Here is a 288358-nt window from a genome sequence, read left to right on the forward strand (position 1 = left end):
TCCGTTTGTGCAGAATAAAGATGGAGAATTCACGCTGATCTATTAAGGTTGTAACAGATCTCACCGATTCATTTTATGTTAAAAAACGTTTCAGACAAGGCGATGCATTGTAATGTGACTTCTTCAAACTCGTTCTTGAAAGAATTGTGCAAAACTCAACCGTCAAAACTAGAGTAACACTCTTCTAAAGGGCCATCTAATTACTCGGATGATATTTTCATAATTGGAAGATTAAAGCGTGATGTCAGTGGTTTGTTTTTAAAAGCCGAGAAGATTAGCTTAGTGGTCAATGAGGGCAAGTCTAAGTAATGCTGTCATTAAAAAAAGGACATTTAACGACGACGACGTCTGGGACAAAACGTAACCATGGACAGCTATTACTTTGAGGCAGTTAAGGGCTTTGTCTACCTAAGCACCTCTTTTAATTCAAATAGGACGTCAACCAACTTTGCAAACTGGAGACAGTTACATGGGGACCGAGCTGGTTGGAGACGCATATTGGTTGAGGTGCAGGTCCGCCCGGACTGTAGTAAGTAGGTAGGTTAGGTTGGAGTGGCTGTCCAGATGTCATTGACGCACGTAGACCTCAAGGGTCCATTGTGATACCACTGTAGTAAGTAAATAAGTTGTTTTTTTTTGCCGAACTTCTCCCTCGATGACTTTCTAGTCCTCTCCTATAAAATAAACTGTTTTTTTTACAAACCTGGCCAGGAGTGATTTTGAACTATTTGAAAATATCTTTCCATACTATTATCTCGTTTTGCTGTTCCGCTAGTTTTTTATTTTAAATAATATGAATAGTAAAAAAAAGAAAAATTTCAACTTGTTTTCCAACTCTAAAGTTTTCACCAAGTTGAAAAACAGTGTAGAAAATGCATCTAAGTAAATGACGGGTTAGGTTCGATACGATACCCTGGCTTTTATATTCCTGTTTCTTAAAATCCCGGTTTTGAAATCCTGTCTTTTATAATCCTGCTTTTTATAACCCCGATTTGTTATAATCCCGCTTTTTGTAATCCCGTTTATTATAATTCCGTTTTTATTATCCAAAACCGAAATTATAAAAAATTAAGACAAATTAAAAAAACGATATATTTATCTTGATTCATTTTATTGTAACCTTTAACAAATATAACATATCAAAAAATAAAAATAAAAAGTAAAGTAGTATTCTTTTAAAACAGAACACCAAACTCAAATTAAAAATATACAAAGTCACCGATAATGGTAAGACCGTTATCGAAAGGTAGATTTGATGTTGGATGCATTTTGTTTGTGCAATAATTAATATTGTAAACAAGTAAGTAATTTATCAGTCAAACCTATGTAAAAAATGGGATTTTTGGGATTTGACGGGATTGTAATTGATCGGGATTTTGAATAAGCGGGATTTTAAAAGACGGTATTTTAGAAGACGGGATTTAAACCTTTACTTAGGATATTTAAAATACGGGATTTTAAAAAGCGGGACTCCGATGCGATATGGTAAATGACCTTTCGCATATTGATAACTAACTAACTTACCAATTTACTCGCTTGTCATTATTTCATAAATTAAGCCTTAAACCTTTTGACCATTTGTCATATTCACTTCAAACTACGAATGTAGATGGAAAATGTGAACCACTAACCAGAAGCAGCCTTTAAGTTGTTTTGAGTCTTAACTAGTTATTGTCGTCTTCTCCTTAACTTCCTTCCTTTTATCATAATAATTGAATTTGATTCCCAAAACTCAATGTCAAAGGAACACTAAACTTAAACTGAGTGGTGCGTAGCCCTTAAATAGCATCAATTTGATTACGGACAAGCTAAAATAGAGAAATCACTTTATTCCGCAAACGAAATCTCAAATTAGACCTGTCCTCATCTCATCTCATGCGCCTCAACTCAAATCAACTAATTTCCTTCCAATTCAATGTTCTTCACTTTTGCATCTCCTCAACACTCAAAACTAACTAATGTACTCGTAGTCGTAATACTAGGCCACCTTCGTTTTTGAAACTTCACTATACGTCATGTCAGCCACAACCACCGCACTGTAGTACAATATGTTGATACCGCCACGATGTATGCATATGGTTACAATTTCAAAAGTTTCTCTTCTATCACCCGCAAGGCGGCGCGCGCGGCGTAGGGCGGCACGGCACATTGACAGCAAGCAAGCAGTCAGGCAGGCAAGGCAGTGCGAGTGCAAATGTAAACGCCACCAAGTTGCATTCAAATTTCACATTACTATCCCTAACCCATTGTTAGTTCGTTGCGAGTTGAGTTTGTTGGTAACGCGTACAAAGGACCGCAAACTTGTGCCGCTGCCTTCTTACCCCTTCTGGTTCTGGCCCTTTTCAACTGTGAATAATAATAAGCGAATAACTGATTAAATCATATTCTACTGAACTGACAGTAATTAAGCTTTGCTAGCGCATAATATTGACATACGTGGCACCCAAAATGGGGGTCTGAGGTAGGTATAGAAACATAGTAGCAAGTAACAAGCAGCAAGCAGCATGTAATTACCATTTACCTAGGGAACATCCAATCCAACCCCTCCTCACCTTGCACTCAAGGGATGCATTTCAACCCTATTTCATATAGAATAATATCTGGTAGGGATAGGGATATAATATATGAGAAATGTACAAACATCCCTTCTCTCACCTGCTCAACAGTTCTTGTTGTTAAGCAGAAGTAGGAGGAGGACCTACTTTGGTATTCTCCTTTGATATTCGCGTATCCATGGATGCATGCATATTTTGTACAGGATACGGATGAGCAAAATGTAAATACAAAGGTCGAGTGAAAATACAACTGAAAAAAAGATTAAATCACGGGCTTTCATAGGGCTGGAGTTTTGGAAAGGAAACATGGTGGTGCATTTAATAAATTATGCATGTCAGGGGTGAAGATTCAGTAACAGAAGGGAATTTATGAATTTATATATGTATGTGTGTGCAGTTAGATATGTATGCATGCAATTATGTTTATTATGCAGAACAGAACGCACAGTAATGACAATTAAATAATATGTGAAGCTTAGTAAATGAATTGACAGTTGTAAAATGTGCGAAACACAAAAAGGACATGTTTTGAAAATGTAAAATTATAAATCTTTACTTTAATGAGGGTTTCCATGGGCCAACTCAGATTTCCGCCAAAAATTAAATCTTTTTCGCCTTCGTGCTTACGGGTGCGGCAGAGCTGTCAAATTTCCAAATAAACATTTGTTAAGTTCTCATAGGAAGTTATTGTAATCGGTCCGATTTGTCGAATTGAAAATTTTGAAATTTCTCGACGGTTCAAGGTCCCTAGAGTCGAAATAAAAGATTTTTAGAAAGAATCGAGACGAAAAAAACGTCGCGAACGTACGGACGTACGTACACACGCACGCACAGGCGTGTGTACGTACGTCCGTACGTTCGCGACGTTTTTTTCTTCGTCCATAGCTCAAGAACCAGAAGAGATATCAATTTCAAATATATTTTGTTATACCGATAATAAGGCAGAGAGATGAAGAAAGGGCTCTCAAGAAAATTGCTTGAGTAGATTTTTTACCATAGCAGTTTGAAAAAAAGGTGAAAATTTTGGTTAACCCTAAATATCTTACGAACCAAAAACGCTAGAGACTTGAATTAAATTTTATATAATATATTGTAACGTGATATCAAAGAAGTAAATTTTTTGAAAAAAAAATCAATTTAACGGTTTTTTTTTATAAATCAAAAAAACTGAGAAAACGAAATTGTCACCTCCAAAATTTTACGACTAAAATATGATTTCATCTCAAAAACAATTTTGTGCAACGAAAAATAATGTTTTTGACATCTGATAAAATTTTGAGAAAAATCGAATTGATAGTTTTTTTTATAAAAAATAAAAATCTAAAAAAAACACTACTCAAAGTTGGTAAAAATTGAATATCGATTCAAATATCTTTTCAAAAACTTATAATAAAGGCTTCAAACTTATTTTATCTAATACAAAATATTATTTTCAACTTTCTGAAAAATGCTGAGAAAAATCGGATTAACAGTTTTTTTTACAAAAAATAAAAACCTAAAAAAAAGATTAATAAAAGTTGGTAAAAAATGATTTTCGACTCAAATATCTTTTCAAAACTTCGAGATATTGGCTTTAATTTACTTTTATCTTTCAAAAATATTGTTGTCAACATTCAGTAAAATTTTGAAAAAAATCGAATTGACAGTTTTTTTTACAAAAAAATTAACAAAATATGGTAAAAAATGATTTTCGACTCAAATATCTTTTCAAAAATTTGAGATAATAGCTTCTAACTAATTTTTACTTATAAGAAATATTGTTTTCAACAATAGGACAAATTTTGAGAAAAATCGAATAGACAGTTTTTCTTACAAAAAATAAAAACTTAAAAAAAATGTATAAAAGTTGGTAAAAAATGATTTTAGACTCAAATATCTTTTCAAAACTTCGAGATATTGGCTTTAAACTACTTTTATCTTTCAAAAACTATTGTTGTTAACATTCAGTAAAATTTTGAACAAAATCGAATAGACAGTTTTTGTACAAACAATTAAAAACCTAAAAAAATTTACCAAAAGTTGGTAAAAATTGATTTTAGACTCAAATATCGTTTCAAAAAATTGAAACATTGGCTTCAAGCTAATTTTATCTTATAAGAAATATTGTTTTTAACATTCGATAAAATTTTGAAATAAATGAATTGACAGGTTTCTTACAAAAAATAAATCTAAAAAAAACAGTACTAAAACTTTTAAAAAACGGTAAAAATTTACTTTCGACAAAAATAGCTTTTCAAAAATAAAAAATATTAGTTTCAAACTTATATTATTTCACAGAAAATATTGTTTTCGATATTCAGTGATTTTTATATAAAAATCCAACAGTCCGTTTTTTCATAAAAAGTACATATAGACAAACTTTTAAGCAAGACAAATCGACATAAGGGATGGTAACAGTGTGGGTCGCATCCCAGCCTCTTTTTTAATTTCATATTGGAAGAACCAGGATGAAAATCTAAAAACGAATATGAAAAGTTGATGGCACTGTCATGAGCGAAGCAATTCAGTCGCTTATGAGTTTTGGAAGTTTCAGACACTAGATCATTTATAAAAATTAAAATTAGGAAAATTGTGGGAGACAAAACGGAGCCCTGAAGCACACCATAAAATACTACTTAAATTGAACGGTCAGAAAGCTAACTACTAACTCAACAAAGAAAAGATTCATCAATACCAAATGCACGCTTTTTTGATAAAAGAGCTTGATGCCCAAACCTATCGAATGCTGTTGAAATATCAAGTGCAATAATTGTTAACGGAGAAATTTCCTTTTAAATAATACTAAAACTTTAGAATTCAATTTGTAGATTTTATTTAAGTAAAAAAATACGAATTAATGGCTATTTAAATTGGAAAATTGTTTTTATGAAAGTGGTACCAAGTTTATATCTTGATTTGTGACGGTGTCAGCGTTGCCTATTTTCTCCAAAAAGGTGTACAGATTTGTTCCATTGTTGGGTGACGTAAGCCATACTGCCAGTCACTAAAAAGCTTTCGTTCTTCAAGATATTTCTTAATATGAAAACGACTTTGGAAAGAAGGGACGTGAGTGCAATTAGACGATAGTTAGAAGGTGAACAAATGCTGTTTTCCATCCACTCGGAAAGAGACCAGTACAATAGGACAGATGGAAAAGCTTACGCAGTGGTTTTGCCAGAGTTAAAGAGCACATTTGTGAATGTCAAGATCTTTTAGTACTCTAGCAATTGTTGAACTACAAAAGAAGATTAGTAACATATAATCGTTTACGCTTTCAAGTATAGGAGGAGCATTGAACTAATAGCAAACTGTGCTGCAAACAAATAGGCTTTATCAATCAAGTTTACAAAAGGAGTGTCATTGGAAACGAGCGTAGAAACTGACGAGGACGTAGTGTTCGCACATTTTTGACAAATGACCAGACATTTTTACTACCTTTGAGGCATTGTAACATTTTTTGCCGTAATTTCTGGTCATTTAAAAATTTGATGTGTCAAATATGTCCGTTACAAGTCTTTCAGCTTGCTTGGCCAGTACCAACGATCTCGTTGGAAGTGGAATTCGTATCCAGACTTGGGCCACGATAAATAAAACATTTTCACAAACTAGTGGCAACGTAGTCAAGGGATTTTGATTGGCTAAAAAAACTACAGAAGTAGCTGAAATTTCCCCTCCGACGTAGTGTAAAAAAATTGGCTACAAAACGTGCGTTTTGTTCGCATTTCATATATAATAAAGTGAGAAATTCCCAACAAAACGATCCGCAGTCGCCAGATTTTTGAATCGAGTTGAGATTTATCTATTCTAAACTGAGATAAACCTTTTTTGGAAATAAAGTAAAATATAAATATCTTTTCTGTTGTTTTTTCTTCCAAATTAACGCATTTAGTCCATTTTCACTAAAAAACTAAATAATATCAACAGAAATAGATTCGTTTTTTTCGCAACGGAAAACACACATGATTCCAAATGCAAAACTACCCAACGAACACAGCCATCTAGATACAAATGCAATATCAATCGTACCAACATTTGAAAACGAAATCACATAAGATCCATTCGAGGCTCGTATAAATGTCAAAAACCTATCCATAGTGAGATTCTACTCTAACTTTTATCGGTGTTATTCTCACTATGGATATTGTTTTTGTTATTCGTGTAAAATCCTACTTTACTATGGATAATTTCCCAACAAAACACGGGTAAAGTTAGTGGAGAATGTTTTTGACGTTTCACAATCAGCTGCTCGGTAAGCAAGAATTCAAAATAAAAGAAATCGTTCAGTACTTAAATATAAATCATTCGAATTGTGTCTTAAATTTGATTTTATTGAATTCAAAAACAAAAGAGATAAGTTAAAGTTATCAAATCAAAAATGTTTCTTATTTTATAGATTTGCATTTGTCAATAACATGACAGTTCCAGGTTGACTAGCTTTGTAGTGTAGTTTTGCATTCACAAAGCTACTTGAATTTTGACTACGTAGCCACTAGCTTTGTGAATGCGCCCATTATGTGGTTTACCCGTGTCGTAATGGTGATGCATTGGACTGTCATGGCAGAGATTTTGGGTTCAATCCCTGCTTACGCGATCAAAAGTGTGTTTGCTTGCAGTAATTCTTCTCATAAAAATTGCTGTATCAAACTTGCCGTTCGGTTTCGGCTAAGAAAGTTGTAGGTCTCCTTTATGATTTGAGCATCTTTCTGCCGTCTGACTAATTGACAACATTTAAAAATACACTTTAAATAAATAAGAAAATCACTCCAAAATGTTCGCCTTCTTGTTAACTTCCCATAGGAAGTTATTGTAATGGGTCGAATTTGTCGAATTGAAAATGTTGACATTTCTCGACGTTTCAAGGTCCCTAGAGTCGAAATAAAAGATTTTTGGAAAGATGTTTCGGCGTACGTGTGTACGTTCGTTCGTACGCCCGTACGTTCTTTTCAAAAATTTGAGATTATGGGTTCCAATTAATTTTTACTTCTAAGAAATATTATTTTCAACATTTCAAAAAAATTAGAGAAAAATCGAAGTGACAGTTTTTTGACAAAAAATTAAAACCTAAACAAAAAAATTGATAAAAGTTGGCAAAAATTGATTTCCGACTCTAATATCTTTTCAAAACTTTGAGATATTGGCCTTAAACTACTTTTATCTTTTAAAAAATACTGTTGCCAACATTTAGTAAAATTTTAAGGAAAATCTACTGTAATTGGTCACATATTTTTTCGACTACAAATCTATTTAACAAAACTGGATTTTCAAACTAAACTATTTCTTTGTATGAAAAATATTGTTGGTAATTTAAAAATTTGTAAGAATAATGCAACTAACAACAACAACGAAAACAAACAAATTTTGAACAAATAGACAGACGACGGGATGGGAAGTTATCAGTGTGGGTCGCATCCCAGCCTTTTTTTTAAGAAGCTTTTAACTTGGGTTACTTACTTAAGTTGGCGCTACTGTCCGGGCGGACCTGGGCCTCAACCAACATGCGTCTTCAGCCAGTTTGGTCCCTAGCTATCTGTCTCCAGGTTCGCACGCCAAGTTGGTTGAGGTCCTCTCCCACCTGAATGCTCCACCTGAGTCGCGGTCTTCCTCTACTGCGTCGCCGCCGTCCCTCGGGATTGGATTCGAAGACCTTCGCGCTGGAGCGTTCATGTCCATTTGCTCTACATGACCCAGCCATCTAAGCCGTTGGACTTTAATTCTGCTAACTAGGTCAGTGTCGCTGTACAGCCCGTACAGTTCGTCGTTATATCTTCTCCTCCATTCTCCATCTATGCGTACGGGACCAAAAATCACCCGAAAAATTTTTCTCTCGAAGCATCCTAAGACGCTCTCATCTTTCTTTGACAGGTTCCAGGCCTCAGCGCGTAAATGATGAGTGTCTTATAGATGGTGATTTTAGATGCTCGAGAGAGGACTTTACTTCTCAATTGCCTTCTAAGTCCAAAAAAGAAGCAGCGATTTGCAAGAGTTATTCTTCGTTTTATTTCAGCACTGGTGCCGTTGTCTGTATTAATAGCGGTGCCTAGGTAGACAAAGTCCTTAACTTTCTCAAAGTTATAGCTGTCCATAGTGACGTTTTGTCCAAGACGTCGTCGTTCAGTGTCCTTTTTTGATGACAGCATATACTTGCTCATGCCCTCATTGACCACTAAATCCATCTTCTTCGCTTCATTCGCAATGCTCAAAAACGCTCCACTGACATCACGCTTTGATCTTACAATTATGTCAATATCATCTGTCACCAAGTCATCGCCTGCTGCTTTGAATAGTTCGGCAGCGATGCCTTCAGCCTCAGCAGCTTTGTTTGACTTTGTTTAGATATAGCTATCTTCACTTCGTCAAGGTCGGGTAGGCGGAATTGGTGATCTGCGGCGCCTAGGTTGAGTGATTCTATCTCCCTTACAGCGGAATTCTGTTCGTCATCGCCGTTATATAATTTGGAGAAGTGATCTTTCCATATTCTCAACAAAGACCGCCGTTCCATTACGATGTTCCCCTGATCGTCCTTACAGGCTTAGGTTCGTAGCTTGTACCCTTGGGACGTGTCCCCTTGTGGATATTGTGATGTGTGAACTGCGTACTAGCTACCAGAACGTCTCGCCCGCACCGAAATCGATTAGCCTGAATCCGTTGTCGGAGGTGGTGTCGTTAAGGCTGTATCTCCCGATTATGCCATCAAAGATGTCTTCTCTTCCTTGCTTGGCGTTAAAATCTCCAAAGACAATTTTAATGTCATAGCCAAGGCACTGCTCATATATCTTGTCCAAGAGCTCGAAGAATATGTCTTTGGTTGGCGAATTTAGCCTTGATGCGGATTGTCGTGATGCACTCGCTCACACTGTTGAAACTCAACTACTCAAGACTTTTTGCCTGAGTCTACTTCCAACAACAAATCCACACCCAAATAGACGCTGCCTTTGTTCTCGGTAGCAGTCGCCGTAGTATACATCGCATTCTTTTAGTTTGCGTTTGCCCGGTCCCTCTCATCGCACTACTTGGATGGCGGTGATATCTGCCTTGCAGCAGTTTAGGGCTTCCGCTAATTGTTCGGCTGCAAGTGGTCTGTTTCACATCTAATATTCCACGTACAGATCCGAAGTTCGCTGTCCTTATTTCGCGTGCTTGGGTTATCAACAGTGAATCCGTTGGTATCCGAGGCTTGTTGGTGCTTCGCAACTAAGGTATTTTTTTTACAGGAAGTCAACCCGACGGCACAACTCCCAACCTGGAGGTCAAGATCCTAAGCATAAGTCCAAGGACGGAGAGCCGGATAAACCGCTTCTTATAGGCCTGGGCTCCGAATATGTCGAAGAAGCCCTATAAGGTGTTCACTAAGTACTTCAACCTTACTGGAACTGAAGATGCCACCGTTGATTCCATTTCGAGAATTCGTCCGCTGCCTTCTGGATAAGGATAGGTTCCTTAGTGGAAACACCCCTCCTCCCTCTCTCGTTTGCTGCCCCCAACATCCTTCAACTGGGGTTAGAACCCAATCTCCAGTTGAGGTACTAGGCACCCGATGTTTACCGCGGGGAGGTGAGAGTAGGAGTTGATAGACAGAGGTGGGTTTTGAGAAAAACCTGTGGACGCCTGTGTCCTCTTGAATTCACATGTCTACCATTTGAACATCAGCATCGCTTAAAATCACTTTACAAAAAGCAATTTAATTAAAAACTTCCTTCATCACCAACCACAATAAAATGGACAACCGATTTTTTCTTAGAAGTAACATATAACAATTTGAAAGTTTTGTTCCAGCGACATTAAACGAATAGTGATGAATTTCCAAACCTTATTGAACAGAAAGTTCAACACCATTTCACATTCCCAACTTCAAACTATGGACACAAACGATTTAAAAGAAAAGATTCCGTACCTACTTTCTGTATAAAGTATTGACAACTTCAAAGTCTCCAAATAGGGTTCACACTTAAAATGGACACTGTGGCGTATGTGTACTATTTGTTCATTCTGGTTTAACCTAGAAATCAAAGTAACTTATTATTCTAATACAAACCAACTTCTTGCAGACAAAACTGCATAAGTTACTATTCTGTTACCAAAATAAGCAAAGCAATTTAAACTATTAAAGTTGTGGATACAATAAGTTCATTTCGTAGGTTATGCATAAAATAAAAGCTCTTTTATACTTAATAAATTTGTTTGTAATTCGGTCTTATTTCCATCATAAAGGCGGAAAATAAACCTTTACCCTCATTATCTTAAAACGTTTTTTGTTTAAACCTTCCTCTTTTATTCCCGTTTAGCACAAACAAACAATTAAAATAAAATTAAAAAACAAAAAAAAAGAAAACATAAAACTTGACCTTAATAATTTTTCTTGTCAAAGAAGGCAAAAAACCAGTATGTTTTTTAAAAATATGCAAACGAACCGCGAGAGAATCACGTTTCACTCCTTTGCATAACCTAACGAAGCTTTTTTAAACCCCTCACTCACTAACTGCCAACCACCCAACTATAGCACCACCCACCCACTTTAATTTACTTCCCAAACAGAGCTTGTTACCTTTGTTGTCAAAGACTTGCTGCATAGCCTGCCTAATAGGGGGCACAATCTAAGAGGATCAAGAGCATGCTTCGGGGGTGTTTAAAAACCCCCTCGTTTTTCAACTGCGGCATGATGATGAGTTTGACAGTAAAGGCAATGCTCACACTTGAGAAAATCCTACAAAAATAGAGGAGAACCCCAAATTGACTCCTCATCTTTCCTTCTTCTGTGTTCGTTTTCGCAATATAAACGAGTATAAAGCCTCTTCTCTCTCTCTTTGTGCGGTGCATATGAACAGAGAAGATCCTTGTTCCATTTATCATATACGTATGTATATCCTCTGAAATTAGCTTTCAACTCAAACATACTCACTTGAAAACTCATGACGCAAGGACTGCATTGTATATATAGACATATTGTATACGTAACCTTTTGATTAGCCCCAAGAGATTGTTCCCGTACTATATTGGGAGTCGAGTCAGAGATAGTCCTTCTCGTTGTCGACCTCTCTCGCATCTACGTATCGTATATATCGTCCTCCCAAGCGGCCTCATATGTGCAGAGTTTTAGATAATTTTGTGCTTTACTCACAAGAGATCAAAAGGAAACCCTGACAACTTTATAACAATAATTAATCAGTATCATCATCTATCCAGAACGTCATTATCATCTTCTCCATCATCATCATCATCATCATCATCATCATGTCGTCATGGTGAAGTGTAAAAGGTACCCCGAGGAGGCATATCATCAAAGCGCACAAAATGCGAACCCCTAAACGATGCAGAACGGTTGCTATTGCTATTGCTATATTTGGCTTTGATGTAAGCTTATTGTTGTTGTTGTTGTTCTGGCATAGGGTTTTATGGCTTTGTGAATTGTGAGCCAGCAATGATGATTCGGAAATCTTGTGAAGTTCTCACGTTCATTTTGCTTTTATAAGGCCCTTTAGGCTTTAGGGTTAAAGGAGCTTAGAAATATTTTTTTTTCCAGTGCGTTGAATTCATGTATGAAGTGAGAGAAATGGAATATTAAGTGAGTTAAGTACCGCATATATAATAAATTACCACGGCAGAAAGTGGAGCTAATTGCACATCAAGGACCTGTGTGTTTGAGTTGATCAAGTGGAAGATTTTCTTTATTTTTTTCCTTAAAGGCTAGAACAAATATTCTTGAAAATAAAAGAGGAAAACAAAACATAATCAACGCTTCAAGTGATTGATGTACTTTAAAGAAGAACTCATTGCAAATAGGGTGAGGTAGGAATCTTCAAAGAAACATATTCAAGAAAATACGAGCTTGAAACATTTTCCTAGCATTCTATGAAATATTTTAAAGCATTTTTTAGATACTGTAGTGCTTGTTTTGTGATGGTTACTGCAAGTCAGCGCAGTGCCATTTCAGATGTCTATTTTCAATTCATGAATCTTTCCAGGTTAGATCTGTTCCTTTACACTGTATTTCTGAGATTTTCTGTGTCGGAAGACATTGGCAACACCTACAATTACAATACAATATTATATTATTTCTATGTACATAGGTATATACATAAATCACACCATATTAACAGCATATTTTGTCAGTTATGAAATGCCAATAAAAACATAAAAGCATTAATGATAATGCTATGCACAGCAGGAGAAGCATCACCAGCTATTCCAACTTTTGGACAATTTCAGGTACAGTTGGAGTGAGAGACCACAAACTATCTGAAAAACTGCAGATGGACAATGCTCTAACGCTCGAGAAAGCCGTCAAGCGGCAGCTGCGTGACCTTGCGGGAGGCAGTGAGGGAAAAGCTGTCGATTTTGTCGCATCAACATCTTAATGAAGCTACGATCGACAGTTAAAAACAAGTTCCAGTGACAGTAAACGTCAAGAGATTTGTGCATGGCGATGCAGGTGGTGCGCAGGTAAGACCAGACACAAGAAGAATGACTGTCCAGCTAAAGGTGAAACCTGTAACAACTGCAACAAACAAGGTCATTTCGCCCGTGCTTGTCTCGCAAAGAAAACAGTTAAGCAAGTTATAGCCGAACCAGACAACAATGCGGCGAACTTTCTCGGAGCTGTGTCAGTCAATGTAACGTTCAACGACGCCAAAAATCGCAGCAAAAGATGGTCAGCCTGGAGCTGACGTTACAACAATCCCATTTGACATTTTTCAACAAAAATTCAAGATGACTTCACTCCTATCCTGCGGGACAGGTGCTTTGCGGTCCAAGTAAAAATAAACTTTAAACAAAGGGTATGTTCCGAGGTGAGTTAGTCTATTTACAGGAGCGAAAGTTTGAGACAATCTATGTTGTAAAGGGCTAGGCACAGCCTCTATTGGGTCTACCAGCTTGCGAAGACCTTGGGCTAGTCAGACGCATCAACCACGTGGAAAATCAAACAAAATTTCAACCTAAACAAGAGTTCGCCAAACTTTTCAGTGGACTGGGTACAATAAACGAGCCATACGACATCAAACTGGAAGATGGTGCCGTTCCATTCGCTATTCACACACCTAGGCGCGTGCCAATGCCGCTTCTAAGTAATCTAAAGAAGCAATTAGACGACATGGTGCTTCAAGGGGTGATCGAACCGGTGGATAAGCCAACCGACTGGTGTGCTCCGATGGTCATCACTTCCAAGAAGAATGGAGACATCCGCGTCTGCGTTGACCTGACACGGCTCAATAAATTCGTTAAAAGGGAGCGTCATCCTATGTCTTCTGTCGAGCACACCCTAGGACAGCTGACAGGTTTTGGCAAATAAAACTCACCGAAGAGTCAAAACTACTAACTACATTCATCACACCCTTCGGGAGGTTTTGTTACAACCGTCTTCCATTCGGTATAACTTCTGCTCCAGAACACTATCAGAAGAGAATGTCCAGCATAGACCGAGGGTTGGAAGGAATCCTTTGTCAAATGGACGATATTCTTGTGTGGGGCAGCTCAGTTAACGAACACGACAAAAGACTTCGTCTAGTACTACAACGTCTTCAAACCTCAGGGGTCACACTCAATGATGCTAAATGTCAGTTGGGGGTTCAACGAATCAAGTTCCTCGGACACATTCTCGAGGAAGATGGCGTGCACCCAGATGGCGATCCTATTACAGCTATCATCAACATGGATTGACCGAAAAGTTCGCATTGTGATTGGACATGAAGTTCGCATTGTGATTGGACTTATTAATTATCTTGGAAAATTTACACCAAGACTATCGGACGTACTGCAACCTCTCAACGAACTGCTCGAGAAGGAACGAACATTCACTTGGGGGTTAACGCAGGAGAGGGCGTTCGAGGAAGTGAAGAAAATCCTGACCAGCGAGCCCGTGCTTTCAATATATGACAGCAACAAAGAGACTGTCATTTCAGCTGACAGTTCGTCATATGGTATCGGTGCTGTCATTCGTCAACGGCAACTCGATGGTAAGTTAAAACCAATCTCTTAGTGCGAGAAGCGCTACGCCCAAATCGAGAAAGAGGCCTTGGCTTCAAGTGGGCTTGTGAGCGATTCCAGGATTTTGTTATTGGCATACGGTTATATCTGGAGACCGACCACAAACCGCTTGTGCCAATCTTCACAACAAAGAATCTGGACGATTTAACACAACGACTACAGCGTTTGAGAATACGAATGATGCGCTATGATTTCTCAAACTTCTACACTCCAGGTAAGGATCCGATAGCAGCAGATGCACTTAGCCGCCAGCCTTTGCATGTGAAAGATAAAAAAAACAAGCTTGAGAAGAAATTTTCGCTCACGTAAACTTGGTGATTGCGCACATTCCTGCATCTGATTTGAAAATAGAAGAAATCTGGACCGAACAGCAGCGCCATTTAACTCTCAGCAAAATCGCCTCCTATACATTGAATGGGTGCCAGAAAAAAACAAACTACCCAATATTTTGCAACCGTACTTTGCAGTTAGAGACGAAATTGCCAACGAGAACGGTTTGCTTATGCGTGGCTGCCGTCTCATCATACCTGCATCGATGCGACAAGACATTCTCGGAAGACTTCATGCTGGCCATTAAGGAATAACAAAGTGTCGAGCAAGAGCTCGTAAATCTGTCTGGTGGCCAGGCCTTTCTACAGACATTGCTGAGATTATCAGCAGATGCAGTGTTTGCATCCAAGAAAGAAAAGGAGTTAGAGAAAAATTAATGCCATCGGACTTTCCAACACGTCCATGGCAAAAGGTAGCTATGGATCTTTTCAAATGCCAAGGGCGCTGGCACTTGATCATTTCTGATTTCTTTTCTTGATTTTTCGAAACAGAGAATGATATTCCAGACATCACAACTCCAATAAAATTGCCATCAGCTTCGTCAACAGAGAAGAAGATATACATAAGTCACACCATATTAACAGCATATTTTGTCAGTTATGAAATGCCAATAAAAACAATAATTTCTGGTTAAGCAGTTAACCAGAATAACACATTTTCTGTCCTATTTAGCCCAAAGTTCTGTTAGCTTAATGTAAAAAGTGTGGTTTTTAAAAAGAAATTAAAACTCACAGTTTATTTTTATGGTTGAGAATCAAGCATTGTTATTAAAATAAAAGTTTGACATTATGTTTTAAAATTAATAATTTTGGGCCGCTGCAGTTGGCTTCATTAAGTTCCAGCAGAGAAGTCTAATTTTTACCAATTTTAGCAGTAATCGGGAACGCGTGTCAGCAGTAACGCGCCGAGTATTATCTTTTGGGGCTTTAATTGTCTCGGGACGCTTAATAATGGACACACAAAAGGTTTTCACCAATAAACTGATTGTTTCACTGCGTCTCGCAAATATAATTTAACAGTAACTCTATTTAAAGGGCCCGCTAAATAACTTTTTTTTTAAGTGCTACAAAAAAAACGAGTGTCGTTTCGGCTGTGTGGCAAGTAGCGCCATCCTGTTCTATTTTTGTGAACAAACATTCAAAATGGCCCAATAACTAATTCTGCACCAAAATCCCCACCAAGCAGTGACTCCTTTTGGGTTTATCGGCTTTTCAATGGATGCATGCGGGTTTTCTGTGCCCCAAATGCGACAGTTTTGCGTGTTTACATACCCGCCAAAATCAAAATGAGCAAAATCGGCATCTTCTATAAGCGTTGTTTTCAGCGTTGTTCAATCGTATATACAACCATATTCATTCAGTGAAATGGTAAAACTAATTATCTGTCAAATCAGGCATGAGCTTAGTGTTACCATTCACGAAAAAAACACAATCTGAAAAAAAAACTTTAAATGGCGGACCCTATATTATGAAATAACAATCCAAACAGAGCAAAAATCAAGTGACAACTGTGATAAAGACGAACTACAAAAAAATTATTGCCAGATTGAAAACCACAGGTCTAAAAAACTTAGCAAACAGATCTTTTTTAACATCAGGAAAAGTCAAAGTGAAGTGTATGGATTCCCTAGTTTGTTTGTCTCATATTTAATGATAACATCTAAAGACCTACGTGACTCGGAAAATTATGTTAAGATTTCATATTCAAATCAATGGAATATTTTCGGGAACTTTTTATGTAATTTGCTTTTTATAGTTCCCAGTACATGTTTATGAGGGTTTTATACTCACTTACTGATAATGTCCTATGCGTTATAGTTATAATTGCACAAAATTTAGGCCTCTGTCAAATTTCATGTTAACTTTCTCTGTTAAAACAGAATCGAAGACAGAATAGATAGACATTTAATGTTAAGTCGTCAATATGCGATAATTATGCACATTGAAGGCAGCCTATAAAGGCGGAGTTCACATGATTCATTTTGACGTTTCATAATTGTAACTTTTTTTTTATTTATTCAAACAAACGCAATGAAAACTATTAATTTAACGCACAAACACAAACCACGAAATCAAATTTGATCGATAGACGTCAAAAGTGTCGTACGTCAAAGTTGTGTTCGTGCATCTGCATTTGCATACTTTTGATATTTTGACAGGTACTCCGGCCTTATCAAGATTGTGTTCCAGCAGTTATTCATTTCCTGTACCTTGGCATGACAATATAATTCTTTGTTTTGATTTCCTCATGAAACCGTTAGGAATGTATCGAAAAATTATCAACTTTTTGGTTTCACTGAGAAACCACAACGAATATAAATATAAACATAAACGACCTTTGTTGACAGAATGCTTGAACAAATGTCCACAAATCTTTAAAAGTTTAATTTCTTTGGAGATTCTAAGATGCAATATCAAACAATTTCTTATAATTGGAACTGCAATAACTTGATTAATAGCTTACTTACTTAAGGTGCAGGCGTTACAATCCGGTGTGAACTAGGGTCTCACTAGATGTCCCAGCTAGATGTTTCCAGTTTCACGCTCCAAGTAAGCTGAGGTCATTTTCCACTTGTGCGCGCCACTTGATCGGTCTTCCTCTACTGCGTTGTCCTGTGGGTGTGGATTCGAGAACTTACCGGGCCGGAGCATTTGTTTCCATGCGCTCTACGTGACGCTGTCATCGCAGTCGTTGGACTTCTATACCTTTCTGGCTAAGTCTACATTGCTGTGCAGCACGTACAGCTCGTCGTTTCATCTTCTCCTCCACTCACCTTCTATGCATACGGGACCGTTGATCACGTGAAGAAATTTTCTCTCGAAACGACCCAGGGTCATCCGTTTTTGTCATAGTCCATGCTTCTGTACCGTACAGCAGGACGGGGATGATGAGGGTCTTATGGCTGAAACACATACACGCTTCAGCTTTGGCTTCGCCTGACGTTTACGAGTTCAGCCATAGGAATTCAATGCATGCTATCACAATGAAGCTTCGACCTTACGTTTTGTTTGACAATCGTAAGTAAAAGAACGTAATGTAACGTAATGTGACTCCAAACGGAAGCTCTAGTTCAATTATCTGAACATTTGCTTTGTCTGACAGCTCATCAGCTGTAAAAAAATGTCAACAAACAAAATATTTGCTCTTTGGAGGGATGAAATAATTGAAATGTCATTCAAAGCAACCTCGAAGCAGGCCTAACGTAACGCAGACGAAGCCGAAGCTGAAGCGTGTATGTGTTTCAGCCATAATGGCTGAAGTACATACACGCTTACAGCTGATAAGCTGTCAGACAAAGCAAATGTTCAGATAATTGAACTAGAGCTTCCGTTTGGAGTCACATTACGTTACATTACGTTACATTACGTTCATTTCCTTACGATTGTCAAACGAAACGTGAGTTCGAAGCTCCATTGTGATAGCATGCATTGAATTCCTATGGCTGAACTCGTAAACGTCAGGTGAAGCCGAAGCTGAAGCGTGTTTGTGTTTCAGCCATTATATAACGACACTTCGGTCCCTCGAAAGGGACGTTCCTACTCAATTGCTTTCTTAGCTTAAAGAAACAATGGTTAGTTAGAGTAATTCTTTGTTTGATCTAAGCGCTGGCGTTGTTTTCTGCGTTCATAGCGAAGCGTTACGTTTGTCTATGGTGACATTTTGACCGAGACTTGGGCTTCGGTGTTTTAGATCCTTTCTTGATTACAACATATACTTTGTTTTGCCCTTATTAATAAGGTATTAGTCAAGTTCGACCGAGAATGGCTGTCTACCTATTAGTTAAAATGTCATAAAGTGTGGTACGAACTCAATACTTAAGTTAAATGTTATTATTCTTTTTGAAGGTTTTTCCTTTTATTTTACCAAAAGTTAGCTGTCACTTTTCGTTGACAGATATAACAATTTCTTTATCGTATTAAGTAAGCCTTAACTATATTTAAGCCTTAAATATATTGAAATCGCTCCCTGATATAGAAAACTTCGACCACATTAGTGTAACGTTACAAGTAGCACAGCTGTCAAAAAACTTCATTCAGGCCAAACTTCATTGTTTCGTTTAAGCTAAAAATAAAAAAAATATTAAACGAGTCTGCATGTTGTTTAGCTACAATTTTTCATTTGATTTTATCAGTTCAATCCTCTTTTACAAGAAAAAAAAAAAAATGTAAAAGGGGAGTCAAGTACCGTAAAACAGATTTCCTTAAATATTTTGTATTTATTTTAAATTTCAGAACAAAATATTGAAATAGATTAAAGCCAAAACTGCTTGTATTTGACTTATTTATTCGGTCTTACGTTGGGCTTTTGCCTTCTTTTCATTGACTAGGAAAGTTATTTTTGACAGCTGGCCAATCTTGCTTTCAAGTTTCTTATTTTACTCATTCTGTCAATATTCCATATGATTAACTCATTTTGAGCGAACAAATATTATATGTCTGTCATTAATTTAAGATGCAACAACGCCCTTAATATTTTAATTCTCTATTTTTCATCTTTACACAAAACGTAAAAATTGTAGAAATCCTAAATACAGATTTTAGTTTGAAAGACAAAGATTTTTTCCAAACCAATGTTTACGTTTACACATAAAGGTAGCTTCTTCTTTTCGAGTTCCCTATAAGCCTGCAACAATGTGATTGCACAATAAAATAAAACCAGAGCAAGCGGAGCACCGTAGAGCACCGCCCACACCATCGCCATTCCATCCAAAAGCAATCCGAGTCATAGTTCATCCATACGAGACACGAGTCAGGACATTAATAGGTCCAACTCGTCCTTTGTACAAATCCCCTATGCATCCGAAACAAGACAACTAATTACCTACAGAACAGACAGTCATACCAGGCGTATACTCGTCGATTTCGTTGTCGTTGTCAGTCGGCTGGAGCCAAAGGTGAAACCTTGGAAGCTTGCACACGTTGCCAACTCCATCACTCATGTCACGACTCATGAGGGTCTATTCATTCGGGATTTTTAACCAAGAGGCCGTTGTCATTCTCATCTTCGTCGTCGTTCGGTGGCGTTTGTCGTCGTCGCTCGTCGTCGTCTACATCGTCTCATCGTGTGTTGTTTGTGACTTTTGTGTGCTTCTTGCTCCTCGTTGTGCCGTAATTAACTCCTGGCAACAGGTCGGGAAGCTATACGCAAACATCACCCCATAAAACCAACCAATGTCGATGTCGTCCTTTTTAGTCCTGTTGCTATATATAAAAGTCGTTGCTCGCTGCTGCGTGGGTTGGCTTCACGAATAGAATATATTGTTGTTCCGTTGATGAGAAAACCTTGGTGGTCCTTTATACGTCAATGATTTCCTTTGCGATATGCAAATGATTGAGTGAAGAAGCAGTGCTTCATGGCTAAAAATGAGATGTGAAGCTGCAAAAGGAAAAGGAACTGAAGCTCTAGAGGACGAATCCAAAGGATGCTTCAACTTAAAAAATGGGGACATTCCTTATTTTGAGAACAAAGCATAACAATAATGAGAAGAAGCGTGTGCGGTATGAGTAAAGTACACACTCGCTCCGTAAAATTATATACTCTCTCGAGGTTACCCGCTGCTTTTGAATATATTCACATCACAACTTATAGCTTCCAGTATACTCTAGATATTTACAAGAAGCTGAAATTGAGGAGGAAAACAGCTGGAATGAAGGTAGAATAAAGTAAAGTTGGAATGCTGATCTGGCGCATGTAGCAGCTGTAGCACTTTATGTGCACAGAAATTCGTCCCCTCGAATGCTCAAATCTTACCACGAGGATTCCATTACACAAAGGAATGCCGCTGCTCTGTTTGATTAGCGAGCAGCAAAGTAGATTGAAGGAGGCAAAAACAAACGTTAGGCTATATAGAGTATAGAGTTGATTAAAGCAGAGCAAAGTTGTTCATACATCGTATCAAATGAGTGCCGCTGCCGACGGCGGCTGCGGCGTTGCTGTTGATGCTGCTGGAATGTGAAAAATGTGCCCACGGAAACCTCAAACATGTCACTTGTATCTTTCAAGCAAAAGCAGTTTAGATGGTTCGCATATCCAGCAAGAGACATACGGGGCGGGAATTATAAAAGACTACAAAATAAAAGCAAGCATTTCAAAAATTGTCAATTGCGGTTTGGGACAACCATCAGGACGTTCGTAGTTCGTCAACAAAGAACGGTGGTGTCGTAGATAAAGCGAAGTGCGATGACAGCGGCAATGACGACGTCACATCTTACCGCGCGACACAAATTCACCATCACGACGTAGATTTAATGCAAAATATTTGCTATCACTTCTACTAGGTATGGGCTAAAGCAAAGGTACTCTTTAGTTGTTGCGGTAGATGGCACTACTGACACGCAAAGGTTATTCGAGAAGATTGACTCCATTTTTTTTTTTGATAAAGAGTATTGTAAGTATTTAGTTTAATTTTCAAGGTATCTGACGTTGATGATGATGATATCGTAGCAAGTACATGAGATTTGGAATTTCTCCGAACGTTTCTCAAAAAAAAAACAATGAAATCGGATACCGAAATTTGCGGTTACTTAGCTGGAGACTTGAAAATGTTGTCCTTACAAGATGCTTAGCAAAAAACATAATCAAGGAATTTGTAGAAGCACGGGATGGGAAGTGTCTTATTACGCAAATATTTGCGTTTGATAAACCGTCTTCAAGGGTAAGGCGATATAATGTAAGTTTATAAAAGATTTCAAGTTCAAAAATCTGTTCTACTGAAATACATTTGGGACCTGTTTTGTTTACAGTGGGGTTGAATCTGTTAAGTGATTACCATTAGACTCTAGTCAAATAGGGCGCTGGAATTAACCGAGTCTGACTTATCAACTGTTGGAAGAGAATTTTTCAAAGTTACGGCGGTAAAAGGCGATTTTTCGAACAAAATTTTCTACAGCTAAGAGGCACATTTCTTACTCGGTGGGTATGTGGTCGTATTTGGGTCTCTGAGAATTCTCAAGTAATTGAAGTGAAACCATTACATCCACAAGGTGAATAGTAGTGTTTTTTTTTTTGGAAAAACCATGAAGATATATTTAATCTAAACTGAGATAAACATTTGTCGGAAACAAAGCAAAACTTAATTAACGTTTCTATTGTATTCTCTTGCAAAATAAGCCCAGTTAGTCCATTTTCATTAACAAAACTAAATAATAACAACAGTAACAAATTGATTTGTGTCCCTAATGGAAAACACATGATTCCGAATGCACAACTACTCAACGAACACAGCCATAGGGATACAAATACAATATCAATCGTACCAACATTTGAGAGCGAAATCACATACGATCCATTCGAGACTCGTATAAATGTCAAAAACCCATCCATAGTAAGATTCTACTTTAACTTTTATCGCCAGTATTTATACTGCGGATATTGTTTTTGTTATTCGTGTAAAATCCTACTATACTATTGATAGATTTTCCAACAAAATAGGGGTATTAAGTGGTTTTAAGAAGACGCTGCCACATGAAACCAAACGTAATTTCTCGTCGTGGTGATATCAACTGGCCACCAAGACCATGCGATTTGACACAGTTTATGTAGATAAATCTTAACCTCTTGAGCACTTACAAACCAACATTCGTCAAGTGGCTGAGACACCGCCCAATATGTGTCAAAAAGTGGTCGAAAATTACTTCAAAACAATCGATGCTTGCAACAATACGCTTGGTGGCCATTTAAATGATGCAGTGTTTAAAACATACATATGTCAACGTTGAAACTTTAAAATAAAAAAGAAATATCATAACAAATTTTTTGTATACATATGTGTTTTACCTGCGCTCACTTTTGAAGCCGCAAAATGGATAACCCTGATTACCAATTGTTTCCGAACTTTCTGGTAGTGATAAGAAAATCGTCATAGCAATCCGTGGCTCATCACCCGTCAAGACACAATAAATAAAGGCTTTTGGGCCAATGAAGCAGTTGTTCAACCTTCAACGGACCTAGGTTTCATATAACAAAAACCGCTTGAAACTAGAGCGTTTTTTGATATTTTTAACACCGTGCAATAATCCACGGTTAACAAACTATAAATCTTGGTCTCCTATTTATTAATTACTCCATCGACTTACAGTGGACTCATGAGGACCTGTCCTCAAAATAATATTTATAGCTCAGGCACAGTTCGGTTGCACTGGAAAGAATTTTGCCCGTCGCGTTTCCTGACCTCTAGAGAATTATACGTTGTTGTTCAAACAATGTAAAATTAATTGGAGAGCGTTTAAAAATATAGCGGAACGGTCAAATTGGTATTCTAGATTTTTACAAAGCACGTGTCGGCCAAACGTCAAATTTGAAAGAAAAAAACAAAACAAAGTTCATTTTTGAAAGTCAACTACTGCTGCAAACTGCTTACGAAAATAATAAATTCTTCACCAAAATTCCTAATACTAGAATTTGTTGGATTCACTTGCTGAATTATATTTTTTCGCTGTAAATTACGAAAGCAAATAGAGCGCAGAAAGCTAACCGCGTTCTGTTTGACTTATTAGAACGCTAAGGGCAGCGGCGCGTTCTGTTTGACTAGGTAATTCGGATACAAATTGAATTAAGTAATCTCTATTTCAGGCAGTGTGCATATTGGGTTAAAAGTTAATTGATTTGACATTTGATCGTTTTATCTCGTTCCCACGAATTTGAAAAATATCTCCACACTCATTTAAATGTCTCGTTAACTTCCCATAGAAAGATATCTATTGAAATGGGTCCGATTTGTCAAATACAAAATTTTGACATTTCTCGACGTTTCAAGGTCCCTAGAGTCGAAATAAAAGACGTTTTTTTTCTGTCGTCCATAGCTCATGAACGGCAAGAGATATCGACTTCAAATAAATTTTGTTATACAGATAATAATGCAGAAAGATGCAAAAAGGGCTCTCAAGAAAATAAAAAAAGGTGAACATTTTGGTTAACCCTAAATATTTCACGAACCAATGACGCTAGAGACTTGAATTAAATTTTATATTATGTATTGTAACGTGATACCAAACCAGTATATTTAAAAAAAATCCAATTAATGTTTTTTTTATAACTCAAAAAAACTGGAAAAAAATTGTCACTTCGAAAGTATTACGAATAAAAAATTATTTTATCTCCAAAACAATTGTGTCCAACGAAATATAATTTTTTAACATCTGGCAGAATTCTGAGAAAAATTAAACTGACAGTTTTTTATACAAAATTAAAACCTAAATAGACAGTTTTTTTTACAAAAAATAAAAACCTAAAAAAAAAAACAATACTAAAACTTGGCAAAAATTTACTTCCGACGCAAATAACTTTTCAAAAATTAAAAATATTGTCTTAAAACTTTTTTATTTTACAGTAAATATTTTTTTCGATATTGAGTAGTTTTTTTTTATAAAATTCAAACGGTCCGTTTTTTAATAAAAAAAGATAAAATTCGCAAAAAATAATACTCCAATTTGGTAAAAATTGATCTTCTTGATATCTCTCAAATTAATTTCATTCATCCAATTTATAAAAATTTAAGAAATGCTGCTAAAACTGGTAAAAATTTGTTTTCGACTAAAAGTCTGTTTAACAAAACTAGATTTTCAATCTAAACTATTTCTTGATATGAAAAATATTGTTGGTAATTTTATAATTAGTAAGAAATGTGGAAAATCTCATACATTTTGCATTACGAACGGATTTGATGACACAGTTTTTCGGGATTCGTAAAAATTTCCGATTACGATAGAATTCATGATACGGCTGAATTTGTTTGTTTTTTTTTGAACGAATACCCTATACTTTAAAACTAATCGTATAGCGTTAATGGACATGAACCCCATTATATTTTGAATTATTAAATTTTTTGATGTGAATACAAAATTTGTATTTACTTCCTTTAACTTTGTTGCTAAAAGTATTACTTTTAACTGAGGACCGAACCACGAACATGATATAAATTAGATTTCCAGCACTATTCAAAAAACACAGCACGAATTCATCAACTTTTCACCATTGGACGATCCTGGGGGGTCATACGGGCCATAAAGCTTATACAGTCAAGTTGTATAAGTAAAAACGTTATTTAAAGATTTGTTATTAATTTAACGACATTCATCAAAAAGCGGTTTGCTGTCAAAAACAACTCAAATTTTTTTTTCCCTAAATTTAGAATTTGAAAAAACTTTAGCCATGCTTAAAATTATTTTCATAACATTTGTTTCTAAGAAAAAGAGCAAATATTCAGATTCTTACTAAGAAACCTTGAATAAGAAATCCTCAATTTAAAAGCATGTGATTTTTTTGGCTTCTTTTTACAAGAAAAACATATTTTGGTATTCCTCCAGAAGGGTACCCCTCATAAATCCTTCATTTTTTTTAAGGTTTTTCTAAAACTAAAGGACCGATTTCAATATTCTTCTTCCTTTTTTGTGCAAGCTCTTGTCGATGATCAAATGATCAAATTGATGATGATTTTTGATAATCAAAAATGTCATTTTTTGATTTAAAAAAATATTTTTGTTAATCTATAGGAACTCTATTGAGTACTCACCAAAAATATTTTAAAGACAAAATTTAAATGATTTTAATGAGTTAAATTTTTAAATCTTAAAATATAGGAAATAATTTTAAACAGACTTTTTGGAAGATATTCGCAAGTTCTAGCGGCCCAGTCGTACATTTTATTTTTTTCAAAATTGATTTTCTGTTTAATTTTTTAATTTTCAAGTGAAATTTTGGGTTCTCTATTACTGAGATGTAAACACGAATTTCAATAATATAAATGCCCAAAAACAGCAAAATTGACACTTTTTTTTAACTAATGGCTAATTGAAAAACATAATAAACGTTTCATACTAATAAATTATATAAGAGCTTTGAATCTCTTGAGATTTGAAGTGAAAAGAGATTCTGAAACGTGTAATTTGTGAGTACCACTCAAATGTTTTTTCCCTACTTATTAGTTTAATTTAATTTGTTTTAATTTAATTTTTTCAAAGAAATAATGTACATTGCACCTTTATCCTAAAATTCAAAAACCAAGCATTTTTTTCTCTACAATTTTTAAGTTTTGTTGACTCCTTTAAGGTCTAAATACGAGTAAGCAGACTGATAGCGAAGTAACAATAGACTCCTGAAAAAACTACTTCGAAAAAAGTTCTTCATATCAGATCGTCTGTCTTGATTTTTTGTAGCGTTCTTCGCAGTAATAGAAATGGAAACAAGAAAAGTATATTTTATTTTTCGAAAAAAGCTACATAAGTTTCAAAACAATTTCTTACATTTCAAAGTGAAATGGAACAAAAACTGTCTAAACTATTGTGTTTTATCTCTTAAACATTACATATTGTAAAAAAAAAAGTTGGAATCTTGGAATGCTTTCATATGTAGAGACTAGGGAGTTATCCAAACTAAATAGTTAGACCATTACCTAAATTTTGTTAGTCTCCTTTGCAAAACATTGAAGACAATTTTTAAGCGGTAAGTAAAAACTCATCTAAATGTGTGACCACCCCTGATTAAAAGTCTGGATCCGTCCTTGTGCGTAAGATCTTACTTACTTACTTAAGGTGGCGCTACTGGGGGCAGACCTGGGCCTCATTCAACATTCGTCTCCAGCCAGCTCTGTCCCTAGCAACCTGTCTCCGGTTTCGCACGCCAAATTGGTTGAGGTCCTCTTCCACCTGAATGCGCCACCTGAGTCGCGGTCTTCCACTACTGCGCCGTCCTCGGGATTAGATTCGAAGACCTTCCGGGCTAGAGCCTTGATGTCCATTCGCTCTACATGACCCAGCCATCTAAGCTGTTGGACTTTAATTCTGCTAACTATAGGTCAGTGTCGCTGTACAGCCCGTACAGTTCGTCGTTATATCTTCTCCTCCATCTCCATCTATGCGTACGGGACCAAAAATCACCCGAAGAATTTTTCTCTCGAAGCATCCTAAGACGCTCTCATCTTTCTTTGACAGGGTCCAGGCCTCAGCGCCATAAATGAGAACCGGGATGATGAGTGTCTTATAGATGATGATTTTAGATGCTCGCTGGTGTCGTTGTCTGTATTAATAGCGGTGTCTAGGTAGACAAAGTCCTTAAATACCTCAAAGTTATAGCTGTTCATGGTGACGTTTTATCCAAGTAGTCGTTGTTCAATATCCTTTTTTGATGACAGCATATTCTTGGTCTTGCCCTCATTGACCACTAAACCAATCTTCTTCGCTTCCGTCGCAATGCTCAAAAACGCTCCACTGACATCACGCTTTGATCTTCCAATTATGTCAATATCATCTGCGTATCCGAGTAATTGGATGGACCTTTGGAAGAATGTGCCTCTAGTGTTGACGGTTGAGTTTTGCACAATTCTTTCTAGAACGATGTTGTAAAAGTCGCATGACAGTGCATCGCCTTGTCGTAAGATCTTTTTCAACCTTGATAAAGCAGCGTGCATTCTCCATCGTCATTCTACACAAACGGATACGTTTGACAGGGATGCCAAAACTAGACATTGCTCGGTAGAGCTCTTTCCTATAGATGCTGTCATACGCGGCAAAATCGATAAAGAGATGGTGGTTATCGATTTGAAGCTCCGGGGTTATTTCCAAGATCTGCCGTAGTGTGAATATTTGGTCGATAATGGACTTTCCTGGTCTGAAGCCACGCTGATAAGGAACTATCAAATTGTTGACAACCGGCATCAGATGTTCACATAATACGGCAGAGAGGATCTTATACGCAATGTTAAGGAGACTGATGCCTCTGTAGATGGCGCAATTAAGAGGGTCTCCTTTCTTATGTATCGGGCACACTATACTGAGATTCCACTAATCGGGCATGCTTTATTCCGACCATATTTTGCAGATGAGTTGGTGCATGCTCCGTACCAAGTCATCGCCTGCGGCTTTGAATAGTTCGGCAGCGATGCCGTCAGCCCCAGCAGCTTTGTTTGACTTCATTTTAGATATAGCTTTCTTCATTTCGTCTAGGTCGGGTAGGTGGAATTGTTGATCTGCGTCGCCTAGGTTGAGTGGTTCTAGCTCCCTTACAGCGGAATTCGGTTCGTCATCGCCGTTATATAATATGGAGAAATGGTCTTTCTTTTTAGCCTTGATGCGCATTGTCGTGATGCGCTTGCCCAAACTCTTGAAACTCGAGACTTTTTGCCTGAGTCTAGTTCTAACAATAAATCCACACCCAAATAGAAGTCGCCGTAGTATACATAGCAGTCTTTTAGTTTGCGTTTGCCTGGTCCATGCCATCGCACTTCTTGGATGGCGGTAATATCTGCCTTGCAGTAATTTAGGGCTTACGCTAATTTTTCGGCTGCACGTGGTCTTTTAAGGGACCTAACACTCCACGTACAGATCCGGAGTTCGTTGTCCTTAGATCGTTTGCTTGGTTTGTCAGTGAATTCTTCCGTATCCGGGGCTTGAACTAATGTATTTTTTACGTGGACAGGAAGTCACCCCGACGCGACGGCACAATCCAAAACCTGGAGGTCCTTAGTATAACTCCAAGGACAGGGAGCCGGATAAGCCACTATTTATAGGCCTGGGATCCGAATGAGTCGTAGAAGCCCTATAAGGTGTTCAATAAGTAGTTCAACCTTACTGGAACTGTAGACGCCACCGTAGATTCCATTTCGAGAATTTATCCGCTGCCGTAAGGAGAGGTGCATTAGTGGAAACACCTCTCAACCTCTCTCTTTTGCTGCCCCCAACAGCTTTCCACTGGGGTTAGAACCCAATCTCCAGTTAAGGTACTAGGCACCTGATGTTCACCGCGGAGAGGTGAGATAGTAGACAGAGGTGGGTTTTAAGAAAAATCTGTGGAAGCTTGTGTCCTCTTGAATGCACATGTTAATAGGTTATATAGTACCCGAATTTAGTCGATTTATGTCTGGAAGCTTAACGGCTCAGCTTCTTTACTTTTCGTGTCTTTCTTTGAACAGTGCTGTCGCGTTCATACACAACAAATTTAGTCTACAAAACTTGAGTTACAAAATCAACTGTCAGATTTCAAATTAACTGTCACTATAAAAACCAGTGTTTCCACTTTAAAAAAAACTCTATGCATGTAATTATAAAAAAAGTTAAATTTAAGTTAATGTAAACATTTGTAAATCTTTATAAAACTTGGGGGACATTGAGCATTTTATATGAAAAACCTCAGGTATTTAAGTTTGCATTTGCATTGCAAAACCTCTTTATTTAAAAAACGTGATGTTTGCTTCTCTTTTATACATAACATACATACATACATATTGTATAATAATGTAGGTAGATATATGTACCTATGTTTATTTAAATCTGACTATCTTTTTTTTTGTGAAATGAAATGAATTAATACATATTTTTTCCATTTTATCACATTCCTTCTTTATCTGTCACAAACATTTGTTATTTACGAATAAATTTCAATTAATTTCAACAAAATATTAATAACCAAAAACAATAATAATAACAACAACAACTATAACTATAACGGAAAAAAGTGAACAAAATATTCATCATAAATATTTGAGATGTCTACGTCAAGGATTTTAATGCTCAAATGTGCATTGTATTGATTAAATCCTTTTAGCCACCTGCACCTCTCCCTTTTTGACTGTACTCCCAAAAACTTATTGCCATCATCATCAGAAAAACATAAAAATTCCATTATTCGGAAGTATAAAGCAAAAATATCAAATAAAAATATCGACAAAAAATAAATAATAATATTTTATTTTTTAATATTCGTAGTGTACATGTGAAAAGGTATACATAAATAGCACTTTCTCACTTTATGTCAGATTGAATGCCACCTCTTGCACGCTTCACATCAGTCAGTTTGATTGAAGTCTGTTTGCATCCCTCTCTGGCATATTGAAATATACATAATTGCATTTCTATATAATATCAGCAATAATAATCAACAACACTATCTCTCTCTCTTCTGACTTCATGCCACACACCTACCTTCTACCAAACAAAAAAAAACAACCCCACCAACGGACTAGACTAACGGACCAACTGACAGACCATACCGAAGCCGAAGCCGATGCCGAATTGGATGGTAGTGGAGTGGAATGGAGTCCGAAAAATCAAATCAATCATTTTGATGGAAAATAATTCCCATGAAATAGCCTTTGGGTCCATTCATTCAAGTCAGGGCTGAATGACGGTAGGGACCATTCATCATAACACCGAACACTTCGCATACACTCGTATGTATGCGGATGACATGGCAGTAAGATTTCCAATACCTTACCTACAGAGTCTACACCCTATGCACAAGCATCACAACAAAACTCTCTCGACTCGGAAATTCATTTTGTTACCAACCGAAGACCTTCGGCCCCTTGGTCGTCAATCTACCTCTTAAAACAGGCGACATCTTGAAATGGAAATTATTCCAATGACAACGTTCTACAACGTACAGGAATACAGGCTGAGGCTCGTACTCACAGCAACAGTAACAAAACTATCTGACAGATGATTGAAGTGTATCTCAACAGAGTGTCGCATCCCATAGGGATCCCACTCCCAATTCGTGTTTTGTTTACGAGGAAGACAACGACGACATCGCGTCAATGATACCCTGGATCAATGAAGATTCGGGTATGAAAGCCCAGATAATATTCTGTATTTCCCTAGAGATGTCATGCTCTAATTATGCTTCAGCCTCCAGCCTCCAGCCTCATCGTCAGCCTTAGTCTCATCCTCATCCTCAGAATTTGTATCGGCAACAGCTTGCGCTCGTTGCAGCAAGCAGGCATGTCACCAGGGGATTAATTGAATTACACTCACTTTGACAGCTCAGTGTGTGTGCGATCAATTAATGCGATGTAACGCGCGCTTTCTATACAAATGAATAGGCTATAGTTCTTCGTTCAGCTGTCATCGGGGGTCGGGGAAGATGGCGCCCAACGCGAACCCATCTGACCCCATTTTACTATTTTGGTACCCCCAAACGGGATTATGTAGCTAAATTCGTCGTTGTAAACGTCATCGTACTCATCTGTCAAATGATTTATATTCCAAGTGGAGCGACCAAGTTTCTCTCTCTATCCACATATCTCTGCTTCCATATACGCAGCAACGCATACATCATACGAGTTATGTGAGATGAAGTGAAGGTATGGGGGATTGTAGGAAGAAATTCCAGTGCCACACTTGCTGAAGACGAGTTGCTGTGCTGTGGTGGATGAGTGATTTTGGGAATTTAATCAAAATGCGTTCCATGTTGGCGCAAAGCAAAGGAAATGATGCCAACTGGCATGGTGGCGGCCGGCGGCGGCGTTCGGCGGCAGTGCTGTCGGAAGTTTCTATGTTAGGACTTATAGGACTAGATAAAAAGAGCGGGCGTCATTTTTGTAATGAAATTTTGTTCAATTTCTTTGTTTTGTTTTGTTTTTTTTTCGGTCCTATTTCTTTTCTTTTGTGTTGTTTGCTCTGATGCTTTGAGCTTGTACCGTTTTCTGTTTCTTTAAGCATTTTTCGCTTTGATCAGTTGATTAATTATGATTAGATGAAAAATTTGTTGCGTTGTGATTAAATGATGTGGGAGCATGTTTCGGTTTATTAAATAATTTTTTTTTGAGAAGATTTGAATGCGACTCGAGACTAATGGCGGTGAGTGAGGGGCTATCCCTATCGCACATGCTAGAGTGTTGTAATGTATCTGGAAATTAAATTTATGTTGTGAACATGAAATGGGAGTTCTTTTTTTATTTTTTATTTTACGCAAGAAGAGTGGGTGAGATGTACGCAATTAAGCAATTTCTTTTTTTTTTGAATGAAGATGAAGAATGACATTTGAAAGATTGGGTTGGTTTAGGATAGGTTTGTACTACGCACGTCTATAATTTTTTTGTTTTATGTTCATTTCACATTCACACTTGTGGTGAATTTTTCAAGTAAATAGGCGGTTTTTATTATGACATCTTGTGATAATAAATTGTGTGTTTTTTTGGGGTGAAAGAGGTTAGAGATAAAGTTTGGCAGACAAGATTGTTTTGGGCCGTTTATCATCTTGGTTTATTTTTAAGTCTTTTGGGTCTTTGGTGGGTGGATGATATGATGATGATAGTAATTTTTATTTTAAATGACATGTCATATGCTGGTTTGAAGTGTATTTCCGATGAGCATACCAAAATGTCAGGCGGTGATTATTGCTTTGCTGTCAGACTAGAAATTTGTTATCTCTTTCTCACGTACTTTGTAACAACAGTTTAAAAATTAACAAAAAATTCACCATGAAGAAAATAAGAAAAGTATGCCCGAATTCAGTTTTCCATTCCATTTTCCATTGTTAGTTAGTTAGTTAAAGAAACTTTATTTATAATATTTCAATTATATCTACAATAAATTTCATAGTTTAATATGGTTTGGCTTAAAGCCGTCTACCAGAATGACATTATAACAATATTATACATTTCTTACTAAAATAGAAAAATAAAATAAAATTTAAAAGTCGCCTTCGAATATTCGGGTTCTATAATTCAGTGCCATCGTTGTGTATTTATACAATTTCTCCCAACCAAGACTTCCATTCAAAATACATAAAACTTCGCTCATAGTCATTATGGATTTACCGAAGAATCTGACTCGAAATTCACTTAGAATCGGGCATCTGGCAATAAAATGATAAATATCTTTTTTTTCCTTGAGGTTGCAAATATCGCAAAAAATAGGTAGGTCCAGACGATGTGGAATGTAGTTAAGGTTTATCATTTCCCCTCTTGCTTTAAATATCGTACTTATCACAAGCGGTAATCTGTTTAAGAAGTAGGAGCTTCCTTGTAAGTTGTAGTCGAGCTGGCTATATATCGTCCTGTACTGAGAAGATTGAGCTTCCAAGGTACAACCACTGTAAGCTGAGCGCGCTACACCACCCAGTAAATTTTGAAACATGTTTCTCAGAATAGTGGGTCCGATACCTGGTTGAATCTGTAACGTTTCTCCACACTCAACGCCTATTTCTTCCCATTTTTTGACGACGTTGCCTCTTAAAGTAATTATCGACTTGAGGATCAATTTGGGTAATGGGTAGTCTTGTTTCATCCATCTCCAGCAGCTTCATTATATAATCGAAGTGTATTTTTGGCGTATTTAAGAATAACGGTGGAGTTTGGAGTACAGGACGGCAACCGAAAAATGCGTTTAAGAAAATATCTTTGAAACTTTTCAACAACCTCCAACTACCAGCAACCCCACACTTGAGCACCATACAACATGATGGAAGAAGCAGTGGCACGAAATATCTGGATCTTTGCGCTATGGTCCACAAACCTACTATCTATACAACGTCCCCAGATTGAAGAAATAGCACTCTTTGCCTCAGCTAATTTAGTTTCGAAATGTTTTTTAAAGTTAAGGTTAGCACAGATCAATACACTGAGATACTTATACTCTCGAACAATTTCCAAATTCTGACCCTTGTAGGTCCACCTTTTGTTTCTCGAGTATCTTCCACCTCCATCCCTGAAGATCATCATTTTAGACTTTCCAAGGTTAACGGTCAGGTTCCAAAGATCACAGTAGCGCTTCAGACGGTTGATCATGAGCTGCATTCCGTCAACTGATTCCGCCAGAAAAACTATGTCGTCAGCGAAAATGAGGCACGGTATTCGTAAACTTCCGAACTCAATACCCCCTCCCACTTCCTCGACAATGTCATTTATAAACAAAATGAACAGCAAAGTACTCAACACACAACCTTGCCTTACTCCCATTTCCGCTTCAAAGTCCTCTGATGTAAATTGTCCGTCCCAAACATAAAACACTTTATTTTCATACATTGCTTTCAGCAGATTCACAACTTTGCTTGAGTTACTCAAGGTATAGAGCTTATAGAATAACGCTGCACGGGCAATGGAGTCAAAAGCAGCTCTGAAATCTACGAAGAAAGCATATAGCTTCTTCTTTTTGCTTTTAAAGTAATCGGCAATGTGAAATAAGGTGAAAATCTGATCTACAGTCGAGTGGTTTTTCCTAAAACCAGCTTGGAACATGTTGAGTATGTTTCTGTCGCTAACCCACTCTGTTAGCCTTTTAAAAATAAGTGCACTGAATAACTTCACTGAAGAATTCAAAAAAAAAATGCCCCTGTAATTCTCGGGATTATCGTACGCACCTTTCTTATGCAGCGGATAGATAATTGCTTTTTAAAAGCAGGCTGGCACCTCTGCGGTTTCGAAAATTCTATTGAACTCTTTGGTGAGTGAAAACAGGTACTCGGACGTGCGGTTTATATAGAATTCTGAAGGAATCCTGTCATCTCCTGGGGCTTTACCAGATCTGGTTTTTTCTAAAGCAGTCCGAAGTTCCAGCACTGTAAACGGTAAATCAAGGATAACGTCTAAGAAAACCGGAGCAGCATATTGAGGCAGGGGTGAAAACTGCGCAGTGTTGAGTAAACTTTTAAAGTAATCCTGAAGCTCGGTTGCGTGCAGCCGCTTTCCAGAATACTAGGCCGTCAGTTAATTGCTTTAGCCGCTTTCCAGAATTCTGCCGAAGACATCGCTGAGTTTAAGCGTTGTATGGATTGTTCATCGTTTTGCTTACGCTTGGCAAGGCAGATGTGTTTGTACTCTTTGTTCGCAGACGCATACATAGTCTTAAAGACATGCAAGTTATATTTTCTCAGAAGCTTTAGTAAAGTAAATGATTTTTTTCTTGCCTTAAAGCATTCCTAGTCAAACCATTCTTGTTTAAAATCATTCTGCTTCCAGTTTTTGGTTACTGGGACTGCAGTTTTCATTATGTCAGTAAGTCTGGTCATGTTTAAATTATCACCCTCTGAGCTATGTTTTCTCAGTTCCTCATTTAAATTAGTTTGGTAAGCCCGTACAAAATTTGAACTATTACTCCAATGTAGCTTTGGAAGGAGCTCAAGCGACTTGGAACAAGATAATTCATCTGCCGGCCTTAAATTGCATGTGATTTCTAAAGGCATATGCTCCGAAAAAGTTTGCTGCCCAACACTAAAACTTCTCAAAAGATTATTCCACCTTCCAGAAACCATTTTCCATTGGTGATGGCATTTATAAGTTTACACGTTAAAAGGTAACCCTAAATTTAAATTCCGTGACCAGAAAAGCTTTAACACAGTATTCATTATAATTTAACTTGTACAAAATTAGGTGCAGATTCAGATCACTGTAGAACAAGTGGCGTCACGTCACTTGGACTGTCACGCAAGAGGGGTTGAGTTAAAATGTTGGGGCGCACAGTGTGGTATTTTGGCCTAAAACATGGCCATAAATCAATTTTGTCAACTTTACCAGGATTAAGCATGTGTCCCATAACAGGTATATATCCAGGCTGCTGTTTAGTGAATTCGATCTTTAAATTCGTCACTCCCCTTCGCGACACTATTAGTTGCAACTGCCCAGGAAACAGCTCCATGTGTTGGTAAGAGGCAAAGACTCCTTGACGGTAAACTTAAAGATTTGGATAAAAAATGTATGGATATCACAAACTGCCCCCAGAAAAAATAGATGAACTTTCAAAAATTATCAAGGCGTTCAAAGCAAACTATAAACGGAGATGGCAACTCTGCAACTACACAGAAAAGCGTTTCTTGGATAAGAATGAAGAGTGGCTTAGTGAAGAAGTAACACTACCTGTTGGCATACTTCCCGGAAAGTCTAAAGATCGCCCAAGCAAAGAGTTCGGGGAATCAAGTGACCGAACAAACGTCGAAAAACAGAAAACAAACGTCGCAACGCAGATGAGTCAACGATCAGCGGGAAATATTGATTTCGTGAAAGTAATGGAGGTTGCGACCCAATCTCCAACCAGGGCTATGAAGTTCCGGAAAGTAGCTGCGATTGGTAGTAAAACCCTGAAAACGCTTTGAGGATATTCGTTGAAGCTAGTTTAACTGCTAGTCAATACGAAATGGTTCATCAGGTTAAGAAAGATATATATCCGTCTATACCTACGTGTATAAAGCTAAACAGGATTATTACCCACCAAGAAGCGTAAGTGAGACAGTTGCCGAAGTAAAGCTCCAAGATTTAGTGGATCACACAACATCACGTTTATAGAAATATTTGGAACCACAACTCCAACAGTACCTTGAGACCAATGAAACCAATTTACAGCTCATATATAAGTGTAGATGCCATGGGTCTACTCATTCCAAGATGACGATAATAGTGATAAAAATATATTTTTGAGTTCCCTTGTACCTCTTCGTCTCAAGTATATGGTAGTCAAATCTTATGGCAAAACATTCACTCAAACGTATTCGGTTTGTAAACGAAAGTAAGGACATGCCCAATTAAGAAATCGAATACGTTGAAAACCAGGCCCAAAATCTTCAAGCAACAAAAGTAAGCGACAATATAAGAGTCAACCATGTACTGCTTCCAAGAATGGTCGATGGAAAAGTGGGTAACGCAGCTAAGAATACTGCATCTACATTACGTTGTAACATATGTGGAAAAACTTAAAAAAGTTTCAACGACTTAGATTCTACAGAACCGGATTAGGTTTTTTGAATTTCTACTGCATCTGTTGTCTAAACTAAAAGCGGAAGTGCATAAGGGTCGCGTAACAGAAAAAAGTGACGGGATAAAATGCAAGCAGCTAAGAGACAAATACAAATGAGTTCCATGATAAAATGGGCTTACTGGTGGACATTAAAAAGGCTGGCTATGGCAACGCTAATGACGTCAACACCTCGCGCAGCTTCCATTGCAAGCGTGGATACAAAAATTTAAAATTATGTTAGACACGCTATCCTCTGGTTATGAGATAGATCTTTAAAAATTCGCAAAATTTACGATGGATACTGCTAAATATTACGTAAACTTGTATTCAAGGCAGCCTATGTCTCCAACAGCGCATAAGATTCAAATCCATTCTACCAGTGTCATATCTCATGCATTGTTGCCAAACGGCCAGTTGTCCGAAGAAGCTGCTGAAGCCAGAAATAAGAATTTCTGCCAATATAGGGAAAACTTTTCAACAAAATTCTCCAGGACTTCATGCAACGAGGTTGTTCTTAACCGGCTTTTATTGACGTTAGACCCATATCTCAGTAGTTTAAGGACAAGCAAGACAACAATCGTTTTCAAAGGAGGCCGGAGCAGTGGTTTCCATGCGCTCTACGTGACCCACCCATCTTAGTCGTTTGACTTTTACCCTTCTGGCTAAGTTTACGTCGCTGTACAGCCCTAACAGCTCGTCGTTCCATCTTATCCGCCACTCCCCTTCCATGCATACGGGCCCGTATATCACACGAAGAACTTTTCTCTCGATCCGACACAAGAGGCTTTCATCCGCTTTTGTCATAGTCCATGCTTCTGCACCTTATAGCTGGACGGGGATGATAAGGGTCTTATAAAGCGACACTTTGGTGCCTTGAGAGTGGACTTTACCACACATTGCTTTTTTAGTCCAAGGAAATAGCGGAGTTATTTTGCGTTTGATCTCAGCGCTGGTGTTGTTTTCTGCGTTAACAGCGGAGCCTAGGTAGACGAAGTCCTTTACTAGCTCAAAGTTACGTCTGTCGATGGTGACGTTTTGACCAAGACGTCGGTGTTGTAGGTCCTTTCTTGACGAGAGCATGTACATTGTTTTGCCCTCATTAACCGTTAAACCCATTTTTGCCGCCTCTTTCTCAATACTTACAAAAGCCCCCATGCTGAGTTCTTCCGATTATGTCCATGTCATCACTATATAAAAGTAATTGGACAGACTTTTGGAAGATAGTGCCTCTACTGTTGACGTGTGAGCTCTGCACTATTCTTTCAAGCACGATGTTAAAAAATCACATGACAACGCATCACCTTGTCTAAAAGCTTTTTTGACATCGAAAGGTTCTGTTAAGTTCTTTCCAACCTTAGTGGAGCAGCGTGAATTCTCCATGGTCATCCTGCACAAACGGACGAGTTTGGCAGGGATGCCAAAACTAGACATGGCTCTATACAGCTCATCCCTGTAGATGCTGTCATATAAAGCCTAGAAGTCGATGAAAAGACTGTGGGTGTCGATTTGGTGTTCTTGGATTTTTTCCAGGGTCTGACGTAAAGTGAATATTTGATTGACTGTGGACTTTCCTGGTCTAAAACCACACTGATAACGACCTATCAGGTTGTTGACGATGGGCTTTAGACGTTCACATATTACGGCAGAGAAGATTCTATAGACGATGTTAAGTACACTGATTCCTCTACAGTTGGTACAGTTTAGAGGGTCTCCTGTTTTCAGAATCGGGCAAACAATACTGAGATTCCGTTCATCGGGCATGCTTTCTTCCGACCATATCTTACAAATAAGTTGGTGCATGCTCCTAACCAACTTATGTCCCGCTGCTTTAAAGAGCTCGGCATTCAAGACGTCCGCTCCAGCGGCGTTTATAGACTTCAGCTTAGATATGGCAATCTTTACTTCGTCAAAGTCGGGAGGACGGGATTGATGGCTTTCGTCGTCTATGTTGAATGGATCATCCTGCCTGACAGCGGAATTCGGTTCGTCGTCGCCGTTATACAGTCTGCAGAAGAGGTCCTTCCATATCCTCAGCATTGACTGCGGTTCCACTATGATGTTTCCTTTTTCGACTTTGCAGCCTTCGGTTCTAGGTTTATGTACCTGGGAACTTCGTTCCACCTGGTCATAAGACTTTCGAACTTCATTCCTGTTTTTAAACCTCTCAACATCTTCGACCACATGCTTCTCATGCCCTCTCTTTTTCCTTCTGAGGAGTCGGCGTTCTTGTCGCCTCTTTTGCAAATAGAGCTCATGAGTAGCTCTCGTCCTTTTATGCAGCGCCGCTTTGCTTGCCTATTGTTTGGCCTGCCGACATTCCTCATCAAACCAGGGGTTCCTTATTGGTGACTGATTGAAACCCAGCACATCAGAGGCGGCTTCTCTGATTGCATATTGGCAAAGTTGCCACTGGTTTTCGATACATTGTGTTGGCGGCAGAGAACTTCGAGAGAGGTTACTTGTAAGTCGGTTGAAAAAGGATTTGGCGATCTTTTGCGATTGTAGCCGTTCGACGTTGTACCTTCTCCCAGCACCTCCTTGTTTTGCCTTGGGTCTGTAAACCCGAAGTGCTAATTTGGCTACAACGAGGTACTGGTCCGAGTCAATGTTAGTTCCCCAGAACGTTCGGACATCCATGATGCTGGAAGCGTGTCTAGCGTCGATGGCAATATGGCCAATCTGGCTGACGGTAGATTGATATGGAGAACTCCAAGTTCCTTTGTAGATGTTGAGGTGTGGAATACGCGTACTGACTACCATGACGATTCGCCACTTAGCAAAATCTATGAGCCAGAATCCATTGTCGAAAGTGTTGTCGTGCAGGCTGTTCTTCCCGATTATTCCACCAAAGATGTCTTCCCTTCCAAGCTTGGCATTAAAATCGCCCAGGACAATTTTGATATCTTAGCTAGGACACTGCTCATGTGTTTTGTCTAAGAGCTTGAAGAGCATATCTTTGGTATTGTCGTCTTTCTCTTCTGTGGGGCGTGCGCGCATATTAGCCTAATGTTGCCGAATTTAGCCTTGATGCGTATGGCCATGAGGCGCTCGTTGATGCACCTATAGCTCAAAACTTCTTGCCTAAGTCTGGCTCCAATGACGAAGCCGCATCCAAATAAGCTCTGTTGGTTTTCGTGGTAGCAGTCACCATAGTAAATATCGCAGTTTTTCATCCTCTTCTTGCCCGGCCCATCCCATCGTATTTCCTAGATGGCGGTGATGTCTGCTTTATAGCAGTCTAGGGCCTCCGCTAATTCTTTGGCCGCATGTACTCTGTTAAGGGACCTAACACTCCACGAGCATATCCGAAGTTCGTTGTCCTTAATTCGTTTGGGTAGGTTGTCAACAGTAAATCCGTCCATGTCCGAGGCTTATTGGTGTTTCGCAACTATGAAAGCTTTTACGTGGCCAGGAAGTCACCCCGACGGCACATTCCCCAACCTGGAGGGCCAGATCCTAAGTATAACTCCAAGGATGGGGAGTTGGATAAAACCACTCCTTATAAGCCTGGGCTCCGAATAAGTCGAAGAAGCCCTATAAGGTGTTCACTTAGTAGTTCAACCTTACAGGAACTGTAGACGGCACCGTTAATTCTATCTTGTTAATTCCTCAGCTGCCGTCTGGATAAGGAGAGGTGCATTAGTGGAAACACCTCTTCCCCCTCTCTTGTTTGCTGCCCCCAACAACTTTCCACTGGAGTTGGAACCCAATCTCCAGTTGGGGTACTAGACTTTTTAGTCATTTGGTACCTATTTGATATGAAAAATGTGCCCAAATATTTTTAGCCAGGTTTTCGACCAATATACCGCACTGTGGGACCTCAAAATGATTCTCGTTAAGAGAGTTAGCTTTTCTTTACGTTTTAGGCCTCCTTAAATCTATTTTCATAGAAATCTGACTCTCTTTATCCGTCAACATCCACTGACATTAATTTGACAGAAAATATGGTTAGCCGACATTTTCTATCGTAAAGTGACGTTTCATCTGCATATAAAGCTTTTCCAATGATGATTTTCAAGTGGTGTAATGTCTAATTGACAGTTATTTTCCCCGTTTATCTAAAATATTTGTGAGAAAACATTGTGAAAATTCCTTAACCGATACTATTTCCTATTAACAATATCAACCTGGTAGGTATTTATTCCGTTCAAAGCATGTTTCAATTTAATTACAATCCAAAGTTTACAAAGTAGCTTTTATGAGCCAACAACGGATAGATAGAGCACGGAAAAAAAGATAAAATTGCACCTGCTGTGCAATGAATCGCAATTGAATGCATTACCATCATGCAACTTAATGAACCGTTCAATCTCAACAGACTCAACAACTCGTCGCAACAATTTACTATAATCAAAATTAATTTCCCAGTTCGCATATGATATTGAACCAGAACCACTCTTCGGCTTTCGGCGCTTTGTGATGCTCAGTCAGCTACATAGATGGAAGAATGCCGGTCGCTGCCCGCCCGTCATTGCATATAAACATATAGCCTCCATCGCCGCCCGCTTCCATGCCGCCGTTGAACTATGTTGGCCACTTGTACCTGCGTAATTAATTTCCTACGTTGTTCGTATTCGCATATGCAATCAGTCACCTTTCCATTTTCTGAAGCGTTTAATGAAATCTCTTGTCCAAGTCCAAGCTTCCACTTCCATCAGCCTCAGGGGCTCAATGCTCAGATCATCAGAATGTGCATTCTTTTTTTTTGAAGTGAGGTGAATTCCTGCCTGCCAACCATGACATGTGCAACAAATTGCATGAGGGTGGCCACACCGAGCGTGCAATTCTAGGTTTTTGTTTTTAATTTAAGTCCCGAAGCGTGTTTCCACCTTCAAGCAAAATCCACTTCATCATAACCCATATATACAGTCGGAGTCAGTTGCAGTTCAGTGTTCACTGCTGTTCAGTCATAAAACGGCCATGACGAGGACAACGCATGACGACTAAGGACGGAGGATCGAAGACCGAGGACTGAGGACTGAGGACTGACGACGACGATGACGATGTCGGTGTCGACAATGACCATTGACCTTCCTGTAGCAAAGAAGTATTAATTCTGCCACCCGTATGTTCCCGTATCACATCAAAGGCGGCTTCAGCAGCATTTTATTCTCATTCCTCACTGATCTGATCCAATGAGTTTTTGTTATTTATCAAACGATTATACGCGGCTGCCTTTTAATAAAGTAGCGGGGCCATCAGAAGATGAAAAATATATGTATGAAAAAATAAAGCCATGAAAAGCGCAACAGAATGAACTCTCAAGTTTCATTCAATTTGTTGGACAGACAAGCGGCACACAGACACAATGTGCATTGCAAAAATTTCACCACAAAGTTAGTTGCAGAAGAAGAAGAAGTGTATTTTATCTTCATTTAAAATAGAAACTTAACGAAAGAATTTAAAATTTATTTGTTCGATATTAAAACTATAAAACTTGACGAATGTAAGGACGATATTAGATAACCAATTATATTTTTGATGTGGACACACATAATTCATAAACTAAGCCATTTTCGTTGAAACGTCATTTTCGTTAAAACGTCAATTTCTTCATTCACGTCAAATAGCACGATGTCCTCAAAGCTTAATGCAAGACTTAAAAACAATTTACGGCATTTATACAAAAATATCGAATATCCTATGAAGGGTATTTTATCTTCATTTAAAATAGAAACTTAACGAGGGAATTTAAAATATATTTATTCCATATTAAAACTATAAAAACGAATGTAAGGACGATGATAGATAGCCAAATGATATTTTTGATGTGGACAAACATAATTCATAACTCTAAGTCATTTTCGTTGAAACGTCATTTTCGTTAAAACGTTAACTTCGTCATTAACATCAAATTGCATGATGTCCTTAAAGCTAAATGCAAAATTAAAAACAATTCACGACATTTGTACAAAAATATCGCATATCATATGAAGGGTATTTTATCTTCATTTAAAATAGAAATTTAACGAAAGAATTTAATATTTATTTATTCGATATTAAAACTATAAAACTTAACGAATGTAAGGATGATAATAGATAACCAAATGATATTTTTGATGTGGGCACACATAATTTATAAACTAAGTCATTTTCGTTGAAACTTCATTTTCGTTAAAACGTCAATTTCGTCATTAACGTCAAATTGCATGATGTACTTAAAGCAAAATGCAGGACCTAAAAACAATTTACGACATTTGTACAAAAATATCGAATATAATATCTTCATTTATCTTCATTTAAAATACGAAGGAATTTAAAATTTATTTATTCGATATTAAAACTATAAAACTTGACGAATGTCAGAACGATATTAGATAACCAAATGATATTTTTGACGAGTCATGTTTGTTGAAACATCATTTTCGTTGAAACGTCAATTTTCTCATTAACGTCAAATTGCATGCTGCACTTAAAGCAAAATACAAGACTTAAAACCAATTTACGACATTTGTATGCATTAGCATTGTTTTGTACATATGCAACAGTTTTCTTTAGCCATTCGTTAAGTTCGATAACGTTATTAGCAGTGCAGTTCAAATGTGAAACAAAATGAGATGGTTAAACGTCAATTGCCTTTAAACGTCAAATGCGTTTAAACGTCAAATGCGTTTGTATGAAAAATGATTGACGGTGATAAAGAATATATCGACAAAATTCTTTGACGTTTATGTTTCAAAAAATATCATTCGACGCCCAACAGTGATTTGACGGACTTGGAAGCAGCACATTTGCCGTGTGGTTAAAAAGGAAAACATATGTTTAATGAGAAAATTCACCTTTAAAAATACATACCTACAAACAGTTTTAGGTTGGCCTTCAAATTTGTTTTACTTCCCTCTTTAATCCTGGTGTCCTGAAGTTGCGCCATCCCCATATCGCCATCACACTGCTATTTCAGTGTCTCAAGGAGAATCTATAATACTATGTTTGGGCTTTGAATCTGATAAGCATACTCGTTGGTAAACTCTGGAAGAGTATATAGATGGTGAATTTGGCATTCGTGCTTGGCATCTTATGGATCAAAGAAAAAATATAAAACACCAGTGGATTGTGTATATTATAGGGAATAGCCTTTAGTGTTCATTTTAAATATTTTTTTCCTTTTGGTCGGTTTGTATCTTTTACAACAACTAAAGGAGGTGTTCTTATCAAGATCATTTGGATGTAGGTACTCAATAGCATTTCGGGGAGCTTTTTGTTTTCTTTATACTTTTAATATCAAGGCGGTCGGTCACGTAGGAAACTTCACACCTTTAGCTGAATTTATGCGCATGCATTCGCGCAAATTTGAGTATTGATTTCTTGGAAGATGTTTACTTGCAGATGTGATGTGGTTTTATGACTTTTAACGGCTGCGATGGAGACGGCAGCGGCGGCGGCGGTAACCACGATGACGGCGGCAAATGTTGCAGTCAGTGGCAGCAGCATGTCGCGTATTATGTTGTATTTGAGATTATGTGGTATCGTTTTTCAGGTGAATTTTTACCTTGTGGGTCACAAACAATGACAAACAAAAATGATGAGTTGTGGTGGATATAAGGTGTGGGTGACATTCAAAGATAGCCGTGCTACCAAAAAATGTGTCAGATGGGAAAGTTCAGCTTACTTATCGTTTGAAATTCATCTTAGAAAGAACTTAACGAAGAATATTGGCAGAAGAACCAGATTGAAAAGCCGAATGTGCTGAGTTAAAAAACAAACGTTATTTCAGCAGACATCCACTTGTTTAAAGCGAAGTACGTATTACTAAATCTAAGAGGTTATATTTTAGCATTTACATTTTCGCGTAATTCTGCTTAAATTTGAGCAAAACGAAAAAATGGCGGATCCTTCATAATTGTGGCAATATAATTTGTTTTATTGACAACCTACGGCCGAAGAATTAGCGGAGGCCCTAGACTGCTATAAAGCAGACATCACCGCCATCTAGGAAATACGATGGGATGGGCCGGGCAAGAAGAGGATGAAAAACTGCGATATTTACTATGGTGACTGCTACCACGAAAACCAACAGAGCTTATTTGGATGCGGCTTCGTCATTGGAGCCAGACTTAGGCAAGAAGTTTTGAGCTATAGGTGCATCAACGAGCGCCTCATGGCCATACGCATCAAGGCTAAATTCGGCAACATCAGCCTGATATGCTCGCACGCCCCTACAGAAGAAAAAGATGTAAACACCAAAGATATGTTCTTCGAGACCTTAGGCAAAACATATGAGCATTGTCCTAGCTACGATATTAAAATCGGGAAAAATAGCCTGCACGACAACACTTCCGACAACGGATTCAGGCTCATAGATTTTGCTGCGGGGCGAAACGTCATGGTAGCCAGTACGCGTTTTCCACACCTCAACATCCACAAAGGAACTTGGAGTTCACCAGATCAATCTACCGTCAACCAGATTGATCACATTGCGATCGACACCAGACATGCTTCCAGCATCATGGATGTCAAAACTTTTCGGGGAGCTAACATCAACTCGGACCAGTACCTTATTGTAGCCAAGGTAACACTTCGGGTTTCCAGACTCAAGGCAAAACAGGGATGTGGTGGGAGAAGGTACAACGTTGAACGGCTACAATCGCAAGAGATCGCCAAATTCTTTTCCTACCGAGTTACAAGTAACCTCTCTCGAAGTTCTCTCCCGCCAACACAATGTACAGAAAACCTGTGGCAACATTGCCAAGATGCAATCAGTGAAGCCGCCTCTGATGTGCTGAGTTGCAAGAAACCATCAGGAAGGAACCCCAGGTTTGATGAGGAATGTCGGCAGGCAAATGCAGTCGAACAACAGGCATGCAAGGGCGCTGCATAAAAGGACGAGAGCTGCGTATGAGCGCTATGAGCAGAAGAGGTGAGAGCAACGCCGACTTCTCAGAAGGAAAAAGAGAGGTCGAAGATGTTGAGAGGTTTAAAAACACGAATGAAGTTCGAAAGTCTTATGAGCAGGTGGAACGAAATTCACAGGTACATAAACCTAGAACCGAAGACTGCAAAGACGAAAAAGGAAACATCATAGTGGAACTGCAGTCAATGCTTAGGATATGGAAGGACCACTTCTGCAGACTATATAACGGCGACGACGAACCGAATTCCGCTGTCAGGCAGGATGATCCATTCAACATAGACGACGAAAGCCATCAATCCCGTCCTCCCGACCGACGAAGTAAAGATTGCCGTATGTAAGCTGAAGTCTAATAAAGCCGCTGGAGCGGATGGCTTGAATGCCGAGCTCTTTGAAGCAGCGGGTTATAAATTGGTTAGGAGCATGCACCAACTTATCTGTAAGATATGGCCGGAAGAAAGCATGCACGATGAATGGAACCTCAGTATTGTTTGCCCGATCCTGATAGAGGAATCAGTCTTCTCTGCTGTAATATGTGAACGTCTAAAGCCCATCGTCAACAACCTGCTAGGTACTTATCAGTGTGGTTTTAGACCAGGAAAGTCCACAGTCGATCAAATATTCACATTACGGCAGATCCTGGAAAAAAACCCAAGAACACCAAATCGACACCCACCATCTTTTCATCGATTTCAAGGCCGCATATGACAGGATATACAGAGACGACCTGCATAGAGCCATGTCTAATTTTGGCATCCCTGCCAAACTCGTCCGTTTGTGCAGGATGACCATGGAGAATTCACGCTGCTCCATAAAGGTTGGAAACAACTTAACAGAACCTTTCAATGTCAAAAAAGGTTTTAGACAAGGTGATGCACTGTCATGTGATTTTTTTAACATCGTGCTTAAAAGAATAGTGCAGAGCTCACACGTCAACACTATAGGCACTATCTTCCAAAAGTCTGACCAATTACTGGTATATAGTGATGACATTGACATAATCGGAAGAACTCAGCGTGATGTCAATGGGGCTTTTGTGAGTATTGAGGCAGAGGCGGCAAAAATGGGCTTAACGGTTTATGAGGGTGAAACAAAGTCTGTCGACGTCTTAGTCAAAACTTCACCATCGACAAACGTAACTTTGAGGTAGTCAAGGACTTCGTCTACCTAGGCTCCGCTCAAAAAACAACACCAGCGCTGAGATGAAACGAAGAATAACTCTTGCTAACCGTTGTTTCTTTGGGTTATGAAAACAATTGAGTGGTAAAGTCCTTGCTCGAGGGACCAAAGTGTTGCTATATAAGACATTTATCATCCCCGTCCTGCTATACGGTGCAGAAGCATGGACTTTGACAAACGCTGATGAGAGCACCTTGGATCCCGCATGCATCGAAGGGGAGTGGTGGAGAAGATGGAACGACAAGCTGTTTGGGGTATACAGCGACTTAGACTTATCCAGAAGGTTAAATGTCAAACGACTAAGATGGCTGAGACACATAGAGCACATGGAAGCCAATGCTCCGCCGCTCCGGTCCGGAAAGTCTTTGAATACACACCCACAGGAGAGCGCAGTAGAGGAAGACCGCGAATCAGGTGGCGCGCACAAGCGGAAAGTGACCTCACCCAATTTGGATCTCGAAACTGTAGACATCTAGCTAGGGACCGAGCTATATGGACAAGTTTTTTGGGTGAGGCCCTAGTTCGCTTAAGACTGTAGCGCCACCTTAAGTAAGTATATTTTGTTTTTGGTGGGTTGTCACATAGAAGTCACTTTTGCTGTCATTCATTCTGACACATACAATTTTAACGATCTGTGCAGCTTAGATTTATTTACTGTATTGTAATAATTAGGAAACAAGTCTTAGTCCTTGTCCATAACAAGTGTTATAGAACGCTTGCCAACTAATTCTTACTCTATCCATAAAATAAATATATGTAAATGTCAACAGGGTGATGACATTTGATGCCATTTGTTATGGCACATTCACACTTGACCATCGTTTCGTTTGACACTCAGAAAATCCCTAAACGCAGCTGCACACTAAAAACGCTTAAATTTCATTCATCTATATCTTTGTATGTGGATTAGAAGTTCCTTTGTAATTGCAATCATCATCATTGAAATCAATGTAGATTGAAGGTAGGACCTACTCTACTCTTTCACTAATTAACGACCCCATTGCAAACGCGTCGAACACAAAGCGTCCGCAAATATGTACGCCAATTTGCTTATCACACTCTCTATGCTGATGTGCATTTTACGCCAGCCGCACCATCATCAGCATGCAGCCGAAGAGCCACTCGAGAGTATATGTACTTACTTCTTTATTCCATAGGGGAATTATTTGACTGGCGCTGACTGGCTGGCTACTGTACTGTACTGACGGACGAACGGGCTCTGCGGCTGGTTTGGTTGATGGAGGAAAAAGTATATTGGCATTGGCCGCAGAAGGTTGCCCCATTCCCAAAAGGTCCGTTTATGCAAACAGCGACAGAGAATAAGGGAGAACAAAATCCGAATTATTTTAATTAATGCCAAAATATTCTTTTATCGACGCGACGCATCAAGTCGAAGTCAAGTAAAGCAACGCCAACGGTAACGGTATGGCGATGGCCAAAGAGGATTGCGCTGGCTGGCACTTGGCTTCAAAAGAGTAGTCGTCTTTGCTGTAGCCGCACCGCGCCACCACTGCGTGCGAACCGCTACTGTCGTCCGCCTCGCTGACGTCCATCCGTCGTTGTCGTCCGTCATTTCTGTGGAAAATTATATTTTGCTTCTTTCTTTGATTTTATGATTAATTGCATGCTTCCGCGATAATTGCTTTAAAAGAAATCCATTAAAGTGATTCCCACTTGCACATTTCACATCGCTCATTGGCTCGCTCAAGGCGTCGCTAGTCGTGTCGTCGTTCGTGGTGGTTGCTCGTCGTTCTTTAATCGCCACTCTGTCGGATGGACGGTCCGGTAGGTTCTTGACGTTTGTCGATGGCATTACAAACGCGTCAGTAGACATAGCTGCAGTTGCACGAGAGACAAGCATAGCCAACAGCTTTATGAATCCAATGATTCCCACAGAGTGGCTGATGGTTATTTGAGCTGTTTATGGGGTATGTTGCTTTTTTGGCCTCTGCCAGCTTCTGATTCGACACCACTGCCCTGTCCTGTCCATGTCCAAGCCAAGTCGAAACAAAGTAACAAAGACACTTTGTGATAATAAATTTTCACTCAGAATAAGCATAAGAGCCCCCAGGAATTATCATGCGAAATGATGACAGGGTTGAGATTTTATGGTTTGAGGGTGTGTCTGCACTTGTTTTCGTTGCATTATGCAATACTCCCTGCTCTGAGCTGGGTTGAGCTGGGCTAGGGTGGATGATGCTCTACTTTGTGTTTTCTGTGTGTGAATGGAGTGCGGGGCTGGTATTGTATAAAATATGGTATAGTGCTTCATATATTATTTGACTTTGAAGTTCGTATACAATTTGATTGTAAAGTGGACCGAAAAGCGACACAACACTCAAAGTGGAAATTTATTTTATGCTCCTCGACATGGCTTTTGGAGTGCCTAAGGAACAATCCAAAGAAGAAGAGAATATTATATTTGCCATAAAGTGGCTATATAAGCATCTCCCGTATTTCGAAGTGGGTTCTTCAGAAAGACTTGAAGAAGAGAGTTTGATAGCATTTATCGAATCGACTTTGAGGATTTGTGTTTGGTTTATTGTCAAATTCTTGTTTTTGTTGTTTTCTTTGGTTTGTTTTTAATTTTATTTGTTTGACTGAAACGAAAATGACAGATGTTTTGTTTGAAAAAGGAATGTGTTATTTGAGATTCTTTTGATGAGCAGAAAAGAGGATATAAATATTATGTATGGCTATCCTACATCTATAATATTCTTATGCACGCAAGGACAATAAAATTGTGGTTTTGGTGAAGTTTTAGATGCAGAATGTTGTGTATGATGGGGGTGCTAAAAACTTTGACAGTTTAAGATAGAGGAAGAAGACAAAATCTTTCAACAAAGATTTTTGACATTTACATCACATTTTTTTCAAAAGTTTGGAAAGCGCTTGAATTTCATTTCGACTACTTGAAAAAACACTGTCAAAAGCCACAAGTATAATACGCTTTTCACACTAAGTCCAAAACCCGGTTTTTGCGAAATTATCGGTTTTTGCCGATAAGCTACATCGAAAACTCTAGTTTTCCCATAAATTTTTGGTAAACCACACGTTTTCGTAAACCACAAGTTTTATATAAAACCTCTCGAAAACTAGTAGCAATTCAATGTTGAACAAAACAAACAAACCTTTCGAAACATTCAGCGCTCAAATTAATGTAAACAAAACAGCTGATAGCTGCTGTCAAAACAAATATTTCATTTTGAAATAAATTTGGTGGTGGTAAGTAATATTATTTATACAATTTTCTTACAAAATAAGAATGAAGCCATTCTTTATGATCCTACATAAACGCTCTTTGTTAAGCGAGGAACCGGAATTCACTTTTGCTATTAGCGTGACGACCCCAAGGACGAGGAAGGCATGCGTCTTTGAACTCGTCGCCACAAATATGTTCGACGCTTTCGCTTACTACCAGGAGAAAGACTTTCCGGTGGCTCCGTTCAATCACAAGAGTTTGGGAGATATGAGAAAGGTGATAAGTTCACTTGGAGGAGAATAAGTATAAAAAAAAATCTCTGGTGGAAGCTATGTCGCAGCGGCTGTTGCTGAACGCTTTCATTATTTCTTTATTTTTCACCTTCACCAAATTTTCACTTAAAGGAGGGATTGATATAAGTGAAGGTGATATTTTTGAAGTTTAGGTAAACAAATAATATTTTTCTTTACTGGCTGACCACATTAGTAACGGTGAACCTGAACCTTGATGTACTGTCAAAGTTGAAAAGTACAAAAACAAAACAGCGCTAGAATGCTAAGTTAAACCAGAAGATGAAGCGCAAGTTGGAGTCGGGTAAACTTTTGCTTTTAACTTTATGGTGCGCTTTTTTTTGACATTAGTATGGTTTATACATGGATAGTTGAAGGATCAAGTTGAACACTTTTGACTTGATGCTGTGTAATAGTAATGAATTTATAAAACAAATATAGTACGAGAACAAAGTTCCCGTATAAAATTGACAAGTGAATTGTTTTTTTTTTGACAGCTTCAAACTTCAATATAGATAGGTGGATTTGTAGATACCTTGTTGAACGAGTTGAATAGCTGTATTGAGATTGCTGTCAAAAAATAAAAACAACTTTCAGCTGTTTACAAAAGGCAGAGAAACATTTAAGCTTCGAAGTCAAAATTGTTGTAAGATAAAACATTTAATGGATAATTCCCTTGATTCGTTGGACAGTGATGAATTGATTGAGGTTCGTTTAATAAATAAGAGATAACCTTAATCTATAATCTATGTTATCATAACTACCTTCTAAAATTTGGAGGCAAATTTACTAACAAATACGAAAAGCTCAAATCAATTTTCAAGTTTCTTGAAATTCAACATGTGTTGAATCAGCTGTTCTGTCAGATACCTACATAGTACATACCCCAGAAATTCTTGGATACCTTTGGATTCCTTTTTTGACATCTCAGTTGTTTTTGATCAGCTGTTATTTTACACGTAAGACACTAATAAAAAGGTATCCGGATAAACTATCTTGCTGAGATTGAACGCAGCCAATGATGCGCATATTTTTGACATTAGTATGGTTTATAAACGGTGATTTTTTAAGAGCTTGAGAACTTTAAAAAAAAAAAAACGCATACAATTTGCAAAATCTCATCGATTCTTTATTTGAAACGTTAGATTATTCCATGACATTTACTTTTTGAAGATAATTTCATTTAAATGTTGACCGCGGCTGCGTCTTAGGTGGTCCGTTCGGAAAGTCCAATTTTGGGTAACTTATTCGAGCATTTCGGCCGGAATAGCCCGAATTTCTTCGGAAATGTTGTCTTCCAAAGCTGGAATAGTTGCTGGCTTATTTGTGTAGACTTTAGACTTGACGTAGCCCCACAAAAAATAGTCTAAAGGCGTCAAATCGCATGATCTTGGTGGCCAACTTACCGGTCCATTCCTTGAGATGAATTGTTCTCCGAAGTTTTCCATCAAAATGGCCATAGAATCGCGAGCTGTGTGGCATGTAGCGCCATCTTGTTGAAACCACATGTCAACCAAGTTCAGTTCTTCCATTTTTGGCAACAAAAAGTTTGTTAGCATTGAATGATAGCGATCGTTATTCACCGTAACGTTGCGTCCAACAGCATCTTTGAAAAAATACGTTCCAATGATTCCACCAGCGTACAAACCACACCAAACAGTGCATTTTTCGGGATGCATGGGCAGTTCTTGAATGGCTTCTGGTTGCTCTTCACTCCAAATGCGGCAATTTTGCTTATTTACGTAGCCATTCAACCAGAAATGAGCCTCATCGCTGAACAAAATTTGTCGATAAAAAAGCGGATTTTCTACCAACTTTTCTAAGGCCCATTTACTGAAAATTCGACGTTGTGGCAGATCGTTCGGCTTCAGTTCTTGCACGAGCTGTATTTTATACGGTTTTACACCAAGATCTTTGCGTAAAATCTTCCATGTGGTCGAATAACACAAACCCAATTGCTGCGAACGGCGACGAATCGACATTTCACGGTCTTCAGCAACACTCTCAGAAACAGACGCAATATTCTCTTCTGTACGCATTTGTGTGGTTGGTTTAATGTCCAATAAAGTAAACTGAGTGCGAAACTTGGTCACAATCGCATTAATTGTTTGCTCACTTGGTCGATTATGTAGACCATAAATCGGACGTAAAGCGCGAAACACATTTCGAACCGAACACTGATTTTGGTAATAAAATTCAATGATTTGCTGAAATGTCAAAGCATACTGAGCATCTTTCTCTTTGACACCATGTCTGAAATCCCGCGTGATCTGTCAAATACTAATGCATGAAAATCCTAACCTCAAAAAAATCACCCTTTACATGTATGGATATAGTTGAGGGATCAAGTTGAAAACTTTTGACTTGATGCTGTGTAATAGTAATGAATTTATTCAACATTTTTTTGACAGCTTCAAACTTCAATTCTGTCGCGCTTCACTAATGTGGACGCCTTTTGCTTTAAAATACGAATTTTTAATGACAGCGTGTTTTTTAAGTTTTAAACTTTAACTATTGTGTTCAGGTGGTAAATAAATACTTTGTCTCTTCGAGTTGTTGTGATTGTCTGGCTATAAATTCATAGATATACACTACTTAGTTTTGTTTGTTTAAAATCATAATCACGTCCTTTTTCTTCAATTTTTTTCCGTGTTTATTTCCAAGTCGGAAATATGTTCAATATTCTCTTAGAAAATTCTTCAATTAAGTTAAATAAGCCTGAAAAAATTCCCAGATGGCCACAATTACTAAACATTATGATCTAGTCTGTCACTCTCTAATCAGTCTCCAAAAATTGCAAGATGACATTTCATGATGTTAAGTTGCGTTTATTAAAAGCGGATACATTTTTTTGTCAATCTTCTCAATAATCTAAAACTTTTACTTTTATTCTTCATTTTTTTATTAATTTGAATTTTTTTTCTAAGATAAGACTCTTCAAATGTCTTAAGATTATTATTGCACTGGAAATTAATTTGATTTTTGTGTTTTCTATATTTTTTTTTGTTGATAAAACTGCCAAAAACACCATTCCACAATGTATCATCACAACTCAACCGCAATCATATGCATCATCCGCATCATCAAAGGGGTATAAAGATCTTTTCACACAAAGTGGAGGAAGTCATCCAGAGTGCCTGCGGCAAATTACTTTATACAAAACAAGAAAAACAAAAAAACCAAAACCCAACCTAAACCAAAACCAAAAATCACAAAAAACAAAAAGTGTCCTCTTTGCTTTGAAGATTCCCCATCATCAGCACTTCAAAGTGAATTCAAATAATTTCCATCAGCAACGTTCTTGAAACATGAAAACAAAATATTCAAAAAAAAAAAGACGAACCAACGTCGAAAAACCGTCATCCTCCATTTGGTATCCATTTAAGATCCATTTGGCACATTTGTTCATACAATTTGCACACACCGACCGACCGCTCACATACAGTTTAGTGAATTTGCAGTTTTATTTTGTTCTTATATCGTTGTTGTTTTTGTTTTTTTGTTGTTGTTGTTGTTGCCGCTCCTGCTGCTGTGCTTTATTCAGTTTCTGTTCTGAGTTCTGACTGTCAGTTTAATCTTGATGGCTTAATAATAGACCTGGTGACAGATGGCAGCACACGAGCACATCGCACTGAACCGCAATTCTGATGAAGTTATATGAACGCGTATGCTATTCAACGCTTTTTAGCCGTGATGTCCATTTCATCAAACATGAGGGGAGACAAATAATATAATTTGCTTCTTTTTTTCTGTTACACATTTTTTAATATTTCAATTTCAATTAAATAGAGATTATTTACAAACTCCTTGTCGAAGGGGTGAAGTAGAATTATGATATAGGATTTCCATTTAGGAGGTTTTATCTTGAGTATCCTGTTATTTGGCAGCTGTCACCATTTTACATTTGACAGGTTACAACTTCAACATTACAAATAATGCAACGACATTGGGCGCATTCATAAAGCTAGTGGCTACATACTCAAAATTCAGCTAACTTTGAAAGTGCAAAATTACACTACAAAGCTAGTCAATCCGGAACTGTCATAATAATTGACAGATGCAAATATAGAAAATATGAAACACATGTGTTTTCAGAGCTTTTAATCGTTTTATTTTGTTTTTAAATTCAATAAAAGTGACTGATTTATATTTTTATATTTCAATACCGAAAGATTAGTTTAATTTTAAATTATTGTGTTCTTACTACTTCCTTAATATGAAAAGCCAAAATCAGTGTGTACTAACTTTGTATCTGAATATTTTACACTACATCGGAGATTTAGCCAATCAGAACTATTTGACTACGAAGTAGCTAGCTTTGTGAATGCACCCATTGTCAAGGTACAATAATGGTGAACATTTAGCAGTCATAGTTCACAGTTAATTTCAATGATTCACAATCAATTTAGGACTTTAAACGTGGGATTTGTGAAATTATCGAGTACATACAGCAACAAATGTGGCCATAAATAATTTTATGAAACGGATACGATGCTAGAAAGAAGCCATTTGGTTTATTTGAAAATTGTATGAGTATATCCATCAGAGAAAATCGATTTATTTTTATCATAAATAAGTTCCAAGTGCTGATGCAATATTTTGTGACATTTAATTTCTGCATTGTCTCAATACTTTTAGAGAAAAGTCAAACTGTTAACATGTGTCATTTATCAATAAAGAAATTTTTGCAGTTTCAACTTGCAGGTTCAGACAAAATAAAAGACTTCATTTGCAGTCAACTAAGTTATTTCATCGCAAATTTATCTTAGGGCAACTAGTCAGTTTTGCAAATATCAAAAAACTTCAAAACCGGAAATTTACTTCACCAACTTGACTGTGCAAAAACGTCAAAAAATTAATTGTCTACAAAACACCTCTCAAACAAGCTATTATTGCATCTCGACCTGAATTATGTATTTTAAAGAAATATTACTTATTCCTTTTCCAATTTGACAAAGAACGCTTCTACATAAAACGGTAAACAGAATTGTGCAGAAAATAAATATGTTGATCACAGAGTAAAAATGTTCAGCTCTCACTCGAATTAAAAACTATGATGAGCTGTCATTTTGACATAAATGGAATTGACTTGATAGTTAGAGAGATTTTTCTTGAATAACTTTTTAATCAAATTTCCAATAAAGTTACCTTAATTTCAATACAGCTGCCGAAGCAGATGCTAGAAACTTGCCTTTACTTTAAAGTCCCTCATACCGCTTAAACCTGCCAACGATAGTGATTTCCTTCTTATTATGTCAAACTTAAGAGAAATGAAATGTTTTCCAAAGTGCCTTAACTGGCTGAAGCTCTTAAGGCAAATTAAATTGAAAACAATTTCAGAAGGAGAATGTTATCATTACATTACTGAAAACGGTTAACTTTATAAATTTTTTGACATTTGACATTTAATTAAAAAAAACACAATTCAGAGCCCAATATTTCTTATCAAACAGATCTTATCCTTCAGCTTATAGCCCCTAAAACCGGGTTTTCGGCAAAAATCATTCACACCAAACATTTACACGTTTTCATTTGACATTTAAATTTATTTAACACTGGCTGTCAAATTTTGTAATAAAACAAAAATTTGTGATTAAAAAGTTTTGTTCTTCTTAAATTATTTGTGAAAATAAGATGAATAGATGATCTGGAAAAAGAGTTTCTGGGGACGAGTGGAATGGGCTCACGACATGAACCAACAGCTCATTTGGCTGCAGCTATCCTCTTAGTTCACTTCAACCGGTCCAAACAATTCACTAATTCACAAACAAAACTGTTACAATAAAAATTACTTTTATTTAAAACATTTTATTTTTCTTTCACAGCAAATTCAACCCAAAATACTGAGCTTACTGCTTCTGTTGGCCAAATGTGTCTTCAGAATCGCCATATATTGTGGCCGTCCGAGCAACTTATAGGCGGGGTTGAGAAGATTCTGCACGATTTCGTGTAGGTCCTTATGGCCGGAGCAGAAAAGGTCAATTCCTAGTTCCAGATTCCTAGCCTGGTTTGTCCAAAGCACTGCGGATCTTCTTGATGTTGGCATTGCTGTCCATCAAGGATCATCAAAGAACCGCCATTGCCAAATTGCAAATCGTCACCGGGGCTTTTATTCCCGACATTGGCAAATTTTCCTACAGTTTTTCTGTTGCCACGCAGCTACCTCAAACCCAAAGTTTCATTTCTTTCTCTTTCATATTCTGTAAATAAAAAACAAAAAGCAATAATTCTTATTTTGTAAGGAAATTGTATAAATAATATTACTTACAATGACCAAATTTATTTCATATTTCAAAATGAAATATTTGTTTTGACAGCAGCCATCAGCTGTTTTGTTACCATTAATTTGAGCGCTGAATGTTTCGAAAGGTTTGTTTGTTAAGTTCAACTTTGAATTGCTACTAGTTTTCAAGAGGTTTTATTTAACTCTTGTGGCTAACGAAAACTTGTGGTTTACAAAAAATGTTTGGGAAAACTTGAGTTTTCGATGTAGGTTTTCGGCCAAAACCGATAATTTCGCGAAAGCCCGGTTTTGGACTTGGTGTGAAAAGTTTATAACTCTGGCTTTAAAATGCCTTTACTACTATACCGAAAAGCACACGTAAGCTAAGTTCTGTAAATCAACTGACATTTGTTTACGTTTATAAATTAAAATAATCACAGTTTTAGATTGGTCATAGTTTTTGATAAAATATTTGACATAAGCAGGACGTAGCTAAAACGGAGAGAAAAACATTTTTTAAATACGATTTGTTTGATGTTGCGTTAAAGCAGTGTAAGCGCTTGGACTATTTATAACTATTCTAGGGTTAAACGAGTTAAACAAGACCAAGGCCAGTTTATATTTCTTAAATTTCTCACATGGATTGAGAGATCAGGAAAATGAAATATAAACACAATTCACTATTTATTTTCACATAGCAGTCAAATAAGTTTTGCTTTTATTTTCTTCCTTTTTGAATTGTGCGATAGAGAATTTTAAAGAAATCCAATCATAAAAAATCTGCTCACAGATTTCTGACAGAAAAATGGGAAATTTGTATCCGAAATTTGTTTTATTTTTCTTGGAACACAGAAATCCCTATAATTTTCAATAAATGAACTTTCCAAAACTTTCTTCCAGTCAATTAATTTGATTCTCAAAATTGAGGCATCTGCAAATTCAGCAGCAAGCATTATTGAACAGCGTTCCCTTTCTTAACCAGACCAAAACCGTGTCGTCAATTCTATTATTCTCGATTTATATTTGTCAGCACTGATTTTGATTTTGGTCACCAAATTTCTGGCATAGAAAGTCATGATCTGTAAATTAATTTTGTATTTCTCCTCTGTGAATAAATCAAATAAAAATTATTGCATTCGTTGTCAAGAAATTCAGTCAAAACTGGGAGTCTTTTACGTCTTTCCGTTCTGACAGTATGTATAGTGAAATAATTGTATACTTTAAATATTGTTCTATAAAATTCTGTTCCTTTTGAATATTTCTTTCTAAATTAATAATTTTGTTTATTTCTTTAAGCTTACAGCTTTTTTTAAGTCAAACCCAAAACCGAGTTTTCGACAAAAAACCCCGAAAATCGTTCACACTTAACATTAACACTTTTTCGTTTGACATTTCAATTTTTGCAACAACGACTGTTCAAATATTGTATTTATGTAAAATTTAAGTCCTGCGGCTCATTCTTAAATTTAAAACTTTACCTGAGGGACGGATGTCCTCCACTCCACAACAGAATCAAGATTAATTCAAGTTCAAAACTCTGGATTTGTGGACAAAAATTCAAAATATCAAAGTGAACATTTATTTTGACAGCAGCCATCAGCTGTTTTGTTGACATTTGAATGAGCGCTGAATGTTTCGGAAGGTTTGTTTGTTTAGTTCATCTTAAAGTTGCTACTCTAGTTTTCGATATGTTTTCCATAAAACTTTACGAAAACTTGTGGCTAACGAAAAATACATGAGAAAACTTGAGTTTTTGATGTAGGTTTTCAGCCAAAACCGAAAATTTCACGGAAACCGGGGTTTGTGTTTGGTTTGAAAATCATATTACAAGTTTTCATTGATTTTTAGATAAAGAGATAGGAAAATAATATAAAGACATTTTGTGAGTGATGGAAAGAGTATAATTAAACAAAACTATCCAGGATCTTTCCCACATAGGCTAAACAGATTACATCTCCGGGAAAACCCGGACGGATGGCAACGCCAGTCAAGTGTTATCAATATCTTCCATTTTTATCTATTAACAATTCTGAAGTGGAAAAAATCTGTATGGCTTCGCCCTCGGTAACGGAAAGGTGCTGTGTCTAAACTATATAATAAACTCAATTATTTGCAATTAGGTTCTTTATATCCTTAAATTGGTCTACCCTAAGCGCTCCTTCTTAATAATTAAGTAATTAGGATAATAAAAGTATTAAATCAGCACAGTCCAATTATTTTTATCGAAATTATCGTAGATACAATACTTTCCTGACACGCACAACGCAGCCATAATGCATAGTACACCAGGAAAATAAACCTGATAATCCTTAACCGAGGACCATGTTCCTTTTTTACCTGCTGTGGTTTTGGAAACAGCTGCATCTCCTCATAGCCCAAAAAAATATCCTGGATTAAGTTTTTTTTTTTCAAAATGAGAAGTTATCATTTTTCGTGTTCAAGGTGTTAGGCTAACCCTTTTTTGGTAGGCTCTGAGGATTCGCCAATAAATCACCTCGCTCCAGACATCATATTACTGCAAGATGCAAACCCAAATATGCCCTAATATCGTTTATGGCCCAAATGAAGACATTACACGTGCAAAATCACGTCACATCCATAATTCAAAGAAATTACAATGCACACCCTCTCATGCAAGATGAAAGACTTTTAAAAAAGAACGGGTGTGGGATCTCATTTTGGAGAGGAAGGACCGCATCGTCGTTTGGCTCTGGTGCGCGCTGGAGGGGATCCCTATGAATCCAAAGAAATGATAAAAAAAGCAACTCAGGAAAAAAAGAAGCAAACTCATCCGAAGCGAGATTGACCATGATGCGATGGCGATGCCAGAACAACAGAGTTGAACTCTAGCCGTAGGGAGCGGCTGCTGCTGCCGCCGCAGCAGATCCAAACAAAGACCAAATGCCGCCCGTCATCATCATCGGAGTCATCGTCGTAGCTGAAGCCGTCCGCCGCGCCGTCATCGTCATCGTGTCGTTGTAGTCGATTCGTAGTCAGCCGAGTCGGGACGGGTTCTTTATTTTCTGTTATTTTTGTGTCGATGGATGCTCCAGGGAAGCACAAACCGTAATTACAGGCTGTGCTCCATGGAGGAGCGCGGTTTTTCTTGGTATTTTTTTTTGTTGTTGTTGATGTTGGTTGTATATTGTTTCCAAGAGTCGGTCTCGGTCGCGTTCAATGTTATTTCTGGCATTCGTCATGGTGGAACCGCGCACTTTTGTTGACGGCCAACCGACTCGACTCAAACGATACGATGCGACCGAGCGACGGACGCTACGGACGCACAAAGGCAATGGCCCGGTGATCTCTCTTGGGCTTTTATATGTATGCGGGGTTACTTTCCGAACCATTGACAGATCTTTGGATTTTGGATGCAAATCAATGGATTATAAAAAAATATATGTACCTATGCCTATGAGAAGGTAGGTAGGTAATCCACCATGGAGACTGGCGGCTGCGGCGGCAGTGGCAGTGACGGTGAACCGATGCTTGATGCCTCTGTTTACTCACCGATGATGATAGCCGATTGTGGAAATACATGTACGTTCTGTACAAATGCATGGCAGGAGATGATGATGAAGAAGAAGTCGACTCTGGGAATTGTTTCTCGCGGAATGATGAGAGCAGCAATATCTGACTTCCATGCATAACGGATGCAAATATTTTTTTAACAGACTTTTTTATTTTTCTCCGTCGCTCGTCGATTGCAAAGATATCAATCCAAGGTCTGGGTTTAGAAAAAAGTTGATATCCTGAATGCATATGGAGATTATAAGGGGTTTTTGAAGAATCACATCTATGAGGTCGACTGAATTCTTTCTTAAAATTAAAGTTAAGCTAAATTGTAAGTACGGCTGAGGAAAACCCACCAAATATTTTGGTGAAATATCGTTCAACTCGTCTTGTGTAGGGGTTTCAAATGAGAACTCTTATTTTGATAATCGAGTTTGACAGGAAAAATCAATTTTATCCAATGTCAAAATATGACAGCTTTAAAAGTGACAAACGCCTTATGTTACGTTAAGTTGTCACAATCTTCATATTTAAGAGACATTCGATTTAGATGAGGAATTACTTTTGCCTTTTCCCAAGCAAATCTCAAAAACATTTTGACAGTTCAACACTTTCAACTCATCTCCCGAGAAAAAAAAAAAGTTTGATAGTTCAACCAGAAGTGAATTGTGGATATTAACATAACGTAAGTATTTAGTAACGAAATGATGACTTCATATAGTTACAAATCGTAACAACCTTAACGAATTTTAAGAATAGTTAGAAAAAGAACAGACCTCAGCGGTCCTTTTGTAGTTTTAAATCAATTCAAGTGCAGAACGTTCCTTTTTCAAAATCATTTTGATGGTTCAACACTTTTAACACATCTCCCTAGAAAAACAAAAAAACTTTGACAGTTCAACCCGAAGTGAATTGTGGATATTAACATAACGTAAGTATTTAAAAACAAATTGATGACTTCATATTGTTACAAATCGTAACAATTTTAACGAATTTAAGAATAGTTAGGAAAAGAACAAACCTCAGTGGTCTTCTTGTAGTTTCAATTTCATTCAAGCGCAGAACGTTTCTTTTTCAAAATCATTTTGACACTTTCAACTCATCTCTCGAGTAATGAAATTTTTGACATTCGATTTAGATGAGGAATTACTTTTGCTTCTTTCAAGAAAATCAAAAACATTTTGACAGTTCAACACTTTCAATTCATCTCAGGCGCTGAACGTTCCTTTTTTTATTCGGACCGTTTTATGAATGCGTTGAGATAATCCGGAAAAAAACAACTGAGCAGACGAAATTATATGCTAACAACCAATTTTTGACAGGTTCCATATATACTGATTGTCAACTTTTTAATTTTCACAAGGAATGTCAAAATATAACAACTTAATAGAAATCAATTGGCCTGTTTATATATCAATGATTTCTGAGAATTTTCTAAAAGGGATTGACCTAGCAATCAAATTAACTATGCATTTCTTTTATCTTTTTTGAATTGTGCAATAGAGAATTCTTGAGAAATTGAATCATAAAAGTTCTGTTCTCAGGTTTGTGACACCAAATGTGAGAAATTTTCTTTATATTTCCGAGAATATGGAAATATAAACCAAACACCGTTTTTCTTGTAGCTGTCACTTTTGAAGCTGTCATCATCAAATATCAATTTAACATTACTAAAATCAAAAATAGAACGATTCAGCATTGGGCACTAGAATTGTGAACAATTTGCAGTTACAATTCGAATAACTAATGGCTAAAACACAAACACGCCTCAGCTTCGGCTTCGCCTGACGTTTACGAGTTCAGCCATAGGAATTCAATGCATACTATCACAAAGAAGCTTCGACCTCACGGTTCATTTGACAATCGTAAGGAAATAACGTAATGTTACGTAATGTGACTCCAAACGGAAGCTCTAGTTCATGGCTGAATCACAAACACGTTTCAGCTTCGGCTTCGTCTGCGTTACGGTGAATGACATTTCTATTATTTCATCCCTCGAAAGAGCAAATATTTTGATTGTTGACATTTCTTTACAGCTGTTGATCTGTCAGACAAAGCAAATGTTCAGAAAATTGAACTAGAGCATCCGTTTGGAGTCACATTACTTTACATTACGTTCTTTTCCTTACGATTATCAAACGGAACGTGAGGTCAAGGCTCCATTGTGATGGCATGCATTGAATTCATATGGCTGAACTCGCAAACGTCAGGCGAGCCGAACCTGAAGCGTGTTTCTGTTTCAGCCATCAAATATCATAATATTTGCTTAGTCTGACAGCTCAACAGCTGTAAAAAAGTCAACACACAAAATACATTTGCTTTGGAGGGATTCCCATTGGTTAATTTAGCTACTTCCGCGATAAATGTAATTTTTTCCATTTGACAATACATTTTTTTTTTTTTTGAGAAAAAATAACAGCTGCTAATGACAGAAGTGTCATTTTAGAAATGTCATATTTGAAGTGTTATTCAAAGCAACCTTGAAGCAGGCCAAACGTAATGCAGGCGAAGCCGAAGCTGAAGCGTGTTTGGGTTTCAGTCATAAAGCACTTTTGGTGTAACAACTTCATGGCTGAGGTTGGTAGTGATACTAGTGGGAAAATTTGATTTGTTGGGACATCTAGTGATTAGAAAAATAAAAACCACGCCCGTCGGTCAAAAATATTTTTCAATATCTATTAATATTGAACCCAAGTTTGTCGATCAATCCTGGATCTTCATAAATAAAGTTATTCTTCAATAAACGTCACAACGTATTTTGCATAAAGTCTTACGTCGTGGGGCCAAACTGGCAAAAGGTATTCCAGCGTCGATCAAAGCAACGTCGTATCTTCGCCGATCCTTAAGCATTATTCACATGAGCACGACCAACGACCAACGAATATTCGACGATTTTGACATTTCTTTCACGTGAGAGTTTTTAATTCGTCGCGAATAAAGTTTTACTTTAACCACCGAAACCAAAACAAGAATGATTTTTGTAGGATAAGTACGCGCGATTATTTTATTCATTGCGAGTGTGGATAATGTGGAACGTGAATAAAGTTTGACAGTTTTTTTCGCGACGAATAAATTAGTTTTCTTAAATTTATTAATTTACGATATTCAAAAGTAAAAGTATGCATCATAAATCAAATAGAAATATATTGCTATCGTTTCGTTAAGAATTTGTGTGGAAATAAGTCTTCAAACGTATATTAACTCACATTATGTAATTCATTCGCGTTCGTTGGTCGCGCTCATGTAAATGCTGCTTTAAAATCAAATCGCGACGATCATCAAAACAATCCGAATTTGTACCGAAAAAGCATCTACAGTTATGGGGCCCATTTTCACCTCGGAGGTTACTTCGTAGCCTTCACTGAGTAAGTATCGAAACGCATACCATTTACACAACCAGTTTTTAAAATTTCCATTCTTTTTTAAGTTTAGTTCCTTTTTCTATATGTATTTCAAAAGTCATTCGGCGTTTTTATTCTCTTCAAAAGATCAAAAAATATATATTTCCAATGCATTTTCAAAAAGAGAAAATTCTTGGTATCCCATTATTTTATCCAAACGGAGTTCCCACTTCATTTGCAATTAATTTCCAATTAAACCATTAGCCATAGTCCATGGTACATTTCACAAAGCTCATCGCTTTAGTTCAATAGAAACGCGCAGAGCCGCCGCTAAAATGCCACCACGAATCTATTCATGACGACGAACCATTTATTATAAAACAAACGTCAAACGTGAATCTGCAGCAAACAGCAATATACGTCTGTTGTGTTGTGTACTTTATAGGCAGATACTCGTCGGTAATATGTATTCTGACGGCTGTGGTTTTGGCCGCCAGAAATCGCTTTGATCTTTGCAATCCGTCAAATTGAATTTGTTACAGGCAATTATCAACGCACGGGCGCGTCAATTGATAGAAAGAAAAAAAGAGTCAAGAGTGAGAGAGCGGAACCGAATATATATAAAAACAAAAATATAATAACTTAAAACGAACCATCGAATCTAATCTTATCACGCATTGTCGTTGATGTATCTACCACCGCATTGTGGTTTACGTTCAGGTCCGGTATTCGTATATTTTTCTGTGACAGGGACAACAGTTAGTGGTAGCGGTGGCGCGGTGAAGGCGACGTGGCGGCATGCATCAGCATCGGCATTGAAACCGCACTGTCGGCTTTTAATTAACCTTGCCAAGTCGCATCATCATCTGCAACTAGAGTCTACGGCAGAAGCAGTAAAAACAACAACAAACCTTGCGTCGTCGTCGCCGTCATTCTCATCCGTGAGTCGGTCTTCCTTGCTGAAGCATCATTATCTGCATTATCCATCGGTGAGATGTTTCAACGCCGCGCGCCGTGCAGTAAAGACGAAGACGACAACGATGACTCTAGTCTCCGCCGCTGCCGAAAGGAACTTCTATTCCTATGGTTCCAAACAGATATCTCGGTGAATTTGATATAAAATCCATCGCTGCCGCGGCTGCTACCATCATCAACCAACCTCTCAAAGCCTTATAGGTATATTCAGCTTTACTAGCTGGAGGATTGGAGGAACTTAGTGCAGTGCATTGCTGTGAGGCTGTGGCTGACGGAAACCATACCGCTGACTGGCATGATGTGGAAAAAATTACCGCGGTCGGTCGAATCCCACCAAAGCAATTGACGTTCTTCAAGATAACACAAGTACCAAAGAGGTAAACAACAGTGGAATAAGGACACGACCAGCTGTGGCCAAAAAAGGCATTAAAACAATCTTTTTAACTGAGGGTTCAACCGAAAACTGAAAAAAGTAAGTAAAAAAAGTGGACACTAGGAAAGCAGAATAAATCCTGAGCTTCTTGTGCTCAGTCATAAGTATATATCAAGATGTCATTTTTTCAGTAGAAAAGAGTAAATTCAGCAACTTCAGAAACTTTAATCCCGCCATTCAACCAAGCCTTATGGCCGAACCACAAACACGCTTCGGCTTCGCCTGACGTTTACGAGTTCAGCCATAGGAATTCAATGCATGCTTGAAGCTTCAACCTCACGTTTCATTTGACAATCGTAAGGAAAAGAACTTAATGTGACTCCAAACGGAACTCAACAGCTGTCAAAAAGTCAACAAACAAAACACATTTGCTTTGGCAGGCTAAAATTAAACGAGATAGATTTAATTTGTTCGATTTCAAAACTCATATGGCTGAATCACAAACACGCTTCAGCTTCGTCTGCATTACGTTGGGCCTGCTTCGAGGTTGCTTTGAATGACATTTCTATTATTTCATCCCTCCAAAGAGCAAATATTTTGTTTGTTAACATTTTTTTACAGCTGTCAGACAAAGCAAATGTTCAGATAATTGAACTAGAGCTTCCGTTTGGAGTCACATTACGTTCTTTTCCTTACGATTGTCAAACGAAAGGTGAGGTGGAAGCTCCATTGAGATACCATGCATTGAATTTCTATGGCTGAACTCGTAAACGTGATAGAAGTGCCATTTTAGAAGTGTCATATTGGAAGTGTCATGTAGACGAAGCTGAAGAGTGTTTGTGTTTTAGCCATTACTGTCACTTATTTAACCTTCAAGCGAAGGGTATATATTTTTGTCCAAGTAAATTGACTTTGTTTTTTACTGTATGATACTTTGAGTCAAAGTGGTCGACATTCTCCTATGTGGCATTATAATGATAGACTCCTCTCTACCGCTATTGCAGACAGCTGCTGCTACATCTTCGAATTCGAATGCCGTATTATATTCTCTTCATTTCTTATACTCTGGGCTCTGCCTAGTCCTGGTGGTGGTAACTACTTATCTGCGGTATTTCTTAGCGATTTCCTCGATCTTTAATCATGGGTGCTTGATATCTGAAATGTCAATTCGATAAGACTTTGTTTTTGTAGAGTTACGAGTATTTCATTGACAATTCTACCTATGTGTTTATAAGTGTGTGCAAAATAAAGGATGTTTTATGTTTTCTGGGTCGGGAACAAATTAAACGTCACTTGAATGTTTTTTTACTTAATGACATTTACAAAATGTTCCTAGGAGCCTACAAGCACGACTACCTACTTAATTTACAAAGAGGAGACTTCATTCTTATTTGCTTTTTTGAACTACTCGCTGCGAAAAAACTAAGCAGTAGAACAGCAGGCTGAAATATTTGAAGTTTGAGTAGCTCACTGACAGTTACTCGCTCGTGTACACTTCGTCCTTCTTTTATAGCTTGTTTAGCACCAATTAGAGCAGCGTAGGTTATTGTTATCGATTAATCGCTCGTGTGCTTCCTATGACAAGCACTCAGTTAAGATTTGAAGTTGAAAGTTAACATCAACAGCTAAGAGAATGTTTGAGTAACTCGCTGACAGTTACTCGCTCGTGTTGCCTCGCTACTTTTTTATAGCTTGTTCAGCACCAAGTAGAGCAGTAAGGGTTATCGTTATCGATTAATCGCTCGTGTGCTCTCTACGACAGATTTTTGAATTTGACAGTTAACCATCAACAGCTAAGATAGTGTTCACATCAGACTCTTTTGACGCGAATTTTGTTACTTTTAATAATAAATTGTACCTATTTCAAACTTAAATAGGTAAAAACAGACAGAAATTAGTTGCAGAAGTGAGATAAAATGATGAAATGTCAAAATAGGTAATTTCAAAGAAACCCAATGTGAACTCCGCCTAATGACAGCTTATTTTTATATTTTTGTACAAATCATAATAAGAGTTCCAAAATAATTTATTTGGATCACAATTTATCATAAGACCATATGAAACTCATTCAAAACTCGTCACACCTTTCTAAATTATCTACGGAAACAATTATGTCAGTTTATTACTATACACGAAATCTTCACATTTTTCAAAAAAATTTATACTTGAGGGCCATAGCAATAAAATCTTCCCATAAATTAATAAAATTTAGTCTTCTGAGATTGTTATTCCCTGGTGTTTGTTGTATTTTTTTAAAGAAAAAAAAGAAAAACAACAACAAAAAGTAGAACGAATCAAAATTCAACCGAAACTAATATCGCTTTGAAATGAACGGATATCAATTTCTTCGATTATGCATGCTTCTTCAGTTTATCCAGCCGATACCATAATGCTGAAGCTGATTCTTTAATACAACGAAATTCAACGATTCCATTGGAAAACAATAAAAATAAAAGTATGTAGGTTTGTTGAAACGGAAGCCAAGCCTTCAGTTAGCCCAACATTAGTATATTAGCATCAAGATCAGGTAAGCCATGGCAATACGGGGGAAGAACCAAAATTACAATGATATGAATTCGGAAAATATATATAAAAGAAATGCCTACATCCAAATGGACGTATTTTATATAGAAAATAACAAAATCGCAAAAGATAATAACAACAAGTGCAAACGTTTTATTGAGACTTATTCGCTGGCAGCAGTGCCACAAAAGGTAAGAGGGCTTTGCAGGGCTGGAATTAAACCTTTCCTATACTGTGTGCATATATTTTGGTTATAAAAAGTACCAATAGGGAGATATATCTATCCGTTTGCTTATAAACGTCAAAACAATCTGTTTCCCAAAATGCTATCTGTCAATTTGTTTGACAGATTGGTAAAACTCTCTAAAACTAAAATCCAACTAACTTTAACTGTTTACACAGAAACCGATCCTAAATCAAACAGAACTTAAATATCCTACAAGAGGGTGTTTGCATTGACGTTTCATAATTATATTCTCTTTTTAATTGATATTTAAAAAGAGATATGAAAGTGGAGCTAGCGATGGAATGGTGACAGTTCTATAGTACACATTGTCAAATTTCGTTGGCATTTGACAATAAGTTAAGATCCAAATATCAATTTTTTTAATTGGTAACAGTAAAATGTCAATGCAAACATTTTATTGACACTTATTCGCTGGCAGCATTGCCACAAAACAGAAATTGACCTAATGTAAACTGTTAATACAGAAACGGTTCTCAATTTAAACAGAACTTAAATATCTTATAAGGGGTGTTTACATTGACGTTTCATATATATATTCTTTTTCTAATTGATGTTTAAAAAGAGATAAAAAAGTGGAGCATAATTTTTTTTGTTATTCTGTATGGTTCCAGATAAATAGTGACATTTCAAAATGTGTCATCTCAAAACTGTACAATGTTAACACCTTCCATAGTAAACATTGTCAAATTTCGTCGGCATTTGACAGAAAATTAAGATCCAAATGTCAATTTTTGTCATTGGTAACATTTAAATGTCAATGCTGGATGACTCTTCCAATGACATGGGTGACACTTTATTTGACATTTTGGAGCCTGTATGTAAAATTAATTTTAAACATTGGTTAGTGCGATCCTGGGACTTCTCAATTTGGCAAGGACCGACTCATTAGGATTCACCTTTAGAAAGAAGAAAAAAATCGAATCATGCTGCCGCCAATAATTGATGCTGCCTTGACTGCTGCTGTATATGTATCTTCAAACATTGTTGCGCTGTTGGATTTTTGTTCTTTTGAGCTGTCGGCCGGTTGGCTCGGTGGCGATATGTTCATGTTGGCGATGAGGACAAGGATGATGATAGAAGTGATGTGGATGCTGCTTTGCTATGGGGTAATCTTTTGATGGGTTTCATTGAATTTCTATATATTTTTAAAAAGTTTTTTTTTTCTAAAACTGGTTTTAAACTTGAGTTTTTTAAAGATATGTTTTGAATACTGGATTATATAAAAGTCCAAATGATTAGGTGGACTTTGGAAATTCTTTTAATACTTCAGCAAATCTATAATGAAACTTAAAAATGACTTCGCTGTTAAAAGGATCTCAGGGCCCCTTATGTGGGATATTCATGAAAACAAACGTATAATGGTTTTATGTCTTCGATAACTTCTATATTTAAGGCCTCGAATAGATTTGGGATTATTGGTATAGGCCTTATCTTTTACGGCCCTTCACTCCAACAAAGTTCTAAAGGTGTTAAATCACAAGATTTTTGGTGCCAATTGTATTTACCTTGGTATATCATGGGCATAGCTGCATTTTTAGCAATGACGTAGTCAAATGTCAAAATATGACAACTTTCAAAGTGACAGCTGCCCAAATAGCAGGTTATTCAACATGAAGCTTCTTGAGGTAAAATATATTTTAAATTAACCTTTATTATAGTTTTCCAGATCGTCAGTGATTTTAAGACACTTCACTGGTGGGATATTCGCAATGAAATGAAATAAGATGGTCTTAAAAAAAATGTAAACCCTTTCAAGGTTTAAAAATGAGATCTTTTTAACTGAAACTACCGAGTTTTTTAAATGATATTAAGAACTTTTTAACTATTCCAGAGATAAGCCTGAATATATCTTTTTCCCAAATTGTAATAAAATAAAACTAAAAAGCAACTCTTGCTGCAAAAACGCATTGTCAAGGGCAAATTTTGTGGGATATTTAAAAAGTTTAGGGTATTTTAGATTGTATCGTTTACTTGAAAATATTAAAGAATATAAAGTCTCTGAGTACTGAAGATATTTTTAAACCAATTACCCACTGCCAGACGTAAAAATTGTGTGGTTTTTTGCGAATATCCCACATTTTAAAATATAAGCAAATCAGATTAAGAAAATGAACTTGGCAAGGGGATTAAGTACACAAAATCCAAGGACCAATTTGAGTTGAATAGTAAATGGATGGCTTCCAAGAGTATATCATCTGATACCGTTACCAAAGTCATTTAACCGTTTGTGACTTAAGGGCCTTGCACATGAGAGTGAACAACGAATGGACAATTTAGAAGTAACGAATTGCAGTGTGGTTGCTACGAACTGTCAAACTCTATTCGCGTTCCACATGCCAACCACACTTCAACGAATAAATTGTTTGCGCTCAATATAACCTTAAAATTATACCACTCTTGTTTTGTTTGTTGAAAAGCGTAATTATAAATTGACAATTCATGTGAAAGAAAAGTCAAAATAGCGAACTTCCACAGTTCGCAGTTTGCAGTTCGTGGCTCATGTGCAGGATGCTTTAGGAAACTCTGGTTTTCCTTGAAATAGGTAGGTAGAAATGGCGATCTCAAGGCAACCTAGCCTGAGATCCAATTAGCGCAGTAGTGCGCCGTTTTGATACCAAAAACTCATTTGACCTGTGATAGAAAGGGAAAGATTTATAGAGAAGCTTCCTAGCGATTATGTTAGAGCTATTTTGTCGCATTAAGAAAAAAGATTAGGTCCCTAATTTTTTTTCTCAGATAGCTTATCAAGTTCGTGAAAGAATGCTTTTCCAAAGTATTTCATTCTAGTGTTTGCCAAGGCAAGACATTTGTAGAGGAAATGGATTATCGTTTCACTACAACTACTACTACAACTACCGGTACAAACCGCAACAATCCTGGCTATGTCTTGCCTTGGCCTGCATAGAAGATCTTTTGTATGGGTTTCATTATAGGTGGGCCATATCTTCCTAGATATAATGCAGTTGGGTAAATTGCTCCACTTTCGGTTCGTTTCAGTTTGGTAGATAGAAAAGATTTTACCCTTCATAGCACCAAGAGGAATATTAACCATTACCGCAAGTGAGCTATGAAGGGCCGATCCTTGCCTGGCTAGCTCGTCAGCCCGTTCATTTCCCACTATACCACTATGGCCCGGAACCCAGATCATTGTGACACCGAGGTTAATATTCAGGCTCGCAAGCTGCTTGCGACATTGCTGGACCAATTTAAATGAGGATGTGGCCGAGTTAATGGCTTTGACAGCTGTCTGACTGTCTGTAAAGATAGCCGCATTTCGGTTTTGGTTTGGGCTTTGATTAAGTATCTTACATGCCTCCCTTATTGCCCACAGTTCAGCCTGAAAAACGCTAGCAAAGTCAGGAAGAGTAAAGGATTTATCTACATTTAGGGACTCAGAAAAGATTCCAGAACCAACTCCGCACTCCATCTTTGAGCCATCAGTAAAGATGGTTGTGTCGAAACCTATCGACTAAGGATCAAAGTAAGAGTGCAGTAGTCAGTGTCTACCGAGATAATATCTGAGGGAATGAATTTCGTTGCGTTGCTGTGACCATAAAGTTTTTACAACCAGCTGTTCGATTCCTTCAGCCTAATAGCGCTGCAGGAAACTATGTATTTAATAAAAAGGTCGATTGGTAGAAGATCCAAAATAACGTTAAAGGCTTCTGTTGGGCATGGCCATTGTCGTGCCCACGTAAGCTGTTTTCTAAACCTTATTTAGCTTATCAATATTATAGGCTTTGCTAAGAGCAGGCCACCACACAATCGAACCATATGTTAAGATTGGGCTTACTACGGCTGTGTACGTCCATAAAATCATCTTCGACTGAAGTCCCCACTTTTTGCCAAAAGTTTTGCTGTAGGCGTAGAAGGCAACACAGGCCTTCTTAACCCGTACTTCAATATTTAGTTTCAAGTTTAGTTTAGGGTCGAGTATAACCACCCAAATATTTTGCACTGGAAGACGATGATACGATTTGACCGTTGAGTCGAGGTAGCGTGAAGGGCGGTACTTTAGTTTAGGTGGTAAAGAGCAACGGTTCAGTTTTACTTTGGTTAACTCCTAGTCCACAACTCGTGGTATATGGTTATTAAGAATGTAGATTTACCCTTAGGATAAGCATGCTGAGAGCTATCGAGAGGTCGTCCACTAGGATTTCTCTAATATGGTAATCAAGAATGGGCTCCAAGGTTTTAAGCACAAAAGATGTTAAGCTTATTGGTCTGAAATATTTTGCGGATTCGTGACCTTGCCTACCCACTTTCGGGATAAAAAGTACTTTGACCTGTCTCCACGACATGGGCACATGAGAAAACAGTATTGATGGCCCACAAAATATTTTCTCTGGTTATAACGGAATTGACTTGCTCCACATGAGCTACGTTTAGCTCTGTGGTTTCAAGCGGTTCGGGGTAATCATTCTCGCAACCCGGAAGGTAGGTCTTCACCAGTAGCTCAAGAGATTCGGCTGGAGAGGCTGTCCAGGTTCCATCAGGCTTTTTTAGAAATGAAGGATTACAATGTTCCTTTGATAAAACTTTGCTGAGCCTTGTCTTTTGGCTGATGACAGGTCTTGCTTGTTAATTTTAAGAGAGTCTTTATACGGTTGGTAAAACTTATGTTTGTGGCAGATATTGAAAATTGTCCTCGTCATTTTCCTAAGACTGGACAGTTCTTCATTCCACCAAGAAGGAAGGGTTTTGCGGCTATATTTAACTGGGCAAGAGACGTAAGAGTCGTATTGGTTGTCTTGGAGGCCTTTCACCTTGAGGCCGTTTATCCAAGGTTCTTGGATAATGCTAATGTCGAAGTTTTCCCCCCTAAGGAAAACTCTCAGATTATCTGAAGCACATTTAGAGTGCTTCAGATTAATCTGGATGACCTTCAGCGCGTCTTTTAGTTATTTTTAGCTGCAGAGCTGGGGCCCGGCAACTCGCTGGGGACCTCTACTCCGCTAACAACATCGTCAACCTCGATGTTGTCATCAGCTTTGTCGGTGTCTGTTCGCCGATTCTGCAGAATTTTAATTTTGGCATTCCTTATGCCGAAACTAAGTCTGTACTCGGCCTTTTCGAGAGCCCCTAGACTTTCCTCGCTAATTCTCAGAAGGTCTTCTGTGGTTCTTTTGCCTGAACTACAGTCCAATCGTGTATGGAAACCAACGGATTTCGCCTCTGAAGACCGCGGATCAGATCCTGTCCGCTTATCTTTATGCTCATGAGCGGCAACCAAATGCGAGCCTACGGTTATCTGGGATGTCCTTAGCTGGGATAAGCTTGAGCTTCAAGCCCTCCCAGTCATTGCTTACCTTAGCAATGATTTCACTAAGAAAATCCCTAGAAAACCTGTCAGCACACTTAATTAACCTATGCCCCGTGAGCATCTCGCCAGAGTCAAAACTAGGGTAGGGGCGTTCACTGTTTGTTATAGTGTATGAAAACACCATCTCAGAGAGCTTGCCCTGGATAGAGTTCCACACGTTCAGCAGACCTTTGCTGTTTGTGGATAGCTCATCCACAACTGCTACGTGGAGTTCATCCCTGACGACTTCACGAAGAGTAAGCAGTTGCGCTGCTCCAGAAGATGGTGCTTTCACTGGCTTAGTCCGGTCATCAAGCTTGCTCTTTTTCTGAGACGGGCAGATCTCCACCTGAGATCTGTTTCGCTTAACGGCCTTTTCTCGGCTGGCCAGAAGGTTGTTCTATTCATCAACTGGAAATATTAGTTTTTAGGATTTTAGTTAAAAATTCTTTTTTTCATTTGCGGTTTATTGAGTCGTAACTGAAACTTTCTAAAATTTTAAATTTCAAGAGATTTTCTTTCAGTCTTCAAGAATTAAGGCTGTTATTAGTTAACCTGTATCATTTTACTCGCTGTTATTACAACTTACTGGAATGGCATACGTAAAATGTAACATATACGGCTTCCTTTTAGACGTCACTGGTGCATTGCAAATATGCTTGTGATCCTTTTTTTATATCTCCAATAGCTTTAGCCCAGCAGCAGCCAGCTCCCATCATCATGGCCACGGCCAAGAACACGGCTGGCATGCATTGTAGAAGCCGCATTCTCTGCCATCTTCACTGTTTCAATCAATTCTTGAGTCGGTCGGTCGAACGTCGTTGGTCGTCACGTCGTCCCAGTCGTCGGCAAACCTTTTGGTATCGGATGCGGGATCGTCTCTTATGTACTTTTTTTGTTTTTGTTGTTGTTTTAATCTTTGAAAAACCTTCGTCTTTCAATTCCATGGGTAAATTTTGTTTTATTTTGTATCTTTTTGCCAACGTTATTTTGTTTTGTTGTTGAAACGATATGCGCACATATGGGCAATTACGGATTCATCGAAAAAGAATCCTGAATTACGCTTATCTCGGAGCTGGAAAAAATTGATTCTTCGCAGTGATCCGACTTGGAGTTGAAGTTGGAGTGAGCGGATGGACGACCAAGACTATACGATACGATACCAGTGCTGATGCTGATGATGATGATGATGACGACGACCGACGACGGCTGGCGATCTGTGTGGATGTTGATGGGGATCTCGCTTGCTTCGCTGCTGTGGCTGTGGCATGGCAATGGCGGCAATCTTTTTACATTTCCAACATTGAAAACTAACAAAAAAAAAACAAAATCATTGAGATGAACCTTTGCTTTGGCGAGAAGATGGATTGATGTGGGATGTGGAATGGTTGCGGATGAGTTTTTGTAAGTTTCATGGGATATTATTATTTTGTTCATGTTTTTTATTTGTATTTTTCTTTAATTTAGTTTTTTTTTTCTTCAGATTGTCGTAAAAAATATGGAGAGGGAGACCCTGATGTGCGGGCTCAAACGCTTTGTTGTTGAAATGTTAAATTCATTGGTAAAATACTATTATGCAAAAATGGGCTTTAATGGGGATTTAGGTTAGGTTGAATAGGTATTCCCATGACAGGGAGTTGATATTCAAATGTTAAAATAATGGTGTCCAGAAGAAACATTTTGTAATAGGTATCAACGTAAACATAAAAAGAAAGATGCTTTTTATAGAAATAAAACAAAACAACTTATGAAGAATTGTAATTTAAGAAGTATATTGATTTATATTTCTCTAAAAATAACTTTAAAAATGTCAAAGTGAAATTGACAGCTCATATTTTTGCTCTCAGCAATAGCTGCGCCAAGCACTATTTACATGAGCACGACCAACGAATGAACTATTCGTCGATTTTGACATTTCACTCACATGAGAGTTTTTAATTCGTAACAAATGATGTTTGACTTTGACAGCAGCCGAAACCAAAACGAGAGTGATTTTTTAAGGTTAAGTTTGACAGTTCGTATCAACTACAATTTTATTTTTTTACAATTAAATTAGTTTTCTTAAATTTTTTAATATAAGATATTGAAAAGTAAAAGTATGCGTCATAAATCAAAAAGAAACTATATTGCTATCATTTTGTTTAGAATTTGTGCGGAAACATGTTTTCAAACGTATGTAAACTCACATTATGTAATTCATTAGCGTTTGTTGGTCGCACTCATGTGAATACTGCTTTATATCTCATGTTTGAAACGTTAGCTATCTCGGATTGAACAATGCTAAAATCGCGTTCTACGTTTCCACACAAAATTTTACAACTTACAAGTGTTGCAAGAACCCAACAGTGGAACTTGTATCAAGCAAATCGAACATATCTAAATTCGGGAACCACGCGATGTCACGAAAAAGCCGCAATAAACGAATTATTTGCATGTGGAATTTCAGTTGCATTCTTCCCTCCATGAATTTCTACAAGTGCTCATCTTTATACTCACGAGCCCATTTTTATTCGTGAATGTGAAATGCTTTGCTAAACTTTTTGTTCTCTTTTTATTCTAATAATCAATACTTAGTTAATTTTCAATATTTGTAAGCAATTTGCACATAAACTAAATTTTTACCAAGTTTTAGTATTGTTTTTTTTAGGTTTTTATGTTTTGTAAAAAATACTGTCCATTGGATTTTTCTCAAAATCTTACCGAATGCTGAAAACAATACTTCTCATAAGTTAAAATTAGTTGAAAGCCATAATCTCAAATTTTTGGAAAAGATATTTGAATTGAAATTCAATTTTTACCAACTTTGAGTAATGTCATTTAAAGTTTTTTATAAAAAAAAACTGTCAATTGGAATTTTCGCAAAATCTTACCAGATATTAAAAACGTTATTTATGGTTGCACAAAATTGTTTTGGAAATAAAATCATTTTGTGTTCGTAAAATTTTTGAGATGAAATTTTTCTCAGTTTTTTAATTTATAAAAAAAACCATTAATTGGATTTTTATCAAAAAATAAACTTGTTTGAAATCACATTACAATATACTTTCTAAAATTTAATTTAAGTCTCTAGCGTTTTTGGTTTATCAGATATTTAGGTTTAACCAAAATGTTCAATTTTTTTTCAAACTGCTATGTTAAAATAACCACCCACACAATTTTCTTGAGAGCCCTTTTTGTATCTGCTTTATTATCTGTATAACAAAATTTATTTGCAATCGATATCTCATCTGGTTCTTGAGCTATGGACGACGAAAAAAACGTCACGAACGTACGGACTTACGAACGTCAGACATCTTTCTAAAAATCTTTTATTTCGACTCTAGGGACCTTAAAACGTCGAGAAATGTCAACATTTGTAATTCCACAAATCGGACCCATTACAATAACTTCCGATCTTCGGCCATATAAGGGCCATGTAGCAAATAACCTTCACTCTGGGGTGAAGTCGACTGCTTTAAAACAGTCGTTTCCACGGCCCTGGCATGCGTATAATTGCCTTGGTTAGACTACCTATTAGACCGCTGGTATAAGTCCTGAGGAGAATCGGCGAATTCCCCGCTCCTGCTATTGAAGACTTTTTGAAATTCCGAATGTAGAGGGAGAAGTTACATTGCCACATTTGACAACAAAGTTTCTACTGCTAAGCATATAATATAGCATATACAATAATGGTTAGTTAATGCCAAGTCTGCTCAGGTTTAGATAAAGACCCTCTAGCCATAAGGTGTCGAAAGCCTTTTCACAAAATTTGAAATCAATATATTAACAACAACCTTAAGGCCCAACTATGATAGACTTAACCGAGCTTAAGCCAGCTTAAGGGAACGAACCAATACGCAGCCTTATATGTCACTAACTATAATAGACGTTCTGCTCCGTTTCGTTAAATTTCGCTAAACTTCGCGCAATTACGCAAGAGCCATTTAAATAGCTCGAGCTTAAGCAAATGTCAAATATGCTTAAGTTATTTGAATCCATTATGGTTATTTTTTGTTTTGACGATACTTTCTGAGAACTTTTCGTTCGGTTTTGACATTACCTTACTTTCGGTTAAGTCTATTATAGTTATGACATTAGTTTAATTCCATGTTACAGGTCTGTTCGTATTGTGCAGCTAACCATTCAGGGGCCAGTTTAAGTCTCATTCGTTTTTGACAGGAGGTTGTTTTTGACATTTCGTTTATAGCGATGTGGAGAAAAAATGTCGTGATTGAAATCCATTGGAATTTTTTTTCTGGCAGAAACCTGTCATTGGAATTGTATAAAATAAAACAAATAAATCAGTAAAACATTTTTTTCATATTTTGAGAAAATGGAATCAGCTGTTCAGAAAAAAAAACTTTTTTTTTGTAAAAATTAATTGTGAAATTAAACATATTTTTCTCTATAAAAAATATTTCTAGAGTTTCCAAACAATGAAATTGTGACAGCTGCTGTAATATAATTTTTAAACCACATTCAAAATTAAGTCAAATGTCAAAGGTAAAGTTCACAGAAATAAAATTGTATGTTATTTGTTTCCCAAAACTCGGTTCATCTTCAGATTTAAAATCTATAAAAATTTAATTTAGAATTTCAAAAATTTAATCTGCATTGCAATATGTATTTCATGAATTTCTTATTCCAATTCCGAATTTAATTATTAATACTTCATTGTTGTTGTTTTTTTTAAATGCAAATCAGCGAATGTAAATATTTAAAATTATCTTTCGGTATCCCTTTCCATGCCATATCGGTTTAGTTTCTCTTTAATTAAGTTCTCTTAAAAAAATTCTCAATCGAAGTTTCTCTCTGACTTTGTTAACATTGCCAACCTAAAATTTTTGTATAAAATACAAATTGAATTAAAAAAGTTTATGAATAGTACTTAAGAATGTCTTTTTATTAACTTTAGATTTTCAGTGCTTGAATTCTTAATTCCCATGAAAAGATCTATTTATGTTCACTTCTCAAGAAGAGTTATTGTTATTTGTCCGATTTGTTGATTTGAACATTTTTTCAACCAAAACGTTTTAGTTACGAACCAATAAAGCAGCGGCTGAAATTAAATTTCCTATTATAATGGGTTATCCATTTTGCAGTTTCAAAAGTATAGGTTTTGAATTCGACATTTTTTAAACTGTTAAACTATGTTGTTAAACCAATTTTTTCAGTTGAAAGTCTAACATTTACGAAACTATCACACAACGCATAAAAATTCTTAAAACCACGAAAATGGTCGCTGCTGTAAGTGAAAGTGTTGCCGAAGCCCCGAATATGTCGATTCCTCGTCGATCTCAGGAATTAGGATTATCTTTCGTAATATTATGCCATATTTTGCATTTGGACCTGCACCTACATCTATATAAAGTCAAGCTCACACAACAACTGAATCTACTGAACATTCACAACATCGTAGATACGTCGAATGGGTGCACTTGAGCAACAGGTGGTGGACGGCGATTTTTCAAACAAAATTTTCATCAGCCACAAATCACATTTCTCATTTGGATGGTAAGTTAATAAATATTTTTTTTGTATTTGGGGTTCTGAGAATCCTCAAGTAATTAAAGAGAGGCCATTCCATCCACAAAAAGGCACTTTTTGGTGCGCTATTTGGTTCTTACCGGAGGTGTGATTGGACCTTACTTCTTCGAAAACGACGACGGAACGACTGTCACTGTCAATGCGGGGCGTTATGGTCATATGATAACTGACTTCTTTTTAATACGTAGGCATAGTCACGTACGCTACTCATAAGACGGTGACGGCACGGTCGCCGTGTATTGGACACTTGGAACTTGCGAACTTAAAAACCAACTTTTGACAAGTTATTGCTGCGATACCGCCCCATACGTGTCAAAAAGTAATCAAAAATCACCTCAAAAGAATTGAGGCTTGCAACAATTCAGGTGGTGGTCATTTAAATGATGTTGTGTTTCATACTTAATGTTAAGAACAATTCAATTCGCAACGTTTTTAAAAAAACACAAAAATCTACAAAAACAACCCAAAACTATTAGAAAATAGTTAATGATTTAAGTATTTGGAGAACAAAGTAATTATGTATTCTGAAAGTTTTCGAAAAATTGACGAACTGACCTATCAATCTTTTTAATATAAAATTAAAAAAGAGGCTGTAATGTGACAGACATTGATAACTTCGTGTTTTGTTAAAAAAGAAGTTGAATGATTCTAAAAATTTTAAAACTGCAAACAACATTTTGCATATGATGAAACAGTTTAATTTCAAAATCAATTTTTGTTAACCAGATTTTTAGTCGTCAACCAATTTTAACCAATTTCAGTAGCATTGGCGTTGATGCTCAAATAGTAGACATGTGCATTCAAGAGGACACAAGCGTCCACAGGTTTTACTCAAAACCACCTCTGTCTATCAACTCCCACTCTCACCTCCAGTGAAAAGATTCGAATTCTGCTGTCAGGTTGAATGGATCAGCAGCAGGAAGAAAGAATGCCCGATGAATAGGACCTCAGTATTGTTTGACGGATCCTGAATAAAGGACACCCTCTAAACTGCACCAACTATAGAGGAATCGGTCTACTTAACACCGCCTATAAAATCTTCTCTGCCGTAATATGTGAACATCTAAAGCCCATCGTCAACAACCTGATAGGTCCTTATCAGTTTGGTTTTAGACCATGAAAGTTCACAGTTGATCAAATATTCACATTACGGCAGATCCTGGAAAAACCCCAAGAACACCAAATCGACACCCACCATCTTTTTATCGACTTCTATGCCGCACATGAGAGCATCTACAGGAACGAGCTGTATAGAACCATGTCTAGTCTTGGCATCCCTGCCAAACTCGTACGTTTGTGCAGGATGACCATTTAGAATTCACGCTGATCCAAAAAGGTTGGAAACAACCTAACAGACCCTGTCGATGTCAAAAAAGGTTTTAGGCAAGGTGATGCGCTGTCAAGTGATTTTTTTAACTCGTGCTTGAAAGAATAGTGCAGAGCTCACACGTCAACAATAGAGGCACTATCTTTCAAAAGTCTGTCCAATTACTAGCATATGCTGATGACATTGACTTAATCGGAAGAACTCAATGTGATGTCAATGGGGCTCTAGTGAGTATTGAGGCAGAGGAGGCAAATATGGATTTAACGGTTAATGAGGGCAAAACAAAGTACATGCTGTCGTCAAGAAAGGACCTACAACACCGACGGTTTGGTCAAAACGTCACCATCGACAGACGTAACTTTAAGGTAGTCAAGGACTTCGTCTTCCTAGGCTCCGCTGTAAACGCAGAAAACAACACCAGCGCTGAGATCAAACGCAGATTAACTCTTGCTAACCGCTATTTCTTTGGGCTAAGAAAGCAATAGAGTGGTAAAGTAATCACTCAAGGGACCAAAGTGTAGCTATATAAGACCCTTATCATCCACGTCTTCTTATACGGTGCAGAAGCTTGGACTATAACAAAAGCGGATGATAGCACCTTGGTCTACGGTCCCGTATGCATCGAAGGAGAGTGAAGAAGAAGACGGAACAACTAGCTGTACGGGCTGTAAAGCCACGTAGGCTTAGCCGGAAGAGTAAAAGTCTAACGACTAAGATGGCTGCGTCACGTAGGAAAATCTTCGAATCCACACCCACAGGACAGCGCAGTAGAGGAAGATGGCAGATCAGGTGGCGCGCACAAGTGGAAAGTGACCTTCCAACTTGGAGCGCGAAACTAGATACATTTAGCTAGGCACCGAGGTAGATGAAGAAGTTTGTTGGGTGACGCCCTAGTTCACACAGGACTGTAGCGCCACCTTAAGTAAATAAGTAGCATTGGGGCACTATTTTTTGTAGATTTTAATTTTGTATGAAAAAATTGACAGTTTTATTTCTATGGCAAATTTACTAAATGGCGAAAACAATGTTTTCGGTGAGATAAAATAAGTTTGAAGTCAATATTTTTAATTTTTGAAATGATATTTGAGTCGAAAATCAATTTTTACCAACTTATGTTGATTTTTTGTAATTTTTTTTTTCTTAACATACTGTCATTCCGATTTTTTTCAAAATTTTACAGAACGTTGGCAACAATATATTTTAAAAGATAAAATAGGTTTGAAGCCAATATCTAAAATTTTTGAAAAGATTTTTGAATCGAAAATCAATTTATACGAACTTTTAGTACTGTGTTTTTTAGGTTTTTCTCTTTTTGTAAGAAACCTGTCAATTCTATTTTTCCCAAAATTTTACAGAATGTTGACAACCGTATTTCTTATGAGATAAAATTAGTTTGAAGCCATTATCTCAAATTTTTGAAAAGATATTTTAGTCGAAAATTAATATATATCATATCATAATATGAAATTTAATTCAATTCTCTAGAGTAATTGGTTCGAGAGATATTTAGGGTTAACCAAAATGTTCACTTTTTAACTTCCCATAGGAAGTTATTGTAATGGGCCCGATTTGCCAAATTGAAAATTTTGACATTTCTCGACGTTTCAAGGTCCCTAGAGTCGAAGTAAAAGATTTTTAGAAAGATGTCTGTGCATGCGTGTGTACGTACGTTCGTACTTCCGTACGTCCGTACGTTCGCGACGTTTTTTTCGTTGTCCATAGCTCATTTCAAATAAATTTCGTTATACAGATAATAAGGCAGAAAGATGCAGAAAGGGCTCTCAAGAAAATTGCGTCGGTGGTTTTTTTACCATAGCAGTTTGAAAAAAAGGTACAAATTTTGGTTAACCCTATATAACTTACGAACCAAAAACGCTAGAGACTTGAATTAAATTTAATATAATATATTGTAACGTGATACTAAACAGGTATATTTTTGAAAAAAATCAATATAACGGTCTTTTTTTGTATAAATCAATAAAACTGAAAAAAAATTTGTCACCTCCAAAATTTTATGACTGAAATATGAATTTCATCTCCAAAACAATTTTGTGCAACGAAAAATAATGTTTTTGACATCTGATAAAATTTTGAGAAAAATCGAATTGACAGTTTTTTTTATAAAAAATAAAAATCTAAAAAAAACATTACTCAAAGTTGGTAAAAATTGAACATCGATTCCAATATCTTTTCAAAAACTTGAAATTTAGGCTTAAAACTTATTTTATCTTATAAGAAATATTGTTTTCAACATTCTGAAAAATGATGAGAAAAATCGAATTGACAGTTTTTTTTACAAAAAATAAAAATTAAAATTAATAAAAGTTGGTAAAAATTGATTTTCGACTCAAATATCTTTTCGAAACTTTGAGATGTTGGCTTTAATTTACTTTTATCTTTCAAAAAATATTGTTGTCAACATTCATTAAAATTTTGAAAAAAATCGAATTGACATTTTTTTTACAAAAAATAGAACTCTAAAAAAAACAATACTTAAACTTGGTAAAAATTTACTTTTGACTCAAATAGCTTTTCAAAAATTAAAAATATTGGCTTCAAACTTATTTTATTTCACAGAAAATATTGTTTTCGATATTTAGTAATTTTTATATAAAAATAAAATCTACAAAAAATAGTACGCGAATTTGGTAAAAATTGATACGAGTACATATATACAAACTTTTAAGCAAGACTAATCGACAGGCGGGATGGAAAGTTATCAGTGTGGGCCGCATCCTAGCCTCTTTTTTCAAATTGCTATGTTAAAAACCACCTACGTAATTTTCTTGAAAGCCCTTTCTGTATTTTTCTGGATTATTATCTGTAAAATACAATTTATTTGAAGTCGGTAGCTCTACTGGTTCTTGAGCTTTGGACGAATAAAAAACGTCAAGAACGTACGGTCGTACAGAAGTACGGACGTACGACCGTACAAACACACGCACGCATAGTCTTCTCTCCAAGGATCTTGTATTTCGACTCTAGGAGCTTGAAACGTCGAGAAATGTCAAAATTTTCAATTTTACAAATCGGACCGACTACAATATCTTCCTATATAAAGTTAAAAATATATTTTTTATGTTATATGTTATTACAATTCATATTTTAAATTGAAAATCCTCTATACAGTTTATACCCCGAAAAATATGTTTTTATCAGTAGAAAAATTAACTCGAAACTTTGTAATTATCAACTTTCAAGCGTTTCATCAAAAACATGCAATATGTTTTTCCACGACCATACATCAGCTTATATTATCTTCATATGTTATTGATAAATTCTGTATAACTAATTACGTTCTTAAACATAACCTTGATGGCAACGCTGCCACATTATTGCCAAACAAATAGCTAGCCTAGCCCACAAAATCCAACAAAAACAAATCAAATTCGTTCATCGCATGCAGGTCGTCTGACGTCACCATTATCACACAATCATCTCACCGTCTTTCGTTCACCGTCACCGTACGCGTACCGTGCCTCATTTTCATACATATTCTCTTTCTCAACAAAATAAAACGTAAACAAGAGAGCTAAAACTTAGTTTTCGAAATTCGAATAATATTCTCTTTTTCGAATTGGTTTTGCATTTAATTTTACCAAAAACAAATTCTTCGTTAATTTTCGAACAAAACGAACGAATACAAAAAAAAGAACCACACAACTCAACGAAAAAGTATCTACGAACAAATCCCTCCATAGAGCTGAATTGAAGATACTTTTCCTTTTCCATTCGCACCTCACAAATTCGATTTCTGTGTTCAGTTCAGTCAGTCAGTCAGTGTCCGTTCGTGGATGAGTGAAGTTTATAAACGCGCATCTCTGGCAAATCTCAAAAATATAAATAAATCTATAATAATGAGAAGCATTTATGGATTAACCATACAACAAACCCTTAAGTTTCCATAGTAAATAAAACAAAAGAAAATCCAACGTCCTTTTCCATCTCATCAGATCAAAAATAAAGGACTCTATCATCGTTCGAAGTTTTTGAAAACATCCTCAACAAAGCAAAGAACATTCGATTCGGTTTGAAAACATCTGTTTCTCTCGAAATTTTATTGTAGAATTTATTCTTATTATAGGTTTAGGTACGCCTATAGTGAAACACGTCGTGTGTAAATGCAAAAGTTGTAAATACAAAATAAAACTACAAAACAACCGTGTGTGGGAAGAAAGTATATAAAATTTTAGTGTGGAAAATATAATTAAAGTTGAAAAAAAAAGAAATATTAAGAAAATCAGCAGCGCCTTTTTGACGAGATTATAATTGATGATTTTCCGGTATTGTGTGTTCGTTTGATGTTTTTCACTTTGTTTCGCATTTTCCCCCGTTGTCTGGTGTTTTTGTGTGTTGTACAATAATTAAGAAATTAATAATAAAATCCTGCAACAAAAAATCTTTGAAATTCAATTCCCGTAAATCAAAGTGAAAATTATTCATAGGCAACCCCTCCCTAATTAAAATCGTTATTCTAATGGAATAGCTAGGAAAAATAAAACAAGGACGAAAAAGGACTACAAATCTCATCTACACACTTGTTGGTTGAACAAAAAGAAAGAAAGAAGGAAAGAAGTACAAAAATGAGAAAAGAAAAGCAAATGAAGGATAATAAATAGAGCAAGCGAAAAACGGAAAACGGCGTTACGACATTACGGCATGCATACGGAATCATCATCATTCATACAGGATTAACTGTAGTAAACAACAACGTTGAAAATTTACTTCTTTTCTTAACTCGCCTCCTCCTGGAGTAAGGTAATAACAAGAATAAAAAGCAAAATAAAAGAAAAAAGTAAACAAATAATTCAGACGACGCACCACTACGACGAAGAAGACAGCGACAAACGATGGCGGGAAATATCGTTAAATGGTGGAAACACAAGATACTCGGCGGATATAAACAATTCTCAGGTAAGTTTTATGGAACTTGTTTTTGGAATATTATTATAAGTTATTATTTCTTATGAAATTTTATTTAGAGGTCACTTTCATATCAGGTATTCAACCTTTTTTGGATCATAATTTTTCACTAGAATTGTCATCATGAGATCCTTGAAATACGGTCTCCAATGATTATACGTCCTTTCGTTTATTCTACAAGACTTTTCTGCAGTGTTGTATTTAGTTGCCAATGAATTTTCTAGTTTATAAATCTTGCTGAAATAAAAAGATTTGTTTGAATTAACAACAATTGGTGTCCACAACAGTCCCTAAAAGATCAGGACTTTGACTTACAACTTTCAACCATTTCTGTGTGCAAATCATGTCAGGGATGGAGGGGACCTAGAGTTCTTATGCTAAATCCGAGCGGCTTATTTGAAAATTTGTCAATTCCTCGAAAGAGGCAGTATCCTTGAACTAACTTTTAGGTTGCATTTGGAGGGTCGAACCAAAGACTTCTTTCATAACAGTTCTACGCACAAACCTTCGCGCCATGGGCACTACTAAAAAATGTAGAATAGTGGATTTGAGTTGTGAAAAGTTGTATATTCCAAAACTAATTCATTAATCTTTTGCGACTTTAAAAAATTGGTAGCGGAATTTAGCTTCTAAGAACTTAGTTTCGTTAAGTTTTCAATCATCTAATGCAAAACTAAAAAACTTTCTGATTATTAATTTACATTAAAAAAATTGTTGAATTACACAAACTTCGAAAGAGTTTAAGTACGTATTCTATGCACTATTCAATTAAGCACTTCCTATTATCAACAAAAATGATCACTTCTGTTACATCACCAACAAAAGTATCATCATTATAAGCTTCTTAATACTACTTCTTCAAGTTCTTAATAGAATCTGTTTTTTCTCACACTTTAATTCTTTCGAAAATTATAAGAAAAAAGTTAATAGTTTGAAAAATGTTCAGTTATTAATAAAAACCTTACGAGATCCACTGAAAATGGTAGTTTTTTGAAACATTAACCGAAGTACCACAGGGTTCTGTCATGAGTCTTATTTTGTTTTGTATATCAATAATATTCTAATATCAACTTGAAATACACTTCAATTTTTCAATTGGTGAGTTAAAAACTCAAAAATAACCCAAATAAAAAAGATTTTGCTATAAATTCGTTGTCTTATTAATCAACACGATCGATTTTCATATTTAGAGCAACCTCTTCAATTTTTAACGATTTCAAAAATATTGCTTTCTAAACGTTTGATGAATTGATTCTCGTTATCATTATTATAGCCTTTATTTCTTAGAAAATTAATTGATTCTTTTTTTAAGCTACTAATAAAAACAAGAAGGTATATTTGGTCTCCACGTTGGGCGCCAATTAAAAAAGTTTTCTTGTTTTTCTTTTATTTACCGATAATTTTTAGAAGCGCTTTAAGGATATTCTTTTTCCAAATTCTACTTGTCACACTAACTTTAGAAAACAAAAAAATAACGCAGAATAGAGAAGAAGATAAAGTGGATTGTAAGGTTAGGTTAACGTGGCTGCGGATTTAGAATCCACACACATAGGCCAAAAGAAAAGACCCATGAATCTAGAGAAGTACTTCTTACTAGTCGAACTATTTTGGCTTTTATACAGCGAAGAAGATATTTGATATGCTTTTTAGCTAATTCACTGGGATTGTCATAACAATACTCTCCCAGATGAAGTTTGCGTCTTAGCGAAAGAGCAGGGCAAGTGCAGAGAAGGTGAGAGATTGTTTCCTCTTCTTCTTCGTCCATACAGCTCCTGCAGAAGTCATTTGAGGCTACACCAAGTCGTATTGTGTGAGCTCATATGAAGTCTGCTTTGAGATAACAAGTCAAGTGGATTGTTTAAACATACAAAAATACGTAGTTAAAAAAAGTCAAAGTTCTTAAAGTTTTACTCCAAAATTCGTCTGTTTATCTTTTTCAAAATGCATCATCGCGAGAAATTTGCTTTCACAATAGAAAAAGAAAACTTAAATTACATTTCAACATAATCACAAACAGCATTTGCCTTAAAAGTTTGGTTAAGGATCGAATGACGGACTTTCTTTCAATTTTTGTCCACGATGTCAATAGCCTGACTTGAAAACCATATGAATTTTAACTCTTTGTCATTATTATTGCATTACATTTCAAGAAAAGTACATAATTCTTTTTCGAACTGCTAAGAAATAAATATGTTTTATTTGGTTTTCACGTTGGGCGCCATTTAAAAAAAAAAGTTTTGTTTACGTCGTTTTACCTTTAGCTATTTACTCGGTTTAGATATATACCATAAAAACTGTGTTCTTCATCAAAAACAAATTAGTTTAATGTGAATTTTTAAAAACAAATTTATTTTGTTTTCATGTTGGGCGCCATTTAAACAAAATGTTTTGTTAACATCGTTTTATCTAAAGCTTTTTACTCGGTTTAGAGATATACCATAAAAACTGTGTTCTTCATCAAAAACAAATTAGTTTAGTGTGAATTAAAAACAAAAAAAATTGTTTTGTTTTCACGTTGGGTGCCATTCAAAAAAAAAATATTTTGTTAATTTTCTATGATTTAAAGGTTGTTCCTAGGATTCCGGTATAAAAACATATCACTTCAAGGGTAGTCTTCTTCCAGAAGTAAAACTCATCACTCTTACTCAAACAAAAAAACAAAAAATTATCACGCAAAATGAAGCATACTTGTTTTTCACGTTTGGCGCCATTTAAAAAACAAATGCTTTGTCGTCGTTTTACCTAAAATTACTAGGTTAAGAGATATACCATAAAAACTGTGTTCTTCATCAAAAGCAAATTAGTTAAGTGTGAATTTTTAAAAACATTTTTTTTTTGCACGTTGGGCGCCATTTAAAAAAAATTGTTAATTTTCTATGGTTTAGATGTTGTTTCTAGGATTTCGGTATAAAAACATATCACAGGATAGTCTTCTTCCAAAAGTAAAACTCATCACACTTACTTAAAAAAAACAAAAAATTATCACGCAAAATGAAGCATACTTGTTTTTCACGTTGGGCGCCATTTAAAAAACAAATGTTTTGTATACGTCGTTTTACCTAAAACTACTAGGTTAAGAGATATACCATAAAAACTGTGTTCTTCATCAAAAACAAATTAGTTAAGTGTGAATTTTTAAAAACATTTTTTTTGTTTTCACGTTGGGCGCCATTTAAAAAATTTGTTTTATTTTCTATGGTTTAGAGGTTGTTCCTAGGATTTCGGTATAAAAAAATATCATAGGTAGTCTTCTTCCAAAAGTAAAGCTCATCACACTTACTTAAAAAAACAAAAAAATATCACGCAAAATGAAGCATATTTGTTTTCACGTTGGGCGCCATTTAAAAACAAAAGTTTTGTTAACGTCGTTTTACCTAAAATTACTAGGTTAAGAAATATACCATAAAAACTGTGTTCTTCATCAAAAACAAATTAGTTTAGTGTGAATTTTTAAAAACAATTTTTTTTTGCACGTTGGGCGCCATTTAAACAAAATGTTTTGTTAACATCGTTTTACCTAAAGCTTTTTACTCGGTTTAGAGATATACCATAAAAACTGTGTTTTTCATCAAAAACAAATAAGTTTAGTGTGAATTTTTAAAAACATATTTATTTAGTTTTCACGTTGGGCGCCATTTAAAAAAAAAATATTTTATTAACGTCGTTTTACCTAAAGCTATTTACTCGGTTTAGAGATATACCATAAAAACTGTGTTTTTCATCAAAAACAAATTAGTTGAGTGTGAATTTTTAAAACAAATTCATTTTGTTTTCACGTTGGGCGCCATTTAAAAAAAAAATATTTTATTAATTTTTTTAGATTTAAAGGTTGTTCCTAATATTTCGGTATGAAAACATATCACTTTAAGGGTAGTCTTCTTCCAAAAGTAAAACTCATCACACTTACTTAAAAAAACAAAAAATTATCACGCAAAATGAAGCATAAGAAGAAGCAGATGGTCCAAGGTGCATCTAGAAAGATGAACAAACAAACAAAAATAATATCTTAAAAAAACACACCATGCACATAAATACGACGTACAAAATTTTATACATGCATGTGCATAGTATATATACGAAACAAACAGATATAAAAAGAAATAAAGAACAAAAATTTTGAGAAAAAATAAAAGAAAGAAAAAAAGATAAACCTAAAAACGAAGAACTAAAGGAGTCGGCCGACCACTTTTTAAAGGTTCTTTCAACGAAGAGTGGTACCCACTCTATATAATATACTCTGTGTTGTCTTGCCGCGCCATTTGTTTGTGTTTACCGTCTTTCTTTTCGAGTTAATTCTCCTCCAAGTCTTCCTTTTTTTTTCTTACTATACCTACACTTTTTCTCGAACATATATTAAAATGCATTCGATTTATTTTTGGATGCGCAAGTTATTTGTTGATGTTGTTATTCTTTTTTTATTTTTTAACATCCTATACTTGGGATACACGCTTATAAGCAAATCCTTTAGTTTTGTTTTTCTTGTGCTGTGTTCGCCTTCTTGAAGAAATTAACACACAAATTCAGAAGCAACTTTGACAGATGGATGATGGGTAGGAGTATGTTTTGAATGCTATTTTTGGCTCTTTTTATAGTACAGAGGGTGAATTATGGGTTGTTATGTCTTGGGTGTATATAGTATAAGTCAAATATGGTATACATTATTGATCATAAGTCATAAAATAACAACTTTTGGGCATGATTATGTTTGATAGCATGTTTATCATATGAGTTGTCAAATGTCGTGAGTTGAAAACGATAAATACTTAAGGGGTCTTATCGGGGACTAGAATCTGGCGGCCTGCTGTTGAATCGCCTCTATTAATTTCCTCATTGAAGGTTGGATAAGATAGAAAAACCTGTTGGAACAATTGCTTTTCATGGAGTTGAATTATTTGATCTTCTTTCGAAAATTGTTCAAAAAAATTTGCTCCTGAATGTTGGAAATCAGGTCAAAACCAGTAGCAGTCCGCAAACGTCAAACTTTTTGAAATGTGTTTGACATCGAATTCTTTTGAGCCAACTCATTTTAACATTTCACATTCACTGCACTTTTCAACTCACTTTTTGTTTTTTAATGTGAAAATATCTGCTTCATTTTCCTGTATTTTTTATTACCATAAAGTGGGAAGGAGATACCATTATCAGACGTCAAACTGAGTTACCTTAAGAGATTTTACATGAATTTCAAAATTAAGAACCAGGTATTAACTTCTTTCTTTGGATTCCGGGATTTGACAGCTCTTCTGGATTTCCGACCAATAACTCCATTAATCCAACTCTTTTTGCAATGATCCATCCATCTAGACCTTCTAAACCTTGAAATTTCAACTTTTTTGATAAAGGTTTATTTAGAGCTTATAAGGATTTATACATAGTTTAATCGAACTCCATCACTGTCATTGCACGTTGACAGCTTTCATTATTTCTTAAATCAAATGATTACAATCTAATTCCGCATATTGCCATTTCCATCCCCTCCAAGAATAATTCTCAACCAAATCACGTATCTAAATGACTTTTTTGACTTTTCTCTTTGCCAATCTTATTAAATAGAAAACTGTTAAACGAAATATAGAAAAAAAATCACACCCCATTTTTTTTCTCTACGAAATGTCATTTCGAACAAACAAAAAATGTCACAAAAGAAACCTATTAGAAGAAGTACTATATAGACTACCTATATACCCTACCCTTCTCAAATCTAAAGCCGATTTACCGAATTCTAAACAAACATTGTTTATCATTTCTGTGAAAGTGGATATTTTCTTTAGACTTCGTGAAATCTTTTAAATTAATGCAAATCACTTCTTCAACTTTTCTTTCTTTTTAAGTCGAAATAGAATATTTACAAAAAAAAAGTAGGAACTTCTTTCTTTCCGTAACCATGACATCTTGATAAAATGAACTGATAATATTTTTCGGGAAATTAAAGAAAATCGCCTTTTCTATTCTTACTCAAACAAAAAAGTACACATAATAGATAAGAAGATAAAGAAGACAAAAAAGTAGCAAAGAGAAATTCATAAGAAGACTTTTCTATCAAATTATTTAAATATTTTATTCTGTTTTGCATCGTTAATGAATTTTGAGAATTGAAATGTCAAAAAAAAGACATCATTCTTTTGACAGATGCCAATTTTTAGCGAATGGGCTCAAATGTCAAAGAATTCATTTTCACGGAAATTATAACTATAACACTTTTTGCAGTTACCCTTTAAATGTTGACATTATTCAACACCAAACGTAGGGAAGAAGCAATTTTACCCTATTTTTAACGCGGTACAATATTATCCAATATTTGTTTATATTATAGCCCTGTCATTGCCGCCAAAGGCTGATGATAAAAAGAGCACCGCTACCGGCTATAATATGCTATACTTCCATAATACATAAAACTTTGTCCCCTATGATAGTACTTCGAAAGAGGGCCAGAACCCGAGAAAAAAAAACAACATTTAAAGCAAAGAAGTTTCTTCCCGCATGTTTAATGATTTATAAACAATTTCACGGATGTGAACATGCCTTAATGGGGCGGGATATTTTAATTTTTATTTTTTTGATTTTTGGTTTTTCCTTCCTTTAAGCAACTTATTTTTGTTCCCTTTTGGGCGAGGGGTTAATTCAACAGGAAATTAATGCAGCAATGCCTTGAGGATATAATATTGTGCATTTAAAAAAGAAAATTGATGACGGAAATAATTTAAAACGCTGACCATCAGAGAGGAAAAAATAATAACATTGAATTAACGTGTAAATTGTTTACCCAGCGATGACTTAATAACAAACTGTCATCAGTTATCATAGGAAAATAAATAATGTAACGATGTAAAGTTCTTATTTTTATTTTTATAACATCAATTACAATAATTAAGTTGGAAGTTCTTAAATGCATTGAAGTAAATAAAGTTAATAATGAAAAATTATAGAGAGGAAATTGGATTTGCTTTATAATGAGTTTAAAACTTTATATAAAATGGAAAAAAGCATGAAAAATGTCATTATTTTTGACGTTTCTCACATAATTACAAACTATTCATATCCTATGGCGGAGTTCACATCGTGGACTGATTTAAATTGATTATTTTTGACGTTTTGTTTTGTTATCTTGTTCCTATTTTAAGGGTATAAATATGAACATGCTAAACAAAACAACTGCTTCCAAAAACGTCAAGTTAACGTAAATTTAACAACAAATATATGCAATCGTTTTCTTCGTACAAAAAATTATTGACCAAATTTAGTCATTTTCTTGCCAACATTTTTGACGTTTACGACATTTGTATTTTTATTGCAGAGATGTGACGTTGATAATGTTATCGAAGTTCAGAAAACTGTGTTATCGATACATTTTTTTTTGATGACCTGACTTTTGTTTCTGTACTTTATAAACTGTCATGCTATTTTCTTTCATATAAATGTGACTTATTAAATTGTAAATGCGCCTTTATAACCATTGGAAATCCTTAAAAATATGTTGAATGCCGTAGAACTATCGTTTGAATTATGCATTTAACTTGACAATTGATATATTTAAAGCCATTTTTAAGACAGGTCTAAGCTGTTAGCCCAATAAAAGTTATCGGTTTCCTTAAAGAACTTTCTAAACATTTGTATTTTTATTGTAAAGCACTATTCACATGAGCACGACCAACGACCAACAAATGAACTTATATTCGTCGATTTTGACATTTCATTTACATGAATGTTTTTAATTCGTCGCGAATGAATGATTTTTTAGGTTAAGTACGCGAGATTATTTTATTCGTTGCAAGAGTTGATAATGTGAAACGCTAATAAAGTTTGACAGTTCATATCAACTACAACTTTTTTCGCGACAAAATAATTGTTTACTCAAATTTATTAATATGTAATATTAAAAAGTTTGCTATCGTTTTGTTAAGAATTTGTGTGGAAATTTGTCTTAAAACTCACATTTTGTAATTCATTCGTCGTTCGTTGGTCGCGCTCATGTGAATACTGCTTAAAGGAGTGACGTTCATAATGTTATCGAAGTTGAGAAAACTGTGTTATCGATAAACTATTTTTTTTATGAATTGACTTTTGTTTTTGGACTTTATAAACTGTCATATTTCATTGTAAATGTGCCTCAAGTGTCTTTATATCCATTGGAAATATTAAAAAATCTTTTGAATATCGTAGAACTATCGTCTTAACTTGAATTATGCATTTAACTTAACGATTGATAGATTTAAAGCCATTTTTTTGACGGGTCTAAATTGTTAGCCTAATAACAGCTATCGGTTTTCTTAAAGAACTTTCTACACATTTGTAGAGATGTGACGTTCATAGTTATCGAAGTTGAGAAAACTGTATTATCGATAAATTTTTTTTTTTGATTAATTGACTTGTTTTACTTTACAAACTGTCATGCAATTTGCTTTTACTTTATGGCTGAATCACAAACACGCTTCAGCTTCAGCTTCGTCTGCGGTACGGTGGGTCTGCTTCGTGGTTGCTTTGAATGACATTTCTATTATTTCATCTCTCCAAACAGCAAATATTTTGTTTTTCGACATTTTTTTTACAGCTTTTGAGCTGTCAGACAAAGAAAATGTTCAGATAATTGAACTAGAGCTTCCGTTTGGAGTCATATTACGTTCTTTTAGTTACGATTGTCAAACGGAACGTAAGGTCGACACTCCATTGTGATAGCATGCATTGAATTCCTATGGCTGAACTCGTAAACGTCAGGCGAAGCCGAAGCTGAAGGGTGTTTATGATTCAGCCATTATTTATTCTTCTTAAGTCCTACAAGACATATTTCATTGTGAATGTGCCTTTAGCGTCTTTATATCCATTGGAAATCCTTAAAAGTCTTTTTAATATCATAAAATTATCGTCTAAACTTGAAAACATTTTTAACACGAGCGTGAAACTCGAGAAGAGCACATAGAAAAGTTTTTAAGCGATAGGTGTCAGAATGACAGATGTCAAAATGCTATAAATTCCACTGAAAGATTTGTAGAGTCGGAGTAAAGGAGTAAACAAAGGAATCATCACAACGTTTCCAAAATTCGACAAGTGTGAAAATGGCAGGTGTTTTTTATGGTCAAGTATTTAATAGAAAAAATTGGAAGAATGAGATCTCTGAGATTGAGAAGCTTAGAAATTATCTTACTATACTTTGACGACAAAAGTGTGAGACCAAATATTACATTTATTTGATCAATTTCGATGTTATGTTGTTTATTGTAACCATCAACAGAACCGAGAACGCCTCAAAAGATGCCAATGAACTGCAATCGAACGTCGTTGCCGACGCAATGCATGCCGCCCTATCATGGTTCACAAAAACCTAAACTCAAATGTCAATCAATTTAGAAAGGAAACAATATTTATTATTGTTTTTTAATTATCAAGAAATACGGGTCCCAGTATTGGAGTCCAATAACCTAACATATTCCCATCCAGTTCAATATATGTATGAACAAAATGATAAGGGTCTTTGTCGATAATAATAAAATGTTTATTCCAATCTACACGAAATAACTCTGGAGCCTATTTATAAAGTAAAGTTCGTTGGTTGGTACTCGTAAAGCGAATGAAACATGACATCTGTACTGATTTTCATTTTTAATTGATTTACCATGTCAGAGCAGAACACAAAAAGTACAACAAAGTGATCAGTCATTTCGATGAACTCTATATTTTTGTTGGTGTTTTTAATTTAAGGGAGTGAACACAACACATCCACCATTCACTGACAGGACAGCTGAATATATTTATCTGAAGATCCTAGAAACATCATACGGAGAAAAAAAAAAAGGACACAGAATTCCTGGAAAATCCTTATTTTATTTTTCGACAACAAGAAACGAAAGAAAAACCATAAAATTAGGAAGGTATATATCTTTGTACCTCCTTAGATGACATGTCATGTTTAGCTGTCAGTTACAACATGCCGACATTTTTTCTTGCTGTTGTTGTTATTTACTACTGACAGCCAACCACAAAACGAAATGCGATTTTTGTTCTTCATTTGAAGTTCAATCCAATCTATAACGAACTACAAGATGATGGCTTCTGTTTTATTTATTTATTTATTTGATTTTTGTTTTTCAAAGAAGAGCAAAACAAAAAAAAACATTAAATATGTAAATTAAGACAGGAAAAGGTGTGCCAGCTGAAGAAAAAAGGGTTTTCCAATGAATCCAAACAAAAAGCCTCAATCAAACGAAAGAAGACTGAAGACCGAAAACGACGATCGACGATGCGATGATAGTATAATACGGGATAGAATCTTCCACGAATCCCCGGTGTTATGTTGAAGATTTGGCCGATCCCGATTTCGAGACCGTTCACAGAACAAACTTAAGCAGAAAAATCTTTGAATGGAAACAAAATACGAGAAATTTAAGACTCTAAGAAAAATAAAAAAAATGGAGAACAAGGAAAAGTAGGAAGACAAAAATGACGATGTGGAACCTTCTTTTGAAAAAAGATTTCATTCAATATGCAAAAGAGACGATACCGGAGCGAGATATTGTATTGATCGTGCCAGATTTGTTATGTATTTTGTTTTTGTTGTAGAGTTCATTGTTGTTGCTTGCTGTGAACTCTCTTTAAAGGCCGCTTAATGTATACCTCTTAGTCTTGTTTTTTTTCCTCGTCTTTGAATCTATCTATGTTATAGGCTTGTTGATCTTTAAACGAGTCTTTACAGAAATGAAGAAAATGTGTACAAATCTTCATAACAATAGCAAGATCTATTTCAATGGAGTGAAACTTATGAGGTTAATGTGAACCTAGAAACGTGTATACGAGTAGAAGATAGTATGATTATTATACCTACCAGTCCGTACTCCTATTATAAGACCCCGGCATTTATAAGACCTCTAAAGACGAGAGTGAAGATAAAGAAGAAGGTGAAGTGTGGTAGAAGGGAAACCTACTCGGCTGCTTTTGTTTTCCTCTGAATCGTTTGTGTGATCTTGTGTTCCCGACTTTTCTACCTCTGATAATCCTCTTCTTCCATCTTCATCTTCATTTTGTACCTGAAACCCTCAATCGTAGGTACTAAAATGATGCTACATACAACAGAAGTGAAGATGCAAAAAGAAGATGACGATGACGAAGAAGCGAATACCATCATACAACAAAAAGAAGATCTAAAGACACTCTCGGATCTTCTATAGAGTTTAAGTTGGAGCCTTAACTAAGAGCGAGAAGTGAAGCAGCGAGGAAGGAGAGAGTGTATTACGATTACCTGCGGTGCCGGTCTTTGAAATGTTCACTAAAGACAAAAAAAAACGAAGAATTGTCGGGAACCCTATATATGTAGTTCGAGGGTTTGAGGGAGGAACCCGGTATGTTTTCAGAGGTGGTAGATATACCGTCCTCTTGTGTATATCTGTGCCTTTTAGAACCGAACCCCATTGCCGCCTTCCTTGAACCGCGACTGATGATGATGGCGAGGGTGATTGCGGTGGCGAGAGGTCTGAAATGGCGGCAGTGACGGCTCGGTTCGAATCGGATCGACGCTGCTGTGGCGGCGTGTATATAAGCAGAACTCACGTAAAAAGACGAAAAGATGATGATAGCGGCAACGGCAAGGCAAGGCAACTTGTACGTATATGCGAGTGCTGTGTGCTTCTATCTCTCGTCGGCCGACATCTTATGAGGATTTTTGTTGTTGTTGTGTTGTTTTTGGTTATACCAGAACCTGTTGTAGTCAGTCGCGTATGGCCACTGGGCAGAAGGAAGAAGAAAAAGCCTTAAAATCGCTGAATCTTCACTCAAAACAACAACAATGTAAGAAGTTCAAGGAATGATAAAAATGAAGACGCGAGAGGCAATGAACGAAGGTCTCTCTTTTTGCAAAAAGGAAGGTTTTGATTGTTTTTTTTTTTGTTTTTGGTGAAGATGTGGTTTAGAGTTGTTGTATCTTCCTTTTATTATTGAAGACGTTAACAGTAATATGCCGCACCAGAGTATAGTAACAACAGCAGCAGCAAGCAAGGCAGTAAAAAGGCAGTGCGACAGAATGAAAATAATATCCAAGCCTTCGTGGTTTTTGTTTTTCGACCGACGTCGCCGAACGCCAAAGTCATCGTCATCTTAGTCGTCGCAACGATGAAAAAGGCGCATTTCTTATTTGATGAAGAAACGACGGAACTTTTATTATTTAAAGTTTTTTCGTTTTATTCTTACTTTTTTTTTATTATTGTTGATATTTTCGTCTCTTTTTTGGGTAATTTTGTCTTTGTTTTGTTTTTCCTTTGGTTCGTGTATGAATTTCATTTTTTCTTCTTGTTTGACGGATCTGCAGTTTTTCAGAAGCAGGTTTTCAAAATAACATGTCTACAAAAAACCTATAGCTGTGTCAAAGGTTTCCAATTATCAACTTTCCCAGAACAAGACCATTGAAATTTTCAATCTAAAATCATTTTTCTAACAAATGGCGCCCAACATGAGACGCTGATGATTGAAATCATATCAAAAGAATCAGTTCAAAAGTCCAACCAACAACAAATGCCTTTGATTGGCATTCGATTCAAATCTTACTTACTCATACATCAAACTCATTTTTCTTTCCATAATAAATAAAAACCTTCCCGCTAACCATTTACAAATCCATTCTTTGATATTCAATAAATGACGTCGCATAATAAATGTCATAACTCACGAGAAATCAATCAATCAAAACTATATAAGAACTCCAACTCTCCACTCCAACCCACAAGATGACAGATGACATTTTACTTTTCAACATTGTCAACTTAAAGCAAGCTCCCCCATGCAGGTGAATGTAATGGCGGCGGCGGCGGTGGTAAGGTAGATATATGTCAACAAGAAAACTTTTATAACTTTTATCACATACTTCATAATATGGACTACTTATATTTTTGTTCGTGGGTATATTATGTGTGTTCCAAAAAGTTCAATGAATCCTAATTTATAAAACTTACAGCTACTATGAAATCACTTCATCATATTTATTGACAGTTATTCAATATGGCGCCGCCATCAACACCACCGCACCGCAGCGTATCGAAAACACGTACCATAAAATGTGTACTCAACTTTAACAACAACATGTTCACAATAACAAACCACTTGCATCTAATAAATAATTGAAAGTTATGACACCTAAATTGACAGCTCAAAAATTATGATATTGACATTGTGAACAGCTCTTGGCATTTTACAAATAGAGAAGTAAAGTAGTACATAATATTATGCTACTATCAAACAAATATTCTTGATTATTCTTCCGTAATTTATTAAAAAAAAACTGATAAGCTCGTTCCCAAAAAAAAAAACACACCGAACTGCCTGCCAAAGGAGTTCTACATCCAAAAAATCCACCGCAAAAGCTCAATGAAATCAATAGTCGAGTATAAAATTATTGTGAATTAAAGATAAGGCTCCGGCTACATAAATATAAATAAAATACACCAATAAATACGAATAATCAGCAATTAAAAATCCAACAAAATGAGAAGGACGGACAATATAAAAATTAATACGAAAAAAGAAAAAAGCAATTATTATAAATATGAGAGAACAGCTCAGCGTTTGGCTATATTCAAATGATGATGATAAGAGGACAAACATTAAAGGCAAATTATTCCTATCAACGGTCCCGCTTCCCCCCAAGCACTCTGCTTTAGTTTTGGTTGATCATCATCGTGGGAATATGAAGTTTTTGGTTTCAAAGCGGTTCTGATATTCCGTCGGTATATATTCTGCTATGTGTGCCGTTATGTCTATAGTGTTGTTTATTTATTATTGTTGTTATTATGGCAGTTTGATAGTCAGATTAACCGCGCAATGTCGGCATTTTCATTTTGTAACAGTAATTAAACCGACCGTCAAACGGGTCATTTAATTGAAGGCGTCGCTGTTATCGGTAGTCGCGCTGTACGAAGACGTAGCGGAGCGGGCGGATCGGTGGCGGTGCGGCGCGGCGGCGTAATAAATGAAGACTTCAGAAAGAAAGAGATACTAGACATACACAATAATGACGATATGACAGGAAACAAAAGCAATTGAATTTGATGAAATGTGACATTTAAAATGACATGCAATCGATTGTAGACAAAAAAAAACAAAATGTAATCTAGATTAAGTAACATATACCATTTACGAACATATCCCTATCTATTTATATGAAAGAAGACGTGTTATTATGGCAAACCATAAACATTCGTATATTTGTTGCGTTAATATAAAACATTAATCTTCCTCAAAAGATGTGTACGTTGTAGGTAATAAATTCAAAGATTACAACAAGAAATCATTTTGACAGGTATCCGTCGCTGTCATCGTATTGTTTGACATTTAATCGGATGACTGACCAACATGCTATAATCTTCTTCTTTTTTTTTGTTGTTCTGTTTCGTTGGTTGGTGCTTCGTTTCCACAGGCTTAGTAAAAAAAAATAAAGGTATAGAAAAAGGTAGGATCTTCCCTAATCCGGAAGTCTTTATACACGTACCTAGCGACCTATCTATCTCTTCTCTAGTTTTTATATAAGTATGCCTAAGGCAGAAGAAGACAAAAGATAAATATCTACTTAAGGACCGTAGGATAGGATACCCTCTGGAATATTTCACAAGTGCGTCATTAGGTGGAAGATAATTAATTATATACGACGTCGAAGAGGAAGAGCAAAAAAAAATGTTTGGAATTTGTTTGGACTTTTGGAATTCCATTGTAATAGGCCACTCACCAAGTCTAAAGAGATTATGGTTGAGTGAGGTCACTCGCTGTGGGAGGTTTATTTTTAGCTTCTAGGAATCATCTCTAGAAAAACACACATAAAATTTGGGTAATTAGTAGGCAGAAAAAAAAGAAACGACACGAAAAGGACCTCGACGACCGATGACGATGACTACGAAAAAAAAAGATGATAAAATGCTTTGGCATCATTAAAAATCAGTGTCATGTTTTTTTTTTTTTCATTTTCTCGGTGAGAATATTGATCTCACTGAGTGTTTGAAATACCCGTGGGTGGTCCCCAGAGCTGAAGGTTCCTCTTTATCATAATTTATTTTATTTTTCAGTGCGATTCTCAAGAAATTCTCGCACTGACAAACAGCACTCACCGTGGGACGTCTTCGGTCGTTGTCGGAGAAACAATAAACGATTTGGAAATCAGTCAAAAGAACATTTATTTTATTCATTCTTCGTGTGACTTATGGGCTCACAGGTAAACGTCAGTGGTGAATGGTGATGCCAGGCATACATATATCAAAAGACCATAATATTCTGTGAAAAGACCTACACGTTTGTTGTTCTTTTTTTTATATTGTTGTTGCTTGTTTTATATTTTCATTTCAAAACTCCGCCATGTTTCTTATGCCGACAACAATTATTCTGTGTGTTTCTCTTATGCACTACTGTCAAAAGAGGTGTGAAACATGCTGAAGGTTATGCTGAACTCACCACACACATAGTCTCGTCGACTCGACTTGACTCAAAATCTGTATTGTGTTCAAAACCTTAGGACGATGACGATCACGGCGACGACGACGTTGACGGGAGGGATAGCTGATAGCTGCATGCTGCTGCTATAATATGCAACCATTCTGAAATAACCACAATAAACGTGTTAAAAATTATGCTTACGACAATCAATCAATGTCACATTCAATAAGGCACTATATGTACGTAACGTACCTACAAGCAAGAAGCAGAACGCCGCCCGCCGCCGCCGCCATCACACTGCGCCGTATCGTGGATGCGCGCCTTAACTTAACTATGGCTACAAGCTACCGGCTACAGCTACAGCTGAATGCTGCCATTGTTGACTGCAATATAATATAAGCTATTGGCTACATTTAATGTCAAAATCTATAGCTTCGTGGTTTCTTGTATCTTCTTATTTTATCATTAACATGTAATCAATTGATGTCGACATCCATAGTAAACGGAATTTTCATTCTGAACTCAACATAGGAAGCCCTAGGTGAATGGAATTTTAAATAAGCCATTGCGCTGTTGAACACTGCCGCCGAGCCGTGAGCCGACGACGATGACGACTATGACTACGGCTATAACGAACGCAGCTTACATCGTTGTTCGTTGCCGTCGTTGCCGTTCGTTTTCGGTGTCGTTGTCGTCGCACGTTATGTCTATTGTTATTAGGAGAAAAAAAATGTGTGTGACATATGCATGAGTTCTTATTTCTTTATTGTTATTATTATTATTATCTACCTCTGACTTTTTTGGGTGAGAAAATGAATTCCAAGAATGAGTTCAGATGATAATGTTAAAAAAAAATGTTAAAGATATGCCGAAAATGTAAAAAGAAAGAATATCTATAGTCATGAGGTAGGTATCTATCGAAAGATGGTAATCAAAATGTTGAAAAGAAAAAGAGTTCTTTAGAAATTGACAAGCACTTGGAGTGTCGTAATGAGGTTGTGTTATATGAATGTCAATTGAAATTGAGGTCTTTGTTTTTTCTTACATACATCAGATACATATTTTCTTACATACATTTGTATATATGTACCTAGAAATGAAAGAAGAAAACAATTTTAATTGAAAGAACAAGACATATTGAAATTTAAATAAAGGTGCAGTGCAGAATTGATTGAATTTTCTAATTAATTTTTTTTCAAACAAAGTTATATGGATGAATATTAAATTTATGTTTATCATAGTTCCATGCATCACATTAATTAAATATGTAAGTGATGCCAAACTATTAATTTATGTTGATTGATGGTTTGACATTTAGCTGTAATCGTATAGGATTTTCGATTGGTTGTCTGGAAGGCTTCTGAACCCTACAAAATGACAGTTCTCTTTCTGGAATTGTATTAAGAATCGGGTATCAGAAGCACTGACAGCTAAAATGTCAACTACGAAACAGATCACTTAGACTTCAAAATCGGTTCGACCTGTTTGAGGTTTTCTTAGTATTTATTCTTACGGATTAACACTCAAATCAATTTTTGTTTCGATGAATTGGGAGTGTTCAGGAAATTTTTTTTATTTAGTGACATTTCTTAAAATGTTTGTTAAGAAAATTGAAATTGCAATTAAAAGATTCCTCTCATCTGTCACTTTCTTCTTATTAGTTCCTGTCACATGTCTCATTCAACATTGGATTGAAAAAAAGACGTTTGACGTTCAACCATGTTGGACTGTTTAATTTCAACAATATTTCAATTCAATTTTGATCTTCCCAAGAAATCAACTGAGTCAGTGGTAATTTGACAATCAAATTGATTATCCTACTTGTGTATAATCTTCACTCAGATTTCTCTGGGAAGGTATAATTTACTTACCAAAATTATGTTGTTTTCATTTTCACGAATCAACCTCACGTACGTACAATTTCTAACCTCCCATTAACTCCCATAATTTGCAACTTTGTAATGCACTCAAAGAATAAGCAAAACAAACTACAAAGAAAATATTTTACAGAGCCAAAAAGTCACTTGAAGAAGGAGTGTATGTATAGTTGCAATAAAATGTTGCAAAATCAAACCACACACGTTCTCATTCAGCAATCATTATTTCTTGTTGTTCTTTTATTTTATTTTGTTGCTGGTGGAGTCCTACAGCTTTTGTTTTACCATATATTTTCTTACATATTCATTCCACAAGATTTTTGCAGCTCTGTTTCTGTGTCTACATGTAAATCTACATCTGGCCTTATTGTGATGTCTGATAAAGATTGAAGTACAATTTCTGACATTTTTTCTGTTCCTCGAGTTGTAATTTTCAGTTCAAAGTTGAATGGAAGTATTCAAGCAACAAAAAAAATGGAAGAAAGAAAAAATTGCAGAGAAACTTCAACGGAATGCGTTTTCGACGGATTTAACGGAAGAAAAAAATATTATTTCCAGCCTTGTCGCCATGTTCATAAATAATATTTCCCAATATGTCACGTGTTTGTGTTCCAACGAAGTGTGTTCATACCTTTAGCAACGAGCAATGGCAAAGGCAATACGCAGCGTGTAAATATGCATCTCCCCAAAAAGATCAAGATAAAAAGTAAAAGAAGTACGCCAATAATTTTCTTTTTTTGTTTGTGTTTGTGTGTGTTAAGGTGAAGCCGGAAAAATATAAGGTTGTGAACTGTGAATACAAAAGACCGAAAAGTTATTGATGAGTTGCGAATACGTACATGAGAATGGAGCAAGTAATTCCCAACAATTGATTGGCTTCATTTTGAGAAGACGAAATTGCTTTATCAAAGAGAGTCTCTGAGCAAGTAGTAAATATTAGAAGGTGAAATTAAATGTCAAATAAAGTGGAATGAATTTCATTGAAAGGTTTATGTGACATTTTGAATGATTCTGTGACAAAACACAGAAAATAGGAGTGTTAAATCAGTTGTTAAAGAAGATTGCTTTTGCAATATTGAGACATATGTTATTACAAACGTGAGAGTAGAAAGTTTAGTATTCAAATTGACAACACTATTAAATTTGACAGCTGAAAAATTTGTTGAAGATCATTAACTGAGCACAAATCACGTCGGTAATATCAAATATCTGAAGATAAACTATAATTTAACCTTTCAATTTGAGATTAAATTTAAAAAAAACTGAAATAGTAATAATATCTAAGACTACATTTAAAGTTCTAAACGTAGTTGAATTAAAAGTGACTTTTCTTCACTTAAGCGCCTTGCACATGAGAGCAAACAACGAATGGACGAACAAACGTGATTTTAAACATTTAAAAAAGTCAATTTAAAACAAAAACACATTCAAATAATATGAAACCAATTGACACTTATGTAAGGTTAATAAAATTTTGTAAAAACAATTTGGTAGTAACGAATTGCCGTGTGGTTTCTACGAACTGTCAAAATCTATTCGCGTTCCACATACCATCCACACTGCAACAAATAAATTCTTCGCGTTCAACTTAACCCCAAATTTATAGCACTCTTGTATTGTTTGTTAAAAATGGTTATTATAAATTGACAATTCGTCGCTGCCTGCGAATAGAAATAAAGCTCATGTGAAAGAAAAGTCAAAATATGCGAACATCCACAGTTCGCAGTTCGTAGCTCACGTGTAAGTTGCTTTATGTGTCATCAGGGCAAAGACGAAAATCTGGATTATTTTGATACGCTTTAAGGATCCAATCAGAGAAGATAGTTCTTGATTGAACGGCTTGAGTAGTTCTGTTAACTGAGCATTAAAAGTCTTACTTGCAAAGTCCAAGCAAAACGCTGTCTAATGTCTTTTGTGGAATGCTTGATTCCATGGATCGATGAAGAAACGACAACCTGGATTTTCGACTTTACTACCGTGTCTGTGGTTTTGCAAATTTTTGGATGCACACAATTTCAGTGCGCTGTTATTTAAACTAGTGTCATTCCATTTTAAGTAATGGCGTAGTTATAATTTGTGAAATGTCAAAAAAAGACAGCTTTAAAAGTGACAGCTACCAATATAAAGGTTTGTTCTTAATGACTTCTCTTATTGAAAGTGTAATATTTATGACATATTAGTTTGTTTGAAACACTGAAGATTGAAGTTTCAAACGAAACAATACCAAAACCACGTTGATAGATGGCGCTTGGATATGAAGGAGGAAAATTATTTAATTTGTACAATTAAAAACAAATATCAAAAATGTTGGCTTCACACAATTTCAATGCGCTGTTATTTAAACTTGTGTCATTCCATTTTAAGTAATGGCGTAGTTATTATTTGTGAAATGTCAAAAAAAGTCAGCTTCAAAAGTGACAGCTGCCCAAATGGCGGTTTGTTCTTAATGTCTTCTCTTATTGAAAGTGTGATATTTTCGACATATTAGTTTTTTTAAAATGCTGAAAATTGAAGTTTCCAAAAAAACAATATCAAAACCACGCTGATAGATGGCGCTTGGATATGAAGATGGAAAATTATTTAATTTGTACAACTAGAGACAAATGTCAAAAAGTAAAGAAACATGAATTTTCCTTTTTATAGTGATACAAAGTTAACGTTTAAGAATTAAAGTCTTTGTCATATTTGTGTCAAAATTAGAAAAATGTGTTCTTCTATTTTGTTAGCTTTAGGCTGACAAAAATCATCCTTGTCAAAAAATATGAAGTCCATACACTTTACGCATATATTATTTTGACCCAACACTCCATAAATAATACCATAACCAACAAAAAAAAAACTAACATCAGGAAATAGTAAATAACTCAAACACAATACTCTCTATGGACAATAATCCCTTATTCATATAACGAAAAGCCCTCCAACTGACAAAACGTACCAATTTATCATTTCCCTAAAATCCAAAATCCTTGCGGATACCTATACAACCTAGTGATGGTGTAATGTTATTTTATCTCTTAAGCATATAATAGAAATCATTTGCAAATAATCCTCTATGCATCACAGTAAAATGATCGATTTTGCTATATACACAAATTCCTATATCCTTTTACGAACGAGGACGAGTATAGCGAATGTTTGGCTAACATGAACACGAACATGAACGCCCAACATACAGTAGATAGTAAAATATCCTGATATCCAGTGAGAGGATTTAGTCCGTTTTTGGGAAACAAACAAACCGAACAACCATCACAAAAAAAATATCCTCCCACTCCCAATCTAACTCCCATTCCCATTCCCATTCGCACTCTCACTCCCACTCTCACTCCCATTCTCACTCTCACTCGCACTGTGAATCCTATTCATGCATTGTGTTTTGTAACTAAGAGAAACGAACTAAAAGGACTCCCTAATGGAATGACTAAAGCTGCATGTGAATATATCCCGCTCGTCGTCGAGCGACGTCCTGGTCCTAGTTTTGGCCCTATAGTCATCGTCATCGTAGTATAGTCATATAGCCATATGATGATGGAAACAAAAGGATAAATCCAATTTTAGCAATGATGATGACGGCTGCTGGGAATACAAATGACGTACGTGTGAAATTTTCCCAATTAAATTGGATTTCCCATACAGGGTGAGGATGAGTGCATGCACAGTTCATAGGCATATACAGGACTCCACGTCTATATAGAGTACATATACCAGATATAGAGGGCGAGTATGAGTATCATCCCTCAAAACACCAAAATTCCTACAAAATGGAAAACACAATACGCCATAAAACCGGGAATGGTTACAAAGTGAGTATGAACAAAAAAACCCGAAAAAACAATCGTATTTCGGTTTAACACTATGGAAAAATGAAATATACTGCAAGGATATTGATGATGGCGTGGTGGCATGTGTGAATGTGGTTTTTAGACCATAACTCAAAAACTCTACTCTATACACATACGCCCCCTGCCCATCCCCCTTCCAAAGCAAACATATCCTCTTACACTTACAGTCACCAAGCAGTAACCATATAGCCAGAGAGATATCAGCTAGATAGATAGATATATCCAATTGTTAGAATGCCAGGCACGTAGCATTTGAAAGTTTCACTCCAAGGGATGTCATCATTGGAAGGCTCCGCGCGAGTACACAATATACAAACGTCAAATGACCCAATTCCAGGGCAACAATGAAATTTCCTTCTCCGAAAGTAACGAAAAAAGGAAGAAAAATATAATAAAAACCCTTCAAAAACTGGGATAAATGGCAATTTTATAAACCTAGTGAACTGTTTTTGTGTGAACGCTTTGTTTGAGCAGTGAGTAGAGTACTGAATGTATCCACCATTATTACTTTTTTCGTTGTTGTTGTTTTTTTCTGTTTTCATGAATTTTTTGAAGCGAAGGAAAGGCAAAGAGGCTGTCACGGGCACGGGAATATGCTTTTGAAGTGCGTTGTGTACAACAACATATGGAGAGGACTTCGCATCCGCAGGGCAGCAAACGTCATTCAGCGAGGTGTTGAACACGAATGGTGTAAACAAAGACGATTTTCACACCTTTAATGGTGTAAATTTCCCTTAAAAGGGGTAACTAACTCGACAATGGCGCGGTATATTTAGTATTATGTACTCAATTCTCGGTACAAGAAAAAAAAAACAAAGTAAAATTTGTATAGAGCGAAAGGTAGTAGGTACCTATTCTATGGAAGCAATTTTATGTTCACTTTGATTTTTGTGTGCGTCATATCCGCTGAACTGTATACTGTACTCTACTGACTGAAAGACGAGAAAAGTGGTTACAAAACAAAAACCACACCAAAAAAAAAAAAAAAAAAAACCACAAAAAAATAAAGTAAAATGCTACTATAAGCGCTGAACACAGCCACTTTAGGTTGGCTTTCTACTAGGAACTATATGGTGAGTCTTATGTGGTGTACCTATATCGCATCGCCTGGGGAGCTAAATAGTGTTTTCCATTATTTTATTGCCGCCCCTCTGTTATATTGCTCTTAGAAATTCTGTTGACGTTGTGTTCCATGCTCTAGTAAATCTCCATTAGTGAGAAGCAGCAGCAAAAGGACTTGCTGGTTATGGCGGGAACAAATGGTGACGCTGAATACGACCGAATACCGACGAAACGACGATACGGCAGTAACAACGACTATAACTACGACGACGGAGCATTATTATAAGACTAAAACTGTTACCCTTGTGTCTTACTATTTACTATAGGTACCTCCCATCTCTAATGCACTTTTTGCTGTTTAAGTAAACCATCTCTAGTTTATTTTTATCGGTAGAATACCTTTAAGTGCCCTTAGAATGCTTGCACCAGCGAAATCATTGAAAGCAGCGCCACCATATCGTCGAGTCCGTCAGCTGCCGCCGTCGCGTCGGTCGCCACCGCCGCCGACGACGCTACTGCCGCCATTACTACCTCTCAATTAAGTTCTATGCTCTGTTCACATCGTGGTTTCTTTTTTTTGTTCTTACTTTTCTCCCAAAGGTATACAAAGAAGGATGGTGAAAATAGCCATAGATAAATGGACAGGAAGTGAATTGTAAAATTTTTGAAGTTTAAGATACTCTCTAGAAGCGATAGTTATATAGCATAACATATTGAAAAAAAAGAGAGGAAGAAAAAGATTAAAATGTTTTACAGACGTAGACAACGTATAGACGATGACGATGTCTAGCTTAATGGACATGTCTTTTATATGATGTTGGGTACATTTTAAGTGCTTTGCTAAAGAGGAAATACCTAACCTAATACCTAAGTGGTTAATTACGAAGACCGTTGAGGATAATGTTACATTTTTGTTTAACATTTTTACATCTTATTTCCTACAGTTTAAGATTCATGTTTTTTGTGAGAAAGGAAGTGGAAGTTGAAAATAACGGATCGAACTTTTAACAACTTTCAAGGATTGCGCATATCGGAAATCGGATGCAATTTGAAGAAATGTTGTTTTATAAATATATCACAATACGTCCTTTGATATTGCACGAAGTTAAAAAACAACCAATTATCGAAATAGTTCTAAACTATCCTTAATGTCAAATTTGAAACCAATTTTAACTCAACCTATATCTCCTACCTTTTGTTGTATCCTAACAATCAGACTTCACTTTGACATTTGCCATTTTGAATCAGTTTGCACTAAAAGCAAATGTTTGTGTTAAAAATAATTGTTTGTTATCTTTGCGTTAAGTTTTGACATTTACATTTATTTTTTCAATCACAAATTTAGAAGAAAGTATCAATTTCTTAAGTCCAAAATGACATCTTTAATTATTTTGATGGACGAATCCAGATAGCGGATTTAAGATTCTGTCTGCTTATCTGACAGTGTTCAGATTGAAATCAGTATCAATGTGACTTATTTCGACGTTTCATCATTTACGAACACTCCCATTTAATTGAGTCAGCGAAACAGTAGGACATAAATAGGTACATACATTTTTTAAAAGTATCTAAGGCCGCGTTTCCATTTGCAAGTCAACTCGCGGAAACCTTGCAAAAGTTTCTTGCAGTCGCGTTTACATTGTCATGTGAATTCTTGCAAGAATCTCGAATCTCTGTCAAACTCAAAACTGTCGCAATTTATTGCAGATATATTTACACCAGGAGAGCAATTAATGTCGCAAGAAATCTGGTTGTTTACTTAAAATTTTGAAGTCATGGCGAGAAAACGTCAACGATTAGCAACTGCGATGATAATTTTATTATTAAACAAGCAAAAAGAATCAACTTGGGTTCGAGATTGGATTTTAAAAAGACGGGAAGCTGGTGCCTTCAATAGTTTACTAAACGAATTAAATATAGAAGATGCTAAGCAATACTTCAATTTCACTCACCTGACCACAATTAATATGGATGTTTTGATATTGAAAGTGGGTCCTATTATAAAAAAGCAAGACACTCGATTCCGTCAGTCAATATTACCGAAGGAAAGACTCCTGTTGACTCTGCGATTCTTAGCATCTGGTATGTATTTTACTCATTTTGTATAAGGCAAAGACGTCAAACTGTTTCGATAAGCTGCAAGAACTGTCACGCGTCGATGCAAAAGTGTTTAAACTAGCAATTAATTGCACTTGCAAATACTCGCAAGAAGCTATGTAAGTATTGTCGCGATAGGACTTGCTTGTTGCAGAAGTTTTCTTGCAAATGGAAACGCGGCCTTAGAGTGATTGAAAACATTTTTAAAAATAAAAAAATGTATTATCTTTTAAACGTCAGTTCTAAGTATGGATAGTGAGAGACATACTTCAATTCAATTAATGTTACATCAAAGTTTTTATTTTTCTTTGGCGACACATGACGTAGATCTGTTTGTTTTTTATTTGAAACTAAAAAGTCTTACAGATTTGCATTTCCTTCGAAATGTGAAGTCTCGTGTGCAGGAAATGATCTTTTTAAATGACATTGATAGATTTTTTTTATTAAGAAATTCTAAATTGGAGCCAGAGTTAAGAAGCTTACACAGTCTTAAATTCCAAAATCAAATTCAATATCTGACATTTTTTTTATTTATTTGACATTAAATGCTGCAAACATTAAAAACGTTCTTCTGTCAAACTCAAAAGTCGCAATTATTTTTGTGATCATTAAAAATTAAATGTAATGACAGGTGAGGATTGTGATCCAAATTTCCTATTAAAATCAAACATAACCATTAATAACAAAAGAAGACCAATTTAAGATTAATTTCCAAGAAATGCCATGATGTGCGAGAGGTCCAAAATAGAATATATGGCATTTATACAAACTTTTACGAAGTATACCTACCTCTTCACCTTTTTTTTTTAAAACTCTGTTATTATTGTATTTATATGATACCAGGTGCATTTGGCTTAATAATGCGATTCCATACTAAATACAAGCCACCGAATAAGGTAAACGAGCGTTATAGAGTAATAATTGGAAATCTGACAGCTTCCACCAATATGTGCGATCCGTCAGAGCAGCACACGAAAAAGATTGATATCTCTTTATAAACTATAAAACAGCACTTTAGACCACATACATATATATGTACATAGTGTAGCAGGTAGATAGTTAGGAGATATCCCAAAGTAGGACAATCATTTGCCCAAAGCATCGAAAACCGAACCGAATTACACAGAGGCGCGATTAAATTACACTTTGGCTACCATTAAAAAAACATGTAATAGTCTTCGTGCTCATGTGATCTCGAGGCTTTTGCAGCCAAGTCAGACATCAGTGGCTATGGCAGTGCGGCAGGCAAAGGAAGTGGCAACTCAACGAAAGGCTTAATTACACTCTAACCGAAACCAACCGACACAACGATGACTACGACGAAAACGACGGCAGCAGCGACGACGTGGCGGAGAACAAATCGTATATCTCGAAACCATGTAGATGGATCCTACTATAAGAAGAAAACTGGTCAAGATATCACCTAATACAAGTCACTGCCATCTGACGGGCTAAAGCTGCAAACCAACAAAAAAAACACGCCAACGAAAAAGTAGTACCTAAGCGAAAAGAAAAGAAAAACCGCCACCATTTGCGACACATTGGGGGGCACTTTACGTGTTTTTTCGCCAAAGTGCTGGATTGGAGCCCGACTGGTAGTAGGTCTAGTGGTGGAAGCAATGGTGCACATGCTTGCTGCTTTGCTGCAGTAACTTCATGCAGGTATAGGTAGTTACAGTTAGCTACTATCGGTAAGCGGTCAATTATTGACCGGAGCCTGGTATAGCTGTAAGCGAACAAAAAACTTACAGCGCAAAATGCTGATGGTGCTGGCAAGCAGCCATTAATATAGGTACAAAAAAAGAGCGACACAGAGCACAACGACGACGACTACGACTTCTACGACGACGACGTGCATTTTGCCAATTGGTCGTGGCATATTCGCACACCGAAACCCATTAAGCCAGTTTGACTGCCATGCCGACGCGCCGCCATCCAGTTCGCTGAATTTTTCTAGTCAAACACGAGCTAAAGACTACATGACTCTCATTCCGGCCCCAACCTACGCGTTTAATTCGTCCGTTGCTCGTTGGCTTCTGCTTGTTGGCATTATTATTGCTGCTGCATCCTCGCCATCGCTATCGCCACCGCCACCATTGACCATCGCATCGGTCGGCATCTTTTTCGTCGTCGTCATCATCGTCACCGTTGCCGCCGCTGCCACCATCCAACGCCGCCACTGCCGTTTCGTATACATATATTGCGGCGAATAAGAATGGTCATTGTTCGGTCGTATATATCCAGGAATTGACTTGTTTTGACGTACGAATTGACCATTACGGGAAAAATTATGATTAAATTGCATCTCAAATTGCACACTGCAGCAGCGGTATAAAAGCAAATTGAAGAGAAAAAAAAAATAATCACTTCAGCTCACTTCCCATTCCCACCCGCTTCTTCGTTTCTTGTCTTTTGGAAATTTTGTTTCGCTGATATTTTCGCCGCGTTCCTTGTTGTTGCGTTATAAAACAACAACAACAACACCGTCCTCTGCGGACTAAGCTATATCGGGGAGCAGCGAGGAGCTCCTAAGTGCACAGCACAACAAACAACATCACAAGCGCAAAAATGATGGCGCGCTGCAGATAACAAGGATGGAACAGAGGGCACATTTTATGGTGTTGATGTAGTGATTCCGATTCGGATGCGATTGCTAATTTATATTTAGCTACATCTCGATTTCCCAGCGGTTAATTGCATTGTAGAATGCAAATTACGCCTCTGAATTGATGTTATATGCGCTGCACTCTGCACAACACAGCACAGCACAGAAATACTCCATACACAACATGTTCATGCCATGCACAGAACATTCGTCGAGTTCCCCCGCTCGGAATGAATTGATGTAGTTAAAGCCATAGCAAGGATGGTAGGCTTTTGATAGGATTTATGGGGCGTTTATCACTGATGGAAAAGAGTAGGTTTTACTCGTATTTTGAACTTGTTTTTGTCTTGTTTTGAGCTTCGTTTTTTTGTTGTTGTTGAATTGACGATCAAATCACTGTTTTAACAACGGGCATTTATAACCTATAAATGCGTCTAATTTGTTGAGAATGCGTTTGTTAAGCTACTAGCTGACCACCGACCGACCGTAACGGAGGGGTTTGTTTGTGGCGCAGTTAATTGAAATTTTCAAACCAGAGGTTTTACAATATTATTTGGGATAGTAATATGAAGGCAGGGTGTGTTTTTGAAGCTTTATTGGTTGCTTAGCGGTTTTATTTGGGTATTACGTTCCCAACATGTCACTTAGTGGAACAGTTTTAATTTTGTTTAGTCTCCTATTACAAATTGTCCTTTTTGCGAGTTGTTTTGACCCAAAAATCCAGTTTTGATTTAACTTAACGAAAATCGAGTTGGTACGTAGCTTAACGTTTAAATATACATACATACCTGCTTGATGAAAAGCATTTGACAGCTGTCAAATAAATGAATCAATTTGACCACAACTCATTCGCTAGTTCAACTTAACGAATATACTGAGTTAGTATTTGTGCAAATCAAGGTTAAATTTATGTTCCCTGATGGTGCAATGACAAGATATAAGCGATTAATAAAATTCATGTGACAGCTGACACAAATTAATCAATTTGACAACTATTTATTCAATATATGTATGCCTTTAGTTGGTCCCAAATTTTGAGGAATTTTGAACAAACTAAAATACACCTTCTGTTGGTAGATTTAATCGACAGCTGTTTGTAGAACTTATTCAATTTTGTTCTAATGGAACATATCACCATTTAAATGTCAAATTCCATGTCACTCGAGTCTGACACTTTGGTTACAAATCATTTGACGGCTCTCAACCCAAATTGACAGCAGTTTGATCTTGTATTCTTCGATGATAAAATTTTTGGAAGAGTCGAATTCTGTTTTTTTTTTATAAATTATTTTATTTGAAGTTTGAAAAGTTAACTTGACAGGAATCAACAAAACTGTGTTTGAAAGAAAAGCTGTGATGTACTGATCTTTAATTAACTGACACTTATTAATTTTCTTAGACTGGATTAAACCAATTTGATGGTTGATTTTTTGCCAAACTGAGATGCTCTTAAATGTCAATTGGATAATCTTATATTAGTGTCAAATAATGTTAATCTGGTTTACATAGGTTAGGTTAGGTTGGAGTGGCTGTCTAGATGTCATTGACGCACGTAGACCTCAAGGGTTTATTGTGATACCACTAATGAGGTTAAACAAACCATTTTGTACTTTTAATAAAGTTAGATAGACGTTTTGTGTCAATCGTTGCCAGTTCACTGGTATTATCGAAGAAGGGATTACCGAGAAAGTTATTCCTTCTAATGGAGAGTGCTGGACATGTACATAGAAGGTGTTGGACTGTTTCCTCTTCCTCCTCGTCATCGTCTGCTCAGAGATATCAAAGCATTTGACCGTTTAACGTCTATGCTTGGCCATATTTGCTTGGTTGCTAGGCAGATGGTACTCTGTGACCATCTAGTATTTGTTGATTCTAGAGCATACTGCTTGAGAAGATATTTGCATCTAGGAAGTGGTGTTCCTATGTTATGTTTTTGTCTAACGTTAGGCAGAAGTGTTCCGTTTTTGGCGAGCTCATCGGCTTTGCAATTTCCCGGATTGTCTCTGTGGCCCGCCACCCAAATGAGGTGAATGTTAAACTGTTCCGTCATCTCATTCAGAGATGATCGACAATCGTGGACTGTTTGAGAGTTTGTGGAGACAGACGCGAGAGATTTAAGAGCGGCTTGGCAGTCTGAGAAGATTCGTATATCCTTACAAGATATAACATTTTCTTTGAGCCAGGATAGTGCTTCTTTAATCACCATTACTTCGGCCTGGAATACACTACATTGATTGGGAAGTCTATATGATAGACTGAGATTCAGTTGTTCCGAGTAGATACCACTTCCAACTCCGTGATCGGTCTTTGAACTTCTGTTAAGAAGTGTACGGCATCGTCTTCCAGGGGTCTCTCTACTTTCCAGAAGGATCTTGAAGGGATGGACACATGGAAGCTTTTACCGAATACCATTTTTGGGGTGGTATAGTCTAAGCGTTTTGGGACAGATCTGAAACTGTCTAGAATAGTAGTATGGCCAGTATTGTTACTGGCCCATTGAGAGGTGGCTCTAAGCCTCACACATAAGTTGCCTGCCACCATTTTGGAGAAGATGTCAAGAGGTGTTAGGTTAAAAAGCACTTCCAGTGCTGCGGTTGGTGTTGACCGAAGTGCTCCTGTATACCTGTTGACCGCTGGACTTTGATGAGCTTATTTAGATTAACCATCTTGTCCAGTGCGGTCCACCATACGACAGCTCCATAAATGAGTATCGGTCTGATTACCAAAGTGTATAGCCAGTGGGTTATTTTTGGGGAGAAGCCCCATTTTGATCTTATGGCCTTTTTACAAGTAAAAAGCGCTACAGTAGCCTTTTTTACTCTTTCATCAATATTTCCCTTCCAATTTAGTTTTTTGTCTAAAATGAGGCCTAAATACTTAGCTTGGTCAGAATAGCTTAATAGTATTCCTCTTATCTTGGGTAGGCTAATCTGAGGAATTTTATATCTTCTCGAAAAGAGTATTAATTCTGTTTTATGTGGATTGACGTCCAAGCCACATTGCTTAGCCCATTTTGTTAGCCTATTTAAGGCTTTTTGTAGTAGTTCCGAGAGAACTTGGGGGTGCTTCCCAGGTACAGATATTGCATTGTCGTCAGCATAGGCAATCACCCTGAAACCCTCTGCTTCCAATGATATGAGTAGGTCGTTTACTACCATGTTCCATAAAAGAGGCGAAAGGACACCACCTTGGGGGTGCCTCGATTCACCGATCTGGTGGTAGTAAAACTTCTCATGCTAGAAGTTATTGTCCTGCTTTTGAGCATGAGACTTATAAGATCTATGAGTGATTTGCATACAAAACATTAATTCACTGACAGATATGTCAAATTTACTGTCACTAGAACTAATCAGCCCTATCATGAATTCCATCGTAATCGGACATTTTTACGAATCCCGAAAAACTGTATTATGAAATCCGTTCGTAATACAAAATTGTATAAGAATTTCCACTACGAACGGATTTCATGATACAGTTTTTCGGGATTCGTAAAAATTTCCGATTACGATGAAATTCATGATAGGGCTGAATATATTTGACTTATGCCGAATTTGACACTTCAGAATTGGCCAACCTTTAAGAGATATACAAATGCAATCATTGTCGATGCTAAGTTCTTTTGACATTATGTCAAAATGTTTTGATTTACACTAACTGTCAAATTTTAATAGGTGTAATCTACTTCGGATCATTTTCCTTGTCATTTGACATTAAAATAATATATAAAATAATTAATGTTACAAAATTTTATAGTAATTTTAGTTTAAATTGTTATTGAAGACTTTTTTTAAATTAACTCCTATTTTTCTTTCTCTTTCAGGTAAGCACTATTCGAAGGCAAAAAATTACACCAAACATCATGAAAATCCATTTAAGTGTAGAGTAAGTTAAAATTTACAATTTAACACCTTCAACACCCTTATGACAGACACTAAGTAGTACAAACACTGTCACTCCCCCAAAGTTTCAAAAATTCTAATATTTAAGTACAAGGTAAAACACAACCCTATTTCAACACACAAAATTTGTTCTCTACACTACACACACTAATGTCATCAAAATCAAACATTAAATTACGCACGCAAGGCAAATGTAATCAACTGGACTTAGACGTAACGTATACGTTGGTATACATTTCCCAGTCTTAAGCTGTCTCTGTCATATGACATGCCACAGCGAGGCATTCAACCCCTTGGTTGTTTGCAAAGCAAAATTAAGCACTAACCCAACTCTTCCTCAGTTCCTCACACACCAAATCCGATGACGACAAAAACGGAAGAAAAGCAGAAAGTTTTTCTCATTTAACTGTATAATCGCATTAGTGCAGACCATAAACTGTCAAATCATACCCTCCTTGATTACATTCATTTTATCGAGTTTCATGCAACTAACGGTACTTTCTAGATAACTCTCTCTAGACGTATATATGTGTATGTGTATAGCTGTACTTATAGCTCTGTGCATGATGTCTAAGTTTGATTGTTATCATGTTGGTGGGTGGAAAACGTCGACGACCAACGACGACTACGATAGATGACGATGACGTTTGTTAGCCCCTTGATCAGCTGTTCACAATCCAACCCCTAACTGTTGTGCACAGACATTTTAATCAAATGTCATTGTGAACCGTTATCGATGGACTTCAGACTTCACCCCTTTTGTCTCACCGCCTGTGCTGGGAAATGGTTCCGTCGTCTTCCCTGTCATACATCGTTATTTTATGCGCTGAATGGAATTTTTGTCAATGAAAATGCCTTTAAAGAAAAATAAGGCACTTTCATGTGTCATCGTATAGTGTCAGCGACTTTCATTACAAAATTGCTATTTTTATTTTACTCCACAGCAATAGAATATACAATTATAAGTGCAGGGAGCAGACATTGCAGAGGGTTGTTATTGTTGGGTGGTTGCACTAAAATTGTAACCTTAGGGTGTGTTTTTGACGTTATGGGACTGTACTTTTTCATGGATTTCTAAAAAAAAATAGAATGAAATATCATCACAACGAACTTACGATGTAGGTAAAAATATATATAGTGTACGTAGAAACGTTACTTCTAAAGCGCAACTAAAATGATTTCATTTAAATCGAGTTTGACTCTGGGTAGATTCCGAGGAAAACATTCTGACATACAAAACTCTATTTTGTTAGCAACGGTGGCATTGGCGGGCGGTGGCGGTGACGGTGGCCCTCCTGCTGAGGATTGTGGTGTTGTGTTGTGTTTTGTGGCATGGTGTCGTGTGACGTGGCAGCATGGCAGGAGTTATGGCATAAAGTTAGTCAAGTCAGTGCGGTTATATAAAATTTCGAACTGGGGAATATGAAAAATACAAACTGAATTCCGCATCCAACATGTGACCCATCATGTTGGAAGATGTAAATTAGATTAAAGCGCCATTTTGTGTTTTATATGTATGTAGTCTTTTACACGCGATGATGGAATGGCAGTAGATTTTTATTTTATTGATTTTTTGTTTATTTTTTATGACAAAACAAGCAGTGGAAAAATGTCAAGATTGAGTTGATGTTATACGTTTTAGTGGTTGAAAAAGGTTTTGCTTGGTGGTAACTTTTGTTTGTTTTGACTTTTAATGGAACTGTCAAAAGTTAAACTTATTTTTTTTTTGATAATTTGATGAAAGAAAGTTCATATATTTTTATTGAGGGGACTAAACATGAATAGATAAATAATTTTAGTGACAGGTTGATGAACACATAAGTTTTGTAGAAAATATTTTGACAAGTCATCACAGTACATATGTGCAAATTAAATACAGTTGGGCGCCATTTTCTTAGAATTTAACAGTGGAAATATATTAATTCTGTAAGCTCTGCGATTTTTAGAGACTTTCCATAGAAAATGTGTTGCTATTTTTTGTTTGTTGTCCCAGAAAAATGTGTTGCTAATTTTTGTTTGTTGTCCCAGAAAAATGCAATGTAGTGACAGCTTTAAAATTGGAGAGTGTTATCGAGCGCTAGTTGATATCGCCACGACGACGAGAAATTACGCGGCCAGGAAATGTCTCTTGCAATAAAGCCATATTCGCTCGAATTGTGTGGCATGTGGCACCGTCTTTTTGGAACCACATATTCTCCAAGTCGTATTTTTTAATACTTACTAACTTAAGGTGGCTCTACAGTCCGGGCGGACCTGGGCGTCAATAAGCATTCGCCTACAGCCAGTTTGGTCCCTAGCTAGCTGTCTCCAGTTTCGCACCCCAAGTTGGTTGAGGTCTTCAGCCATCTAAATGCGTCGCGGTCTTCCTCTACTGCGCCGTCCGTCGGGATGGGATTCGAAGACCTTCCGGGCTGGAACGTTGATGTCCATTCGCTCTACATGACCCAGCCATCTAAGCCGTTGAACTTTAATTCTGCTAACTAGGTCAATGTCGCTGTACAGCCCGTACAGTTCGTCGTTATATCTTCTCCTCCATTTTCCATCTATGCATACGGGACCAAAAATCAGCCGGAAAATTTTTCTCTCGGAGCATCCTAAGACTTTCTCATCCTTCTTTAACAGGGTCAAGGCCTCAGCGAAATAAATGAGAACCGGGATGATGAGTGTCTTATAGATGGTGATTTTAGATGCTCGAGAGAGGACTTTACTTTTCAATTGCCTTTTAAGTCCACAGAACCAGCGATTCGCAAGAGTTATTATTCGTTTGATTTCAGCACTGCTGTCGTTGTCTTTGTAAATAGCGGTACCTAGGTACCACAAAGTCCTTAACTACCTCGAAGCTATAGCTGTCCATGGTGACGTTTTGTCCAAGACGTCGTTGTTCAATGCATTTTTTTGAAGACAGCACATACTTGGTCTTGCCCTCATTAACCACTTAACCCATCTTCTTCGCTTCCGTCGCAATGCTCAAAAACGCTCCACTGACATCACGCTTTGATCTTCCAATTATGTCAATATCATCTGCGCATCCGAGTAGTTGGATGGACCTTTGGAAGATTGTGCCTCTATACGGTTGAGTTTTGCTCGATTCTTTCCAGAACGATGTTGAAGAAGTCGGTTGACAGTGCATCGCCTTGTCTTAAACCTTTTTTGACATCAAATGCATGGGTAAGATCTTTTCCGACCTTGATAGAGCAGCGTGCATTCTCCATCGTCATTCTGCCCAAACGGATAAGTTTGACAGAGATGCCGAAACTAGACATTGCTCTGTAGATGCTGTCATACGCTGCTTTTAAATCGATAAAAAGATGGTGGGTATCGATTTGAAGCTCCTGGGTTTCTTCCAAGATCTGCCGTATAGTGAATATTTGGTCGATAGTGGACTTACCTGGTCTGAAGCCACATTGATAAGGACCAATCAGGTTGGTGATGAACGGCTTCAGACGTTCTTTTTTCCCATTTAAGAAGCGGTGTTCCTTTCTCGTGTAGTACCCGTGGTATGATGGTTAGTGCGTTGGACTGTCATGCAAGGGGCTTGGGTTCAATCCCTGCCTGTGCCACCTTAATTTAAAAAATTAATTTTCGCGGGTACTGCCTCTTGCGAGGAATTGACAATTTCTTCAAGAGTAATTCTTGTCATGAAAAAGTGCTTTCTCAAATTAGCCGTTCGGATTCGGCCTTAAATTGTAGGTCCCTTCCATTCCTGACAACAGTACTCGCACACAGGAATGGTTGAGAGTTGTAAGTCACTAGGCCCTGGTTCACAACGGACTGTTGCGCCACCCCATTTGATTTGATTTGATTTTTTGTTCCTTTCTCGTCTTCTACTCGTAGAGCTCGCGAGCTGCTCTATTCCTTCTGAGAAGGGCCGTTTTGTGTCAAACCATGGGTTTCGCTGTTGTGACCGTGTGAAACCAAGCACAGAGGCGGCATCTCTGTTGGCTGCAAGGCAATGTTGCCACTAGTTTTCAATGCTTAATGCAGGCAGCAGATCACTCCTTAGGAGGTTACTAGAGACTCGATCGGAAAAAGACATGGCAATCTCTTGCGATTGCAGCCTAACGTCGAAACTTCTCACAGTACTTAATTGTTTTGGCTTGGGCCAGGATATCCGTAGCCGTACCTTGGCTACAACGAGGTAGTGGTCCGAGTCAATGTTGGGCCCTCGGAAAGTTCGGATATCCTGTATACTGGAGAAGTGTCGTGCGTCGATCACAATAAGGTCACTCTGGTATTGACCAGATTAAGTATTTTTTGACAGTCGCGCCATCGTCGTTTTCGAAGGAGTAGCTTAAAGTATATTGTTGGGCGCCACTTTTGGTAAGCAATAACTGAATAGTCGATTTTGTTTAAATTGATTGGCACACAAATATTCAAGAAGAAGAACACAAATATCAAGTTTTCACATGAAAACTATGAAATGCATAACCTTTCACAAAATTACATCCTAAATTACTATCAAATACATCAAACATCTTACTCTAAATAACACAGATTATATCTTAGAATAAACAAGTTTTATGAAAAGTAGATTAATCTCAATCTAGAATCACCTCTGTTCCTACTCTTTAGCAATTAGTTTATTGTGACAGCTTATATTGGGCGCCATTTTATGTTTTAATATCCTACTACTATGCAATAAAAATAACTTAAATGTCAGAAGTGACACGTTGAATAAGAACAACAGGGTAAGAAAAATGTAAATTTTAGACCTTTTTAGTAAATACCTAATGAAATAAGCTGAGTTTTTTTTAATATCGAAACATAACTTTCCCTTTTTCCTCATTAAAAGCAAAACTCCAAGTATTTAATTATTCGAAAAACGTGCCATCAGGTGCTGTGTATATCCATCTTAAACCATACTTTGCCTTCAAAACAATCTATCACTTAAATGCTTGGTTTCGTTCCCTCCAGCTCTCGGCATAACTCACTAACTTTTTTTTCAATCCAATTTGTTGCAAAATTTAAATTATATTCACACACAACTTTCTTAAGCATTTTATCTAACAAATGGCATGTTTGTCTGAGATGTTCCTGCATCCTCGACTCCGTTATATTCCGTAGCTATAAAATTTTCCTAATTCTGACTTATAAAACTCCAAGCACGTTTCACCTACTAATAACACAAATAAGGGTGGACAGAGGGCATAAGATAACGCAGAAGGCATGAGGCAGACGGTAGAGCAGAAGAAGCAAGGATCAACAACAACAAAAAAGGGATTTCATATATATTCACATCGAAAACTGCTGTCAGTTATTTTGTTCTTCATATTTCCTCTTCAAATACCGTCATTTCCCGTTCGATATAGAAAAATAATCCTTCTCCATTTTCCTCCGCATAGCGTTTTCCATCATAAAGATATTGTCTCTCCCTTTTATACCGTTACACATCAGAGTGAGTTTTAAGAGCGGTACTGATGCTTGGATGCTGGGTGCTGCAACCAGGGATGAGAATGCTAAGCAAGAAAAGTGAAACATTTTGCCCAAAAAAACGAAGTAGATTTGTAAAATATGTAGCAGATAATGAAAAAAACACAAAATACACCACCTAGTCTTACTTAGACGTAAAATTGTATGTATTTGAAGGTTAAATGCTTCTTGAAATTCACAAAATTCAGTTTGTCGTTTAGAGCTGTGAGCAAAATAAAAATAAACATCTTGTAAGTATGTCTCAATTTGAAGTTCAATTTTCTTTATTGCCGCTGATGCACATAAATGCAGCGAATGACAGGAACAATGAATCAATTCAACACATCTTAAATGAAATTTTGTGCGTTAGACAAAATTTTAAAACGAAGCAGAAATAAGTTGCTACGTAGCAGATACATACAAATAAATTAATGAAGTAGATCTGCTACATATGAAGTAAATACTCATCTCTGGCTGCAACGTGCCTAGAGAACGGCATCACAAAAAAACACAAACTCCCCTCGTTGATTTTCCTCAGAACAGAGTTCCACTTAACGTCTCGTTCGTTCGTCCATCGCCTATATATTTTACCACTGTTCCATTTTAATGGTTTTCAATTTCAAACATAAACAAAAATGATAAAAGTCCTTCCGTGAAGTGGAACAACTTGACCCAGTTTCCTTGCGTTTATTCGTTTCGTTTCGTTTTTGTTTTGTTGTTTTTGCTTCCTATGCCTTTTTGCAATATGCAAGCTGCTTCATCAGCTCCCCTTTTTTTCCTGCTGACTTTTTGTTACTGTTGTTGAGGAAAATAAATAAAAAAAAACCGTTATAATCCTTTTGCCCCTTTTTTCTCGGACCCTTATCACTTTACGTTCTTCATAAGATTTTATTTTTATATCTTTTTAATAGAAAAGCAAAATATTTGCCCTGCTTTGGCATAAAGAAGATGTATTCTGGTTAGGAGTTGGATATTTTTTTCGTGTAGTCCCGTTTTGTATAGAAACTTGTATAGGGAAGGACTAAAGAAAATGGTGTCCTTGCAAAACGCTTCAATGTTGAAGTAAAAGCAGCCGGACAAGATACGAACGAAAAAAAGGAAGATTTTATTTCATATTTTCATGTTTTACGTATCTTTTGGGAGTTGTTTTTCTTGTTGTTATTGTTGTTGTTGTCGGTGAAACTAACAAGGGACAAAACTATACATAAACTCTGCCTCTCTTTGCATAACATCAGAAACCCCTCTTTATCACGGCTCTATGATGCCTTAGGTGAAGCACAAATCAGTCCAAAAGGAAGGATATTTCCTTTCGTTTCCTTCGTCGTCGTAGCTCGCTACCAAACACCGCATCGCTTCCAGGGATATACTCCTCCTCGTTCACGTAGGGAGAAAGGTAAATTGATATTCCAATGTAGAATAAGCAAAAAAAAATAACGGTCGAACGAACGAAGAATGTAATAGAAGAACGAAATTTCTAAAGAAAAAAAAATGAAAACCCGTTGGGATGCGGCATAAGTTTGTGCTTCATATTTTCGCGTTCAATTTTTCTTCTCATTTCTTACCTTTGAGCATAGAATTCATACAAAAGTGATATAGCCAAAGGCAAAGTAGGGAACGTTCAGGGATGACAGGAGGGGAAATGGTTTCAAAAGAAAAAAGAAGTTGAAAGAAAACTTAAGGTAAGATAAACTTTTCTTTAGCTATGTGAACTTTTAAAAGATTTTAACTGAGATAAATCGTTTTAAGATGGACCTTCCTCGTGGTAAAAGTCCATCTATTTTGTTTGTCTACTCTCTCGGGATGAGATTCTCATTTTACATTGGTTTTTGTAGGAGGGTATTAGATAGGTAAATTTATAGATAAAATGGGCGGTAAAATTTAAATAGCTAATGAAAGGTTGAGAATTAGTGGTTAAATATGATATGTCTAAGGGAAGCATGCTAACCTATATTAAATTTAGAAGACAAACACAAAAGAAAAAAGATAAAGATTAAGTTAATTGTAAAAAGACATTGTTTATTAATTTTAATTTTGAATGGTGCGGTCATTAGGTTTGAAAAGTTTAAACCAACTTATCCTTCTTAAGTCTTTTCAAAAAAAGAACATTCTATTAACTTTGCTAACTTAAAATGTGATTTAACTGAAATTTTTTTTTGTTGGGCGCCACTTAAGGATAATTTTAAATTTGAAGTGCTAGGGCATAGTGGCAAGCAAAATTGTTTGATTTATATTTTGAATGCATCTACAGGCTTGGATTCTATGCATACAAATTATTTTATAAGTTTTTAATCCCTTTCTAGTGAAACAGAATTGATGTGTTTATTCAATGCAAAATGAACATTGAAACTTTAATTTATAAGTAAAAATTAATATTTTTTTCGTTTAAACTTGCCATTCCAGTCATACATATCAAAAAAAGCTTAAGTGGCGCCCAACACTTCAGTCTTGATTATTAGTTTTTTTAAACAATTTTAAATAAATTTAACTCTTAGCCGTCTTAAGCAGTTTTTCGACCAGTGGTAACTCCTGATTAAATCTTCTCCGCCAGATGTAACTTTACCTGTAAACACAAACCGGACCATAGATCTTCGCTGAGTTAAACCACCTAACTCAGCTGGTCAACGAGCCCACTCGAATATCGGACGTGGTAGGTCGAGCAGAAAACACTCTTGACTTGTTTCTTACCTCTGACCCTGGTAAATACACTATTAGTGTCCTATCTCCTCTAGGCACATCTGACCATTGTGTCATATCAGCAAATTTCTCGTGTAAAAACTCTCCAGTTAAAGAAAGAGCTCCTAAGAGAACCGTTTGGCAATACGAGAAAGCCAACTGGGACGGTCTCAATAATTACTTTAGGATCTTTAACTGGTCACTATGCTTCCTCGATAGTGACGTTGACGCCAGCGCTGATATGATCACAAGTTTGATTCTCCTAGGAATGAGAACTTTTATCCCGAATAGGGTTAAAAGCATCAGACCTAAGGAAAACGCATGGTTCGATGCGAGCTGTAAAGAGGTTATTAGGGTTAAGAAGGTAAGTTTCCGTTGTTTTAAAGCCAATCCAACTGAGGAAAACCGGAATAAGTTCAAACAAGCCAGGAAAGCCTGCAACGCCCATATTCGACGGACCAAATTTTTACATGACCAAAAATTACGGCAAAAAATACTGCAATGTCCCAAACTGCCTAGCAAATCTCTTTGCTAGGCAGTTCGCCGCCAATTCAACTCTGCCAGTGAGTGGTATGACTCCGCCTGTACTTGAGCGAGTTAATGATTCTATGGGGCAAATCTTTTTTCGCACTCGTACCGTAGCGAGGGTCCTAAAAGATCTTAACATACACAAATCTGCTGGTCCGGATGGTATCCCCGCTATTGTTCTGAAGAGGTGTTCTTCATCGCTGGCAAAACCACTGCGTAAGCTTTTTCATCTGTCCTACTCCTCAGGTCTCGTTCCGAGCGGATGGAAAACCGCATTTGTCCAGCCTATTCCTAAAAAAGGCGAATCTTCCTCACCGTCCAATTATCGACCGATTGCACTTACGTCCCTTCTTTCCAAGGTCATGGAAACGCTGATTAATTATCAGCTCAAGAAATATCTTGAAGAACGGAAGCTTCTTAATGACCGACAGTATGGCTTTCGTAGCAATAGGTCCACTGGTGATCTCATGGTTCATCTCACCGAACAGTGGAACAAATCTTTACATAGTTTTGGAGAAAGTAAGATTATTGCACTAGATATTTCAAAAGCGTTTGATAGGGTTTGGCATCACGCTCTCTTATCGAAAATGCGTGCTTTCGGTTTGCATGAATCCCTACTTCATTGGATTAGTAATTATCTTTCGAATCGTTCAATACAAGTTGTATTGGATGGATTCAAGTCTGAAAACCACAAAATAAATGCTGGTGTGCCCCAGGGCTCTGTTCTATCTCCAACACTCTTTCTCATTTTTATTAATGATCTCCTGTCTGCAACATCTAATCCAATACATTGTTTCGCTGACGATAGTACTCTTAGCTTTTCATATTCGTTTTCAGATTCACACCCCTCTTCTTCGGATGTGGAACTGCAACGACAAAATATGATAAGCTCATTAAATTCCGACCTAAACAGCATTGTACAATGGGGAATAAGAAACCGCGTGGAATTTAATGCTTCGAAAACGCAATGCTGTCTTGTATCGTTAAAGCGAAATATACCCCCGCTGCCATTATACATAAATGGCACTTGCATCGAGGAAACTGAACATCTGGATATTCTTGGTATGTGTATCACCAACCACCTTTTGTGGAACGATCACATACGCGATGTCGCCAAAAATGCCGCAAGATGTTTGGGTTTTCTAAAGCGATGCAAGAAGTTTTTCTCCCCCTCTGATCTGGCTGTTATTTACAAGTCTTATATACGTCCAAAGCTTGAGTATAACTCCCATATCTGGGCTGGTGCTCCTGCAACTTACTTAAGCCTCTTGGATAGTATTGAACGTAGAGCATTTAGATTGATTGGTGATATTACCATCATAACATCATTTACGTCACTTGAACATCGTCGAAATGTTTCTTGTCTCACCCTGTTTTACCGTTATTTTAATGGTTTATGCTCTAGAGAAATAGCCAGCTGCATTCCTCAACTTAAACAGTTCAATCGTAATACTCGCGCTTCTAGGAATGCTCATCAATATACCCTCGAGCCCATCTTCGGTCGTACTGTCAAGTATAGAGATTCGTTCTTTAGCCGTACTATGCGAATGTGGAATGCCTTACCACACTCTGTCTTTCCCAGCTATTGCAATATTCAGGAATTCAAAACCAATGTACACCGACATCTCCTTTCAACCCCTCTCTCCCTTTTCTAGTGCTCACACTGTGTCTACATAATAAGGGTAATATATCCCCTTGAGTGTGCGCTTATTATAAAAAAAAAAAAAAAAAAAAACTACATGACAGCGCATCGCCTTTTCGAAGTTCTCTGGTGGTTTCGAAGGTTTCGGTTTTGTTGATGGTAGATTTTCCAGGCCTGAGGCCACACTGGTAAGGGCCAATTAGTTCGTCGTAAGTGGCTTCAGGCGTTCACAGAATACGCTGGACAAGATCTTGTACGCGGTCACCTTTTTTATGGATCGGTAAGATGGTGCTTAAGTTCCTCTCTTCGGGCATGCTTTCTTCCGGTGGCTAGTGAATCTTGTTGTTTTATTTTTGACTCTTCTATAAAAGCTCCGCACCTGTTTCCTGTTAAAATATCCCTGAATCTCCTCGACTTCATGGGCATTTTAGTTTCTTCTGAGCAAGCGGTTCTCATCCCTTCTCTTGTTGACGTTCAGCTGGCGGGAAGATCGTGTCCTCCTTTGCTGCCACAATCTGTATGCCTCCAATTTGGCTTTGTTTGCCTGAGCAAATTCAGAGTCGAACCAGGGGTTCCTTGGTGGCGTCTGTGAGAAAGCTAGCACCTCTTTTGCAGCATTCCTGATTGATTGTTTGCAAAGCTGCCATTGAGTCTCTGGGCACATCTCGTCCGTTGAAGGGTTTCTCGCAAGCTCTAGGGATACTCGGTTGGCAAAGGCATTGGCGATATCCTCCTTCTGCAGTTTTCCATCGTTGAATCTTCTCCTCGAGGTTGTTGTTCGCCTAAGAGCTTCCATGGATATTCGTACGCGCAGTTTAGCATCAACAAGGTAGTGGTCGGAATCTATGTTGGCTGATACGTATAAACCAACGCCAAGTATGCTAGAGAAGTGTCTTCCGTCTTCTTATGTCGAGGGATGCGCGCTGATAAGGCTCAGGTAGTGGAATTTGGCAACGCGGATTGTCGTCACTTCGCCTTCAATGTTCCTACTGGCCCATTCCATCGCATCTCCTGGAGGGCTGTCACATCAGCTTTGATTTCGGCAAGGGCATCGTCAAGCTGCTCTGTTTTGCGTGGCCGGTTGAGTGTACGCACGTTCCATGTACATACACGTAAATCGTTGTCCGTTTTTCGTTTGGGGGGGGTTGTCAACATTATCAATCCGTTCATCCGAGGCTACTACTTGTGTTTTTATCATACTTTAAAATTTCCTTTCATGGACGCCTTGTGAGGCCTGCACATGACTGAGATCGTTAGAGCTGGTTCTTCAGAGCGATGTCTGGTATTTTGCTCCTACTTCCTCAGAAGGTAACTCAGGTAACACAGCTCTGGATCCGATGGATCCAACGTTTGTCGTTAGTTCACCTTTCGGCTATCCAGCGAGCACCACTAAGAGATGACGATACGATTTTGCACCACCATTTAACTTGCTGTTCCATTCTTTTTTTCAGAAATAAAAAAAGCTTAAATGGCGCCCAACGCTTGATTCTTAATTTCTTGTTTATTTTAATAAATATTCGATGGTTTTGTTACAACTGCCATCATCTTTAGCAATTTGAATGTAAAACGTTAAAAGTTAACATTCTGAAATATGCTTTGACGGTTTGAAACTTTAGTCGAATTAAGGCTGTCATTACTCTGAGCCTCCATCAAGACCGCAATCATCATAGAAATAATTATTTACCTCTCTCTCTTTTTATTAATTTTTAACAACAAAAACTACTTCATCGCCAGTCATTTTTCAAAGTTTAGTTGATTTCAAGTTATTGACACTTCAAAGACGTAAATTGCATCTTCCATCTAGAATTTTGTTTTTACTGTAGACAAAGCAAACTGATTGATGATGAGATGGCAGAAATGCCGTTTTAAGAGTTATTTAAAGAAAATAGAAAACAGGCGCCGCTGGGCTTCACCTACCATTATCGTCCTGTTTTTCAAAGGTTACTATCTGCCTTTGTAGCTTATACGTGCGATCGTACATCTGGCAATAAGCAGTCATTTAAAATGCTCTATCAGCATTTTTGTAGTTCCACAGTCTCCAGCCATTATTGTAGAAAAAAAACATATCTACGTAACGTAGCTCGGTAGGATAACAAGACAACATAATAATAATCCATTAAGTTTTATCATCATTTAAAATGTAATCATGCGTCTGGCTATTTCTACCTTTACCAACCTTTTGCTTCAACCCATTAACGCGCAGCTGTCATTTGGAAGTTTCACTTGGGTTCATGGGTCTTGTCGTCCCATTCGTCGTCGTCATTCAACTTTTATTAATACGTTTTTATTACAGTTTATCGAACGAAACAGATCAAATTCGAATTATTAACATCATCATTCAGGAGATTTTTACTTATGATAATCTAGGCATTCTTGTACAAAATCCATCGTGTAGACAAAAATGTCGAGACGCATACTCATAAGAAGGTGCCGACTACACTGGATGTTGATTATCATCAATTCCAATGACTCAAATCCATTACAGCAAATGCAAGCAAATGGATGGAATGCAATCAAAACAAAAATGCACTTGAAAACGAAATCAACAGACGAAAAACTAAAAACGAGATAAATAAAGAACTTAATAGTGTAGTGGAGACAGTGATGGAGGAAGAAAGGAGAAACGGTAAAGATGAAGAAAACAAAACGTTTCCATAACCGATATGTTCTCCTCATCTCACCATCATCGCCGCTGCCTCTGTTCCGTTCTGTTCGTATACGTTCTTCACTTTAATGCCATCCTGTCAGACGACCACAGAAAATTTCAAATTGAATCGTGCGTCAGATAAAAGAAAACCACTTAACCAAAGAGCATCCTTACGTCTAACCAAACCATCATCAGAACCACATCGATGAGAGTGAGTGTGAGAGATAGAGAGCGACTAAAAGAGAGAAAGAGGTACCTACCAAACCAACCACAAATGCTGCCATTACAATCATTACGTTTGGGTCATATTCCTTTTCTTCCGTGCTACCTCACCCATGACTGCAAAGTAGGTTCCCCACACAGTTAAGTCGTCGAACAAGACTTTGAAATTAGGTACATCATCGTTTCCTATGATTTTCTTTCAAAATGTTCCTCCTAACGAACGCCGCGCCACCACCACCGCCGCCGACGAGCTGAACCACCTAAACTACTTACATGCCATATCCCATCTAGACAGACAGATAGAATGAAAATTGTTGATGCAGCAGTCGCCTGTCTGTCTTAGCAATTTCATTTTGTCTCTATCTTGTGTCTTGCATCTCTCTCTATCATCTCTAGCATTGTGCTTTTTTGTTTTCTGCTTTTTTAAGCATAGGAAGATTTCATAAAAAAGAATTTGCCGTTTTATTAGACGTTTTTGGGTCTGTTCACATATTCAAACTATCTTCCACTACTTTTTGTCTATTGTTCCGTCTTTTATTTCTTTTTGTTTTTTAGTTGAAGAAGTTATGTTATAAGGCCGACCATTTTTCATTTATACGAGAAGAGCATCGTGTATGGCTAAGTTTTTATACAAAAGTCGCCGACATTCGCCTCACCATTCCATCTTCCGATTCCTGTATTTCGTCCCATCCTTATAGTCGTAGTAGTCGGCGGGCGTCGACAATGTCTTTGGTTTTTGCCGCTCCCGTGCCGCGGCCAATTTCATATAAGAATGATTCTCTTTTGATGAAGTTCAATGTGCTGAAGATGCTCCTTTTCAAGTCTTTTCTGAATCATTTTTGTGTTCTGTTTTTTTTTTTCACGTTCGTGTGCTTGTTTGAATACAATGAACCTATTTTGAAAGGAGGAAGTTTGCCCTTTATTTGAGTTGTATAGGACTTCATATATATTCGTGTTATGTGGAAGTGGATCTTTTTTGACAAATGAAATAAATCAACAGTTGCAAAAATAAAAAAAAAAATGGAAAACAAGAAGTAAGTTTTTTGTTTTTTAATAAGTTATTTGATAAAGTTAAGAGATTGTAGATTCACATTCAATAAAAATTTATAAGAGATTTTTTATTCCATAAATAGGTAGGTTGATAGAAGGAAAAAATGTATGACAGCTGACAGTAAGTTGGGAAAGTGTCAGAATAAGATGACAGATAAAAAGAGGTGGTTTATTTAAGATTATAATGGAAATGGCAGACATTTCGGATAAGAATGATATTATTTATTATGTTTTTTTCTTATCGTGTTTTGACACAGGAATATTTAAGGATTCAGAATAACATTTAGTTTTGTCAACGTAAAAGTTAAAAGTGCCGATAAGATTGTAAACCTACAGAGAGCCACGGGGCTTAGAAAACTTTCTGCTTAAACATTAAATACAATTTAAATTAAATGGCGCCCAACACTTATCTTCATTAAAAAAAATCAGCTTTGTGTTTGAATATTTAGACTCTCAATTTGCTTTCAACAAGCAACTCTATTTTAAATTCATATTTAAATACATGTTTTTTCGAGCTATTAAAGTTAATTGGCGCCCAACGTCATCTAGAACGAAAAAGCTACAAAGCAATGTTGAGCTGATTTAATTTTAAAAGGTGTATCCTAGTTATGAACTTCATAAATCCTGTGTGCAGTTCTTGATTTTATAGAAATATTTTTAAAAATCATAACAATAAACTGACTAATTTACAACTGAAATGGAACCTAACGTTTTATTTAAATGATTTATTCTATTAAACCACACCTTTTATACAGGGTTATATAGAGCCATATTCGCTCGAGTTGTGTGGCATTTGGCACCGTCTTGTTAAAACCACATATTCTCGAAGTCATATTCTTCAAGAGCAGGAAGAAAAAAGTTGGTTATTATTTGACCATCAGGTTCCGAATTAACGGTGACAGTCGTTCCATTGTCGTTTTCGAAGGAGTAAGGTTCAATCACACCTCCTGGCCAAAGAGCGCTCCGAATTGACGGTGACAGTCGTTCCATCGTCGTTTTCGAAGGAGTAATGTTCAACCACACGTCCGGACCAAAGAGCGCACCAAACAGTGACATTTTGTGGATATAATGGCTTCACTTCAATTACTTGTGAATTCTCAGAGTTCGAAATACGACGATTTTGTTTACTAACATAGCCACCTTGTGAAAATGTGCTTCATAGCTGTAAAAAAATGTGTTCGAAAAATAGCGGTCCGCCTCCTGTTGTTCAAGCACCCATTCAACGTATTTACGACGTTTTGAATGGTTTTGAATGGTTATTAAAAATCATTTGGTGTACTTCTTTTATCACGTGATCAGTAACATAGAAAAATGGAGTATCTTGAGTGGCGCCCAACGTTGGCATTCATTTTATATTATATGTCTTAATAGACATCTTAAAAGAGTTATACGTGAAAGGTTTTCTTCTACTGAACATTTATTTCAGGTCTGAAGCATTTTCTTCTAGGCTGTGAAGATTTTCAAAAGATTTCTCATAAATGGCGCCCAACGTTTTATTAAATATTTTACTTTTTGTATTTCTTTTTAAATTATGGATATTCTCAGCCTTATGTTGTCTATTTATATTTTCTTTTCTGTATCCAAGAGTATGGAAGTATATTTGTGTCTTTAAAAATGGCGCCCAACGTTGGATTAAACTATCAATTAATATTGTTATGCCTGAATTAAGGAGTTCAACATGAAAGTCGTCCTATCCTTATTAGTAACATTTGTTAAACACCTTCCATATTTTTGTTTTGAATGAAGAAGGTTATTTAAGATTTTAACTTAAATGGCGCCCAACGCTTTGTATTCCATACAATATGACCAGAACTTTAAAACGTTTTTCTTACTTAAAATACGAATTTTCTTTGGTTTTATTTTGTCTTTTTTGTTCTCCATTTACGTCCAGATCCACGTGACGTGCTTCTGATGTAAATGAAATAGAACAAGTAGTAACTCAAGCAAAGAACATTAATACAAAAGTGTTACTATGACGATACTTAAAAAAATGAAGTAAACTAAAAATCGATGTTATGATAAAAGCTTTGTTCAGTCTTAAGTTTTCTTTTTTTTCTAGTTTTTTTTTTTTTTCAACTCATCCATTCAGCAGTGTTCCAGAGTAGATTTTCTCTTGAAGTCATTTTTTCATCAATGTCATCATCACGTTGTGGCCGGAAAAATGTTCTTTAAATCCTGTGAATGCTTTCAGTGCAGTACTTAATTCTGCTTTTAAAAGTTTAAATGAAAATTTGAAACGAAATAAAACAAAAAATAAAAAAACTAGAAGATACAAAAAAATTGCAACAAATGAAAATCTCGTGCTCGGCGAAAGACTATACCTTGCAACGTAATTTTTTTTTTACAACTTTGTAGTTGTTTGTTTCGTTTTTTTTTTTTGTTTTTTCCCTTGTTTTGTGTTGACTGAGAGAGTTTTTTTATTTTTTTTTAAACACGCTACTGTTTTGTGGTTCGAAAACTCGGTCCTGGCTTTGTTGGTATGTCCGTCAGCGCGCATAGAGAGTATATCTTTGTGTGTGCATCCTCGACAACAACGACAATAATCGTGCACAATCTCTGAAAAAGTATTAAAGCCAAAAGGAGTGGAAATAAGGCAGCAAACATTCAAAAAGGAGCAGCATCAGCATGAGCAGCCATAGCAGTAGCAAAAGCCGTATCTGGGGAATACGAGTATAAGGCGGACAAATAAAATGCTCAACGAGAGGAATAAGTGGAATATATACTTTTGTATCTACATACATTCATAAAAAAGATACAAATATGCTTTTTTTTAATGTTGTTGTTGTTATTTTGCTTTGTTTTGTTTTACGAAGCAAAAATACTACCAACCAGCCAAAAGTTTATGGCTACCGTTTTGCTGTTGCAAGTTATTTTATTCTTTTGAAAGCGGCTTTCTTTGTGTCATCGTTTGTTACTGGACGACGTATACCGTGCCATTCCTGCTGTTATTATACCATCGAAGTGCCGATGCCGATGCTCCTGCTGCTGCTGCCTATTTCTTGTACAGCGTATAGATGTTGCATGTAGCATTCAGTGTTGTTGTTGTTTTATTTTCGTTTCTGTTATTATTGTTGAATGGTGGACCATTGGAGGAATGACAGTCAATGTAGTGGGCTGTCTTTACGACCTGAAAATCAGCAAATGGTTTTACAACCAAAAGACGACAACACAACCCAAGAAGAAGCCGCAAAAGAAGACAATTGTTAAAAGCGGCTAGCGCGAATGGTCTGACGGACCACGACGACGGCTGGCCGGCTGGCTTAAAGCGATGGACGGTACGAATGCGATTCAAAGCCAAATTGCAGAGGGAAAAAATATTTGAAAATGCACTCAAGCGATTGCGATGAGAATTTGAAATTGATGGAGGCTGTCCAACGAAATAGAAAAGGGTGTATTTTGATTATCTGACAGATTGTTAGGCATCTAATTGGTATAGAAGAGTGGACGATGATGGTGTGTTTTTTTTTGTTACAGGCTCTCGGTATTTTTTATTTTTGTGTCAGTGAAAATGCAATGAAAGAAAATTTTACTACATTGTCATTTGCACTAACAAGCGCTATTGTTCGCTATTAAAAAATATTTTAAAGAGTGTGCTAAATAAGCAAAATGTTAAAAAAAATAAGATACATTTTTCGAAAAAACCTTAAATGGCGCCCAACGCTTTCACAACTTATTTTTATTTAAATATAATGACAGCAGACTAAGCTCTCTTTTAATTTGCACTTAAAAGAGCATTTATAGTGTTTGAGAGACAGAACGCTGATAAAACTAGCAAAAATATTATAATAACACTTAAATGGCGCCCAACGCTTTAACAACTTGTTTATATTAATTATAAAGAAGTTAGATATTTTCCTGTTTTGTCATTTGCACTTACAAGCACAATTGTTCGATATTAAGGAAAATTTGCAAGTGTGTGCCAAATAAGCAAATTCTTAAGAAATCTAAAATATTCAAACAAAACCTTAAATGACGTCTAATGCTCTAACAACTTATTTTTATTTAAATACAAAGAAGGCACACTAAACTCTCTTTCCATTTATACTAACAAGATCATTTATTTGTTACTAAAGTATTAAGGAGAGTGTTTTTACTAAAAATAAATCTGATAAACTAGCAAAAATATTATAATAACTCTTAATTGGCGCCCAACGCTTTAACTACTGTTCTCTGTTTTGTCATTTGTCATTACTAGAGCGTTTGTTTATTAATAAACAATCAAAGAGTGTGTGCTTATTAAACATAAAGCCCATAAATCTAGCGACAAAATTAGAATAGCGCTTAACTGGCGCCCAACGCTTTAACAACTTCGTTTTATTTAAATACAAAGAAGGCATACTAAGCTCTCTTTTTATTTGTACCAACAAGATATCTAAAAGAGTATGTACTTAATAAACAGAAAACTGATAAATCTAGTTAAAATATTATAATAACTTTTAAATGGCGCCCAACGCTTACACAACTTCTTTATATCAATTATAAAGAAGGAAGTTTTCTTTTTCTGTTTTTTCGTTTGCACTAACAAAAGCTTTTGTTCGATACTAAAAAAATATTTTAAAGTGTGTGCTAAATAAACAAAATGTTAAAAAAGCTAAAATATGCAAACAAAACATTAAATGGCGCCCAACGCTTAAACAACTTCTTTTTATTTAAATACAAGAAGACAAAGGGAGCTTCTCTTTCCATTTGTACTAACAATAGCATTTAAGTATTGTGTTCTAAACTTACAGAAAACTGATAAAACTAGCAAAAATATAATAATAACTCTCAAACGGCGCCCAACGCTTTAACAACTTTTTTAAATCAATTATAAAGAATTAAGATTTTTTTTCTGTTTTGTCATTTGCACTTGCAAGTACAATTGTTCGATATTAAAAAATATGATAAAGTGTCTTCTAGATAAGCAAAATGTTAAAAAAGCTAAAATATGCAAACAAAACCTTAAATGGCACCCAACGCTTTAACAACTTCTTTTTATTAAAATACAAAAAAGGCAGACTAAGCTTTCTTTTAATTTGCACTAAAAAGAGCATTTATAGAGTGTGCGAGAGACAGAACTCTGATGAAACTAGCAATAATATTACAATAACTCTTAAATGGCGCCCAACGCTTTAACAATTTCTTTATATCAATTATACAAAAGCAAGAATTTGCTCTGTTTTGTCATTTGCAATAACAAGCGTTATTGTTCGATATTAAAAAATATGATAAAGTGTCTTCTAGATAAGCAAAATGTTAAAAAAGCTAAAATATGCAAACAAAACCTTAAATGGCACCCAACGCTTTAACAACTTCTTTTTATTAAAATACAAAAAAGGCAGACTAAGCTTTCTTTTAATTTGAACTAAAAAGAGCATTTATAGAGTGTGCGAGAGACAGAACTCTGATGAAACTAGCAATAATATTACAATAACTCTTAAATGGCGCCCAACGCTTTAACAATTTCTTTATATCAATTATACAAAAGCAAGAATTTGCTCTGTTTTGTCATTTGCAATAACAAGCGTTATTGTTCGATATTAAAAAATGTGTTAAAGTTTGTTCTAAATAAACAAAATGTTAAAAAAGCTAAAATATACAAACAAAATCTTAAATGGCGCCCAACTCTTTAACAACTTCTTCTTTTCAATTTTAAAGAAGGACAACTGTTCTCTGTTTTTTCATTTGCCATTACTAGAGCATTTGTTTTGTTATTTAACAATCAAAGAGTGTGTGCTTATTAAACATAAAGCCGATTAATCTAGCGACAATATTAAAATAGCTCTTAACTGGTGCCCAACACTTTAACAACATCTTTTTATCTAAATACAAAGAAAGCATACTAAGGTCTCTTTTCATTTGTACCAACAAGATCACTTATAGAGTGTGTACTTAATAAATAGAAAACTTATAAATCTAGTTAAAATATTATAATAACTTTTAAATGGCGCCTAACGATTAAACAACTTCTTTTTATTTAAATACAAGAATGCAAAGAGAGCTTCTATTTCCATTTGCAGTAACAGGAGCGTTCAAACAGTGTATTTTAAACTAACAGAAAACTGATTAAACTAGCAAAAATATTATAATAACTCTCAAAGGGCGCCCAACACTTTAACAACTTCTTTATACAAATAATAAAGAAGGATGATTTTTTTCTGTTTTGTCATTTGCCCTAACAAGCGCTGTTGTTTGATATTAAAAAATATGTTAAAGTGTGTTCAAAAAAGCTAAGATATGCAAGTAAAACATTAAATGGCGCCCAACACTTTAACAACTTCTTTATATCAATTTTTAAGAAGGAAGATTTTACACTGTTTTGCATTTGCATTAAAAAGAGCATATGTTTGTTATTAAAAAATTATAAATAGTTTGCTTAATAAGTAAAAAAGCTAATAAAACTAGCAATAATATCTTAAATGGCGCCCAACGCTTAAACATACAAATCAAAAAAAGTTTCTTTTTTGGAGGGCTACTTTTATTTTTAAAATGCAAATAACATCAACAATTTTGACACATGGAAAAAATTTAGAAAATCGCTTTTCAGCTTCTTTATTGAATATTAGTTATGATTTGAACATTTGTTTATTAATGATCAGCTGTCAAATATACTATCACTTTAAACAATGCTGCCAACTGCTTTAAGAACTTGATATACGTTGTCCTGACGGTTTGCCATTCTTCTAGCACATTCAAAACGAAATCTTTCAAATATTCAAAAAATCTAAATAAATACTCATAGTTTCTCCACGATCAAAACTACTCATTCCAAAGAGTGACACGATACGACATCAACCTACAGTAAGCTACATAAAAACCTTACCAGCCGACTCATAGAAAACTATGAAATGCGTAAACAAAAACACAAGGCAAGAGTCTTGTCTATTTTTAAAAACACCTCCTAGGCCAATTCTAGTGCATAGCGCATATCTACTGCAGAACACTCAAAATATGGACTCTCAACGTGCATTTTCGAGAATGTATCTACCCATAATAATTGTGCCTCATTCAAAAATAAACAATCGTATATTTTGAATTAAGTCTAGAGAATATACAAGTAGGCAACGAGGCAACGTTAGGAACGCACTCTTTGCATCCCTGAAACATCTCTATATTTCACTCTAACCAGAAGGAAACACTTGATGAGGAGGAGTGTTCCTGAATTAACAGTAAAAGATGAATGCAATTGTAGTGCAAGAACACCACTTCAGTAAAGGAACAAGGCACTGAACAGAGGATACGAATACGATGATTACTATGATTCTTGATTTGAACATGCAAAATCAACAAAAAGAGTTGGGGCTAAAGGAAAGACTGGCACTCCATAAGGCCTTCCATTTATATATGTACACGAGTATAATATGCTGTTTGTGTTATTATCACGAATGTTCTCTTATATGTATATTCATACATCATACTCACCTAAAAGCAATTAAATATAATGAGCAAAAGTGTATTTTTGACATTTAAAGTGTTGTTCCCGCCATCAGATTAAGTGTGCTGACAGAATGACAAACTGCAACAACTATTAGGGTGCATGTGTATAATGTGTCAAATAGAATTTGGAACTCAAACTAAACAAAAATAAAGAAATGAATGATTCAAAAACAGCCCCATCTGGTTGCAATTTAACTCAACACATTCAAACTCTATGTTGTCTTTACTTTTTATTTTTGAAAATGATTAAAAATGCTTAAGGATCAAAGGAAAAAGTCATATTCAAAGCCTAACAGCTTCATTAAATTTCCAAAAAATATCTACATAAAAGTGACAAAACAAAACTGCAACTGAAAATTTACACCATCATCATCCAGGAATCCTCTTGTTCAAAGTGAAAAAATAAGTTCTCGTTACTCTTTTCTACTTTGACATTTCTACAGCAATCAATAGTGACCTCTGCTGATGGCTTCCAAAGCGGCAACATAAGTACTATACACTCTCTGACTCTATACGTTACGGTTACGGCAACTGTCAAAGGATAAACTTTTATTCGCAATGTTAATTAAACGTCACATATATTGACAACTCACCATACCACGTGTACATGACTTCCTGCTGTTGCTGTTTCTTTTTCTGTTACAACGGAGCACCGATAGGAGGTGTGTTCCATATGACGTGACGTCTACGTAACCGCCCATTAGCAATTCAATTTCCATATTCATTTCCCGATTACAAAAAAGATGATAAAAAAGCAAAAAAAAAAAAACAAAATGATTTCTGAAATCAATTTTAATTTAATTACATTTTCTACAATATATTGAATATCACACAGAGTAAAAGAGAGACTCTTTGTCTGGGGATGGATCTCTGTGCTTTTATCGGATGGTTCCTGCTTCTGCAGTACATCAGAATTTCGATATACGAGTACGTATAATCTATGTATACCTTCTATCAACGATACAAAAATAATTTCATTAAAAATTCCGATTTCGGAAATTTTACGTAATATTAATGTTTTTTCTGTTGGTTGATGTTGTTGTTTTTTACTTGCGTTGAATCATTGGAGACAAAAAGGATTTTCTGTCAACGTCCCGTCAGAAACAGTCGTTTTTATATTATATTCGTACACCAAATATCATTCCCCCATCAGCTCGCATTTAGGATTTAAAAGTCAACGTGAGTTGAATATAAAAAGCACGAGGTCTGTTTGGATTATTATTGATTTTTGTGTCAATTCATGTCGATGTTGAATTTTGGCACCCCTGCCTATATGTCATTTCTAAAGCGTATAGGCATTTCTAATGGCAGCCATTATTAAATAACAACCTACGCGCTCCCAAAAGCAAGCAAAGCTAACAAAAAAAAAAGAAGTGGTATGCATGTAAATGATATTCCTTTGTTGACAGGTCGTTGTCGGTATGGTAGGAGAGTGGAGAGATAATACTATGGGTGACTGGGTGACATTTGACAGGGGAAAATGGTATCTGAAGAGGAATATTATTAGTATTGAATTGATGTCAATTGTTTATTTCTAAAATCTAAAAATGTCTATGACAGTTGTTGTGTCAAACGAAAATTCTTCATTTCTATTTCTATATATTCTATTTTCATTTTTTGCATTCGATTTATACTTTATAATTTATTTGACGGATTTTTGCACTGCTTTTTCATCTCATTCGTCGTCGTTGTCGTTAGTTGTCGTCATCATCATCATGAGTATGGTGGGTGCTTTTGTGCCTTTGTGTCGAATATACATACATATATATTAAGAGATAAATGACATTTGATAGGGGAAAAGTAAATTAAAACAAAGTGTCGAGTGGCGCTGCAAAATTAATGATGTGAACGTGTTAGACGTTGTCCGAATGTCAATTAACTGGTTCTATCAACATCATTACATCGGACTTATTGTGAGTAATTATATTTGAAATGGCAATGGCAGTTTTGTTTTTACTTTTTTTTAAATTTTTTCCTTCGTTCGTTAAGAGTTTTAGTTTTTAGTTTTTAGTTGTGTCTTTGTTTTTCCTTCTTTCAATTTTTTAAGTTTTATCTGATTAAGTTTTTTAATTGATTTACGAACTTTGCATCAGCATTATGAAAGAGTGAATGGGATTTATTATATTTTCACTTGTTTTGTTTTTTATTTTTTATATAATCAACAAACTTAAAGATCTGTTCGTTCACTTTTTGCAGAAGTATGGCGAGCGAAGTGTCATTCACGAAATAATAGTAACAAAATTTTCTATTGGTTGGTTAGCATTATGTCATTTGTGAACTAACGTTAATATTATCGCTTCAAAAATAACACGGAGATGATATTGTGAAAAATCAATTTAGGCTTTGTTTGAACTCAATTGCATCATCTGTCATTTTTTAAAAGTATGACCTGTCAAAATTGGGACAACTTTTTGACCAGTTCAACAACGTACAAACTTTAACTTTTACTTTGCATGTACATAGAATTGTAGATATCTGCAATTTCAGTTTTAAATTTTTCAGTGACTTAATAAGGTTTGTTCGTTTAATTCATAAAATTCATGTTTTTACCTAATTTTATGAACAAAAATCTGGCTTTAAAAAGTACAATTAGAACAAAAATGATTAGATTTGGAAAATTATTTGAAAACACATTTAAGGTTTCATTTTTATATAATACAAATCGTATTCCATCTTTAAGGTCTTGAATCGATTGTGAAATATTTTAACAGTTCCACTTCCAATCCTACAAGTTTAAGATTTTAAAGGACTGCAAATCGATGACCAATTGTCATCCCCCTCTTTGCGAACTAAATAAACCATAGTTGTAGTGAAGTTAAACAAAATTTAATCGGTTTTGAAAAGTGTATTCCAGTATATATTTTCAAGATTTCCGAAAATTTTCTCAATTGAATTGACAAAACAGGATAATGAAATATAAACGAAATTCATCATTCATTCCCATCACGAAATTAAAACAGCATTTTATTTCAGGAAGAAATTCTTTTTTTATTATGCAAATATGCAATGTTCTCAGTATTCTGACACCAAAAGTAAGAAATTCTGTTTATTTTCGTGAGAATACGGAAATATCTAAGATCTTTAAAATATAAAATATCCCAATTGTGTAGTTTTTCTTGCTAAATGTCAAAAGATGATTTGTGTGTTTGGGTTCTTGTGAAGAGTTTATCACATATTCAGAAGATTTAAGTTCAATTACTACAAGCTGTCAAAAATGTCAAAAGATGACGGCTTCAAAAGTGACAACTGTCAATTTGTGTTGGGAAAAGTACTTGTGGAGAGTTAATCACATATTCAAAAGATTTAACTTCAATTGGTACAAGCAGTCAAAAATATCAAAAGATTACAGCTTCAAAAGTGACAACTAGAAATTTGTGTGTTTTGAGTCTCCAGAAAGGTTTTTTATGACAGAAAATAAAATACTTATATAGAGTTAATCACATATTCAGAAGATTTAAGTTTAATTGCTACAACCAGTCAAAAATATCAAATGATGACAGCTTCAAAAGTGACAACTAACAATTTGTGTGTTTGGGTCTCCAGAAAGGTTTTTAATGACAGAAAGAAAAATACTTGTGGAGAGTTAATCACATATTCAGAAAATTTAAGTTCAATTGCTACAAGCTCTCAAAAATGTCAAAGATCATAGTTTCAAAAGTGACAACTGTCAATTTGTGTGTTTGGATGCTTGTGGAGAGTTAATTACATATTCAAAAGATTTAAGTTCCATTGCTACTAGCAGTCAAAAATATAAAAAGATGACAGCTTCAAAAGTGACGACTGTCATTTTGTGTGTTTGGGTCTCCAGAAAGGTTCTTTAGACAGAAAGAAAAATACTTGTGGCGAGTTAATCACATATTCAGAAGATTTAAGTTCAATTGCTACAAGCAGTCAAAAACATCAAAAGATGACGGCTTCAAAAGTGACAACTGTCAGTTTGTGTGTTTGCGAAAGAAAAATTCTTAGGGAGAGTTAATCACATATTCAGAAGATTTAAGTTCTATTGCTACAAATAATCAAAAATATCAAAAGATGAAAGCTTCAAAAGTGACAACTGTCAATTTATGTGTAAGGGTCTCCAAAAAGTTTCTTTATGACAGAAACAAAAATACTTGTGGATAGTTAATCACATATTCAGAAGATTTAAGTTCAATTGCTACAAGCTGTCAAAAACTTCAAAAGATGACAGTTTCAAAAGTGACAACTGTAAATTTATGTGTTAGGGTCTCCAGAAAGATTCTTTATGAAAGAAAGAAAAATACTTTTTAAGAGTTTATCACATATTCAAAAGATTTAAGTTCAATTGCTACAAGCTGTCAAAAAAAACAATTGCAAATTTGTTCATTTCTTATTTTTGTTCAAAATTTGTTTTTAGTATACATTTTAGAACTAACTTAATTTAAATATATTTGAAAACAATATTAATTTTCCCTTTGTTTTTCTTTTCAGGTAAATATTCATGAAAATATAAAACTAAGACATACAAATATTCTCTCTTCTGGGTAAGCTCATTTCAGTTTTGTCTGTTTATTTAACTATTATTAAAAATTGCGACATTTCGTAACTTCATTTTATTTTCAGAAAATATCTTCAAGATACCATTTGTGGATTCATTTTTCATTAATTTTTTTAACAAGAAATTATTGCGAAGTTTTGTTGTTTTGCTTCACTTTAGGAATTTTTTCTGTTTTTTTTTTTTCTTTTAAAAAAATTTAAGGCATTAAAGTGGCATTCTCAAAGCTTGTTAGTAATTCCAATTATTGAACCACAATTGTTCAATATCAATTTCAGTGCAATAACATCATTCATATCTATGTAACTTATTTTTATCTTGTTTTGCCATATTTTCCAACCGAGGAATTTAAAAACACCTAAATGTAATTACTCTGTCTATAAAAGCCTTGACTTAATCCATATTAAAAGATAGAACATATTTAACAAAATCTCAAAAGTAGTGTAATATCGTATAAAAATTCCACAAAATTGATCAACCATAAATGATAAATTCCACATACAACTTTGTAAAACATTCTATAACACTTCTCAGAAAAGCGTATATACCGCCGCCCTTGCCGCCCGCCGCGCCACCGCGCTGGCTTCACCATAGTTTTGACGCATGAAAATAAATATAATATTTAATTCAATAAACCAGTTTAAAGAATTTTCTACATTATAAAAAGTTCAAAACGTGATTTGATCATTATCAATTTGCCAAGAAAATATCAAACACAAAAATCAACTAATATCTCAAACAAACACAATCCGTTGACACATCAATTTACTCCAGTAATTCATCTAGTGAAACACTTAAAATCTCAAGTATTTGTCAATCGAATTAAAAAAAAAACAAAATCAAAATCAAAACAAACCCCACTTTTTATGGAGACATTCCTGAGACCTGAGCGATTGTCCACGTTCACTCTCTATCCACTGTCACCGCTGTCCAATCCAATCCAATGCAGTGGGCAAACCTATTGCTTCTTGTCAATATTATTAAATATGTCCCTGCAGCACAACGCAGCGGCAGCAAAGCGAACTACAACAACAGAAAATAAGTTAAACAAAACATTTATGAGTAAATAAAATTTACGGTCCCAACCCTACCTCGAGCACTTTTTTAATACACTTAACTCACTTTGCGGGATTGGGGGCATACAAAATAAAAAGCAAATAAAAAATGAATGTCATCGGGCGGCTCGCGAAACAAATTGTTTGAGTTTTTAATTTCAAATAGAAAAACGCCGCCGCCAACACTGTGCACTGCAGCGACAGCAACAACAGCGGTGGTGGTCATAGTCACTACGCCGCCGCCGCGCTGAAAGTCGCCTTGTGTCATTTTTTGCCGTCGTCGTTGACGTTGTCGTCGCCAAGCCGTCATATCCACAGCACGATAAAAGTGTGGAGTCTCTCCATCATAATAGATATAGAACAAGCAACACGGGCGTGCGCAAAAAAAGAAAAAAAACTCAAAACATTAAAACGGCAAGCTTAAGGAATACAACGACAAGTCACGCCGCCGGCCGCTTCAAGCCATGTCGATGTCGCCGACGACGACGATCGAGCTGCCGCCATCACCACACGCCACAAACATATGGGACACCATTAGACTTGATCATACAAAAATTACACTACTCAAAACAAATTAAGTATGTAATAATAATAAAAATGGTTTTGTGTACAATTAAGAACCTTAAGAGAAATGACATTAATGTAAAAATGCGGATTTAACTTATTTCTTACAATTTTATGTCAGTTTTTTAAAATCATAATCTTTATGTTTTTTTTTATGTATATACATATGCCACAGTGAACCAACTAAAAGTGACATTTCTAATATGTTTCCTTTAACGCATTTTTCAGAGCTTGAATTTGACATCTGTCAAACTGAACTGTCATTTAAAGTGCCAAAATACTTTTTGAAAGTTAATAACCGAAATACAAATTATTTAACCTTATTACAAAAGTGATGATTTAGTTAGGGTTAGGTTAATGTGGCTGCCTGTGATGAATTAGGACACACTAAGACCACTTTAATAGCCCATTGTAGTATCACATGAATCTTGAGGCTGTTTTCAAAGCTCAATTAAACCAGTTTGAGTCCCTTTAGATTGTTACAGAAGAATTCTCCTAGGTAATTCTTGCGTTTTTTAGCTAGAGCAGGAAATATACACAGAAGGTTAAGAACTGTTTCCTCCTCTTCCTCATCATTACAGCTTGTGAAAGTCATTTGAAAATACGACTAGCCGCGTTGCATGCTTTCCTATTAGACAGTGTCCGGTTATGACACCGATTATCGAGCTTATATGCTATCTGCTAAGATATGGCAAGCACCTTGATCGATTTAAATCTAGAGTAGGCTAGATTTTTTCAGTGGACTGATGCGTGGTGATGTTGTTTCATCTGGTGTTTGCCTTCTTCACAGCGTCTTGCATTAGTAACAGTTTACAAGTAGCGATTGGTATGCCAGCATTATCCAAACGTTGTAGGATGGGCTGCACTGTACCGTTCCTAGCGAGTTCATCTGCCTTACATTTACCTGAAATGTCTCTATGGCTCGGCCACCAGCAAAGGTGAATATTAACCTGTTCGGCCATCTCCATTAAAGATGATCGGCTGTTATGGACTCTTTTAGAGTTTGTAAAGACAGATACCAGAGATTTGATAGCGGCCTGGCTATATGAGAAAATATGGGTATTAGATTTTGGTATCATGTTTTCTTTAAGCCAGGACAAAAAAGGGTTGGTTCATGCAAGGACATTTCTTGCCATTTTGAAGAAAATTGAAGACAATTTAAGCATTACTTACTTACTTACGTAAGTTGGCGCTATAGTTTTGTGTGAACTAGGGCCTCATCCAACAAACTCCTCCATCTAGCTCGGTCCCTAGCTAGATGTCTCTAGTTTCGCGCTCCAAGTTGGGTGAGATCACTTTCCACTTGTGTGCGCCACCTGATCCGCCGTCTTCCTCTACTGCTCTGTCCTGTGGATGGGGACTTTTACCCTTCTGGATAAGTCTACGTCACTGTACAGACTGTACAGCTCGTCGTTCCATCTTCTCCTCCACTCCCTTCGATGCATACGGGACCGTAGATCACACGAAAAACTTTTCTCTCAAACCGACCCAAGGTACTTTCATCCACTTTTGTCATAGTCCTTTCTTCTGAACCGTATAGCAGAACGGGGATGATAAGGGTCTTATATAGCCACACTTTGGTCCCTCGAGAGAGGACTTTACCACTCAATTGCTTTCTTAGCCCAAGGAAACAGCGGTTAGCAATAGTTATTCTGCGTTTGATCTCAGCGCTTGTGTTGTTTTCTGCGCTTACAGCGGAGCCTAGGTACACGAAGTCCTTGACTTCCTCTAAGTTATGTCTGTCGATGGTGACGTTTTGACCAAGACGTCGGTGTTGTAGGTCCTTTCTTGACGGCAGCATGTACTTTGTTTTGCCCTCATCAATCGATAAACCCATTTTGGCCGTCTCTGCCTTAATACTCACAAAAGCCCCATTTGACATCACGCTCAGTTCTTCCGATTATGTCAATGTCATAAGCATTACTGACTTTTTTATTCACGCTCATTCATAACATTGCTGCTACTAGTTAAAGTCTTATATGGATAATCTTAAGAGCCTTGCACATGAGAGCGAAAAACGAATAATCGAATGGACGAACAAACGTGATTTTATACATTTCAAAAAGTCAATTTCAAACAAAAACACATTTTAATTATAAGAAACCAATTGACACTTTTATTTGGATAGTAAAACTTGCATTTTGTTCACTATAATAAGACAATTTTGTAAAAACTATTTGGAAGTAACGAATTGCAGTGCGTTTGCTACGAACTGGCAAGCTCTATTCGCGTTCCACATACCATCCACACTGCAACGAATAAATTGTTCGCGCTCAACTTAACCTCAAAATTATATCTATCTTATTTCGTTTATTAAAAAGGGTAATTAAAAATTGACAATTCGTCGCTGTCTGCGAATAGAAATAAAGCTCATGTGAAGGAAAGTCAAAATATTCGAACATCAACATTTCGCAATTCGCAGTTCGTAGCTTGCAGCGTAACTTCTTGAGATGGCCGCTTGAATGATATTATTTTCGCCCTTAGTCATTGAAGAAGTATTTCTCAAAAAAAATATTCTTCTTAAGTGTGTCAGCACTGTTCTTATCTGACATCTGACAGATAACGTGTTTTACTTTTTTATTTTGACCTATGGGCAAAAAAGTATATCCAGAGCAATCAATACTCTACCTGATCCATGACCTGTTCCAAAAATAATTTCCAAAGCCTCTTTTCACTTAGAACTTGTACTTAATTTGTCTATTTGACAGTAAATACAATTGAAGCATTTTTATTAGGATATTTTCTTTACATTTACATTAAGAACGTGACCATTTACACATTTTATTAAATGTCTTATTCAATTTAAACATAAACCAAAGAATATTAAAAAGGGAAGTACTCATGTGGGTTCCTTGTGGTACCCCATCAAAAGTAGTTAATTTCTTAGAAAATTTAATATATTTCTTTAAATAATTTATGTAAGACATCACCAGGCAATGTGAGCGAACGTGTCCCAATAAATAAATCATTTATCTGCCCAAATCTGCAGATCTTTTTTTTTCTGAGCAGTATATTAGTTAAATGCTTATTCATGGCAGATAAATGAATGACATGGGATATAAAGGCTTACAGAAATAATCACTTTAATGGACTAAAATAATAATATTTGGACACGAATTGGGTATTAATTTGATGGATACTGTACTTTTGAAAAACCTAATTGAATGCAAAGTGAAGAGCATGTTGATGAATTGGACAGAATTAGAGAGGTGCATATATTTTATTAATTTTGGGTTTTTCTTGAAATACAAATTAAAAATTCAATTATGGTGGATTTCTCTATTAACCACTTACAAATTTAATTTCAATAGCACAACAGACCGGAAGTTTATAACATAATTGAATGCATCAGATGGTTTGCCGGTCTAACCAAGAAGAGGGTGTGTTCTACCATGAATTAACCTAGCAATAAAACACACAGGTTATTAAATTTAATTTTTCAAAATTCTTTATTACCTTTTTTATATTCGAGTAAATTTCTAAAAAAGAAAAACAAAAATTGTGCGGTTAGGAAAAATAATTTATTATGTATCGTTTTATATCATCGAATTAAGTAGAAAACCAGGTATAGATGGCATATGGTATGCCCCCCTAGTGGTTGCCGGTTGTACTACGGTTTTATAGAGAATTTTCAATTTCAATTTCAATTTTAATATCAACGTAGGTAGGTCGTTTTTGATAGTACAAGGTACAAGGATCTTTGTAGGATGTACATTTTGCTTTGCTTTTCGTGGATGGTTTTCCATGAATGTATGAATATTAAATATTGAAACAAACTTTGATGTTTAAGTCTGTAAAATATATGTATTTGATGTGATGTGTGTTTCTGTTACTGCTTCAATATAATTTGAATGATTTACTTTGACAGATGGATCTGATGTCATGTTGCAGGAAGTTTACTTGTGAAATAAAGGCAATGGCTGCGGAGCAATGAGTGCAAACATTTTACATTTTATGTAAATGGTTGTGTTTCACATAGAATTTACTGCAAGTTTTGGGATAGATATTGAATTCTATTTTGACACATCTTTAAATTATTTCATGTCAAACATATGTTGAAAGCTTTTAAGTCATTTGGATAAAAGAGAATTTTTGAAATCAAATATAGTCTGAAGCGGTTCATTTGATGTACAATTTTAAAATAGACAAAAACATCTTTGCTGGTTCTTGGAAATCTTTTGAATCAATATTTAACTGTGGAAGAAATGCTTAAGTGGTAAAAGTCAACTGATTGAGTTTTTTCATGCTTTTGAAAAAATGTTAGGAGTTATCAGATTTACTGTCAATGAAACCAATGTTTTCAATCAAAATGTAAGGATCAATATCATATTCTAAATATCAGAAAATAAAAAACACTTTTTGATGCATCAAGTGCGCTAGGTATAGTGCATGTCTTTTGGATTTGAAACTTTTGAATTTGATGTGTGTATTTTCCATTAGACACACGTCAACACTATTACTAGCATATGCTGATGACATTGACATAATCGGGAGAACTCTGCGTGATGTAAATGGGGCTTTTGTGAGTATTGAGGCTGAGTTTGCAAAGATGGGGTGTGAAGTTGATATGAGCTTGACTCGAGTCAATCGTAGTACAACAAATAGATGGTTTGACAGATATCTCCAGATCTTTCGATTAATATAAGTGTAGTCTACTTAAAAGATTTAGTTTCTTAACAACACTCTTGGTATGGCTATTCATTATGTATTTGTATTTAAATGAATACAATGACACAAGCTGTCAAATGTCATTTTAACTTAATTTCAACTCAACTCCAATCCGAGCTCGAAACTTATATGGCGAAAAAGCTTGATCGATATTTTTGATTAAATGAATACAATGACACAAGCCGTCAAATGTCATTTTAACTTAATTTCAACTCAACTCCAATCCGAGCTCGAAATTTATATGGTGAAAAAGCTTGATCGATTATCCAATCGTATTTTAATTCGAGCTCTTGAATCTTTTTGTAATGTATATTTCACATTGGGAATTGTATATACAAGTTTGTTAGTTAGTTCCGAAAGTTAAGTTCAATTCAAACACCCATCGATATATTTTTGATGGATATTCCATTACAAAGTTTGGATTTTTCTATTAAGTGTAAAAGAACAATGTCATAATATAATTTGTAATCAGTTTTTCACACATTTTGGGCGGTATCTCGGTTATACTTGGAGAAATAATCAATGCTAATGCTTTTAGAGTGCAGTTATTATTTGCCTTAAAACCATCTTTTGATCTTGATGGCCAATTCACGTCACCAAAACGATAAACACAGATCGTCAGCACTTGCGGCAGTAATATTTTAGAATGTGCGTAAGTTTCGATAATGCAAAGGCCCTACAACACTTTTATTTATTTTATAATTCCAACTCGTTGTTTGATTGTTAAGCTGTTCATGATCGTAAATGGCAAACTTCAAATGAGAGCTCAGTTTGACAGGTAACAAATGCCGATGTTATCAATATGAAAAAACTAAATTAATAACTGCATAAGTGCCCTAATGGAACATGAAATATAAAAACATTGACAGTTGTGCTGGTGATGGCAGTGGTAAGTTTCCCTCATTCTTAATTTCTTAAAGGCGGTATAGGTGTCACTGCTAGTCTTCCTTTTTTTATAGAATGATATCGATAGTATTTTTTTTATAATGTTTCACTTGTAATCCTGTAGTATTTTAGGAAATTTCACCTACTCCTCTACTTTTCTGAAAAATCAATCTATGTTGTTTGAAATCTGACAGGAAGGACGTGTGTTCAATTTTGACAGTAAATGTATATTTCCGATCAAAAATTTAACAATTATCAAAATTGTTCTTTTACTAAATGCCAGTGTTACCAATATGAAAAAACGAAATAAATGACTGCATTAAATCTTAAGTACTCTAATGGAACATGAAATATTAGTTCATTGACAGTTATGCTGGTGATGGCAGTGGTGAGTTTCCTTCATTCTTAATTCCTTAAAAGCGTTATAGGTGTCGCTGCTGGTCGTAATCTGTTTGATAGAATGATATTGATAGTACTTTTGGTACTGTGGTATTTTGGAAAATGTCTTCCTTCTCCTCTACTTTTCTTAAAAATCAATCTATATTGTTTGAAATCTGACAGGATGTGTTTAATTTTGACAGTAAATGTATATTTCCGATCAAAAATTTAACAATTATCAAAATCGTACTTCTACTAAATGCCAATGTTACTAATATGAAAAAACGAAATAAATGACTCTGCATTAAATCTTAAGTACTCCAATGGAACATGAAATATTAGTACATTGACAGCTATGCTGGTGATGGCAGTGGTGAGTTTCCTTCATTCTTAATTCATTGAAGGCGTTATAGGTGTCGCTGCTGGTCGTCCTCTCTTTGATAGAATGATATCAATAGTATTTTTTTTATAATGTTTCACTTTTAATAATGTTTTCAAATTTCTCCCTTCTCCTCTACTTTTCTGAATAATCAATCTATATTGTTTGAAAAGTGACAGGAAGGTCGTGTGTTCAATTTTGACAGTAAATGTATATTTCCGATCAAAAATTTAACAATTATCAAAATTGTACTTTTACTAAATGCCAATGTTACCAATATGAAAAAAAACTAAATAAGTGACTACATACAATTTTAGGAACTCTAATGGAACATAAAATATTAGCACATTGACATTTGTGCTAGTGATGGCAGTGGTGAGTTTCCCTCATACTTAATTCCTTGAAGGCGTTATAGGTGTCGCTACTGGTCGTCATCTGTTTGATAGAAGAATATCGATAGTACTTTTGGTGTTGTGGTATTTTGGAAAATGTCTTCCTTCTCCTCTACTTTTCTTAAAAATCAATCTATATTGTTTGAAATCTGACAGGATATGTGTTCAATTGTGACAGTAAATGTATATTTCCTATCAAAAATTTAACAACTATCAAAATTTCTCTAACTCTCTCTGATTTGTATGTTACTCCTTTATTTAATCAAATCATAAAATCCAATTAAATCCCATTAAAAATCGTTTAGTAAACTTTTTCCAAAAACAAAAGCGAAAAACAATTTTTAAGCCATTATAAAACTTGAACCTGTGTGTGGTGAGTAGAGTGCACGGTTATTGGTCTACAAAGTTCATTATTAATTTCACAAACTTTGCCCTTTATATTTGATTAAAAAACATTCAACTTCATCAGAGTAATTTTCGGCTCTTTTATTCAATTAAAAAAAATTAAAGACTGATAAAAACAACAATATCAAATACAATTGTTGTTGTTTTTGTATCATGATCATCATCAGAGAATAATAAATTTTGCATCATGTTCAATTCATGCATCGAAAATAAAAAGGAACAAACAAAAGACACAAAACAACAAACAGACAAACACAACACAATACACGATTCCCAACTCGGCACAACTACTCGCAAATTCATTCATTTTCATTTCACTCGAAAACCTCAATTAATACGTTTGCGGAATGAGTCTGATGAAAAAGTTTCGTTTTATTGCTTGTGGATGAGTTATGGAAACGACGACAAGGAAGATGACGTTTAAAACGTCTAAGGCGACGGAGACGGAAACGACACGGAGATGGCGGCGACTACGAATACGACAACGACGTAAACGTCTCGTAGAAATAGTGGAAGATGAGATTCAGCTTGGCAAGAGACGTGGCTAGCTGTTTGTGTGTTTTTGCAATTTTATCCGCACAAGTCTGGAAAAATATTTGTTTTCCTAAATTTCGTATCCTTATTTTTGTTGGTTTCCTTTTTTATTGCCTCTTCGCTGCTGGTAGAATGTTTCTCTAGTTCGCATTTGCAGCATAATCGTGTGCTTGATTGTAGCTCTGTTGGGTGCTCTATCGTGCTTGGCAATGGCAAGGCAAAAATGTAAGTCATTCATCCGTTTTGTACTGTGTGCACTGACATGGCAAACCTACCAACCTAGAGCTATATATTCACCTTAATGCCCATTGACGTTCCTGTATACCACACCAACCTAATAACCCAAGCCCTGCCCATGCTCCCCAGTCCCCATGCACACATAGCACTAGCACAACCTGGCGGTGAAGATTGGAAAAGTGTGAAGAAGCAAAGTGCTTCATTTTCAAGTACTTTACTGCTTCTGGATTCTGGAGAGCGTGTGTAGCATGGAAGAAGACAGCGAACTGCATTACCATTCGCACGTGCACATGCAGTGTAGGTAAACCGCAACCTATATGTGATATATGTGGCGAATACAAATGCGGTGATTGTGCAAATAGGCCCATCTGCATGTCATGTGCGTGGTGAATAAATTCTTTTAATTGTAATTCAAGGTGAAGTGAAGGAAATTCTCCTTTTAATTCTATACGTTGTCGTCGTCGTCTTCGTACATATATGGGTTTTTCCTTCATTCAATTTTATTTCTTCTTTTCCTTTTACTTTTATTGTTTTTGTTTTATTTTTCTATGGCAATTTTCTTTGAATTTCCATAAAGACTAAAGAGTTTCTTATTTTTTCAAGTCAATCGGTCTTAATTGTGTGTGCTTGTGCTTCATGATGATGACACAGTTTTCTGACACTTAAGAAAATACGTATACGAGTATATATATAGTTGCCTCTTTCTTTTGTTTTTATGACACAATAGGGTATAAAAAGAAAATGAGAAGAAATTAAATTTTCTTACCTAGCTTCCTTCGAGACTGCACAATGTTAATTAAAGTGTCAAAATTGTAAAAGTTCTTAAATAATAAATAAACTCGCGCTGGATTCATGGTTGATGTTGGTTTATTTTTATAGCAAAATTTGTGTTTGTTTCTATTGTTGTACAGGAATTTATTGTTCGCACACAAAAATTTCTGTTTAAATTTGAATTGTTCTGATTCTGTTTTATTTCTGAAGTTATATTTATATAAAATGTAGATTGCAGCAGAGATTGTGTATATACAATTAATGATGTTTACGTTAGAAAGAAATTAAAATTGTGTTTTTGTAAAAAGTTCATGACAGCTGTCAAAATGGTGTAAAATGATTTTATGGCAAAAATTTAACATTATGCAAAATTCTTGGATGAAATGAATTTTGTTCGTGGGTTTATTGATTTATTGATTTATGTATGTATGTTTTATGTATTTTATTTATTTATTGTTTTTTTGCAATAAAAATAGAAAAGTATTCAAAAATGCATACCAAAGGGAAATAAGCAATTAGGGATCTCTTAAAACATTTCTTCGGAATTAAGGCGAAAAGTTGAAGTAGAAGTCGTACCGACATTTTTACTGCAAAATACATTAAAGCAAACAATCATTTTAATCGCAGATTGTCAAAATTGCAAGTGTCAGAAATATAAAAGTAGTACTCGTGGCATGATGGTAAGTGCGTTGGACTGTCATGCCAGAGGTCGTTTGTCTGATCCCTGCCATCTAAAGTTTTTTTCACTGGTACTGCCTCTTGCGAGGAATTGACAAAATCTGCAAGAGTAATTTTTGCCAAGAAAAATGCTTTCTCATATTAGTCGTTCGGATTTGGGTTAAAACTGTAGGTCCCATCCATTCCTAACAACAGTACTCGCACACATTAATGGTTAAGAATTGGAAGTTAGGTTATGTTAGGTTGGAGTGGCTGTCCAGATGTCATTAGCGCTCGTAAACCTCAAGAGTCCATTGTGATACCATTAATGAGGTTACTCATGGGAGAGTAATGAACTTAAACAAACCATTTCGTAGTTTTAATAAAGTTAGAGAGACGTTTTGTGTCAATTGTTGCCAGTTCACTGATAATATCGAAGAAGGGATTACCGAGAAAGTTATTCCTTCTAATGGAGAGTGCTGGACATGTACATAGAAGGTGTTGGTCCTCTTCCTTCTCGTCCATGCAGCTTCTACAAAAGTCATTTGTGTAGACCCCTAGCCTAGTTTTTGTCTAACATCAGGCAGAAGTGTTCTGTTTTTGGCGAGCTCATCGACATTGCAATTTCCCGGAATGTCTCTGTGGGCCGGCACCCAAATGAGGTGAATGTTAAACTGTTCCGTCATCTCATTCAGAGATGATCGACAATCGTGGTCAGTTTGAGAGTTTGTGGAGACAGACGCGAGAGATTTAAGAGCGGCTTGGCTGTCTGAGAAGATTCGTATATCCTTACAAGATATAACGTTTTCTTTGAGCCATGAATACACTACATTGATTGGGAAGTCTATAGGATAGACTGAGATTCAGTTGTTCGGAAAAGATACCACTTCCAACTCCGTGATCGGTCTTTGAACCGTCTGTATAGAAGTGTACCGCATCGTCTTATAGGCATATCCTTCTTCACAGGAATGGACGCATGGAAGCTTTTACCGAATACCATTTTTGGGGTGGCATAGTCTAAGCGATCTGGGATAGATCTGAAACTGTCTAGAATAGTAGTATGTCCAGTATTTGTTACTGGTCCATTGAAAGGTGGCTTTAAGCCTCACACATAAGTTGGCTGCCACCATTTTGGAAAAGATGTCAAGAGGTGTTAGGTTTAAAAGCACTTCCAGTGCTGCGGTTGGTATTGAGCGAAGTGCTCCTGTTTACCTGCTGACCGCTGGACTTTGATGAGCTTATTTAGATTAACCATCTTGTCCAGTGCGGTCCACCATACGACAGCTCCATAAATGAGTATCGGTCTCATTACTGAAGTGTATAGCCTGTGGGTTATTTTTGGGGAGAAGCCCCATTTTGATCCAATGGCCTTTTTACAAGTAGTTTTTTGTCTAAAATGAGGCCTAAATATTTAGCTTGGTCGGAAAAGCTTAATGGTATTCCTCTAATCTTGGGTGGGCTAATCTGAGGAATTTTATATCTTCTAAAAAAGAGTATTAATTCTGTTTTATGTGGATTGACGTCCAATCCACATTGCTTAGCTTATTTAAGGCATTTTGTAGGAGTTCCGAGAGAATTTGGGGGTGCTCCCCAGATACGGATATTGCAACGTCGTCAGCATAGGCAATCACCTTAAAACCCTCTGCTTCTAATGATGTAAGTAGGTCGTATACTACCATGTTCCATAAAAGAGGCGAAAGAACCCCACCTTGGGGAGTGCCTCGATTCACTGATCTGGTGGTAGTAAAACTTCTCATGCTAGAAGTTATTGTCCTGCTTTTGAGTCCACGTGCCTGCTTCTTTCCTTAAAGCACTGGGTATTGTTGGAATTTTTGAGAGAATTTTCCTGAGTCTTTTTCTATTTGACCACAAAAGTTTCTCCAAGAAGACCTCTTACTCTTCCTTAGTTCTTATAATTGTATTGTAAGTTATTGAATTGAATTGTAAGTTAGTAGACCCTTATTCTCAATGGAATGTTGCACCACCCAATTTATTTATTGTTTTAAGGAATATAAAAATGGCAGCTCAAGTCAAAAGAGCTGACAGATAAAAAACAACATACGTTTTGTAGTGACATATCAAAAAGCAACGAAATGTCATCGTGTTTTAAGGACATGTTGTGTGCAGGGTTCCTGCCATTTGATGACATTTGACAGTTTATGGCCTGACAGATTTTTCTATTATCAATTGAAGATGCATTTTAAAAATATTCAAATTCATTTTGTAGAATGTTTTTCAGATAACAGAAAAACAAGTGTATAACCAAGATAATTATCTTTAATACCTCAATTCAACATTTCTTCAATCATAAAATGAAGAATTCAAGTAGGTAGGTTAGGTTAGACATACTGATGAACTGATATATACCAGATACCTAAATAAACATTATGAATAATTAATGACTTCTATATTATACAAAACTCTCTGCTGACAATCACCTTTCCTCTCTGTCCCTGGCATAAGATAAAAATCACAAAACGACAAAATTTCCATAAATCCAAGATAAAAATCAATAGAAGTCGAGTTCAACACACAATTAAGCAAAATCTGCTTAACTCATATAGCTTAACGAATCAAATTATAAATCTCAACCTACCTAGCCAAGCCAGCCTCTAGATGTAGCCTCTGCCTCTGCCTTTGATATGTAAAGATTTTACCGACTTTTTTATCTCAATTCTAAATCATCATACTCTTGCGACTTGAAGAATGGGAATTTGAATTTATAAATACAAAACTCTGCATTTCTTAACACTCGTCGTCGTCGTTCGCTCGGTCAGTCGGTCTACATCCATAGCTAAGCTATCTATAGCCTCCTTTGCTCTGGTCTTACTCACTTTTATGGAAGCCGACAAGTTGCTTTTTAACGCTTATGCAATCCTAGAACTTGTTTTTTCTTATGACCATTAGACATGCAAACTAAAAGTAATGAAAGGCTATGTTAGCTTTAGCTTTTTTTTATTTTGCGCGCTCAAACACCGCGTTGTTGTGTTGTTAACTTATGACCCTAGATCATGCATGAGTAGAAAAATATTTCTAAAAAACGAATGCAAAAGCAACTGAGCGGCATTTTATGTTTTGTCCAAAGAAGTTGTAAATGGTCAGACTGAAACGTGAAAGATTGTAATAAAAAAAAGAAACCATAGTGTGGAGACCCCATAAGAAAAATAGTTTATGTTCGATATGAAAAATTTCTGCACTATCCTGTCGTGGCAGTAGACGTGCAGTCAAGATGTCGCCACCATTGACGTCAATCAGATAAAATGTATGGTAGACAAGAGAGAGAGAGAGTGAGAGAGAGAGAGATAGAGATAGAGAATTACTGACAGAAGTGAGGGGAATAAAAATGACTGGAATGTTATAAAAAAGTGTGGTGAATTCCTTAGATTTTTAATGGACTTCAAATGTTCAGTGGTTGATGATGGCAGGATAAGATAAACTTTCATGGAATAAAATAAATGGATAAGTACATTAATAAGATGCTGAAATTTATGTCAAATTACTGTTATGAACATAAATGGAAGTCAACTGTCAAAATGAAGCAAGTAACCAGTAGGAAAATTACGTTACATCAAATAAGACAGTTATTACTTTGTTAAAGCTGGCAAACAGACTTTTAATTGAACACTGACTTTTTTCACATTTGCGTATCATTTTTGTGTGTTGTTTAACAATTAAAGATTTTCACTAAATACCTTTACTTACGTTTTAACCACGGTTATTGGGTTATTCCGGCGAAATTATTAAATACTTAACTATGAACGTGATTTTAAAAAAATGTTGTTAGGTACAAAAATGTCTAAAAAACCAACTTGACGTCTTTGTCTGTCACTTTCAAGTAATGGCTTGGTTGTCATTTCTTTAAAAAAACAACATTATATTAAATTCACTACAAATCCCGGCTTAACTTCAGTCAATCCACCAAAACCGGTGATTGGTAAAATGTTTTTAAAGGTCAGTTTGCAATTTTACTTCTTTGTCTGTCAGATTTAACAAAGTAATGGCTTAGCTTTACTGAAGTTTATTTGGGTTTCAAATACATGAAGATAATTGAGTTTTACTTAATATACTAAAGTTACAACCACAACTGAACTTTAGCTAATGCACCCAAATTAGTGGATTTTTTGATTTTGTTTATGTACAAAAATGCCTTAAAAAGTCAGCTTGCTATTTGACGTCTTTGTCTGTCACTTTCAACAAAGTAAAGTAATGGCTTGAATGTCACTTCTTTAAAAAACAAATTAATATTAAATTCACTACAAACGGCGACTGAACTTCAGTCAATCCACCAAAACCAGTGATTGGTAAAATGTTTTTAAAGGTCAGTTTGCAATTTTACTTCTTTGTCTGTCAGATTTAATAAAGTAATGGCTTAGCTTTACTGAAATTTATTTGGGTTTCAAATACATGAAGATAATTGAGTTTTACTTAATATACTAAAGTTACAACCACAACTGAACTTTAGCTGATGCACAGAAATTAGTGGATTTTTTGATTTTGTTTAGGTACAAAAATGCCTTGAAAAGCCAGCTTGCTCTTTGACGTCTTTGTCTGTGACTTTCAACAAAGTAAAGTAATGGCTTGGTTGTCACTTCTTTAAAAAACAACCTAGTATTAAATCCACTACAAACCGCGACTGAACCTCATTCAATCTACCAAAACCGGTGATTGGTAAAATGTTTTTAAAAGTCAAGTTGCAATTTTACTTCTTTGTCCGTCAGATTTAACATCAAAGTAATGGCTTAGCTCTACTGAAGTTTATTTGGGTTTCAAATACATGAAAATAATTGAGTTTTACTAAATATACTAAAGTTACAACCACAACTGAACTTTAGGTAATCCACAGAAATTAGTGGTTTTTTTGATTTTGTTTATGTACAAAAATGCCTTGAAAAGCCAGCTTGCTATTTGACGTCAGTAAAGTAATGGCTTGGATGTCACTTCTTTAAAAAACAACTTAATATTAAATCCACCACAAAACGCGCCTGAGCCTCAGTCAATGTACAAAAACCGGTGGTTGGTAAAACGTTTTTAAAAGTCAGTTTGCAATTTTACTCTTTTGTCTGTCAGATTTAACAAAGTAATGGTTTAGCTTTAGAGTTTTACTAAATATACTTAAGTTTAAACCACAACTAACCCGAACTAATACATTCAAATTAGTTGAAAATAAACCGTAACCGTTAAACAGGTTCTGAGAAATTCAAATATTGATGATATATTTTTTCTGTCATTTTCAACAAAGTAAGGTAATGACTTTCCTGTCACTTTTTAACAAAAAATTGAACCTATGTTTTTTATTTGAATTTAATTTCTATTTAATATTATTCAATCCATCATCGATCATAATCAAGCTTTCTAAATAGACATTTTAATGCCCACATACAAAAATGCATTAAATTATCATAAATCTATTTTTCTAAGTAGTCGATAAATTATATTATTTAAAGAAAAAGCTCAAGTTTATTTTTTTTTTGTTTAAAAAATATTTCAAAATAAGTGATTTTGAAATATGTTAACGCCTCCATTCATCTACACAACAAAAAAACACACCTTTCGCTCAAAAACAAAAATACATAATAACATCATACAAAACAAGAAAAACACATAAAGAAAAATCTTATAGATAATTATACTTAACATATCGATAAACAACTCAAATATCTCTTCTTTAATTTTCTGTGGGTTGGGTATGGGTCTAGCTGAATATAAAAACGAACAGAACTGTTACCAGCTGTTCGATAATAAATCTTTGGAATTTTTGAAAATATTCATGTAAAACAATGCGGAGGAGTTTGATTTTAGTTTTGTTATCTTACTTTCAAGAACATTTCGTGAATAGACAATAGAGTTTTTGACAGTTTTCATGGTTTGTGTTTTCACGCGGATGGCAACTAATGGCTCTTAAATTATTTACCAAAATGTCAAGAAAAAAGAAACTACTATTTCTAAATGTGTCATCTTCCTAACTAATGCCAAAGTCAACAAGATGCTTATTAAAAGTTCAAACTCATTTTTATTACCTCCCGCTGAACACAAAGTGTCATAAATTATACCAAAATCAGAAACATCAAACGAAATGTCATCTTAAAATAGCAAAATACTTTTACTTTTTCAGAATCTCAAAATGAAATGTCAGCGCGAAGGCAAATCTTTTAAGTGCTACCAAAGTACAAAACAAAATAAAAACCCAAAAATAGAAAAAAAGAAAAAAGGAAAATAGGTAAATACAAATAAAAAGCAAAAGCAAATAATAATAAACTACTCTCCGTCTCCGTCCTCTTGCCATTACCACTTCACCTCAATAATAACAAACAATAAAACAAAAACAAAAAAAACTTTGGTACACACTCACAAAATGGGGGGAAACATTAGAGCAGAGAAAAACTAAATTGACATTTCATAACCGCACACTGATGACACTGAGTCCCCCCATTTCGTTTCGTTTTACCTCTTTATTATTTCCGATTCAATGAAATGACAGATCGAAAGAAAGAGATTTTCCTCCTATTTTTTTTATTTGTCTTTTAACTCGAACTAGGTTGACAAATAAAACTGACTTTGACACTACTTATGTATATGAAATGTGCACAGGCACACCGTTAAAATTAAAGAACTCTTTGATGCTTTTAAAGTTAAAATCTTTTTTGTGTTTTTAAATGTTGCCTGGCCAGGAAGAGGCAGAGGCAGCACTTGAAAGTTCCATCAAAGCGAATCATTAAGATTATCACGTCATGGCCGTGAAGAGTTCATTAGAAAGAAATTCTTTCAAAATACGAAAAAGTAGATTAAGATTAGTCGAGCGGGGCTGGGCTGGGCTGTGATGTGCTGTGCCGGGATCGAGATTGAGTATTGGGATGGAATGCGTGGGGTGGAAGAATGTAGCGTAGCGGCTGTGGTGAATGCGACGTGGCGTGACGCCGCCGCGTTTCACGAAATAAAAAAGAAGAAAATTAAGATGAAAGGAATTCCAGTGGGTAACAAAACTTTGTGAAAAGTTTTTCTTTTCAAAATGAAAATAACGTATCTCAATCGAAAGTGGATGTGATAGCGGCATTTGAAGCGGTCTGATGATGAGTGCGGCGGACGCAGAAGCAAACCTAGCGGTTGGTAGACAAAAGTTCGCTTATAAGAGAGGGCGTTCATGTGATGTGCTGTTGCTGGAAACGGAAAGTAGCAAACTAGTTGGCTTGGTTTGGCTTCGGCCGGAATAGGCATCGGCATTTGGTTTGGCGGCCGTGTAGATATGAAGTGGCAGACCACTCGAAAACCTTTTAAGACTTTTATCTCCATCACGCAGTAAAATTGCTTTCATCCTTGTTTCTGAGTGTATTATTATTTTTGATTTTTATTTTTATTTGTATTTTAAAAGACAGAACAAAATAAAGATAGTTTTTATATGATTTTTGTTTTAATGTCGCTTTTATATCTCAATTTTGTTTCTATTTTATTTTTGTTGCCGATTTGCTTTGTTAGATTTTGTTAGTCGCGTACGGCCCATCATTATTATCATCTTCATCAGACTTTGAGTTAAAAATTTAGAAGACTAAGTAAAGACAAAGATCAAAGGCGGTATGACGCGCGCAGACATCTTTTTATTTTTGTGTTGTCTGACGTATAGTTTGTGTGCTTCGTTTTAAAAATGTTTTTTTTTTTTAATCTCAAAAATATGTGTTGGCTTTAGAAATTCCCATTGAACAAGTCTAAAAAAAAGAAGAGAAACGCTTTTGTTCGTTTTTTTCGTGTGGTGTGCTCCTCTCGCTCTGGTTGAGTTGTGTCTTGTCAGACTGAGGGTCGAATGAGGTAGAGGTTGGTATAATCTTGATGGACGATGGAATGTTTGTCGTTCGGTTTTTTATCTTTGCTTTTCTTTAAGTTAAGCCGACTTTTTAGCTTTGTTAAATACTAAATTAAAACTTAAAATAGACTTTAAAATATTTGTTTCCCTCTCAAAGTCTATTGAGTTTTATGAAGTTTTTTTTCTTTAACAAAAGACTGTTTGCGTACGTTACGTGTGCGCAGTTTGTACAAAGCTTAAACAAATGAATAATTGTGGACTGGGGTTATTTGATTATTTTTATTTTACTTTGATTTATGAAGTTTGACTGAACAATTCACAGACAGGTGGTGACTAAATGGTTAAGTGATTTTTGAGTTTTTTTGTATTTGTTGTACAATTTTGTTTAACTTTAAATGTTTGGCAATCATTAATTAAGATTTCTCAATCGATCGTGACAGATGACAGATGACAGGTTGAGGTTAGTTTTAGTTTTTTGTTCTTATTTATTTTAAGGTGGGTTGGTCTTGATGGTGCAACTATTCATTAGCCATTATTTGGAGAATTTTGAGAAAAGTGCGGGTAATTTAGTTTTGTTAAAAATTAGGTAATAAGATCATTTATCACTCTTTGGATAATGTTCGTGTATCCTATTTAATTTGTGGGATTTTTTAAATTTTAAATCAAACTTCATGAATGTTGAAATCGTTTTTTCTTTTTATTTTGAATTTGGAATAATTAGTTTTATCCAAGACTTAAAAATAATAGGTATGAATTGAATCAATTAGGATTTAATTGCTTTTTGACGTTTATTTTTGACAGAACAATGTCAAAACTTATCCAATGGTTGTTTTTGTCGATAAAGTAAGTTTTATAAGAGCTTTTTTTTAAAAACCATTTTCTGAACATTCAGATTTCGTTTTGAAATGCATTTGATGAGTTGGAGATCAATATTTCTGTTTGATGGATTTAAATTAATTTGGATTAAATATTCCTTCGATATACTTTTCAATGAGAGTGACGATGATGACATTTATAACGAATTAATTTTTCCATTTTTTATAAGTAAAATATTTAACAATGAATTTATCAAATAATAATCTTTACCAAAACAACCCGCTTTTTGAAATTGTTTTTGGAATTGTCAATTATTTGACAACCCGTGGCGTGATAGTTAGTGCGTTGGACTGTCATGCCAGAGGTCTTGGGTACAATCCCTGCCTTTGCCATCTAAAGTTTTTTCACAGCTCCTACCTCTTGCAAAGACTTGACAAATCTTCTATGAGTAATTCTTGCCATGAAAAGTCCTTTCTCAAATCAGCCGTTTGGATTCGGCTTAGGTCCCCTCCATCCCTGAAAACATTACTCGCACGAAGAAATGGTTTAGAGTTGTAAGTCACTAGAACCTAATTTTCAATGTTGCGACACTTTGTTTTTAACCAATTGAAATTTGTTTTTAGTTAGAACGCTGGCTCTTTTAATTCTGAACTTGCGGATCAGCTGTAAACACTAAGGAAAAGAAGTTTATCTTTGAAGCTATGACTACACTGAAACAAAAAAAGAAACACAATTTTAAGTTTGACATATTAGGCATTCAAGGCTTGTTTAGATACAAAACTGAAAAGTGACAGTTTGCTGTCAATTTTATATTGTTTTCCGCTGGTATAATAAAAACTCTAATAACCGCACAAAATGACAGTTCTCATTCTATAGAACAATGTCAAAAATCCTGCAAAATATCTGTTATTTACAGATTTTAAATAATATATATAAATAATATTTAACATCTAGTATGCTGTCAATTTTAAATTGTTTTCCGCTGGTATAATAAAAACTCTTTTAACCGCACAAAATGACAGTTCTCATTTTATATAAAAAAGAAGTCAAAAATCATAAAACAGTCATCTTTAGTGATAAGATAAATGATTAAAAATTGTTGTTTGAATTATTATTAAACACTAGAAAAATTATCTGACATCTGTCAAATTTAAATACATATGAAAAATGCTGCCAATCTAAAAATGAACTGAGTTTTTGATTTATAATCCAAATAACTCCTGAGCCCAACAACATGACAGTCCCATAGGAAGATATTGTAATGGGTCCGATTTGTCAAATTGAAAACTTTGACATTTCTCGACGTTTCAAGGTCCCTAGAGTCGAAATAAATTATTTTTAGAAAGATGTCTGTGTGTGCGTGTGTACGTACGTTCGTACGTCCGCACGTCCGTAAGTTCACGACGTTTTTTTCGTCCTCCATACCTCAAGAACCAGAAGAGACATCGATTTTAAATAAATTTTATTATACAGATAGCAAGGCAGAAAGATACAGGAAGGGCTCTCAAGAAAATTACGTGGGTGGTTTTTTTGCCATATCTGTTTGAAAAAAAGGTGAAAATTTTGGTTGACCCTAAATATCTTACGAACCAAAAGCGCTAGAGACTTGAATTAAATTTTATATAATATATTGTAACGTAATGTCAAAGAAGAAAATTTTTTGAAAAAAATCCATTTAACGGTTTTTTTTTAAATCAAAAAAAATTAAAAACAAAATTTGTCACCTCCAAAATTTTACGACTAAAATATGATTTCATCTCCAAAACAATTTTGTGAAACGTAGAATAATGTTTTTGACATCTGATAAAATTTTGAGAAAAATCGAATTGACAATTGTTTTACAACCTAAAAAAAAAATTTATAAAAGTTGGTAAAAATTGATTTTCGACTCAAATATCTTTTCAAAACTTTGAGATATTAGCTTAACACTACTTTTATCTTTCAAAAAATATTTTTATCAACATTCAGTAAAATTTTGAAAATAATCGAGTTAACAGTTTTTTTTACAAAAAATAAAAACCTAAAAAAAATTGAACAAAAGTTGGTAAAAATTGATTTCCGACTCAAATATCTTTTCAAAAATTTGAAATATTGGCTTCAAACTAATTTTATCTTATAAGAAATATTATTTTCAACATAAGGACAAATTTTGAGAGAAAACGAATTGACAGTTTTTTTCAAAAAATAAAAACTTAAACAAAAAATTAATAAAAGTTGGTAAAAATTGATTTCCGACTCAAATATCTTATCAAAAATTTTAAATATTGGCTTCAAACTAATTTTATCTTATAAGAAATATTGTTTTCAACATTCGACAAAATTTTGAAGAAAATCGAATTAACAGTTTTTTTACAAAAAATAAAACTCTAAAAAAAACGATACTAAAACTTGGTAAGAATTTACTTTCGACTCAAATATCTTTTCAAAAATTAAAAATATTGGCTTCAAGCTTGTTTTATTTCACAGATTTCCGATATTCAGTAATTTTTATATAAAAATCTAACAGTCCGTTTTTTCATAAAAAATAAAATCTACAAAAAATAGAACGCAAATTTGGTAAAAATTGATACGAGTACATATAGACAAACTTTTAAGCAAGACAAATCGACAGACGGGATGGGAAGTTATCAGTGTGGGTCGCATACCAGCCTCTTTTTTGAATTTAAAGCTTGAATTAAAATTCTGAAATTAAACAATTGCAATGATACAAACGCAAATCAACTTCAATTGATTGGATCCTGTTTGTTTATCGATCTCATTTATTTATGTGTTTTACTTTTTTTATGGGGTTAGTGACTAAACACACCATTAGTGTGAACTGACCTCAAATGAACTGTCATTAATGGTCAAATTTACTGTCACTTGGTATTATGTTGTCAATTTAAAATACGATTCATGTTCCACAAATATTTTGAACCCATCAAAATTACATTTTTTTTATATGAAACAATGTCAAGATTCATCCACCTGTAGTGATTAAATAACTTGGTTTGAATTATGACACGAAACGACCAATAAGAAAAATAATCTATCATCTATCAAATTTAAAGTCAAATAATGCAAAATTATACTGGTCATTCAAAATCCACCAGTGTGTACCGAGCCCAAATCAACGGTCACTGTTTGTCAAACTTAGTGTCGCAGTATTGCCAGATAAAAAAAACCCACTCTTTGGAAGGTTTATGAATAAATATAAAGTTTGGAACTAAATAAATTATTTTTAAATGGTTTAAAAAGATTCGAAATCAAGTTTATGTTTATTATTCTCTTATTGACAACTCAAAGAAGATTTATCGTGTTCTTTTGATGTCTTAGCCTATTTTAATTACCTACCAAAAGGAATTCCAAGAAAATGTTTCTCACAAAAGACATCGCATCATCATCATCATCGGCTTCAAATATAAAAGCTTTAAATCGCTTTAAGTATATTATAAACGTACAAACCTAAACCTTTACATTGAATTTAAATACATTCTATAATTTCCATAAACAAATATTGAACTTTTGTTCTCCAACATGATATATGTATGTTTGCATATGAAGATTTTCCAAGATAAATAAATAAATTAATAGCCACAAAATTTAACTAGGTCACCAAATTTTCCTTTTAAGGGCTTATATGATGTATTTACATATGTATATTCGTACATGTATCTCCATTCAAATTTATTCATAGTAAAATTGATTTAATTTCAGTAAATATATCTAAACAAAGATGCCCTTTTTATCTTATGTCTTTTGAGGCTTAAATATTCATGAGAGAATTAAATAAAATCCAAAACATGCTTCTTAAAAGAATTTTTTGATCTGATTAAAATCTAAACAAAATTGAATTTCCATTTAAATCGTCTTTTTTATTGATCGTCTTAGATACGCATTAAAAAAGAAAAAAATGTTCCCATAAAATACCCGAAAACACATGTTTTGAAAAGAATCAGTTCGGTAGCAATCGTATGGATATTTCAATTTTATTTAAAACAAAAAATATTCCCACCAAAATCTCAACTTTAAGCATCCCAAAAGAACATGTATCATTTTCATATTAAATGAACCGAATAAAATTAAATAAAACCGAAAAACAATCGAATTACAAAAAATTTGCATACATATCTTTAGGTAAGGTTTATTTTTATTTATACAAAAATTCACTAACGAATTTGCAAATAAATTTAAAATTCACATAAAATTAAAAACAAAATTACTAATTTATTCACGTTTTTATAAAACCAAACAAAAATAAAACACACTAAATTAATAGCCACCCGGTTCATTAACAATTCTTTCAAACTTGAATGTTTTTAGTATCTAAAAAAAATTAAACTAAACTACAAAGAAATACAACATCAAAAACATCAAAAATATAACAATTAAATTGTATCGCGTCATCAGAACATTTCATTTCAAATAATTGTCTAGACAGACAGCAAAATTTACTTGTTAATCGTCGATCGTTGCGATGAAGATATTTTTCAAACAACATCTCAAAGATACAATCGAAATGAAAGATTTCCGATCATCATGTTTCGAGATATTAAAACAGATTTGTTTGATTTTATTGTGAGGAACCGATTTGTGTGTTTGCCAAAAACATAAGAAACTTGACATACAAGATAAATAATTTTACAAAAATCCGTCCCAAGATTGGTCATGGATAAATCCAATAAAAAAACAGATACAAAATCTTCCAAGAAATCAAGAGATACATCGATTAATCAGATCGTGACGATTAAAAAGTTAAAAAACAAAATAAAATTAAAAACAAACACAAACACATCAGCATCTTAAGCGATGTTGTTGTTCCAATATCTCTAGATACATTCAGATGAGATTCAAAAAGTATCTTTTTTGGGAAAAATGAAATTCAGATTCCAGTAGCCGATGACGATGATGATGACGGTACCGATGGTGATGATAATGATGATGATGATGATCATGGTGATCATTGACTTTGTGTTGTGGAGTTGTTTCTTTCTGGACCAGTCGAGTCCTCTTGGTCGATCGGTCGTCCGTCTTCGAGATGTGGAGACTTGGACTGGTCCAGCTGCTTCTGGTGTTAAGTGATCAACGTGTTTTCTTTTTTTTTTCTTTTTGACTTTCGTCTGATGGCAACATCAACAACAACTGGTCCTCTTTTCTCTGTGCACAAATTAAGTGCAAAAGATCAGAGGATGGTGATCATTTATTTTGATTCTTCACTGATCAGCAATGCAATTTATATTTTTCACAAAACTGAATTTTTCTTAATTTTGTTTTCTTTTCGTTTTTTTTTAAGGTTATGTTTGTGTATTTTTGTAGGTTAATTACCAATTTCGGTTGCTGAAATGAACAGAGTGATCTTTTGTAAAGATCTTGACACTCGTGTGATCGCACAGTGACCAGTAGCTCTTTTATATTATGTGAAGTGTTTTTTTCACACTTGAAAATACGTGTTTTTTGTGTGTTTTTTTTTTTTTTAGCGCAGAAGGAAGTTTCTCTTAATTTATTCGTAATTTATTTTTATTTCATCAGGATTTTAAATATAAGTTATGGTTTCTGTTTTGTTGGTGTATATTTGGTTTGGACTGAGCGATTTCATTACATGAATGATGTCTTTTATCTGTCAAACTTAAACAAGGTTAAATGTCAAATAAAATATTTCATCATTCGACGTTACCCGATTATTAAATAAAAATCTATTACATTTTTATAATGATGATAATTTATTTAAGAGATTATTCCAAAAAGCTTGATTTCGTAAATGAGCGTTCACGAATTCAATTGAACTTCAAATTAAATTGGAAATGTGCCAAAATTGTTGCTTTAAGTGACACATACAACGGACTTATATTGACGTTTTAGCAATCAACTAATTTTGTTGATAACAAACTAATGTTAGCCTTTTCTTCCTAATGCTGATAACAGACTGAAACAAATCAATTAAATTAATTTGGTATGACATTTCACTACCTAAAAATGTCTAATCAACTATTTTAATTAATAAAAAACAAAGAAAGAATTTGAAAAGCAAAAATGTTTATAATAATTAAGAAAACATGGCAACTAAAAATAATGATTGTTTGCTATCACAATAAAGTATTACTCAAGCCAAGTCCGTCCTATCATAACACTTCAAACAGATGCTAAAAAAAATAAAATTTATTTGAAGTACAAACACTTACTTACGTAAGATGGCGCTACAGTCCGTATCCATATGTACGTCTCCAGCCAGCTCGGTCCCTAGCTAGCTATCTCCAGTTTCACACGCCAAGTTGGTTGAGCTCCTCTCTCAGCTGGGTGCGCTACCTAAGTCACGGCCTTCCCCTACTGTGCCGTCCCTCGGGATTGGAGGTCCATTTGCTCTACATGACCCAGGCATCTAAGCCGTTGGACTTTAATTCTGCTAACTACATAGGTCAGTGTCGCTGTACAGCCCGTACAGTTCGTCGTTATATCTTCTCCTTCATTCTCCATCTATGCGTACGGGACCGAAAATCACCCGAAGAATTTTTCTCTCGACGCAACGTAAGACGCTCTCATCTTTGGTTGACAGGGTCCAGGTCTCAGCGCCATATATGAGAACCGGGATTATAAGTGTCTTATAGATGGTGATTTTAGATGCTCGAGAGAGGACTCTACTTCTCAATTACCTTCTAAGTCCAAAGAATTAGCGATTTTCAAGAGTTATTCTTCGTTTGATTTCAGCGCTGGTGTCGTTGTCTGTGTTAATAGCGGTACCTAGGTAGACAAAGTCCTTAACTACCTTGAATTTAAAGCTGTCCATGGTGACGTTTTGTCCAAGACGTCGTTGTTCAGTGTCCTTTCTGATGACAGCATATACTTGGTCTTGCCCTCATTGATCACTAAACCCATCTTTTTCGCTTCCTTCGCAATGCTGAAAAACGCTCCACTGACATCACGCTTTGATCTTCCAATTATGTCAATATCATCTGCGTATCCGAGTAATTGGATGGACCTTTGGAAGATTGTGCCTTAACTCTAGAGTGTGAGTTTTGCACAATTCTTTCCAAACGATGTTGAAGAAGTCGCATGACAGTGCATCGCCTTGTCTAAAAGCTTTTTTGACATGAAATGCATCGGTAAGATCTTTTCCGACCTTGATAGAGCAGCGTGCATTCTCCATCGTCATTCTGCACAAACGGATAAGTTTGACAGGGATGCCAAAACTAGACATTGCTCGGTAGAGCTCTTCCCTATAGATGCTGTCATACGCGGCTTTAAAATCGATAAAGAGATGGTGGGTATCGATTTGAAGCTCCTGGGTTTTTTCCAAGATCTGCCGTAGTGTGAAAATTTGGTCGATAGTGGACTTTCCTGGTCTGAAGCCACACTGATAAGGACCCATCAGGTTTTTGACGAATGGCTTCAGACGTTCACATAATACGGCAGAGAGGATCTTATACGCAATGTTAAGGAGACTGATGCCTCTGTAGTTGGCGCAGTTAAGAGGGTCTCCTTTCTTATGTATCGGGCACACTATGCTGAGATTCCACTCATTGGGCATGCTTTCTTCCGACCATATTTTGCAGATGAGTTGGTGCATGCTCAATACCAAGTCATCGCCTGCTGCTTTGAATAGTTCGGCAGCGATGCCGTCAGCTTCAGCAGCTTTGTTTGACTTAAGTTAAGATATAGCTATCTTCAATTCGTCGAGGTCGGGTAGGCGGAATTGTTGATCTGCGTCGCCTAGGTTGAGTGGTTATATCTCTCTTACAGCGGAATTCGGTTCGTCATCGCCGTTATATAATTTGGAGAAGTGGCCTTTCCATATTCTCAACATCATCGTCTTTACAGGCTTCAGTTCGTCGCTGGTACCCTTGGGAGGTCTTTTTTACCTTTTGGTAAAATTTACGAACCTCATTCCTGTTGTGACATCCCTCTATCTCCTCTATCTCCTCGATCGCGAGCTTCTCGTTCTTTTTTTTTTTCATCTTCTGCTCGTAGAGCTCGCGAGCAGCTCTGGTCTTTCTGTACAGTGCCGTTTTGTATGCGTGTTGTTTCGCTGCGTGTTTTTGCCGGCATTCGTCGTCGTTTCACTATTGTCTCCGTATAAAACCTTGAACTTCAGAGGCTACATCTCTGATGGCTGCAAGGCAATGTTGCCACTGGTTTTCAATGCTTAATGCGGGCAGCATATGACTCGTTAAGAGGTTATTAGAGACTTGATCGGAAAAGGACATGGCAGTCTCTTGCGATTGTAGCCGTCTAACTTCGAATCTCCTAACAACACTTCCTTGTTTTGGCTTGGATCGGAATATCCGTAGCCGTACCTTGTCCAAGAGCTCGAAGAATATGTCTTTGGTTTCTTCATCTTTCTCCTCTGTTGGAGCATGCGTGCATATTAGGCTTATGTTGGCGAATTTAGTCTTGATGCGTATTTTCGTGATGCGCTCGCTCACACTGTTGAAACTCAAAACCCCCAACCTGGAGGGCCAGATCCTTAGTATAACTCTAAGGACGGGGAGCCAGATAAACCGCTCCTTCCAGGCCTGGGCTTCGAATATGTCGAAGAAGCCCTGTAAGGTGTTCACTAAGTAGATTAACCTTACTGGAACTGTAGAGCACCACCGTTGATTACATCTTGGGAATTCCTCCGCTGCCGCTAGATAAGAAGATGTGCCTTAGTGGAAACACCTCACCCCCCCCCCCCTCTATCGTTTGCTGCCCCCAACAACTTTCGACTGGGGTTAAAACCCAATCTCATGTTGAGGTACTAGGCACCCAATGTTCACCGCGGGGAGGAGGATAAACAGAGGTGGATTTTGAGAAAAACCTGTGGACGCTTGTGTCCTCTTGAATGCACATGTCTTCCATTTGAACAACGAAGTACATACACACAAAATGAAAAACTTTTCTTTTTTTATTTTTCAAGATAGATAACAATAATCATAATGACACTTATAAGAAAATATCAAATCAAATGGCGCCCAACCAAAAACCTCACATCATACTCGTATACAGAGGCTAAAGTCAAAAGTCAATAAAACCATAAGTGCTTAATTTGTAATGTATAAATCAGATTAGAAGATAACAAAATATACATTCCTGTCCAGTATACATATGTGTATGTATATGTATTCAATGTGTAATTGAGTTCAATAAATAATAATTTTTCTTACGCCCTTGGCTTGGCCAACGGATGTAAAGTCTATATAGGCGTCCGGCGTCGGGCGCCACTTTACAATCAAAGTTGTTGTTTTTTCCGTATAATTTTAACCCCTCGAACGATGTTGATGATGATGGTGGAAATATATATTCAAAAAACATATTTCCAGGAATTTAAATCATAATAAACTCTCGCAGTTATTGAGCCTATCTATCATCCTATTATAAACCCAATCGAAACGATTTCTGATTGCTTATATTGTGCGGAGTTTTTACGATTTGTTATCAAATATCGTAAATCTATTATAAAGGGAAATAAAACAAAAAGAACACAATATTAACAGCAGCAGTCGCTTCTTTTAAGTATAAAAATATACAACAACAAAAAACTTACATAGTATCTACCAAAATCCAATATTATTCCATCTACGTATATGTATCTAGTGAACATGTTTATCTATTAAAAATAAATATCAATGTTTATGATGAACAAAGATGAAAACTTCCCAACAACAACAACAAGAAAATAAATATAATTCAGAATAAAAATAAAAACCCATCATACCACTTAAATTCATAAGGGCCCATAAAAAATTATTGGAAATAGGCCGAATATTATTATGGCATTGGATATATTGTGTGTGTATTTTTGGACATTCAAGCTCATTTATAGATGGTCCCTATTGTTATGGTCGCACATTTTGAAAAAGAAAATACATAACAGCTTTATTGAGGGTCAATCTATTATAGAGACATGGGATACAAAGCCATGTTCGATGACAGATAAAATTTCATTTCATAAAGGCTTACACACAATGCTTTTTGGTTATACAGAGAGTAGGTTAAAAGATAGAGTTGTTACTTTAATGTTATTTATTTTTATTATCAAAGTGACAGAAAAGTAAAAAGAAAAAACCATTGAATTAAGCTCAAAAACCTAACAAAGATATCGTTTATCAAATGTCAAATCTGACATTTGTCAAAATAAAGTAAGCACTAACATTCAATAAATTGTGTTTTTGTGTGTGTGCTTTGCTTTGCAGTTGATAAATGAATTGATTTTCTCTATTTCAAAGGAAGAAAACATATTTCCTTATACATGAATCCTCACTTGATTTTGAATTCAATGGCAGAACGTTCGTTCGTCCTTTGTACTTATGGTAAAAGCCTTTACGATGGGCTCTTTAACCATATGTTTACACACTACATTTGTTTCTATGACTTTCCATTTTCAATTTTTTTTCGTTCACACACAACTGAATATCTATCAATTTACATGCAAAAGCTGTTCCAAATCATGACTCTTTTAAAAAAAAATAAGGTTAAACTTTCTTCTTCTCAAGACAGAATAAGGGTTACCAATTGTCATCCCCTTTCAAATAAAATATATCCTTAAAAATAAAAAACAAACAAACTATTCTCAACCCCCACACATGTCATGTGTGTGTTTTATTTACAAAGACACAAGAGAAGAACAATAACATCACACAACTCTTTGATCATGAACAACACAATTTCGGTCTCTTGTGTCAAAGTGATGAATGGCAATGGGGTTGGGAAGGTCTTTTCTTATCAAAGAAAAGAACAAATAAAATAAAAAAGAAAAACAACAAAACTTTTGTTTCACTAAAAATAATCAAAAGCGAAAAAAGTTTATTAGATTGTCAGACTAAACGAGCGTGTAAACAACAACAACAATAACAACAACATCAAAACGACGACAAAAGATGAAAGCAAATAAGAACTCACTTTTAAGTTGCTCAAAATGTATCTTTTTGTATCTATTTCGATGGATATCTTTATCTTAATCTCTATTAACCAACAAAAGAACAAGACAACAAAACATAAAATAACATTTAAATTTAATTCGCATCTGGCAACAATTCAATTTGTTGTTTGTTTTTTTTTTTTTGTGTTTATTATTGTTTCTATTAATTTACCTTCTAGTTTTTATTTTTATTATTTATAAATAAATCACAAAGTGAGTAGCGTGAAAATAAAAACATCAAACAGACGGACAATGCAGACATTTTTATTTTTATTTCTTTTTTCTTTTTTGCGCTCGCCGCGCCACCACCACGCCGCCGCGCCATGTCATCATCAATACGACATTGACAAGCATGAAACATCAATTTATTGACATTAATTTGACAGGTGAAAATATTGCCGATATATTCAATGAATTCCAATGGACAATGATGGTGTAGTTACTGTCAAAAGAGGTTGTAGTGTTTGGTTTGTCTATGGTTTTTATTCGCAATGAAAAAGAGATAAGTAGAAAAAATAAAAGGAAATCACGTAAAAAAAGGAACATTTATCTCAAGTTCTCTTCTACATATATATAAATACATGTATATAGAGCTTAAAGAAGTCGAACGGACAACGTAAGAATTTGGGAGCACATTCATACACTATACACATTCATTCATACGTTAAACATTCCTACACATGTATGGCTATGAATGGATATCGCATTGATTTTTCATTCTGAAGTAGGTTAGAAGGTATGGAGCTGTGTGGAGACCTTTACCGTTTTGTGGTTAAGGTCCTAGCACATATTGGAATTCCATACCATAACCATTAGGTATATAGATATTTTTGGGTGTATAGATAGATACTTCTAAATTATATCACTCAAGTGCGTATCTATATCGATCTGCTGTGCTTTAAGGGTTTTTGTTTCTTCTTTTATTCATTTTTATATCATAAATGGTTGTTGTTGGTTCTTCTAAAAAAAATATAAGATAACCACTTGAAAAATTGAAAATTACAATTCAATTGATGGTATTTATAGGTATGTTGGTTTATTTTTGTTGATCTTATCATGAAGAGAATAAAAAGCAGTCATTCTTTTTTTTTTGTAAATATATTTATTAATTTAAAGGAAATGAAGCAAACACTTGACGTTTGTGGCGCCACAAATTGTTGTAAACGAAAAGCACTTTCAATTAGGTAAATATGAAAAAAGTAGATACTTTTATATATATCTTCTGAATAAATTCATGCGGCAATGATTAAGAAATGGCTGGAAAAGGGTAGTACTTTTTTTGTACTACAGAAGCACAAAAACACAAGTGTTTTTATTTTTTCAAAGGAGTAAGTTCTTCTTCGTTAAGTTCTCTTTACACGGAATTCATTATTTTCATTTTTTTTTGTCTGTTTGCATATTATTTAATTAAAAATAAGCTTTTGAAAATGCTTAACATAAATTAATATAAACAAAAAGTGGCGCCCGGGAAAAAAACTGTAATCTCAATAGGTACTTGAGTAATTGCTTTAAACTTGAAGCATCTTCTTATAATTCTGCTTCTTCTTCGTGTTCTTATTTAAGTGATAAGAAACTTTTACATTCAATTGTTAGCGTGAAAAGAAGCATTGAAAGAAAAAGCAATGTAAAGGTTAGAATTTCGTAGAACGGAAAAGGGAAATCCAAGAAATAGCACATGAAAGTAACCATTTTAATCGATAATGCGAAATACGTTTCGCCAAAATCATGGGTTTGACATTTATTCATGTCGGAAAGTATAGAAATAACAACAAAAACTCGATTTATGTGATTGTTAGAAAAGTTTTTTGTTATGATTTTTATTGGAATTTGAGCTTTGGTTGGAACCATGTAGATAACTTAACGAAACTTTATAGAGAAAACTGGCAGCAACAATATCTTTGTTTGAACTGATAGTTGGAACAATATCTTATTCTATGTGGAGTTTTGTCATCTACTTTGGTTTATTTGTGTTTCTCAAGAGTAAGGGTACTTCTGGACACAACACATTTAAGAACATCTGTTATTTGACATATTATAGAAATTCAACGAAATTTGTGTGAATCATTAAATGACTGTTTTCGTTATTTTATGACATTTACTTTCGTGACATCTTAAAAAATACAGTTTTATCTTAACATGGGTAAATTAACGAATCTTTCCAAGTGTCAGAATAACAGCTTTTCACACCAGTTGCAGAATTCAACGAAGAATGAATCAAATGTCAACTTTGAGATTTGTATATACCATAGTGTCATTCCGAATCCAATGGGAACTTAATTATCAGTTTCTGTAATCATAAAGATTATTTTACTTAAATAAACTATGACAGATGCAACTTAGTACCCGTGGCTTGATGGTTAGTGCGTTGGACCGTGATTTGAACGCAAAACATGAAGATTGGGGAAATTAACATAGTAATCCCAGAGGTAACCATCTTTTTAATTTGATGAATCTTTAGAGCGTTGAATATGGCGTCGACCTGCTGGCTACTGAAAAGCCATTGTATCCAAGAATTGGCTCCTTTGTGGATCTTTTGCTGTACGACACCAGACTAACAGTAACAGACAATGTGGGTAATCACCCTAGAAACTGCTTACAGACAGTCGAGTACGACACCACAGTGATCACTGCGGACTGGCTGCTGTACTGCAGATTCCGAACGAACGCGTGGAGTTGGAGGAATACGTTGCAACGCACTCATGCGTTGGCCTCGTTTTACCAACGCAGTAGCGAGAGTACTTTGTATGAGTGACATAGTCCCACCAAACAACAGAAACCTGACAAATACAGAAATTGATCAACATTTACAACAGATGGACGAAAGAATAAAACGAACGATGGAACGGACAATTCCAAAGTACAAAGAACGGGACCAAATGAACGCTTACAGAAACGCGACTTTTGACGCACTACGTACGTAGGCACAAGAGAAGCTTACTGACAAGACTCAAAAACTTGAAGGTTAGGACACTAAAGTCGTCAATAAAAAATGTCAATCTGTTGATTAAGGAGAACTACAGGTTATTAATTAACAAGTACTGGAACCGCAAGATCCGGTCAGTTCATTCCAGTGTACCTAATATGTTTCCTAAAATCAACAAGATATTCAGAAAAAAGAACGATAAAGACCTTCCGTGTCTCCAAACTCCAAAGAACTGAAGAAAACAGACGTACTCAGGACAGCGCAAATAGATCCAGAGGAAGCCATCTTTGACGATGACTTTTACATAATTGAAGATCCGAAGGAAAAAGCAGAGGCGGTGGGAGCTGCATTCTAGCAAGTGTTCAAGGTGAATGTTAGCATTCGCCCCAACCACGACCTGGAAAACACAGCCCTTTACCTTCGAAATGATATCACACAATACCGATCTGAGAACCGCGGTTTCATGCGGTTTAATGACGATTCCTTGACAAATGCCATAATAGCCGAGCAAACGGGACCAAGTCCCTTGTTAGTGACGAAGGTTGAGCTTCAGCTCATCTTCAATTCAATAAAAAATAAAAAGTCAGCAGGTGTCGATGGTATATCCAACATTGTACTAAGACATTTACCGAGGCAATTGACATTTACACCACACTCTTTAATAATGCACTGAATAATGCATATTATCCAGTGCATTGGAAGACTGCTGTAGTTCATCCTCTCCCGGAAAGGGAAAGGACAACTCCAACCCGTCAAATCTTTGGTCGATAGGGCTCTGACTCAGTGGGCTGCGGACAACAAAATAATTCCGGATAAACAGTTCGGGTTCAAGGCGGGTGATTATACAATTCAAGCTTGGTCTAAGCCCGTTTCTGATATCTAATGGAATAAATCTAAACAACAATGCACAAGTGCTGTTCTGGTTGATTTGGAAAAGGCTTTTAACACCGTATGGTAAGAGGGTCTTTACCTAAAACTGAGCAGGCAAATCATTGTTGTATATACTTTATGATATGCTTAACGGTAGAAAGTTTGTTGTCAAAAGTGGAGATGTAACTTCTACTACAATATTCTTAATTAAAAGTGGTCTTCAACAGGGAGCGGTGAATTCGCCGATTCTCTTCAGTATTTACACCAGCGATCTGATAGATAGTCTTACAAATGCTACTGCTTACGCCAACGATCTAATTGCGTAAAGAACGGTTCAAAAGGTTGAGGTTATTAGAATTCTCTTGCAGCGTGATTTCGACAAGATTCAGCCATATTGCGACGACTTTAAACAGAAAATAAATGTCCAGAAGAAGAGACAATTCTGTTCCGGACTCCGTTGGCTAGGGCCACGAGGGATACGTGCAAGATGGTCATCGTTGATCTGCACGGGCAGCCATTAGCGAGCAAAAGTGTAGTGAAGTACCTCGGTATCTTAACTGGTTAGATCAGTATTAATATTTCGACAGACATATATGTAAATGCTGCACTGACCAGGGCCAGAGGAGCCTTCGCTCTGACGAAACGGCTGTTTTTTAGCAGTCGGCTTGACCCCAGAGTGAAGGTAATTTGCTACATGGCTCTTATAAGGCCAATGATCGTTTATGGTTGTCCTGTGCGGTTCAACGTTGCCCCTTCCCAGATGGAGAAGTTTCGGGTGTTCGAGCGGCAGTGTTTACGACGCTGTACCGGCTTATATCCAACAGCCGAATCTTCTTTCGTGCGTTACCTACTATTCTAAATAGGTCCTATGCAACGGGGCACGAATCATCAGAATTGACAATTTCGTGATAAAACTCGTTCGAGGTCACATTGCAAGAGCTATGTCTTCGACCAACAATTTATTTTCAGGGCGTTCTATCCGAACGACGAGTATTAAGAGAGTGCTCGCTTGAGCGACTTCATTTCACCAGAGGCATTCCTCTTTTTAGACAGATGCGGTCTGATACAGGAAATATTGGCAGTTCCGCTTATCTACCACGTCAGACGACGAACCGTGGCCCTAAATAAATTAGGTGGGACAACAGTCCGTTGAGAACTTGGCCCTGTGTCTGTGTGCGAATAATATTGTCAAGGATGTAGAGTTTTAAATTGTCTTTGTTTATCCGACGCATAAGTTGATATTTATCACCGACTTCCATTTGGTTATCATAAACCAAAACCGTGAACGCATCTCTCCAAAACGAATATTTAAAACATTCCACCCACCACAAAAATTCCTTGCACGCAGAAATTCCCCACGCGATTAATAAATTGACGTCATTTTCACACACTGCCTTTTGCTTTTTCTATATATGACTTGCCTTGCCTTTCCTTGCCATTGCTTTTTTGCTTTTGCTTTAACGGCGGCATGTCCACCAATAAAATTTATTAGATCATCGATATGCGCTAAGTAGCTATAATATCTAACAAATGAAATATAAACAGAAAGATCTTTAACATTCAGCTGACAACACATTTCTGTCTTAAATGCCGATCACTGCCACCAGGCGGACGCCGCCACCGCCGCCGTTGCCTTGGCCGCACCGCGCGCCGCATTGTCCGCGTCGTTGCTGTTAACGTCACACTATATAACCGACATCAACTATTTAGTAATTGTATCACACATTTTTATCTAGATCTAGTTCAAATCGTAACAGGAAAGGAAAATAAAAACTGTTATTGTAAAAATAAGTAAACTACACAACAACAACAAATAATAATTTGCGCGCCAAAACAAAAATTGATCGATTAATTTATTGCCTTGTTGCGCTAATTCGCCGATGATCATTATTAAGATCGATTTAAGTAGAGCGTTGTCGTCAGAGACGTCAGCTGCTTTAACGGTGTAAGCAGCAGTGGCAGCATTGGTGACGGCGGCGTAAAGCGGTGCGCGGGCGTTAACAGATTAGAGAAAGGAATGCTGTAATTGGTTATAGATGTAATGGAAAAAAAGTTAACTAATTGTAACAACAAAAAAAAAGCAGACAAAAAATAAAAACTTCGCTCGTAAAGTTGTTTAGATTCTCGTATAGCAGGCAAAAGATTAGATACTGAAATTGCACGCAAAAAACAGCTGTGGGTCTGTCATCGAGCAGCAGGCGGCTTTGCCACTGCGATGACGGCCCCTTTTGTAGAAAATGTGTCTAACAGATTCAAGTGTAGAAAGTAAAAATTGCACTCTGAATGTGGCTATGGCGGTCGGTGGTGGCGAATCACCTATGGACTATGACTGGTGTTCTGTTCAGGCGTGTCGGCGGCGGAGACGGGCGGCCGGCGGCGCGGCGGCGTGTTGGCGTTGTGGTGGCAGCTGTTTGTAGCTCGAGTTTATAATCTTTTAAGTGGTGGCGGCATACGGTGCGCGGTTTTTTTTTTCGTAGCCTTTTCCATCGATTTATAAATGGATTTTTTTTTATTGTTTAGTACCTACTTTTTTTTCAAAACCTATTCTCGTAAAATGCGGCGAATTCTCTTTTATGTTAGTGCGGGAACTGGTTTAAGACGGAAATTAATTACGCTTGGCGTTAATTCGAAATACCGGTTCGAATAAAGTAGTAGAAGTAATGACTTGGGTTCATATGCGAGGTTCGTGGTCGGATATCGACGAACTGTGTGACCGACCGACACAACGGATTGCGACGACGGACGACGCCACGAACGGTCAGCCAGCCAGCACAAGCACGAGAAAGAAAAGATGGCGGTGTAGAATCGGCGCGGTGAGATGGTGGATGGCGGCTTTTTCTTAACGTCCGATTTGTGGCTTTTGGAGTTTCGTTAATAGTGTTCGCGCGATTGCCCTGGCTTTGGAAATACGATGGAGACAGAGATATACCTATGTGAATAAAGGGGGCGAATATTTAAGTTTTATTTCATCGGGCGGTAAATTTGAATATCATTCCTTTTATTATTAAGATAGATAGATAGAGGTGGGCATATTTTGTTTTATAGCGTGGGTAATACTGAATAAAGTAAGTAGGTTTTATCTTTAGGCGTTTTGTCATCGTCGTAGTCGCAATCGGAATTATGGTAAAAGACTTGAATTAGCATTTTGTGAGTTGGTTTCATTTAGGTTTTTTTTAAGTTTTATTTGGAATCACACATGGTCTGGTTATATTTGTGGGTCATATCTTTATAGGGTGGATGATTCTCAAATGATAACAATTATTGGTTTTCAAAAAAATTACTTTAAAAGCTTTTAACCTTTTTCATTCTTGGGAAAAGATGAGTTCATGAAAAGTATCAGATTTTAAAATGGTCCCTATTTTTAATAACATCGATTAAGGACCACTTAAGGAAGTTTGTTTCCGAATTTTTAAGGAATTTCAAAGAACTATGATTCAAGACATTATTCTTGAACACTTAGCAATTCGCAATTGATTTTGACGACGCTTGTATTGTTTCTATTGGCCTTTTCCAAAGTTTTTCCAACTTTAGATTCAACTGTCATAAATGAGCGTTTGTTTTTTTGTAATGAGAAAGGTAGCCCTAACGAACGAATAACGATACCGGCAAATGGTAGGAATGGCCTAGTTTGCAGTATTTTGTTCATCTAATTTGCACATTTTCGGTCTATGTCTACGATATCTTCACGAATTCCACCTCTTCCAAGCTCTTAAATTAATGTATAGACCATTCACTTAGAATTTATCTTACTTTTAAGAAAAAAACCTTTATCAAAAATCTTCAATCAAAAGATTTCATTGGCCAATTCTGAACACTTGCCTAAGGAAAAATGGCGTTGTTTCGTTGCGTATTTTGCACCGTTCTGTAGTAATTTTTAGTAATAGAATAATTTTTACATGTCAAGTGTCAAAAGATGACAGCTTCAAAAGTGACATCTGCAAAAATAGCGTGCCATTTAGACAATGGCTAGCTTTAAAATAAGAGTCCAAGTTTTTAATGATTGATCTGTCAAAAACACATTCATCAAACAAGTTAAACATTAGTTAAGGGGGAATACACATGTAGATTTTTCATGATTACGCCTTAACTATTTTTGGCAAGTTTGTATTTTCGTCATCCAATAAAAATGTTTACAAAAATGAACACAAAACAAAGCAATCTCCGAATTTGGTTTGGTATGCAAGTCTAACGCATATCCATAACATTAATCAAAACAACTGATTTTATAGATAAGTCCAAATGGAAAAATAAACATTTGATACGAAATAGAAACTGAAATTAATAAAAAAAAACTACGCATTAAATTACAATTCAATTAACTATTTGATTGAATAATCGGTCGAATATCAAAACAAACAAAAAAACCAAAAACAATTATGGTGGGGTAAAAAGGGGCGCTCCGACTCCGACTCTGACTCTGACGATTGTCATTCATATTGGTTGCATTGGAAAATTTATATTCCATTAACGTCTAACGGAAAAAAAGCACATTTTCCATTCGATACTCGTTCAACGCATTACGAAGTTTTCTTTTATACTTTTATAAAATGTCAATTCATTACTAAAAATTAAGAAACAATTAATTATCTTTTGTTGACTTTTTTTTTTACTTATTTATTTATTTATTTTTTTTTTTAAACAAAATTCTCAAAAAAATATAACGAACAGAAAAAAAAATTATTAAATACTTCAAGTTAAAAAAAAAAATAAATCAGAGAGTTCATCTGGTCGAGGCGGCAATCTGTAAGAAAAATAATAACAACTCATGAGCACTCCAAAGCCACTTAAGGTTTGAGTCAAATAAATAATATAGAGAGTGACAGGATAGAAGGAGTAAGATAGATAAGTTAAATAATTACGCTGCGCCGGTGCGAGTGTTAGAGCCAACAACAAAAAAAAATATTTTTCGAACGGATCAGTAAAACGCATACAAAAAAAAGTACATATTTACATTCGAAATATTTGGTAATAAAGTACCGCATACGGAGGGCACCGATCAACGCACTGGCATGCGAACGGGGAGGGAAAGCACACACCCCGAACCGATTCTCCAGTGGCTGATTCCTCTCACTCTGTTGCAATACACATCATCACTCGGAGCAGGAGAACTCACATCTCCGAGTTGGAGGATAAGCGGAAACCACGACAAATCCACCGAAAAACTAAATAATTGTGAACGGATAGAACGACCCAACTCACTGGCTGCGAACGGGGTAGGAGCACACACACCCCGAACCGATTCTCCAATGGTCTTCCTATTCTATTCCGTCACAGCACCACCAAGACACGGGGCAGGAGATCGCACATCTCCGTGTGGAAATATTAACGCGGTGCTCACTCACTCACTCACGGCACATCTCATATAGATAAACAACTATACTCTTTTTTACTACTATATACTACATAATAGATAAATAAGTTGGTCACGCAAAAGAAAACAAAAACCGAGGAGGAGAAAAACACTCAAAGAAAAATAACTGTAATCCGACGACGCTAAAAGTCGTCGAAGTTAAAAACAATCGTTATGAAATTTCGTTTGCGTGACATAGAATTAGAAAAGAAAAATCAAATAATGCAACTACACAGAAGTTGGAATTTAATAATTAAATAAAAAAAAACACAAGGAGGTTTAGCTCAGTGGTAAAAGAAAACAAATTCATTTTACTCACCTAGGTCAACTTAGTTTTGTTTGTTCACAATTTTTTTTAAAAGTAAAGGGAAAAAAACACTACTAACACCGTGAATAGTTTGCAACTTAATGAGATAAAGGAATTGAAGTTTCGATTATTGACCTCTTCGCCAATTTCTGGGTATTGTAACCGAATTTCGAGAGAGGAGAAAAATCTTCAAAGTTATATACACAGATGTGTGTTAGAGTATACCTCTTGACTACCAATGGTGGCCCAGACTATACATACGTTGAGTAAGAATGGATAGGGGAGGGGAAGAAAATCAGTAGGTATTTTCAATTCAAAGTTACTTACTAAAAAAAAATTACACTACAACTGGGAGAAATGAATCGCGCAGCTATGACTAGGAAAGGAAAAGTAATTTATAGTTAGAGTGAAGTATAGAAACAGAAATGGGGGAGAAGGAAAGAAGAAGAATATATTTATGTTTTCTTACATTCGCCTATCCTGACAGAAACTCGTCTCGAGTCTCAGCATCTCTTCCTTCTTCATCATCTTCTGAATAATCTGATAGACATTCGTATTCACCCCAAGGTTTCATATGGTCCACAGCAATAATGTTCTCGTAACTCATACTTCTTGTTTTACGATGTGTACCGTCTATGTCTGTAACGAGATATCGGTCATTTGGATACACCTTTTTGACGACAAATGGTCCTTTGAATGGTGGTTCCATCTTGCGGCTCGTCCCTGTTAGCGCTTCTTGTTTGTTAATAACAACTAAATCCCCTTCCTTGTACACTTTCGGTGACTTGCGCCTCTTATCAAAATATCTCTTCTGCACCTGTTGCGCCTTCTCAATTCTTTCCGATGCCTTCTTTCTCTCATCCTCTAGATCTGAAATTATTTCTACTACTTTCTGAACTTCGTCTTTCAGTATCGCATCAGTTCCACTCCGTGGCTCGATTCCTAACAGCAATTGACTCGGCGTTTTTCCTGTACTTTTATTTGTTACGTTGTTTATTGCAAACTGTACTTGCCGAACATTTGAATCCCATAAATTATCTTCCAGTGTGGTGGTCAAAAGTGCACTGAGTATAGATCGATTCAAACGTTCAACTTGCCCATTTGCCCTTGGTGTCGCTACAGCGTTTAAAACATGCTTGATATTATTGGACTCACAGAAACGTTTAAATTCTTTTGATGTGAATGAACTGCCTTGATCTGTAATCAGGATTAATGGAACCCCATGGACACTAAAGATATCTTTAAAAAATTCGATGGCCAGTTTAGTTGTGGTATTTTTAACTGCTCGGATGAATGTAAATTTCGTGAAAGAATCAACAGCAGCTATTATATAAAGATTGCCACGTTTACTTTTAGGAAAAGGACCCAAGTGATCAGCATGTACCGTTTTCATTGGTGTACTGCCTTTATGTATGGGATGTAGATAACCTTCACGACGACCTCCCGCCTTTTTGTTGAATAAACATTGAATGCAACAGGCTATGTACTTTTCTACGTACTGCCGCATATTTGGAAACCAGTAATGGGAACAAAGTCTTGTTAAAGTTTTCTCTACTGCGAAATGTCCCAATTCATCGTGTGCTGCATGCACCACTTGATGTCGCATACCAACTGGTACTACCCATTGTTTGCCATTTGAAGTCTTTCTATATATTCGTCCTTCGTTAAGTAAATAGTTTTTGTGTATGTCCTTTTCCTCTTCACTACTTGGTGTCTTTCGCAAAAGATCGCGTATTCGCTGGAGATTCCGGTCTGTTAATTGGCCCGCCAACACCCAATCTGCTTGTTCTATTCGCATTACTGTCTCCACCTTTTCTGCAGAACATGGATTTCGACTAAGTGCATCAACATGCTTCATACGTTCCCCGGGTCGGTATTTTACTTCAAAGTTGTATTCCATAAGTTGAAGCCACCAGCGCGCAATTCGAGGTATCAACTCTTTCTTATCTTTGGTTGCCTTAAGGGCATTGCAATCTGTTACCAACGTAAAAGTGTGTCCCAGAAGATAAGTCCGAAATTTCTTTATTGATTCTACTGCTGCTAGAGTCTCCAGCTCATATGAATGGTATTTTTCTTCAGTATTTCGTGTTTGACGACTATAATACACCACGGGATGAAGTCGGCCATCTGGTTGATACTGCAAGAGTATACCTGCCAATCCAATAGAACTCGCATCGGTGTGTACCTCAGTTTTGGCGCCTGGTTCATAAATAGCAAGTATGGGTCGTTCGCTAAGCTTTTTCTTCAGTTCACAGAATGCATTTTCTTCTCTTGTAGTCCAGCTCCACTGAGTCGTTTTTTTCAAAAGACGTGTTAATGGTTTTGTGATAATGGCAAATTTTTCAACAAAATGACGGAAATATCCTGTTAGCCCAAGGAACTGTCTCACCTGATGAATAGTTTTTGGTCTCGGAAAGTCACTAATGGCAATAGATTTTCCACTTCCCGGTTTCACCTTACCCTGTGTTACTTCAAAACCTAGAAAATCCGTTCTATCCATGAGAAAAGAACATTTTTTTAAGTTGAGAGTCAGTCCTTCTGATCGCAATATCTCTAATGTCCGTCTTAGTCCTTGTAAAGATTCGGGAACTGTTTTGGAATGCAGAAGAATGTCATCAAGGTAGAAAGCAGCTATGTCTTGCAATGGATTTAGAATGCGATTAATAAACCGCTGGAAAACTCTAGGAGCGTTACAGAGCCCAAAAGGCATCCGTTGAAACTCGTACTGGCCACTTGAAGTAACGAAAGCCGTAAATCGCTTCGAGTTTTCCTCCACTGGTATCTGATAATAACCTGATCTTAAATCCAAACTAGTAAACCATATTCCCCCATGCAATTTGTCAACCTGATCGTCGATACGTGGTAACGGGTGGCAGTCTTTAGCCGTCTTGGAATTTAGTTTTCTGAAATCTACACATAACCTCTGTTCTCCATTCTTTTTTGTCACTAGTAAAATTGGTGAAGCATAGTCCGATTGCGACTCTCGTACAATATTATTGTCTAGTAATTCTTGTACTATGTCTTGAGCAATTTCCTGCTCCTTAACTGCCATCCGATACGGTCGAAACGAAAAAGGTTTGTCATCATCAAGCTTGATTTTCATCTCTGTTGAATTTGTGCATCCTAATTCACTGACATCTAAAGCGACACAGTCACGAAACTCATTCAACATTTTTACCAACTCTCCTTTTTGAGTTTCATCCACAGGACCAATGGACAACATGTCTATTGTTATAGGTAAATATTTTTTTTTTTAATTCGCAAAACACATTCTTCATTAGTTCCTTGTTGAGTAACGTTCTCGTGGATAGCTTTTTCTCCTACACATCGGTGACCCCTTGCAACGATAGCATTTTCTTTTATTAATATCTCTTGATCTGAAAGATTGCAAATTGGCAAGAAAGAAGATCCATTGTCATCTATATGGAGTATACCACGTGGTATACAACTTTCCAATCCTTCGGGTGATCGTACAGTCGCTTCGATTAAAACATCAATGTTCTCTTGACTTGCTTTTACTGGTATGATATTGAGCACCCTAGGAGTTAGATAGACTTGCCCTTTTGACCTAAGGATAACCTTGTATTCTTCTGGAAGTATGTTAAATTGAGATAGTTCTATGTTTCTTCGGGCGAAATTTAGCGACTTGTCGGTCTTAATAACGATCATATCAGGTAGCTCGGTAAAAGACTGACCGACCAAAACAGGGATGTTCTGATATTCATCACCAACAACACGTACTAGAACATTATCTTCAACATCGTCAATTCGCAGAAGTACCTTCACTGAGCCTAGACTAACGACAAAACCTTTGCCATAACCATGCAATGGAATATTGTCTTTCCAATTAACATTGAGATTTAATCGAACTGCTTCTTTATGCTGGATTAAAGTGCAAGAACTACCAAAATCTATGTATGCTTCAATACTTGTCCCGTTCAATTCTATATTTTTATGATATTTTTCATTACATGAACTGGAAGTTGTCCCTTCTAACAAGGCTATGGGTTTTCCTAGTTGACCTTTCTTTGGACAAATTGTTGTGTCATGAAAATTACTCCTACATGACTCACAACGTTTGTCTGGTTTCGCGTCACAACTGCTGGCATAGTGTCCTTTCTTACCACATTTGAAGCATACCACTTGATCTTTATTTTCCGACTTTGAATAAGATTTTTCCTTTCTCTCGTTTGGTTTTGAATGACGGGGTTGGTTTGTAAAATGTTGGTTTGGTGTGCGTCTCGACTGTTCATCATTATACTGGCTAAGGAAAAGATAGAGTTCTTCAGGTGTACTGAAACGCCCAGCTCTTGCGCCCGTCTTCACTACTCTATCATCGAGCCCTCCTATTAGACAAGCCACAGCCTTTTTACCAGAAATTTCACAAGTATTCAACAAAGTCATCATTTCATGGTAGTATTTCATGTAACTTTCATTGGATTTCTTACGCCTTTGAGTTACCTCACAAAGTTGTTCGTAAAAATCTCGTTCTCCCGGGAAAGATTCAAACAATTTAATTTTCCATTCGTCCCAGGAAAATTTCAAACTCGGCAGCCCCTTGTACCAGGTTTTAGCTAATCCTTTAAGTTTCCCTAGTGCATTATAGATAGTCGTTTGCTCTGACCAACCATAAATAACTCTGAGTTCATCAACTTGATCACACCATTTTTGAATTGTCTGATTTTGGTTTTCCGGATCAAACTCAGGAACAGCATCACCCTTTCCACCTCCCGTGGCTATACCCGACGATCTAACTAAAAATTCTTTCATCACATCTGTCAATCGATCAAATGAATTGGAATTCGTTGAACAATTAGCCGAACAACACGTTCCTTCGCTTTGTCTAGATGATTCCAAACGTCTTCGCTTTGTTCTATTTCTAGAAGAGGATTCTCCACTTGAATCTCTTCGATGACTACTTTTCTTTCTATGTTTACCCATTGTTTTTCAAAGGAATTATTTTTCCTGATATATCTTTTCAAATGACCAACTAACAATAACTCAAAACTCTATTAAAAATGTGTTAAAATTGAGAGTCGAAGAAGAAAAAAAAATAAATATATATTAAGTGATTTGTTAAAAAAAAGGGAAGGAAAAAAAAAACAAAATATTTTATCTTAACATTACTCCTTTTCACAGGAGCAGTGTTTTTCTTTTTAAATAATTTTCTTTTTGCTCTCCACGACCAGGTATCCCACTTCTGAATTATAAAATGTCAATTCATTACTAAAAATTAAGAAACAATTAATTATCTTTTGTTGACTTTTTTTTTTACTTATTTATTTATTTATTTTTTTTTTTAAACAAAATTCTCAAAAAAATATAACGAACAGAAAAAAAAATTATTAAATACTTCAAGTTAAAAAAAAAAATAAATCAGAGAGTTCATCTGGTCGAGGCGGCAATCTGTAAGAAAAATAATAACAACTCATGAGCACTCCAAAGCCACTTAAGGTTTGAGTCAAATAAATAATATAGAGAGTGACAGGATAGAAGGAGTAAGATAGATAAGTTAAATAATTACGCTGCGCCGGTGCGAGTGTTAGAGCCAACAACAAAAAAAAATATTTTTCGAACGGATCAGTAAAACGCATACAAAAAAAAGTACATATTTACATTCGAAATATTTGGTAATAAAGTACCGCATACGGAGGGCACCGATCAACGCACTGGCATGCGAACGGGGAGGGAAAGCACACACCCCGAACCGATTCTCCAGTGGCTGATTCCTCTCACTCTGTTGCAATACACATCATCACTCGGAGCAGGAGAACTCACATCTCCGAGTTGGAGGATAAGCGGAAACCACGACAAATCCACCGAAAAACTAAATAATTGTGAACGGATAGAACGACCCAACTCACTGGCTGCGAACGGGGTAGGAGCACACACACCCCGAACCGATTCTCCAATGGTCTTCCTATTCTATTCCGTCACAGCACCACCAAGACACGGGGCAGGAGATCGCACATCTCCGTGTGGAAATATTAACGCGGTGCTCACTCACTCACTCACGGCACATCTCATATAGATAAACAACTATACTCTTTTTTACTACTATATACTACATAATAGATAAATAAGTTGGTCACGCAAAAGAAAACAAAAACCGAGGAGGAGAAAAACACTCAAAGAAAAATAACTGTAATCCGACGACGCTAAAAGTCGTCGAAGTTAAAAACAATCGTTATGAAATTTCGTTTGCGTGACATAGAATTAGAAAAGAAAAATCAAATAATGCAACTACACAGAAGTTGGAATTTAATAATTAAATAAAAAAAAACACAAGGAGGTTTAGCTCAGTGGTAAAAGAAAACAAATTCATTTTACTCACCTAGGTCAACTTAGTTTTGTTTGTTCACAATTTTTTTTAAAAGTAAAGGGAAAAAAACACTACTAACACCGTGAATAGTTTGCAACTTAATGAGATAAAGGAATTGAAGTTTCGATTATTGACCTCTTCGCCAATTTCTGGGTATTGTAACCGAATTTCGAGAGAGGAGAAAAATCTTCAAAGTTATATACACAGATGTGTGTTAGAGTATACCTCTTGACTACCAATGGTGGCCCAGACTATACATACGTTGAGTAAGAATGGATAGGGGAGGGGAAGAAAATCAGTAGGTATTTTCAATTCAAAGTTACTTACTAAAAAAAAATTACACTACAACTGGGAGAAATGAATCGCGCAGCTATGACTAGGAAAGGAAAAGTAATTTATAGTTAGAGTGAAGTATAGAAACAGAAATGGGGGAGAAGGAAAGAAGAAGAATATATTTATGTTTTCTTACACTTTTTTCTCATTCGTTTCTCGATTTTTATTTTCTACATAGTATAAACATGGGTTTACGAATTTTAATCTATAGCATAAAATGAGATAGGGGGTGTTGTAAATGACAGACCACTTGAAAGCGATATAACCGCGCCTTCGTTTATATTAGCCTAAGTGGATTTTTATTGCAAACGAAATTCATGTTACAATTTTATATACATTTTGGAAAGGAATAGCTGAAAAAAAATGGTTTTCGATTTCCTTGTTTTCACAAAAAAAAATAGCTACATCCATAAAAAATAAATAAATTAAATTTCAAGAAAAGGCGAGTCATTAAAAGATCGTTTTAAGGATTGGATTTTGTTTGTCGTAAAGGTTTAATATCCTTAAAACCAAAAAAAAACGTTAACCAAAAATAATTGGTTTTCATTTTATATCGAAGCATTTGATGATGTTTTCAAATTAAAAATATCACAATATTCCATTTAATTTTAACCACAATTTTAAACCTATTTTATTTTGTATTTGTTTCTTTTTAGTTCAAGAATGCACAACAGACTCCGAAGAATTGATGTATCATCAAGTTCGAGCCCCATCATCGTGCAGTGCCCCTCCTGATTTACTTCTAGTTAGCGATAGAGAAAATAATATACCATTAAAATCACCGGTAGTTAATATAATTTCGGCAACATCACCTGCCGGATCTGCGTCACATCATCAACATCACAAACAACAACAACAACATCACCATTCGCAACATCATCATCCTCCATCATCACATCATCAACAGCACAGTAACAGCAACAACACACCAAAAGATGTTCTTAGTAAAAATTCAAAAAACGGTAGCAGTAAAACTCATCATCAGCAGCATTGTAATGGAAAATCGATGAATGTAAATAATGGCGTCAGCGTTAGCGGCGGAACAACACAAAATGGCGGCATCGCTGGTGGAGATGCACCGGTTGAGCAGGGCAAAGATGAGCGGATACATTTAGAGGTAAGTGTGATTTAAATTTCAGTCTATCAAAAAATGAAGTGAAGTTTCTAATTTGTCAACAACGTCAACCTGTTTTTAATTAAGTCAATTCAAAAATTGAAACTTTTGAATACGATGCTAATCTCCTTTCATTATAAAAGTCAGAATCTTCAGTTTGCTGAAACTGACATTTTTCTCTAGTGAAATCTTTCATACATCTCGATTGAAAATTAATTTCTATCATTTTATTATGTAGTGGAATACATTTGTAGCTGTCAAATTTTCAATAAAATTTGTTTCCTTTATACACTTCAGAAGATGAAAATAAGCTTGATTGACCAACAAAATTTAATTTAAGATATATTTCTGAAATGTTTTTAACATAATTTTCACAAACGTACAAATCACATCTGTCAAGCTGACAATTAGAACTTGCATTAATGTTGTTTCAAACAATGCTTAATCTGTCAAAAAATTGAGATCTCTAAATTTAGATTTTAAATCAATTTATTTTCCTAAATGAGAGCGAAATAAAATGCACGACTGGGTCGCACGAACTTGCTCCTGTATGCAAAGAGTCTGTTTAAAAAAGTACTTATATGAATTGTCAAAAAAACCGAACGATCTTTGTATATGAAAACCATAGTACTCTCATGAGCAGAAATTTTTAGGGCGACCAGATGCCGAGTCGTTGGCGTGGCGTTAGTTTTGAAAGTAGAGAAATTCAGCGGGAGCGAGAGAAAAATATTATTCCCATTCCCATAAGCAGCCAGCAGAATAAGAGAGATAATTAATTTTCGACCCAAAAAGTCTACACTTGTATTTGTTTTCACATAAAGAGCTTCCATATGAAAGTTCATGAATTTGTTTTTGTTTTATTTATATCAATGCACTTTATATAACAAACAAAATGGCTTCATATTGTATCTAATAAGGGGATGAAACAAACTTTTGCATGCTTACGTCAGCTGTTTAGGATCTTTTACCGATATTTGTTTTTTTTTTTTACATTCACAAGTCTGCTTTTACTTGTGTACGATCTTTGTTATATAAAAATGGTTTCTATTATGTATAAAGCTACGATGCGATTCATATAGATTCAACTTGTTCCTTAAAAGCTTTTTTCCTTTAGATAGCTTTATTGTAATTTCATATTAGAAGAACCAGGATGGAAAATAAATAAAATAAGAAAGAGGCAGACCATGAATGTTTAAATTGTAAGGCGATCGCCTATTGGTTGTGTAGTTAAGTAGCATGTAGATGTCTAAAACGACCATAGAATAGTTCACTTGACGTGCTTAGCTTTATGCAGATAGATAGATAAGGACATGTTTATGATGATAATGAAGGAATGTTATTGGTGGCTAGAAGGTATATTATACATTCCTTCTTAAGTTTTCAGCGCAAACATGGATTTATTACGTTCAATTTATTTTTTTCACTAAAGTTTTAAAAAACAAGCATACGAACAAGTACAAGAAATTGCTGTTCATGTGTTGTTAACAGTCAAGCTCTTGTGCGTTTTGGATTTTAGTTAAGAAGTGACACGTAAGCAATAAGCAGTAGTTGTAGAAGTTGTACGTAATACCTTTATAAATAGGTACAATGTGTATTGTGTATGCGTTGAAAAAGTGATTCTAATAGAAAATACATATTCTCTCTCTGGCCAGTTTCTTAAACTTGTAGGTATACTAAGTATTTATTTTTTTATATTGGCGAAGGCCAGTAAATCATGTGGGAAACAACCTTATTCTCAAGGAATAATATTTTAAAATCATATATATATACAAAGTTACCAAGATAATACTTCTTGATAGACTCTTTAAAATAGATTGTTGATTAAAAATATCATATAAATGTGTACCAAATGCATTAATTTGGATGAAAGATAGGAATGTAATTACAATTTTGTCAAAATAATGCGCTCTTTCGGGCTCATGCACAGTAAAAATAATTTAAAAAATAATATTTTAAGATTCAAAATTTTACCTGAAAAATAAGTTTGTCTTCAAAAATTTAAATGCCATTTTATAAATAAAAAAACCGTTGATTTTTCAAATTTTTATTTTGAAAATCGTTAGAGCGGTTTTTTTTTAAATTAATTTTTTATATATAAAATTTTCCAATTTTGTTCTAAAAATATTTTTGGAATGCAGATGTTTAGTGATTGTAAATATACGTCTTAATTTTGAATTTCGTAAAAAATTGTTGACCCGTTTTTGAGATATAGAGTTTTGAAAAATAAAAATTCAATATTTTTTAAGAAACCCTAACAATTAAAAATTGAATTTCTGTTAATCAAATATTGTTAAGGAAATATAGGAGCTTATTCAGAAAAAAAATTATTTAAATCAGTTCATAAGTTGCTGAGAAAATTAAAAAACAAAATAACGGTTCTATGAGAGGTACCTTTCCTGAGCAATACAAAAATATGGTTTTCTTATAAAAAGAAGCCAAGTTAAAAAATAAAATTTTAGAGAAAATTTAAAAAAAATCCATCGGTTTGTTTTTGAGAAAATTCGAATTTTCGGTTTTTGACCAAAAAAATTGTATGGGGGCCACTGTTAGTTTTGATCTTAAAAAAAAAATGAAAAAAACGCCTAACGCGAATCTGCTCAAAACCTTAACTTCCAAGTTTGAACTCAATCGACCCAATGGTTTAGGCTGTAGGAGCGTGGACAGACAGACAAAACCGACCGGACGGAATCGCGGGACCCACTTTTTTCGACTTCTCTACCATCGTAATATCATGTTTGATTAAAATCTCGAGTTCGAAATTTTGCACGAATGCAAAACTTGCCATATAGTTCCTATATGTCGCAAGTAAAAAAGGCATTTTAAAAATTTTGTATTTTACCAATGGAAAACTCATTTGAATCTATCAATCTCAACACATTTTTGAATGTCACTTGATTGCATTCTATTGCCCAGTTTTTCCGTGCTGATTTAACTCCGATTTAAACCCAGAGCTACTTAGTGGTGAATTAATGGCTGAAACACAAACACGCTTCAGCTTCGGATTTGCCTGACGTTTACGAGTTCAGCCATAGGAATTCGATGCATGCTATCAGAATGAAGCTTCGACCTCACGTTTCATTTGACAATCGTAAGGAAATAACGTAATGTTACGTAATCTGACTCCAAACCGAAGTCTAGTTCAAATTTGCTGAACATTTGATTTGCTGACAGCTCAACAGCTCGTACGTCCGTACGTTCGGGACGGTTTTTCGTCGTCCAAATCCATTTAACGGTTTTTTTATAAATCAAAAAAATGACTTAAATATGATTTCATCTATCAAACAATTTTGTGCAACGAAGAATAATGTTTTTGACATCTGATAAAATTTTGAGAAAAACGAATTGACAGTTTTTTTTATAAAAAATAAAAACCTAAAAAAAAACATTACTCAAAGTTGGTAAAAATTGGATATCGATTCAAATATCTTTTCAAAAACTTGAAATTTAGGCCTCAAACTTATTTTATTTTATAAGAAATATTGTTTTCCACATTCTGAAAAATGTTAAGAAAAACCGAATTGACAGTTTTTTTTTACAAAAAATGAAAACCTAAACAAAAATTAATAAAAGTTGGTAAAATTTTTTTGAAAAATATCTTTTCAAAACTTTGAGATATTGGCTTTAATTTACTTTTATCTTTCAAAAAATATTGTTGTCTACATTTATTAAAATTTTGAAAAAAATCGAATTGACAGTTTTTTTTACAAAAAATTTAAAAACCGAAACAAAATTTAACAAAAGTTGTTAAAAATTGATTTTCGACTCAAATAACTTTTCAAAACTTTGAGATATTAGCTTTAATTTACTTTTATCTTCCAAAAAATATTGTTGTCTAAATTCAGTAAAATTTTGAAAAAATCGAATTGACAGTTTTTTTTACAAAAAAATAAAATTCTAAAAAAAAAAAAAAATACTAAAACTTGGTAAAAATTTACTTCCGACTCAAATATCTTTTCAAAACTTAAAAATATTGGCTTCAAACTTATTTTATTTCACAGAAAATATTGTTTTCGATATTCTGTAATTTTTATATAAAAATCCAACAATCCGTTTTTTCATAAAAAATAAAATCTACAAAAAATAGTACGCAAATTTGGTAAAAATTGATACGAGTACATATAGACAAACTTTTAGCAAGACAAATCAACAGACGGGATGGGAAGTTATCAGTGTGGGTCGCATCCCAGCCTTTTTTTTATTTTGAGAAAAAATAACAGCTGCTAATGACAGAAGTGCCATTTTAGAAATGTCATATTGGAAGGGTCATTCAAAGCAACTTCCAAGCAGGCCCAACGTAACGCAGTTAAAGCCGAAGCTGAAGCGTGTTTGTGTCTCAGCCATAAGAGTTAATTCACAAACAAGTTTTTCAATGGGAGTTCATGATACAATAATTTGGCATCACTGAAAAGTTATCGATTTAGTTTTCAAAAAACTATCGAAATCGGTAAATTATGACGTTTCGTTTTTAATAACATTTGTTTCGGTTTTTTTTTAATAATTCAAAATGAATACACGAAACTTAAAGTTTGTCTTCAAATAAATCAAAACAAATTGATCGTGATCTGATAATTCTTTTTCTTCTCAAAAGAGTAAAACATCAAATTTCGTATAAACGCCCTTCACTCAGGTCTGAATCTGAATGCAACAAAAATTGATTGATTGTTCCACAAAAAGGAATATAAATAACTTTTCAATTGCAATTTCAGAATCTGTCAAAAACATTTGTATTTACGGAATTTGAAGGTTTAACTCAAAGTTAACTACGAGATTATAATAGATTGACAAACATTTTTCAGGAGTTAACCCGAGCTTAACCTTAAAACTAGGAAGATCACGTATTTAAAAGCTAGGTCCAAGACATTCCACATTGGACTCTTTTAAAGCGACTTATTTGGACTTATTGCGGCACACCCATAAACCAAATACCTGAAGTTTAAGCTGTTTTTAACCGAGTTATTCGAGACTTTAAACTTATTTATTGTACTATTTCCTGTACTGCCAATTGGCAGTTGTTGTCAAAAAAGTTATTGTTCGTTGTATGAACAAATTCCCTTAAAAACATGAATTCATATGCCATATGAGCTTGAAACGCCGAAAATGTCGCGTAAAAAATGTCAATTTGACAAAAAGAACCAATTACATTAATTTTAAAGAGGTCTTTTAACTCTCCTGTGTTTTCTAATTATCTTCCGAAAGAAAAACTGACTGAAATCTGAATCTCTTGACAGCTATCATCTTCTTTTTAACCTCTTTCGGGTTGTCAAAATATGTCAACAATATTAACTGACAAAAAAATCAATTTTCAGACTAAATGTGCAGACTCCATAAAACCAACGTTTCCCTGCGTTATGATTTCTATTTTGTTGACTTCTATTCTATTTTGTACACTTTTCACCAAAATAAATCATATAAATCTAAATGTCACAGTGAAAATGACAGTTCGTCTCAGTTTTTAATAAGAACTTCTTGCCTTTGTCGTTTAATTAAAAACCATATTTTTAAACAGACCCTTTTCAACCATCTTGCAGAAAACATGGTAATAACGGTGATAATTTGTTTTCCTATTTTTTAATAACCCAGACATCTGTCACTCAACTAAAAGAAAATATACAAAAAAAAGTCATTTCACTCCATCTCACTAATTAACACTTTTGCGCTGTTAAAAATATTAAGTACTTGTATTTTATAAGTTCTATAATTTCATAGCTACTAATTTTTAATTTCAACACAAACTTGAATGAATTGTGAAATCATCCTTTCATAACATTTACAAAGTACTGTATATATCTCTATCCAACATAACCTTTGAAAACTGTCAGAAACAGCTTGAAATAATCTTATTTCAACTGTGATATTACTCATTTTAAAGACTAATTCCAATTTAGGGAAATTCGTTTCGCTCGAATGTTCATTATTGTTATTATGATTTTCATTTTTATTATACTGTCAAACAAATCCGCGTGAATCTTTTATCTTTTCCTGATGTTTTAGATGGTAGATTTCCCTATACCCCTTGTAATTTTGTATATATACGAGATACAACATAGAAAATAGGATTTAAGTAAATGCTTATGCTTGTTTGTTGCCTCCGTATATACGAGTATCTACTTTCTGTCGCAGCCGCACGCAATATTGAGATGAAAATCTTCTAAATTAGCACCATAGAGCCTAAAAATATGCTATGAAAAACAAAATGTCAACCGATTTTTATTCGTTGTGTCGTTTACGTTTTGTTGTCATTGTCGGTGTCGTCGTTGCTTTTACTGTTGTCGTTGTCATTGTTGCCACCGTGACGCTCGTGACTCTAGAAGTCTAAACCTACATGTTTATAGAGGAGAAGTCTTGTGCGTTTACCCCTTGACAACATAAGCAAGGAAGACTATAAGAAGATACATATATTTAACTCTAGGAAACGACAAGAAATTAGAAGACGTTTTTTATGGATGCTTGGATGCCAGGTATGCCAGAACGAGGCCAACTCTGCCGCCGCCGCGCCGCTCCCACCACCCTCTCTAAGAAATATCTCTTAAAAGCGTATATCTAGGATTGGAAAATGCTAAACTCCCTGGGGGATTTTCAATGCTTAATGGAGCATTTTATTTTCCCGCGGTGTGGTGCAGCAATAAATTTCTATACCTACTCCCAATCCCAGTTCCAACTCAATCCGATAGGAGGTGCCTTCATATGCGCCTTATTCCTTATACCACCCACTCGGCAAACTGAAGCTGTCAAGTTGAATATAATAATTTATTCTGGTGTTTTTAAGCGCCTTTATGTTTCGTTGCGCTCATCCAACTCTGTGCCATTTAAAACCCACCCGCTGTCACCTTTGGGAGTTATTGAGAGATTGATACTTCCACCTTGCCATATTCTATCTGCGTCGGCATAGCAGTTTGGTACTCAGATAACCCCCATAAAATTCACAATAGAGATATACAGCTAGAGGAGTTCAAATTGAATCATCAACCATAGACCTGTGTATAGTGTATGCTGGCTCTTGGAAAACTTAATGGGGTGTACAACAGTATCAGTGTTAAAAGAACAAAAATAAACTTTCTTCCAACAACGCAACGAAACGTTCATACGAGCGATGTTCCAGCACATATATTTTTTGCGGGAAATTACTTGACCATTTTCAACACACAAAATTGTGGTTGGAGTTTTTTGTGTGTTTGTTTCAAAAACCAATAAAACGACGAATCTTTGACGTTTGTTTTATTTAGTTAACCTTGTTTTGTGTTTATCTTGGCCGTGGTCTTTATGTTTGCTTTGGTTTATTTTTGTGTTAGTTTTTCTTTGCCCGATGGTTATAATTGAGAGAATGGGGAATATCTATTGTTGTTGTTTTTGTTGCTATAGTGTAATGTTTGTATGCGATCCTGTGGTTTTTATTTTGCTTGGAGAAATGTTTTCTTTTTTTCTTTTGCTATTCTTGGTATTTACCTTGGTTTGAGCTCTAGGGGTCAGGAAGCAACAAAAACAAACAAATAGTTAAGGCATTCCACTTTTTTGTTTTTCTTACCACACACTGTGGGGAATTTCGAGGTGATTTTATAGGTTTTCGATAATATGTAAAAGCTATTTCTGTTTGGCATTGAATTGTTTTTGAAATATTTTAAAGAAAAGTTCAAGTTAAAAAGATAATCATAAAATGACGTACAAATGAAAAAAAAAAACATTACAAAAAATATCTATTTTCTTATAAATTATGAAAAACCGTACTATTTAACTGACAACTGTCAAAATTACTGTCATTTGAACAACTACTTTATCGTTGAATCATCATCCTTGTTTATTGGGCGCCATACATTTCTACTTCTCTAAACGCACCTTTAAGTTAAAAAAGGGAAATAAAAAGTGTCACTTATGTTTATATAGCATATCGATAGCGTTGGGCGCCATTTTCAATGAATTGGGAACATAAGTAAAAATCATTAAGTGATTTTACTAAGTTTTCCTTTTCACATCATACAACACATCCCCTATGATCCATGGAAGTAAAACAGTATTAAGAGTTTCTAAATTTTGGAATGAATTGTTAATATTGGGCGCCATTTTAAACGAAATCACAAAATCAGCCAACAATCTTCTTCTAGTCTAGAAAATTTAAGGAAACCCTTTCATTCTTTAAATCATGTTTTTAACGTTGGGTCCAATTTTATTGAAGGATAACATAAATGGAAGATAGGAAAAATAAAGTATTTCTACAATCCACTTGAACGTTGGGCGCCATTTTAATGAAACTATACAAAAAGTCACTGCTCGGAGATCATAAAATCTTTGCTTATACTCCAGATACTTACATCTTTGTACTTTCTGAAGTTAGATATTTAGAGAATCTAAAGAAATCCTCGAGTCTGCATTTGTATAGCTTATTAAGAACGTTTGTCACCATTTTGAATAAATCACAGAACTGAAAATCCTAAGGTTATTTTAATACGCCTTCCTTTTTACATCTAACTATACTAACATTTAGTAATCGTTTTTTGTATAATAAGCACACACTCAAGGGGAAGAGGAGAGAGGGTTTAAAAGGAGACGTCGGTGCACATTGGTTTTGAACTCCTTAATATTAGAATAGTCATTGCAAGACAGAGTGTCGTAAGGTATTCCACATTCGCGTAGTACGGTTAAAGAACGAATCTCTGTATTTGACTGTACGGCTGAAGTTGGACACGAGGGTATACTGATGAGCATTCCTAGAAGCGCGAGTATTGCGGTTGAACTGCTTAAAGGGAGGAATGCAGCTGGCTATTTCACTAGAGCATAAACCGTAAAAACAACGGTGAAAAAGGGTCAGACAAGAGACCTTACGACGATGTTCAAGCGAAGTAAATGAACTTATGATGATATTATCACCTATCAAATAAATGCTCTACGTTCAATACTACCCAAGAGGCTTAAGTAAGTTACAGCTTCACCAGCCCAGAGATGGGAGTTATACTCAAGCTTTGGACTTATACACATTGCATCGCCTAAGGAAACCTAAACACCTTGCGGCATTTTTGGCGAAATCGCGTATGTGATTGTTCCACAAGAGTTAGAAGAAGAGAGTATCAAGAATCTCCAAATTCTGCAGTGCACTGGTACGTTGGCTTCCCAGTGTCTCTCATTCTATAAGTCATCAATTGTATAACGTTAGGCGCCATTTTTATGAAGTAATAAAATTAATCAAAATCCTGAGTTTATTTTAGTTTTGCTTATCAACTTTTACAAAATATCTCGTAATTGAAATGGAAGTTAAAAAATATAAAGAATTTTTACAGCGCACTGTAACGTTGGGCGCCATTTTAAATGAAAATACAAAATCAGTCAAAAAGGCACGTAAGCTGTTACTATTTTTATCGTTTAATACCCTCTTCCTTGTAAAATCCCTGGAAAATACAAAGAACCCCTTTATTCTATAAATCACTTTTGTAATTTTTGTTGGGCGCCATTTTAATGAAGCAAAATTTAATTTGAAAAGAAAGAAAATAAATATAAATTTTTCTTTCTCATCATTAACTTATGTTTTTATTTTATTTTTCCAGTGAACAATAAATCCTATTATGTCCTTGCTGACAATACATATGCATTTATAGGATTTATAATTAAGTTCTTCCCAGAATAAAAATTTAACCTTCTCAGTTCGTCATAACCTACCTACATCAGCGTAATAAATTGAAACTTCAACCAAACTAAATACGTCATTAACATTGTTTCTTTTTGTTCGCCTTTTATAAACCTTCATACGTATACAACATTAGTGGCTTTTTGATGGCGTTCTTTTGAAAGCCAATTTCATTCTTAACTACTTCCTGTTTTTGACCTCAATAAAAATGTAACTTATTTTTTTTTTATTTTTTGTGCTTCTAGGAATTCACATGTGATGTCTCCGTTGAGGGTGGCAAATCATCACAACCTCTGCAATTTTCCTTTACCTTTTACGACTTAGATGGGCATCATGGGAAAATTACCAAGGACGACATCGTTGGCATTGTCTATACGATATACGAATCCATTGGCAAGTCAGTTGTGGTGCCACATTGTGGTAGTAAAACAATAAATGTTCGTCTCACTGTCTCACCGGAGGGTAAATCTAAGGCAGCTGCTGCTGCTGCTGCTGCCGCTGCCGCAGCTGCTGCCTCAGCAGCAGGAACAAAGTACAAGAAAGCAGTTGGCCATTCGACGAGAGATGGTAGTCAGCAAACTACACACGGGGGTGGTGGTGGTGGTCATTCGAGACGTCAGCATCGTTATAGACCAAGAAAATTGGTCAAAACTGATGACGAAGATGATGACAGTACAAGTGAAAAGGAAGCAGCGGTCAAAAAATCCTATAGTTCTAGCAAATCCAAGTGCTGTCAACAACTACAGCATCAACAGCTACAGCAAATCCAGCAGTCACAACCACAACAACCGCTCCAAGAAGTGGAAAGTAATGTGGATGTCAATTGTGGTGGACATGAAAATATCTATGAAAATATGTCGAATCTCAAAGAGGAATGCAAGGGATGCCTAACGCAACAGCAAAAGTCTGAATTGTACTTAAAGCAAGCATCGACGCGAGTGAAGATGCTTCGCAAGGCTCGAAAACAAAAGGTGAGAAATGTCAATGTTGTGTAAATTGTAAATTGATAACGGTTCATTGAGTCACAACAACAATTCACAGAGAGTTTATGAATTAGTTATAGCATCTGTTTCAAACAGAACAACTTACATCCAACGCCTTCTTTTTGACACAACATAAAAAACATTGCCGGTGTTCGTGCACCTGTCAAAAAAAAAACATCTGATAAATTGTTATTGTGAATCAATCTCAAAAAAAATGTATAGCTGTTGTGTTGATGTTTTTTGTGGAGATTTGTGTTCTGTTTTGTGAATTTTACTTTGAGTTTTTATTTACTTTTGTTATGTTTTTTGTTTTTATTTTATTTCATTTTATTTTGTTTTTATTTTGTATGTTATTTAGTACCAGGACCATTGTCATGAATCCCGTCAAAGAAGTCTTTCTGTTGGAAATGAATCGTGTTGGAAAATTCGACCGAATAATTCTTTAAAAACACTGTCACACCAACAACAACAACAACAACAACATAATCATCATCATCATCAGCAACATGAACATAACTCACCCCATAATCATCATCAACATCAACATCAAACAGACAACAATACACAAACTAGTAGTCCTGATCAGCTTCAGCTTCAGCATCAACATCATAACCAAAATCAGGAGCATCCAAGTCAGGATGTAGTTGATAGCATTGGGGTGTTGGTTGAAGGTGGTTGTAGTGCAGGCGGCGGAAGCGGTAGCGGTAGCGGTAACGGCAGCGGTGGTCATAATACTCAGGCTCAGGTTCAGGTTAATAACACATCAAACGCAGCATCAACAACAGCAGATTGCTGGAATAATGCATTGAATCGTAACGATTTGATTGATATCATTCGAGAGAGCATGGAAAAAAATCGACTGTGTTTTCAATCGAATAGGTAAGGATAATGTCGATGATGAAAGAGCGATATTCCTGTTTTTTTTTTTTTGTTTTTCTGTTTTCATTTATTTATTTTTCTTTCTATTTTATTTCCGTTTTTTTTTTTCAATCCATTTTTTCCTTGTTTATTTAATTATTTCTTTTATATTCTACTTTGTAGAGTCGTTTGCTTATTTTTTCTGTTCATTCATAGTTTTGCTAAATTGTCTGCTTGAATTGAAATCATAGAAGAATTTGTTTGTCTGTTAGAATAAAAGAAATTTTCTGACAGTACAGAAAAACGGTTCTTTATATGAGTATAATACATCAAAAGAGCCTTTCAAATGCTGAATTGCATAAAACTTGAACTTAACTTTAACCCCTACGACCCATGTAAACAAACCTTAATTGAGTTGAAATTAGCTTGGTTTGGCGGTATGGCTTTTATGTTTTTGCAAACGTCAAACTAGTGTCAAGCTTAGTTTATGTCAAAAGTTTGACGTCTGTAAATGACAGTCAGTTCACATAGTGAGTTTAGGACTCTTTTTAAAAGGATAGAAGAGCATATTAGTCATAAGAACAGAATGATATTGACATCTAAACGTCAATATCATCTGCTTGACATTCAGCTATAAAAGTTAATAAATCAGCATAGGCAGGGACAACTCTTAAATATATAACTCATTAGAATCGAAAGTATCAAAAACCACAAAATGAATTAAGAAAAAGACAAGATGTTAGCAGTAAATTTAAATTCACAAAGTTGTTAGCTGTCAAATTATTTTAAATGTCAATTTGCTTGATTTATAAGGAGAGAGATTGAATTTTTTTAAAGTTAGGTCCTTCAAAGTAGCATTAATCTTTCTATTAATTTAGTTTAACCTGACATCTTATATTTTAATGTAATTCTATGTTATACTCCTTTCTAAAAAAAAAAGAAACTTGAAGCAACTTCCATTTTGATTAACTTTTTATTTATTTTTATTTTTATTTTAGAAAACCCCAAGCAAATGTGAGCCCCATCCGCCATCGGCATCGTTCAAATACGGTATCGAAAATGCTCACAAGTTCGAACAACAACACCAACAATACTCCTATCAGCACCACCATCAACAACAACAACAACCACACCACTACCGATCCTACGGCAGTGGCAATCACCACGCATCATCATCATCAACAACAACTCGAAGTAAACAACCACAATCACCATCATCTTCAACCCCACATTCCTATCTACCATCAACAAATGGCCATTAATCCGGCCGTTTTAGCCGCCCAAAATGGCATCGTTCACAGTAAAATGAACCTTTGTGGCTATGATTCTTTTTTACATGCCACAATATGTAGCGGTGGTACTAGCCATTCACCGCCACCCCCAACAACAGGAACAACAACAGCAACCGGCTATCCTCACCATCAGCCGGTGGCAACTGTTCAGCCAATTATGACAACTTCGCCAAAAATCGATGCCAACAATCAAATCAAAACAAGTAAAATTCTACGCAACGGAGGTCATCATAGCAGTCAGCAAAATTCACCACAATTTCATGGTTACCATCGATTGCCGTCGGGGAGTCAGAGCGCTGCTAAACTCAACATTTCACTGCTGAATGCCATGAGTCCGAATTTATCGAGTCAGGAGAGATTCCATCAAACCATCGAACATGTTGAAAAATGGCTATCTGAACGTGATCGTAAGCTCCTGAAAAACGCTGCTGGAGGAGTCGATGAAAAATGCAAGAAGGACGTCAAGAACTATGATAATTTACTGTTTGCCAAACTAACGGAAAAACTTCAACAACAACAACAACAGCAACAAGAATCCTCAATGGGACGTAATGGTGGAAACAAGGAGAACATACGCCGGATGCATAATTCTCAAAATCACAACCTAAAAATGCACCATCATCGTCGTAGTCAATTGTCAGCTATTGTAGCGCCATCTACGGCCAAACCAACGTCCGGAAGCAGCGGCAGCAGCAGTACGGAGAAGTTACTCGACAACAGCAGCAGCAGCAAGTATGTGACGTTGATTCCAATCAATGGGGATCCTTTGGAATGTGAAAATTTACTTCATCTCACGTCAGATGAGGAATCTACCACAGTGCCACGTACACCATCTACATCTCCACCTCCACCTCAACTTCAACCTCAACCTGCAAATGCTGCTATTAGTGGTGGAGTAGGTGTTGGCGGGGGTGTTGATGAGGGTCGAAGTACGAGTAGTTCTTCTTCGTTAATACACCGGTACGTGCACGAGCACATTCACCATCATTATCATCACTTTGAAGATAAGGAGGAGTAATAGATTGCGTCATTGTGAGTGTGGGTCGACGGACGACGACGACGACGTTTCGAAAGTAGTAGGAGAAAACTATTTATTTTGACAGTTTTAGAAAGTTAAGTTTGACATAAGAGAGAGTATATGTACTGTACAGTTGCTGTTGCGGTTAAGTTGCTGCATCTAAACTGTACCTTAGCAGGTGGATGTGGGGGGTATTGGAAATAAACGGGTATTTGTATGCTTTTTGTATTGTGAATGTGAATGTGCTTATTGTGAAGTGGTTTAGAAGTATTTTGTGTCATTTTGTGGTAAAGTTTTTGTTGACATGTGTCAGATTTTTCTTTCACTCTTAAGTTTCTCTATATTTTTATGATGAAAATTGTTTCATAAAACTTATTATTTGTAGAAAAAGAAAATAAAAAACTTTTATAAAATGATGTATCAAATATTTGACGTATACCATAGCATGATACAAAAACTCACCACAGAAAAACGCAAGTGCTTATAATGACAGTTTGCTGTATTTAACCTTAAGAAACATACTAATTAAATAATAATTTATTTATCTATTTAAATATTTCTTTTTTTATGATGACAAATAGTTTTTAGTGTTTTTTTACCATTTTACTACTTTTTTATTTAAATTTAATCTTAAAATTTTTTAATAATTTTTTCTTTAAAATAAAAATTAAAACGTATAATACTCTTTTGACCATATTTTTTCTGTAAATTTAAGAATGTATTTGCTTTTTTATACCAACTACAAAATAAAACAATGTGTACAATGCAAGAAAAAACTAATAAACTTAATATTAATTTTTTTCATAATATTTAAATACCTATCTTCTAAATATATTTATATAAATGCATATCTAAGTGATTGGCCAAAAACAAAATAAAATGAAACAACAAAATACAATGCAAACCACTCCTGTGTTAAAGGCAACTTAAAAGTTTATAACTTTAAAACAAAACACCATAAAAATAAAAGAATAGAAGGACCAAATAATAATAAAAGAAAAACAAAAAATAACTTTAAAACTTCTGCTTCTGTAAAACTTAAGTCTTAACACAGGGATTTGAAACAAAAGTATTATAAATTTGTTAACAAAAATAACAACAAAAAAGAAAAAAACAAACAAACTTAAAAACATTTTCCTAGACTATTGGTATATAAATTGTGCCAACTTAATGCAGGAAAATTTATAATTATACATAAATAAAATAAAAATTATAAAATGTTAAATATAGAAAAAAGAAAAATTAACAAAAAAAAATAAATAAATATGAAAATATGTTGTGAATAAGAAGTTTATATATATGAATAGATATTTAATGTATATTATTATATGGTAGAAAATTTTATTTCATTACAAAAAAAAAAAAAAACAAAAATGATACGAACTAAATTAAAATTCTTATTTTCTTCTTCTTCTTCTTCATTTTATATAAGACAATAATGTTTATAACTTTTTGGTTTAATTTTTTAAAACAAACAAATGTTTTCTTAACATTATCTCTTTTTAATTTAATTGCAGTTTTTTATTTACTTATTTTATTGTTTGTTTTTATTTTAACGAAATGAAAAGAAAAAATACAAAACTTTTATTTACAACTTTTGCTATAGACATAACTCTGAAATAGTTAATTAATAATTTTGTGTTTAAATAAAAGACTGATTTCCAATTTACCAATATGAACAAAAATGTGTTTTTATTTGTAAGGAAGGAAATAAAAAGTACACCCAGGCGTATACGCGCTCTTTTTGCATCGAACTGATAAAGGAATTTTTCAGTAAGAGGCTTCATTTTAAATAGAACCCTGTTGGGGCATCTGTCACTTTTAAGACTGTAGTCATTTGGCATTTGGCAATGAAAAATACAGTATTACTAAAAATGCAACAATACATGTTTTACTAACCGTTAAAGTTTTTTTAAATTCACTACGAAAATGGAAAACATTTTGTCATCACAGTTAACAAAACTAAAAAAACTTTTGGGTCATCGTGTCGTAAAGAGCCTTCTCGATCTTTATAAGCGAAACTGTAAGAAATGAGAACATTTTAACTGTTGTCTGGACACGTTACTGATCTTAAAGATTTAAACCGTGTACGTCGTTCAAGAACAAAGTAGGATAATTCTGATTAAGCCCGCTCGCCGTGTTAACAAAAACCTAGGTTTTCTCGAATCAAGGCATCTCAAAAGCGATATCAAATGTTTTTGCATAAAGAGTTAGGTCTTTATGATAACCACAGTTGTCTTGCACGTTGTCAAGATGGGGATCAGCTAAGGTCAGGTTGAATTGCTGAAGATTCCTACTCCTTAATAGTAGCAAGCCTTAGCAATGCAATTTGACCACAGATAGGTTAGGTTAGGTTAACGTGGCTGCGGATGAAAATCCACACACTTAGGCCAAGAAAAAGACCCATTGTGATACCACATGAATCTAGAGAATTAGCAATTTTATAAAGCGAAGAAGATATTTGATATCCTTTTTAGCTAGTTCACTGGGATTATCAAAAGAGTAGTCCCCCAGATGAAGTTTGCGTCTGAGTGAAAGAGCAGGGCAAGTGCAGAGGAGATGAGAGATTGTTTCCTCTTCTTCTTCGCCCATACAGCTCCTACAGAAGTCTCTTGAGGCTACACCAAGTCGTATTGCGTGTCTGCCTATAAGACAGTGTCCCGTAAGGGCACCTATTAGGGAGCTAATATGAAGTCTGCTTTGAGATAACAAGTCTTTAGAGCGCTTTAGGTCCAGTGAAGGCCATATGAGTTTTGTGGCTGCGCTTGTTGGTAAGTTGTGCAGTATGTGACTTTCTCTAGTGCAGTCCACCATACTGCAACCCCGTACATAAATACTGGTCGGATGACCGATGTGTATAGCCAGTAGGTTATGCGAGGTTAAAAACCCCATTTGCTTCCTATAGCTTTCTTGCAAAGGAAAAGAGCTGCTGTAGCTTTTTTAACTCTTTCCTGTATATTAGATTTCCAACTTAATTTTTTGTCCAATATCAGAAGAAGGCATTTGGCTTCATTGGTAAAAATTAGTGGTATACCTCTTATTGAAGGAGGTACAATTACTGGGATCTTGTATTTCCGTGTGAAAAGGACGAGGTCTGTTGACCATATTTACGGGGTCCTTAATTTCAGTGGTGGTGTGAGCGTCTAACATAATTCGTGCCGAAGAATGAAAGGCTGGGGGGCGAACCAGTCGCTAACGAGCTCATTCGGTGCCTTGGCAGAGTCCACTTATCTTCTGCCTTACCCCGGTATATCGACTCTGCAGGGGTTGACCTCTTTTTTCGGGAGGAATTCATGAGAGAGACGCCCAGGATAAAATAAAGTACCAGAAGGTTGTTGATGAATACAACAACTTTTTGGCCAGCCGAAAAAAGGCTGTGAAGCGAAACAGATCTCAGGTAGAGATCTGCCCGTCTCAGAAAAAGAGCAAGCTTGACGACCGGAAAAAGCCAGTCAAAGCACCATCTTCTGGAGCAGCGAAACTGCTTACTCTTAGTGAGGTTGTCAGGGATGACCTCCACGTAGCAGTTGTGGATGAGCTCTCCACAAACAGCAAAGGTATGCTGAACGTGTGGAACTCTATCGAGGGCAAGCTCTGTGAGATGGTGTTTTCATACACTATATCAAACAGTGAGGGCCCCTACCCTAGTTTAGACTCTGGCAAGATGCTCAGGGGGTATATGTATGTTATAAGCGGAGTCGAAATCCCCAGCGAATTGCCGGGCCCCAGCTCTGCAGCTGAAAATAATTAAAAAACGCACTGAAGGTCATCCAGATTAATCTGAAGCACTCTAAGTGCTTCGACATTGGCGTTAGAGCTAAACGTAGCTCATGTGGAACTAGTCAATTCCGTTATAACCAGAGAAGATATTTTGTGGGCCATCAATACTTTTTCTCCATGTAAATCCCCAGGTATGGCTGGTATACTGCCAGTTATGCTTCAAAAGTTGCATGATGTGGCAGCTCCATGGCTGGAACTCTCCTTCTGTGCCCATGGCGTGGAGACAGGTCAAAGTAGTTTTTATCCCGAAAGTGGGTAGGCGAGGTCACGAATCCGCGAAGGATTTAAGACCAATAAGCTTAACATCTTTTGTGCTTAAAACCTTGGAGGGCATTCTTGATTACCATATTAGAGAAATCCTAGTTTGGTGACCTCTCAAAAGCTCTCAGCATGCTTATCTTATGGGCAAAAATACGGAGACTGCCTTGCATGAGATAGTGCGTACTTTAGAACAAACAATCCATTATAAAGAATTTACTCTTACCACCTTCCTAGATATAGAAGGTGCTTTTAACAACGTCTTTAACGAATCCATAGAAGAATCGCTAGTTTAGTTCGGTGTAGAAGACTCCAATAGAGAATGGATTATTTCCATGCTCAGTGGTAGGAAGATTCGAGCCACTCTAGGCAACAAAACACGTGAGGAGAGGAACACCCAGGGTGGTGTTCTTACGCCTCTTCTATGGTTTCTGGTCATGGATACAATTCTCGTTAAATTAGAGAGATGTGGAGTAAAGGCGGTAGCCTACGCGGATGATTTGGTGCTATTGGTGTCAGGAAAGTACACCTCTGTGATTAGTGGAATCACGGTGTCAGCTTTGAAGAAAGTTAGCAGCTGGGCCATGAGTTGTTTACCAAAGTAAAACTGAACTGTTGCTATTTACCACCAAAACTTAAGTACCGCCCTTCACGCTACCTCGACTCAACGGTCAAATCCTATCATTATCTTCCAGTGCAAAATATTTGGGAGTTATACTCGACCCTAAAATAAACTGGAAACTAAATATTGAAGTACTGGTTAAGAAGGCCTGTGTTGCCTTCTACGACTCCAGCAAAACTTTTTGCAAAAAGTGGGGACTTCAGTTGAAGATGATTTTATGCACATACACAGCCATAGTGCGTCCAATCTTAACATATGGTTCGATTGTGTGGTGGCCTGCACTTAGCAAAGCCTATAATATTGATAAGCTTAAGAAGGTTCAGATACCAGCTTGCGTGGGCACCACAGGGGCCATGCGTGCTTGCCCAGGGTTTTAAGGTTATTTTCCCATGCAGAGAAAATGTTGAGGATGACATCGGGTCGATAGGTTTCGACACAACCATCTTTACAGACGGCTCAAAGATGGAGTGCGGAGTTGGTTCTGGGATCTTTTCTGAGTCCCTAAATATAGCTAAACCCTTAAGGCTTCCTGTCTTCGATAGCGTGTTTCAGGCTGAACTGCTGGAAATAAGGGAGGCATGTAAGATACTTAAACAAAGCCCAAACCAAAATCGAAATGCGGCTTTCTTTACAGATAGTCAGACAGCTGTTATAGCCATTTACTCGGCCACATCCTCATCTAAATTGGTCCAGCAATGTCGCGATGAGCTTGACAGCCTGAATATTAACCTCGGTGTCACCCTGATCTGGGTTCCGGGCCATAATGGTATCGTGGGAAATGAACGGGCTGACGAGCTAGCCAGGCAAGGATCGGCCTTTCATAGTTCACTTGCGGAAATGGTTAACATTCCTCTTGGTGCTATGAAGGGTAAAATCTTTTCTATCCAATCCACCAAACTGAAACAAACCGAAGGTGGAGCAATTTACCCAACTGCATTATATCTAGGAAGATATGGCCCACCTATAACAAAACCCGTACAAACGATCTTCTATGCAGGCCAAGGCAAGACATAACCAGGATAATAGAATATATCCCAGGAAGAATCTTTAGGGCAAGTAATATAAGGTCATGAAAATTATTTGCCTTAAAACATGCTGATTGGAACGAACCAGATGGCGTACAAAAATGGCGGATTATCTTTTGTAGCAATAAAACAAAAGTAAATTTGTTTTTATCGGTTTCTGGGCTCAATTAAAGGCGACCAAAAGGTAGTAACTACCACCTCCGATATACACCGAAAATTATATTAAACACAGAGGAGGGGATATAATGGTGTGGGCTGTTTTTCCTGGTACGTTGTAGGTCCTATATTCCGTTTGAATAACATGTTACCGTTACCAGGACAACAATCCTAAACATACCCCAGGTCTTGTGAAAGATTGGTTTCTAGAGAAAAAAGTATCCGTTGAGCCATGGCCAAGTCAATAACCTGATCTCAATTCTATTGAGAACTTGTGGAAAGAGCTTAAGCGTTAGTTACAGTCCTGTGTGAATTAGGGCCTCACCCAACAAACTTCTCCATCTAGCTCGGTCCCTAGCTAGATGTCTCCAATTTCGAATTCCAAGTTGGGTGAGGTCACCTTCCACTTGTGCGCGCCACCTGATCCACGGTCTTCCTCTACTGCGCTGCCCTGTGGGTGTGGATTCGAAGACTTTCCGGTCCGGAGCATTGGTTTCCATGCGCTCCACGTGACCCAGCCATCTTAGTCGTTGGACTTTTACTCTTCTGGCTAAGTCTATGTCGCTGTACAGCCCATACAGCTCGTCGTTCCATCTTCTTCTCCACTCCCCTTTAATGCATATGGGACCGTGGATCACACGAAGAATTTTTATCTCGAACCGACCCAAGGTGCTTTCATCCGTTTTTGTCATAATCCATGCTTCTGCACTGTATAGCAGGGCGAGGATGATAAGGTCTTATATAGCGACACTTTGGTCCCTCGAGAAATTACTTTACCACTCAATTGCTTTCTTAATCCAAAGAAACAGCGGTAAGCAAGAGTTGTACTGCGTTTGATCTCAGCGCTGGAGTTGTTTTCTGCGTTTGCAGCGGAGCCTAGGTAGACGAAGTCCTTGACTAACTCAAAGTTACGTCTGTCGATGGTGACGACAGGATATATTTTGTTTTGCCCTCATTAACCGTTAAACCCATTTTCGCCACCTCTCCCTCAATACTCACAAAAGCCCCATTGACATCACGCTGAGTTCTTCCGATTATGTCAATGTCTACAGCATATGCTAGTAATTGGACAGACTTTTGTAAGATAGTGCCTCTAGCGTTGACGCGTGAGCTCTGCACTATTCATTCAAGCACGATGTTAAAAAAAAATCGCATGTCAGCGCATCACCTTGTCTAAAACCATTTTTGACAACGAAAGGTCCTGTTAAGTTTGGCAGAGATGCCAAAACTAGTCATGGCTCTATACAGCTCGTCCCTGTAGATGTTGTCGTATGCGGCCTTGGAATCGATGAAAAAATGATGGGTGTCAATTTGGTGTTCTTGGGTTTTTTCCAGGATCTGCCGTTATGTGAACATTTCATCGACTGTGGACTTTCCTGGTCTAAAACCACACCGATAAGGACCTATCAGGTTGATGACGATGGACTTTAGACGTTCGCATATCACGGCAGAGAAGATTGTATAGGCGATGTTAAGTAGACTGATTCCTCTAAAGTTGGTGTAGTTTAGAGGGTCTCATTTTTTCAGGATCGGGCAAACAATACTGAATTTATATTCATCGGGCATGCTTTCTTTCGACCATATTTTCTATGTTGAATTGATCATCCTGCCTGACAGCGGAATTCAGTTTGTCGCCGCCGCTGCAAAAGTGGTCCTTCCATATCCTCAGCATTGACTGCGGTTTCACTATGATGTTTCCACTTTCGTCTTTGCAGCCTTCGGTTCTAGGTCTATGTACTTGTGAATTTCGTTTAACCTGTTCATAAGACTTTCGAACTTCATTTGTGCTTTTAAACCTCTCAACCTCTCTTTTTCCCTCTGGGAAGTCAGCGATTTGACGATCTCTTGGGATTGTAGCCGTTCGACATTGTACCTTCTCCCAGCACCTCCCGCCTTTTTGTTCGAGTCGATGTTAGCTCCTCATCCATGATGCTGGAAGTATGTCTAGCGTCGATCGCAATATGGTCAATCTGGTCAATCTGGTTGAAGGTAGATTGATCTGGAGAAGTCCAAGTTCCTTTCTGGTTGTTGAGGTGTGGAAAACGCGTACTATCTACCATGACGTTTCACCCTGCAGCAAAATCTATAAGCGTGAATCCGTTGTTGGAAGTGTTGTTGTGCAGGCTGTCTTTCCCGATTATTACACCAAAGATGTCTTCTCTTCCTAGCTTGGCATTAAAATCTCCTAAGACAATTTTAATGTCATAGCCAGGGCACTGCTCATAAGTCTTGTCCAAGAGCTCGAAGAATAAGTCTTTGGTGTCTTCATCTTTCTCCTCTATTGGGGAAATGCGCGCATATGAGGCTTATGTTGACGAATTTAGCCTTGATGCGGATTGTCGTAATGCGCTCGCTCACATTGTTGAATCTCAAGACTTTTTTCCTGAGTCTAGTTCCAACAACAAATCCACACCCAAATAGACGCTGCCTTTGTTCTCGGTAGCAATCGCCGTAGTATATATCGCAGTCTTTTAGTTTGCGTTTGCCCGGTCCATCCCATCGTACTTCTGTGATGGTGGTAATATCTGCCTTGCAGCAGTTTACGACTTCCGCTAGTTGCTCGGCTGCACGTGGTCTGTTAAGGGACCTAACATTTCATGTACAGATCCGAAGTTCGTTGTCCTCATTTCGTTTGCGTGGGTTGTCAACAGTGAATCCGTCCGTATCCGAGGCTTGTTGGTGGTTCGAAACCAAGACATCAAACCATGTTCAAAAACTGATATGTGGCTACGAAACAACTCTAAAACTTTGTTACAAACTAGTTTTTCAAATAATTTTGGTAATGCATAAATTTCAGATATTGGTCCATTATTAGTGATTTTCTGCGCCGAACTCAATTTAAAAATTAGTGACACATATTTTTCCAGGTATTCAAAAGTTTGGCTGCACTATTTTTCAAAAGACTATCAGGAATACCAATGGGCCCTTCATCTTTACTAGGATCTAATTCAGATAGATAGTCTTCAACTTCTAAACGACTAAGGTTAACCGAGCCTATTTTGACAATTCTATTTATCAAAGGCAACTTCTGGATGGAAGGAACATGGTTGTTGATTAGCCTCTCTATCCTCAACGTACCACTGTTGGTTTTTTTTTTGTTTGGGCTTCACATATTTCGTTACCAAGCTTTGATATTATTGATATTTTATGGCCAGCACTTTACGATTTTGCGGTGAACCAAGTTTATTTTCAACAATACGGCTCGACATACCACACAAGCAACAAAACATTTTTGGAAGAAAAGTTTTCTTAAAAGCAAGTTTATTGGCCACAGAAATCTTGTGATTCAAAACCTTTTGACTTTATTCTTAGAAATGAAGGGATCTTCCATAGATCTTTCCATTGTTAATGGCAAACTTCCTTCTTTACAATGAAATTCTACTTTTTTTCAATAGAAGACTCCTAATTGAAAAACCATGGATTTTAATAAATTTAAACCCTTTTCTTTCATGCATCGTACTATCTAGATAAAGGGGAAGGACACTTTTTGTTGGGGTGCTAAAGCTTAAAAATTTGAATACTTGTAATGCAATTTATTTCTTCCGACTGATTGGTCCTAAACAAGAAAAGCAACTCTTAGTGATGGAACATTCTTAAATTCATCCAGTTTTTAGTGCATCACCATGTGGGACCAGACTGCATCTCTACCCTCTTCTATTTATACCTTCCCTACATCCTTGAAAGCACAATGAATCCATTCATGTATAGGTACAACATCCCCTATTCTAATATTTCCTAACCTATGTGCTTCATTTTGAAGTAGATTTTTTTGTTTTGTTTTCAAATTCTTCATCTTTTACAAGTTTATGAAAGGGAAATACAAATTATGCCATGAGCCCCTAGTAAAACTAAACTTTCAAGTGATGCAGGTGGGGTTATTACACTTTTTTAATTAGAGGCAAATTGGACTTTCCTAGTGAGTTGACTTCATGATTGTTATCAGCTATGCTCTTGTGGAACATTTCATAAGTTTATATTATTTTCGTTTTGTGATTTTTTAAAATATAAAGAATATTCAGACAGATAGAAGATATGCAGCATGTTGCAAGCATTCCTTTATGTTTCTCTACTCCACTTACACTAGAATCAAGTACAATACTTTTTTCAAAAAATTTGGAACTCATCCAGAATAAAAACAATGCAGGGAAAATGTTGTTGCTTATTTTCAAAACCATATTTTTGGACATTCGAAGAATCCCTTTTTCCCTGTTTCTAGAGTTCATAAATTACATTCAAATCAGTCGTTGTTTTCTAAAATATATCAGCGGGAGTTATGCATGTATGCATGTGCATTTAAAAAAAGCTCATTTACTCTCTTAAATCTTTTGGACGCCGCCGGGGTTTGCAGTTTTCGAGTGTATTTTTAGGCAAAGTACAAGAAAGAGAAATCAATTTCGCTTGAGCTATTCTAAATTTAATCATTGGGGGATTTTGAATTGTGTAGTCTACAGTTTATGGTTAACTCATCTCAATAATTAAGAAAATCTCACAGTTTTGCTCATCTCATTGTCTTCGAAAGATACGATACGAGTTCGATAGTTTCTTTTGTTTTAGAAAATAGAATTGATTTCATTAACTTGTCGTCGTCGTTGTCGAGCCGGTTGTTGGTCGTTAGTGTTTTTCGATTACGCAAAAATTTGTTTAAGAAAAAACTAATTTTCCTTAAAAAAAAAAATTAATTGAAATTATGACAAATCCAACACATTGTCCAATTTGTAGGACAGCGGCAACACTTAAATGTGCTGGTTGTAAAAGTGTAGTTTATTGTGGGAAAGAACATCAGAAAATTCATTGGAAAAAAGGTCACAAGGCCGAATGTAAATGTTACGAGGTGATAAATTATTAACATAATTTTAATGCATATTTTGTGTGTTTCAATATTACTATTTGTGTCAAATGAAAAGGTACTGATAAATTTTCAAATGTCAAGTTCTTTATCCCACTAATTCCAATGATAAATTGATTGACACGAAACAAAAATGGCGACTCATCAGACTGACATTTCTAAAGTTCAATAAAAACAATTTACTTCAAGTTTATTTGCATTACATACCTCAAGAGTGCAATTTATTTTTAATCGATTATAGTGTGTTTGGTTATTTTTATGCAATGGCACGTGCTTAAGGTGATTGGACTTTAATTTATAAAAATAGACAGAGAAAAAGAGAGATAAGGAGAGAAGCATAAACAAAGGGAACTGTTATGTTTTATGTCATTTTGATAAGAGCGCGCAATTTATTGATACTTTCTTTTGTTTTTATTTTAGATGTGATTTTCTTAATTTGACATTAAATGAATTCAACTTCTCTTTTAGTTTAAAAAGTCTTACATTTAATAAGAATATCTTGCCGGTTAATAAACCACCTGTCAAGGCAGGAAATTGACATTTTGCAATTGTATAGTGTATTCAGGACTGTCATTCAAAGAACATGATGTGTTCTATGAATCAATACGTTTTTGATTCGTATCTGTCAAAATTTCATCTTCATAATTTTCATTGTTTTATTGGGAACTGATACATTTTTATTTTAATGAATATATTCACCATTTTTCAGTTTACTTAATCAAAAATTTGTTTGTTTATTAGAAGATCAAATAAAAACAAATTTGATTTAACTTTCGACTTTTACTTGTTCCACTGAACAGACATAAATTGATCCCAATGATGATGATGATTCCAATCGAAACCCCGATCTATCTATATGCTATAAATGGCGTGGTTCCCATATCGAATTCATATTGACGTTTCTACTTTGTATCTCGTTGCTATTCAACTTTAAAAAAAACATGTTTAAAACATTCTCATTTTATTGTTAATGGCTGAAACACAAACACGCTTCAACTTCGGCTTCGCTTGACGTTTACGAGTTCAGCCATAGGAAGTCAATGCATGCTATCATAATGGAGCTAAAACCTCACGTTCCGTTTGACAATGGTAATGAAAATAACGTAAAGTAACGCAATGTGACTCCAAACGGAAGCTCTAGTTTAATTATCTGAACATTTACTTTGTCTGACAGCTCAACAGCTGTAAAAAAATTTCAACAAACAAAATATTTGCTCTTTGGAGGGATGAAATAATAGAAATGTCATTCAAAGCAACCTCGAAGCAGGCCCAGCGTAACGCACACGAAGCCGAAGCTGAAGGGTGTTTGTGATTCAGCCATAAATGTTTTAGGAGAAAGATAAATAAATCATGACATTTGAAAGTACAGAGCGTAAAAATAAATTGTTTACTTATTTATGACAAAATAAACTGTCATCAAACTGTTTGCACTGTTGGCAATATTAAACATCTTGTTTGAAGTTTCAGTTACCTATTATATGAAATACCGTGATTACTGAATCACAAACACGCTTCAACTTCGGCTTCACCTGACGTTTACGAGTTCAGCAATAGGAATTCAATGCATGCTATCACAATGGAGCTTCGACCTCACGTTTCGTTTGACAATCGTAAGAAAAAGAACGTAATGTTACGTAATGTGACTCCAAAACGAAGCTCTAGTTCAATTATCTAAACATTTACTTTGTCTGACAGCTCAACAGCTGTAAAAAAAAGTCAACATACAAAATATTTACTCTTTGGAGGGATGAAATAATAGAAATGTCATTCAAAGCAACCTCGAAGCAGGCCCAACGTAACGCAGACGAAGCCGAAGCTGAAGCATGTTTCTGATTCAGCCATAAGTTTGCGTCCATACTCTGCCGATCAAAAAAACTAATAACATAGTTTTAGTAAGTTTGAATGTATTTTGCATATTTTTTGACACTTTCATAGATTGCGTTTTAGCCCCTTGTACAAATTATTTTACGTTGCACTACGTTAAGAGTATTTCACTGTTACGTTTATAACGATGCCTTAGAGCGTTACACATTAACTGTGGAAAAGTAGGAACGGTAAAACGCACTTTTTAACAGAATAAAATCACTAATGTTTAGGGCAAGGTGACGTTACAACACGCTGGTAAAATGCCATATCATTTAGTCAGCCATTCATCACGTAAGTCTTGTTTTAATACATTTTTTAAACAATAATCGAGTGAACTTCAAATTTGGTTACTTTTTTTAAACTGTAATTTCACATTTACTGAACAATTTTTACACATGTCAAGATTTGAACGCACTGCAATACTTTAACAATGGCCGGTGGTTTTAATTGAACGTGTGCGCAATAACGCAGCTTATGTTGTCCTTCAAATGGTCAATCCGTTTAGGCTTATCGGCGTACACTAGATACTTCTCATATCTGAACAGAAAAAGGCAAGCGGCTTAAAATCAGCAGTTCTTGGGGGCAAATCTAGCGTTCGTAACGTAAAGCTATTTGGTTACCAAAGTTTTTTCTTCAATGAATCAATTGGGACACGACCAAATAATAGGGGAAAAGTCAGTAATGATAGCGAACGAAACATAAAGCACACCAAACAATTAGTTCTTGTAGATTGTAGGGTGTCTTAGCATACACTTGAGAAGTATCATCCGGCAGTTTGACAGTTTGGTTATCCTATCACGATTTAGAAAATAAATTTGCACAATTTTCAAGTCTTCTTCATCAGTCTATCCGCATGTTGAAATGTCAAAGAACTAACTAACTAAAAATAAATCACTTGACAGCTGACAAAATGGCTGGTATTTAAAAAAGCGTTGGCAACTTAAGGTCTATTCCATTAAAAAATTTGACAATGTTGACTTTTGAAGTCTGAAAGTCTTGTTTTCCTTTGGCTTAAGTTAAGTTTTATTTTTTGATTATTATGTGAAAGCTAATAGTTTTTAATTTAACACTGATTTTAAACTTAGAATTATACAAAAGAACTGGCTTAACTTCTCCTTAGTATTAAAGCGCACCATTTGTATGTTATAAAGAACTGACCCTAAACGACAACAATTTATTTAACATCGATATGACATCTTAAGCTCTTTAAAGAAGTGTTTGGAATTTATAACATTTTCCATTTTAACCCACCCACCATCAGGTTGCAACAAACGATGTACTTGGTCGACATTTGATAGCAACGCGTGACATCAAACGGGGTGAAATAATTCTACGGGAGCAACCTTTCATCTATGGCCCCAAAGTTGCTTGCCACCCACTTTGTCTCGGTTGTCATCGTCAACTTTCTGCCCCTCCACCGGGTGAGAAGAACTTCTATAAATGCAGTAAATGTTCGTGGCCATTGTGTGGAGCACAATGTGAGAAATCACCTCACCACCTTGAAGAATGTCAATTGATGGCTGAAAAGAAGTTTGGTTGCAAAATTGACTACAGCAAGGAACCGAAGAAGGAGTCGGCTTATTGTGTAATTTTGCCCTTAAGGTGTATTCTGATGAAATTGAAGAAACCCGATGCGTATAAGAGACTGATGGAATTGGAAGATCATCTCAATGAACGTCTCGAAACACCGTACTACAATGTTCTCAGGGCTAATCTGGTGACTTTCATTAAGACTTGTCTCGGTTTTAAGGAACTCGATGAAAATGAAATTCTTCGTATTGCTGCAACTTTGGATACGAATGCCTTTGAAATTCGACAACCTTCGAGGCAGGTTAAAGTTCGGGGACTTTATCCAAAAGCTGCAATGATTTCGCATGATTGCATCTCGAATGCTCGTCATGCTTTCGATGATAACATGCAGATTGTATTCTTGGCCAAAACTCAGATAAAAAAGGGAGACATCATAGCCACATCGTATACTCAACCCTTGAAGAGTACCATTTTGAGAAGACTTCATCTGAAGCAGGCTAAGTGTTTCGATTGCTCGTGTCAGCGATGTGTTGATCCATGGGAGATGGACACTTTTGCTGGAGCAATCTTGTGCTCGAAATGTAAAGTTGGAAAGGTAAGTATTGGCGTTAGTATTTAGTATTTCATCTATAAGGATCTCGACTTTAAGATTGTTTCGACAAACCCATTGGACAATGAAGCTGTTTGGAGATGTCTGCTTTGTCCTCACGAAATCACAGCCAAACAAATTATTTGGGGAAATAATGCCATGATGAAGGAAATCGAATCGTTGGACAAAACTTCACCAAAACAATTCGAGGAGTTCATCTATCGCTATCGGGAGACGTTGCATGAAAAAAATACTCATGTCTTGCAAGTAAAGTATGCCCTCACTCAACTTTATGGAAATGTGCCTGGATTTTATTTACACGGTAAGTTTTTTTCCCTAACAGTTAATCAATTTGTTATTTTTTAATACTCAATGTTTTCGAAAACAACAGAATTATGTGATGCAGCTGTGAAACGAAAATTGGAACTTTGTCAAGAACTTCTAGAAATTGCTGATATATTCGATCCTGGATGGAGTATTTTCCGTGGGAATTTATTGCTCGATATGCAAGAAGTTATGGTTATTCAAGCAAAGAGGGACTATGCCAATGATTTGCTAACAATTTCTGGAACTCAGGTGAGGATTTTGAAAGATGTTATTGGAATTAAAAACAAAATTTTGTCTTTTTTTAAAATAGGAAAAACTTCAAGAAGCAATGGAAATGTTAAAAGAAGCTGTTGAAATATTGAAATTTGAGCCTGAGATGAAAGAACTTCTACAAAAGAAAACAGAAGCTTTGAGTAGAGACCTTGAAATGGATTAAGTTAAGAACAATAACATGGATACTGGAAGAACCGAATCTGTTGTGTTCTTATGATTTTTATACTAAAAGAATGGTTTTGAATAAAATAAGTTTTTGCATCACAAATACTCTAACGAAATTGTATATCGCAAACAAGTGTTCTAAGAAGCTTTCAGCATTTCTTCAACTGAAGCTAATGAACAAAATAGTACAACGTTAATAACTCAAATATTTTGTTCATACAATTTATGAGAAAAGATCGTAAAACTAATTCTTTGACACATTTTTGAAGTTTGAAAAATTGACACTTAAGCATTTTAGAAAAGTTAAAGCCACTCCTATCACTTTGAAACTTTTGAATACTTTGTTTCAACAAAAAGAATACAACTTACTGTTTTTATAAATAATTCTTAACATTTATTTAAGCTTTTTTGTTTATAACTAAAATCTATATCTTAAGCCAGCATGAGCACTGTTGTCGTTATATTTGAAATTCCTAGATGCTCCAGCATAAGCCTCTAAGTTCTTACTTAGTTGACGATTGTAATCCACGCTTGCACTGGAACCACCTTGGCGACTGTGTTCAAAGGTACCGGTCACTGAACCTTGAGGTGATCTAGCTTTTCTCACAAGAACAACATCCTCAGCTACTGGTACGAAATCACCATAGACCTTTGTAAAGTATTTGGTTAGGAACTTAATGTAGGAGACAAAATTTGTTTTTCTTAAACTTACCCATTGAGTTTCAACGTCATGAACGGTTTCACTTTCACCTGGAAGTGTGAATCCCAAAGTGACAGCCAAAAGACCCAAGAAAATCAAGCTTTTGAGAGACATTTTTTTAAATGTTGTTTGAATATTCACGCTTTGTAATATTAAAAGGGAAGGAATGCTATTGATAGACTGAATAATTTATTGAGGAATCGGATTGTTTTTATAGCAAAATGAAGTTGAAACAGCTAAACGTTTTGAGCTGGTGGTGGTTTACTTCTGATAAGAGATGCTTTCTATTTTGAAAGTACTTCCCCGTGAATTTCTCTGGAGAATTTTTTGTATGAAAATTTAAAGGCTAGTTAAATATTATTTTTTGTTATCTGATGCAAAACCCCAAAAAATTTGTGCATAGTAAATTCGGTCAAAAACGCTTGATTTTGAATAAAAATAATTGAATTATTTTTGATAAACCTTAAACTAATACACCTTTGTTACATTTAAAATAGGAATAATATTCACACTTATTTTTTAGAACAATTGACTCGACAGTTTTATTAAAAAAAAATTTAAAACGTACAAAAATATAGGGTGCTACAAAAAGAGCTTTTAATTTTATTAGTTGTTTTGTAGTGAATTTTTACAAATTCAATGGTTTGTTGAAGCAGCTACGTTCCATAGCTTAGTTTTTACTGATCAGATGTCAAAAAATGGCAGCTTCAAAACTGACACATGTCTAAATAGCGATGGCGTGACATGTAGATACTCATTTATGTCTCTAATATCTTAAAAACAAAGAAAGATTTTGATTTAAATATTTTTCATCTTATTTATAAATACTAAGCTAAAGAGTTTGTTTCGTTGCTTGTTTGCTTGTTTGAACGCGCTTATCTTAGGAATTACTGGTCCCATTTTAAAAATTCTTTCTGTGTTTTATAGCCCATTTATTGAGGAAGGCTGTTAGCTATTATTACATCTAAGACTAATATGAACTGAGAACCAATTAAGAATGTTTGAAATAAGGGGATATTTTCAGTTTTGAGAGCGTCAGCTTCGTTCGCTGCGAAAACGGTTAAGGTGTTGATAAAATAATGTATGGCAGAATTGTTCTCTTTTAATAGTTTTAAGAAAAATATTGCAATATTATATGCCCACCTTTTTAAGTTGGCTCACTTTAACCGTTTTTTTAACGTCGCCTGGAAAGCTAGTATAAGATATTGTTATTATTTGGTAATTTGTTTTTTGAAAAATTCAATCAAAAGTTTAAAAAAAAATACATTTTACAACCACGGCAAATTTCACGGTGACATGACGCAGCGTTTAAATGACGCAAGTGTGCAACGCCACGGCGGAGCGCGCCGCTTAATGGCTGAAACACAAACACGCTTCAGCTTCGTCTGAGTTACATTGGGCCTGCTTCGAGGTTGTTTTGAATGACACTTCCAATATGACATTTCTAAAATGGCACTTCTATCATTAGCAACTGTTATTTTTTCCCAAAATATAAAAAAATTAGTTTTAATATCGAACAAATTGAATTTATCACGGAAGTAGCTTACACAGCCTATAATAACCAATGATAATCCCTCCAAAAGCAAATGTATTTTGTTTGTTGACTTTTTTACAGCTGTCGAGCTGTCAGACAAATCAAATGTTCAGCAAAATTTGAACTATAGAGCTTCTGTTTGGATTCAAATTACGTAACTTCCTTACGGTTATTTCCTTACGATTGTCAAATAAAACGTGAAGTCGAAGCTTCATTGTGATAGCAATAGCATGCATTGAATTAGTATGGCTTAACTCGTAAACGTCAGCCGAAGCTGAAGTCATAAGGCTTTCAAAAACGGACAAAACTAATGATTATGCCAGTATATTAAGGTTTTCTCAATATAATGTTTTAAAGAGTAGTATTAAAATACTTTAACAATGTGATTGTGATACCATTTAGCTAGAATTTCATATTTTTCTCGGATGCCAACCCAACATCAGATTTTTTTATGTGTGGTACTTAGTCTTTCGTTCATTTTAATTGAAAAACTTTCCTATCGTTTCTGAGGATCAAACCTTGACCAAGCAAGTGGCTTACGAAGCCAGCTGGCTGATTGAAGAAAGGTATATAGTGATGGAAAGAGTAATAGAACCAAGCTTTGTGTTCATTTTTTTTACACATAGAAAGTTATTTGTAAAGAGTTGGAAAATTACCGCTTTTTGTTAAATTAGGTTTAGGCTAGGGGATTGTGATGGCCATTCCATAACATTTTTTTTGTTTTGTTTTAAGTATTGTTAAGCCTATTTTGAAGGTTGCTTCGGGTCATTATCCTGCATGAACTCTCATTTGATTGGCACCTTATCCTTGATCCTAAATATTGGGCCAACACCAGAATTGAAAAGTATCCCCAAATCATTATGTTCCCAACACCGTGCTTCACTGTTTTTCTTTGTGTATTTTGAGTTAAACTTCTTGTCTTTTGGCCTCCTCACATACATTTTTCCGAAGAAAGTAAACCAATTGAATTCGCTTCATCCCACCACACAACATTATTCCAATAAGAACAGTGTAAGTGATTTATTGCAAAATCAAAAAGCCTTGCCTTCGGAAGGTTAATATAAAACTTAAAGCTAACTTAAACTACCCGCCCTATCTATAAACTACGTAAAACTAGAACAACCAATAAAGCAAATCTAACATTTTTGTTTTTCATATTTTGTTGTCATTTTGTTTATTCTATTCTTTTTTTAATTGGTTTGTATTTTTTTTTATTTTTTTTTTGTATTTCTTTTTGTGCCACCAAGCCTATTCTACTTTAAGCTAAACCCTAAAACTATAAAACAAGTATGTAAGCCGGTCAAGGCTTAAAACCCCATCCTGACTACCCACTATCAAGTGGCGATTGAAGCCACCAAAACTGGTAACCCTATCAGTTCGGTCCCGTTCGGACACAGACCTACTGAACCGAAGGAGCTCTGCTCCGCCTTGTGTCATGACTTCCCGATTGTACAGGAGTCACCTAACCACGGTTCACCGTCTGATGTGGTAGACCGCATCTATCTAAAAAGAAGAATGCCTCTGGTGGAATGAAGCCGCTCAAGAATGCACTTTCAAAATACTCGTCGTTCGGATAGAACGCCCAGAAAATTAAATTGTTCTCTTGCTCTTGCAATGTGACCTTCAACGAGTTTTATCACGAAATTGTCAATTCTGTTGATTCGGCACCGTTGTATAGGACCTCGTTGGAATAGTAATGCACGTTAGAAGAATCGGCTGTTCGATATAAGCCGGTACAGCGTCATAAACACTGCCGCTCGAACACCCGAAACTTCTTTATCTGGAAAGGGTCAACGTTGAACCACACAGGACAACCATTAACAATCATCGGCCGTATGAGGGCCATGTAGCATGATGTAAAACAACCGTTTCGTCAGAGCGAAGGCTCCTCTGGTCCTGGTCAGAGCAGCATTTATATGTCTGTCGAAATATAAATACTGATCTAACCAGATTCTGAGGTACTTCACTACACTTTTGCTCGCTAATGGCTGCCCGTGCCCAACGGAGTCCGAAATAGAATTGTCTCCGGCTTCTGGACATTTATTTTCAGTTTCCAGTCTTCGCAATATCGCCGAATCTTGTCGAAATCACGCTGCAAGAGAATTCTAATAACCTCAACCTTTCGGGCCGTTCTGTACGCAATTATATCTTCGGCGTACGCAATTGCCTCTGTAAGACTACATATCAGATCGTTGGTGTAACGTCCAACACACTTACCATCACGCTACTGGTACAACACTTGCTTTAATACGTTGGTTTATTATTGATCTAGCTATCACTGGTCCGTTTTTGAGTTGTCTTAAAGAAATAAATGGTTTCTTCTTACATAATTTTACCAATAGTGTATAAAAAAGCGAAGAAGTTTAACTTCTGTTTTCTCTTGTTTCTTCTTTAAGTGTGAATATAAAGTTTCAAATACTTTTTTCTTCGAACAGTTAAAGGTTTTTGCAATTTCAACCATCACTTTTCCAGCTTGTCCTTGTTTTTTCATCACTTCGCGTTCAAAATAATTACAATGTAATTCAATTATTAACATTATAAACGACTTTTAAAAAATTTAGTTAGTATCGAAAATAAAATATCTAAAAATCTAATAAACAAAATCAAAAACCCTATTTGCACACATTTAAAACTTAACATATTGAATAACAGTTAAAATAGCTTGTTTCTTATATTTTTTCCAGGCGAAATCATTATTGGCCTCAAGCTTTTTACCATTAATTGAAAAAAAAAGTTGTTGTCCACAAAACAAATTTGACATTTGACAGCATTATTAGGTACGATTAAAATATAGAAACACTTACGACAAAAGACTTAATTGCTAAAAAAAAATATTGTGTATCGAAAATGATAAAGACACATGTTTTTACTATTTTTTCTATCGCTGTATATTTAAACTTTTAAATAATTTTAGAATATTAAAGTTTAGTCCATTTTCAAAAACTCTTGAATCAAAGAAAGTCAATATTGTAACTGCCAATAACTTAACAAAGTCTAGTCTCTAAAACTGGCTTTATTATTAATTAGAATTTGATTCAATAAGTTTTAACTCATTTCTTCATCGAGTTCTCAAGCGTTAGAACTTCGATATTGATCTCAGTTTGAGATAGAACTTCTATTTATTGGACCCTTAAATTTGAGACTTTTAGATCTCGGTTTAGCAATGCTTTTACTTCTTCAAAGTCCGAATTTTATAAACACTGACAGTTTCATAAAGTGTAAAATTTACATAGACATCTAAGCCCATTAAACTATTAACTTTTTGTGCACCTTGTTTTAGTTTTGAATATTTTTTACATCCAAGCAAATTACATTCAATCTAAATCAATATTCAAATGGAGAACATGACCAGATAAAAGTGTAGAATAATCTGTTCATAGAAGACAAGACACCCGTTTTGACATTGTGCGCATCTGAAAAAATATTTTAAAATACTACACTTTTATCAATATTGTTACATTTATCATCTCGGCAATAATCTTTTGGCTGAATCTACTAAACACACGATTTCTAGAAATTTTTCAAAAAACTACTTTCTATCATTTAAATTGCATGCATCATATGATATTTTAGAAATTGCAGGACTTGAAACCAATTTCTTGTGATTTTTATTCAAGTAAGATATTTAGAGCAACACGAATAACACATGTTTACATTTATCAAAGAAGAATAATTTTAAAAACCCACATCAGTAAAACATGAAAACCCAATTTTTATTTCGAAAATGAAAATATCTAAAACAAATCCTAAAGATAATGTCCGCTCCAACGAAAATTGACAGATTTCTTCTTTACGTTAATACCTAATAATTAAGCAAAATGATAAACAAATCTATCAAGCTCCATTTTTCGGTGGTCAATTAAGCTAAAAATAGTTAACTATTACAAATTGAAACCTTTGAAAATTTGTTGTCTTTTATCAATGAAAAAATTGCAATTATCAATTCCTCTACAGCTACGTATAAATTATGTTGTCTTTGAATATCGAGCGGGAAAAATCTATACCTATCATCAGATACACAAAGAAAAGTACACTTGAGTCAATGAATTAAAAGCACAGATTAACCGGGAATCACCTTTAAGAATGTACGAAACTCTGAAGTAAAAACCCCAATGAGATTTTAAAAAAAGTAAATACGATGAATTACGAAAAACATTTGTTATCAGTCTTAAGACACATTGTTTTTTTCTATAAAAGACAATCAAATTATTTAAATAGCAATCAGTCTTGCATTTGCATTTAAGAATAATACACATTCTTAACAAAGCTTATCAATTTATTAAAAATAACATGTCTTTTAAAACTTTGATCTTTTTCGGACTCTTGGCCGTCACTCTGGGATTCACTCTTCCTGAAGAAAATCCATCATACGTCGCTGACGTGGATTGGGTAAGGATTTAAAAAATGTCTTTAAATCTTGAACTTATTTTTTAAATGGTTATTGGTTTTGGTTTAGGTCTATGGAGATGTAGTTCCAGTATCTGATGATTTTGTCCTTGTGAGAAAAGCAAGATCACCTCAGGGATCTGTCAGCGGTACTTTTGAACACAGTCGCCAAGCTGGTTCCAGTGCAACCATTGATTATAACCGTCAATTAACCAAGAACTTGGATGTTTACGCAGGAGCTTCAAGGAATTTCAGATTTAACGACAACAGTGGTCACGCTGGATTACGATACCGATTCTAAGGCACCATGCCTAGGTTAAACTAAATATTTATTTTAAACTTAATAGTTGTAATATTTCTGTTAGAAGCCAAAAATTTGTTAATTTGAGATATGAGTAAAAATATACCTATTATTACAAAATTTTGAAAAAAACAGTATTTGTCTTCAAAAACAAATTGTTTTGCCTTGACTTTAGACAATAGATCTGCCTGCAACTAACAAAATGACTTATAATCGTGTGAATTAACTTAGGAATAGAACTCGAAAAACTTGCAAATTCTAGTATGCCTGTTTAAATAAGTTTTCTGACAGAAATTATTAAAAAAGCTTACCCAGAAAACAGACCACTTATAAAGCAACCAAATTGCAAACAAAAATGGTTTGATATTGAGTGTTCAAAAGCTAGAGATCTATCATTTAAGTTCTTAAATCTTCTACGGTTGCACAACGTTATATAATGAAGCGAAGAAAAATTTTAAACGAATATGCAATAGTAGGAAAGCAGCTTTTGATCAATCGAATATGGAAATTGTTGATAACCGTGGTTAGTAAAAGAAATGTTTCGAGGATAAAATATTTTATTGAACAATATAACGATGTAAAACAAACGAAGAATAAATTTAGAGTAAAAAATATCTATGACAATATTAATTAGAAATCAAAAAAGCTTATAGATAAAATTAAGTTGTGAAAGTGAAAAGTAGTTTAAGTTAAAGTATTTTTACATATAACTAACAGAAATCAATAATAACACTCGTTGTTCCGCTCAGTTCTGAAAAGCTGTTAAGCTTGTAAATGTAAACACAAATCTCAATGCGGCTGGGTTGCAAGCATCATGCCTAAAAGACCATTTTAGCAGACTCCTGAATATCACAACGAGTGCACCTCCGATGCAATACGCCGAACCACTTATTTTTAACGAGTTTTTAGATGCACCTTTTTTAATTCCAGAAATGAAACAAATAATAATGAACACAAAAGACAACAAGGCCCCTGGAGATGATCGTATACCATCTTAGTTATACAAGCATGCCACAAACGAGTTCATAATCTTCCTTCTAAATGAGCTCAATCAAATCTTTGGAAGTTGTTTAGTTACCGAAGCTTTTAAGAAATCAATTATTTTTCCGATACATAAAAGGGCACTTTTGAAGATCCGTCAAACTATAGAGCAATCTCATTTCTTAATACCTGCGCTAAATTTTTTGCAAGACTTATACACTTCAGGCTTTCTCAAAAGGAAAAATAGCAATATTCTATCAGAATTCCAGGCCGGCTTCAGGAAAAAATACTCGATCGACCAAATATTTGCCCTTATAAACATTGCCGATTATTTGAAAAAAGAGGGTGGGATGCGACCCACACTGATAACTTCCCATCCCGTCTGTCGATTTGTCTTGCTTAAAAGTTTGTCTATACGTTTTTTTTACCAAATTTGCGCACTATTTTTTGTAGATTTTTTTTAATTCCTGAATAATGAAAACAATATTTTCTGTGAAATAAAATAAGTTTGAAGCCAATATTTTTAATTTTTGAAAAGCTATTTGAGCCGAAAGTAAATTTTTACCAAGTTTTGGTATTGTTTTTTTTAGAGTTTTATTTTTTGTAAAAAAAACTGTCAATTCGAATTTTTTAAAAATTGTACCAAATGTTGAAAACAATATTTTTTATAAGATAAAATTAGTTTGAAGCCAAATTTTTTAAATTTTTGAAGAGATATTTGAGTCGAAAATCAATTTTTACCAACTTTTATACATTTTTTTTTTAGGTTTTTATTTTTTGTAATAAAAACTGTCAATTCAATTTTTCTCAAAATTTTATCAGATGTCAAAAACATTATTCTTCGGTGCACACAATTATTTAAGAGATGAAATCATATTTCAGTCGTAAAATTTTGGAGGTGACACATTTTTTTTTCAGTTTTTTTAATTTATAAAAAAAATGTTTTATATTAAATGTTTTTTTTTTCAAAAAATATACTTCTTTGATATCACGTTACAATATACTAGATACAATTTAATTCAAGGCTCTAGCGTTTTGGTTCGTAACATATTTAGGGTTAACCAAAATTTTCACCTTTTTTGCAAACTGCTATGGTGAAAAAACCACCCACGCAATTTTCTTGAGAGCCCTTTCTGCATCTTTCTGCCTTATTATCTGTATAACAAAATTTATTTGAAGTCGATATCTCTTCTGGTTCTTGAGCTATGGAGGACGAAAAAAACGTCACGAACGTACGAACGTACGGACGTACAAACGTACGTACACACGCACGCACAGACATCTTTCTAAAAATCTTTTATTTCGACTCTAGGGGCCTTGAAACGTCGAGAAATGTCAAAATTTTCAATTTGACAAATCGGGCCCATTACAATAACTTCCTATGGGAAGTTAAAAAGTGAAGAAATTATATGCTTTCTTTGTCGACTTTCGAGCAGCTTTTGACTCAATGGACCGTAATGCGCTTTTTTACAAGCTAAGTGTGATAGGCGTATCAAGCTAAATTATTTCAGTTTTGAAAGCTTTGTAACGTAGCAACGTAGAATACGTTTGGGACGGTGATACCATATCCGATGAATTTGCACCATCAACGGGTCTCAAACAAGGTTGTATATTGAGTGCACTTCTATTTACCATGTACATAAACGACATTATAGATGAAACAAAAGGAGGAATTATGATGGGAGGAGTAACTATACCTGCTCTCATGTATGCTGACGACATAGTCTTCTTATCTGATACGGCTGATAAAATGCAAATTGTGGTTAATAGACATCGAAAAATTTAAAATGATGGTGTTTAGAGGTGGAAGAGGCAGACATGCGCAGAACGAAAAGTGGACATACAAAGGTGAGGTTATTGAAATAGTACGGGAGTACAAATACCTAGGAGTTTTAATAACATCAAATCTGAAGACGAACAAACATCTAGAGGGTAAATTAACAGAGGCAAATAGAGTAATCTCTTCAATATTAGAACGATGTTTTAAAAGTAAATTTATTCAGCACAGTGCAAAACAAAAGATATTCCGCTCTTTAGCAATGTCAACTTTATTATATGGACCTCAAGTCTGGCGATACACCTCCTTGGAAGAAGTAGAAAAATTTCTTCCATTTATCATTAAAAGAATGTTCAGATTGCCACGAAGCTCTCCAAACTATATGCTGTATCTAGAAACAGGAACCCCTCCTCTGATAATGGATACACTACAGATGCATTTTAACTACGTAGTCAAAGTAATGAATAATGCAGACAACAGAATTCCAAAAATCATTCTTAAAACAGTTATCCAAGCAAAAGGAACTATGATAGAAGATTGGGAGAGCCTTGCTTCAATATGCGGTATTGATCTCGAAATAGCAATGAATGTACAACCTAGCCTATTAGAGTCAAAATTCAACATGATTTTTGAAAAATTTGGAAGAGTACTATATGGAAGATATGAGTCTGAAGCTAGATCATCGATATTGAGGAACTACTACAGTCTTTTAAATTTTAATTTGCAGAATAGATCGTATCTGATAAATAACAATACAATCGATAAAATTTTAAATTAGCATTATTCTCAAAGCAAAGGGAAAATTACTTAACCTTAAGTATATGCCACATCGACCCGATGTGCCTATACTATGTAGCCTTTGTAATATGAAAGCACGGGAAGATACCTTTCACTTTATTGCGGTGTGTCCAGTCCTAAAAGAATTTCGGATTATCTACTTCAATTAAAGCAACCTCGATAAAACTGAATTCTTCAGGTTATTAAATGGAGAAGAAGGCTGGGATTCGCTTTATAATTATATTATTGCTGCTCTTAAACATAGAAAACCTATAATCGAAGAAGATTTTTAAAATACAAAATTTATCAATGTAACTTATTACCCCTTTTTTGTTTAATAGAATGTATTTGTTTTCGAAAACGTCAGTCTGGTAGACGGCCATAAGCTATACCGATACGACATAAATATATTATATTATATTTTTATATATATTATATGAAAATGTTATGCATCCGCCATTGAAAATTATTGCTGACAATTTTTACATTGTAATACATTTTACAATCAAACCATCTCATAATAAAACTGTAGAACTTGAGGGCAAATCAAACACCAGTGGTCTGTAATTTTTCAAAAAAAAAAATCTAGTGTCTTTGTTACAAATGTTTAAAATTCGTTAGAAACATTCGGGAATGACGGTTTCTAAGAATTTTGTATCTGTCAAACTAAATAAATAAATAAAGTATGATAAATCTCCGTAGGGAACCAGGGCCTAGTCACTTTAAAACTCTTAACCATTCCAGTGTGCGAGTGATTTCAGTCTTTGATAACTCTAGGATGATTTGTAATTACTCGCAAGAAGCAGTACCTTTTTGGTGGCACAGGCCAATACCTCTGGCATGGCAATTCTACGTATTAACCGACTATCACGCCATCTGTCAAACAACCAATACTAACAAATGTTAAAAAAATATTTTATAACTTTAAATTGCAAAGCAAACAACAAAAGCAAAATTGAAGCTGCTCTTAAATTACTTAAGAATTTTAAACAAACTTATGAGATGAATAACAAAACCATTTTCAGAATCAAATATTTTTAAACTTCCCATAGGAAGATCTTGTCATGGGTCCGATTTATGAAATTGAAAATTTTGACATTTCTCGACGTTTCAAGGTCCCTAGAGTGGAAATAAAAGATTTTTTAGAAAAATGTCTGTGCGTGAGTGTGTACGTACGTTTGTACGTCCGTACGTTCGCGACGTTTTTTTCGTCGTCCATAGGTTAAGAATTAGAAGAGATATCGATTTCAAATAAGTTTTGTTATACAGAATAAGGCACAAAGATGCAGAAAGGGCTCTCCAGAAAATTGCGTGGGTGGTTTTTTTTACCATAGCAGTTTGAAAAAAAGGTGAACATTTTGGTTAACCCTAAATATCTTACGAACCAAAAACGGTAGAGAGTTGAATTAAATTGTATATAATATATTGTAACGTGATATCAAAGAAGTATATTTTGTGAAAAAAAATCTATTCAACGTTTTTTTTACAAATCAAAAAAAAACTGAAAAAAAATTTGTCACCTCCAAAATCTTACGACTAAAATATGATTTCGTCTCCAAAACAATTTTGTGCAACGAAGAATAATGTTTTTGACATTTGCTAAAATGTTGAGAAAAATCGAATTGACAGTTTTTTTTACAAAAAATAAAAACCTAAAATAAAATTAATAAAAGTTGGTAAAAATTGGTTTTCGACTCAAAAATCTTTTCAAAACTTTGAGATATTGGCTTTAATTCACTTTTATCTTTCAAAAAATATTGTTGTCAACATTCAGTAAAGTTTTGAGAAAAATCGAATTGACAGTGTTTTAAAGAAAATAAAAACCTAAAAAAATGTATAAAAGTTGGTGAAAATTCATTTTCGACTCAAATATCTTTTCAAAACTTTGAGATATTGGCTTTCAACTACTTTTATATTTCAAAAATATTGTTGTCAACATTCAGTACAATTTTGAAAAATCGAATTGACAGGTTTTGTACAAAAAAATAACAATCTAAAAAAATTAACAAAATTTGTTAAAGATTGATTTTCGACTCAAATATCTTTTCAAAAATTTGACATAATAGCTTCTATAAAATTTTTACTTTTAAGAAAAATTGCTTTCAACATTAGGACAAATTTTGAGAAAAATCGAATTGACAGGTTTTGTACAAAAAATTAAAAACCTAAAAAAAAATGTACAAAAGTTGGTAAAAATTGATTTTTGACTGAAATAGCTTTTCAAAAATTAAAAATATTTGCTTCAAACTTATTTTATTTCACAGAAAATATTGTTTTCGATATTCAGTAATTTTTATATTTATTATTTCATAAAAAATAATATCTACAAAAAATAGTACGCAAATTTGGTAAAAATTGATAGGAATACATATAGACAAACTTATAAGCGAGACAAACCGACAGGGAAGTTATCAGTGTGGGTCGCATACCAACCTCTTTTTTAATCAATTGATGAAAAGAAAAGAATCGAATCGAGGTCGCATACCAACCTCTTTTTTAATCAATTGATGAAAAGAAAAGAATCGACTAAGTCATTTGTATATTGTTGTTATAATACAAATTTGTAGTTGGTTTTAGATGACGAATGTCTTTTAAATTCACTGGCACTAAATTTTAAAAAAGATAATTGACATAATTTTAAACGATTTTAACGTCTTAGTATCTTAACATTTCGCTAATGGTTAAACCACGAAATGGCTACTTTGCAATTTGCTTATTCCATATAACATCTGTCATTAGATGGAATGGTCCATTTGCATTCCAATTGATAGGTTCGTTTAAGATTGTTTTCACTGTCTCGACTGTTTCAGACGTCCATTTTTTATTAAAGGTGAATAATTAATATTTGGAAAATTGCTACTTAAGCTAAATTTTAAGCCCATAACAAAAAAGGTTGCATACAATTTTGCGCCATTAGTTAAAAACTTTTAACTAAGCTCCCGAGTCGAGCCTTGTCCATTGTTACTATTTGACACTAAACAATGACTTAACAATAACAATTGTTAAAAATAGTTTGAAAAAAGGCAGACCTGAAGAAACACTAAAATTCTCAGCTTTTTTGTGTGAGTGACTCTGCTTTGATCATTTATATCACTAACTCAAACACTTTGCTACAACCATTCAAGTAGACCTAGGAGCGCAAGCCTTTTAAGCAAATATTTTTAATGATATCTAGACAAAAATAAAAAATGAGGTTCAAACACTTTTTGAATTTATCGTTCTTATCCTTTTAATTAGGTAATATTAAGATTTAATATTCAGCTTAGGTAAACTGTTTTATTTATTCTAAATAATTAATTAAAATTCAAAAAGGCAGTATTTTTTTCGAAATAAATATGCATGTATTTTAATTAATTTATAAACTTAATTTATTCTCCACCTAGCATCGTTCTTAAAACCTATATCTTAGACCAGCATGTCCACTGTTGTCGTTGAATTTGAAATTCCTTGAAGCTCCAGCATAAACATCCAAATTCTTGCTCAGTCGGTGGTTATAATCAATTGTTGCACTTGAACCCATTGGCCGGCTGTGCTCAAAGGTACCACTCACAGAACCTTGAGGTGATCTCGCTCTCCTCACAAGAACCAAATCATCAGACACTGGTACAACATCTCCATAGACCTATCATCATGATTAAAAAGAATCGTTAAATATTTGTTTAAATATTAATTTATCAACTAATTTTAACTTACAAACTCTGATGGTCCATTGACTGAGTTTTCTTCAGGCAGAGTGAATCCCAAAGCCACCGCCAAAAGTCCGAAAAAGATCAATGTTTTGAAAGACATTTTATTTTGTTTGAGGTTGACTTGAAGAATGTTTAAAGTTAGGAATTCTGCTGCAAGACTGAATAATCTGTAAGACGTTCCCTTGATATTTATACTCGTACAGCTGCTCCAATTTTGATAAGAGATGTGTTAATGAATTATCTGATCGAAGTACCTACCATATTGTTTATTTTTTCGGAAAGTAAGTCCCCGTGAAATTCACTAGACTTTGATAATGCAATGTTGGAAGATTTAACAAAAATAAATAAATAGAATACATTTACCTTTCATTCAATTATCTTCATGAATAAATTATGTTTCAGTGATCTACATGAATTTATAAATCCCCCGTCTACACGGAAAACAGATAGGAAATGATAAGCTAATAAATCAATTTAAAGCTCATCTAAAAATAACGGGAAACCACCCTCGAGAACAAAAGCTTATGTAAAAACCCCCAATCGATAGCAAAGACATACGTTCCTATGAGCTACGATGAAAACCATCTGTTATCAATCTTAAAACAGATTTGAACTTTTTGCTATAAAAGAAAATCGAATACCTTAAGTTGCAATCAGTCTTGCATTGACATTTCAAAACAATTCATTCATTCAGCACAACTTATCAATATTATAAACATCATGTCTTTCAAAACTTTAATCTTCTTCGGACTCTTGGCAGTGGCCTTGGGATTCACTCTTCCTCAAGAAAATCCATCATACGTCGCTGATGTTGATTGGGTAAGATTTTATAAACTTGTTTCTAATTCGACTTCTTTCTAAACGTTCATTGTTCTTGTCCCGTCTTAGGTCTATGGAGATGTAGTTCCAGTATCTGACGATGTTGTCCTTGTGAGAAAAGCAAGATCACCCCAGGGCTCAGTCAGCGGTACCTTTGAACACAGTCGTCAAGATGGGTCAAGTGCAACCATTGATTATAACCGTCAACTGAGCAAGAACTTGGATGTTTATGCAGGAGCTTCAAGAAATTTCAGATTTAACGACAACAGTGGTCACGCTGGATTAAGATATCGATTCTAAAACAATGTTTAGGTTGAATTTAATATTTATTTTAAACTTAAGTTGTAATATTTGTATTATAGAAGCCCCAAATTTGTTCATTTTGAAATAAAACTAAAAATATACATATTGTTCGAAAATTAGTTCAATTAAAGCTTCTGGTAGTTTAGCGGTATTCAAGAGTTTAGCACCACTTCAACTTCTGCTGCTATTTTGTATTTTATTTTGATGTTTATAATAATTTCTGCTAACATAAAACAGAAGTGATTTCCTTCGAAGTCCCATATTAAACATTAACAGTCTTATTTAAAACGCTGTACATAAACTTTTGCAATCTCCATAATGCCTCTAAACGCAAAAATGCTATAAAAAAAAATTATGCAATGTTGCATAGTCCCATAATACGCCATAATAAGCTAAACGCGTTTTGAGGTTGAATAGAACCTACATAAAGAAATTATTGTTATTATTATTTCGTAAATCATGAATTTCCAGTTCATCTCATTTATTATTAATTTTAATAATTTAAATTGCATTTTACCAACTCCGAAAAGGTGGAAAGTTTATAAAATAAGGTTCAACCCTATGAGCCTGAGAAACGAAGAAAGTCGAAAGACATACAAATAATTGGAATTATCCACTCGGACCTCAGCAGCGCCAATATAGGAGGCCACATCCCCATAGATATATCCAAGTAATGGTTGCAATAAGATATTGGAACGATGTAAGTTTGTACTAAATGTTCAAACTAATTCGAAATCTGTACCTGTGATTTGTTCATAGATTCAAGACGAAGGAGCAGACATCCACGGATTTAGCCAACATACGCTTTGCCAAATTTGTAAGCGAGTGGCAAGAGCTACCAAAACCCTTATTTATTAAAATGCAAACTTCTATTTCGAGCTAAGAAATTTGAACAAGTTCTCTCAAATACGAGTGTTTTCAAGAGTGGCAGGGGCCATTGACTGTACCCACATAAGGATCCCAAAAAAGGTGGCTCGTCGGGGCAGTACTATATAAACAGAAAAGGGTATTACTCGCTGAATATAAACGGTGATTTTTTAAGAGCTTGAGAACTTTTAAAAAAAAAACGTATACAATTTGCAAAATCTCATCGATTCTTTATTTGAAACGTTAGATTGGTCCATGACATTTACTTTTTGAAGATAATTTCATTTAAATGTTGACCGCGGCTGCGTCTTAGGTGGTCCATTCGGAAAGTCCAATTTTGGGTAACTTTTTCGAGCATTTCGGCCGGAATAGCCCGGATTTCTTCGGAAATGTTGTCTTCCAAAGCTGGAATAGTTGCTGGCTTATTTGTGTAGACTTTAGACTTGACGTAGCCCCACAAAAAATAGTCTAAAGGCGGTCCATTCCTTGAGATGAATTGTTCACCAAACAGTGCATTTTTCGGGATGCATGGGCAGTTCTTGAACGGCTTCTGGTTGCTCTTCGCTCCAAATGCGGCAATTTTGCTTAATTACGTAGCCATTCAACCAGAAATGAGCCTCATCGCTGAACAAAATTTGTCGATAAAAAAGCGGATTTTCTGCCAACTTTTCTAGGGCCCATTCACTGAAAATTCGACGTTGTGGCAGATCGTTCGGCTTCAGTTCTTGCACGAGCTGTATTTTATACGGTTTTACACCAAGATCTTTGCGTAAAATCTTCCATGTGGTCGAATAACACAAACCCAATTGCTGCGAACGGCGACGAATCGACATTTCACGGTCTTCAGCAACACTCTCAGAAACAGACGCAATATTCTCTTCTGTACGCACTGTACGCATTCGTGTGGTTGGTTTAATGTCCAATAAAGTAAACTGAGTGCGAAACTTGGTCACAATCGCATTAATTGTTTGCTCACTTGGTCGATTATGTAGACCATAAATCGGACGTAAAGCGCGAAACACATTTCGAACCGAACACTGATTTTGGTAATAAAATTCAATGATTTGCAAGCGTTGCTCGTTAGCAAGTCTATTCATGATAAAATGTCAAAGCATACTGAGCATCTTTCTCTTTGACACCATGTCTGAAATCCCGCGTGATCTGTCAAATACTAATGCATGAAAATCCTAACCTCAAAAAAATCACCCTTTAGTTTCATCAAAAAAGTGTCTTGTTGTTCTTGTGAGGTATCTCGATTCAGTTGAGAGATCAGTAAAAGACAAGTTTTTTGAGTTGTTTGAGCTAGAGGACTCAACAGGCGAATCAATTTACAATAAAATTGTAGAAACATTAAATCATTTTAAAATTCAAAAGATGATTGGATTCACTTCAGACAATGCTGCTGTGATGACAGGTTCATTAAGCGGTGTAGCCTCACGTTTAAAAAATATTAAACCTAATATTTTTACCATTGGATGGACCTACCATAATTTGAGTTTGTGCTCCACTTATGCTGCTTAATGTTTACCAGGGCAAATAGAGAAATCAATAAGGGATATATATTTCTATTTTTGCCACAGTGCGAAAAAAAAGGATTGTCTTACCTTCCAAAAAGCACTTGGGGTTAATGAACACCAAATTTTAAAGGTTTGCCAAACTCGTTGGCTTTCAATGGAAATGATCATAAACCGAATTATAGAGCAGTGGGATCCCTTGTTTCAATACTTTATTTTGTTCGCATTTGAAAAAAAAACCTTCTTGGCTTGACAAATTTTTAATTTTATAAAAAACAAACACAATTTAGTACATTTAAATTTTTTGTCAATAAATCTTAAAATTATAAACGAGTTAAATAAAACATTTCAATCTGAGAACACAAAAATACACTTGATATTCGAAAGTATGACTACATTAAAATTAAATTTAAATTAAATATAAAAAAAAACAGTGAAAACTATTTACCATATTTTCAAATGCATTTTGGCCTTTACTTTGAAAGGTACTAACTTCAAAATGATATTTTTGAACAAGATGTAATGTAACTACGAAAAATTATGTGCAGCTATTATATTGAATTATGTGTTCAAATTGGAGAAAGGTTTAGCCTTTCAAACGATGAACTAAAATTTTTCAAATATTTAAACCCGAAAAATATCATTGATGGAACAATGCCATCAATTTTAGGTCTCACGAAACATTTTTCACCAACTATAAATAACTCAGAACTAGAGTGAATTAATAATGAGTTAATAAAATTAATTGGAGAAAATCAATTACTCCAAATTTTTAGAACTGATGGCATTGCTTCACAATATTGGCTATTGATAAAAACCTTAAAAGACTCAATGGACAATTTAATTTTTGAAAACATATCTTTTTATATGTTGGAGCTTTGTTGCTTACCGCATATCAGCGCTGCTGCTGAACGCAAATTTTCCGATTTAAAAAATATAAGATTTGAAAAAAGAAATAAATTAAAAACTACAACCGTTCACAACATTTTGGCTGCAAGAGAAATTTCAGTAAATTTTCAAAATTTTAATCCTCCGGAAGTATTACTGAAATATGCTTCAAAATTTAAATTTTCCGGCGGTCTATATAGCAAAAAGTAGTTTTAAGTTTTTCTAACTAATTTAATTATTGTGAATTGTGATATTTGAAACTGAAAGAACTAAATTTTTGTTTATTTAATTTTTTGTATTTTTTTTAATAATAAATATATAATATAATAAAATGGGTTTTAATTTCTACCACTATTCTACCACCTTTTTGACATCATTTCTACCACTCTTTTGCTTCTGCGAGGTCCCAACACTGCTGCCCAGCCGTTCTGTTGGTTGTTAACTTATTTTTTGTGAATAAAATTGTACTCTGGTATCGGAGGGCTTTCGATTGCAATATGCTTTATTGGCTACGTCGTCGGTTATCCAAGCATTTGTTAAAAAAAAAACACGAATTTAATCGCCTGTGTCTGGAGAATGCGGCCAACTACACGTCTATCATGTACATATTCCAACTATATTTGAGAGCAGCGGGTTGCAGGCGTCAAGATGCAATGCATTTGAAGTGGTTTCCCGCTTTATTTTGATTTTCGGAAAAGTTGTACTTTTGATGAACTTTTTCTCAGAAACGCGGCCATTATTCGCCGGCAGACAAACGTTTTTGTTATTACCTTTACTTAAAATACCTACAACTTTAATATGAACTTGGTTTCTCTCACACCAAAAATAAGCCCTCGGTTCTCAGTCTATTTGTTTTGACTTGAGTTTATCCAAAGGATGATTGTCAGATCTGTCAATTAAAGAATTGCCCCTAATGAATTTAAATTGTGGAAATTTACAATATTGTCAATAACGTCCCATAGTAAAATTTTGGAACTACTTAATTACAAAATCAAACAGCAGTTGTCTGTTGTTTTTTTTTTTTTTTTGAAAAATTATTAGTTATAGTTGTTATGTTAAAACAATATATTTTAAATATCATTGCTAAAGATTGCTGAAATCCGTTGGAATCACTTGGGAAGGACTGTTATTAAGAATTTTTGATCTGTCAAACTAAATACATAAAACTACTTCTAGGTGGTACAGGGATGGATTTAACCAAAGATCTTTCGAATGACAGTCACACGCTCTTACCATTACGACATCTGTCAAACCACTAATATATAAAAATGGAAACAATTATTTTAAAAACTTTAAATTATACAATTAACAACGGAAGAAACATTTAACCTTCTCTTAACTTGCTTTAGAATTTTAATTCAAAATAATGTTGTAAATAATACAATTTTTTAAGGACCAAATATATTTTTTTTAACAAAATGATGAAAAGCAAAGATTCTTATCTTTGCTTTTTTAACGAAAATATAAGTTTATTATATCATAATAAGCATTTGTGGTTCGGTTTAGATGACAAATAGCTGTTAAATTCATTGACACAAAGTTTTAAACCATTTAGTAAAATGTTAAGGCTAATTTTACCAGTTTCTAAGCCTAAAAAATGGTAAAGATCATTTTTAGCGATCTTAACATGTCTTAACATTTTGCTAAAATTAAAACCACAGAGCAATTTACTAAATCCATATGACATCTGTCATTGTGCTAGACAAAGTGGAATGGTCCACTCTACAGCTGGGAATTTTATTTGATAGGTTCGTTTAAGTTTCTTTTCTTTTTTTTCACGAACTGTTACTGCTTAGACATGTTCGGATGTCAATTTTTAAAGAAAAGTTAACTGTCAATTTACTAGTAATTAAAATGAATTTAAAAGGTTAACATTTTAGACTCGCTTAGTTAATTGACAAACAGTTCATCACTTTTATCGCAGCTCCCTGGGTTGCTGTAGATTTTTACAAATTGCAACTATTTGACATTTCAACAAATGAATTAAGAAACGATGTGATGACGATAAATTTTTACAAATCAAAATAATCTTAACATTTAGGAACTTTATTATTTAATAATAAAATGAAAAAGGGTGGATCTGAGGCTATACCAAAATTGAAGGCTGTTTTTGAATGAGTTACGCCTTTTTGATAAGTTAAATTTGCTAGAACCACTCAAGCCGACTTAAGAGGTTTAGCTTTTTTAACAAATATTTTTAATGATAAAATTGACAAAAATTATAAATTAAGTCAGAAAATATTCGAGCTTATAATAGAAATTATCATTTTAACCTTTTTAATTAGATGATATATCAATTTTATGCTCAGGGCAGGTAAACTGATTGTTGTGATAATTTATTAATTAAAATTCAAGAAGCCAGTATTAGATTTCAAAATAAATATGTTTGTTTGTATTTTAATATTCAACTTATTTATAAACTTAATTCTTTCTCCACTAGCATCGTTCTTAAAACCTATATCTTAGACCAGCATGTCCACTGTTGTCGTTGAATTTGAAATTCCTTGAAGCTCCAGCATAAACATCCAAATTCTTGCTAAGCCGGTGGTTATAATCGATTGTTGCACTTGATCCCATTGGTCGGCTGTGTTCAAAGGTACCACTCACAGAACCTTGAGGTGATCTCGCTCTCCTCACAAGAACCAAATCATGAGATACTGGTACAACATCTCCATAGACCTGTCAATAATTATATATAAGCATTGAGTATTGTATATTTTTCAGAGCCAAAATTTGAACTTACCCATTCTGATGGTCCACTGACTAAGTTTTCTTCAGGCAGAGTGAATCCCAAAGCCACCGCCAAAAGTCCGAAAAAGATCAATGTTTTGAAAGACATTTTATTTTGTTTAAGGTTGACTTGAAGAATGTTTAAAGTTAGGAATGCTGCTGCAAGACTGAATAATCTACCAGACGTTCCCTTGATATTTATACTCGCACAGCTGCTCCAATTTTGATAAGAGATGTGTTGATGAATTATCTGATCGAAGTACCTACCATATGTCGGAAAGTAAGTCCCCGTGAAATTCACTAGACTTTGATAATGCAATGTTTGAAGATTTAACAAAAATAAATAAATAGAATACATTTTACCTTTCATTCAATTATCTTTATGAACAAATTATGTTTCAGTGATCTACATGAATTTATAAATCCCCCGTCTACACGGAAGACAGATAGGAAATGATAAGCTAATAAATCAATTTAAAGCTCATCTGGCAAAAACGGGAAACCACCCTCGAGAACAAAAGCTTAAGTAAAAACCCCCAATCGATAGCTAAGAAATACGTACTTATAAGCTACGATGAAGACCATCTGTTATCAATTTTAAAACAGATTTCAACTTTTTGCTATAAAAGAAAATCGAATACCTTAAGGTGCAATCAGTCTTACATTGACATTTCAAAACAATAACATTCCTAACACAACTTATCAATATTATAAACATCATGTCTTTCAAAACCTTAATATTTTTCGGACTCTTGGCAGTGGCTTTGGGATTCACTCTTCCTGAAGAAAATCCATCATACGTCGCTGACGTTGATTGGGTAAGGTTTTTAAAAAATTGCTTTTAATTCGACTTCTTTCTAAATGTTCATTGTTCTTGTCCCGTTTTAGGTTTATGGAGATGTAGTTCCAGTATCTGACGATGTTGTCCTTGTGAGAAAAGCAAGATCACCTCAGGGCTCAGTGAGCGGTACCTTTGAACACAGTCGTCAAGCTGGTTCCAGTGCAACCATTGATTATAATCGTCAACTGAGCAAGAACTTGGATGTTTATGCAGGAGCTTCAAGGAATTTCAGGTTTAACGACAACAGTGGTCACGCTGGATTAAGATATCGTTTCTGAAAAAATTGTACTGTAAAAAATTTATTTTAAAATTAAGTTATTATAATTTTTTTTAAAAAACACAAATTTGTTCATTTTTAAAATAAGAAAATAGATATGAGTAATAAACCAAAACATGGATTTTTATATAATAAAACAAATATTAATTAATTTATGTTAAAACAGATTTTGTTTGTGAAATTACTTTGGACTCTTTAAAAATTGTACTCCTTCTTTGATCAGGCTAAAGTTCCTATACGTTTTCAAAGAATCTTAGCTCATCTTTAAATGTTTCAATGGCGAAAAACTGCGATAAATAAAACAAATTCCGTTTAAAATAAGTATCTACGCAAGTTCAGAATTGTTAGTTCTTGAGTTCATTGGTTTTTAAGTTTATTCCTCTTCAACGGATCCATAATCTTTTGCAATCCCATTTATAGGTTATTTTTTTCAAGTAAAAAGAGTGGGGTTGATCATCTCCTATATATATTTATACAGCTTCTTATAGTTCTTGACGATTTCATGAACATACCATTATTGATATTGGCTTTCTTTTAGAAATTCAATGATTTAGAAAAGTGGTCCGGAAAAAAAGAGAATATAGTTTTCGCGAAATAAGCCTAACTGTCCGAAGGCCTTCATCGTAAAGTTAAACTTTCAAACACATACAGACATACATTGTTCATATCCCACAAGTTTAAGATAAGGCCTAAAAACATATCGCCCAAATTATAAATTCCATAGCCGCCAAAATAATTGTATTAACATTTTGTGTTTGTTTTGTACGATTTGGGAAACATTACCAAACCTTTAGGCATTAAAACTTTGACTACAATGACTACATAGCCGAAAAACTTTTTCAGAAGAAAATACCACAAAACCCAAAGTAAATGTCATATTGCCCACATACATTTTAAAATATCATAATGTCCAACTTACTAATTGACACATCCCCAAAAAAAACTCATCTGTTTCAACATATGGGCATTCTGCACATATGTTTTTTTCTTTTGCGCACTACGACATTTTGAGTTTTAAATTTTATTGCCCAAACGTAACAATGCGGGATCACCCAAAAACTTGGAGCGTCAAGAAGTCGTAACATATATATTTGGCCTTATTTCACTTCCAGAAAGAAAAATAAGACCAATTTTTAAATTCTTTTGGGCAAAATGAGAATTAGCAATTTGGGCGTTCTTTTATTTAAAATTTGTTTGGGCGTTACGACATTCGCTTTGGTTTTTTTTTAATTTTAAATTTTTTAACTTTATGACATTTTAAGATTAAGACTTTTTGGTTTTGGTAGAAAAGATCTTACTTTCCTTTTTTAGAAGTGACTTAATAATAGTTCAAAAAGGGACACAAACTGAAATGTTTGGTTTGAAAGCTTTTTGTGGTTTTTGAAAACTTTTTGCTAAGAACTGAGTTTTGGGTTAGTTGTGAAATAACTCGAATATTCGTTAATGAACTTTTTCCCTTTTTTTTTTTTCTTGTCGAAAATAAAATAACGGAGCATAAAATTGTTAGTTTCATGTTTTGCAGTGAAGCTTATAGTTTTAGAGAGCTCCTTAAAAAACTGGCGGCCTATAGGTATAAGGAATTTAAGCAGTCAATTTTATTCCAAATTAAGTAAGAACTTGAAATTGAATTTCTGGATCAATCTGTGTAAAGGAATCAGTAAAGCAAAGTCCCGACGACTTACTTCACTCACCATTACCTGCAATTGCCCGCACCGAAAAAAGCCAAAACATTCAGTCCTATCACGAATTCAATCGTAATCGAATACTTTACGAATTCCGAAAAACTTTATAACGAAATCCATTCGTAATGCAAAATTGTAAATTGTTTTCCACTACGAAAGTATTTGGCAACAGTTTTTTTCAGGATTCGTAAAATTTTCCGATTACAAAATAATACAAAACATCAATAAATCACCGATTAATTAAATTCAAAGATTTTTCTTGGCCAACTTTTCAATAAGGTTTGCCTCAATTGGAAGGCAAGTTTTTGGCAGATTTTCAACATGATACTCCAAACTTGTCTTACCTTTAAGTCATTGATGTCATCTTATTCTGCTGGTCAGATTTTGGTCCTACGTTTTACAAGTTCATTATGAGTTTGTTTGACAGTTCGATTTTGGGACCATGCAGAAAATTTTAATTATTGATAAATTTGTCAGATGACAATAAAGTTTCTGATAGGATTGGCACAAACAATTACAAATGTACTCAATTTTAAGTCATTAGTCGCAATTCTTCTTTTAACAGATCTAACAATCATCCGTTAGCTTCAGTAAAAATACAACTAAATGTAATTATTAAAGGCAAATACTTTTTTCTATTAAATATTTAAATACTATAATTTTTCTTGTATTTCAAAATAAACAAAATTGTGGTTTTTTTAAATAAAATTAAGACTTAAGTTTAAAATAAATATTTAATTTAACCTAAATATTGCATCTTAGAATCGGTATCGTAATCCAGCGTGACCGCTGTTGTCGTTAAATCTGAAATTCCTTGAAGCTCCTGCATAAACATCCAAGTTCTTGCTAAGTTGACGGTTATAATCAATGGTTGCACTGGAACCAGCTTGACGACTGTGTTCAAAGGTACCGCTCACTGAGCCCTGGGGTGATCTTGCTTTTCTCACGAGGACAACATCGTCAGATACTGGAACTACATCTCAGTGGCTTGAGTGGATGTACCAAATTTAACTTATCAAAAAAGAGTAACTCATTCAAAAACAGCCTTGAAATTTGGTGTAGCTCAGATCCACCCTATTTCTATTTATTATTAAATAATGAAGTTCCTAAATGTTAAGATTATTTTGATTTGTAAAAATGTATCGTCATCACATCGTTTCTTAATTCATTGTTGAAATGTCAAATAGTTGCAATTTGTAAAAATCCACAACAACCCCGGTTGCTGCGATAAAAGTGATGAACTGTCAATGTGAATGATTATATAGAAGCAAGGAGGTAATTTTTTTTTGTTGGTTTAGCAGAAAACAGTTAGCAATTTTCTAAATATTTGTCAATTAACTAAGCGAGTCTAAAATGTTAACCTTTTAAATTCATTTTAATTACTAGTAAATTGACAGTTAACTTTTCTTTAAAAATTGACATCCGAACATGTCTAAGCAGTAACAGTTCGTGAAAAAAAAGAAAAGAAACTTAAACGAATTCTCAGCTGTAGAGTGGACCATTCCATTTTGTCTAGCACAATGACAGATGTCATATGGATTTAGTAAATTGCTCCGTGGTTTTAATTTTAGCAAAATGTTAAGACATGTTAAGATCGTTAAAAATGATCTTTACCATTTTTTAGGCTTAGAAACTGGTAAAATTAGTCTTAGCATTTTACTAAATGGTTTAAAACTTTGTGTCAATGAATTTAACAGCTATTTGTCATCTAAACCGAACCACAAATTTTCATTATAATATAATAAACTAATATTTTCATAGATTCTTATCTTTGCTTTTCATCATTTTGTTAAACAAAAATATATTTGATCCTTAAAAAGTTGTATTATTTACTACATTAATTTGTTTTAAAATTCTAAAGCAAGTTAAGAGAAGCTTAAATGTTTCTTCCGTTGTATATTGTATGATTTAAAGTTTTTAAAATAATTTTTTCCATTTTTTATATTAGTGGTTTGACAGATGGCGTAATGGTTAGTGCGTGTGACTGTCATTCGAAAGATCTTTGGTTAAATCCATCCCTGTACCGCCTAGAAGTAGTTTTATGTATTTAGTTTGACTGATCAAAAATTCTTAATAACCGTCCTTCCCAAGTGATTCCAACGAATTCCATCCATTTATAGGAATGATATTTGAATAATTTAGTTTTAACATAACAACTAAAGCTAATAATTTTTCAAAAAAACAACAACAGACAACTGCTGTTGATTTTGTAATTAAGTAGTTCTGAAATTTCATTATGGGATGGTTTGATTATTTATTATTTATTACATACGCCACTTAAAAAATGTCAGCAAATGGCTGACAATGACGTTATTGACAATATTGTCACACAAAATTGTAAATTTACACAATTTAAATTCATTAGGGACAATTCTTTAATTGACAGATCTGACAATCATCCTTTGGGTAAACTCAAGGCAAAACAAATAGACTGAGAGCTGAGGGCTTACTTTTAGTTTGAGAGGAAACCAGTTGATATTAAAGTAGCAGGTATTCTTAGTAAAGGTGATAACAGAAATGTTTGTCGGCCAATATGTAGTGACCGCGTTTCTGAGAAAAAGGTTATCAAAAGTACAACTTTTCCGAAAATTAAAATAGGGAGGCAGGAAAACCACTTCAAATGTATTGCATCTTAACGCCTGAGACCCGCTGGTCTCAAATATGGTTTCGACAGACATGACGGGTGCAGCAAACGTTCTGCAAACGTCACCGAAAATGTGTTTATTTTGGCATTTTTTGACTTTAAGAAACCACTTGAGTTTAGTTGTAATCGAAAGCCATTGACTTCCTGAGTTGGAATATGTACATGACAGACGTGTAGTTGGCCGCATTCTCAAGACACAGGCGATTAAAATCGTGTTTTTTTTTAACAAATTCTTGGATAACCGACGACGTAGCCAATAAAGCATATTGCAATCGAAAGGCCTCCGATACCAGAGTACAATTTTATTCACAAAAAATAAGTTAACAACCAACTGAACGGCTGGGCAGCAGTGTTGGGACCTCGCAGAAGCAAAAGAGTGGTAGAAATGATGTCAAAAAAGTGGTAGAATAGTGGTAGAAATTAAAACCCATTTTTATGTAGTAAATCTTATATTCAATAACTTATTAAAAAAATACAAAAAATTAAATAAACAAAAATTCAGTTCTTTCAGTTTCAAATATCACAATTCACAATAATTAAATTAGTTAGAAAAACTTAAAACTACTTTTTGCTAATAGACCGCCGGAAAATTTAAATTTTGAAGCATATTTCAGTAATGCTTCCGGAGAATTAAAATTTTGAAAATTTACTGAAATTTCCCTTGCAGCCAAAATGTTGTGAACGGTTGTAGTTTTTAATTTTTTTTTCAAATCTTAAATTTTTTAAATCTGAAAATTTGCGTTCAGCAGCAGCGCTGATATGCGGTAAGCAACAAAGCTCCAACATATGAGAAGATATGTTTTTAAAAATTAAATTGTCCATTCCGTCTTTTAAGTTTTTTATCAATAGCCATTGTGAAGCAATGTCATCAGTTCTAAAAATTTGTAGTCATTGATTTTCTGCAATTAATTTTCTTAACTCATTATTAATTAACTCTAGTTCTGAGTTATTTATAGTTGGTGAAAAATGTTTCGTGATGGCATTGTTCCATCAATGATGTTTTTCAGCATCTGTTCGAGGATTCAAAACGGTGGTGAAGAGGATATTAGTACAAGGATAAGGATCCCCAAGCAGACGACCATTGAACTCCCCATCACCAAATTTTTGTTTAATTCTGCTTTCCCCCAAAAATCGTGAGTCATTAGAGCTGCCTCTCCAGCGGCAAACAAAGTCATTAATTTTTAGGGAGGCGTCGCATACTTTTTGGCTATTCAGCGAGTAGTACCCTTTTCTGTTTATATAGTACTGCCCTGACGGGCCACCTTCTTTTGGGATCCTTATGTGGGCACAGTCAATGGCCCCAGCCACTTTTGAAAACTCTCGTATTTGAGAGAACTTGTTCAAATTTCTTAGCTGACTCGAAAAAGAAGTTTGCATTTTAATGAATAAGGGTTTTGGTAGCTCTTGCCACTCGCTTACAAATTTGGCAAAGCGTATGTTGGCTAAATCCGTGGATGTCTGCTCCTTCGTCTTGAATCTATGAACAAATCACAGGTACAGATTTCGAATTAGTTTGAACATTTAGTACAAACTTGCCTCGTTCCTTCCCCAATACCTTATTGCAACCATTACTTGGATATATCTATGAGTATGTAAACTCCTATATTGGCGCTGCTGAGGTACGAGTGGATAATTCCAATTATTTGTATGATATTGTATTCCGACTTTCTTCGTTTCTCAATAATTTCTTTATGTAGTTTCTATTCAACCTCAAGACGCGTTTAGCTTATTATGGCGTATTATGGGACTATGCAACATTGCATAAGTTTTTTTTTATAGCATTTTTGCGTTTAGAGGCATTATGGAGATTGCAAAAGTTTATGTACAGCGTTTTAAATAAGACTGTTGTTTCTTGTGATAATTTTCACAAGCGAAATTAAAATTAAATTAAAGAGACAAGTCCAACTTTATAGGATATTTGATATATATTTAAAGTACTTGCTGCTAATAAAAATACACGTCTGTCTTGTCGTGGCTAGTTCAACGATATCATTTCTTTTTATTTTATTCGACAATCCTTATGTTCAATTTTCGTTAAAATATAAGAGAGACATTCAGCAAAGTTTTAGTGTTGACTATTTAGTTCAATTTAGTATTAATTAAGATTAATTATTTTTTTGATTCATTTTCATTACTTATAGTCTAATACAAATGCATACAATACTTCAAAGATATAAAATTGTGTATAGTAAAATAAATTATAATATAAACATATTATTCGGAGTTCGCAGCTTAAACATCCTGCCCGCCTTGAAGTATCCAAAGGGTATCTTCAATCATCTAGTGGAAGCGGTGCTATCCGATGAATTGACCTTCGAATCACGCCCTTTTTGGTATTGATATCAACAACACGAACCTTCCCATCTGAAGATTGAATCAAATTTGTTATTCGTCCCATTAGCCAGTTTTGTGGAGGTGCATTGTCATCCCCAACGAGAACTAGGCTATTAATTTTGGCATTTTGAGATGAAACAGACCATTTTACTCGTCTTTGTAAGTCTACCAGATATTCCTTCGACCATCGATTCCAAAAATGCTGCTTTATCAACGTCAGCTGTCGCCATCTCTTCAACGCAGACATCTTGTAGTCAGTGACCACTGGTTCGACTATTGCATTTAATGGACCACCAATTAAAAAATGACCAGGAGTAAGGACTTCTTCATCACTCGGGTCATTGGACATCGCATACATTGGACGGGAATTCAATATAGCTTCTATATCAGCCACAACAGTTGACAGTTCTTCAAAGGTAAGGGAAGTTTCCCCGACGGTGCGAACGAGATGTTTTTTGGCTGACTTTACGGCGGCCTCCCATAGCCCACCAAAATGTGGAGTCTTTGGAGGTATATGATGGAACTGAATTCGCTCTGCGGCACACCATTGACTTATTCTTTGTTCCGTTTTCTGGTCAAGAAAACTTCGCCTGAACTCTTCTAACTGGTTACGGGCCCCAACAAAATTCGTTCCATTATCGCAATACAGATCCTTGCATAAACCTCGCCTTGCTACAAATCGTTTAAGTGCTGCAATAAACCCTTCAGTAGTTAAATCTGAGACAACCTCCAGATGGACCGCCTTCACAACGAAACAGACGAAGACGGCTACATAAGATTTTGAAGTTCTTTGCCCTCGCAGCTTGTAAGTCGTTTGGAACGGACCGCAAAAGTCTACACCACTCTTTAAAAATGCTCTTGCAGGCTGCACTCTGTCGGTAGGCAGATTGCCCATAATTTGACCCAACATCTTTGGTCTATATTTGAAACAAGTCCAACAGCTACTAACGACTTTCTTTGCAAGTGTGCGTACATCTAGCACCCAGAACCTCTGCCGCACTATTCCAACTAGAGCTTGGGGACCTGCATGGTAATTTTTATTATGTAAAAAAGTTAAAAGGTTTTTGACAAAAGGATTAGATTTAGGAAGAAGGATGGGATATTTTACAGAATAAGGTATGTCCGCATTCTGCAGACGCCCACCCACTCTAAGGAGTTTAAATGAGTCACCGTCGAGGAAAGGATTGAGATTTTTGACGGGACTCGTAGGGCTAATTATGTCTTCTTTTTTTAATTTATAAATTTCCTCATGGAAGTTCTTTTGTTGAATATTCCAAAGAATTCTGAGCAACGCATTGTCAATCTCATCAGCTCTGATAGGTGAATTATAACGAAGTTCATATTCTTCAAAAACTGTTTTTTCTTCTTTTTGTTCTTTCTCTTCTTTCTTAATTATCATCTTTTTGCGAACTACGATGATCCAGCGAAGTATAAGCGCAAATATTTGACATGTTTTGTCAATGCTTTTAAAACGCAAGTACATATTCTCAAAGTGATCATCTATAATTTTCGCCAAAAGAACTACATTACATTTTCGCATTCCAGGAGTATCTTTTCTTATCATTGACAAATCTTTTTGTTTAGGCCACATATCTTGTGACAATTTAAGGAATTTTGGACCCGAAAACCACATGCTGTCCCTCAACTCACTTGCATAGGCACCCCGAGATACAATGTCTGCAGGATTTTGTTTTGTGTTTACATGCTTCCAAGTAGCTTGGGGCAAATTTGTTTGTATTTTTGATACTCTATTCGCAATAAATACTTCCCAACTCGAAGGATGTGCTGACAACCAACAAAGCACTATTTCGGAATCGGTCCATAAGTAAATATCGTCAACTATATGCGAGAAATTTGGAAGAATCTTTAAAATAATAGAAGCAAGCAATTCCGCTGCACATAATTCTAATCTTGGCAAACTTTGAGTTTTTATAGGCGCTACTCTGGATTTTGCCGTTATCAAGTTGCAAGAAACTACCCCATTTTCGTCAACAGACCTTAAATAAACACAACAGCCATATGCACGTAAAGATGCATCCGAGAATCCATGAATTTGTGTGTTTCTTGACCTCAAGCTTAACACATATCTCGGAACTTTGACCAATTCCAACTCTTTCAAGTGATTTCGAAAAGCTTCCCATTCAGTAAAAATTCGTGCTTGAACTGATTCATCCCAATCAGTCTTTTTTACCCCCAAGCTTTGCAACAGAATTTTACCTTTCACAACAACTGGGTTAACTAACCCCAATGGGTCAAATAGAGTAGACAATTCAGATAGAATAATGCACTTTGTTATTTTCTGGTTTAACTTAATTTCTGGAATCACATACTGGAGCTCGTCTGAAGATGGATTCCATTTGATTCCTAAAGTTTTAATAATGTCTGCATCATTTATTCTAAGTGGTTTCTCTCGTTCTACTTCTGGTACGACATCCAACAAAGTTTTTTCATTCGACCACCACTTACGAAGCTCAAAGCCTGCACTAAGTAAAAGGGTTCTAACTTCTTCATATATACCAAAAATTTCTTCTGGCGAATCTCCCCCACTGATTAGGTCGTCCATATAAAAATCCTCATTCAGAACTTTTGAACCTAATGGAAACATACTTGCACCTTCTTCTGACAATGTCTTTAAACAGCGGATAGCTAAATAAGGCGCCGAAGTTGTTCCATAGGTCACTGTATTTAACTGGTACACCTTTAACGGATCCGTTTGATTAGATCTCCAAAGAATACATTGGTATTTACGATCATTTGGATTCACTACTATTTGGCGGTACATTTTGGAGATGTCAGCTGTAAGTGCGTATTTGTAACAGCGAAAACGTAATATAATTGAGTAAAGATCATCTTGCATTATCGGACCTTTCATTAAAATATCGTTTAAGGATTTACCGGATGAAGTTTTAGCACTACAATCAAAAACTACTCTAAGTTTTGTAGTTGTTGATTCCGGTCTGAGCACGTACTGATGGGGGCAAAAGTACTTCATATTTTTAGTCTCAGCATCACTAACTTCCGACATATGTCCTAGATCCTCATACTCTTTCAAAAAATCTACGTATTGTTCTTTTACAACGATATTCTTCATAAGCCTCCTTTCCAACGACATAAATCTCTTTTTTGCTATTTCAAAGGATTCTCCTAATGCCGATGGATCTTCTTTAAACGGAAAACTCACAACATATCTGCCTTCCCCATTTTTCTCTACTGTATTTTTGAAATGTTCTTCACATTTTTCTTCTTCAGGGTTAAGCAGTTTAGAAGTTATGGGATAGTTTTCTATTTCAACCAACTTTTCAACACGTTCGTGGAGATATTCGTCTTTCGACAACTGCTCCCCTCCTACAAGGCAAACTGTCCTGGCTGATGCATCTGATGAATCATATGATCCCGAAACGACCCATCCAAAAAGGGTCTTTTGAAGAGTAAGCTTCTCTTCCAATTTGATCTGACCAATCGATAAAAGGTCAAAGAAATGGTCTGCGCCTATCAGCATATCAACTTTAGCAGTTTCGTTGAAGTTTGGATCTGCTAGTACAATATTTTTTGGTATTTTCCAACTTTCTACCTCAAATGATTTGCTAGGCTGATGATTAGTAATGTTTTTGATTACAAGAAGCTCTAATTCAGTCTCAAACTCAGAAATCCTGGATCTACAAACCGATTTTGTGGTGTATCGGACATTTGTGACCCCGTTCCCTATTCCACTTATTTGTATATCTGCCTTGGATTTTGATAGTCTAAGTCTTTGCACCATACTTTCAGTTATGAAATTTAATTGCGAGGCCGAGTCTAACAAAACACGCGCAGGTTGAAAATTACCATAACTATCTTTAATTAAGACAACAGCTGTGGCTAGAATAGTTTGATTAGATGACCTGCCAACTAATGAAGCCGAGCTAGACTGGCCCTGGCCTGAGCTATCGTTCGCATTATTGACCGAAAATCTGTGGAGTAGCTTATTATGAGGTAACGAGCAAATGCTGCACTTTGGCTTAGTACAATGTCGCACAGAATGATCCTTTCCCAGACAATTTATACAAAGGATACGCTTTTTAACTTCCAGGAACCTCCTTCCCACTGGCAAGCTATCAAATTCTGGACAAGAATCAATAAAGTGTTGCAAGGACTTACAATATTCACATTGTATGCGCTCCGCGGCTAACGTTGTAGCTTTAAATTTCCTAAACTGCTTTTTTCCACTATTTTGCGAACTTGAATGATCGAATTTCGCCTGACTCTTAGCAGAAGTGCTTGGCTTTGGAATCCTAGCTTCTTTTGCTTCTAAGCTTTTACAACGACGATCTAAAATTTTATTAAATTCATCCCACGTTGGGAGCTTATTATAGTCCATTTCATCCTGCCATTTCGATTGAGTTTCTTCATCCACTCTATCCATAGCTAACGAGATCAAAATCGAGGAAGCTATGTCTTTGTAATTTCCTATTGCAAGCATTGCAGTGAAATGTGTATTAAAACTATCCTCCAAATGACGTAAAGATGAAGCAGATATTTTAGAAAGTTTTGGAAATTCTAACAAACTATTTATGTGCTCTTGAAATAAAAGAGTCTTATTATCAAAGCGGGCCTTTAATCTATCTAGTGCTTTCTGATAATTTGAGCTAACGACATTAAAGTCTCTTACAGCATCCAATGCTGAACCAGAAAGATATCTGAGCAAGTAATTAAACTTTTGCAAAGTGTCAAGGCTTTCGTCTTTGTGAACTAAATTCGTAAATAATCCCATAAAATTAGGATATTCTGAGAATTTACCGGAAAACGTAGGTAGTTTTATTGGTTCTAACTTTGAGCGAGGGCGGGGGTGCTCTGGAAAATATGTTGCATTTAAATGCTCAGCAGCAGTTGTGTTGCCCCTCATGTCCGATAACAATGTCATTATTTTTGTTTTCGCGCAAACATAAATTTCTTCTACCTCTTCACGAAAAGCCTCATTAGTCTTTTCTTCGTCAGGGTTATTAAATCTTTCAATGGACGATTGAACATTCAATATCTGTTTAAAATATGACTCAAGAATCCCTAAACGACATTCTAGTTCGGGTTCTGAAAGCGTACTTCCCTTCTGTATTATAAGGTTCTTCGTTCGACTCAGATTTCCCTTTGATGACGCACGTAATCCTTTCAAGTCAGCCAAAGTCTTCCCTACGCTCTGTTCACTTTGTGATGCCTCATCTTTACTTTGCTTATCGTCAGGCATCGTAGCTATCTAATGCCAACAATTTTCGTTAAATCGAGGATAATCTTTAGCAACAACAAATCTGCACACAACAATTTCCAAATTCGCCAGCAGCAACAACAGCAACTCCCACCGAAGACTTCATAAAAGACCCAACACCACAATAAACTATCTATTAGCAATGGATAATTGCACCAGCAGCAGCAACTCCGACAGTAAGTCCAACAGTAGATTCAAAAAAACCCAAATGCAAGAAATAAGCTATGCAAAATAAATTAGCCTCTCTGAAGATGAAATCAATTTTCTTATCAACGACAACTTATTGTATCCAATTAAGCCTATGCCAAGTTTACTTTTTAAGGAAAATATTCGGTAAATAACTAGCAACAACTATACTTCTAGTTTGTTTACGTTTCCTATCAACATAATTGATAAATGTTGACTTATTAACTCTTCTAGCAACAATGTTTAAATGATTTTTAATTCACCACACTAGATCTTCTAGCAGCAAGTATTTACAAATTTGTTTACCAACAATTTACTTCGCAACAAATTTCTATCAGTAACAACTTTGTATCAGCAACAACGAATAAGTTTCTCAACAAGTTTAATAAGAAATCATATATATAGAATCAAGCTTACTTGTGGTTTCAATCAACTCAATGTTTCAAACGATCCTCGATACAATCCACACTGCAACACCGGGTTAGAGTTCTTTCAGCGTTTGAGTGACGATTTCACACTGCAGACTTGATCAAAGCTATAATCTAATTGCCTGGTTTGATGAAATGTTGGATAACTTTTCTAGGTATGAGTGATAGCTTTTTCTCCATGCGGTTGCAACCTTGCTAAATTTGTATGTCACTGCTCCAAGAAAACGATGACCAAAAAGCTTGATGTACATACATATAGATCGGTGACTCAGAGACTTATATTTCTTCTTCTTTATTCGAATTTATGTACTGCAAATATGAGTAAAGAAATTAAGAACTTTTAGAGTTTACCACGATCGTTTTCCTTCCAACTTTTGTAGGGCAAATTCTGATTAATTGCCAGAATCCACTTATTGCAATTTTTAAACTTTAATTTTATAAATTTACAATAAAATTTAGATTGATTTATATTGGAAATACTATATATTCCCGGGTTTCGGCACCAATGTTTCTTGTGATAATTTTCACAAGCGAAATTAAAATTAAATTAAAGAGACAAGTCCAACTTTATAGGATATTTGATATATATTTAAAGTACTTGCTGCTAATAAAAATACACGTCTGTCTTGTCGTGGCTAGTTCAACGATATCATTTCTTTTTATTTTATTCGACAATCCTTATGTTCAATTTTCGTTAAAATATAAGAGAGACATTCAGCAAAGTTTTAGTGTTGACTATTTAGTTCAATTTAGTATTAATTAAGATTAATTATTTTTTTGATTCATTTTCATTACTTATAGTCTAATACAAATGCATACAATACTTCAAAGATATAAAATTGTGTATAGTAAAATAAATTATAATATAAACATATTATTCGGAGTTCGCAGCTTAAACAACTGTTAATGTTTAATATGGGACTTCGCGGGAAATCACTTCTGTTGTATGTTAGCAGAAATATTTATTAACATCAATATAAAATACAAAATAGCAGCAGAAGTTGAAGTGGTGCTAAACTCTTGAATACCCCTAAGCTAGCAGAAGCTTCAATTGAACTAATATCGTAATTAAAGTCGCAAATGCTAATTTGTATGTTATCAATAAATATGTAGATGTAATGTCTTGAAATCTATATTAATACATAGGGTTAGCATTAATTCCAACTTTCAGCTTTTATTTCACGCCAAAAATTAGCCCTGAGCTCTTAAACTCAGAATATTTTTGAAGACAAATTTCTTTTTTTTTAATTTTCGAACAATATTTATATTTTTAGTTTTATTTCAAAATGAACAAATTTGTGGCTTCTATAACACAAATATTACAACTTAAGTTTAAAATAAATATTTAATTTAACCTAAACATTGTATTAGAAACGATATCTTAATCCAGCGTGACCACTGTTGTCGTTAAATCTGAAATTCCTTGAAGCTCCTGCATAAACATCCAAGTTCTTGCTCAGTTGACGGTTATAATCAATGGTTGCACTTGACCCAGCTTGACGACTGTGTTCAAAGGTACCGCTCACTGAGCCCTGAGGCGATCTTGCTTTTCTCACGAGGACAACATCGTCAGATACTGGAACTACATCTCCATAAACCTAAGACGGACGAGAACAATGAACATTTAGAAAGAAGTCGTACTAAAATCAATTTTTTAAAACCTTACCCAATCAACATTAGCGACGTATGATGGATTTTCTTCAGGAAGAGTGAATCCCAAAGCCACTGCCAAGAGTCCGAAGAAGATTAAAGTTTTGAAAGACATGATGTTTATAATATTGATAAGTTGTGCTGTATGAATGAATTGTTTTGAAATGTCAATGCAAGACTGATTGCAACTTAAGGTATTCGATTGTCTTTTATAGCAAAAAGTTCAAATCTGCTTTTAGATTGATAACAGATGGTTTTCATCGTAGCTCATAAGAACCCACTTCTTTGATATCGATTGGGGGTTTTTACTTAAGCTTTTGTTCTCGAGGGTGGTTTCCCGTTTTTGTCAGATGAGCTTTAAATTGATTTATTAACTTATCATTTCCTATCTATTTTCCGTGTAGACGGGGGATTTATAAATTTATGTAGATCACTGAAACATAATTTGTTCATAAAGATAATTGGAAGAAAGGTAAAATGTATTCTATTTATTTATTTTTGTTAAATCTTCCAACATTGCATTATCAAAGTCTAGTGAATTTCACGGGGACTTACTTTCCGAAAAAATAAACATTATGGTAGGAACTTTGATCAGATAATTCATCAACACATCTCTTATCAAAATTGGAGCAGCTGTGCGAGTATAAATATCAAGGGAACGTCTTGTAGATTATTCAGTCTTTCAGCAGCATTCCTAACTTTAAACATTCTTAAAATCAACCTTAAACAAAATAAAATGTCTTTCAAAACATTGATCTTTTTCGGACTTTTGGCGGTGGCTTTGGGATTCACTCTGCCTGAAGAAAACTCAGTCAATGGACCATCAGAGTTTGTAAGTTAAAATTAGTTGATAAATTAATATTTAAACAAATATTTAACTATTTATCTTTTTTGTCATGGTGATAGGTCTATGGAGATGTTGTACCAGTGTCTGATGATTTGGTTCTTGTGAGGAGAGCGAGATCACCTCAAGGTTCTGTGAGTGGTACCTTTGAACACAGCCGCCCAATGGGTTCAAGTGCAACAATTGATTACAACCACCGACTGAGCAAGAATTTGGACGTTTATGCTGGAGCTTCAAGGAATTTCAAATTCAACGACAACAGTGGACATGCTGGTCTAAGATATAGGTTTTAAGAACGATGCGAATTGAGAAAGAATTTAATTTATAAATTATTTGAATATAATAATACACGAAAAAATATTTATTCTAAACTTGATACCGTCTTTTTATTTTTATTGTGATTCATAAAAATAAATAAGAGCTCACCAAGAAACACAATCTTAGAAGATTTAAAAAATACCTGAACCGTTTATTAAATTTAAAAATCATTTCTTTAAAAGGATTCAAATTATATTTTCCAATGTAGACTCAATATGTTTGTTTTTCATACCAAAAGGTTTTCCATTAACGAGGTTTCTTTTTAAATAGTCCGCAGTTTGAGGGGATTTCTTTTTTTAAGCTATTATCTTTTGAAATATGTACAAACTACGACGTTACTAAGAAAATTTATAAATATTTCGAAGAATTACGAAAAGGTAAGTGTCTTCCTTACTTTCAAACCTATTTTATACGATAAGACCTTCTAAAAGGACAAATACACGTCATGTTAGATTAAATTTACGATTATAATAAAGCTACTATAAGCTTTTCGAGAGCTCCTTTCTTTTTAAACTCTCTTCAAATAAAGATTTCAAATAAATCTCATTGAAGTCTTCTTGACCACATTCATTTTGTCAAATCAAACAAACTTTTTTTTGAATAATACTTTTTTAACCGCATTTAAAAATAAATTGTATTCGTTAACAGATACAAATTTAAAAACAAAATTCAAAACAAAAAACAATTTCAAAGAAATCGGATATTAAAACAGCAAAATAATGCAAACAAATACCAAAATATAATGAGCGGTTTGAATAAAATCGAGTAGGACTAGTAAATACTTGAACATATTAAAATAACAAGTAAACGCCAAAATTGAAGTGAATAAAACAAGTATTTACTCTTACTCGCGAGTAAATACCTGAGAGGCTAGTAAAACCCGGAAAATGCCAATTTTGGTGTGAATAAACGCAAGTAAATACTTCTGGAGTAAGTATATATTCGTCTATTCGCAAGTCAACCCGACCCCAGACTTGCAGTCGTACTTGTAGACGAAAGATGGCTGCATTTATGAACCTACGTGGTGTGAAACGTTATAGACACAGGCGTGATTTAAGTCCCGATCTATCTACATAAGTGACTATTACTTTTTGAGAGCGAATACGTACATACATAGATTTTCTCACTACGCACTTTCTTGATGAAAACCGGAAGTCACACTACTTTCATCCATAGCTGCAAGAGGACAAAAACAAACGGGAACGACAACTGACTTGTGATTAATGACGGGAAGTCACGGTTAGTTTAGGCGAAAACAGAACAAGTCACAACAAGAAATGATGCGTAGTCGGTGTGGCGCTACAAGTATTTAATTGTCTTTTTTGTGAATTCACTAGCTAGTATACCCTCGGGTTGACGAGTACACGGTCACAAGAAAACTCGACGCTTTATTCATATCGTTTTACTCGGAGTTTAAATACTCGTTACACTTTACTTGTTAGTAAATACTCGTCGTACTCGCTTTTATTCACAAGCTCAATAACTTCAATATACTTGTTGAAGATGATTCAACAAATGACAAACAAACAAAAAAAGAACGAGCTAAGATTAAGCTTTAATACGAAATTCTCTCCACAATTTAGTCAAGCTAAAATTTAGCAAAGCATTTAAGCGAAGTTTATATTTTTGTTTCATAGAACCTACACTGAACCAAAAAGGTACATAATATCAATAAAAAGTTTATTGTCCCAATAAACTTTTTAATTGAAACTCGTCCAACTAACAAGTTTGTTGGTACAATAAATTCCTGTTTATTGAATTATTTTCCCCCTTAAAATTCAATAAACTGTTAGTTGATTCTTATAAACAGTTAGTTGAAATACAGTTTTGGAACAATAAACGATTTATTGGGACAATAAACGATTAATTGAGACAATAAGCGGTTAGTTGAAATAAAAGGCAAAACTAAAAATAGAGTTTATTGGTGCAATAAACTCGTTTGTTGGTTCAATAAACGAGTTTATTGGCTCAATAAACTTATTTATTGGCTCAATAAACTTAGTTATTGGCTCAATAAACTTATTTATTGGCACAATTAACTGCTTTTATTGGTCCTATAAATGAGTTTATTGGCGCAATGAACTCGTTTATTGTCCCAATAAACAATTTAACTGGCGCAATTAACTCAGTTTATTGCCACAAATAGCATATTGCTAAAAATTTTAGTAAAACATTAAAATTTTAATTTATTTATTTATATAAATAAATTAAATTTCAATATATTTATAAAATTTCTATAAATATTTTATTGTGGCAATATGTACATGTTATTACTTACGTTTTATTTTTTCTATTTGCAACCTTTTCTGAAATTTGTAAGAGTTTTAAGTTCAAAAATTAAACATTTTAGTTAGATAAACAACATGAGATATTTTATTTTAAATAAATGTTTTATAAATAATTATTTAAAATAGTTGATAGTGCTACAGAGCAAGTATGAGGACTCGGTGATGAAGGTAGCGATGCTGGTCTGGAAACTGGGTAGGGAGAAGATCTTGCGGATGAACTTTGACAATCGTCATCTAAACCAAAATGCGATCGAGTATATAGAAAAAGCGTCTTTCCTATAGATTCTCGCCACATTCTCAAATGATTCTCAAACTTGATGAGAGTAGTATACTTAAACGGCTTTAAAATTTGGAGTAGGTGGTGACATTCAATTTTCTTCAGCACATTTATGTCTACTTCTTCATCTTGTTCAAAAAAAAACAAATTTTTATTTAGTTTGCAAAAATGTGAAAGGAGAATAGGCGGTTTCGTCCGATCGTTGTTACACATAGTAATCTATATCACTAGAAATGGAAAGGTCTCAGTGAATGTAGAAATTAAATAAACTTACAAGAAAACGATACCTTTCCAGTGATATAGGTCATCATGTTTAACACCGATGGGATGAAACCCATACAAAACTGTCTATTCTCCTTTGTATGAGCTGTTTTTGTCAACATACGACGAATGTACACATCTGTGGTGCTTGGCATAAACATGATAACTCCTATAGGTAATGCTTATTAAAATATTGTAAATTAACTTTTGGACTCAATTAATTTTTGCTTTTAATGGAGTTATTATATTTAGACCAAACACCACAGATATATATATTATAAAATTCAGGCAAAATCACTAACCTTTGAAATGTTGAATGAGTTCCTCCTGATCCCAGCTTTTTAGAAGCGCCGAAAGTTCATCAACTTCTTGGGATGCGTTGATGTTGGAGTTGGCGATAGCGTTGGCGTTGGGTTCAAGATCCATTAAAAGTTTTTGGAGGGCGTCATCTGACAACAGCTCAATGCTGATGATGTTTCCTTTTTCCGTGTTGACTGGGATCATCTCCTCGCTGTTGTCAATACATGGTGATGGTAAATCATCCATGGTTTCACGTTCATTAGTCTCTGTTGCATAAACGGTGGCGATGGCTTCGTTTTCGCTTTTTTTGTCTTCCATTTTAAGCGTTTTTTCAACTAAGTGCGCACGAGAATTGAATTGTAATCTGTATGTGGATCTGTAGTGTAGGGAAAACAAATATTTTTTATTGTTTGAAATGAATTTAAAAAACTATATTTTTGAAGTTTTGCAGCGTGAAAAGAATGATTTGAATTATATTAACTAATGTCTTTTTAACTTATTATATTACGTGTAAGCAGCTATTTAATGATCGTAACAACAAAAATAATCCTTTACTTTTAAAATTATTTAACCTTTTGCAGTTTTAATTAAATTAATTAGTGGACCAACAATATCCTTCAGTGAAATCAAAGAAAATTCACCTAACTCATTTTCATCAAATTCATAACATAGAATATGGGGATTGTAGTGAACTTTATTAAGTTTTTGGCAAAAAAAAACAATACATTTTGTTTTTCAAAAACAACTATATCTAATATTACAGAAAAAACCATATCATTCTTGAAACATGTTATGTAGAAGTTCTGCTTATATGTGTAACCTTCTATTTTGGCTTTCAAATAAAATTCTATGCTGGATGAAGGTAATCCTAACATGCTAGATATAATGCTATTAAAATTACTTTTTAACTTGTGTTTATCATATATTTCAAAGCAATTTAATTCATTTTCATTGCAATGAAATTTATATGCTGTTTTAAGTTGGTATTTTTTTGGTCACATGTCAAACAAACCTTTCTCCGCGATGTAATGGCATGTGAATAGAGCTTGACACTTTTATGCTTTGCTTCGAACTTAAAACACCACATATTTCTAAGTGGCCCTGATTTTTTGATAATATAAGGGTAGTGCCTTAGATTATGATGCTTTGGTCTAAGTGTGTCTTTAAAAAGATGAACATAGTCTCATGGTGCACACGAATTTTCTCTTGTAACATGGAAATGATGCTATCATTAACTTCCAATAAGAGCAAATAGTCTATCAGTTCTATAAAATTAAGAATGAATTTCCAAACCTCGTTATCGTCGGGTACAAGCTCCTCAATCATTATCGGAAAGAGTGAAATAAAAGTCATCATTTCTCGGGCTGTTATTTTAAGACGTTTGCTTTGTATGTGATTCAACTTAATTTCACCCGACATATGTATTATCAATTTCGATTGGTTCGTATTCAAAACTTTGCTTCCTTAAATTTAAAGTTTGTAAAGAAAAATATTTTGCTGTAAATTTAAAATAATTTAAGGCATGACAGATATCATAGTGACATATTCCTAAATGCATCGTGCATTAGGTCAACACAATAATTTTCAGAAACATGAAAAGATGGAATTTGATTAAGTTGAGATTCTATTTGTATTCCTGTTTCGGAAGAGTTATTTAAAAGAATATCGTTTCTGTAATTTAAACGGTTTCTAAGCAAATCAACATTTTGCAATGATAACGATTGAGCTTCTGATTTTTGAACTTTGCAAAACATACAGTAAGAGTTGCTAGAAAAAGATTTGTTAAAGCCTAAAAATGAATTCAAACCTAAATTATTGCCTAAAATAAGACCTAAAATAAAATGAACTTGAATTGAAACATTGGTTTCTAATCTAATTTTAATTCCGTCAACTTCGAGGCTTTGTAAATCTCGTACCAAAGTTTGAAAACATACATTGTTTCCAAAACACTTAATGTCTGAAGTTCTTAAAATGCCTGCTCAAAACACATTGTCTAATCTGGATTCTTTCCAAGGGAGACTAGGAAATGAAAAGTATACAGCACATATTGAGTGAACACCAGCACGTGAACGCAAAGGATTGTTGATTTCAAAATCATCGGTGTATAAAAAATATGAAACAAGAATTTTGTCAGGATACATTTTAACTTTTTCTTTCCAAAGTTCACCTTGTATAAAATCTGACTTATTTTCGTTGGAATCATTTAATTTTTCCATATAGCGGAGTGTTTTATCTAAGGTATCACCTTTTTCGAAAAATTGAGTAAATTGAAATTTTAAAGGCATTAAAATAGATTTAGTTTCCTTTGCGTCATATGCTAGACTTCCATTTTTAAAAACTCTTTGAACTTCATTCGTTAAAGTAAAAGATTGTAGGTCTTGTATAAGGTTTTGTTTTTTTAACCATTTAAATAACATATAGTCTGTATTGCAATGCGAGAAAGGATTGCGACAACCCAATATTAAACTCGACATCTCGTTTTGAAGTTCAATGTTACATTGTTTTGAAATTTGTTCGCAAAACGATGTAAACAAATCAAGTATTGGACTTAAAATATACTTTTTTACAAGTTCTTGAATTTCAGATATATTTTTTCTTGCAAAGCTGTTATTGTCATGCAATGTCAGGACAAAACGAATTGCGAAATCGTAGACATCCTTTAGACGGTCTTCTAGATTTATTTTTTCATTAGGTGCCAACGTTTCTATGTCATCCTCATCATTAAGCAAGAATTTTTTAAGATCGTTGTCATTAAAAGAACTTTTTTCATCATTTAGAACTACTCTAATATTAGAAATATTATCGAATTGAAAATTTTCAACGAAAACATTATGGTCAGCACATTCAACCCCGTTTCCTGAATATGTTTTCGACTTAAATGTTTTTTATAGCTGCTTAAATTCTGAAATGACTGCGTACACAAACTTTCCCTACACTGAAAAGTACTTAAAGAGCTTAAATAATGTTCTTGTTTTAAGTGTTGTAAATATAAGTGTGTTTGTAGCATGAAATTTAGCGTTGCAAACAAAAAAAATCATTTTGGTTCTGTAATATTTTTTTTTTGAAATTGACTTTAATTTTGTAGTTTTTTGTATTAAACTTAAAGGGATCAAACAATACTGCTGTGAACTTCTGATCTATCGAAGATCCTAACAAAGATTTATAGAGAAAGAAGGGATAATTTAAAGAATGAAAAAATATATGTTGACTTAAAAAAAATTTGCGAATCATTGCGTTTCTCAATTTTTGAAATTCGAAAGCATGCAATTAGACTATTGTATTATATAATTTGTATATTTTATTACTAATGAACTCACCTTGCTTTTTCAAAATTATCTGATGAGTTGTATTAATTCTCTTGCAACTTGATTTTTCATTCATTACATTTGTTGGCACAATATGAAAAAAGAATTTAAAAAAACTAATAGTACACAGAAAATTACATACAAGGGCCGACTTTTCTTACCTCTGATAAAAATGTCTGGTTAAACAAACAACCATTAGTAGGTTAAAACGTATCGAATCAAAAATATTTTATATTAAAAAGTAGAAATTGTTTCACAGATATGTTTACTCAGCACAGCGCAGCACAAGAACAAGGAATAGACTGAATCGTTTATTCAGACAATTCTTCTTGTGCGCTTGGGTAAACTATGCCAACAAATAGTTGTTTGGGACAATAAACTGTTTATTGCGACAATAATCAGTTTGTTGGGACAATAAATGGTTGAATGAAAGTTAACTGTTTTTGAAATTTGAAATTTATTGCGACAATAAACAGTTTATTGATTTTCGGATTTCGAAGTCAATAAACTCAGATTGTTTGTCCCAATAAAAAGTTAGTTGATTGATGAAATCTGAAATCAATTAAAGTTTATTGGGACAATGAAAAGTTTGTTGGGACAATGAAAAGTTTGTTGGGACAATGAAACATGAGTCAATAAACAGTTTTTACAATTTTTATAAACAGTATTTTTTTCAGTGTATACATTATTGAACTGTCAAAATTGCTCAGTACATTTATTACTTATTATATTGCTGATGAATGGGAGAAGGGTTGGGGTTGAATATCCTTAAAAAATTTGTTTTAATAGATAAAAACTACATTTTGTATATTAATGCAAATATATACATACCTACATATATTATAATAAAAGAAACTTAAACAAAAACAGCCTCAAAACGGCCCTCTTTAAATGTTCTATGCTTACGTTTAGTTAAGTTAGATAACAACTCTAAATTTATTTCTGAAGGGTTCTGTCATGAAACAAATTGCATACTGCGTGATTCTTTTGTGCAGTGCTTAAATAAATTCGATACTGAGAAGTCTTTCGGAGCCGAAAAAAACTCCGAATTACGAAAAAAAAAACTAATTTGAGTTGTGATGAAGCATCCTCTTATTTTTTAACTTGGTGGATAGTTTCCACAAGTTCAATTCATTTGTTTACAAAACTTTCTTCTGTCAAAATTTAGCTCAGGTTTGATCTGAAGTTTATTGAATTTATTGCAGAATCAATTCAATCAACTCAAGAATTGCTGTCTAATAAAATGTCAGTACATTCCACTGCAAATGTTCCTTCTTTTACAAAAAAAACAGCGCACATATTTCATAACTTTTTCTTTTCAAAAAGAGAATAATTTGACGTTTGGTTAATAAGATGTCATATCAATCAAGTGGCAAATTAATCCACCTTACTTTGGGAAAAACTCCTCGTGATTTATTTATAATCTCGTGCCTTAAATATGTGATTATTATTTGATAGAGACGTAGTACAAGTCCTAAGAAGCACATTTTCAAAATCTCCAAATGCCCATTCTCTACAATTTGATATAATAAAAACTGTCTTTTCTTACCATGTTTTTCTATTTCTCTCATTTATACTTTTTCCTTCCCCTTTTCAAATTAGAAATATTATTATTAATAAAAAAAAACTTAAATAATAATACAGAACTAAAACTGATATATTTGTACACGAACGAACCTAACAACTGATTGTACCTTTCTTTTAAATTGAATCATAGATGGCGCGTTGTAAGATTTCATTGTGAATGTTGCTTAAACTAACTGTCACTGTCAGTTTTGACATTTACAAAAATATGCAGCAGACCCAAAACAATTTTTCTTTTGCACACCACGTCTGTAAACGTAAATAAAAATAAAATAAAAGTTCTTCACATAAAATCCAATAAAATAACATTTAAACAGAAAAAAAATGTCGAACATTACAGCGGCAGTAATCGCAAATAGAAATAAGAAACATTTTCTTGGAGTTCCAGCACCGCTCGGCTATGTAGCCGGTGTTGGTCGAGGGTTTGTTCTTTGCTCTTAGTTCTAATTCGTGGGAAATAAATTGACCTCTTTTTTTTCTCCATAAACAGTGCCACAGGATTTACAACTCGATCTGATATCGGTCCAGCTCGAGATGCCAACGACGTCTCCGATGACCGTCATGCTCCACCAGCGGCGAAGCGCAAGAAAAAAAGAGGAAGAAGAAGAAGACGACGAGGATTTGAACGACTCTAATTATGACGAATTCAGTGGATACAGTGGCTCATTGTTCTCAAAGGATCCCTATGACAAAGACGACGAGGAGGCCGATGCCATCTACGAGTCCATCGACAAGAGAATGGACGAGAAACGCAAGGAATACAGAGATCGAAGAATGAAAGAGGACTTGGAGAAGTATCGTCAGGAACGTCCAAAGATCCAGCAGCAATTTTCCGATTTGAAGAGAAGTCTGGCCACAGTTACCGCCGAAGAATGGTCGACCATTCCAGAAGTGGGGGATAGTCGCAACAGAAAACAGAGAAATCCCCGGGCAGAGAAGTTTACCCCGCTTCCGGATAGCGTTATATCAAGGAATCTGGGAGGAGAGGCGTCGTCTACCATCGACCCACGGTCTGGGTTGTCATCGATGGTTCCTGGTGTCGCCACCCCGGGGATGTTGACTCCAACAGGTGATCTGGATTTGCGAAAGATTGGTCAGGCCAGGAACACTCTTATGAACGTGAAGCTGTCCCAAGTTTCGGACTCGGTCGAGGGACAAACTGTCGTTGACCCCAAGGGCTACTTGACTGACCTCCAGAGTATGATTCCTACCTACGGAGGTGACATCAATGACATCAAAAAGGCGCGTCTCTTGCTGAAGAGTGTCAGGGAGACAAATCCCAACCATCCTCCGGCTTGGATTGCTTCAGCACGACTTGAGGAAGTCACCGGAAAGGTTCAAATGGCCAGGAATCTCATCATGCGAGGATGTGAGATCAACCCACAGAGTGAAGACCTCTGGCTGGAGGCAGCCCGTCTGCAACCACCGGATACAGCTAAGGCTGTGATTGCTCAGGCCGCTCGCCACATCCCCACCTCGGTGAGGATCTGGATCAAGGCTGCTGACTTGGAGACAGAAACCAAAGCCAAACGCCGGGTGTTCCGGAAGGCTCTCGAACACATTCCTAATTCGGTGCGTTTGTGGAAGGCGGCAGTCGAGTTGGAGAACCCCGATGATGCTCGGATCCTTCTTTCCCGTGCTGTGGAATGTTGCAACACGAGTGTTGAGCTTTGGTTAGCCCTGGCTCGCCTAGAGACCTACGAGAACGCCAGGAAGGTTCTCAACAAAGCCCGAGAGAACATCCCCACCGACAGACAGATTTGGACCACGGCCGCAAAGCTGGAGGAGGCTAATGGCAACATCCACATGGTGGAGAAGATCATTGACAGATCTCTGACCTCCTTGAGTGCCAATGGAGTCGAGATAAACCGGGAGCAATGGTTTCAGGAGGCCATCGAGTCGGAGAAGTCGGGAGCGGTACATTGCTGCCAGGCCATAGTGAAGGCCGTAATCGGAATAGGAGTCGAGGAAGAAGACAGGAAGCAGACATGGATTGACGATGCCGAATTCGTAAGTTCTTTTGGGGGTTGTCTTTGTTCTTGTAGTTTTAATGTTGTTTCCATTTCAGTGTGCCAAGGAAAACGCCTTCGAATGCGCAAGAGCTGTTTATGCCCACGCTCTGCAGGTGTTCCCATCCAAGAAGAGCATCTGGCTTCGTGCGGCTTACTTCGAAAAGAACCACGGAACTCGTGAGAGTCTGGAAGCTTTGCTGCAGCGTGCCGTGGCTCATTGTCCCAAATCTGAGGTCCTTTGGTTGATGGGAGCCAAGTCCAAGTGGTTAGCCGATGATGTTCCGGCAGCCCGTGGTATTCTTTCATTGGCTTTCCAGGCAAATCCAAATTCCGAAGACATCTGGTTGGCTGCTGTGAAGCTGGAAAGTGAGAACTCTGAGTACGAACGAGCTCGTCGCCTCCTGGCCAAGGCGAGAGCTTCAGCTCCAACACCTCGAGTTATGATGAAGTCTGCGCGTCTTGAATGGGCGCTCGATCGAATGGACGAGGCACTGCGCCTCTTAGACGAAGCGGTTAAGGTATTCCCTGACTTCCCCAAACTCTGGATGATGAAGGGACAGATTGAGGAACAGGAAAATAGATTGGACGAGGCTGCCAGCACCTACACCCAGGGTTTGAAGAAGTGTCCCACTTCAATCCCATTGTGGATCCTGTCGTCGTCGTTGGAAGAACGCAAAGGGACTCTGACTAAGGCTCGTTCGATTCTAGAAAGAGGGCGTTTGAAGAACCCGAAGACTTCCCAACTCTGGTTGGAGGCGATTCGTGTGGAACTTAGGGCAGGACTGAAAGAAATTGCCTCGACGATGATGGCTCGTGCATTGCAGGAGTGTCCCACTGCCGGGGAACTCTGGGCTGAAGCCATTTTCATGGAATCAAAGCCTCAGCGGAAGACAAAATCAGTGGACGCATTGAAGAAGTGCGAACATGACCCACATGTCCTTTTGGCCGTTTCAAAGCTGTTCTGGTCGGAACACAAGTTCTCCAAGTGCAGAGATTGGTTTAATCGAACGGTAAGAAAAAAGCCAAATGGAACAGTCTTGAGAGCTTTTTGATGACCATTTTCTTTTGCAGGTTAAAATCGATCCTGATTTTGGAGACGCTTGGGCGTATTTCTACAAATTCGAATTGATTCATGGAACTGAAGAGCAACAGAAGGAAGCCCTGGAGCGGTGTGTAGCTGCCGAGCCGAAGCATGGAGAGGCATGGTGTGCCGTAAGCAAACACATAAAGAACTGGTGCTTCAAGACACCCGAAATTCTTGGAGGAGTTGTCAAGCAACTCGCTATACCGACTTAAGAATAAAAATAAACGTTTAATTCACTTTATTTAGTTTGGACTTTTTTCTTTTATAATTAACTTGGCACAATCCGAGATGATAGTCGCTCGGATGTGGTTCTGTAGGCGATGATCTTTGAGGCTATTGTTGGGGTTAAGTTTGGAGGAAAGTTTCCGCTTGTTTTGAATTCCTTCTGGGATTGAATGAGTCGGGATATCAGCTCCTCTTGGGGCAGAATACGGCAAAGAGCTAGTTCGTCGTCTGTCGAGTTAACTGCAGACACCCAGGCTTTAATTTTCTGGTCAGGTGTTGGCAATTGGACGAAGTCCCCAATGATACAAGAAAGTCTCTGTTCCTTCAAGAGATTTTGAAGTAATTATCAATTTTAATTGGATCTAATGGGATTTACCTGTGCATCTTCTTTGGTTGTTGAAAAGTGAATTCCTTCGGTGGGAAGATTTTCCATTTGTGTGGGTACCTTGAAACCATTTTCGGTGATCAGGAAGCAATTGTGCTGGGCAAAGATTTCGATTTTTCTTTGTTGAATTGAAGTCAGGTTATAAGTCCATATTTTGGGAAGAATTGTGTACAAGAACTCTCGACGTAGATCTTCACGACTGTAGTTGAAGTATTGGAAGTTCTTGAGAGTGGTGAGTTCGTTCCAGGTGTCTAGCTTGAGGCAAGACATAATGCGACTATTTTGGCTAAGATATTCAAGGATGTCGGAGTGTAATTCAGGCAGATCCACTTCGAAACGGGACATTTCTTTTTGGAGAGGACGATTTTGAATTTAATTTTGAAAAACTCAAGGTGTTGAAAGTTTAAAACTAATTTCCGGTCAACAAAAATTAAAGCTTTGGTGTTCACTGTTCAAATTTGAATTTGAAGTTTTTTTCAGCGGAAACGTCATTTTAACACAAAAATGTGAACCGGATAAGAAATGAACTTTGTACAGGGATGTTTGTGAGGAATTTAAAAATAGAAAATATATAGAAAACTATGTGTTGAGAATTTTTAGTTATGATTAGAATGTCGTGGATTTTCAATATCTTGGTGGATTTAAAAAAATAACATTTTACATAGCGCAGTGACTATATTAAAAAATACGAAAAATCAATATGGAACACATCTAAATGATTAGTCATCGCATTCTGTGTCACTTGCTCAAGTTCTTTTGACAGCTTTAAAATACATAGGTTTCCTCTGAAAATCGTCTTTAATTTCTGTTCAACGAATCAGAACACTTTCTTATCCCTAATTCACATTGAAAACGATGAAAAAAAAGATGAAATTGGAAAATTTTGGAAAATTACAAATCTATCTATAAAACCTTCAGTGAATTCATGAAGTGGAAGAAAATAAGTGACAGCTAGGTTGTCGTAAATATTGTAGAGTTAAGGCATTAGCCGTGTTTTTTTGGTATCTCATATATAGTAGAGTGAGAAATTGCCAAAAAACGTCCGCAGGAGTCCAGTTTTTATATTTTAAAGTTGATATTATTGAGTACTTGCCAGAATATTTTATCAAACATTTTTAAAAAAAGGTGATAGTCGATTGCAGAGTTTTTACCAAACAATTTGACATAAAATAAAAACTTCAAGAAGGGAGTTTGTTCGTAGACTACTACATTAACATGTGGTGTTGAAGCGAGCTTGAAACTTGCCTCGATTCATTATATACCTGAATCGAGTTGAATTCATAAGAAACATCGAAACACCATTTGCATTTTAGAAATTGCTGTCAACCTTAATCATTTTTAAATCTTCTTGTGCGGTGGAACCAAAAAGATTAATTTAATCTAAACTGAGATAAGCCCCACCGAGCCACAACGACTTTGACAGATTGATTACTTTTATATATTTCTTTTCTAATACAAACAAATACATATATGTGTATATGGAAAATAAACAACATAAAATAAGGTTTGTATAAGGATTTGTTACGTTAGATTTGTGTATAAGACAGACTGAGATAGTTATGAGATTTTCGCAAAAAACCAAAACGCTGTTTACGCGAAATTATTGGTTTTTGGCCTAAAACGCATAAGCCACAAGTTTTATATAAAAGATGTCAAAAACATGGTTTTGGGTTTGGTGTAATAGTTTTTAAGTGGCGAGATAAGACTGTGTAAGAAGATTTTTCTTGTTGATTCTCAGAGCCTAGCCTTGGCTATTAAAATGGATCGAGAGAACCAAACCGAGTCAACTCAGATTTCCCATACAGGGTCGGTTTTGGTTTGGCCAGGGTACATTTGAATCTTTGACATTGTCGTATATGGCAACCTTAAGAACTAAAATATTGACTCCATCGTCGTCGTGACTACCAATGTGAAATAAATGTTTAAAATTAGTTTGTAAATACAAAAATAACAAGGTACATTTTTTAGTTCTTCCATTATGTTTTTGAGAGCTTGGTGGCATTTATTTGTATTGAATCGTTTACTTATTATTGTCTTAAGTGAAATTAGGCGTGTTTTTTTGGCATCTCTATCTGCAGCCAAATTCGATTTGCCAAAGGAACGTATGCGCAGTTGCCCATCCACAGCTGCTTTATTTTATTTTTAAGTTGGTAGACTTGTCTAGCTGTCAGATAATGAAGCAAAATAAAGAAAAAAGGAATTTTATTCAAGATTTGTTCGAGTTGGTTTTACATATAATTAATTTATAAACCAAAGTAAAAAGAAATCGTTTTAAAATTAAAATATAAATAAAATATTGGGGTATGTTCGTAGATTTGGTCTATTGACGTTCATGAAATTGAATTTCTTATAGGTGGCCCATTTATATGCAGGATCGAAAGATGGAAATTGAAACTCGTATGTAATATAGAAGACTTTTGAAGTTTAATTTTGACGATAGGGGTACTCATAGAGCCGTGTAAACTTTCAAAATTTTTATAAATAATCTTTACTCAACTTTACTTAACTAAAATGGCCACTTTTGGCATAAAGTAGTTAAATTACAAATAGTTTTTGTTCTTTCTAGCCCCATTTGTGTTTAAATGAACTGTTTTTTTTTAACCCTTAACTTAAGTTAAACACTTGAGTTATCCGATTATCCTTGTTACCAACCTAAGAAATTCAATTTTTCTCCGATCGAGTATCGATACTCGAAAAAATGTTAATTTATATTTGCAGGCAGATTTAAACTTAAAACACTATTCACATGAGCTGATAATGATTTCGACATTTCTTTCACATGAGAGTTTTTAAAATTCGTCGCGAATGAACCAAAACAAGAATGATTTTTTTAGGATCAGTACGCTCGATTATTTTATTCGTTGCGAGTGTGGATAATGTGGAACGCGAATAAAGTTTGACATTTCGTATCAACTACAATTTTTTCTTAAATTTATTAATTTATGATATTGAAAAGTAAAAACTAACATTTTGTAGTTTAATAGCCGTTCGTCAGTCGCACTCATGTGAATACTGCTTAAGTTTTATAAGCAACTGCGTGTTGCAGACTGCGTACAGCGATGTCAAAAAAAAAAAACACGCGTGTTGATCCATTAATTTCGTGAAATGTCAACATATCGCTTTATTGTGTGTAATTAAATGTGATTGTTAAATGTATAGGGTGGTTAAATTGGAAAGGTCGATGTTTATTTCAAATGAAGCATACATTTTTAGGAAATTAGTGTCATTTTTTTTTAAATAAAAGAGAGGATGGGATGCGACCCACACTGATAACTTCCCATCCCGTCTGTGGATTTGTCTTGCTTAAAAGATTGTCTATATGTACTCGTATCAATTTTTACCAAATTTGCGTACTATTTTTAGATTTTATTTTTTATGAAAAAACGGACTGTTGGATTTTTAAATAAAAATTAATGAATATCGAAAACGATATTTTCTGTGAAATAAAATAAGTTTGAAGCCAATATTTTTAATTTTTGAAAAGCCATTTGAATCGAAAGTAAATTTTATTTTATTTTATTTTATTTTATTTTATTTTATTTTATTTTATTTTATAAATCTTATCGATTAAATTTTGACACGTGGCTTTGAAAACTTTTCATTTTAAAGGAATATCTATACACTTGTACAAGTATATAAAGTAAATTTTTACCAAGGTTTTATTTTTTGTTTGAAAACTGTCAATTAGATTTTTCTCAAAATTTTACTGAATGTTGACAACAACAGTTTTTGAAAGATAAAAGTAATGTAAAGCCAATATTTCAAGTTTTTGAAAAGATATTTGAGTCGAAAATAAATTTTTACCAACTTTTGTTAAATTTTTTTAGGTTTTTAATTTTTTGTACAAAAACTGTCAATTCGATTTTTTTCAAAATTTTACTGAATGTTAACAACAATATTTTTTGAAAGATAAAAGTAAATTAAAGCCAATATCTCACAGTTTTGAAAAGATATTTGAGTCGAAAATCAATTTTTACCAACTTTTATACATTATTTTTAGGTTTTTATTTTTTGGTTCGTAAGATATTTAGGGTTAACCAAAATTTTTACTCTTTTTTATAAACTTCTATGGTAAAAAAACCACCCACTCAATTTTGAGAGCCCTTTCTGCATCTTTCTGCCTTTTTATCTGTACAACAAAATTTATTTGAAATGGATTTCTCTTCTGGTTCCTGAGCTATTGACGACGAAAAAAACGTTTTGAACGTACGGACGTTCGTACACACGCACGCACAGACATCTTTCAAAAAATCTTTTATTTCGACTTTAGGGACCTTGAAACGACGAGAAATATCAACATTTTTAATTTGACAAATCAGACCCATTACAATAACTTCCTATGGGAAGTTAATAAATTAGGTGTCGCAACAGTTCGTTGAGAGCTAAGGCCTTAAAGCTTTTAACCAACCCTGTGTGTTGGTAATATTGTTAGGAATTGAGGGGACCTACAGTTTTTTGACAAGAATTACTTTTCGTGGATTTATCAATTCCCCGTAAGATACAATACCCGCGACAAAATATTAATAAAGCACAGGCTGGCATTGAACCCAAGACCTTTGGAATGACAGTAGTTTTCACATCTCGATATGCACGATATGCATTTTGATTTGAACGCCCATTTTTATAATAAGTCTAATTAACTTTAACGCGTTTCTCGATTGTTTGTCTTTCACTGGTTCAAACTGAGTTAATCTGAAATTGAGAAATGTCAAATGAGAAAAAACTTTATTGTGGATTTCTTTTTAACACAAAAAAGCAATATTTTTAAGAAATTTGAATCCCCGTTTCTGTTTCCTTTGTCTTACCACTTTCAAATCATGTCAAATTCATTAATTCAAATCCTGATTTCAATATTCATCTACATACGTGTCAAACTTGTGTATGCCTCATGTACCGCGTTTACATGGAGAATTGAATCCGAATTGAATCAGGATTAAGCGCCGTTTACACCTGGATCGGATTGAAATAGGATTAGTCGATCCAATCCCACTGAAAGAGGTGAATTGAATCGAACATTTGTTTGTAAACCTGAATCGGGAAATCCAGTCCGTGCGATAATTTGTTTCCCTCTTGTTTGTTTTAAGCTAAATATAATATTATAATTTGGCACGCGTCATTGTGTTAAGAGGATTGTTATAAAATAAAATAAAACCCAAATGTCATTTCGATTGCATTTGAATTTGATTCCTTGATTCAGTGCCACCATATACCTGGATCGAAATCTCAATTCGATTCCATTCCTCGATTTCCTCTTGTAACCTATGTAAATTATAAGCACAAAAATCGACAACCAAATGTCATAAAATTAATTCTTACTTTTTTTGAAAGCTATTCCAATCAGTGCTGCCATTTCAGATATCAAAGCAGCCAGCGCTTAATTTTTGTGCTGAACGAATGGAGTGCTCTTCAATTCGGTTTTGCACAGTCTTTTTTTTGTGGCGACACATTTTGACGTCTCTTAATTGGTTCTTCTTCTTACTTGAAAGTCGAAAATAAGTAGAAAAGTTAGACAGTGACTTAAAAAACTCTTTAAACAATTAATAGAAACAAGACAAAATCATAAAATGTCAAAAAAAGTGGACTCAAAAAAGTTCATAAAAACTCTCTTAAAGTTAGACAGGAATGCCTTAAGAAACACATAATTGAATAAATACATAAGAAGGACTTATATTATCTCAACATGGTTTTGAAATACATTCACTTCAATGTTTAAAGTTATAAGACATTCAAGTTACTAATTGACCATTAGCTATTTACGATTTAATGCTTATTGCATTTATGAAATTCGAGGACAACTCCTATTGAAATATTGTTTTCCAAAGAACAACTTCGTTACAAGTATTCAGATATTCAAACCACAAACTTGAATGAATTTATTGAATGGAATCGATATTGCAAAGTCAACCACAGCAGGACTATGTCGCAAAGCATCTCTTTTTCTTTTGAGTAATTTAATTAATTCAATTGTACGCTTTTGTTTTCAATATCAAATAATTGGTTATCGTCTCTCTATGATGATATCAGTCAGATGAAAACAATTTATGTTTATTGATTGTTTGAAGTGGAAAATTTACAATAAGAATTCAGATGTATAGTAAACTTCAGAAGTGAAATTTTTGAATTTGTGGTTCGACATTTCATAGAATCTTATTGGTCATTAAAAACGTCAATTTGACATATGGATGTCATTTTTTTCATATACTGTAGGATAATTAATTACTTAAATAAACAAATGCATTATTGTTAAAAATTTAAATTAAATTCCTTAAACTAAAACTGACTAATAATAAACAACGGCTTGTTGAAATAAAAGGTATGTTTATACTCTTGAGTGAAGTTAGCTACATTTCACATGACATTACAATCAACCAAATGTAGGCGTTCTGTTATTTTAAGTGTTATAAAATGTGGAACTAACTTAACTAAACAGACCTTTAACAAAAACCATAAAACTTCTTGTGTAGATATGTTTTCTAAGGCACCGTACTCACTCAGCAAAACAAACTAAGAAAATTATAACCACAAAACAAACCTACATCCAGCTCTAGTTTCTAATAAATATAAACAAAAACCGTTCTATCCTCTATACAAATATATCTTTTCTCGTCCTTCCGCCCGCACATTTAAGTCACAACTCACAGCTAAAACATTTCAACGATGCGATGACTAAATTTGCATTTCAAATTTATTTGCAGGAGTAATTTGAGTAAACGGGGGTCTAAACGATGCGATGGCTGGCGGCATATTTGTGGCTAATTTTTGGGTAATTTATTTAAGTGCTAGGAAGCTTTTGGTGGCTTAGGTGCGGTATAGATCCTTATGAGAAGTTTTCTCTTGAAATGAAATTCCCCAACATCATTAGTCTCTTTAAATTCTAGAAATTTATCATATTTTCGTTGTCATCGTCGTCGTTTTCGTTGTGTGTCGGTACGGCAGTTCGTCGTTTTCAAGTGATGATAATTTACTAAACGTCTATTTATGCTGCTACTAGGTGTGAGATGGTAAGTAGATTCCTAGAATCTTTCACAGTATCCAGGAATGAATGAAAGTCATCAATATTCGTTTTTGTAAGAGCAACGAAATCATTTCTCTTGCTGCTTGCACTTTTCATTTTCATCTCATCAAAAGTGAAATTCACAAAAAAAAAGAAAAGAACTATAAAACTAAAACAACAACAAAAAGGAGACAAAAAAGGAATAAAGTATCCTTACTTGAGGATAAAAATTGCAACTCAAAACATGTATGCAAGACAATCAATCACTATGACGACAACGAACGACGGGACATCAGGCTATATACCTTTTATCTTTTATAGAGCTAGAGATGATAGGTTTTGTGGGATGGAAGTGGAGGGGGTGTGACGAAGAGGTGGATTGGTTTAGCTTTTTTATTTGCAAAGTAACGTAAGGTACAGGTAACCGGTGGTTGTGTGGTGTGGGGTGGGGTTTGGTGATGTAAGCTGAGAAGATTGTTAGGAATTCCTAACCTTATATCAAAAGAATGAACTGTGAGATCGAGATTCCTTGTTTTTTTTCTGTACTTTTCTGATGATGAAGGCGATAGATTAGAAGGATGGTCTGGGAGAGAGGAGAGTGTGGCATTGATTGATTAAAAAGAAATCAAATAGACTCTCAGATATTGACTTCGATTCAGGTCGTCGTTTTATTATATTGACGAACGACTCGATGAGAAACTCTATATACCTGTGATGAGGTAAATTTGAATTGAATATCCAAGCTCCATGTCTTATTATAAGTCTATACCTCTACAATGTCGATAAAATGAGCTCTTGATGATGTTGATATCGATGTCGGTATGGCTTTGGCTATCTAGGGGGGGATAAGGATTTTCCACTTAACTTTATGCTTTACTTTAAAGAAAGGAAATTTAAATTGAGTTTTTCTTGTTTATTTTGGTTTTGTGTTTAGAAATTCGAATGATTTAGCGTAAAGTGAAAGGTGAACAATATAATATAAAACTTCAAACAAAATGACAGATTTGTTTTTGTCTTATGGATTGCTGAGGTTTTGAAATGTAGCTAATTTTAAAGAAATAATAAATAAGGAAGATATGTTTAATAAAATATTAAAGTTAGTTTATATTTATTTGAATTTTTTTAAATTTAATTTTGGCTTTAAATCTAAGAAAATCTTGTTTAATCTTCACACTGTCATTACAGGGATTAGTGTCCGTTTCACTGTCGGTAAAATGTCGGTATTGCAATCGATGTTGGTATAGTGATCGGTGTAAATATTGTTGAAATGTCATATCAAATTAAAGGTGTTGGGATCTGTATTGATATTGACTTCGCTGGTTTCATATCGATATTGGAACCAGCTTCGGTGATATAGTAGCGGCTATCACCAAAGACTGTGGTAGACCATAATAAATGAGAAGTCTCATCTGACTTAATCTTCTGTTCCAAAGAATAACATTTAAAATTGTGGTCTAGCCGGGGTTTAATAATATAAATTTTTTTTCTTATAAAACACATGAACTTTGAACCAGCGCTGAGATCAAACGAAAAAACTACTGCTCCGGCCGGAAAGTATTCATCGTAGTCGAGGAAGACCGTGGATTAAGCGGCACACACACGTAGAGCGCGAAATTGAAGACATCTAGCTAGGGAATGAGTTAGATTGGGAAGTTTGTGGGTTGAGCCCCTAGTTTAAACAAGATTGTAGCGCAACCTTAAGTAGGTAAGTATTAAGTAAAATTTTACATCTTTGTATTAAGTGCGTTTTTTTGGAATTCCATTTCCGCAGTAGCCAGAAAATCAAATGTTAAAATTAACTTAGCAAAAAAAATCTAACTAATACTGATATAATGGACAATTTTTAAAAAGAAATGGTAAGAAAACATCTGAAAATTGAGATCCTATAAAAAAAGTTAATTTAACAATTGCTTTAAAGAGGGGGTTTGTTCGTAGACTACTACAATAACATGTGGTGTTAAAGCGGGTTTGAAGAACCCCACAATTCGTTATATACCTGAATCGAGTTCAAATGAGCTTGATTTGACTCGATTCCGGTTGGGGATCAGAGTCAAGTCAAAATTTGCGAAGTAAAAACTGTGCGGATTAGTTGGTTTAACAGATAATGCATTATGGTCTGTTTATTTCCATGTTTGAGTACAAAAAATATAGTTTTGTTTATGACAAATTAAAAAAAAAAATGGACATGGAGTCGGTAGCATATTCTTATGTGGTGCTGAACTAATTAGGTCTTCATTGTTTAACACGAATCAAACTATTTCATGTGCACTTCTCACATCGAAAAAATAGAAACACCATTTGCATTTTACAAAGTGCTGTCATACTTAATCGTTTTTAAATCTTCTTGTTCGGTGGAAACACCAAAAAGATTTATTCAATCCAAACTGAGATACATTTTATTGGAAACATAGCAAAACATAATTATCTTTTCTATTGTTTTCTCTTGCAAAATAAGCCCAGTTAGTCCATTTTTTCCCCCAATGGAAAACACATGATTTCATTCACACAACTCAACGAACACAGCCATCGAAATACAAATGCAATATCAATCGCACCAATATTTGAGAATGAAGTCACAAAAGATCCATTCGAGACTAGCATAAATTTCAAAAGCCCATCCATAGTAAGATTCTAGTCTAAATTTTATCCGTGTTATTCATAATATGGATACTGTTTTTTTCGTGGTTAATGGGTGAGTTCAATCTCAGATAGATAACTTTTTGTTTAAAGGAACCCGACAATTAATTCAAAATGTGTGTGTTTTTCGGTTGAAATCCAGTAAATTATTAAGGTCATCCATTGAAATTGTTATTTTACAATAACTTTGTACTTCGAAATCTAAAAGTTGTTTGTATTAAGATATCTAACACAATTTAGATATTTAACTCGTTAAATAGGTTATAAAATTCGAGATTGATCGCAGCCAATGGGCGGTGTGAATAAAAACGAGTAGGACAAGTAAATACTTGAACATATCAAAATTACAAGTAAACGCCAAAATTGAAGTGAATAAAACAAGTATTTACTCTTACTCGCGAGTAAATACTTGAGAGGCTAGTAAAACCCGGAAAAATGCCAATTTTGGTGTGAATAAACGCAAGTAAATACTTCTTTAGCAAGTAAATATTCGTCTACTCGCAAGTCAACCCGACCCCAGACTTGCAGTCGTACTTGTACACGAAAGATGGCTCAGTTTAGGCGAAAACAGAACGTTAGGCGAAAACAGAACAAGTCACAACAGTAAATGATGCGTAGTCTGTGTAGCGCTACAAGTATTTACTTGCCTTTTTTGTGAATTCAGTTGTCTCGCGAGTAAATACTTGCTAGTAAACCCTCGGGTTGACGAGTACACGGTCACAAGTAAACTCGATGCTTTATTCACATCGGTTTACTTGGAGTTTAAATACTCGTTACACTTTACTTGTAAGTAAATACTCGTCATAATCGTTTTTATTCACACCGCCCAATATATCAAATAGATGTTTTGAAAGTTGATAATACTCACATACTTTTATGGGCGCAATGGTTAGTGCGTAGTTTATTTATTTGTTTAACCTAATAATAAACCATTATTAAACTTACCTGGTTAACCAATGAGCAGTTTTATTTGGAATAGAGTGCTGTTTGGGCCAGCTGCTACTTCGAAGCTGTCATATTATGACATTTGACAGCTAAGCCCTACGCAACATAAACAATAACCATATTTGTTTTAACAACTCATTGTTAAATTATAATGCAAAAGACTGACGTAACATTTTTCTATATACTCTCTAATAATACTGTTTAAAGAGTTTTATGACTTATTACGATATCGACAAAATATTTATATCTCCCTAACCATTCATGAATAACCAATGTTGGACTGACTTGATATAAATAAGCGAACAAACAAACAAAAATGAATGAAATTTAATTTGATTTCCTACATTATCTATCTTAACAATGAATGAACTGGGACAAAGAACATGACAGATGACACCCACCATTCCACCAGAATATTTGACACTAAAATATTAAAAGATAAGAAAATACAAGTGAAATTGTCATTTCACTTAGGTACTGCCTTACCTAACAAAACCTACACAGCTAGTTAATTTTTCCAAAACACTAATTTATCGCTCAAAAGATATCGTGACAGGGTGTCATTATAATTTTTCGCTTCAGTTAGCACAAAATAGGAGTTAAATTGATTATGCTTGCGGAACTTTTATGTTTATTTTCTATTATAAGACTATACTATGGAAGTGGGAGGAGGTGAGAGATGGAGAGGAACTGCTAAACTGACACACCCTCGGGACACAAATTGTTTCGTGTAAATTAGTCCCGCCAAGTAATAGTGACTTGTAGAATGATGGAACGGCCATTGTGGTGTTGCTGTTAATACGAATTTTCGGGAACATTAAAGGAATTAAAATAAGTTGATGGCTTGATGGCTTCCTGGATAAACATAAATTTAAGTGTTTTAGGAATTAATTTTGGGTAAAGAAAAAAGAAGTAATTCTAATTGTTTTTGAACCTTTGAAAGAAAGAAACGAAATTGTGCATTCAGGTGACAAAGTTAACAATGGACGAATTCATCACTTTCATTTTTGTTGACAGTTTCAAATGTCATTCATAATGTCAGTAGAGGAATTGTGAATCTAATGAAAATAAAAATCACAAAAGAATAATTCAACCTGCAGACTTTCGACATTTCAAGTAATAAAATAGAAATATTTATAGACAGATACTGAAAGATATGTACAACTCACGATTGTGATTTATATTTTTGTAGATATTAAAAGTGTCATCATCTGCTACTTCCTCTTTTCAAGAACTACAAGAACTCACAGAAAATACATTTATATAATTCTTGTACTCTTATATCACTTGAAATTATTTTTCCTTGAAATTCTAAGGAAATTGTACACGAAAAAGCACTTCGTTTCGAGAATATGTAGGTAGCTAAAAACTCCTTCTTTTGTATTAATTTTTGAGTTACCTACATTGTACATCTGAGCCAGGCACAAGCACAGGCAAAGACATCGCATGATGATTTCGTATTTTAATTCAAAACAGCTAAAGCGTTGGAATGTTTGATATGTTTTTTGTATAAAACAATTCAAAAGAATGGAAGACAATTGATTTCAAAAAAGGGGGACAAGGGGGTGGGATATAATGCAAGTTTGTAACTTTTTAAGAAATTTTAATTTCTTATGGATAAGCAATGACATGAAGAAAATATAATAGAAGGAAGGTAGAAAAACTGTGAAGAACAAAAACAAAAACTTTTTTTTAAACAATAAGTTCACTTTTATAGACAAAAAAAGGATAAGAAGTTCTTGCTTTGTTTAAATATTTAGAGGCAACAGATCAACAGCTGTTGAAAAACATTGTAGATTTCATCGATTTAAGAGACCTAACCTTTAAAATGATTGAAAGATTGTTAAAACTTATTTTCTGAATGACAGCTGAGTAGAGACGATCTTACAGAACTAACAATAATGTCAGATCGATCAGTGTTCTGTCAGCTGACAGCAGCCAATACTTTAAAATTAAACATTGATTGTTCAAAGGTTGGTCAGTTTTGCGTGTTCATAAACTTAGTTTCTAGGTAATTATAGGTTTAAAAAAATTAGAATGACAATGAACATATTCAGCAACTGTCAATGGTTAACAAAAAGAATCGTGGCGATTTTTGAATCGTGAGGATTTCTTGACTTTTAATCATGTATTATGTTATTAAGAGATCGGTTCAATACAAGAAATCTTTAACTAATAAATTTGCTGCTTTCATTGCACCCGGTTCAATTGTTTTACATATTTTTCTGACATTCTATCAATAAATATGGAATCTTTGTAAGTTTTGATTTGACAGACAGTCTTTTGAGATTGGGCCAGTTTATATTAATAAAATTTATTATTTTCGAAATATAAACACAATTTTTCATACAAATATGATGTATTTTGCTGTCAGAAATATGAGAATATAATATTTGTGATTTCAAGAATTCTTTATTGTACAATTCCACAAGGAGGTTCGTTCATCATCTGAAAACTTACAAGTTTGACATAAAAACTTTTTGATTATTTTTTAACAATAAAGCAGTTCTGAGTTAAATTTGTCTCGATTTAATAAATGTCAGTTATAACTCAAACTGAAATCTAAATCAAAGTTCTAGGCTTAAGAACTTTATGCAGAGTTTTAATTGATCGAAAAACAGAGTAAAAGAGATTTTTTTGGTTCGACTTCAAATCAAACCTTATTATTACATACTACATTGTATGATCTTTATTTTTATTCTCTGATAACTTCATTGAGAATATTTTTAGAAATTACAGTTACAGTAATACATTTTGTTTTGACTTTCTGTACTAAACTTAAGTACTAAGTAACGGCGTGATTTTCGATTTCGCAATATTTTTAGGAGTTGGTGCTTTTGACAGCTGTCACTTTATTTTTATTGGCTTATTTTCAGATTGGCTTACAGTTCAACAATGAAGTGCAAATTTATTACCAAAATAATGGTTGGCTTCTATTGGTGACATCCAGGTCCGTTCCACCATCGAGTGCCAAATTCAGATAGTTGAACTTGGTGACCTCTTCTACTGCAACTTGTCTCACAATACCCTGATGTTGTTGGTTTCAGGTGGTGTGCATTAAATTAGTCTTACTGGCATTAATCTTTAAGCCAGCCACCTCCCCATTTTGTTGAAGCGAGTGGCACATTTGGCTTAAGTCTCCATTTCTGTTTGCCATTAAGTATATGTCGTCATCATAGTCTAAATGGCTTAATGTTTCCTTCAGGCGACACTGGATACCCAATCTCTCGTGTTCACCCAACGTAGCAGTCATAACATCATCAATAGCAAGCAAGAACAGAATCGGTGACAATACATCACTCCATTTTAAATTATATCCTCTCGAGAATGATGGTTGTTATTAACTTTGGAAATACGGACAGAAGAGTGATTCCACGCCAGTTATTGCAGTTCTTAAGATTACCTTTTTTTGGTAGCTTGACGATTACCCCGTCCTTCCATTCCCTATGAAAGGTTTCGTTTTCCCAAACAGATTTAACAAGTAGCAACAAGATACTGGCAGCCAAGTCGGGGTTCACTTTGAGGAATTCGGGAGGTATGCCATCCAGCCCAGCTGCTTTTTTGTTCTTTAAAAGGTGCATCGCGGTTCTTATTTCCGTGCATGTCGGGGGGGGGGGGGGAGCAATATTAATGCTTCGGTAGATCTACTTATGTCCGACGGTTGATGATTTGCATTAGCGTTTGCATTTGCAATCTGGTCCTCGTTCAGCAATGTACAGAAGTGCTCCTCCGCAATTGATCTTCCATTGACACTAAAAGACTACCGTTCGTGTCAAGACCAGGATGGAAGATCTTAAGTGATTTTGTACAGCATCCTTGCGTAACCTCTTATTGCAGCTTTCTCAGTTTCCTCAATTTTCCGATGAGCATCAGTTTCATTATTTATATTTATTTTGAGTGCTCTGCGGTGTGTAATTTTGTCCCAAGTGTCTTAGGATATGCACAAATCCTTATCTCTAGATTGCCTTGCTACCGTTTTAGATCCAGCTTCAATAAAAACTCTTTTTACCGTGCCCCACAACGTCTGAATGAGAACATTTGCGTTTAACCCCTCATTTGACGGCTCGTTGTTAAGAGTGTTTGCAAAATCACGACATGTATTTGGGTCACTAAAAGAAATTGTATTGTACTGGTTTTCGCATCGCAAAGTGATTTCCTCCATCGTTGTGGTATTATAAAATGGTCGATTTGGTTTTCTGTTTGACCATCAAGGGATACCCAGGTAACTTTGTGGCAGGTCTTATGTGGGAAAAGGGTTTCACCTACCACCAGCTGACGGGCAATACAAAAGTCGACAAGCATATCACCATTGTCATTTCGTTGACCTACGCCTTGTCTACCCATAACTCGCTCAAGGCCTGTATTATCCGAGCCAACTTTGGCATTGAGGTCCCCTATTCCCTGTCCGTACAGAGACCGAATGTTCCATGCTCCGACTCTTGTGTATTTTCGATGGTCGAAAGTATTGTCCCTAGTTCTACTTGTGAGATTTCGGTTTTTAGTTGTCGATTCAATATTAATAGCATCACGATTGCCATTGTTGTATGAAAAATACCGCACCCCCAAATCCGATGTGCGGTTTACTACAGCCGAAGGAACCGTAGAAGGATTTACCAATCCTTGGTTACCACTTGGGGAATTATTAACATTCGTTGTCATGTTTCATAAAAAAATAAACTTCTTGGTTAATAACACTATCTGCATAATGTGTTAACTACATTATACAAACAAGCCTTCAATTTGAGAGACAAACCCGTCTTTTCGATGATCGAAAACATACAATAAAACAAGGCCGGCCAATGTCTGAAAACAGACGCCTTTTGCAACCGACCAATATGGGTACAGATGCTACCTGATGCTGTCGTTGACCACTACTTGCAATTCTTCCGCCTATAGTGAGATTTTCTTAAACCTGTGCCCATGCCAGCAATGCTGGCTTGTTTTCTTATACCGGCAGCCATTTGGTCCCATTTATGTGCGTTAGCGTGACCCACTCTCTACCACGTGGAGGTGCACATAGGGATTTCCTCTTCTCTTAGGCTAGGACCACCGCTGATAGCGTTTCCTAGCGCTCTCCAGTACTTTCAGAGAGGAAATTGATGATTGATGCCTTAAAAGATAATATTCGGCGCTTTATTGCTGACGTATGGCCTCAGTTGGACACAAAGTGGTCGAAAATTGGTTATATTGGCTGGAATTTTTTGAGTCAGCCGTGGTGACCACTTACAATGAAATGACAGTGGAGAGATGCTTCAGAGGTTTGAATTTAAAGATACAATTTTTAACGCAATTTTCTATCAGTTGGGAATACCCTTACGTAAAACTTATTAAGTTAGAAATATAAGCAAACGCATTTAACTTAGCAGAAAATATAGGTTCATTGGCAAACTTATGTAGTTGAAGGTTAATTTCAAGTATAGTCTTTATGTAAAAGATTTGTCTTCAGCTGCAGGGATCAATTCATGGGGTCATACTTTACAATTTTTATACCGGCCAACGATGTGACGAGTCATCAAGATTCATAAGGGCTCGTTTTTTAGAGCCTAATAATAATAATTAAGTGCTTAATAATTAAGTTCCGATAATGATTATGAATAAAATACAAACTATTTAAGATATTATTGTAATTTCTTTATATTATCATAATATTGGCATAGTTCAACTACCTATATATGGATCAAAATATCGGCCAAATGGCCGCCGCGACCTCAGCGACACACCTCCATCCGATTGTCCAAAATTCCTTTAACACAGAGGCATAGTTGAAGTTCTATGCTGTTAGTGTACCAAATTATTTCATCTACTAGCTCTTAAATTGTTAGCGAAAGAAGTCAAATCACATGATTTTGACGGCCAATCCACATCACACGGCTTTTGAATTTGTCCCGCAAAATAGCCATGGTGTCGTTAGCTACGTAGCATGTGACACCGTCCTGTTGAAACCACATATTGTTTACATCTATATCTTTCAATCCTGACCATAAAAAGTTCGGTATTATCTCACGATAGCGAGAACCATTCACATTGATTGCCCAACAGGCCTCTTTTTCGAAAAAATACGGCCCGAGAATGGAGCCAGCAAAAAAAGTGAACGACACGTCACCCTTTTGTGGGTGCATTGGTTCTTCGACAATCACTCTTGTGTTATCATTCGTAATTCTGATTGTTGACGAATTCATTGATCCTCAATCTGAAGATGATTTTCTTCGAAATCTGATCATCCACTGTTGCCATTTCTTGGTACCATTCTTTTCATCAACTTTTTTTTGATGAATAACATGAGAGGTGGAATATCTTGGGCACGACGAAAAATTGGAATGGACGGCTCTTCAGTTACACTATCGCGAACAGCAATAATATTTTCTGTTCCTACAGACCTGGTTTGCTCAAATTTTCGGACGATTTTTCAGAATGTACGCACATTTTATCGATTAAATTTAACGAATATGTTTCCATGGTTCAAATTGAATTAGTCTGAAATTGAGAAAAGTCAAATGACATGAAAAACGAAAAAAGAGAAGTTTTTTCTTCGATGGTTTTTTAACACCAGCCGGCCTTCAGTACAGTTTAGGTGATTTGCTAAATAGCCGATGATTGGCTGAATGCCTAGTGTTCAATTTTTAACCATTTTTCCACTAAAACACAATTTTGTACCAACCAAGCTGAATTCTAATTGTGAGATATATAAAAATTAAGCAACACTTACTTCAGATTATGTAAATTTACAATAAAAACCTTAACCTACCTGTGATGGGTTTTACCAATGATTAAATTATTCAGCTATAACCAATGGAGCTTTTACTAGATTCAATATCATTTGCCATATTGTTCGGTGCTCAGTTTTGTGTCCTCCTTTGCATGAATCACATGCTAACTAATTATATTATTACCCTAAGAATTAATTAACTAATAAAGTAGAATTATATATTTGAAGTGAAATAATCTGCCTTTTTACTCGAGTCACCACAGTGGCGATGAGGATAAAAATATCTTACCGAAAGTTCTTCAAAAATGAAAGAAACAACAAAAAAAAAACAATAAAAAGTGCAAAATGTCAATTATCGCCTCAGTTGAAAAAATTAATTTTAATCAAAACGACTGGCATATATTGAAAGCGCAGTTAGACCAGTTTTTCATTGCTTACGATGTAACCGAGGAAGTAAAGAAGAAAGCAATTATAATAAGTGCTTTATAAGAACAATCATATAAATTGGTTAATAATTTGATTCACCGAAATAAAATAGAAACGGCTTCGTAGGATTTGCTAAGAAAAGCTTTCAGCGATCATCTTAAACCTACAGTTTCTTTCAGCGCCACAAGTTCTACTCTGCAGTTAAATATCACCATAAAACAGTAAACCAATGGGCAGCACGAGTGCGATCACTTTCTATAAGCTGCTAGTTTGGAGTTGAGCTTAATTCACCTCTACGCGATAAGTTCGTAATGCGACTGCAGGATGGAGTGGTAAAGGACAAGCTATTTTTGGAGAGCGTGGAGAAGTTAACATTCGACAAAGCCGTTGAAATTGCTAATGCGATGGAGTGTGTCAAGCACCAGTACGCGGTTAACGTAAGCATAAAACAAGAACCAAGTTCATCTGACGGTAATTATCGAATTGGCAAACGAGGCAAAGGGGCAACAGTGGGCAGGTAAAGGGCAAACAACATCTTCAGCAGCAGCGTGGACAAAAGCAACAAGGTAACAACAGCTATATGGACAGTAAGTAGTCAATTTGTGGTCTGTCAAATCATATAGAAAGCTCATGTCGATTTAAGAACTATCGATGTAAACGATGTAAAAGAAGTGGGCATTTGCAACGTGTGTGTCCAAATAAAAATAATGATTATAACGGACAACAAGATTTGAAGTATATCGAAGGAACTGAATTACCTTTGTTTAATTTAACTTCTAGTATAGAATCAAATGAACCTTTTAAATTAAAAGTTTGCATGAATAGTATTCCTATGAATGACGATGGAAATTGACACGGGTGCTTCTATTTCTGCGATGTTCAAATAGTAGACATGTGTATTCAAGAGGACACAAGCGTCTGGCAAGCGCACGCAGCGAAACAAGAGGCATACAAAACGACACTGCACAAAAAGGATTAGAGCTGCTCGCGAGCTCTAAGAGCAGAAGAGGAGAGAGGAACACCGGCTTCTTAGATGGAAAAAAAGAGAGCATGAGAAGCGCTTGGTCGAGGAGATAGAGGGATGTCACAACAGGAATGAGGTTCGTAAATTTTACCAAAAGGTAAAATAAAATTCGCAAGAGTACCAGCCACGAACCGAAGCCTGTAAGGACGATCAGGAGAACTTCGTAGTAGAACCGCAGTCGATGCTGAGAATATGGAAAGATCACTTCTTCAAATTATATAACGACGATGACGAACCGAATTCCACTGTAAAGGAGATAGAACCACTCAACCTCGGCGACGCAGATCAACAATTCCGCATACCCGACCTTGACGAAGTGAAGATAGCTATATCTAAACTTAAGTCAAATAAAGCTGCTGGAGCTGATGGCAAACTATTCAAAGCAGCAGGCGATGACTTGGTAGGGAGCATGCACCAAATCATCTGCAACATATGGTCGGAAGAAAGTATGCCCGATGAGTGGAATCTCAGCATAGTGTGCCCGATAAATAAGAAAGGAGACCCTCTAAACTGCGCCAACTACAGAGGCATCAGTCTCCTTAACATTGCGTATAAGATCCTCTCTGCCGTATTATGTAAACGTCTGAAGCCATTTGTCAACAACCTGATTGGTCCTTATCAGTGTGGCTTTAGACCAGGAAAGTCCACTATCGACCAAATATTTACACTACGGCAGATCTTGGAAAAAACCCAGGAGCTTCAAATTGAGACCCACCATCTCTTTATCGATTTTAAAGCCGCGTATGACAGCATCTATAGGGAAGAGCTCTACCGAGCAATGTCTGGTTTTGGCATCCTTGTCAAACTTATCCATTTGTGCAGAATGACGATGGAGAATGCACGCTGCTCTATCAAGGTCGGAAAAGATCTTACCGGTGCATTTGATGTCAAAAAAGGTTTTAAACAAGGCGATGCACTGTCATGCGACTTCTTCAACATCGTTCTGGAAAGAATTGTGCAAAACTCAACCGTCAACACTAGAGGCACAATCTTCCAAAGGTCCATGCAATTACTCGGATGCGCAGATGATATTGACATAATTGGAAGATCAAAGCCTGATGTCAGTGAAGCGTTTTTGAGCATTGCGACGGAAGCGAAGAAGATGGGTTAAGTGGTCAATGAGGGCAAGACCAAGTATATGCTGTCATCAAAAAAGGACATTGAACAACGTAGTCTTGTTCAAAACGTCACCATGGACAACTATAAATTTGAGGTAGTTAAGGTCTTTGTCTACCTAGGCACCGCTATTAACACAGACAACGACACCAGCGCTGAAATAACTCTTGCAAATAGGTGCTTCTTTGGACTTAGAAGGCAATTAAGAAGTAAAGTCCTCTCCCGAGCATCTAAAATAACCATCTATAAGACACTCAACATCCTGGTTCTCATTTATCGCGCTGAGGCCTGGACCCTGTCAAAGAAAGAAGAGAAGTCTTAGGATGATTCGAGAGAAAAATTCTTCGGGTGATTTTTGGTCCCGTACGCACAGACGGAGAATGGAGGAGAAGATATAACGACGAACTGTACGGGCGGTACAACGACACTGACCTAGTTAGCAGAATTAAAGGCCAACGGCTTAGATGGCTAGGTCATGTAGAGCGGATGGACATAAACGCTCCAGCCCGGAAAGTCTTTGAATCCAGTCCCGAGGGACGACACAGTAGAGGAAGACCACGACTCAGGTGGCGCACCCAGGTGGGAGAGGACCTCAACCAACTTGGCGTGCGAAACTGGAGACAGCTAGCTAGGGACCGAGCTGGCTGGAGACGCATGTTGGTTGAGGCCCAGGTCCTCCCCGGACTGTAGCGCCACCTTAAGTAAGTAAGTAAGTAAGTAAGTAAGTAAGTAAGTAAGTAAGTAAGTAAGTAAGTAAGTAAGTAAGTAAGTAAGTAAGTAAGTAAGTAAGTAAGTAAGTAATATTTGATGCAGCTAACTACAGAGGGATTTCCTTTTTAAATGGATCTTACAAGATTTTTACAACGATGATGCATAAGTGTCTTGTTACCGGAAACTTTCTTAGAGAGTTCCAGGCTTGATTTAGACCATGATTCAGCAATAGATAACATTTTTTATTAAGGAGCTTGGCAGAGAATTTCTTGAAACAAAGGAAAAAGCTGTATAAATGTATTTTTTATCGATTTTAAAGCAGATTTTGAAGTGCACTATTCTATAAGCTGTATAGTCTTGGGATATCATTGAAGTTTGGTGGCGTTCGTGAGCACCTAAATAAAGGAACAAGAGCGGTTGTATGCTGTCAGACTGGTTTGGAACCTCATCGGAAGTGAGATAAGGTTGTACATTAAGCCCTATCTTGTTTCCATTATTCATTGATGACCTTAAGACAACCTGCCGGGTGGAGTGGATTTTGCAGCGATGTGGATTAAGGCAGATAATATAGTCATGTTGAGCATTCACCGGAAACTCTGCAG

General features: G+C 35.4%; 13 protein-coding genes and 2 long non-coding RNA genes across 18 annotated transcripts; 7 read left to right on the forward strand and 8 right to left on the reverse strand.

The window, feature by feature from the left end:
• Positions 1–83682: 83682 nt before the first annotated feature.
• On the forward strand, positions 83683–203933 carry LOC129939010 (protein naked cuticle). Its single transcript, XM_056046862.1, has 5 exons — positions 83683–84063; positions 188115–188575; positions 198428–199153; positions 199524–200044; positions 201022–203933. The coding sequence occupies exons 1-5, from the start codon at positions 84000–84002 to the stop codon at positions 202331–202333; spliced, it is 3084 nt and encodes a 1027-aa protein (XP_055902837.1). The 5' UTR covers positions 83683–83999; the 3' UTR covers positions 202334–203933.
• On the reverse strand, positions 136649–142674 carry LOC129939011 (uncharacterized). Its single transcript, XR_008780499.1, has 4 exons — positions 142042–142674; positions 141807–141973; positions 137031–137122; positions 136649–136968 (listed from the first exon to the last, which is right to left on the reverse strand). It is a non-coding gene; the product is annotated as an uncharacterized LOC129939011 (long non-coding RNA).
• LOC129939012 (uncharacterized) lies at positions 157067–159269 on the forward strand. The gene is made up of 2 exons (XR_008780500.1): positions 157067–158846; positions 158909–159269. It is a non-coding gene; the product is annotated as an uncharacterized LOC129939012 (long non-coding RNA).
• An 8744-nt stretch (positions 203934–212677) lies between the features above and the next one.
• Positions 212678–217877, forward strand: LOC129942571 (SET domain-containing protein SmydA-8). Its single transcript, XM_056051570.1, has 5 exons — positions 212678–213005; positions 216148–217011; positions 217066–217327; positions 217397–217581; positions 217643–217877. The coding sequence occupies exons 1-5, from the start codon at positions 212862–212864 to the stop codon at positions 217766–217768; spliced, it is 1581 nt and encodes a 526-aa protein (XP_055907545.1). The 5' UTR covers positions 212678–212861; the 3' UTR covers positions 217769–217877.
• A 258-nt stretch (positions 217878–218135) lies between these two features.
• Positions 218136–218655, reverse strand: LOC129942573 (uncharacterized). Its single transcript, XM_056051571.1, has 2 exons — positions 218483–218655; positions 218136–218419 (listed from the first exon to the last, which is right to left on the reverse strand). Exons 1-2 carry the CDS (start codon positions 218582–218584, stop codon positions 218189–218191), a joined length of 333 nt encoding a protein of 110 aa, XP_055907546.1. The 5' UTR covers positions 218585–218655; the 3' UTR covers positions 218136–218188.
• A 5558-nt stretch (positions 218656–224213) lies between these two features.
• LOC129940804 (uncharacterized) lies at positions 224214–233155 on the forward strand. 3 transcript variants are annotated; one of them, XM_056049301.1, is made up of 2 exons: positions 224214–224393; positions 232804–233155. In XM_056049301.1, the coding sequence occupies exons 1-2, from the start codon at positions 224295–224297 to the stop codon at positions 233032–233034; spliced, it is 330 nt and encodes a 109-aa protein (XP_055905276.1). In that variant the 5' UTR covers positions 224214–224294; the 3' UTR covers positions 233035–233155. The 3 variants fall into 3 exon arrangements, with proteins under 3 accessions (XP_055905276.1, XP_055905275.1, XP_055905274.1); XM_056049300.1 differs by lacking the exon at positions 232804–233155 and adding an exon at positions 224461–224705 and having other exon boundaries at positions 224217–224393; XM_056049299.1 differs by lacking the exon at positions 224214–224393 and adding an exon at positions 232547–232734.
• On the reverse strand, positions 231541–232078 carry LOC129940806 (uncharacterized). The gene is made up of 2 exons (XM_056049303.1): positions 231920–232078; positions 231541–231848 (listed from the first exon to the last, which is right to left on the reverse strand). The coding sequence occupies exons 1-2, from the start codon at positions 232013–232015 to the stop codon at positions 231618–231620; spliced, it is 327 nt and encodes a 108-aa protein (XP_055905278.1). The 5' UTR covers positions 232016–232078; the 3' UTR covers positions 231541–231617.
• Positions 231541–239214, reverse strand: LOC129940803 (uncharacterized). 2 transcript variants are annotated; one of them, XM_056049298.1, is made up of 3 exons: positions 239050–239214; positions 238744–238985; positions 231541–231605 (listed from the first exon to the last, which is right to left on the reverse strand). In XM_056049298.1, exons 1-2 carry the CDS (start codon positions 239143–239145, stop codon positions 238755–238757), a joined length of 327 nt encoding a protein of 108 aa, XP_055905273.1. In that variant the 5' UTR covers positions 239146–239214; the 3' UTR covers positions 231541–231605; positions 238744–238754. The 2 variants fall into 2 exon arrangements, with proteins under 2 accessions (XP_055905273.1, XP_055905272.1); XM_056049297.1 differs by lacking the exon at positions 231541–231605 and having other exon boundaries at positions 238671–238985; positions 239050–239213.
• Positions 239215–239681: 467 nt separating this feature from the next.
• LOC129940805 (uncharacterized) lies at positions 239682–240478 on the forward strand. The gene is made up of 2 exons (XM_056049302.1): positions 239682–239854; positions 239925–240478. Exons 1-2 carry the CDS (start codon positions 239756–239758, stop codon positions 240153–240155), a joined length of 330 nt encoding a protein of 109 aa, XP_055905277.1. The 5' UTR covers positions 239682–239755; the 3' UTR covers positions 240156–240478.
• Positions 240479–246752: 6274 nt separating this feature from the next.
• LOC129951168 (uncharacterized) lies at positions 246753–252032 on the reverse strand. The gene has a single exon (XM_056063200.1). The coding sequence runs from the start codon at positions 252030–252032 to the stop codon at positions 246753–246755; it is 5280 nt and encodes a 1759-aa protein (XP_055919175.1).
• A 1958-nt stretch (positions 252033–253990) lies between these two features.
• LOC129939187 (uncharacterized) lies at positions 253991–254507 on the reverse strand. The gene is made up of 2 exons (XM_056047103.1): positions 254331–254507; positions 253991–254262 (listed from the first exon to the last, which is right to left on the reverse strand). The coding sequence occupies exons 1-2, from the start codon at positions 254427–254429 to the stop codon at positions 254032–254034; spliced, it is 330 nt and encodes a 109-aa protein (XP_055903078.1). The 5' UTR covers positions 254430–254507; the 3' UTR covers positions 253991–254031.
• Positions 254508–254972: 465 nt separating this feature from the next.
• On the forward strand, positions 254973–255534 carry LOC129939188 (uncharacterized). The gene is made up of 2 exons (XM_056047104.1): positions 254973–255146; positions 255221–255534. The coding sequence occupies exons 1-2, from the start codon at positions 255051–255053 to the stop codon at positions 255449–255451; spliced, it is 327 nt and encodes a 108-aa protein (XP_055903079.1). The 5' UTR covers positions 254973–255050; the 3' UTR covers positions 255452–255534.
• Positions 255535–257867: 2333 nt separating this feature from the next.
• Positions 257868–258964, reverse strand: LOC129951178 (uncharacterized). The gene is made up of 2 exons (XM_056063211.1): positions 258605–258964; positions 257868–258169 (listed from the first exon to the last, which is right to left on the reverse strand). Exons 1-2 carry the CDS (start codon positions 258918–258920, stop codon positions 257868–257870), a joined length of 618 nt encoding a protein of 205 aa, XP_055919186.1. The 5' UTR covers positions 258921–258964.
• Positions 258965–263686: 4722 nt separating this feature from the next.
• LOC129940133 (pre-mRNA-processing factor 6) lies at positions 263687–266828 on the forward strand. Its single transcript, XM_056048385.1, is given in 5 exon segments — positions 263687–263913; positions 263982–264078; positions 264080–265501; positions 265560–266513; positions 266575–266828. Coding segments are annotated over 5 exon segments (2796 nt in total). The 5' UTR covers positions 263687–263815; the 3' UTR covers positions 266800–266828.
• On the reverse strand, positions 266820–267604 carry LOC129940134 (uncharacterized). The gene is made up of 2 exons (XM_056048386.1): positions 267189–267604; positions 266820–267134 (listed from the first exon to the last, which is right to left on the reverse strand). Exons 1-2 carry the CDS (start codon positions 267540–267542, stop codon positions 266856–266858), a joined length of 633 nt encoding a protein of 210 aa, XP_055904361.1. The 5' UTR covers positions 267543–267604; the 3' UTR covers positions 266820–266855.
• Between the last annotated feature and the right edge of the window lie 20754 nt (positions 267605–288358).

This window comes from Eupeodes corollae, chromosome 1 (assembly GCF_945859685.1).
Source record: "Eupeodes corollae chromosome 1, idEupCoro1.1, whole genome shotgun sequence".
NCBI classification, from domain to species: Eukaryota; Metazoa; Arthropoda; class Insecta; order Diptera; family Syrphidae; genus Eupeodes; species Eupeodes corollae.

What these genes read in the sequence shown, in the direction of transcription:
- LOC129951178 (XM_056063211.1), bottom strand. Translation starts at nt 258,920, where the DNA reads ATGGAAGACAAAAAAAGCGAAAACGAAGCCATCGCCACCGTTTATGCA. An exon ending in ACTCATTCAACATTTCAAAG is followed by an intron (nt 258,170 to 258,604) that starts GTTAGTGATTTT and finishes TTTTTGAACAAG; the next exon opens with ATGAAGAAGTAGACATAAAT.
- LOC129951168 (XM_056063200.1), bottom strand. Translation starts at nt 252,032, where the DNA reads ATGCCTGACGATAAGCAAAGTAAAGATGAGGCATCACAAAGTGAACAG.
- LOC129940806 (XM_056049303.1), bottom strand. Translation starts at nt 232,015, where the DNA reads ATGTCTTTCAAAACATTGATCTTTTTCGGACTTTTGGCGGTGGCTTTG. An exon ending in TCAATGGACCATCAGAGTTT is followed by an intron (nt 231,849 to 231,919) that starts GTAAGTTAAAAT and finishes TCATGATGATAG; the next exon opens with GTCTATGGAGATGTTGTACC.
- LOC129939188 (XM_056047104.1), top strand. Translation starts at nt 255,051, where the DNA reads ATGTCTTTCAAAACATTGATCTTTTTCGGACTTTTGGCGGTGGCTTTG. An exon ending in TCAATGGACCATCAGAGTTT is followed by an intron (nt 255,147 to 255,220) that starts GTAAGTTAAAAT and finishes TCATGGTGATAG; the next exon opens with GTCTATGGAGATGTTGTACC.
- LOC129942571 (XM_056051570.1), top strand. Translation starts at nt 212,862, where the DNA reads ATGACAAATCCAACACATTGTCCAATTTGTAGGACAGCGGCAACACTT. An exon ending in CGAAATGTAAAGTTGGAAAG is followed by an intron (nt 217,012 to 217,065) that starts GTAAGTATTGGC and finishes CTCGACTTTAAG; the next exon opens with ATTGTTTCGACAAACCCATT. An exon ending in TAACAATTTCTGGAACTCAG is followed by an intron (nt 217,582 to 217,642) that starts GTGAGGATTTTG and finishes TTTTTAAAATAG; the next exon opens with GAAAAACTTCAAGAAGCAAT.
- LOC129939010 (XM_056046862.1), top strand. Translation starts at nt 84,000, where the DNA reads ATGGCGGGAAATATCGTTAAATGGTGGAAACACAAGATACTCGGCGGA. An exon ending in ATGAGCGGATACATTTAGAG is followed by an intron (nt 188,576 to 198,427) that starts GTAAGTGTGATT and finishes TTGTGCTTCTAG; the next exon opens with GAATTCACATGTGATGTCTC. An exon ending in CTGTGTTTTCAATCGAATAG is followed by an intron (nt 200,045 to 201,021) that starts GTAAGGATAATG and finishes TTTTTATTTTAG; the next exon opens with AAAACCCCAAGCAAATGTGA.
- LOC129940804 (XM_056049301.1), top strand. Translation starts at nt 224,295, where the DNA reads ATGTCTTTTAAAACTTTGATCTTTTTCGGACTCTTGGCCGTCACTCTG. An exon ending in ACGTCGCTGACGTGGATTGG is followed by an intron (nt 224,394 to 232,803) that starts GTAAGGATTTAA and finishes GTCCCGTCTTAG; the next exon opens with GTCTATGGAGATGTAGTTCC.
- LOC129942573 (XM_056051571.1), bottom strand. Translation starts at nt 218,584, where the DNA reads ATGTCTCTCAAAAGCTTGATTTTCTTGGGTCTTTTGGCTGTCACTTTG. An exon ending in ATGACGTTGAAACTCAATGG is followed by an intron (nt 218,420 to 218,482) that starts GTAAGTTTAAGA and finishes TACTTTACAAAG; the next exon opens with GTCTATGGTGATTTCGTACC.
- LOC129939187 (XM_056047103.1), bottom strand. Translation starts at nt 254,429, where the DNA reads ATGTCTTTCAAAACTTTAATCTTCTTCGGACTCTTGGCAGTGGCTTTG. An exon ending in ACGTCGCTAATGTTGATTGG is followed by an intron (nt 254,263 to 254,330) that starts GTAAGGTTTTAA and finishes CGTCCGTCTTAG; the next exon opens with GTTTATGGAGATGTAGTTCC.
- LOC129940805 (XM_056049302.1), top strand. Translation starts at nt 239,756, where the DNA reads ATGTCTTTCAAAACCTTAATATTTTTCGGACTCTTGGCAGTGGCTTTG. An exon ending in ACGTCGCTGACGTTGATTGG is followed by an intron (nt 239,855 to 239,924) that starts GTAAGGTTTTTA and finishes GTCCCGTTTTAG; the next exon opens with GTTTATGGAGATGTAGTTCC.
- LOC129940134 (XM_056048386.1), bottom strand. Translation starts at nt 267,542, where the DNA reads ATGTCCCGTTTCGAAGTGGATCTGCCTGAATTACACTCCGACATCCTT. An exon ending in CAACCAAAGAAGATGCACAG is followed by an intron (nt 267,135 to 267,188) that starts GTAAATCCCATT and finishes AATCTCTTGAAG; the next exon opens with GAACAGAGACTTTCTTGTAT.
- LOC129940803 (XM_056049298.1), bottom strand. Translation starts at nt 239,145, where the DNA reads ATGTCTTTCAAAACATTGATCTTTTTCGGACTTTTGGCGGTGGCTTTG. An exon ending in TCAGTGGACCATCAGAATGG is followed by an intron (nt 238,986 to 239,049) that starts GTAAGTTCAAAT and finishes AATTATTGACAG; the next exon opens with GTCTATGGAGATGTTGTACC.